The sequence below is a fragment of the Pseudonaja textilis genome, chromosome 3 (assembly GCF_049901715.1).
Source record: "Pseudonaja textilis isolate UNSWEBS1 chromosome 3, rPseTex1.2, whole genome shotgun sequence".
Taxonomy (NCBI): Eukaryota; Metazoa; Chordata; class Lepidosauria; order Squamata; family Elapidae; genus Pseudonaja; species Pseudonaja textilis.
In genome coordinates this window covers 51803254-52091611 of record NC_141992.1, presented here as the reverse complement: position 1 = coordinate 52091611, position 288358 = coordinate 51803254, and the positions used below count along the sequence as shown (strand labels likewise).

Sequence of the window (288358 nt, the reverse complement as noted above, 5' to 3'; positions counted from 1 at the left end):
ATAAAGATATTTGGATTGAACCAGACTAATTTTTCTAACAATATTAGACATGGGAAATATGGCGATGTATATACCATTTTATACTATGCGGAAAATGTGATAGTTTCTCTAACAATATTAGATCCTAAAGTGATCCAATTAATGTTACCACTGGAGGAATTCAAGACTTTCCTCAATAAAAGGAAGTAATAATTTACCCAACAAATAGTTTTCTGTTATCAGATATGCCTACTGGCATTGAATTAACTGGCTTTCAAAGGAGAGAAAACAATTCATGGAGGTTTGGGCAATGAATAGCTACATGTTAATGCATCCACAGATTGTTTCTTTGAACAACAGGGAATATTCTTTTAGTATAGTATCAGCTAAGGAATAATAATGGAAGAGGGCATCATTCCCATATTTTGATTGTGAGATTTTAGGATAATCCTTTGGTTGTAATACAGAATGTTAGGATAGGGGAGCCTTTAGCCCCAAGCTGGCGGTGTGATTGTGTTGCTCTGGTTACAGAGGGACTGGGGCTCAGATGATGATAAGGAACAGATTTCGGAGCATGGCACACAGAGAATATGCCAAATAAAGGTATCATAATTCCTCCTACTTTTATAAATATCAACTCTTCAGATAGCAAGGATTTGTAGCAGCTTTATAATTCATCCACTGGACTAGGAAAAGGTTAATATTTTAAAGCATACTTTCAATCAGGAAACAGAATGAGACTATTGCGTCTGTTGTCTTGATCTGTGACTAGCTTGGTCCCAATGTCATACGTTTCCATAGCAACAAAAGCTAAAAATATACCATCTAAAATGGGGGAAAGGCCCACGCAGCAGTCAAAACAAACTAAATAAAGCTCAAATTGCAATCATAATGGGGGAAAAAAGTAATTTTAATAATTTCTCTGGACTTGTTCAGGAGGTGATGAAACAAGATGGAAGAAAATAATGATTCTGGAGATAGAAAGCTCGCAGTTCCATCAACTACTTGGAAAGGAGGCTCAGCTGTGCCTGAAAATGGGATTCCTCAGGCTGCTTTCCATATGAGTGTGATTAAGTGAAAAAGCTTTTAATTCTTCAATAGTGATTTTTGGTTTAAGATATCTGGCATTGTGCAGCAAACAGTGGAGCCTCATATGCTCCAAATTCAACGATTGAACAGATTACAAAGTATAATTATAAATAAATGCACATATACACAGGGAGACACATACACCACTTTACTTTAGCAAATAGTTAAAAATGATTCCACTTGTACTTTTTATATCTCTGGGGTAATGTATCGAACAGCAAGAGGCAGAAAATTTTAAATTGAAAAAGTATTGGGTGTTAAAAGTAAACTTTGGCAATAATATTACAATGTTTAAGGGTAATATGATATTGATATCACAATAGGCTACCCAAAAGCTATCTTGATATTTGTTATCTTAATAATTGATAAGAGTAATATGTAGAAACCTGAGAATTTGTTTCTGGTCAAGAGAACAAAGAAAATAGAGCTTTATGTTCAACTGGGGTATTTCTTCTTTGAAAAGAATCATATTATTCCACTGTCAATGTCACATATGTTTCGCAAGAATAATAAAGAGTTATTTTGCAGCATTGTTATAAAAATTACAATAGTACAATAAACTAGTGGAATTTTTTCAACTTCCTAAATTATTCCATGCAACCACATATTTTGACTACATACATCTAGTTAAGTGTTAAACTTAATGTATCAATTTACAAAGACCCACATTCAAGTCTCTACCAATCCATGTTGGGCCATTTGTTCTCTTACTCCAATCTACCTAAGAAGATCTTTGTTATAAAATAAAGAAAATTAGAAGAGCTAGATATAAATGTTCTGGACATGCCAGAGAAATTGTGAATTGAGTAAACAATAACAACTGTACCATATAGGAAACTGATAGCCTAAGTTAATATCCTTATGACAAAGTATAGAAAAAGTATACTTGGAAATACAAAAACTGAAGCTGTTGTCCTTAAACTCCCACAAAGAGCTAAGATCAAGGAATGTCCACCAGTTTCTAAATTTTTCCAAATTTTACTTTGGGATTGCAACTGGAAGCCTAAGATGAAGCAACCTTTTTTGTTTTCAAGTTATTGTCCCAAAACAGATCGTTTTAGCTTAGGCAACATTACAAAAAAGCATTCTTTCATTCAGACCTTAGAAGCATGTTCATATGTGTATATATTTGCGGCTCTCTGTACACACATACAGTATGTATGTATATACAATATAGACTAAAATGTAAGTACAGTAATAAGGTAAACAGCTTTTCAAACTTTTAGAAAATGGATCCAATCTAAAAGAGATTATTATCAGCACATTATGCATGTTTACTCAGAATAAATTCCATTAAGGTGGACAGTGTATATTCAGTATTCATGCATATAATTCTCTAGGAGTAAATTCCACTGAACTCAGACAAGAGTCAATGTCACTATTTCAGTTTTAAGGGGACATATTCAGATTGTATCTACATATCTTATTGCCTTCAGTAAAAAAGAATACTAAATATAGGAATCTCACATGGATTTTACAAACGAGAACTTTTAATGATGTAGTCTTTTGGCGAGAGTGCATTTATTCAGATGTCAAGAAGCTAAAAAGAAAGTATCAGATGAAATAAAATGAACACTTTCCAAATCATTTTCTGATATCAAACATTTGAAAAGATAATTTAAGGTTAAAAAAAAGGACTAACACACATTTTTATTTGTTTCTTAATCTAACAACACAGTGAGAGTTGTATCATAAGATCAGTGAATACTTCAAAATCTGAGGATCCAACAACCTTTAATTAAGTAGTTATCACTTTACATACAAAAATAAAAAATGTTGCATTAACATTGGGAAATGTCTGTCACCTTGCTGGATAATTAATAATTACTTCAGAATTTGAGTTTGGAGAAAGTCAAGATCATAGATGAAACTTTCTTCCTTTACGTGTACTATTAAGGCTTCAACTGAACGCACACAGCCTATTTTTCAGTGAAGCTTATTTCCAATAAAAATATATAGAGCTGTAACTTTCAAGAGTTTACTTTGGAATCATATACATATATAGCAACGAAGAACTGTAAGAATAATTGGGGACTCCAACCAACCTGCTGCATAGGCTTCTGCAGCCAATAGGGAGGTCAAAGATCTCTTCCTGTGCCATCCCTCCTTCACATTTCTGTGCCTAGCACTTAAAAGGTTTATAAAACATAAATATGGTTGCTAATTACTTCATTAGTGTAATGTGTAGTTTTGTTTTCTGTGTGGGCTCACATTTCTGAAGACTGTTTACCTCCTGGGAAATACTACCACAAAGATCTAATTCAGATAGCTTTTGCGAAACTATTGTGGTTAAATATTTTGCATAGTTAAACAGGCTCCATAGTATCTTGGAAAAATGCTGGCACTACTGGAAGAATGTTCTGAGCTACAGCTTTGGATGGAAGCCTTGGCATGAATCCAGAAACTTCCCCCTGGCAAATATACTGATTCATTTTCTTTTAGTAAGTATTTCGGGATTGCATGTTCGTTTAGCACTTTATGGCTGTATTCACACAGCACATTTACCCAATGATACGTTTAGCACTTTATGGCTCTATTCACACAGCACATTTACCCAATGATACCTGAGCGATGGTTTATTCAATTGACTCAATGTTCTGATTCTCATAAATCACTGAATTAGAGGCTAACCATATAGGGTGGATTGTCCCAACATGCGCCTGATTAGTCTGCGATCTTTTGAGTCATAAGAACCAACTTAAGGGTGAAATGTTGGCTAAAGAGATTCAAGTTAGGTATCTGACTCTCACTTTTATCATGAATACAAGTAGATTTAGCAAGCCACTTTTGGTTACAATGCACCCATCCGAAATAGCAGTAGCTAATATTATTAATGCTCTAGTTCAATGGCTTGTTGCTAGAATCTCAACCAGATAATGTAGTTTATATACTAAAGATGTTTGAAACTTCATAAAAATATTCATAGTTATTTCCAATACTTTAACAATAGTGTGTAAGGGAGGGAGATGGGCAGTTAAGAAATATAAAAATACTGTATAAAAATAATTAAAGTGGGCTATACCATTATCAATAAATGGAACCCACAAAGGGTGGGAGCAGAACACATTCTTCTCCTGGCTTCCAATGCGCCACTGGTTTAATTTGCACCTCATATCAGCTCTGCTAATAGAAAAAGTGTCTCTACAGGCAGGGTTTAAAAAAAAAGGAAAGATGGTGTCCACAATCATGTTGAAAGTTTTACCCCTTTTAAATGTATTCTGCATGAAAAGGGGATGAGACGTCAATCTTGCAGTTGTGGTTGCCACCTTGAATGTTTAGCGCATTTGCATGTGCACACCTGTGCATGCACATACACACACTGTAGATCAGGGGTGGGATACTACAGGGTTAACTATCAGTTCGGTGATTTACAAGGTTCGGTGATTTATGATGTGCTTCCCTGGATGCTGCGAGCACGCACCTGTAAATCGTCATCAGCATGCTGTGTGCAGAGAAGCAGCCTTTGAAACAGCCCTCTTTTCCTGCTTTTTTAACTGCAGCTGTGCCTCGTTCAGCAGCTGAAGTTGAAAAATCAGGAAATAAAGGTCAGGTAAGGGCCCGGGCGGGCAGGTGGGCAAAAACATCAGCAGATACAGAACCAGTTCTATGTTTGCTGCTCTTCAGAGTTACCGGTTCTACAGAGGTAGACAGAACCGGTAGAAACCCACCCCTGCTGTAGATGCGCCTGCACATCTAGGAAAGTGAATGTAGATGTACCTGCACATCTAGGAAGGTGAATGATCTGGGGAAAACAATAAACAAGCAATGAAGAATGGAGAAGATGGAGAAAAACTAGATTTAGTCCCCATTCTTCTAGATTCCATTTTGTAAATAAGGCAGATTCTTGACTATTTTAGAGCTAAATTAATGACTCCAATTTTATGAAACGTACACATTTCCAGAGTAGCTAGGGTAAATCTATGTTCATAAATTAGGTTATTAAAAATGGATTTTAGTAATATTGAGCCACAACTACAAACTACCAAGGTGTGGTTCTCTGATGTAAAGATAGGCAACCTTTGGTTTATGGCTGTTATGTAATCCTGAAGCAACAAGCACCATATTGTTTGTTTGGGTTTTTTCCCAACATTTTTTAGATGGTAGTAAGAATGGGTGGTTTTCTTCCTCTAGGAAGAAAACTATATTCTTTCTGACCCTTAAAATCCCCACAGCCACCTCAAATAGTTCTAAATGAGTCAGCAACATTTAACAATTGATTTGCTAAGTTTCAATAACATTTTTTCCGGACACATAAAGAGGAAGGGAAGGAGGGAAGGGGAAATGGGAGTACTTTGCTTTCCAAAGATTTCTTATTTGCCTTTCCAAGATTAAATCTCCATCGACGCCAGGAAAAGGTTGGGAAAGGCCATTGACACCAATTGCAGCAGTCTATCAGCCATCTCACATAAAGTTGTCCATCAACATGGCTTAGTCCAATACATAAACCAGTCTTATTCAAATTAGTTACAAAGCTTCATGCTCCACATGGCACATTTGCCAGCATAAACACAGCTGGTATGAAGATACAGCATGGAACCCGATTTTCCCAAGCCACTGGATTACTTAATAAGATATTCTAATTAATTACGGAAGGAAGTCTTAGGGACAGAAGGTTTAAATTCTTAACACTTCTAACTTTTGCCAATTCAAAATGCTACTCTGAATACATAGAGTTGGCAGGTAAATTACATCCTCACTGTTCAAGTTTAGCTCCATTAGGTGAACATAGCAGTAGAAACCAGCACAAATGTCAGTCCCTGTAACTAAAGGCTTACTTTAAGCCAGTCTCTGCAGCAGATGAGAATAATCTAAAAGTGCATCTAGGACATTTTAGGAAAATAAAATCTATTAGGATTAAATAGATTTTCTATACATTTTATTTATTTACATATTTGTTAGATTTATGCTTGCCTTTTCTCAGGGGCTCAAGGTGATGTACATAGCATTGCATCCTCTTATTTCTCCCTGTAACCATCCTGTTGCTAAGGCTGCATCATAACAAAATGACTGGCCCCAAATCATCCGGTCAATTTCCATGGTAGAGAGTGGACTTGAACCAGGACTCATCAACCCCAGTTCAACCACTTCATCAGAACACAACCCTGACATTTGTATGAAATTAATTAAGAGAGGAATTTGCTTTGCTTTCATCTCTTCAAAATCTCTGAAGTTTTCTAAGAAAAATTTACAGGGATTAAAAAAGATGCTTTTAAAAACAAAACAAAATGAATTTAAGTTAAATCTAGTGCAGCTCTTTAAATGATTTACTTTCCTCCTGAAAATGTCAGAGGGCATTTCTTGCTTTTGATTCATTCAGAGCTTTCTCAGAACTAAGCTCTGTGTTATTAACAGAAAGCATTGATGTGAAACAGTGTAGCAGGGCTGAGCTGCTAATCAACAAAAATATGCTGATAAAAGCTACAATTAATGCACAGCTCTCAAACGAACACAGATGCAGAGATTCAATTGTGATATAGGAAATCATCAAGCTGAGTGAGGAGTATATTGCTCTGATAATGGAGCTAATCACCTTGGGTGCTCTCGAAGACGTCCCTCATCAGCAAGACTCTCTTTCCTGAATTGAAACAGACCTTTGCTGTGGACTGACAGCAGTGGCAGTTTCTATCAATGTAGTAGTAATCTATTGCCAGTGTTTCTCCCAACAAACCTTTTCTATTTTTTGGGGTTCATTCCCATCCATTCATCATTCCCTAAGTACATTTCCATTCCATCTGCGAAGCGGAGAAACAACCTTCCCAAGGAGCCCTCCCGCCTTTTTGTCTTTTCACTAATGCTGACAGAATAACAGCTCCCTAATTTAGAACAGCTCTCAGGACTGTCAATGTTTTTTTAAGCCTCCTTAAAAATCTTAAGAGAGGAAAAGTCTTTTGTATCACTAAGTTTCTGGATGTGACAGCTTCTGCCATGTTCGGTGCAAATTCATGGAGCCATGGAAGTTGTTGAGTTTAATATTTAAAATATTGAGATACTAAGGTGAAATACTAAACCTGTTATCTTTTTCCCTTCTATACCTACAATAAAGTGAACCTCAGTCTGGGGACAATTCTTACCCTTACCTATCCAAGCCATCTTTGCAGGAATCTCTTTACCTCCCATTAATTCTTTCTACAACCAGGTTTAATAAATTCATCCTTGGCTTAAGCCCCACTTCCTTTTCTTTGTGGATTTTTAAGTCAAGGTCCACGTTTGGTAGTCAGTGCTTATAGGTGACTGCAGTACATCTGTATGACAGATATGAATTTTCCATCTAAAAGCAGATGACGATACCGAGCCCACTTTGGCTGATCTAGAAATTGAAGCATGGCTGGTTCTAGTTTGTTCCAGATGGCTGAGGAACATCTGGAAAATCTAAACTGGGTGGGGTGGGATGTTGTAATTGATTTCTTCTAACCTGATCTTTTCCAAACTGGTCCCTCTAGGTATATTTGGATTACAACTCTTAAAACTCCAGCTATTCTAGGAACTAAGAACTGTGGTGGTAATTTGGTGGACCAGTTCTAACATCACTTTTAATGAACAAATCATGCCAGATGTTAACATTAATTCTGCGAAACTTGTACCTGTCATAGTCTCCATTGCACAAGGCTCGCACAGGGATAGCAAATGATTGCCATACTGGATTCAGAGTGTTCTTCACCACTTCAGTTTTATGACAAATGGTAAATCTAGAAAGATACATAATGTCCATTTAGTTATAAGTTAATTATCAGAAATTGAAGAATGCCTTGGGTTGGACAACAATAGAGAAGAAAGGAAAAATCTCATTGTTTTTTGAAATATGCTTCTCCAAATCACCATGGACAATGAAAATTGGCATTGGGTTGGATCAAGATAAAAATGGATCACTTTAATAGCTGCAAACACTGGCATTCTCCAAGCGCTTGCAGCAGAGCACCAACTTCATGCAATATTAGCTAACATTTTTCACAGAGGATATAAGTATTTCCTATTAAAATTATACTTTCATTAGCACAAGTAGTGCAATATCCATTCCCACAGAGAGAAAACTTGCTGAAAGCAGAACAAACTATATTGGAAATCAGTTTAAAGCAATACCCAGCAATATAAGGCAATATCTCTAAAAAGGAGAAGCTTGCGTTCTCTCAAACAAGGAAGGAGATTTTTTTTTTCCCAGGCAGGGCCTGTGCTTTTAAGAAATAATCTGCTGGGAGCCATGTTCCAGTAATGACCAGAGCCAAAACTGGGCAGATCACTCTTTTCTTCTCTTTTTCTAATTAGCTCAATTTTCCATGATGTCCATCCTTGCTCCTACCCAACCTGCTATTGGAAGAAGGACAGATCATTCTTGCTACAGATTTAAAGTGATCTTTTGCAAAGATCCTCTGATGTTTAAGGCTACATGACTCATAGACATGAATTACACCAATCTAGCATTCTGATCATCCTTGCTGTAATTTTTGGGGGGCATTTCAATGAGAGTTTGCCTAGCACAGTGATAGCCTATCTTAGCTCTAGACTCCCCAACTGTCAGATTTTGATTTTGGGAATATGGATCTCCACCCTGTTTAAATAAAAAAAAAATGTTACGGTCTAAGCCTGGGAATTTGGATGCAAACCAATATTTTATTTTGGCATCAGCCTTGCACTTTGAAAATTGAGGAAAATGTTCTCAATTTCAAGGAGATCTGACTTCCATTTACCTATTTAATTATTCTGAATGGTCAGCTAGGGAATTGTCTTGATATTAGTTAACTTTCACCCAGACCCTTTCTATTAAACACAACATCTCATTTCACTTCTTGCTGGTTTAATGAACAACTTCAGGAATATTCATAAATCATCTTTTTAAAATGATCCTGAAAATTTAGCATACTTAAGTCTTTTTATTTTCTCCTGTTATCAGCTAAAAAAATTAATCAACACAGTTTTTTTACTTGAACTGGTCCAAAAAAAATATTTCCAACTCACAAGAAATGTTTGGTCAATTGACATGGTGGCCATCATAGTATGATGACACATAAGAACACATAAAGCTTAAATCACACAATCATAGCCATCATCTTGATTTTTTTTTTAGCCACATTCTATAGATACCCTAATTGTTAAGACTGCAAAACTGGAAGAATGCTAAAAAAAACCCAAAACTCTTATCCACACTGAGTTTAATAATCCAAGCCTCACCTAGTCAAGTTTTGTTTTTGATGTACTCTCAGACTGATGGTCTTTCCAATGGCTGTATTTTTGGATGGAATGTGAGATAAAGAACATTTAAGAAGAAGGGACCCATTGTTTTGGTGTCAAGGCAGATTATATATGGCTACAATAGTCTTGTCCATGATACGCATTAGCCTGGACAAATTCTTTATATGAAGCTTTTAAAAGTTTGCTTACTAAGAATAAGCCTAAGCAGAGAGCAGCAACCAGCTACACTGATTGACTTAAACAAAACCTGTTGGATCTGACTGGTATTTGAAAGAATGATCATCAGAAAATGCAGACTTATAAGCTAGACTGGGAAATCACAAACCAAATTCCAGAATAACCAGCAAAGTATTAGTGGAAAATTTCACTGTGTGCTAGTGAAGAGCCAGTTAAAATGGGGCAAATCTGTTCCCAGAAAAAAAACCACTTGTACTCACGTTCCATCTTCGTTACTTCTGAAGAATACCATGAAAGGGTCTGATTTCCCAAAGAAGTCTTTCTTGTCCAGCTTGTTGGCACAGAATTGCATTGTGGCCACATCCTTGGAATTGGAAGCAGAAAATATATTGTCTAACAGCATCGCTGCTGAGCTAACAGAGCAATTTTAAGAAGTTGTACACTAAAGCACTAAACATAAAACAACAGAGTTTGCAATTAACCCAATAGGAAATTGAAAAAGAAAGAATGAGGCTCATCACTGAAGAAATTCTAATCCAGTGTATAACTGAAAGGACTATAATAGCATGAGCAAGGCTTGAAAAATCTGGGAAAGCTATCAGCTTGGCATCAAACAAGGATACTGCACCTACAGCTAAGATTTTTAATCATAGACTTTGGTACTTGGGTATTTTCTTTCCCCATCACCAGTCTCTTGAACATGCACTGAAGCATGTTAAACTTTACAGAAGAGTTACAGCTTGCCAATGATTTTCGTAGTAGATAAATCATCCAATACACTTTTCACTGGCATTTAAATCAATCCAGGCCATTAGGATTATAATGGAACTAGCTACTTTCATGATATAAACAACTTCATATGTTTATCAAAGCATCACTTCTGCTCTGTAAACACACACACACAAATCTTGTTAGGATTGGCATTCTATAAATACAATAAACATATTTCACTTGCTAAAATATCCCGATTCACCTATAAGTTTCATTTTGATTTGCAAGAATGTGTGGATTTTATGTAACGTTTCCTCTACTCTGCATTTTATGCGTATTTTTTTCCCTAATGTAGACAAATCACTCCTGGAGCACTCCTAGATCCTCTGTACATTGCTGTTAAATCAGGTCTCCCCAATCTCTTACCTATTTGCCACAGTTCAAATCATCCTGTGGATTAGGTCCAATGCTCAATTTTATCAAAGTAGCTGTGATTTTGTGCTCTGAGATATTTCTCAATTAGCTCTGTATCATCTACAGATTTGATAAGTATGCCTTCCATTGCATTTCTAGGCTATTTATCTAGATACGGAGTAGCAGGAGGCCAAGGATAGAGTCCTGGGGAATTTCATTTAATCCTTCCCACTGGGATAATACAAAACTACTCACAAACTACTTGGATGTGATTGTTCAGCCAGTTAAAGACCTAACAGACTAGCTCAGGGGTCTCCAACTTTGGCAACTTTAAGACTTGTGGACTTCAACTCCCAGAATTCCTCAGCCAGCTTTCCTGACTGAGGAATTCTGGGAGTTGAAGTCCACAAGTCTTAAAGTTGCCAAGGTTGGAGACCCCTGATCTAGCCCACATTTATCCTTTCTGTCCACAAAAATATCATGAACATCCGTGACAAATGCTTTTCTGAGATCAAAGTATATTACATTTACGTACATTGCATCCTCAGTCTTTCAAACTATTCATGTTTCATGAAAAGAGGAAAGACCAGAACAGTATTTCTCTACGTTGGCAACTTGAAGATATGTGGATTTCAACTCCCAGAGTTGAACTGAATATATCTTCAAGTTGGAATAGAAAGACAGCACACAACTAACAATCACAGTTAACTCCTGGTAACGATAACATCCTTTTAAAAATGTTTATAGCCATGCTTCCTGACAATTTATTCAGCAGTGATGCTAAATAATAGATGCATATTTTCTCAGGTGCTCCCTCTACCATTTTGGATATTGGTTGCTCTTATCCAGGCTTCCAGCACTACCAGGAATTTTCAAAGATCACAATCAGTCGGCAGGAGTTCATGTATAATACATTTTTTTTCCATTTCATGCTCGCCAGGACCAACTAATTTGGCTTGAACTATCTGCAGATACAACATAAGATATTCTTATGTTAAGGAAATAATAGCCTTGCTGTTGTAAGCCAAATGTTTCAAGCTGTAAAATATTGAAGATCACACTGTGTCTTGAAGTGTCATGTTAGAGATGAAAAGTCAGTTTGATGAGACTTTTTCTACCAGTAGGGAACCATGAAAGGAAGTCAGAAGAGATTAGTACCCCACTTATCAATCCTTTCTGATTCCAACTCAAGGCATTTTCGTTCTACAAAATTCTCTGCCAGTGGTGCTAGAGGCAGACAGCAGTGGTTATTTTCCAGGAGAAAATGAGTGAATTACTATGTGTGTATGAACACTGCATTTTTACAAAGGTACCATTTTAACTGGGAGAAAAATGTGAGTACAGCATGCAGGGTAAAATAAAAAGGGGACAGTCAGGATGTCTTTGCTTCTTTGAAGAATTGTTATTACCTAGTAAGGCATTTCTAATTTTCTTTTCTTTTTAATTTTTATTTGCTAACCTGGACTTCATAGATTATAAACAAATACCTAGGGTTGTTTGAAGCTTAAGGTGCAGAAAAAGACTAAAAAAAAACACAGATCAGAAATGTAGATGGTAGAGTTCAAAAGAAGCAAAAATCCAGGCAGGTTGACTTATGAAAACATAAGCAAGCTTCCTTATCTCTGCTTGTGGTATATGTTTTCATGCTTCCTAAGGGAGTTTGGAAAGCATTAAGAAATGGAATATCACTGCTCTTTCTGGTTAATGTACCTTGCAAATCATACAGGAAAATGCATAAGGAATGAAGCATTGAACTTGCACAACAGGGTGACAAATAGCATTAATATAAGATATATCTCAGGAGTTCTTATGTCTCAGGAGCAATGATATAAGAATAAGCACCCAGGATGCAAGAATACACAAAATGCCTCTTTCCATTTAAGAAAGTTGCCCTTCATCCTAAAAATATCCTTGGGGATTAGAGATGGAAGAGAATCTTGATCAATTTGCATTCGGAGATAAATGTAATAAATTTACCCTTCCTAAATCAATATGGAACTAGGATCCAATTATCCTATGATATTAACACTTTTCAGAATCTTGCAGTACAATCTCCCACATAAAAAATAATATGAAAAATGTGTATTTCAGGGGGATATGAATATGTAAAATACCTTTAAGGGAAACACCTTATATAAATTAGCAAATAATCAGACCTTGTTCCTTGCCTTGTGGATGTGCTCACTGAAAACAAATATCCTAGGGAAGATCATTAGAGTGACTCCTTAAGGCTGTTGGCTCTCCAGTACAATGGTTTCTTCACTGACATTGTTTGAGATCAATGAATATGGATGAATCACATGAGCTTCAGTGGAAGAAGCATCTTGCAACATTATCTAGTCTCCTTAGCAGGTGCAACACAGCAGTTTCTTGTCCATTTGACTGACCTCCTTTTCCAAGCTATAGTCATGAATAGACCTTTGAAGTTACAGTGATGTTAGTAAGCCACAGGCAGGAAGATATGGCTTTAGCAGAAGAAATAGAACCCCTTCCTGCTTCTAATCATCTTCTTTGTGCAAGGGAAAGAGTTAAGCCAACTTCTAGCACAGGCTGCAGGACTGCTCATGTAAAGCTAATTGCTTAGGTCTCGGTTGATTGTGATGGAAAAGGGAGTTAAAATTCCCTTTACAGCACAACAGATGGGCTGCTTTGAATGCATTCAAGCATACCCCTGAAATTCTGAGTGGATCTTATGTCTAAAGTAGCATGCAATAACAAAGGTTGTGCATTTTGTGAATTGAAAGAGTAAATACAAACATGCAAAACTTTCCATATATGATACTCTAGATAATATACAGGGCGTGTGTATCAGCATTCAAGCACAAAAATAAGCAATAGAGATAAAATACAACATGATGTAATTCACGTAAACTTTCACCATGTACTCTACCATGGTATGTGCATCCATTTCCACAGATATACATGCAAAACACTTGTCCATGGACGTATGGGTGAGAAAGTGCTGATCTGCATGCATTTTTGAAGGCATGGGAATTTAACACAAGTTATGTCTGAGGACAAAGAATTGCACAAACATGTGTAGGAGAAGAAATTAGGATTTTATCCCTCTTGTAGATGTCAGACTTGTGGGCGAGATGAGGTGAGATTGTGATATCGTTTGTGTTAACTTCTGTATGGGGAGAAAAGGAGATTGAAAATGTCTGGCTTTGCTGGAATTTAGACAGGCTGATCTTTTCCAGAAAAACAGCCACGGGTTTGTTTTGCTCTCTTTGGTTTCAGCAACAAATTGGCTGTGGCTGTAAAGAGATAATAAACCTCTACTGGCCCACCAATACTTGACTGTTGGGAATCACCCAAGCATTGTCTCTTTGTCTTATATGTCACCAACACAACTCAGCCATAACTCTTAAAGTCCCAGATGCTCTGAACCTTTTCCTTGGAAGAAAGCATGTTTTTCTTCTGTCTATGGCAAAAGCAAGCTTGAGGGCATCTTTTAGGTTAATTTACTGTAATGGAAACAGGCTGTGAAAAAAATCTATAGCAGCTTTCCCCAGATGGAATAAACTACAACTATATATTTAGCTTGACCAGCTCTCAGACAAGAGTGAAACTCTGCCTTTTATGATGTGGGTCCACTGAAAATAATTGTTCCAAATTGATCTTGTGAGCTTCCTAACTAAGTAGAGGATGAAATCGTGGCCTTTCTATTCTTAGTGCAGCACTCCAACACAATCTCTGTGCCTTCGAGTCAACACTAATCCCTGGCAATGGCTTGGACTAGTAGTTTTTGTGACAAGATTTCAAAGTAGTTTGTCTTTGTGTACTTCCTAGGGCTGAGAAAGAATGACCGGCCCCAAATCGCACAGCTAGCTTTGTGACATAGTCTGCAGGTTTCCAGCCTAGTGCCTTAACGGTTGCACCGAATGGATCCTCTATTGCCTGTCTGTAGCACAGTTCACTATATATCCCCTACATCTTGCAGATATTATTTCATCCAGATGAAGAATGAAACATTCCGTCAATACTGGATATATCACAGCACACCCATTTAACTCTAATATGAGATCTACTATCTCCCAGGGGACTTCTGGGTGTGCTGTGATATATAACAAAAAGGAAAGCAGGACTTGCCCCACACCCTAATATTCATGCTCTAATTTCCAGTGCCATGATAACCTGGGATATGAAGTTACACAACTCGATAGATTTATATCTGTTTCTCTTCAAAAACCCTGTTAGCTGTTGAGCCCATAATCTTCCTTTCTCCATTTTTTAAAAAGATATTCATAAATTTTTGGTAATCATCTATTATTATCTTTTAAGCAGAACAAATCTCAGCTTCCAGCTATAAGAATTCTTCAGGTACTAATTTGACTGTAATCTTGGTTCATGTTCCCAGAATTATTATGGGAAATATTCAGCAAATAATTACATAGATTTCCCTCTTGGAGAAGCAGGGTAAAATGCCTTGCTGCAGCCTCGTGATTCCCTGGAACTGCCCAGTTTACTTTTCTGCATATATTTTATTTCTGCTGATCTACAAGTGAGGGTTCATCTAATTTACTTCAGCATGGTACATCCTGCTGAGAGTTCTACCAAGATCATGTTGCTGGCCACTATCAAAGTATTTAGCTAGGAAAGTATATTATACTTCATTTAGAACTAGAACTTTTTCTGCTACAGCCCTGCCTTGTAGAATATTCTCTACTTGAAGATAAGAATAGCCCCAACGCTGTTGGCTTTTCGCAAAACTTCAAAAACTTGGCTATGTAACCAGGCCTGGAGCTTGGAATGTGTTAAGGGTCTTGTTACTTGGCTTCAGTATTAGTTGATTAACCATCATGGCTAATGTTTCTACTTAATTATTTTGTAGATGTTTTCATTGCTGTACAGTTTTTAAAATTGTTCAAGTGTTTTATAATTTTAGAATTGTAAACCATCCAGAATCACTTGGTTGAACTGAGTGGCTATAGAAATTGAATAAATAAATTAGTAAATTTCAATGGTTTTACTAAATATCCATAGGTCTGTATGTATACATACAGCTAGCATTTTCCCCCAGAAGGGGAAGAGATCTCCAGCATTCTAGTATTGAAGTTGTGTGGATCAGGACATATAATAAAAACTTTTAAGAATAGCAGTTTTTAGATGCAACTTGCTTAAATTAATACCTTATGTGTGATTCTGCATCACCAAAAATAATATCAGAGTCTCTCATTATCTTCCGCAACATGATATCTCTGAGTCGGATGCAGCATGGCATATCTGTGTAACTTTAACAAAACAACTTTCTAAACCATCAGGGACTCCATAGCACTGGGGCTTTTGAATTCAAAGGCATATTTTCTTCTTTTGACGAGCTTTTTGAAAGCAAAGACATGAACAAAAATTCAAAGATAAAAGAATGACTCACCCTACAATTGCCCAGTTCTTCAGCTGAGAGAATGATGGTGCCACACTTTTTCCCCGGAATTTCTCTATAATAAGAGACAAAATAGTTTATGAAGTGGGTAGAAAGGGAAGGAAAGAGACATCCATCTTTGCCCCCAATGCAAAATAATGTCAAATTTATTTTTTCGGTTCCATTTGCAGTGTCTCCTTTTATGAAACCCCAAAATGTCAGTAAGTTTGAACTTTCCATACCTGTAACTCCTGTTATACATTCTGCAGTGGAGTAGAAGGAAGAAGGGATAGCTTTGAGGAGCAGGCTAAACAGCCACTACCAAGCCAAAGGCCAGATAGAGGATGTGTCAATGTAATATGTAATATGAGTAAACAAACCCATAGTTCACATGAAGACACAGGGAGGAAAGGGGGGAAGTGTGTTCAGACTTGCTCAAATTTTGTCATTAGTGCTGACAGTACTGTGTTTTGATTAAGGCTTCGATAAAGCACACTTTCAATGCAGCTCCATGAAGCATAAAGGTGCCCTGTATTTGGTGCTGTGAGAAAACAACCTATGAAATCAGCCCCAGACAATCTCTGATGAATGTGTGTGTATGCAAAGAAGATATATTTGTCAAAGCAAAGCAGCCGGGCTAAGCAAGATGGCCCAGCATAGAGTTGAAGTGTTTAACTTTTCCCTGTAAAGACACTGCCTTAAAATCCAAAGCTCCATTTCCATAAAGTGATACGGGGCCACATAACTCAATTTAGGAGTGACTACTGAGTGCCTATTTAGATGAGGATAGTAGGTTTTATTTTTAGTTTAGCTTACTTTATTGTCATTGCACCTCGTACAACGAAATCAAACACCATCTTCAGTGCACATCATGACCATGACCATGAAAATAAACACAAACACACATCCTTCACCCTTCACACATTGAACTGGAAACCCCCGACACCACACCAACACTGCACTATACAGCAGAATTCAAAAGAGCTACTGCCTACCCCTATAAATAGTAATAAGTGTGTTCTTTCATGTTCTGTTTATTAATTACTTTACTATTGTATTGTTTGGATTCTCTTATAAAATGTCTCAGTAACCCTGTACTTCTTTCAGCGAACTCTGGTCGGCGGATTAAATAAACTAAGACATCCCAAAGTATTTAGCTTTTTCAAGCATTGGACCTGTTCTTAGCCCTCTTTGAAATATTGTATGCATTTCTAGAGCTTTCAATTACTCTATTATTGATGGTTAACTTTGTGTGTGTTTCTATGTGGAATTGGTTGTTGGCTTGCTGCAAGCTATCATGGACAGTATGCCCAAAATTGACATTGCAAAAATATTTTAAATATTACAAATTAAAATGAGTTCTTTCAAACATTAAATACGTTCAAAGGTGGTATAAAAATTGAGAACCAAAGAAAGTTTTTTTCCCAAGTTAAAACTATATGAGGGTTTGGGACAAATTAAACCATTGCCTGAATGTACAGCAACTGAACTGAAATATTTATTTGAATGCTCATATCAAGTTGATTACTGAGAGGTATCACTCAAGATAGAAAAAAGCTAAGAAAAAAAGCAGTTTACCTGAAACCCCCTTTTTTCTTTTTAAAAAAGTGTCAGTTTTATGATTTTGTCCATGTAATTCCACAGACAGATGATGTCTTGGATAATGATGGCTCAAAACGGATTTAATCTTCAGAGCTGATGACAAGTCTATTTGTTCATGGTGCTTGGAAATTAGAAGTATGACAGTGAATAACTAATATGATCTTTCTCAGGCCAGAAATATAAATCACATAAACCCCTAAATTATATCAAAAGGATTACCCTACTTATGACTCCTATTATTTTCATTCACCAGTAGATGAAATAAGGATTGGGTTTAGAAAAATGATATGGTTATACAAACAGATTCAACTAATGATGAATGGAAATGTGAAAACATTCTACTTCTTATTCTATATAGCGATTGATGCCTAATAATCACAACTCCAAACACTAAACTCTCTTCATAATCAAAGTCAGAACTAAAGTGGTCAGTATAAACAATTTGCATTACTTTCATAGGCAAGGTTTGCTTTTAATTATCATCCCTCTGATAAATGGCAAATGGAGTGATGGACTCAAAATCCTAGTATGTGGTAATGGCCACCAACTGTGAAGAGTTTTTCCCATGTATCAATTTGAATGTGGCCCAGCAGGTGGCAGCACATAGCCAGATTTGGTTGATCTCAAATCCACTAAGAAGAACTGGATGCAATTCATTCTTGGATGGGAGACCACGAGAATGTTTTGAGATCCCAGGCAAGATTGGGAAGTCAAAACATTCCTCGAAGGAAACAATGGCTTCTATATGAACAGAAACTATCTGGAGTTGTCCATGTAGTAACATGACCTTAAGCAAAACAAGGCAACTCTAGTATTACGTGCTGGTTGATGAAATAGATGTCATAAAACTTTGCTACGATTTTGGATATTATTCCTTATAGGTTGTTATTGTTTACTTTCTGTTTCCTTTCACCACCACTTTTCTTTAAAGGGCATCTTTCAATCTGGAGCTGTCCCAATCAAAGTTCCTCCGAAAGATGGGAAGAGCCTTTTTTGTTCATTCTGTTCTGACCTAGGCTTCCCAAGATCATGAAGCAGACTCCTCATCCCAATAAAACCCCTTTTATTTAAGTTAAAGTGAATTCCACTTCAGCAAAGTCCTGGAAAACAGTCTTTCATGACATTTCAGCCTTTATCAGGCTTGGAGAGTTGCCAGGCTGATATCTTCTATCTGACACACTGTAGCAGCAATTACTTGGCAAGAAGTTAGGAGCAGATCTTCACTCTAATGAATTGAACTAATTGTCCCCTGCAAACGCCACTCCCCTTTCGTTCCTCTTTATTCCCTATGAAACAAAGGGGCCATTCACCATTCACCTGAGCTTTTACTCCCGAGTCAACCCTTGTTCCTTAACTGTTCCTTTCTCCTGGCAGCTCTGCACATGCATACATTGGGAACAGGCGCCAGCTGTTCTTCTGCCCCACTGATCTCTGACTCTGAAGGCAGCTGATAACTGTCAGAAGACCCTGGCCACATCTCTGCCTCTGACGCAGAGCACTTGTCAGAGCCTTCCCCGGACTCCACGACTGGCCCATGTTCCTCCCCAACTTCCTCACTATCCGATTCTGCCACCAGCTTGCTGGCTCCTGGCAGGCCACAAGACACTCATTCATATTACAGGGCTACCACTCACCTGCTGACTGTGGTTGTGTGTGTGTGTGTGTGTGTGTGTGTGTGTGCTAAACTTGTCTTATATTTCCATATCATAGAAAACACTGTCATGCAGTTGTAGGGTTGTAGTTGGACATATTATGTATTTGAAGGGAAGCCAGTATCAGTTAGCCTGTCCACACATATCAGCAGGGGTGACTTCCAGTCGGAATGGGATAATTCATGGCCAATTCACCACAGCCAGCTCAGCACAGGACAACTTGCCATGACCAACTTGCCATGGGACAACTCATTGCATGACAATTAAACAATTCAATTTAATTATTTAAAATAACTAAAACATTTTAATTTTCATCATTTCACATTTTATTTTGTCCCTCCTTTGCCATCTTTTTTTAAATGATTCTGATCCACTATTTCTTCAACAGTAGTGTAACTCTTGTCTGCAATGAGTTTATCAGTGACAAGTTGGCCATGGCAAGTTGCCCCATGGTGAGTTGGCCACGGTGAGTTGTTGTAGACCTCCCAGTAGCCCATACCTGGCTTTTTCCTTAGAAGAAAGATTCAAGAGATGTCCATGTTTATTTACTGTATTTCAGCTTTCTATTGCAGATTTAATAAAAGAAGAGCAATTCAAGACCACAAGGAATTCTAAATCAAGCTTAGAAGATATTTTGTTAATGTTATTGTCTGGAAAAAACTCTCACCTCTGAATGTTTTTTTAGACAACACATATCTAGAATTGGCCACATGCTTAACAGTCCATTTATTTGGACTTCTGGTTTGGGCTTCTTCGGTGACGGACCGAAACAATCCATTTATTTGCCAAATATATGCGACTATTCAGATGACTTTGTGAACATACATCTTTAAATACTGATGACTCAATATTCAAGATCCTTGCTCAATCAAGATCCACACTGGACATTATGTATTCTGGAAGGAGAAGAAGCTCAACAGATTTAACATTACCTGATTTGAATATTAAATGGTGAGGTGTGCCTTCCTCCTCTCCCTTCTCTCGTGATTTATTAATTGTGTTATGAGCACAAATGAGACAAGAGTTGTTGAGTTCTCACTAAAAACAACAAGAATGATAGAAAGAGCCAACAATAATAGGCTGAGCTTGCCAAGATCAAATCAGAGCTATTGTGGACTAGGCTCAGGATACCACTGTAGGAATTTTTATAAAAAAAAAATTAAGTGGATATCTCATAATTCAGTAAGAAAGGCTTTACTTCCTCACACAGTTTATATTGATACTTTGAAGAGGTGGAATGCACCAATTCTTCGCTCTTTTCTAATCTGTAGGAGAGCTTAAATATGACTTACCCATTGGAGACAGATGGCATAGGCTTCCCAGTTTTGGAATGTAATGTAAATGCTCCCATTCTGAAAAAAAAGAATAAAACAGACTTAAAATGATAATGTAGTTATGTTATTCAATATATATGGCTCCATATACCACATAAGTCATTCTGGGGGGCGAACACAGTTAAATATGTTAATATACAAATGCAAAATGAACATGAAACACAGTATATGAGAACAAAACAAAAAAGCAGCATTAAGTTCCACAAATACCACTTTTGCTCTTTTCACTCCACAACACCTTGCATGATTTTTCCCCCATTCTCAACTAATACATTATCATAACCCAAGGCTGGTTTGTTTTCTCATTTTGCACAGAGCACTAAAGACATTCAGCAATAAAATCACATATAATTCAACACTATAAACCAGAGATTGTCAGCTTCTTTTGAACCAATAGGCATTTCTGAAGAGCCTGTCATGGGTGCTCTCCTAAAATGGCAGTTGCAAAACGGTGAATTATCAAATGTGAATTACAGGTAGTCCTCAACTTACAAGCTACAACCATTACTGAGCCCAAAATTTATGTTGCTAAGTGAGAAATTTGAAAGTGAGTTTTGCCCCATTTTTTTCATTTTTCTTGCCACATTTGTTAGGTGAATTAGTTAAATCAGTAACGTGGCTGGTAAGAGAATCTGGTTTCCCCACTGATTTTGCCTGTCAGAAGGTTGCAAAAGATGATGACACGACCCTGGGACACGGCAACCATCACAAATGTAAATCAGTTGTCAAGCATCTGAATATAAATCACACGGCCGTGGGGATGCTGCAATGGTTATCAGTGTGAAAAATGGTCATAAGTAATTTTTATAAATGCCATTGTAACTTTGAAAAGTCACTAAACGAATTGTTGTCACTTGAGGAATACCTGTACTCAGTATATATCTTATCATCTTCTTCCATTCCGCCCCCCCCACCCCCCAAAAAATACTTCCTGCCACCTTCCTTCCAAAGTATTAAGGTTTGGCTATCCACCATTTTTATTTCCCAAGAATATCTATAGGAATTTTGCAGGATCAGAGACATCTTAGAAATTTTAAAAAATCATACTTTGATTTGTCAGATGCGAACTTCTCTAATCAAAAGGGTAAAAAAAGTGAGTTAGTGAACCTGATGGTGTCTAATAATCCCCATTCATAAATATTCCCAGATGAAATACAAACATAAACACCTGTATTCTTTGGCAACATCTTCACTACACATTGACTTCACTGAGATTCATTGGAATAGGAAAGTAAGAAACATCTGCTTAATTGTGATGTTTCTTATTTCCAGAAACCATCCATGCCCTATCCTTGATGACCACTTAAAACTCTTCTACCCCATCTATCTTGGCTTGAAAAGTGTTTGACATTTTTACATTTAACTTCCTTATGACTCTTGAGTCTGTCAGCTGCATTGTGCCTATGTTTTTTGTTATAAAACTAATCACATTTACTGATGATTGTCATTAGCAACTTTGGATGTGAGCTTGGTTAAGGGATTCAATGCAACATTCCACTTTTAAGGGCAGTCTGAGCTTGTCACTGTGTAAATTAATGCAGTGCGCATGTGTGAAACATTTTCTCAGTCTATATGGCTCAAGAAGCCATCAACTAACTAGATTCATTTAATATCCCAGGCTAAAATTTTTGTGACATCCCAGGCTAAAACGTTTAGCTAGTTTGTGATTATGCTATTGAATAAACCAATATCAAGCAGCATACATCAAAGACTCAATTCAGTGCAAGTAACTGAAATTGTAAAGCGAGTGATACAGAACTGCAAAAATTGATAAAAAAAACATTTTATAACAAATAACATGAGCCTCTGAAAGGATAAACAGAAATTCCAGTAAGATTTGAGTATGTTGCTTGAACACAAGCTGAAGTCATCAACTACAACATAAATCCAGAAGTGAAGTTCCCTTATTGGATCAGTAACACCTCCCAGTATGGAGTTATACAATGGATGAGAAAGGAGACTCTTCTGGCCATGGTGCCCTGAGACCTGTATTTGTTCATGAGCACTCACCCTTCCAGATTCTCCTTCTTTACAAAGATCCCCTGAGGTCATGTGCAGCACAGAGATATGATAATTGTAGAATCTGCATGCCTGCCAATGCTTAATACACAACCCTGTATTGCATGACCTTGATAAAAGGTCTCAGTTCTAGAATGTAAGTTTAGCAATGCTGGGCATTTTGCACACAGCAGGCACTTAATGTTGCCGGTCACATTATACCATTCAGCTATTCTGTATTCCTCTCTTTGATGAATTTCTTACAGAAGAAAAAGTAGATTAGATGCTGTAATGGCACTTCCATCTCCCCAACAAAATTTTTGCAAGGCATGTCAATTGCACCATAAAAATCCTTGCAAGCAGCACCTCTAGTCCTTATGTATACGGGAAAAGATAATCACTACAATGGGGTCTGAATTTTCCCCTCCAGCATCTCCCCTGGGAGCAACAATGATACCTTCTAAATTTCCTTGGCATGGGGCCATAGCTACAGAGACTGTGACTAATTCCCTTCTTTCATTGATACAGTTCCCTTGACAATATTTATAGAACTTGACTGAGGTTTCTTCCTCCTCCTCCTCCTTCTCCTCTCCTGGAAGGTTCAACAATTGAAGACGCTTCTTTCTGGCTGCCTCTGCTCATATATTCAGTCGAATGGGAGACAACTGGGGAAAAAAGTAGTTTCTACTGTCATTGGAATTGTCTTCCATTTCTTTTATTCATTTCCAGGATTGGTTCAGCAAATACTATCGGACTAGAACGGATTAAACCATTGTTTTCTTCTAATGGTCAATTTAATCAATAGGTATGAGGTACTAGTAGATAGGTACCACCTGCTAGGTGGCAGTCTCTGCAGCTAGCTACTAGGAACCTATGCCTTCAGGTTTATTATATTCATAAGCTGTGCTTTCTCCAGGAGCTCAGGACAGACATAGTACTTCTCCTTCCCCAACTTTACACCCACAATAGCAACCCTTTAAGGTAGGCTAAGCTGAGATAATACCTGTCCCAAAGTCACTTAATGAACTTCCATAGCTAAGGGCAGACTTGAATTTGGATCTCCCTAGTCTCAAAGTTTTCATGCAATCTGCAAAACTATCCAGCTGTTTTATTTTTCCCCTTCCTCTTTCATTCTGCTCCTTCAATGGCATAACCTAATACTCATTGTTTCCTCCCACCCCCCTTTGCAGTTTCAAAGTCTGAGGCTATGCAGGGATGGTACCATCAAGCATCACTACTGCTTATTTTACACATCATGTCAAACAGGCCTTACCAACTGACGCCTTCTCCTTCAAATGTGCTGATTTATAAGTTCCAGAATTCCCAGCCCACCAGACCAGTGGAAGTACTGAATTCCAACACATCTGGATAACACCAAATTGGGGACATGCTCTGAATCAAAACTTTGTAAGCTTTAAGTCCACATGTTCTTCCCATCCTACTTCCAGTGGGGCAATGAGGTGGAGAACAGTAGAAGCAATCCCTTCTCTATAAATGTTCTAAAGGTTTACTTAGCAAAAGCTATGGTTTGTTGAGACATATCATTAATTTTTGCCTAAATCTTCTCCAACTTGGACATCTTTCAAATGTGGGGACTTCAATTCCAGGAAACTATTCCAATGGCAATGCTGTCTATAGAAAATTTCAGACGCTGAAGTCCACAAATCAGAGTGCATTCAGTGTTGTTCCCGGATTCTGAGCCCAGCAATCAGGAACTCAGGTTAGATGTATCTCAGAGACCACAATGACTGGTAGGCGGGACTCTGCAAAATAAGCAGCGAGGCTTCCCCCATATAATACCATTCCCTTATTTAGCAATATGGGAGCAAATTCACCAAGGCTAGTTCCTGTTACTGAGCCCCAGAGAGGCTTATTAAGATTGTGATCACCAGGCTGCCTGAGTAACGACAGTGGCAAACGAGCAGAGATGACAGATTGCCCTAGCTGCAGTTACTTGACAGTGAAGCGTGGCAACCTTTCTCCTACCAGCTGGAGAGCACTGACTAACAAATTGCAGAGACAAAGGACATGGCTTTGCCAGCTGCCATTTCTCTAGCAAAAACTGAAAATTTATCCAGACCTTGCCATTAACTCATAAGGCTCAAACCAATTAGTCTTCGGTAGCACTGAAGGAACTGCTGAGAAAATGACTGCTCTACTGAACATCTCCCCAATTACCCACACCAGCCTTCCTCAAACAGATGCCCTCCAAGTGGGTTGAACTTCAACACCACCACCACCCCCATAGTCACCCAGCAAGACTACAGAAAGTTGCCCGACACTGGGATTAATGAGTCTATTTGGGAAAGCAAATTCTGCCTGGATTGTTGCAAATTTGTACATATTAAGCAGTGGTGGGATTCAAAAAATTTTTTACAACCGGTTCTGTGGGCGTGGCTTGGTGGGTGTGGCTTGATGGGCGTGGCAGGGGAAGGGTACTGAAAAATCTCCATTCCCTCCCCACTCCAGGGGAAGGATACTGCAAAATCCCATTCCCTCCCCACCCCACTAACCTGCTTTCCTGCTCCGTTCTCCTGTGCAGGGCAACAAAAGAAGACCCAGCCAATCAGCTGGGACTCGGGAGGCAGAGAATAGATGGGGGCAGGGCCAGTCAGAGGTGGTATTTGCCAATTCTCTGAACTACTCAAAATTTCCGCTACCGGTTCTCCAGAACTGGTTAGAATCTGCTGAAGACCACCTCTGATATTAAGGATCTGGTGAATTGTACATGCAGGAGCAGGACCAAAGAAGCTTATCTTCAGTATAGTCAGATTTCCTGCAGAACTGGGCTCAGGGAAGAAGGAAGGGACAGGTTCTGAATCACTAAAACACGGAAATGGCTAACTGTAGAAGACGGGAAAGAAAAGAAAAGAAACATATTTGCAGAAGATGTATTAAAAAAAAAACCAATTTCAGGTGCAATCAAGATAAGCTATGTGCAAATGGTTGGCCAGAATCTTCTCAGGCTTCCTTTTTCATGGACTGAAAGGACAACTTGAATTTAAGACAGAGGAAATCAGTCACAGCTTGCCTTTTTGCAGATCAGCAAACTGGAACAAAGATAATGCACTGAATGCTTTCAAATGTCAAAGAGTCACCATACAAAGGGTCACATAAAATCAGCACCCCATCACTGTGGAAGTAAGCTGGCAGGGATAGCAAAGAATAATTATTCCTTATTGTAAATGGAATTTTCCCTGCTTGCTCCACTTTTTTATTGAGTCAGCACAGGATTAAGGATTGCTTCCTTCAGCTATTTCTCTCTTATACATAAAGAGATTGTTTAAGAAATCATTCTCTGAATTTCATGCCCTTTCCTCATTTTGGTCACAGTGATAGATGGCCATTTTGACCATTGTTAAAAGAACCCTTGAAAAATGTAAGAACGCCCCCCGCACACACACATACACAGTTCAGCTTTTCAAGGGAGGCCTCCCTATGCAAAATAGGTATTGAAACCCTGGTGGTTCAGTGGTCAGAATGCAGTATTGCAGGCTAACTCTGCCTGTCTGGAGTTCGATCTTGATTGACTCAAGGTTGACTCAGCCTTTCATCCTTCCAAGGTTGATAAAATGAAGAGCCAGATTGTTAGGATCAAGATACTGACATTGTAAACCGCTTAGAAAATGCTGTAAAAGCATTATGGAGTGATATATCAGTCTAAGTGCTATTGCTAGTATGGAAGCAGTGCTACTGCTATTGTGGAGCAAGCACATGGGAAAAATATTCTCCAGAGCACCCACAGCCAATTGGAACAGAGAAAATACAAAGAATCTAAATGTCTGCGCTAGAAAGAGCTAACGAAGGAGATCCCACATCATCATATTTCATATGGGAACCAGCTACAGAAGCAACCAGAATTCTCTCCCCTTTTCTGATTATCTAAACAGGAGCTGACAGATTGATTCCATGTCTGCCCTCATCTTCAAGACATCCTGCAAAATTAGCCCTGAGGCTGAACTGTGCTCCCATCCTACATGGCCCTTTTGTAGCCTTCATGAATACGGCTTCTTTCCCTTTTAATGATGGGAGGTAGCATTCTTTCACTACCACATCTAAATTCAGTGGGCCTGAACATTGCACAGGGCAGCAATCAGCTAATAACCAAGGGTAGCTGTGAAGAATTATCTGCATAATGAAACTTGAGGTTCCCATAACAAATAACTGTTCTGCAGAGAAGTTGTGTTTTGTATGTATATGTTGTGTGTGAAAGAGAGGGGGATGGAGAAAAATGAACAGTTGGATGGATAAATTTAAGGGATGGCTGAAGGAGATTGGAGCATTTGCCCCGTGTTTTCAAAAGAAAAATTGATTGAAAAAAAGAAAATTTAAAAATAATCATCTTATGAGGAAATAATCTTGAATTAACTTAGCCCAAACCATATTTAACCATACTGCTGCCTTCAGGGCACCATTTTATTAGTAAAGCGCGTTGGAATTATAATGAGAAACATAATTCTAGGGGGAGAATGCCATTTTCACTACCAGCATGTTTTCTGTTGTTGTCAGAGGGAGGGACAAATGAAAAAATAAAATTCACTGAGAACCAGCGTACACCCACAATAAGTAAAAGATCTCCAGGTCATCCAGTTTCTTTTGCCAAGATGTTCTGAGCTTCTGAGCTAATACGAAACATCCTGTTCAGCCAGAAGCTGAGCAGCCTCCTAATTCCAAAGCCTCTTAATTCTTAAATGATAATAATTAACTGCAACCCAGAAAAGTGCACATGATTGTTTTTCCCCTAAGGAGGATGGAACTTCACCTTCCCAAGTCTATGGGACTTCTGTGATGGAGTTGTAAATTGGCACACTGACATCCTTGTCCTGTGATGCCCTCTCAGCTTTACTGAAGCAAGCAGCAGACAGGTGTTTGGAACCAGAGGCCCAAGCACGTCTTCACAGGCTACCCAGGTCCTCCAAATTGTCCAATTTTATTATGCCAGGTCCTTGAAGTGAAACATGAGGGAGCAGGAGCACTGACAGGAGAAAATGCTAGGGTTGCAGCTGTGCTTGAAAGACCTGCTCACACCTCCAGGAAATCCAAACAGAACATAAGTTGTGACGATGTAGAGTCAGCTCTTTTGCTCCCATCTATGCTTCTTATTATATCAATACTGTTGTGATTTTGCTTTGAGAAACCTCAACCTCCCAGCTACGGCTCTTGTGGAGCAATCAAGGAGTCTATGCTGAGATCAGACTGATTGGACCCTATGAACTGGGAAGTAAAGAACATTAGTCTACACTGGTTCCTTGGAAGGCGGCTTCTAATGTCATCTATTCATTAGGATCCACAAGTCATTCCTATGCATGAGAGACTTCAAGAGGCCACAGACTGAAGGCGAGGGGGCTGCCAGCCTAGGACAGCTTGTATTTTGGGTGCATCTCTATGCCCTCATTTGAGATTCAGTAACCCAGATACGAGACTCTGCCCAGGACAACCCTTACAGTGGGACCTAACCCGTCAAAAGGCATTTGAAACACTCAAACAACTGTTTGCAAAAGAACCAGTGCTGAAGCATCCTGACCCCAAACAACCCTTCGTCATCCAAGCAGACACCAGTGACATGGTAGTGGGAGCAGTATTACTCCAAAGAAACAGTCAAGGAAGACTTCAGGCTACAGCAACAAATTCCAGATGATACCACATTCTACAGGTGACTCAGCTGACTCACCTATTTTTTTCTTTTTTAGATTTGTAAAAGGGTATACTGCCCTTTAGACAGACACTCAAGCCCTGGTCACCTCATGATTGGATAACTGTAACATGCACTACATGGGGCTGCATTGAATATCATCCAGAAGCTACAGCTGGTTCAGAATTTGGCAGTGTGGATGGCAATGGGAATATTGCATTGTGCTCATGTGAGTCCAGTTCTCCATGAGCTGCACTGATTATCAGTTGGCTTCTGGGTAATTATCATGGCAGAACTCCTGTCTTTCTGAGGGATCACTTATTTCTGATTAATTCGGGCTATCCAGTGAGATAGCAAATGTGCTCCAGGTTCCATTGATTAAACAGTGTCATCTTACAGAACTCAGGAGGAATGTTTTCTCTGTTGCGACACCTGCAAACTCCACCTCCCCCAGAGAGCCATACATTTCTCACCCTTTTGAAAAATCATTAAAAACTTGGCTGTTTGCCCAGACCTTTGGAAACTATAATTGTGGAGTTTCTACAAGTTGGATTTTTTTTCTCTCTTCTGTTATAAAATTAGTCTTTTGGTCAACTACACATTTTTTCCTATATGTAAAGTTGCTAAAGTGCCTGGCTTCGAGCTGAATTGATAAAATTGTTATTTAACTAACTTTATTTTTCTCTCGTAATAGCAACTCAGTGAAGTAGCTTGGTCTGAGAGAGAATAACTGATCCCAGTCATCTAAGGAGAGTCTAATGGCTTCTGGTGGACCTCTATGGCTGATGGTTTTTATTATCCTAATTTAATATACTAAATTGACTTTGGGAACCCCTGAGAGCAATTGCTTAGGTAATCCACTAAGATATATCCATAACTGGGTAGTTTTTTTTTTTAAGTGTAACAAATGAATATTGTATGCAGATGCCACAGTATGACATCTAGGCTGAGATCAGTGTATAGCATTGACTGGCATAGTTATTTTCAGCTTAGATTCAGGATGACACAACCATAAATCAGCATGTACTATATTCCTACAAGTGGATAACTTAGGAGTGACACTCCATAAGAATATCCATGAGCCAACAAAAACTAAGTTTTATTTGATATATGTTCATTTGCACATTTGATTAATTTTTTTACATGTGTAATTGTTATTATTTTGCAAACTGTGCCTCTACCAGAACACAGTTTGTAAAATAATAGAATGGACAGAATGGATAGTTTAGTTTCAGTAGCTACCAGCTACTGGTCTCCAGCTTTGGTTCTTAAGAGAGTTTGGATTATGAGAATGAATCTATAAAGAGGAATCATCCGGTGATGGTCCATTTCCAAAATTTATATTTGCATCTATCCTATACATGTGCCATATTGCTCACCAAATGTATTCCTCCTTCCCGTAACTTTCATTTGTACTATTCATTTCTACCTGGCAGCCAGCTAATTGTGTTGGAACTAAAGCTTGATAATAATCTGAGGACACTGGAGAGTCCAAAACATTTGGAACAACTTCCCAAAGAAGTGTGGGACATGCTTAGGCACTACTGGAAGGAAAAGTCTACCTTGCATTGATGAGGGTGTGAAATAGTCTGGAGATCTGAACTAATTATTACATTCTGAAGGACTTCAGGAAAATCAATTCTTGATAAAAGGGACCTCTATGCCAGGGGTGTCCAACCTTGGCAACTTTAAGATTTGTGGACTTCAACTCCCAGAATTCCTCAGCCAGCAAAGCTGAAGTCCACAAGTCTTAAAGTTGCCAAGGTTGGACACCCCTGCTCTATGCTTTAGAGAAAACTGCTTGGAGCCCCATGTCCTACAGCTCACCTGCACGACTTAGGTGAGCAGCAAGACAATATACAGTATTTTGAGCAGGCTTCCAAAAAGTTCTGAAACAAATCCCTTAATAAAAAAAATATATTCTTAACACCCATCAGGACTTAATGTTAATACAGCTCATTTTCACACCCGATCTTTCATGTGTAAACGTTTTTGATACTTGTATGTAACAAAGCCCATTTTTGTGAACTTCTTTCCGCAGTATTTATTGTGTTCAGAATCCCGAGCTCTTTGCCTCTCTTTATGTCCCCCCCCCCCACTTTCTATCTGCTGCTTCTCTGGGGAGCAGCCTTGGGCTTTGGCTTGTTTCCAACAGCAATGATAATTAATTCCACAGTGGGCTTCTGTACCGCCCCCACCACTTGTACATGCTGCTTTGCACCTTGCATTTACCCTCCCATGGTGCATCTGAATTAATAAGCTGCTTCTCAAAAGACAGTAGAGAGAGCTTCTCTTTTTCACTATATATATATCTCTCTCTCCTTTCCAATTATGGCTGGCAATTGCAAGAGGAGCGTTGGCACCTGGTTCCTTCCGGAAGCTCTGGAACTGTTTTCAGACAATGAGGAAAAAGATGTTATTTTCTGGGCCTGGAAACTGCATGTGCACTGCTGTATTAGTGATGTTTTGCACTCTTAATATCATCTTCTCAGCAAGGATTTGATGAGATTTGACTTAGCCCAGTACAAGAAGTTGGGATCTTCCTCAAGGATGCTGAGTGGAGAACAGCAGAGCAGCAAATGATAATGTGTCAATAACAAAATCATTATACAAATGCTGTAAACTGAGTAGTTGCATAAAACATCAGGATGTAATTTTGGCATTGCTATGGTTTGTCTTGGATGTCACTGAGCCCATTTTGCTTCTCCTAAAAATACTAGTGGCTTTGACCCAACATATTGGTACTATGAATCATAATGACAAATCTGAGCTGGCAACAGATTGCTCCCTATATGTGGTCAACCCCAGAAGACACGGTCGAATGTGGAATATGTGGTCTAAAATCTCTGCAGGCCTTGCTGTGTCCTGTTTTCCTAAGGGATTCTGAGTTCAAATTCTTAAACTTTACAGAGGATGGTACAATAGGAAAAATTCCATCCAGTGAAGATGATCTTTAACCACTGCAGCACGTTGATAGGATGCATGGTAGCAATAGATAACAAATGCAGAATGCTATGTGTTCAGAATGTTCTATTATATTTATTTGTTAAGCAGAGTCTTGACTGTCCTTCAAATCTAACAGCTCCCAATTTGCAAAACAAATTAAAAAGGATCCACAGTAAAACCAATCAAATCTAAAAATAAATCCCAAACTCCAGCAAGCAGTGAAACCAAAGAGAAGCATCAGGAGTGCAATCAAAACAAAACATCAGAATAAGCAAAACAAACAGCAAAAGTAAATTGCTTAAGGCTACTCTAGATAGAACTTCAGGCTTGCTTCAGAATAATGCCTGTATTTTAAAGATGTGGTCTGCAATCCAGATTACCTGTAGCAGGAGAACTGACTTTTCTTTACATTTTTCCCCCCAGAAAATGGCTCCATCATACTTCTGCCTCATATTTAAAAATACTACAAATAGTTCTCAATTTACAGCCATTTGTATAGCAATGCTTCAAAGTTACAATGGCACTGAAAAACATGACTTACACTTATGACCATCGCATAACAATGGTAACAATGTTCAAAATTCAAGTGCTTGGTAACTGGCATGTATTTATGGTGACTGCAGCAGTCCAGAGACATATAATCACCATTTCTGATCTTCCCAGCCAACTTCCATGAAGGAAAAGTCAACGGGGGAAGCCAGAGTCATTTAATGACTGTACAATTCGCTTAACAATTGCTTAACAACAGTGGAAAAAAATGGTTGTAAAATTGGGTGCAACTCACTTAACAACTACCTTGGGTTAGCAATGGAAATTCTAATTCCAATTCTGGTCCTAAGACAAGGACTACCTTTATGTTAAGGAACCATATATTCTATAAACCACCGTTCAACATATTTGGATGTCACTGCAAAGAGCAATTTGTTGTAATTTACACAGCCATCGTTTTCATGCTTCTGTTCCTTTTCTTTGGGAGATCATAAGTCTAGGCTTCCTGTTAATGTTCTGGCCACAGAAGGAGGCAGTATACAGTTTAAAATGTGCCAAAAATTGAAACTGGAATTAGCTGTGAATCCATTTGACCTATAGACTCAGAACTAAAAATAATTTTAAAACTGAAGTGCTATACTGTATTAAAAAAAAATCATATTTCTCTACAAAATGAAGAAAAAGTAGCTAACAGAGCTAGTTCTAAAACAAGTTAATGCAGATGGTAAAGTCAGTAAAAGGCAGATGTCCTTGAGATGAATATTAATGCATTTGAGAAGGAATCTAAAAAGTTACAAAGTATGCCAATTACATATATAAGAAATACGATAAAAGATTCAAGATATAGATCTTGTCTGAGGTGAACCCAAATTCACTAGAGATAAAAATAGACTTTTGTATTTACTATTTTTAAACATGTTTGTATGACTAAACTGTTTTGGTGACTTTATTTTCAGTGTGTTTAGGTTTAGAACAAAATATTACACACGGTCTTCCACAAACTTGAGAAGAATTTATGACATATGGGATTGATATTTTGCTTTTCTCCGTGCATCAGTGACCTATGCTCATCTAGGAGAGCATCAGGTTGAGGAAAACTGACATAGACAGAATAACAGGGACCAGAAAGAAGCTAATATCTAGTTGCTGGTTTTGCCCAAAGTTAAATTAGTCTATCTCTGTGAAATGAAGACTGCCCTTTCATAGGATTTATCTAAAAATGTATGCTTTATACATTGCTTGGTATAAGAATGAGCCACTGCGGAGGAGGAGGAGGAGGAGGAGGAGGAGGAGGAGGAGGAGGAGGAGGAGGAGGAGGAGGAGAAGAAGAAGAAGAAGAAGAAGAAGAAGAAGAAGAAGAAGAAGAAGAAGAAGAAGAAGAAGAAGAAGAAGAAGAAGAAGAAGCTTGAAGTCCCACTAATGACATCACAATTGGCATTGACTAGTGACTCACATCAAAGGCTTCTCCAAGCGACTTCCTGGTGATCCAACAATCTCCCCCAGAGTACAGAATGTTTGACCAAGGAAATCCTGATGAAAGAAATAGACATGAATGTTATGAAACTTCTCCTCCTTACAGGGTTTCCCCCTCTTTTTAAAGCTCTTAGAGACTGAAGGCAAGACATTATTAAAAACTTAACTTCTGCTCTGGTTAATTTATAGAGGACAGTCCTTCAATCAACTCATGTAGCTTCTTTCTACAGTTTTTGCAACAAAAGTTTGGGACTAAGTGGCTAGGAATTTATGAATCTGGTCATAGTACATGCTTTAACATGTACTGAGTTATAAACATTGGTGAATTTTAAAAAATCAGGCTGGTGAAAAGACAGTAGCATCAGGATAATTGCATGGAACAAGAACATCATGTATCAGGCTCAGTGCCTAGTCAGTGTCTGTCCAGGTGTAACAGGTGCTTCAGCCTTTAGCATCCTTAATACTGTTCTGCAGATCCAGAATGAAGCAGAATTGAGATCATTTTGATTGTCATATTCTCATAAATTAAATCTGCCAGTAATGTTAGTAAAACAGAAGATTAAAAAAATAGGCTGCTATTTTTTTCTCCAGCATAACTTGACTATATCTGTTTCCTCAAAGCATGCCAATTTATTATAATTTACGTTGTCACCCCATAAGCCTACACCGTACAATGAATACCTACCAAAATTATTTAAACATGCTTTAAGCAGTTAGCAAAAATAAAAACTGAGATTCACTATATACTTTTTGCAGTTTTTCACTTATTTGAAATGTAAAACATTATAATAATTCAGAATAAAGCAATAGTATGAATCAAAGTGTGTGCAGAATGGGCAGAAATAAAATGCAGTTTTAGCAATATTTCACAACTTTATTCAATGGATTACCCTACACTGGCTGCATTCTGAATGACCCAGATTCAGTCCCCATACTATAAGCATAAAAGTCCCTGCAGTACATGTACTGTATATGGTATTTGTGATGCCCCACAATTAAATACAATATATTAAAATGAATCTATTAAAATAATTCTTAAAAATTCATCTTTTGGTTTGTTGTTCTTACATAAATTCTTAAAGATTTTGAAGCAAGAATGTTGAAATTTGAATTTTTCTCCCCATTTTTAATGGAAGATGGCCATGATGTTAGGATTCTTGAGGGAGATCTCTAGCAAAATCTTTTCACTATTTGTCCATTTTGCAATATTTCAGCCATTTTATATAATTTCATACTTAATTAATTGATTGATATTGGGGCATCTTCAAGCATATGTGATGCTTCCAGGACCTGAAACAATTGTAACTCTTTAGGAATCTAGCCTAGCACCTTTAGTTTAGCTGAGTCTGGAAGCAACCAATAGCAAACATCTCTGCCAGTATTCCTAGCTAACTGCATTAAATCACAATTGCTGTTATTATCCAATGCATAATAGATAAATAGATTAATCCAAAATTGGGAACCCTCACATGGTTAACTAAAACTGTAAAGAAGTTTAATTTAATAAGTATCATGCTCATACCCAATTCATAATCACATTTGGCTTCCATTCATAATGGGAGTGGATTTTGAAACTTGGATAACTCAGTCCATTGTTTATTTAGAATTAAATGTGAACCAAGGGCTTGATTTATTTATTTCTGGAAAAACAGAATCAGAAGCTAAGAGAAAAACATAGTTTTAGACCTTAGCTTTTAAGAGAAGAACAAATCAGAGATTTTGATTTGCACACAATTCTAAACAAAACACAGAGTGATCTAGGCATATTTGAGCACTCAATTAAACGTACAGCAAGTAAAAGCCTGCATAGCATCTATCATATGGGTGATTAATCAAGGGTTTTTTTTTTTTTTTTTTACAATTCTGGTTCATTGCATTACATCAGGGGTCCCCAAACCTGGCAACTTTAAGATTTGTGGACTACAATTCCCAGAATTGTCCAGCCAGCTATGCTGGCTGGAGAATTCTGGCAGTTGAAGTCCACAAGTCTTAAAGTTGCCAAGTTTGGAGACCTCTGCATTAAATGAATATGAGGCAACAAAAATTATGTCAAAGAGTAAGAATCTCAAGAACATATAAACGAAGAAGAAAATGTGTACTTAGCTTACATGTTTGGTCAGGTCTGGACTCTTGGAATCTACATCATAACTGCAGGGAAGAAGAAGCAGAGATCACACACTGCATTTCAATCATGTAGAATCTTGGTATTTCTCTTTTGCAAAACCTACTCAACAGGGACAATGCACAATATCTATGAAGAAGGAAACAGAGTCAGGGTTGGACAGTAAGATTTTGATTCTTCTGCATGGGTTTCTGAGTTTAGCTTTTTGATGTTAAAGCAGAATCCTTTTTCTGTCCATTATTTTAAAATGGTGTTCTCCAATCGTGTGTACACCTCATTTCCCATATCCACAATCCAAAAGATAATATTGCTGGATTATTATGCCAGCTGAAGTCTAATGCATCTGGAAAAAGTAGATTAGGGGAAAATGGCAAATCAAATAAATGGAAACAAGAGTACAGCTGATGGAATATGACAAAGTTTGTAATATAGGTAGTCCTGGATTTACCTCCACAATGGAAGCCAAACATTCTGTTACTAAGCAAGACAGTTGTGAGTTTTGCTCCACTTTACAACTTTTCTTGCCACAATTGTTAAGTGAATCACTGAAGTTATTAAGTTAGTAACATGGATGTTGAGTGAATTTGGTTTCCCCATTGATAAGTCACTAATTTCAGTGTTGTCGTAACTTTGAACACTCATTAAAAAAATGGTTGTAAGTTGAGGACTACCTGTATACATGTTAAGGAAGCTTCATTTTTCTAGTAGTATTTTATATTCAAATGCACTACTCCTAATCCTTCACCCTAAAGCTGAAACAAATATTTTTCAAATAAATGTATGTTTTTTTCTGAATGTCTTAACATCGAAAACTAAATTCATACTTGAATTTTGAAAAGTTAAACTGAAAAGTTGAATGCTGTAAGAACTGTTAATATCCCCTGATTTATACTGATAAAGATTCTCAGTCATCCAAGTAGAGTCATGGCAACTGAACTCTTTTTTCCTTGTAGGTTTGAAATGTTTAGCTTATCCAGGCAGCTTCTTCAATCTGAGCATGTTGGTTAGGAGGATCTCAAATATGTCCCCCAGGGAGGTTTCATTTCTCACCTAATTTGGATAGGGTCTTGGGATATAAATGCTCCAACTCCTAAATCCTTTATCCTAGGTGGGCCATTAAGTGTGAATTCTCTCATGAACCTGTGAAGTGGTCCTGTTCCTCTTGGGGACTGATGAAAGAGCAGGATAAAAAATGGAGAACATTTTTCTGAGGCCTCCACTCCTATCTCCTGATAGATGTTGAGAAATTTCTGAGCTACCATTCTATATTAACAACAAATTATCTAGACACTTAATACTTTTCATATAATTCCATTATCTTTTTAATTATCAAATGCTGTTTATTATAAATACCATTATATGTGACTCATTTAACAAATATATTATGCCTTCTAAATATTCCCTGGAGAACTCTGAGTCTGGGAAACTTTCAGAAGCTGAGCATTGGATGTGTTCTGGGACGAATCTTTCTTTATTTAGACTGAGTAATGTAGCCAGCATTGTTCTATATGAAGTAGCTAGAACTGGGAATTTCCCTGAAGACTCGGAGCTCTTATGGGGACTAAGGTAGAAAACAGAATATTGAGAAATGTACTTTATAGAAACATTTCTGCAAATAATGATGAATGTGGTTAAATTTTTCAATATTATTACACAATAAATATTAACTATCATCTAGTATCATTGACAAATGGACACTAAGATAAAATATTATTAGATGGTAAAATAAGGGATAGTTATTTGTTCATTCCAAGCATGCAAGGAGAACAATTTGCCATAAAATTCTTTCTATTCTCTTTCAGTCATAGTTCACATATATTTACTAAGACTCAAACAATACCAAGGCATTTTTGCACAAGTTAGGAAGGCATCATTTGTAACAGTCCAAATCTGAGAAGTTAGCTGCAAGGTATTTATTGTTTTTTCCCTTCCTATGTTGCTGAATACATGAATATAAAAATCCATTTTTTGTATAGTTTTCTCCTCTTCTATTTATAACTAAACTTTTGAAGCTACTGTAAGCTCAATACTACAGAATGTATAAATTACTTCCTTTGTTAAAAGTGGATGCTACAATATTGGCAATCTTTGGCCTATAGCAGGAGTGTCAAACTCATGTTGTCATGGCAGTGTCACATGACATATCAGGACTTTTCCCCCTTCACTAAACCAGGCATGGGCATGGCCAGCGCGTGACGCATCCAACCCCCGGCTATAAGGTATACAACCTTTGAGACCTCATCTGGAACAATCTGATTCCACTAAAGGATGCCAAGCAACAGACAATATTCAATAATTGGTGGATGTAATAGATATACAATTGGATATATTGGATTTGATGACATTTGTTTCATTGAATGCCAAGGAAGTTTTTGATACAATATAGTCCTTGACTTACAACCATTTAGTGACCAAAGTTACAACGGCACTAAAAAAAGTGACCTATAGTCATTTTTCCCATTTATGACCATTGCAGCATCCTCATGGTTACATGATCAAAATTTGGATGCTTGGAAACTGGTTCATATTTATGACAGTTACATTGTCATGCGATCACCTTTTGTGACCCTCTGACAAGTAAAGTCAATGGGGAAGCCAGATTCACTTAACAACCGTGGCAAGAAAGCAGCAAAACTCACTTCAACAACTATCTTGCTTAGCAACAGAAATGTTGGGCTTGGTTGTAGTAGTAAACTGAGACTACCTGTTTTTGGTTTTCCTTTCAAATTTTAAAAATTGGAATAAAGTTGGTTCTCTAGCCCATTGCAAGGATTATCACAAGTGGAATTATTTCTTCACCTATTAGAATACTATGAGGAATTCATCAAGAGTGTTTCCTTTAATACTTCTACTTTACTTTTATTTAATGTGATGTTGGCACTATTGACCTCTATCTAAACATCTAAGAATATTTCAGGTATCAAATGAGTGGAGATGGAACATTGTGAAAGAAAGATCTGCGTTGGGAATGAATAACAAACTCTTAGGGGAGAAGAAAAAAAATCACTTGAAACCAAGAAAGAGAAAAAGCGTGAGAAATAAACTCAAAAGAACTCCTAAACTACTGATATTATTAGAAATGTTCTCAAAATTGGTAAACCCATAGTTTATATATTTATAACTAAAATGATGTATTTAGATAAATATGGGCTTATTTGGAGACAATTTAGACCAGGGGTCTCAAACTCAATTTACCTGGGGGCCGCTGGAGGCAGAGGCTGGGTGAGGCTGGGCCTCATAAGGGATTCCACAAAAAACGTTGTTAAAAAAATATCCTCAAATGTCCATTACATGAACTGTCCTGAACACATGAATGGAACATTGAATGAAGATCATGAACAGTTCCTTAGAACATGGCTTCTCCAGCTTACTCCTTGCTGCCAGAGACTTGACAACGCTTCCTCTCACATATCTGAGCCACATTTCGCTTAAGAGAGGAGGCACTTGAGACCCTCAGTATGGCTTGAAGATGATCATCAGTAAGTCTGGACCTGTACTTGGACTTGTTAAAGTTCAGGGTGGAGAAGAAGCCACAACGAGGAATGGCGGGCGGGACTTCCTTCAGAGGTCCATTCCCCCTGCGGGCCGCACTAATATTATACTTTCATATCACGGTGGGGGCCACAGGATATCGTCCTGCGGGCCACAATTGGCCCATGGGCCACGAGTTTGAGACCCCTGATTTAGACTAATGAGTTGGACTATTCTGTCTTAAGAAATCAATGAGCTAGTATTTTACTGATTGTTAAATCAGTATGCAATAATTGGATAATAAAACAGCAGAATATTTCCTATGGCTAGTAGAGGGTCCAAAGGATGTCTGGCAAGAGTTATGTTTCAACATCTGTGTGAGGCAAGGGGAGCACCTCAGAAGAAAGTTAAGACACCTATATCTGGTTCTATTTTACACTGACATTATATAAGTTTAATGTCAGCGTAAAATAAACCCACATGTAAGTGTCTTAACTTTCTTCTGACATGCAGCCTTTGCATAATGCAGATGTTGAAACATAACCCTATACTAATTATAATACAATATGGGTGGGGGGAGATAAATTTTTGAAAGTAATGTATTATATTCACAAATTTTGGAACTTACTGAAAAGTGAAAACTCTGCCTTTAATGTGCATAGAATTATTGATGCCCTTTGAGAACAGCATAAAGAAACCCCCTTTAGATCTCATCTCACATCACTGTTTTTCCCTCAGTGCATCCCCTGTTAAGGCAAAGCACTTTCATATTCTTCACAGAATCTCACCAATTACAGGATACAGCCAAATGGAGAAGTCCTATAGGTGCACACTGGTTTTCCCTTCACACGCTCACTCTTTAGAAGACCAAGAAATATGTCACTCACAGATCAAAGCGCAAATTCTGCTTCTCTTCAAAAAAGTAATCGAGGATGAACTTCCGCACAAAGTCGGGGTTCAAGGTGTTGTCAATGACTTCTGTCCTGCCAAACTGAAAAGGGAAAGGGAACCAAATGAGTGCGACAAGTCTAGTAGCATTATGACCATTAGCAAGAAGACTTGAAAAGAAATAGTATTTTTATCACACTCCAAACTGATTCTGAGATGAAGGCTAGGCTGGATAGATTTAAATAAGATCTACCATTAAATATCTTTGTTTTATGCTCTTACAAACATCATCAATTGCCTCCTTCCAGGCTTAAGAGCAGGAAATAATTCTTTCATCTCTTAGTCTCCAGAGTGAGTAACTTTCAGATGTGCTGACTTCAACTTCTAGCATGCTCAGAAATAGCCACACTGGCTGGTGAGAGGCTTCTTTCAGAGATCTGATAACTTACAGACAGTTCAGAAATTGGGCTGAGTGCCACGGTTTGCCTATTTCTGCTTCAGGACAAAGATTTTAGTCTTGGCAGGTGAAAAGAAACAACATCAACAGAAGAGAAGAAAGAGGGTGCATGGAGGATTTGTTAAATTTCCCTCCCTCCTTATCAAAAATCATTTCCTTGAACAGCATGGTTCTTTTGCACTTTACATGCAATGGACAAGATTGAGTTATTAAAGCTGGATATACTAGCACTTTCTAGATATGCAGCACCGCAGATAATACACATGAAGGTAGAAACAGGTAAAATATGCACCAATTAGCTCAGGAAAGAAACGAAAGACAACAAAGCAAAACAAGAAAATATTTAATTGATTGAGTTTCAGCCAAATTATTGTTTTTATAATATTTCAATTATCAAAAATCTGTGCCACCTCCGGCATGTCAGAATTTCCAAACTCGGCAGTCAAAGTTGTTTGATTTGTTTCCAAAAAGCAAGAACTCTGCCAAGCCAGCAGGCACATTTGGAAGAAATGTTCCACATTTAGGTGAAAGCTAAAAGGAGATACCAGCTTTAAACTGATAACATCTAAAAAGCCATGAAAGAAAGCATTGCAGATGAAATAAAGAGAAAGTAGAAAACTGAGCAAAGAGCAGATAGTAATCATTCAAAAACATTCAGGACAGAACTTAAGCTTTAACCATGTGAATGAAAAGACAGCCTCTAATTCTGCTATTAAGTCCAATGTGTCCATCAGGCTGTAGTCACCTGAATTATGTTTAAGGATGACACAAATGCTTACACAGAAAGGAAGATATTCACTCACGAATGAAGGCAAAAATACATGTTCCAGGATAATGTTGCAGGATCCAATCGGGATCACCGGGACCAGAGAATTAGTTTTCTGAGCTTTTGGACTCAATGCTGGAGCCCATCCTCCAGGAATTTCTATCTCACCAGAATGCCAGAAGGGCACATTTTGGTGAGATAGAAGCTCCCTGAGGATGGGCTCCAGCATGAGACTGAAAGCTCAGAAGACTGGCCCTCTGGTCCTGGTGATCCAGATTCGATCCTGCAGAATATTTACTGTTAAAGAACACAAGATAAAAACTGATACTGCCTAACACTGCTTAGATGTAGTTTTATAAACTATGTTGATGAAGAACGAGAAGACTTGGGTTCAAGTCACCCTTAACTGTGGTTACTGAGTGATATTGGGTTGATGTGTGTTAACCTAGTCTCTCAGTTTTGATGCAGTGGGGGGAAACTGGAGGCAGGACTTGTTATACTGAGTTCTTTAAGGGAAAGTAGGATATAATGTATAGCAAAATAAAAATAAACTGAGTAAAGGCTTTTTGCTCCCTCTGCTTTCCAGTAGTTCTGATAATGCCAGCAAGAGGTTGGCATTTAAGGTAATTTGCAGCTGGAGGGCAAACAGTGTTTCCAAGAACAGCTGATTCATGAACCAAACTGCTCCTGGGACAATGAATTAGTCAAATAAAGCCAGAATGTCAAAAACAATCATATAGTCCTATAACATTGTACTAAATGTCCAGGTTTCTAGACCAGATTTTAGCATTCCTGGTCAACATAAGTAGAAACTTCCTCAGGTTTAAGCAAGACAATATGTATCTATATATATTGAAGGGAAGTCTACAAATCTAGCTTTTCCCTATGATGTGCAATGCTGTGAAATAAGAGGCACACAAATAGTTCAAAATTAATTGTGCTGGTAAAGCATGTTGGTCTTTAGTCCATCATATTCCAGCACAGGCTAGAATCCCCTCTACTTTACTTGTATAATTTACGCTGGCAGATGCCTCAGTAATAGGAGTATAGCAGCACTTATCTTTTATGACCATTTCAAGAGCAAAGGAAAGGAAGTAAAATCAACGGGAACAAGAGCAGGATATAAATATGTTAAGAAAATATACCAGGCATACTATTTACACATGTGGTCTGGGTTATTTATTATGTGCTGTAAAAATGTTATCCTGTCAGTTTCCTTCAAAGAAAAAAATTGCCTGCATGTTGTAGAATGCACTTTCCTGCTATGCCCAGACACGGTTTGCAATACAAGGGTTATCAGTGCTTAAAATATTACATGGTGCCAACATGCTCACCAACAACTTACTTGGTTCCCCTTCACCTGATTTGTGCATTTTAAAAAACATTCGCGGATGTGTTTGTACTTTATATTAGAATGGTATTCCTTAAGCTGATGTTTCTCACACTTGTTAACTTTTAAGATGTGATTTCAACTTCTAGAATTTCCCAGCCAGGCTGAGAGTTGAAGTCCATCCATTTTAAAGTTGCCATGTTTGAGAAACCCTGACTAAACAGCCTTCCAGATTTGTTAAGACTGTAATTTTCTGAGTTGGATGTTAGCTCGAGAATACCTAGATAGCATTTTCTTGGGGAAGGTGGGTCAAACACAACTTTCTTACATTATTATAAATTTAACCTTAACCCTAATAAAGCTGAAAGAGAGGTTGATATTCCAATATGTGAACACGAGAGAGCTAATAATAGGGGTATATACCCAAGTTTTGGAACAATTCTCTCACATAGGTATATTTGCTAGACTGATTCTATTTTTAAGTTCTTTTGTGTAATTCAGGCAATTTAAGCCTTCATATTTTAAAAGAGATACATTTAATGTTGTGATTGTTATGAGCTTTGATTTTTATTGTATTTCATATAGCTTTTATTTTTTTCTAAAATAGATTTTATTCAAATATTTTACATACGTAAGTACCTTTTTAAAAAAGATGTTGTAAATGTGAAAGAGAAAAAAAGAAAAGAAAGGTAAAAAGAGAAGATGTTGAATATGCTCTAATAAAGTAGTTCAAAATTGATACCTATAGGGCTCCTGAGAGGGGTGAGTGGCTGCAATAGGTCCCAATAGATCCCAAGAACAATATCAGAGCTCTCTGTCTCTCTCGCATTCTCCTTCACCATTTTGTTTATCAAAGAATCCATGTTTATTCAAAATATTTACACTTTGTTGATTGAAGAAGTAGCTAAACACAATATATAATTAAAACTAATTTCCATAGAGTTGGTGTGCTTGCCACGTAGAGATGCTGAACTTCATTACAGTAACTGAGTCACTTTTAGTATGCATCTGTTAGCAGGAAAACACAGAGCTTAAAATAATAATAATAATATGGGATGTTTTTAGCAAATCCCCCAAAGGATGAGGCTGAGCATCTGTTATTTTTGGGAAGGCAGAGGCACCGTATGTTGGTCTGAGGCTAATTTCTGCAGTTTTAAGCTCGATGTTAGCCGGCATCCTACTTGGGGCAGGTGACTGGATCTAATCTTGAACTCAGTGGTGGGATTCCAAATTTTTTACTACCGGTTCTGTGAGCGTGGCTTGGTGACCGTGGCAGGGGAAGGATACCGTAAAATCTCTATTCCCATCCCACTCCTGGGGGAAGGTTACTGCAAAATCCAATCCCTCCCCACCCCACTAACCTGCTTTCCAGCTCTGTTCTCCTGTGCAGGGCAACAAAAGAAGACCCAGCCAATCAGCTGGGACTCGGAAGGCAGAGAATAGATGGGGGCAGGGCCAGTCAGGTGGGTATTTGCCGGTTCTCTGAACTTCTCAAAATTTCCACTACCGGTTCTCCAGAACTGGTCAAAACCTGCTGAATACTATCCCTGCTTGAACTGCAACATGGTTCACAACCCAGTTACAATATCTATGACTGCAGTGAAAATAAAAACACCCTTGAGTCAAGTTTAATTCCTAATGACTTCACAAATCTAACCGTGTATTTTTCTTAGCAGCAATGGGTTTCTACCGCCAATGCTTTTTCCACAGATTTGGGATTGGTGGGGAAAGGGTGCCTCCTCTATTTTGCCTACAGATCAATTTTGCTTAGGATTCCCAGGTGGTCTCCTTTCTGAGTCCTAATAGACTTGACCCCCTTTAGTTCCTGAGCAGAGACTAAGTCTGTGGAGGAAAACAAAGTAAATTGATTCCCCCAGAGGGTTAATATTTGAACCTTCTTACTTCTTCAGAAAAGGTTAAACCTGTCAGTGTGGCATTCACTTTCCACCAACATCCTATTCTATTAAGATGAGAAGAGATGAATTATCTGTGACTTCTATAAATGCCACTGATAGAGCCTCAGAATTGTCCTCAGAGCAAACCTTTTCGTGTCTACATGTATCTAGTTACTTGTATAAGCCAGCCTTGCCCAATGTGAACCCTCCAGATGATTAGAATCAGAAGTCTCTGCCGATCTGGTCCATGGAATTCAGGAATTGTGGGAACTGTAGAGATAACCAGATCTAGGAAGACTCCATTGTAGCCTAAGCTTAGCAAGAACCAAGCATTAAATGCAAATTTAAGGAAATAGTAAAACATGATGCCCTAAACACAAATTCCCCACCTCTTCTTCACCAAAGTATTTTCCAGAATCTTTCCAGGGAAGGAAAGGTTTCAATTTCCCCCATCACAATTGCTTTGACAGTCCCTCCTACCCACCAACTGCTATTTGCAATTTTAAAAATATCCACCTTCAATACAGACACATTTAGTTTAACTTTTATTAAGAGGTAACAAATGATCAGCTGGGTTCAGTTCATACGAGGAAAGGACTCTCCCCCCTCTCTGACTTTATATGAAAAACAAGTACAAATATCCTTCACTCTTCTAACAGTGGAGGTATTTATGTTTAGCCATCTGGTTAGACTAAGAGCAAAACTCACCGCCAACAATCATGCCTACCATCTAAGGCAGTTTTCTATTCCTTCTATAGAATTGCTTTTGATTTGAGGCATTCCCCCATCCTTGTACTAAACGTGCTAACTTCATAACTCCAATCTCATAGACATTAATACCACCACAACCATCATCTCTCCCCGCCCCTGTATGTGTGTAATATGTATGTATGTACGTATGTATATATGGATCTTTGGTTGTTCGGGTTTTCTCCCGCGTAAGATTCGAAGTATCTCGTTTGTTCATGCTGTGTGGGTGTTTTTCTATCTCTATGGCTTCTTTTTTGATTGAGTTCTTATGTTCTTCAATGCGTGCACTTATTCTTCTTCTTGAAGAACATAAGAACTCAATCAAAAAAAAAAAAAGAAGAAACAACCTCTTCCCTGGTCCAACACCTCAAAGCCACAGGACATGAAATTGACTTTAAAAATACCAGAACTATCGCCAAAACCGAACACTTCAACAGCAGAATAATCAGAGAAGCCATAGAGATAGAAAAACGCCCACGCAGCATGAACAAACGAGATGACACCTCCCGCCTTCCAGCCATTTGGAAACCCGCCCTCATGAACAGACGAGTACCTAACATGAAGAATGACACCAGACCCACACCCATGAGAGCCACACAAGATGCCACCACCACACTTCCATGTAGAAAACAGACTCACACCCACTCAGAAGATGAGACACGACCATGGACCAGAAGATGCACTGCAGCTGCATCACTACCCACTTCAAACCCCTCCGAGCCATACATGAAGCAAACCGACACCCACTATGAAGATGCAGCACGACCACGAACTCGAAGCCAAACAGCAAGATCACAGCTCACCAACTCAAATCCCCCAGCAACTAAGACTAACCTGAGCACAACCAAGCCCCCACCTGAACAGAACACGCCTCCAACCAATCAGAACACGGCCAACCCCCCAACCAATTAGAACACAGCCAAACCCACTACCAATGAGAACACACCCCCACCCAATCAGAACACAGCCAAGCCCCCACCCAATCAAGTCCCACCCCCACTAGCAGTTAAAAGGAAGAAGCAGCTGCAATCTCACTTCACTCTGAGAAGCAAGAGCCGAAGACAGAAGCCTGAAGATGATGAATGAGACTTCATCGAAACGTTGCCTAGATACTTCGAATCTTACGCGGGAGAAAACCCGAACAACCAGAGATCCACATACAAATACCCGCGAGAACCTCAGAAAACAAGTATGTATATATGTATATATACACCCTATGTTTCATCTAACCCAAATCCTACCATTAGTTTGGAAACCAAGGACAATGAAAGATTTCCCTCTTCCCAGATATCAAACTGGCATAATATCTCAGGCATCCCCAGTCACCTTAAACTTCAATTGGCTTCTTTCTATAACCCAGGACAGCATTTTTCAAGCTTGGCATCTTTTGTTGTGGAATTTTGCCAGCTGAAATCCACACATCTTAAAGTTGATAAGGCTGAGAAATACTGATCTATAATAGAAGCACCTCTGAACTACTGCAGTGGCAAATACATTGTTCTAAATGTCTGCTTATAACTGGGGGCTGTAATTAAGTCAGGGGCATTTGTTCAGGTACTGAACAATCTTAGTTTCTTAGTTCGTTTTCCATAGAGCTGTCTCGAGCGTCCAGGTTGGGAGGAGCTCCAGTCTCGGCTCTTCCAGGCTGAGCTTGAAATGAGGAACGCCCCTCACCGTCACGTGGTCCTCGGGCGCTCCCCAGTTTTTTGCTCAGCCTCGTGGCTAACAGGCTGTTTTTCCCTTGCTCCGGTCGTTCAGCATTCTAGGCCTCTTCTCTCATCGCTTTCACGTGGATCACCGGCAGGCAGCGCAGGAACTCAGGTTTGAACTCCCCAGGAGTGTTTTTAATATCCGAGCCGCTTTAAGGGGGAGAAAACGAGCGCTTCGAGCGCTCCCCCGCTCGCTTGACGCCAATCGCTCCGCGCAAGGCCGCTTCATTTCTGCCTGCCTCTCCTCGCCTTAGCCGCCGTTCCCCCGCGAACGCCTTCTAGCCCAGGGTACAGCTTCCCTGGTTCTCCCAAAGGCTTTAATCTTCCCTGGGAGTTTACCGCCGCTGGGGCTGCCTCCGTTACTTGCGGCCTCCATCTTGGGCCCCCTGTGGCGTCCGCCATCTTGGGTGGGCCCTGGAACGGCCGCCATCTTGGGTGTGCCCTGGAACGGCGCCATCTTGGGTGTGTCCTGGAACGGCCGCCATCTTGGGTGTGCCCTGGAACGGCTGCCATCTTGGGTGTGCCCTGGAACGGCCGCCATCTTGGGTGTGCCCTGGAACGGCCGCCATCTTGGGAGTGGCCGCATGGCCGTCCGCCATTATTAGAGGCCCTTTTACAGGCCGCAGCCTTAACTGACTATTAGGCAGCCTGGGATTCCCTCGTCTCAGCCTGTCTTTCATTCTACCAACAGGCCTCCTGCAGAAATAGGGCCCGTTGGCCCTGCAGCCTTTTTCCCCAGCAGGCGAAGTAGCAGCTCTGCCCCCCCACCCCTTCCCGTCCGTCCGGCAGGGGTAGCTGCCTGGCGCTTCACCTTTCTGGCTGATTGGTCTCTGGCTAGGCCCTGGTTCGTACTAAACCTCTATTTTAAACAGAAAAAATTTTTTGACTAAAAGGGGGCGTGGAACGTGCGTTGGGATTCCCGGCCTCCCGTAGGCCGCATCCAGACCTGGTTTCAGCTTACATTATTCCCTTCTGCCTGCGGCCCCAGGGGCATTGGTTTTTATCAGAGGCCTACCAGTAGGCCGCATTGTTTCCCTGACTCCTGGGCAGATCCTGGGACTGCTCAAATACCTTGCAATCCTGCCTAAGTCTCCCCAACTAAGGAGTTAGTTGCTTGCCATGTCCCTTCCCGGTTCGCCCGGCAGGGACAGCTTGGCGTTTATTCTGGCTGATTGGCCCCGGCTAGGCCCTACTTCCCAACACGTTACAGAACAATTCTGTGGCCTTGACAAAAAGGGGTGCAATACGAGCACTGGGAGTTCCAGCCTCTGCTTAGGCTGTACCCAGACCCGTTAACCGCCTCGCATTAACCAGAAAATTTTTTTCCTTTTTCTCTCTCCTCTCCAGATGGCAGACGACAATACCTCTCGTGGCACTGCTCTGAAGGCCAAGGCCAAATCCCACCACCTGCGCAAACAGGCACAGGAACCATCCAAAGCTTCCCAAAGGGATGCCCTCAGGCGACACAGGGCCCTCGAAAGGGAAATTGACAGACGCTCTCAGGAGTCAAGCTCTGTGCCCCGGGACCCTTCTGTTCCATCAACCTCCACCCATCCTCCTCTCCCTCCTCCTGCTTCTGCTTCTCCCCACAGCCTGGACAGGCCCCTGAGGTCACCTTGCCCACCACTGCTGTAGAACTGCGCCCGGAGGACTCTCTCCCCATGGCGGAAATACCCGAAAACCTAATGCAGGCTATGGAGCTGGCCATCCGGCAAAGGGTAGCGCAACAGATGCAGCTGATGGCCGGTCCGGCTCCTCAGCCCGCGGCCCCGAGGCCCTAGGATCAGCGGCCTCGCATGGTCAGGCAACTCCCCAAGGGACTTAACCTTACCTTTGGAGATGGAGGGAATGGAGGCCCAAGAACCGGGGACCCTTCCTCTTTGGGGACGAGCAGGACCTTGACATGAGGTCCCTCATAGGCAGTGAACTCTTTTGGGAACAGGTCCCCAGAAGGGGACATGTCGGAGGACCCAGGGCCTCCCTCCAGGTCAGCCCGCGTTTCTAGGGCTCTTTAAACCGCACCTATTTAGGTCCCTCCTGTTCAAAGCCAGGACCACCTCGGGCCTGAACCCCTCCCCACCCAACCCAGCGGCGGCAGGGGTTCCTCCCGACTCTCTCTTCTTCAGCCCGTGGCGGAAACTGAGGTGATCCTGTCCCGCCCATATTCTCAGACATGGTTTCTAGGCAGCTGGCCTCCTCGGGGCCCCCTCCCCCAACGCCCAGGACAAGCGGTTTTTTAACCTGGAACCGCAGTTCTCCACCTTGCTCGATCCCTCCCGTGGGACGAGCCCGTGGTAGGCCTGGCTTCCCGCTCTACTCCCAGCGACTCACTCGATGCTCTCCAGCCCGAGGACAAGCGAGCTGAACTGGCCCTGTGCCGCGCTCACCTCTCTGACGCTTGGGCAGTCAGGGCTTCCACTGCCGCGCTTTTTTCACCAGGTCTTCCATCAAGTGGCTCCAGCAGCTCAAGCAGCATGTTCCCACAGCCAATCTCAGGGCGCACCAGGACATTGCCAAGATCCTGGCCGGCCGAGCTTGCAGACGCCACCTTCCAGGCGGCAAAGTTCTCCACCAGGGCCATTTCGTCCCAGGTTACCGCCCGCCGTCTACTCTGGCTCCGCCACTGGCAAGCGGACGTTAAAAACAAGACTAAGCTAGCAACAGCCCCATCTCTGGGGGAAGTTATTTGGACCGGTTCTCGACCCATTCCTGGCCGAGACCCGGAACAAGCGCAAGTACCTCCCTTCCCTCTCTAGGAGGTCCGACTTCAGAGGCTCCCCCTCCTCGCCAGGGTTCTTCCCATTCCTCCTCCTTTGCCAGATACTACCGATCCTCTCCCTATAGATCTCCCTACCGAGCGGAGCCGGATGGGTCCGGGGTAATTCTTCCAGGAAGCCCTCCCGGGATCCGGAGAGGTTCGTCCGTGGCTTCTCGATAATGCAGTCGCCCCAGGCGCTTGTCCTTTAAATAACAAAAAAAAAAAAAAAAAGAGGAAGGAGTGCAGAAGGCCTATCTCTACTCCGACCTTTAACCCTGCTTGCAACAGGCTCCTACTCCAGGAGCACTCTTGTCCTCCTCACCCTGCCCTGGGCAACTGGTCGGCAACACATCTACCCCCCATTCAATGCTAGCCGGGGTCCCTTCTTGCGCTCCCGGCCTCACACAGATCTCTGCGCCTCCTCCTTCTCTCTGTCCCAGAGTTCTCCCAGGGGAATTCCCAACACGGGTCGATCTTCCCAGTTTCTTGAATCCCGGTCCCAGTGCACACCTGTTGGCCTCTTTGGTGGGACTGCCTCCCGGATAGCTCCGCCTCCTCCTTAGGCCCCTTGTTGAGACATTCCAATATCCAGGGGTTTTCTCCTGTTGGGCATGCCTTCCAGCGGGTCATCAGGGTTCCAGGAGAGATTCTATACCAGACGGGCCCCACCAGCAGGACTAGCCAAGCTTTGGTATGTCCCAACCTGGACGCTCGAGACAGCTCTATGGAAAAGGGCGTTGGTTCTTACCTGATACGCTTCTTTTCATGGAGCTGTCGAGGCGCCCAGCCCCACCCGTAGGCCGTCTGGTGGGAAACCTGGCTGTTCGACCGAGCAATCTAATATATTTTTTTCCTGAGTGTGATGAGAACAGGACTTTCCTTCTCGTCTGTGCAAAAACCTGGGGAGCGCCCGAGGACCACGTGACGGTGAGGGGGCGTTCCTCAATTTCAAGCTCAGCCTGGAAGAGCCGAGACTGGAGCTCCTCCCAACCTGGACGCTCTCGACAGCTCCATGAAAAGAAGCGTATCAGGTAAGAACCAACGCCCCTTCTCCATGTCCATGGTGTTTACTGCCTTTTAATTTTTTTCAGGCTTTTTTAATGCCTCTGTTTGGAAGTGAGTTGCTAGGGTTTGACAAAGAATAGCAATATACACAGATTAGCTATATGACAGTTGGGAAGGGAAAAATAAGGACAAAATAAGCCTCAAATGTTATCTTCAAATATGAAGCAATACTTTAGGGAACTATGTCTGTGATGAGTTATAATATTAATAACCATTTCATTTTAGTAATCTATGTCCGCAGCAGAGAAATGTAAAAAGCCATAAAACATTCAGACAAGCAGCAGATGAGTTGTTCGGTGTGGTGTGTGGGAAGGCTGCATTCAATAATTAAAGTTAATTTTATACCAATGGAATTTTGTATTGAACGGCAGCATAAAATGGACTAAATTCTCAAATTAGGAAAATGATGGGCAATTCGGTTTTGTAGTATTCTATATGAATCAAAGGGAATAAATTTGAATCTAAGAAAAATAACAAGAAGAGATGCCTAATAGGTGATGCCTATCAGCTAATTTTGCCCATGTACATGTTGGAGAATCAAGTGATAAAAACTTTTCTGGATCGTGTCACTTCAGAAAGCAAAGCTTGAATATTTCATTTCTAATTTCATCTCATCCACCAAATGAAAAAACTGAAATGTTGGAGGAAAAATTTAACTTGTCTCTCTCTTTCTCTCTCATTCACACTATTTTATATTTGAATAGGGGGCTTTATTCTCACAGTTTTCCAGTGGGACAGTCCAGGAGAAGTTTCAGGATTAGAAAGGGATGTATTATTGGGAGAAAAGGAAAAGGGGCAAGGAGCAAGGGGTGGAAAGGAAAGGAAAGGAAAGATATAAATGCAAATATGTTTCAAGTCGTGATTTTATTAGTGCAGAATCAAATAACATATAACTCAGGGAATCCAAAACATATTCAGATACAGGGCAGAGCATGTGGAATTTTTATCTATGACTAATATGGGGAAAAGTATAGCGCTTGATTTTAGTTGTCCAAAGCACAGCAATGAAAGAACAAAAACACAGAGCAACTGGAGAAAGACAGCAGCTTGGCTCTAGGGAAGAGAAAGGATCCCAGAAGGCAGTTTCCATTGGGAAATTGCCCACCTTAATATTCCAGAGAAAATGCAGCAAGCTGATTTTGAGCCAACAGTTCATCAGCTCAGCTGCTCAATCAGCAGTGTTGAGGAGATACCTGATTTCAGCTACAGAGATTTTGTATCTTTGTATCTTAGCTCAATTCCCTTATATTTCTATTACAAAAGAAGGGAGGAGAAGCCTCGCTGAACTCAACCAAGTTCACATTTGCTGTGAGATCTGAATCAGGGACTTCTTGGTTAAACACCTTGTACTTTTGCTCTCCGATACTACTTTAGTTCTCAGTAAAACAGTAGCCAGTGATATGGTGCAGCGATTACACAGATTGTGGCACCAATTTTGAGAGACAATTGTCAGTTGGGGAAAAATGCTGGATGACTAACATACTGCCAACAGCCAGAAAGTTTCTTTGGGGACTTGGGAATTTGATAATGATAAGGAAATACACACATGCTCATTCTTTGATTACAACTATTGGCTCCAAATTCTCCAAAGAAGCCTTCTTGTGCACAGATGCACTTCATATGTGTTATATTAGTTCCAACCACTTGTAGCCAATAATGACTAAGGATGGTGGCAGCTATAGTCAAAAACATTTACAATACTTCAAGCCTGGAAAAGCCATAGCAATTGATCTGAAACATTCACCATAAAGCCCATCCACCAGTCAGGAATCTGTTCCACTTTTGAAGTTTAGCTTAGTAAAATGAGAGAATCCCAAGATAAAACAGGGCACATAGCCTACATATTGCTTATTGTCCAGATGCAAAAGGAACATATGAGTGAACCTTGCGCTTAAAAGTTCTAAAGGAATGGCACATTCTTTTGAACTGGGTAAATGACAGATCAGAGAAGCAAGCTTTTCCCAAAATGAGGGACTCCAGATGCATTGCCTTTACTGGCTGAGAATTCTGGGATCCAAAATAACGACATTACAAAGCCTGACCTGATCTGTTGCTTTGCCAAGTGGGATGTAGTTGCTAAGCCAGCCTTAAGTGCTTATAGAAAAATCATGGGGCCTTTTTCTTCTGCAGAAAGAATGGAATTGCTCCTGAGAAAGAAATAACAAAACCTCAGTGGTGCTGTTTCCAAATAGTTAATTTCATAGAACAGAGAGATTCTCTTCTTACTTGAAGTCTTTATGGAAAACACTCAGGGGAGTGCAACAGTCACGTAACTGAGCGAAACAGAGATATACTTCAACATTATTAGAATGGGATGGTGGGGTGGGAGAAACCATCTGCTCTTTTTCATATTGTGGCAACATCACACAAATTCCCTTCTTGCTGTTCTAACAAAAAGTAACTACACTGGCAATCAGCAAAATCAGCCTTTCCCTTTCCATTGTATAAGCAGTGGTAGGAAATCCACTGCTTATAACAGCCATTAGAACTGCATGCTTCCAAGAATGCATGATTCATAAACTTGTGTTGAATAAAACATATTCATCAGGAAAAGAGTATTGTGTGAATCTAAAAATAGATTAATTTACTAATCAAATAAGTCTACATGAACCCAGCTTTTAAGGCATTCAATGTGGAGCAATGTCACTTTTCTTCTTCTACTTTGAATGGGGAAGCAGTATTTTGTTTATTTATTCTATTGTTTTTTACCCCATCTTGCCCATAGAGCTTGCAAGTTAGATCAGTTCAGGATATCAATTTCATAACAAAATACAAAACAATAAAATAACCACAATGATTCACTAAAGCAAGTTAAGGTCCTTAGATAAAAGGAAAAGTAGTGGAAAACTACTCTTCCCCCAATGCAACACGGCAGGTATATCCCTGCTAACCATCTTGCTCTAACTGCCCTAAAACCTCTTGCAAGGGCACCGAGTCACTCGGGCAGCTCAGCTGCTTATGAGCGGGAGGGGGGAGGAAAGACCTCAGGGGCCAGATATCCTCTCATAAGGAAAATTGTCTTCCACAAGTTCCACAATCCTCCAGGGTCTGCAAACTGCTAAACTGTGCAACAGTTCATGTGTAAGTGTCCGTCTCTTGTGATGATGCCTTTGATAAGTGCCAAGAACAATTTACAGATCCAAAATTAAAACATCTACAGGTTTCTTCTTCATGATTTTTTGTGGGGGGTGGGGGGTGGGGGGGGAGAGACAGCAAAACCTGTGAGGAAAATCAGGAGGTTTGTAAAGAGAAGGGACCCTTCAAGTACAATTTGCATTTAAGGGCAAATACCTTTCTCCTTCACATCTTTCCCACTCATAATGTTACATCACGGAACTGAAGAAATAAGGCACAGGATTCCCCCCAGCACCCACACAGCAGCAGTTGTGTGTGAAAATATATAAGAGTAGGAAGAGAGGAGTAGGAGGTCTTATTTTTAAAAGCAACAAGTTTGTGTTTCAGGGAGAGGACAGGAACGGAAACCTGCCCACCCATCTACAGCTTCTATCTCTTCTGTTTCTCATTCCAGGTTCCCTTTTCTCTTCTGGCATTTCAATCCCAGAAATGACCTATCAGGAAGTAAAGTTGAGAGTCTGCAGAACAACCTACAAAAGTTGACTGAATTTTTCTTTCTCCCCCCACTCCAATGTCTTAAATTCAGCCCCTTAATTCGTCTTCTCATGTGGCTCCTATGTGCTGGGCTTCAACATCCAGAGTTACTGTTCTCATGTCTCACTTTGGCCTTAACTTCTGTTCTTCTGCATCGGATTTTCAATTCTAGCCGTATTCACATCAACTGGGTGAACTGGAACCTTTCCATCAGCCTATGCAGCTTTATGCCAGCTACACCGATGTCATGTTTCAGTGTTTCTCAACTTTGGCCACTTGAAGACGTCTGGACTTCAACTCCCAGAATTTTTCAAGCAGCCAAGATTGAGAAACACTGCCCTTATGTGCTATGCTAGCACAAGGGAATGTAAAAGCAACCCAATGGACACATATTGAGTGTGAGTGAAGCTTTCTAAGTGAAGCTTTCACACCCTTCAGTGGTGCCACAACAAATGAACAAGACATCTCAGCCATTTTTAACCAACAGAATTTTCATCAAATGCCTTTAACCTAGTCTGCTTTTCAGATGATAAAGAAGCACACACACACACAATTACCAAGGCACGAGACAAGAAGGTGACTTGCAATAATTGTAAGAGGCAGTAAAGCAGAGTGAAATCCAGGAGATACGATCTGCTGGAGAGTCACCACTTTTCTGAGACACGGATTTTTTCCATTAACACACAAGTTACATACCTCTCTCCACTGCTTGGTCTCTATGCCCTGAGTATACAGCACACACACTGTAAAAGAAAAAAACAACAACCACAAGTTAACTAAGCCACTGGCACAGAGAAAAGAATTTAGCTCTAGTGCCACACAGCACAGATTGTATTACGCAGACTTCACAAGCTTCTGCAAGATCAAAAGCTAAACGAAACTACTGAAGCTTGATCTCCCCCACTGATGAGGGGGGTGAAGTGGGGGTGCGACTGGATTCCTGAAAAATGTAAAGCTATGGTTCATTATTTCTTTATCTGCCCCCTTTTTCTTTTAAAATGTTGTTTATTGCTATGTACACAAAGATAGCATCTAAGCTTTTTCCATTTTGCTATTAATGAAAAACATTTTCCTGGAAACTCAAAAAGGTAAGGATGGGGAGGATTTGAGGTCTAGGTTATAATGAAAAACTGAAAAGGAAACTAATTGCAACAAATGCTAGAACTTTTGATTAGGTGCAAATCACATTTACGAAGCACATTTTGAACTGTGTGACATCTTAAGCATCCATCATCGTGGGGTTTTTTTGTATTTGTGTTTGATCTTCACAATAATCTTATGAGATAAACTGACTGACAGAAAATGGCTAAGCAAGTATTTCAACTCAACATCCCAACCATTCTGCCCCATCAGCTCAAAAGAGTGGATCCGTTTCTGTTACTTTTGCATCTCAGCTCCAATAATCTGCATAACATCGATTTCATAAGTATGACTGATTGCTATTGTTCTCCCACATAATGGAATAGCACAAGAGTTATTTGCCTTAGCTTACATGAGGAAAAAGAGAGGCTGTTTTGGAATCAGAAGTTATATCACATTCAACTGGGAACTACAGCATGCCAAGCCTAGTTTTATACTAAAATTAGTCTCTCTAGAATTCTTGTCAGAAAGAACACAAAACACTGTAGCTTAATTCCACCCAAATTCATTAGATTCACTGGATTTACCCTGTTGAATCAAACTAGACTTGGCAAGATGGGTAGCATAGCACTTTAATAAATAAACAAACATGGAAAATTCAATCCCCAATTCCTCCAAAAAAAAAAAGTAAATGATTTGGGATTCACTTTTTTCTCTCAGCTATATATTTTTCTGAAGACTTCTCAGCTTAACCTATTTTTTGTGTAGATAATACAAAGTAGGGGGGAAAGACTCATGTTTATTACATTGAGTTCCTAGAATAAAAATAGAATATAAATAAAAGGAATAATTAAACCAATAACCTTTGGGTTCTGGCCTTATTTTACTGTCCAAACCCATAAAGAGAAACCTCTGCTGTCCTTCCTGGGTTGGACCCTCCCTACAACACACATTTTTTTCCTTGCTTTCCCTTCTGTATAAGTAGCAATGAAGCAACTGCACTCTAAAGAAACACGGGAGAGGTTCTCATAAACTACCCTGTTTTCTTCCACTCAGAGGTGGATACTTCCTTCTATAAATCCAGGCCAAATCTCATGCTTTCATCAAAACGACAAAAGAGACAAGAGACCCAGTGTGGTCTAGTGGTTAAGCCATGAGCCTAGAAACAAGAAAAATGTGAGTTCTAGTCCCAATGTAGGCATGAAAAACAACAGGGTGACTTTGGGCCACTCATCCTCTCTTAGCCCAATTCCCTTCATAGGGTGGCTGTTGTGGGGAAAAAATAGGAGGACAAAGAATATTAGGTATGTTTGTGCCTCGAGTTATTTAAACAAATAATAAAGACAGGATAAAAAAGAAACACTACAAGACTGTATATGACATTTAAAAAAACACACAACTTGAATTGGGACACAGTGATGCCATTTTCATCATCTGATTTCCTTGTGGCTACCTCTGAAAAATCTACGCGACTAGGCCCTATGCTAAATGCAGAATCAAAGAACTATAGCTCCTTCATGATTTAGCACAGAAAACCAAACAAGACTTTTAAATTACCCAACAATGTATTTCACTAATGTACTTGGCTCACTTTCAATTGCTCCCCATTATTAAAGCATAGCAAAACATGTAAAAATGATTAAGGAGATTTTAATGAAGAGAAGCTGCCAGAGAGCAAATGATGTCCCACTAAGCTTTTTGTTTTCTAGGTTCTGCTGCTCATGTCTTTTATCTGCCGCAGGATCTACACACATTAGTTGTAACCTCAGTGCTAATCAAAGGAACTAGAACTTCACAAGGGGAATCCGCAATAATGTGCCACAGTGCAAAATGTTACTGTTCAGAAATCTAGACTGTCACGATAGCTTCCACATCTTTTCCAAGATACTCCACAATATCCTACTATGCTAATTACATTCTAAGACCACAAAGTTTGGCTAATCTTTACTGCAGAGGTGGGGAACTCTGGCCCCTTTATGACTTATGGACTTTAACTCCCAGAATTTCTGAACCAGCATGGCTGACTCAGGAACTCTGGGTGCTGAAGTCCACAAGTCATGAAAGGGCCATTGTTCCCCAGATTGGCTTTAGTGGGTTGTCTCCTTTCCAGTGGTGGGATTCAAATTTTTTTTACTACCAGTTCTGTGACTGTGACTTGGTGGGTATGGCAGGCAGTGGTGGGATTCAAATTTTTTTACTACTGGTTCTGTGGGCGTGGCTTGGTAGGCATGGTAGGGAAAGGATACTGTAAAATCTCCATTCCCTCCCCACTCCTGGGGGAAGGTTACTGCAAAATCCATTCCCTCTAACCTGCTTTCCAGCTCTGTTCTCCTGTGCAGGGCAACAAAAGAAGACCCAGCCAATCAGCTGGACTTGGGAGGCAGAGAATAGATGGGGGTGGGGCCAGTCAGAGGTGGTATTTGCCAGTTCTCTGAACTACTCAAAATTTCCACTACCGGTTCTCCAGAACTGGTCAGAACCTGCTGAATGTTATATATACAGTATAATCTATGCTGGGTTTAATAATTGCTATGTAGGAATGAATATCTACCTTTCAGAGCTTTTTCTGTTTAATACAAAGGAGAAACTCACTCTGTCTCTGCTCATTTTATACATTCAAAGCAAGTCACCTGACTAGTGAAAACAGAAATCATCCACATACTTAATACATTTCTCTGTGTTTATTAACATGAATTTCTTGACCAACATGATTATGTTGTATAAATATGTGAGAGCATGAGGTCATTCGGATTATAAAGATGTAAGAATGAAAGTTTAAAGCCAATAAGACATTTTAAATTGGTGAATATTTTACACCAGGAATTATTTAAATTCTGTGATTAGCAAATCCCAGTAATTACAATTATGTATTATGCTTCCCAGATTTAAATGAATGATTCTTAAAATATTTAATTTGGCTTTTACTTTGCCTTAAGATTGTAATTTGCATATATTCGCAATATAGAACTTGACAGATCCATAAATTGGGGACAAGAAATTTCATGAACAAAGCCCAAATAGTATAATCAAAACTCATCTTGAAGAAAAGTGAAGGTTCATGCAACACTTACGTACATGGGTCAGACTTGGAGAATGTATCTTTATCCAAAAGATTCCTGCGGGGTGGGGGAGGAAAAAATAGAAAGGATTATTTAGGACCTGAATAGATGAGTTTTCAGTTGAAAACTGAAAAAACCCTCCCTAGCTGCTTTTTTTCCACCGATTCTCAACTATTTTTTTAAAATAATAATATTAACTGTTTGTTTTTCAAGCAATTATATATAACCTCTAATCTTTGAGCTCTGTTGAAATTGCCAAAGCAACTATCAGAAGTAACCTAGATAATTAGAGCTGCAGAATCAGACCATATAAATAAATACACCAAAGACAAAGGAGACTGGGTTTCTCAGACAAAGTCTCATTCAAACAAGGTGTCTTTTTGCTTACAATGAGTCAGTAGCCATCCTGACTCAGCAGGCAAGTCTACAGGCTAAGAATATTTGATTGCCCAAGGAAATACTCCAAACCAGGGGTGTCAAACTCATGGCCCGTGGGCCGGATGCATCACATGCTGGCCCCACCCCTGCCCGGTTTAGCAAAAGGGAAAGAAGTCCCGATAGATCATGTGACAACACTGTGAGGCCGTGAGTTTGACACCCCTGCTCCAAATCATAGTTACCATGCTTGGTATATAGAAGAACTGTATTTGTAACAGAATGGCTATTTCTAGCTTATATGCTGCCTAACATTAGCCAAGCATTTTCTCATTCACTATTGCTTATGAACATGTTTTCTCTCTTCAGAAAAAAAATACTTCCTTGCAATCTATTCAGTGCTTCATATTATCTCTCAGGGCCAGTTTAATCAACTTCCCTTAACTGGCACTTTTCAGATAAGCTGGAATACAGCTCTAATAATTTCAATTAGTATTGCCTTTGCCCGTTATGGCCAGGGAAGAAGAAAGTTGAAATCTAACACACCTGCAGAACACCAATTCAAACTATGGCCAAAGTATAGGCATCAATACTAAAGCACATGCAAATGAACCCAACTGGAGGAAATATCATTAACGTAATATTAAAATAGTTGCTTTGCAAAATGAGCCAGCACTGAAAGCACATTAGTTAAGATGTCTGATTTCCTTTCTGCTTTAGCTATTATTCTCTAAAAGAAATTGTCAAGGAATTATTCCAAATTTCACTATAATTTAGAAACCATTAATTCATCCTTAATGGAAATTCACATGTCTCAATCTTCAAAATGTTTATTCCTGACCTTCTAGAACCCACACAAAATTTTAATCATTCTGAACCAATATGCTTAGTAATCATTCAAGAATAGTTTAAGCAACAGCTTCAGATAGTGTTGCCTTTAATAATTCTATAAGTAGTAGAAAAAGAAAGAATTATCTAGCCAGGTAAGAAATTATGTTGCTTTGGCACTTTGCACCAGTGTTACTACTGCCCAATTCACACTGTCCTTTTCACAGCAGATTCACAAATTTTTGATGGCTAAAAATGGACTATATATTTTCACAAGTTATACCTTGATAACTGATGATGTAAAAAATGTTAAAGTTGTTTCTTTCTTTAAAACTTAGGGGGCATTTTTATTCTCTGCCAGGTGGTGTAATCTTTCTTAAAGTTGTCATAAATCTCACAATTCTAAAATTTTGTCTCAGGAAACTTTCTAATAACTTTATTTCCTTCAAGAATGTGCCTGTTATAAAAATTCTAATAACAAGTATGGCAACTTTTCTAAGAGCTGCCAGGCACTTTGCAGTGCTGAATATAGTCTGAAAACATCAAAATAAGACATAATAGTGTCTTATTGTAATGTTTTCAGGCTATATTCAGCAGTGTAAGTGCTGGACAGCTCTTAAAGTTACAGTACTCATTACTGGGATTTATATTTGAAAATAGGCAAATTCTTGAAGGAAGTAAAGATCATAAAAGTGTATAGGATTCTTTGCTGATGTGGTTAAATTTTAGATTCTGCACTAATGGCATATTGTGCCATCAATGAATAGCAGAAATAATGAAGGATTAGAAAGAGCTTAATAGCATTCCAGTTTCAGAGCCAGGCCTTTCAATAGCTTATCTTTTAAGCGCACAAGAACACCAATTAAATGTAAGATGATACACATACTGAATGCAGAGGGAGTTTGTTTCAACTCCTTGGCACACTTCTTTCTAGAAGAAATCTTTCACTACTTTAAAGACCAAAAAAAACCCTTCAGGGATCACAGCAGGTCAGGCATTTGGGCAAGGGAGGAGGCAGCTCTGAGTCAAAAGAACTGGGTAGATCAGTAACCCGGGCACTCAAATAAGACTTATCCGTTTCCTATGTGATTCCCACTAGGGGAGTCTTCCTCAGTGTGGTAATCTCAAAGAGCTTTGGGAATACAGTTCCCAGGATTTATAGCCAGCATGGCTGAAATCCTGGGAGTTGTAATTTCAACTCTTCTAGAAGACACTGTGGTGATGAAATCCAAGGCAAGGTGGGAATGCAGAAGGCAGTAGAAGATGCATCAGTCATATTGGGGAGATTAATATTCAGATTCAGGTACAAGAAAGTGAGTCACTCATTATTATTCATTCTTAAGACTCAAATATTTAGCATCCAGAGAATAATTATTTATCTTCTTCTTTTAGGATGTGATACCCAGCTATTAACCAAGAAAACCTTCCTCCTCTTTTTATTTTTTTTTTAAATAAAATCATAATCAAGGGAGTGGGGGGAAGTCCCCTTGGGATTCTGGAGAAGCTGACTCTCCAGGAGTGCAAATAGAAGAGAGCAGACTAGAAAGGTTAGGTCTGCATATCTCTATGCGTGTATGCATGGTGTGTGTGTGTATGTGAAGAGCTATGAAGGATGTCCCAGAACTTATTGTAGAGAATAGAACTCATCTTTGAGCTTTCATGCTTAAGCTACACATTTGATCTGCAAGCAAAGAGTATAGATAGTATAAAGAAGGAGCATGATTTCTAAGTAATGCCCCAGATACTCTTTTCCACATGACCCCTGGCATTCTCTGGAGTGATTGAAGATAGGGGACCTTGTGGGTCAGACACTTAAAACAGCTCTGCTTTTCCCCCTGGAGAATCCCAGGACTTTCAATTATAATTCGCTTTCATTGAACAGGATGCCCTATCCCATACTGACAAGCTGCACTCACTGCTTGGGTATTATGAACTGAAACAGGAAAATGTGTGTAGGCAGCTGCTATGTATTATTCGAATGACCCACAAATCAAGAGAAAGGCACAAATCAAGAGGGGAAAAAAATAAATAAGCCATGCTGCTTCGCTTCTGCATTAATATAGCTACTTTACAAGCAGATTTTTAAATACCAGAAAGTGTGGGGCGAAGAGCGGCACTGGAAAAAGAAATCCAAATAAATACAAAGGATGAAAATTTAGACATATAATAATTTCATTATTAGGAGATCCATTTGTTCTACTGTTATTAATGTTGGTTTAATAATCTCATCACTGCCAGCCCTACTACTGAACAGAATGAGACACTGCATTTGTCAGACTTAACACTCAGGCTTGGCAGGAAACCACAGATTTCTAGACCCTTAGCTCAGTTCTTGGCTAGAGTTGACAGAAGCCTTCAAGACACAGCACAACTAGTTTAGAATTTTTATTGCAGACAAGAAGAAGAGGAAGAGGAAGAGGAAGAGGAAGAGGAAGGAGAAGAAGAAGAAGAAGAAGAAGAAGAAGAAGAAGAAGAAGAAGAAGAAGAAGAAGAAGAAGAAGAAGAAGAAGAAGCAGCCTTAACACAAGAGTTCATTGTTTATAGTACATCAAGAATTCAGAGCCTTTATAAACCTATGCTAGGACATTTTAATATTTCTTCTTTCTGGCTTTCCAAGATAATGGACAGTTGGCAGGTCCCTGAATGGTCTTTGGCACCTGATTTGAGGGTCATTAACATAATAGAAACTGGTCATGTAATGTTTTATGCTATCAAGGAAGAGATTTTCTGCTGAGCTTACAAAATTCCCTTACAGGCCTTAAGCACTTTGAGCAATCATTTTCTCTTCTGTCTCTGGCAGTAAAATATTTTAGGCTAGTGCTGCTGTCTAGAGATCTTTTTTATCCTGATGGTTCTTGGAAAGTTCAGAATTCTACTATGAAGTTCCCCATCCCATTTCTTACCAGTTTGGTCACATTATACCACAATATGCCTTAAACCAGGCTACCAGATTTGGGCTGTAAAATTTCAGACGACCACCAGATAGTAGCAAAGAGACATAGAAAGTTCTAATGCTTTGTTGCAACCTAATGGTTATCCATACTTTGTAGCCCTGGTCTGCAACCCTATCTAAGTTTTAACCTCAATGGAAAACCACTGAGCTAGGTTTTCCTCTTCTACCCCCATGAATATTCATAGCTTTTAAAAACACACTACTGCTCCCTAGTCATTTTCATTATTTAAAAGCATGCTTGGTGCATTCCTTCCAACCTTACCATTTATTACAAAAAAGGTGATGATCTGATGAAGTTAAAATCCTGAAAAAAGTTCATTCCACCCCAATGCTATTTCATTTTATCTTCTTTGCTTCCTCCACTCTCATCCTCCTTAAAGCATCCTGTGCTTTTTAATCCTAATGTCTGTAGTGGCCCACATATCTTTGTTTACATGCAACCATTATAAGATTGGGCATATGATCTGAAGACATTATTAGTAACATCATGGGCTCTGTATAATGAATCCCATTAGATGGAATTTTAAATTTAAAAACCTGGGAAGAAAAAGAGAGTGATGGGAAATGACATCAAGAAGGGCAGCATTTCAGCAATCATGTAACAAAAACACAGCCAAGTAACCACAGCAAAGAAACTTTTTCTCGAAGCTGGAAAAAAATGAACACAAACTTGGGTAAGTCATTTTGGCTCAGATTTAATTATCTTTAAGGTCAACTTTAAAAACAATTTGAATGAATGTTTAATTTAAAAAGTCCCTCATATGTTTATAAAATTGTCTGAAATTTTATAGCTTACGTTTTGCCGAGTAAATTACACATATGCACCTATGGGACACTAAGAAACTAGCTGGAAGGATCTGCTTCCCATGAACCTCCAGTGCCATCCCTGGTAGAAATTGCTTGGGAATCCTGGGAGTTGGAACCACAACACTGCAGGCCAGACATGTAGAAAGGAGCAGGGCTTTAGTTACACAGTCATGGTTGCCAGTGTCACTTTTTAAAATTTTCCCCTGAAGACATACCCCTGTGGGGAAGGCCGCAGCTATACAGGTTTCTTATAGCACTGTAATAGGGTTGCATAAATACTCTCCTGAAAAGCAGTGAGCTCTGAATACATTTTGTATTTATCACACTATTCAAGAACATCACAGCCTGTAATTAGCATCTTACATTTCTCAGTCTTCTATTTGCAGACCATAACAGTGGGATACTCCAGCAACCCTTGGTTTCCAACTCAGTTTCATGTCTCTTGTTTTCTGCTTAACTTTGCATTCTGAGAAAGTGCAGGCTGGTACCCTGATAAAAGTATCTTCCCAAGATAATCAGTTTTTGCTCTGCCTGCAATATTGCTTAAATCTCAGTATAATTGCCTATTTCTCGTTGGTTAACTCAAGACCCTTCAACCCATCAAATACCTTCTGTTTTGTTATAAACAAAATACCTCATCCAGCTTTTCAATTTTCTGACAGCAAGTGCAGGAGAAAGAGTTGTTTCATTCTCCCCCATTGCTTTCCACATTTCTAAGGGGAGTCAGTGTTGCTTTGCTAATTGCTTTATTATTCATTCTGGGTGTTTACTCCTTGTCATTTTTAAAACTCATGCTTCTATGTCCATGTTAATGAATAAGCAAAGACAGAACTGGTAGGATGTGCTTCCTTCAAAAATGGCTCTAGAATAGTTGTTTCTCGACATAACAAGACCTCCACTCAGGTAACCTGATTACTTTCCTTTTCCACCATGTTGCAAACTCAGGATTGGTTCCGGGGAGGGCAGGCTTTGAGCTGATCTAGCAAGCCGTCCTTTATGTTCTTAAATTTATTCAAATAATATTAAAAATGGCAAACAATAGTAGCCATGTTGTACATGAGAAAAACAATTCAAAATCCACAAAAGTGGTACATTTATTATTTCTAAAGCACTGCAGCCCTTTGACTGTCAGGAATTTTTATCTAGTCAAATACTGTAGTTGGAGGAAGGGATTTGGACAATGTAACTGAACAATTTAAAATAAAAGGAAATGTTTGTAAGCTTTCCGTTTTTGGAAATAGAAAATGTAGCTGTTAAATCAGAATTACAGGACCATCTTCCCCCAGTATCCTAATAATACTGCCGTGCCTCAAGTAAAGCAGACTCCATGGGCAGGAAACTCAGAAACATTCCCTTTCAGATGTGGTTCGGTTCCTCTGGAATAATTGCTTCCAGACATCAGAGTGGTCCCTTCTCAGCAGGCTTTTCAAAAATCTGTAAAACCGTGACTGTTTCATCAAGCCATAGAAAATGGAATGCTACTGCTCCTCACTCTGGTGAAGAGTAGGGTTTTCATTTTTGGTCCATTCCCATTCTTTTCCTTTCTTCTTTGTTTTTTTTTTCTATCGATGTGTTCTATCAATATTATTTATATGTTTAGTTGTTTGTTTTTAATCTGAATATGGAAATTGTATGACATTCCAAGTTGGCTTTAAGTCTGTAAACAAATAAAATCAGTTCTGTTAGCTTTGAAAGTTGACCCAGAAAATCTGATTCTGCAGAGGTTTTTTAAAAAAATTACACTAGCTAACTAGTTTAGAGACACATTGTGCATACGGAGTTTGTATTGGTGCCACGCAGACATCATCATTCCAAAAGTAGATTTGCCAACCAAAAAGAGAGCATATGGAAAGACAAATAGAGCTGAGCAACTGAGCAGACAAACCATTCAGGCAAGACTTAACCATTTGTCTTCTCATTTGTAGCCAATAAATATTAACTAAAAACATGGTGGGTCTCCCCCGTCCCCTTCAAACTGTTTGTATATCACAAAGAATCAACAGTAAAAATTCCATGCAAATTTTTGTGACAAGTCACTTCTGTAAGTAAAAAAAAAAAAGAACTTCAGCAAGACTTTATAGTTCTTTCCTCCTTGCCATAAATATTGTTTACTTCACTTATTACACGTAATGGCTATTATATGCAATTGTGGCTTCGTATAATGAGTGACTATAATCACATAATAACTTTATCCCTGCACATAATTTTATCCCTGATACGTTTCCAACCTCTTTTCCTATCTTTAAATCAATAGAATATCAAAATTGGGAAGTTAAAAAGGAGGAAAAACTGAAATTTGGCTACAAAATAAAAACAAATCATGATTTTGTTCCTCTATATGACTGACTTTGGCTTGGTTTTGGCTTAGTCAATAAAACATGCTAAATTAGGTTAGGCCTTTGGTGATATATGAATGAGTGCCACTTCACACATTTCAAAATTCAGACATGACAGTGAATTTTATGTTGAAATGTTCAGCAAATGTACATGTTTTATAAATATAAAATATACAACTTGCTTGCCCTGAGACTCTATAATCATAGTCCACTCATACTTTTTAATACCATCATTTGTTAGACTCTCTATATAATTTCTCCACATGAAACAGTTCCTGATCCTCATTCATCAATCTGCAATTGGGTTTTATAATTTAATCCAATGGGAAATTTAGAAAAACAGTTCAAAATATGGCTGTTTTAAGGGGGAGCCCTCCAGTTTTTCCTGCAATGTTGTCTCTCCTTTAAGAGAAAAATGGGAGGCTTCAACAGACCCTTTCCTTGCTATGCATGATGAAGCTGTAAATCCTCTCTCTGCAAGTTGCCAAAAGTTCCGCAGAAACATTACAATTAATTGCAGATGAATCACAGCTCAGAGGTAGAGGTCCTGATTTACAGCTTTAGCATCCATGTTCAGTCAATGGCATCTCCACTTAGAACTGAAAAGACTCACTGCTCTAAAACCTTGGTTGCTGGCTGTGACTGTAAATAAAACTCTAATGGAACTATTCAACTAACACCAGAAAGGCAGCTAGTCTGTAACTGACTACAAGTAAGTCAAGAACAGCCTTAGCCTGCTCAGACAATACAGGTTACTAGATTAAAATTAATTTGAACTTCATCTAATTCCCAGCTGGGAAGCAGACCTAGATAATGTTAGCTAAGCAGCATTGGATCTTGTTGGTGCTTGGATGAGAGACCCCAGAAGATCCTGGTGAAGAAATGGGGGAAATGGTCTAGATTAGAAGAAGGAAATAAATACTCTTTCTGTCTTATTTTCATTAAAACTATCAGGAGTTGGGCTTGACTCAAATGACATAACGATTTTAATAAAGGCATGTGTGTATATTTATTAGATAGATAGATGAGAGAAAGAGATGGGGGAGAGAGGGAGAGAGATAGGGAAGGAGAGGGAGAAAGATTTGGAAAAGAAATGAAGAACAATATTTGATTCAGGAGGAATGATCACAAGAATAATAAAGTACAAGCTAGGGATATTCCTCAGTCACAGGATTAATTTTCACTTTGACAAACTGAGAATGATGACTGAGTCCAGGAAAGTTTCCATTTCATCTCATCCTGTAAAAGCCACAGAAGAAAAATGTAACATTAATTCATCCCCAACTTTCCATGAGAAAGAGGCCACCATCAAGAGCCATGAATTCAGAATTCAGAAGGACTCACCAGAGACTCACCAGAGAAACAATATTATGGGATTGTTCTACAGCTGATATCAAATAGATAATAGCTGTATTGCAGCCATTCAGTCCCGTAACATACATCAGACAAAGCTACAATCTAATCTTGGAAAGATATGAAATAATAAAAAAATAACATTCAGATTGCAAATGCTAAACTAAATACTGCAAATTCTTCCAGGACCCATAACAATTTTGTAATCACATCCATGGTAATGAGGCTATTTTTAATGAAGAAACAGAATAAATAGGAACAGAAAATACCATTATGATGTATTATGATGAGCAACTGTGATGTGGCTGAATATTAATATAACATCTAAATAAAGAAAAGCATTGGTTTTGCCATGCCATATCTACCTAATTGCCCCTTTGTCCCTGAAAACATTGAACAGTTACTCGCTACAATCTAATCTTGGAAAGATATGAAATAATAAAAAAATAACATTCAGATTGCAAATGCAGTAAACAAAAGTATAAAGTTATTAATTTTAGGCCAAGCAAAACTGACATTTACTCTTAGAACTGGAATCTGTGGTCATTCAGAAGCTCTAAACTATAGTTCCCAGTAGCCATAAGCAACATGGCCAGTAAGGAGACATGGTGGAAATTATAGTTCAGGAACATCTAGAATAGGGCTGTCAAACTCACAGCCTGCAGAGCAGATGGGCCATGCCCATGCCTGGTTTAGCAAAGGGGAGGAAAGTCCTGATATGTCATGTGACACCGCTGTGCCAATGTGAGTTTGACACCCCTCATCTAGAAGATCACAAGCTTATTCTCCAAGCCTATTTAATTACATCAACCTGTTCTTCCTCAAGAAATCCATCAGGCTCTGAACATGTAGGTTGCCTGTAGAAGCCATAATTTAATTTAATTAATGTAAGTATTGACCAACTCCAGAATTGCTTCTATGGGGCTCACAACATAATAAAGAAAATGAATAATATAATTGAACCAAATAGAGTAAAGAAGAGCGAAAACAATTGCTTTCACTGCTGACTTCTAGACTAGTTGAAACCTCCAGCTGAACTTCAAGCGAAGTCCCATATACAGCACAATGCAGTAGTTGACCTTTGAGGTGCTTAGGGCATGAAAAAGGAATGTATATCTGAAGGGTATCCCGATCCAAGAAAGGATGCAACTAGTGCATTGAGTAAGAGCTCAAGTTAGAACAATGAGTCCAAGAAGACCCCCAGATTGTACACCACCCTGAATAAAGAAGTGCAACCCCACTGAAAGTTAAATTTAGAACTTTCCCAGAACTAGGTGACATTAATATCTACAGCTACCCAGTCTTAGTGAGATTTAGATGATTCCTCCCCATTCAGGTTTGTAAGCACTGGGATAAGTCCTTCACAGCTGCATTCAGCTGGTTTGGTATCATAAGATATAACTAATTAACATCATCTTGATACTGAACCATCAGGTATTCCCACCCAGTATTTCATGTAGATGTTGAAGAGGAATAAAGAGAGCATTAAGCCCTGTGGAATACCACAGAAGAGGGACCTAGAGAGTGACTTTTCTATCCTCAACCATCACTAACTCAAACTGAACCTGAAGAAACCATTGCAAGATGTTGTCCTCAATTTCCAATTGCCCACTCTAGAAGGAATACTGTGGTTGGTGGTATTGAAAGCAGCTGAGAAATCAAGAAGCACATCACCTCCATCCCAGCTTTGCCAAAGGTCATCAACAAGCATAACATGGGTAAAAGAATGGAGATATAAGGGAAGATGAGAGTATTGCTGGCATGAAGATTTAAAAAGAAACTTACACTTTAAAGGTTTTTGCTAATGACCTTGTGATTATTTTGGAAGATCCTCTGGAAGGAATAGAAATATTAATGGAAAAAATATGGACTTGGCGGTATTAGCTGGCTTTAAAATTAATAACCAAAAGACAAAGGTATTAGTAAGGAATATGAATATCAAAAAACCAAATGGAATTGACATTGAAATGGTTTTAACATTGAGAAAAGGTTAAATACTTTGGTATTACTATGACTAATATGAATTGCATGTTATACCAGAATAATTATGTTAAGACATGGAATGAAATCAAGAACATGTTAACACAGGAGAAATTACAATTGTCATTGTTCTGTGATAAAAACGAATGTTTTGCTAAGAAAGAGTTTTTATTTCAAACAATACCTATAAATGACAACAGATGTACCATTTAAACAATGGCAGAAAGATATATCTAATTTTTAATGGCAAGTGGGGGAAACCAAGAGTTAAATATAAAATACTTCAACATGCAAAAGAACAAGGGCACAATCTGAGGTACAGAGGTTATCGTATAATAAAGTTAAAGTTAATGTAGATTTTAAGATTTATAATATTAGAAGTGCTACTATATTAAGAATATGGAACAGATATAAATCCAGACTGTGCCTGAAAATACTTTTATGGGTTTCAGCATTTTACAAGAAAGAAACAGTAGGTAAAGAAAAATGTTTATTTTCTCAAGAATTGCTAAAACTAGTAAATGGTGAAAAAAATGAACTTACGATTTATGGTCTTGAATATTAGAAAAGATAACTCATGGAAAGAAGGAAACTTCGATGTAATCTTAGAGAAAGAGAGATGGTAGACAACGATAGCATGGGCAAAGATTTTTGGTTATATAATAGCACTTGATGACTGGAAGAAACTACGGGATAGAAATTGTAAAGTAACAATGTCAACCGCATACAAAGAGAATTTATACAAAATGTTTTATAGATGGCATTATGCGCCAAGAAGGTTGGCAAAGATGTTTAAAGATAAATCAGCGAAATGTTGGAAATGCCGCCAAACACCTGGCACATATTACTATATGTGGTGGACATGTGATGAAGCTAAAATATATTGAACAAAAATATGCTCATGGTTGGAAGAGATGATACAACAACATATTGATTTAAAACTAGAAATATTCCTGCTGGGGATCTTACCTGAAATTTATAGCAAAGAAAATGTATATTTGATTATTCATGTGATAACTGCAGCGAGAACTGCATTTGCTCAAAACTGGAAAAAGGAACAGACTCCTACCGAAGGAAATGAGATTAGGAAAATACTAGAATGTGCAGAAATGAATAGGGTAACACTTGCAATTAAAGAAAGAGAGCAAACTGAATATTACAAGGTATGGGAATTATTCTATCAATGGCTAGAGAAAAAAATATGAAAGCTAGATTTAATTAATGGATTAGCCAAGAAGGACAATAGATATTTTTAACAGAAATAAATAAGCTAAGAAGAAAGATAAAGAGATAGTGATATTAAGTACAATAAGTATAATAAGGTAAGACTAGAGCAGTGGTTCCCAAAGTGGGTGGTACCACACCCTGGGGGGCGGTGGGATGCCTTAGGGGGGTGCTAAGAGGCAAGGGGGCTGGCAGGGGGGCACTAAGAGGTGGCAGGGGGTGTTCGAGGTGCCGGCCCCGCAGGCTCACTGACTGCTGGCCACGCAGCCCATTAATTGTTTCATTGCTCTGTAGCCGGCACCTCAAATGTGGAACTTGCGCGGCAAGCCTTGCAAAGCCTGGGGGGAGAGGTGGGAGGTGGTGGAAAGGGGGCGCCTTAGCTTGCAGGCTGCCCTCCTCAATGGAAGTGGCGGAGGCATGCCAGAAGGCCCGAAAGCAAAACCCTCCCACGGCACACAGTGGAAGGGGTGGGTGGTCGGCGTTAGGGCCCCCTTCCCCAGAGGAGAACAAGGGAATGTGCAGCGGCCACTCGGCCTCCGCCTCTCCAACCGGCCGGGCTTGCGCACAGGATGCAGGTGGGTGCAGCTGCAGCTCTCCAAGGCACGTGGCTCAGTTCGGTTCGGCTCTACATGGCCGGCCTGGACCTAGAACTTAGCCTCCCTCTGCAGCCCAGTTCTTCTGACCGAGCCTGTGCTTGCTTGCTTGATTTCCAAGCGATCTTTCCCTCCGCCTCCCCTCTACCGCAGGGTTACAAGATCGCAGCTTGGCTCTGCGGCCAAACTTGTCAAAATACAGCCAAATTCGGCCAAATTATTTTCTCTCACGGCCAAATTTTTTTATGCAATATAACATGAGGATATATTATTTTTTGTTTTTTTAACTGTTTTTAAATAATCAAATCATAAAAAATAGTCTTTATTCGACAATGTGATGTGACGTCATGGGAATTTCTGCGTTTCTTTACTCACATCCAGGCTAGGCAGCTCACTTCAAATAACCGCTACTACCGTTTGGAAAGCTCAGGGCCAAATGCAGTGATCCGATGCAATTCTGAACTTTAACCACTGGGCCACTTAATCAAACTAGCCCAACACAAGAATAAGATTGTGTATCCCAGAATAAAATATTTTCTAGGGTTAGGTCTTTTGAATTACTATCCTGACATGTTATCCAGTTTCAGGAAAAGATTATGAAACCCAAACTCTGTTTCTTCTTATATAATGACAGCATAAAAGAAAGGATATAAATTCAAAACTATCTGAACTGAGCATATATTCCAAAATAGAAAAATACAGAACAACATACTTGGAAGAAGATTTAGAAATAAGGCTTGAGGGGGGAAGAAACACCCCAGAGGAAAAAAAAAAGAGAGGAGCACCCTCCCCCCGTCGCTCCATTGCTGCAAAGCAGCTGTTAGGCTCCCACTGCAGCAAACCAGAACACTTCCGCATTCAACATTCAAGGAGTGGGCAGGGCGAGAAAAAGACCCTGCCCCGCAAGCAAGGAAGTGCACCGAACTCGTGTGCGCTCTCCCGGAGGGGGAGGGGGAAGGAGGAGGACCGTTGAGGGGATGTCACATGCTGCGGGCGGAGGAGCCTTGCAGCGCTGATTGGTCCCCTTTGGAGCCAAGGGGGGCAGAGTCCAGGGGCCGGCACTGTCACAGCCGTTTCTCACTCCCTCCGCCCTTGCCCGCCCCTTCTTTCCAAGTCACGTGCCCGACACCTGGCAGAGGCCCTTGTTTATAAACTTTTTCCTCGGGGGGGGGGGGGTCAAGGACAATCTGACAGTCATTTTCATGCGGATATATTGTATTGAAAACCGGTATTCGGCCAAAATTTCAATTTCATGGCCAAGCAACTTTCATACGGCCAAATTTCCGGCCAAATATATTTGGCCAAAGACATGATTTTTTTCACGGCCAAACAGATTTCTATACAGCCAGATTTCTCGAATTTGCCCGGAAAAACTGCCAGATGGCAACCCTGCTCCGCCGGTCTGGGCTGCTTCCACATGCCTTCCTCCTCCCGGGCGGAGCGTAAAGATGGGCGGAGTGCTTTCCTGAAGTTGGGAGTCTCTGAGCGTGGGCAGAGCACCTCCCCTTGCTTGGCCCAATGGAAGTAGACCTTGGGTTGTAGCAAAGAGGGTGAAGTCAGCTGCATCGCTGCCCCAGGGAGGTTGGCATTGCAAAATTGGATGCCAAAGAAGGAACTGGGACAGGGGACTGGAGAAGGGGCAGAGGGGCAGCTGCATTAAGGAGCAGGAAGATCTTAGCCATGGTTTATTGACTAAGCCGGAATCAAACAGCATGCTAAACTCTAACCAGAATGGCTGGGTTGATATATTCAGCTCATGTTTCTCAACCTTGGCAACTTGTGTGGACTTCAATTCCCACTCTGGCTTTGCTCTACTTTCCCAAAGTGCCACCACTGTCCCATTCTTTCTGTCTGTCTGTCTGTCTCTGTCTGCCTATACATACATACATACAAAAGATCTGCCTGTCTTCCTGCCTACCTACCGACCTGCCTGCCTGCCTTCTTTCTGTCTACCTGTCTACCTACCTATCTACCAATATAGATCTATCTATCTATCTATCTATCTATCTCTGCATATCTATTGATGTATCCATCCATCCATCCATCCATCCAAAAGTTCTGTCTGCCTGCCTTCCTGCCTACCTACCTGCCTGCCTGCCTGTCTTACTACCTACCTACCCACCTACCTACCTATCTACCAATATAGATCTATCTACCTACCTACCTATCTACCAATCTACCTACCTATCCATACATTCATCCAAAGGTTCTGCCTGCCTACCTGCCTTACCTACCTACCTACCTACCTACCTATCCATCTACCTACCCGTCTCTGTCTGTCTCTCTCTCTCTATCCATCCATCCATCCATGTTTGAAGCGCCAGCTGCGCAGGCATATCGGGAAAGTAGAGCAAAGCCAGTCTGGGAGGGAGGGGGAGACAGACAGAGAGAAAGAGAGAGAGACCTGATGCATCAGATTGAAATGAGGCCTAGTTTAGACTGAGTCCCTTTTCCACATTGAAACATCTTTGCCAGCACATTGAAAACTCTTTGGCTTCTATTAAAGGTTTTGTGGACGAAACACGGTCAAGTCTATCAGGAAGCTCTCACATTTTGTTGAGCCTTTAAACAGGTTCCATTGGACCAGATCTCCACCCTAAAAATTACTCTTCCCCAATGTATTAGAGTGCCAATTCTGAAGAAGGCAAAACCAAAATGTACTGGTAAATTACAAGGAGAACACACGCACACACACACACTCCCTTCTAACCCTGCTGGAGCAGGTGATTGGACTAGAATAGATTTCTTCCATCCCCCGCTCTTCCTTTGTCCCTTTTTCTTTGTTTCCCTTTTCTCTTTCTTTTCTTCCTTCTCTCTTTCTCTCTCTCAGGCTCACCCCATTGACTTGAGCAGGTCCCTCCAGGTGCAGCGGGCTCAATGGGGTGGGCCTGCAGGGCTGGCACCTAGAACGCGGCAGTGGTAGCACATTTGAAAAGTAGAGCAAAGCCAGAGGTTAGTAATTTTTGCTGCAAAGAATCACAAAAGCTTCTGGGTTGTGCACAAGAAGGGATACACATGTCAATGCAATTCAGCAACGTAAAATAAAGAGATACAAATAAAACAAATCAACAAGAATCGGCAAAGCATCTGTGATTCGATTTTATTCATTACTAGAATCTAATCAGAGATGCTTTGCCGATTCTAGTCCAATGACCTGCTCCAGCAGGGTTAGAAGGGTTAGAAGGGAGTGTGTGTGTATGTGTGTGCATGGCTGTCAAAGCTCCAAAAACAGGTCAAGTATCTGTGGGGAGGCCAGTCATAAATTAGAACACTTGCTAAACAACCGGCCATTAAGTGATGACCTCTTGCTTGCCACTCACCTGGCCACGCCCACCCAGTCACATGACCACCAAACCACACCTACCCAGTCATTTGACCAGCAAGCCATGCCCAGCCAGTCACCAGACCAGCAAGCTACACCCTCAAATTATGCCACGCCCACAGAAGTTTGAATCCCACTCCTGGGTGGGGGGCACCGAGGATGAGTTTGTAGCACCAAGGGGGCAGTGGACTGAAAAAGTTTGGGAACCACTGGACTAGAGAATAATACTATGTAATTAATATGACTGTAAACATTAACTGTATTGCAGAAGATATTTGTATCCAGATGACCAAATGGAATAAGATATGTTTGTAATAAAAATAAAATTAAAAATTTATTAAAGCGGGGGGGGGGGAGAGGGAGAGATGGTAAAATTTAAATGCATTTATAACTGCTGTCAAAAAGATCAGTTGCTTCTTTATTTCTTTTTCTATTTTCTTTCTTATTCAAATTCTTTATTCCCCCCCCCCCAATATTTGTATTGTTTTTAATCTTATTAAAAATTTATTCAATGAAAATTACATTTGAAGAAGACTATTTGATCCAAGCTTGGCCTCTTGAAAAAGGGATGTATCACTGGCTCTTTCAAGGCCAGAGGCATGGTTCCAACCTCAAAGAGGCCGACACCACCACAGCACACGCGGACGCACAGGTCATCTTCCTGGCTCCTTTCATGATTCACCTGTATCCAATAAACAGGTGGCCAAGCTTGCAGCATAGATAATTCATCCCAGATCAGACCATAAGATTGCGTCTCAGGCACCTCACCTGGATCTGCCCAGTCTGAGTCCAGCTTGGAGCAGACCTGAGCAATGTTATCCATTAAATATCCAAAATAATCTTCACAACAGCCGTGCAGAGTGTTCTAGGCGTGGTCACTGATTAGTAGGGATGGGATCACCCTAAATAAGGTTGTTGTACTGCTATCAGTGAGCCACTGTCAAGGGCAGAGAAATACTGTTTTTTTTAAAGATTTGTTTAAATCCCACCTTCATGACTTTTCTAAATAACTAAAGGCAGTGAACATACCATATACTCTTCCCTCCTCTTATTTTGTCCAGAACAGTGGTCGCCAACCAGTGGGCTGGGGACCACTGGTGGTCCCTGAGAAAATTCTGGTGGTCAACAAAGAAATGTCACCCCCAAAGAACTCACCCCAAAGTAATTAATCCAGGCTTCACGGAAACACAAGGCTGCGCCACCCACATGACCAGCGGGAACACAAGGCTTGTGTCACTTGCATTGTGAACAACACGAGGTAGTGAGGGAAGGCAGGAAAGAGCGGAGGGGGGAACTTGCCTCACTCACTCCACACGCCTCGCTTGGCCACCAGGATGCTTCTTTCCACTTCTTTCTTCTGCTTTTGGCTGCACTCAGGGAAAGCAGCAAAAGTCTTTCTCTCCCCCAAACTCGGCCAGAAATGAGTCTTTAGGATTCTGCAAGGCATCCTGCTCCAAGAGCCATTCTGGCGGAGTTTGGAGGAGAGAAAGGAGGCTTCTGCTGCTTCTGCTGCTTTCCTTGCATGAACCCCAAAGTCTCTCTCTCTCTCTCTCTCTCTCTCTCTCCCTGAGAACGGAACTGGAGACGGTATCCTGTGATCCCAAATAAAGAATGATCAACCGGTAGAAAAACAGGGTGGGAATTTTCCTGCAGACTTCTGGGGGGATTTTCCCAGGGTCTCTGATGCTTTCTGCAGAGACCCTGGGAAAACATCAGCAAGCCACCATCAGTCAAAATTCATATTAGTGGTCCGTGGGATTTAAAATTATGAGTTTGGTGGTCCCTGAGGTCCAAAAGGTTGGCAACCCCTGGTCCAGAACATCTCTATGAGACGGCTTGGGCTGAGAGAAAGTGACTGATCCAAATTTACCCATCTGGCTTACATACCTAAGGCAGGACTAAAGCTCAGTTTCCTGGTTTCTAGCCTGGTGCCTTAACTACTAAACTAAACTGATTTTGCTGCCCTTATTGCAATCAGGCATTTCCTAATATCATATTTAATGATACATAGTGACATCTTCGTGACATCTTTTGCCCTCCCCACCTTTCCACAGCTGTCCATGGCTACATTTATCATCCTCTGTACTGTCTTTACAAGGCCACAAAATGGATTAAATGAAAAGGGATTGTCTCTGACCACCTAAGATTGCAAGACTACCACAAAGCAAGACTTCCAAAATTCAAGTCTCCCAAATGTGACACTTACATTGTACTTTATTTCCTGGTTATCCTGAAAGCTTTTCAAGAAGCTTAAGCCCAAGAAATCCAGGATCTGTGATTAATCAAGATCATCAAATATATTCAGAAAACTAAAAATATTCTGGGGTGCAATTTCTTCTATGCAGCAAGGCAATTCTTATTTCTGCATTTATTAATGCTAAGCAACAAGAACCTTCCATCTCCTACTGTTTTTACAACTGAAATACTCTTCATTCTGGAATAGTAACTAAGCTATTAAAACACCAAGAAAACACATTTCAAGTTATATGTTTTGCCTTGGCTGCACATGTGGTCCTTGGCAATGGATGGAAGGGATTAGTATCTGTTGAAGAATGCAGAGGGGAAACTTGAATATCCTTGGGGAATTCTGTTTAAAGGCTGCTGATGCCAAAAAACTGACACAGAAATTAGCCCCTTCCTTTTAATATTTCCTTGTGTTAGAAAAAAAAAATCAGACTTCTGGCGTCTGTTTTTTGATTGTAAAGAGAAAGTAATTCCAAAGGCAGAGCCCTCATAACATGCTTGGCATTCTCAATTGCCCCAGGAAATCATAATCTGGGACATCCTCATAAGACAAATTGCCCTGCTTCCATCCAGATTCTTCTGTACTAAAGAGAAAGAAACGTAGACTGGGTAATTTGTCAAGCATCCCATAGGCATGCTAGGATCTCAACCCTTTGCTTCTATTCAGAAACCAAACAACTTGAAAGAGGACCGAAGCTGTGCTTATTACTCCCTCAAGGACTTCTTAGCTAATGAGTCTCTCCCTTTAGCCAAGCGCTTTCCCCTGGAACGGTGCCTTCAGCCTATCTGCATCTGTACTATGCAGTCCAGTATATGCTATGGCACGACAATATATTACATGGAATGATACATAAATGTAATGAAGACTGGAAGTCTTGGGAACAAAGGAAAAGTCATTAAAAAAGCAATGCAGAGGAGTTTCAGAAAAGGGTAAGCTTATGGAAAAACTGGGCACACTCTTTTAATTTTCCAGGATAACCCCCAACTAGCCCTCCATTAGTCTGGTCAAGGGTCTGTAGAGAAGCAGGAAAGCCCAATAAGCTGAAGCTCAAGACATGTGTTGTATGAGTGATGCGTGTATAAAGTACCACAACTACCTGTCCTTAAGCAAGATAAAGTTCAGGAGATCTTTCTTCCATTGTCAATCATTATGGATTCCTAAGATCTAGTAGGCTCTTCTTTTTCATCACCAGGCAAAACCATCTGCTAAGATCATTTCTTTGCTACACTAATAATTCCTTTGTGCTTTCCTTCTCCCTATGTGACCAAAGTACCTGTAATAAGCCTTCCATCCTTCCGAGGTGGGTAAAATGAAGACCCAAATTGTTGGGGGCAATATGCTGGCTCTGTAAAACCACTCAGAGAGGGCTGTAAAGCACTATAAAGTGGTATATAAGTCTAAGTGCTATTGCTATGAAACTTGTCAACTGGTAATAACAGTTGGTGACAAAATCAGATGCCTCTCTATATTTAATCCAAGTCTTACCCAAGAAGATTATACATAAAGTTCCAAGGGAAATATATACTTTGCTTGTTTCACAGAAATGCAACTGCACTGATTTCTATGGTTCTTGAAATGTCCAAAAATGAAACTCAGGTAACTTCTCAAAGTAGTGTCAGCCGTATAGGAGACCAGTTCAGGAAACAGACTCTACAAGAAATAATGAAACTTTGTTACTGATATAGGCTATAACAGGCTATAACTCTTGAAAGCTTGGAAGTATTCTTTTCCTCCTCTCTCTTGTAACAAAGAAAGTTAAGGTGAAGACAGCTTACAGGGATGCTGCAAAGATTAGAACTAGATAATGCATCTGAAGCGCTTTGAAATAAATATATCAGAAGACTTATGAATGTTAAACATCAAAACACCTCCTGACACCTCTCTTGAGGAAAAGAAAAGAAAATCAGAAAAAAATGAGCCATGCAAACTTTATGAAACTTCAACAAAGTGTTTTCTTTTTAAAGGTACTCTTCCAATTTAAAAATATAAATCTGAGCTGAAGAGAGTTTAATGAATTATGGAGACAGAAGATGTCTACATCTAATCCTGTATTTTAATACTGAAACATTTAACCCATAACTCCTCTCATAAACAAAAACGCAAGTCAATAAAAATGGCAAAAGCAGGCATTTAAACAGAGATGTTTGCTCTGCGCTTCCTTAACCTATTAAAAACAGCAAGAAATACAAACATGCACACACATAACTATAGTATATATTTCAGGTGCTCCTACAAAGTCTCATCAGAGCTTATCTTGTTCACAGAAATGTTCATGTACTTTGAGTATATAAAGAAGTAGGCACATGGAAAGATCTCTGTTCTGCATTGTATCTTATATAACATGGGAGGCTAGCCTTGTAAGCATTCCCTTGCCAGATCGCCATGTTCCCAGCAAGATGTCATCTAGAATTTCCAGGAATGTATAACCCAGACATGAAGATGTTGACTTTTTTGACTTATTTTACTTTCTTTCTCTCCTGAGGTCATCTAGGTTTTTGCATCCCATATTGGACAATCCTAATTAATTTGTTTTCCTTGTGATACTTACCAGTTCAGTACGGTTGCAGGATTTGGGTTTGGCTAGTCTAGAGAAAAGAAGGACTAGGGGGCACATGATAGCAGTATTCCAGTATTTGAGAGGCTGCCACAAAAAGGGGAAGATCGATTTATTTTCCAAAGCACCAGAAGGCAGGACAAGAAACAAGGGATGGAAACTAATCCAGGAGAAAAGCAATCTTGAATTAAGGAGAAACTTCCTAATCGTGAGGATAATTAACCAGTGGAACAGTTTGCCTTCAGAAGTTGTAGGTGCTTCATCCCTGGAGGTTTTTCAGAAGAGACTGGACAGTCACTTAACTGAAATGGTATAGGATCTCCTGCTTGAGAAGGGGGCTGGACTAGAAAACCTCCAAGGTCCCTCCCAGCTCTATTCTGATGCTGAATAGTATTAGGCACTTAGCATCTACTACACGATAGGACCTATAACAAGGTTTATCAGACTATGATGCTATAAGTACTCAGCTGGGAATAAGTCTCTGAGATGTACTTGACTTCCAAATAAACAATTCAAAATAGAATAGGGTTGTCATGGATTTAAACCCTTTGAATGTAATCCACCACTTATAGATTTGCAAACTGGGACTGATACAAGTTGAATCCAACACATTTGGAAGACACTGAACTGGAAAAGCCTTTTATAATAAAAGGTCTGTATGGCCATTAATATATCTTATTATAGCAAATCTATATGAAATGTGAAAAATCTTATCACATTCCACAGCCTATAATACTTAACTTGTTATTTCAAATTGTTTTTTGTTTTTTATTTTTAGAATAGGGATTCAGAAAGATTTGATGTGCCCCATTATTTATATTTAAAAATGCAATTTTGCTTGCCCCTTTCTGTTCTTTTCCAATTATAACTATTTCTTTTCAGGAAAGATGATCCAGACAAATGTATAAAACATACTATTACAAAAAATTCTAATAGATTCTTTCTAATTTCACTAGATTCTGATCAACTTGGAGAATCAGAGATACTAAGTACCTCCCATAGGGCTAAATATATGTTAAGTACATCTCATCCCTGGGACACTTTCAACTACACCCTCAGAAAATCAGTGCCCTGACCCTATGAGGTGGGCCTTTACATTTGCACATCTTAAAAGCTAGAAGACCTGGAGAGAGCCATTCAATCAATACAAAACTGGAAGCAGCAATATAATCATAATATAAACAAATTCTAAGAGGGTGTGTCAAAACAACTGACTTCTGCTTTTATGTATGTTAAAAGGCCAATCGCTGAATCTATTTGCCACCACAGGAATGAACTGTTACTTCAGGGCTCCTAAATCAAATGTAATTAATCATTGCCATCTATTATGGCTGTGGATTATACATTATAGACTGGAATTTACATGTATAGCCTCTCTTTGTTGAATTTTGCATTTTTATTATATTATTATGATAATCTTGAATAGATGAGCTGCACATTCTCATCTTGGCTCCTCCTGTAACTTGTTCTCCGCTTTTACTGTCACGGGAGTAGGACCAGCTGCAGAATATATGCTGGTAGAATTGTTTAGGCATTCTTAGGAATTTTAGGCACTTTCAGAAATAGGAGAAAAGACTTCTGGGCCAATCACAGGACATCCATTTTTAGTTTCAGTGGATGGTAAGCAATTACTTTATAGTAAACAAGCCCATGCATATACTTTTTTGTTTTAGCTAATAGTTTAGCACTTCATAGCAGAGCTTGGGATTTTTTTTGAAATATATTATTATACATGAATCTCTTGGGGCTTTACATGCACAGCATTTATGCCTACAGTATTTCATTCTCTAAGGCAAAAAGTGTCTTCCTTTCCTTTTCTTAGAATACAAAATCTACTATAGTTAAAAAAGACAAAAATCATATCAAAAGACTACCAAGTGGACTTAGCATTGGATAGCATTCAGACAATCAAATTACTAATACGTTTCTACATCAAGGCTTGTAAAACTTATCTGAACTACCTACCGGTAGATGCAAATAAGAAGAATGTGAATTGTTTAAAGAATGACAATAGCTTTAGCAATAAATAGTTCATCATCTGGAGTTCTTCCTGCTCTACTATTTTTGTAGCTAGTTTCAGGTATCTATGAAGAAATAAACTGAAAGTCACTTTCTCACTAAAACTATTATATATTCTTGTTTCAAGCATATATCCATTTTTATTTTCCTGACAGTGTTCTACATCAAATTTTAGCCCGCAATAGCTGAAATTTAAGTTCAGAGACTTGTTTAAGGGTATTTCTGTCATTTTGCAGATATCTTTCTTTGTAAGCATCAGACATGATTATTCTAATTTTGAAGCATTTCCTGAGTGCCACCCAGTATTAGGCTAAGAAACGAAGGTATTTTATCTTTTGTTCCCCAAATCCTTTTCATTCATTGTTCTGTGATCAAACATTCTTTCTTGGAGACTTGATTCACTAATACTCTCATCCAAATCATACATATGGTTTCCTCCCACTACAATATTGGGGAGAGGAGAAAAAAAACCCCACTGTCTACAGTCTCCAATCTGGGCATCTTTCAGTACAGGGGTCTCCAACCTTGGCAACTTTAAGACTTGTGGACTTCAACTCCCAGGAATTAAGTCCACAAGTCTTAAAGTTGCCAAGGTTGGAGACCCCTGTTCCCGAAGTCTTCAACTCTCAGAATTGTTAGTAATAGCCAAATTAGCTGAGGAATTATATGAAATTAAGTCCATAAATCTGGGAATCTGACTAGGGAAGAATTTTCTTCCCACGTTTTTAAAAAAAACTTGTGATTCCTTTTTCCTTAACTGAAAAGCTCCCAACATTGCAGTCTTTTCTCACAGGAAAACTGCCCTCGCTTCCTAATCACTTTAGTTGTCCTTTCCTGAATCCTTTACAGCTCTGCAATAAGATTGTTGACACTGTATAATGACTAGAACTACACACAATATTCCAAGTACAACTATCATAAATTTATATATGGAATTGTATAACCCTCCTGGACTGTATTGGTGGAGTTGTAGATAAACTAGCATATTTTGCCATCTTTAATTATAGGACCCAATGAGACAACCATTTTGGATGAAAGTTTTTAAAGAAACTAGAAAAGTCATAGGACAGCTACAGGTTCATTGTCCATGTTTCCTCAGACATATAAATAAAATCAATGCAAATACCTGATTCAGTTATTAGCTGCCAGGAATGCTACCACTAAATATTGAAAACTTTAAATCTTTGAATGGGTGATATTTAAATTATGTGAACATGTTTTACCTCTCTTTTCCTAGTGATTTATTTTTAATGTGTCAATAATGTCTATTAGATTCATTTTTTGCCATCTCCATTTGCCTCAATTCTTTATAGTCTCCCCTTGAAAAAGGACACTTAGTCGTGGATCTGTTTTAAAAGCTTTGCAGTGAAGACAAAGAACTGCAGTACATGGAAGAGAAAATTTTTGAAAAGGATACCTTGGAGCAGATACGTTCTTGCAGAATCAATAGGACCATGGGGGCCACAAAAACCCATCAAGTACTCACTGATGACAGATAAATGAATGGGAGTTTTTAAATTTGCCTTTAGGAAAGGGGTTACTAAGGAGATAGGCACTCCAACTTGCTTTGTTTTTATGGTTTGTTTATAAAAGAGAAAGAGGACAATCACAAATTGCAAAGCAATGGAAGTTTTCAGGATGAAGAGATAAGTTAAACAATAATAAGATATTAGTCTCTGATGCCATTCACCAGGGGTTTTGAAACTATCTGAATATGACATTCGTCAATTGCTCATATCTACTCTGTAATACTGCACAGCTTCAATCCTCATATCAAAGAATCAACAAGCATAAAATGCCACACAAATATTTTAGCAAGGTTCTGGTGCAAATGCTGGGGTAGGGAAGAGACAATCAAAACCAAATAGATGAACTATTAAAAAATAAATATAAGGGCATATTATTGGAGAAACCCACAGCACTGGGCTGTGAGCACATCCATCCAAAGTCAGGTGTCTGTCCGTAATATAAACTCCTGCAGCAGATCTGGGAAAATATCTTCCTATGCCCCTGCGAGCTGTCAGAAGCCAAAGCAATCAATAATGGACTAGATCTCAGCAGTTTAACTCAGCACAGAGGTTTTCCATAAGGGCAATACAATATAACTGAATTATGGAAAAAGACTTTCAGGCATTCAATATCTGGCCCCTTTTAACAGGGCTGAAAACCTTTGGCAGACAGCTTCTTCGTGCACTTAATGAGCTGGGGGGTAGGGATGAAGACTTCAAAGTGTAGGGTGGTTACGCAAAATGAATGGGCCATGATATGCGATGGGCTGGAACTCAAACTATCTGAGTTTGGGGCCAGAGTGGATGTTGGAGTGCACCTTTAAAAAGAAAAAAAGAAAGAAAGAAATCAATGTTAACCTAGTTTTATTTTTATAGTACTGTTTTCATGGGCTTCCTGTCTCAAAATGATGGAAATGTTAAAGTCAGCAGCGCAGTCAGGAAGATTTTAAAGAATACATAAATACAGAGAGAAAGAGTCTGGAAATGTTGTGTGGCTGTGAGACCACAAAAGGCTTAACCCTGCTTTAACAGTTGCAGAGAAGGCATGATTATCAGTGGTTTTTCCCAATTCAGACTGATGCAGGTTTGAATGAAACATCTCTCCTTCATAACCATGGAAGCTGAGGGATCCTCAGTACTAAAGAATTGACCATCTTTGTACTCAAGGTTTTCAGAACTGTGAAACTCTGGCTGGCTTCGTGCCCTACATTGAACCACAAACTTGTTAAACCACAAAGCTTGATATGCTATCCAAACTCAGCCCTTCAAGTTCATGGTGCACTGTATCAGCAAACCAGGCAAACTAAGTAAATGCAGGGAAAATGTGAGTTGTGTGAATGAGGCAACTGGGGTTCCCTGGCTTAAATGCTTAAAACTAGGGGGGGTCAAACTGGCGGCCATCAAGCTGGATGCGTCTGGCAGCTGGTGCTCCATTCAAAATCCAAGAAAGAAATACTTAGACTCCATTAATTAAAGAAAATATATCTTTTACTGGAAATCAAGTGGTAGCAACAAAAGAATTCTGAATCTGAGAAAATGGGCATGTAAATCACATATACGAAGTGATGGCAATGTTCCCACCCCCAATAGTTCAATTGGCTCATCCAATTAAAAGTTGTGTATATCATCATGTGGGCATCTCCAGGTGGTGATGAGGCCTCTGTCCGTTGACCTTGACATATTTTGATAAAGAGTTGCAGCTGCGCATAGGATAGAAGCCTAAGCAAGAACCTCCCCCCCCCCAACTTATACAGTTCTGTTTTGTAACACCTCCAGCTCACTTCCCATAACCATATCCCCCCTCCTCCCCCCATTACTTATGACAGCCGAAAGATGCAAAGCAAGGGGAGAAAATCTTGAAGGCTGACAGCGTCACACACAGGCCACACCCACCCAGCTCCACAAAGAGAAAAAACGTTGTGATATATCACGTGACGGCAACGTGATGTGGTGAGTTTGACACCTGTGATCTAGTTCATCAACTCTTTTATGTTATTTCAGCTGGGATATCAATTGCTCCCTATTGCTTTCTAAATCAAGAAGTCTGGACCACATAAAATAAATTCTCCCAGGCTCCCTTGAAATTGCCATTTACTTTTTTTTTAAAGTGCAAGTTAAATACATTCACACAATTAACTGCCACTTTTCTCTCAGAAACAGGCACAAAAATCTCAACAGGTGTGGAAATCCTGCTAAGTTTAAGAGTGAACTTCAAGCATAATAGGCTTGCCTGTGGCTAACAATATCTGAGCTAGTTCTTAGTTACAGAACCATGGGCAATGCCTTCTTGCTTAAAGGTATGTTTGGGCTGCATAAATCCAGATGACCACTATATAGCAGTGAACAGTTAAGCAATAAAGACGTAGGCATGTCAACCTCATTTTTAGGTGGAAGCATCCTAAAAGAAGAAAAATCTTCTGGACAAAGTTCAGGAATCATGCTTTAAAGGATAAAGCTTGGATTCAGGGCAATTAAAGAATTCTTGAAAATCTGAATTACATCTCAGTTGAAAATCCATCTGTTCAAGTTTACAGATGAAAGAATGTTTCTCTCTTGGGAGTTCTATACATGCATTTTGCACTTCCAAAGGGTATATTACTCTCCTTAAAACAACTGGGCTGAAGGCAATAATAAAGTGATACAGTAGCAAAATGCAAGACTTCTGTTCAACTTCATTGTCTATGTATGAAATCCTGGACTTAGCCAATTGTTGAAAAAATTTGGATACTAACTGGAATTCTTACAGAGTGCCTCATAACTACACACAAACTGTAGTACAATGTAAATGCCATCAGTTTACCCAAACATGGATGGATTCTCATTGCTGTAACCCAGTGGCCCCCAACCTTCTGGGCACCAGGGATTGGTTCTGGGGAGAGAGGTTTTTCCATGGACCGGAAGGGGCTGCCTGCATCCCACGAATAGGGTTTTGCTTGTTTGTGTGGCCCGGTTTTCTGGCATGCCGCAACCAGGTGCTGGTTCACCGACCAGGGGTTGGGGAATCCAGCTGTAACATTAATTCAAGCTCTGAAATTGAATGCAAATTCATGTAGTAAAATGGCAGTTTGTATATTTGCAGTTCCACTATGTGCAAAAAGTTAAGTGCTGGAGGATGTTTGTAACAGAATAGCTTCACACTATGATGCAATTCTTTAGGGAAGGCAATTTGGACGTTGCCAACTTGCTCTTACAACAATTTAGAATTTATGGCCGTAGGGCTACAGCTGAGGTCAACATATAGTTAAGCAACCAAAGGGATTTACTAGTGACATTAAAGCTACACTGCCTGAGCTGTTCTGTGATATGTGATGATAGTCCAGAGAATTTCAGCTTTAAGCAGCATAGGAAGATTCAGTTTCTGCAAATCATTGTGGGAACAGAAAACATAGATACACATTTGTATGGGTCCTACCCTGAAATGTATCAGATATTGATCATTAGTCTTCTGGAGGAAGGGACAACAATATATTCATTTAGATAGCCATATAACTTGAACAAATGGACAATTAAATATTCTTTATTATTGATATACTGGTGTTCCATTCATAGGCCATCTAAATCGGCTAAAGGTAAAAATAAAACATGAAAACGTTGTAACTATATTTAAAATCACAACTCAAACTGAAATTTATTTATCTTAAGCGGAAGAAGCTCCTTTCCTAAAGTAGGAAAAGTAGAGAATGGACCTGGTTCTGGTTAAAGTTAAGGAAAAAAGGAAACACCCAAACTGTTTCAGAAGTTGCATTTTAAATCATAGCAAAAACTGTAAGGATCTACTCACAATCACTAATGTTGCTTTACATTGCTTTTTTAATAGATATTTTGGATATTTTTAATTTGATTGTTAACTACCCAGAATTATGTGTCAAGATGGTGCCCATACAAATTTAATAAGTAAAATGACTGTGTTCACACAGCATACTAAATCAAAACAATCCAAACCTAACTAATACTTATGGAAATGTAACACAAGTATTTGAAAATATCTGCTATGTTTTAAAGTGATAGATGAAGTTGGTCAACTCTGCTGATTCAACAAACTACCAGAAAAGCAGTCCCCAGGTAGGCAGTGAAGTATGAGGCACAATCAACTCATGGCACTAATTGTGTTGAATATAGTCTCACTGCTCTATTCCAGGGATGGGATCTGACCGGTATAACTACAGGTTCTGTCGCTCTGCGTCGTGCGTGGATGTGTGCTTTGCACGTGCGTGAGAGTTGTGCATGTCCCGTGAGTGCAATTTACGATGTGTTGAGCTGCCCGGACAGCTGAGCAGTGCTGCATGCAAGTGCGCAGCAGTTGGAAAAGCCCTTTTTCCCTGCCTTTTCAACCGCAGCTGTGTCGCACAAATCAGCTGCGTTTGAAAAAGCAGGAAATAAAGGTCAGGCAAGAGCCCAGGTGGGTGGGTGGGCCAAAACAGCAGCAGACATAGAACCGGTTCTATGTATGCTCTCTGTCTGCTGCTCTTCAGAACTACTGGTTCTACAGAGGTGGACAGAACCGGTAGAATCCCACCCCTGCCCTATTCTCTCCATTTGAAAGCACGGTAAGGATAGTTTTAATGAATGTTGGTGACTCAGGATGGAAAGCATTCATTCCATTTTGCTCAAATTGTTAAAAATCATGATTGCATATGATTCAATCCACTGCTTCATAATGACCCTGCTAATTAGACCCAATTAGAAAAGCAATACTTCAGACTGAATGTCAGATCTAAGATGTCGTATTCTTTAAAGAATTTCAGTGCAAGGGGGAAAAGTGTTCTTGACTAATTAGAACTACTCACAATAAAAGTTCCTACACTATTTGGAATGTTTTCATTAACAAACTAACAGACCAAGGGCCTGAGTCACAAAAGTGTAGCACAAACACTATGTTGGCTTGTGTCAGTGAAAACAGAGGTACTGAAATTGTCAGGTGGATTAGGCAGACAATTTCTGGTTGTCTAAAGAAATTCTTTGGCCTGCTGCATTAAAAATACCCTGAATCTAATCTGTCCGCAAAAGTTCTCTTCCACATCTGTCTGTGGAAAAAAGAATTACAAAAAACTGCATGTATGGAATGTATTTGGGTCAAGATAAAACTTGTTGAATATTAGCATTGAAATAGGATTTCTTTTTCCAAATTAACTAGCATGTAGTAAAAAAAAAAAAGAATGTTTCTTCTATGGTATGCAGATGTACAGTTTCAACATGAAATACTGTATATCGCATATACAAGCTTATATTTGAATGCAAATGTCTCTGTTCCTACTCCACTGTCTTCTCTGAATTTCTCATCCTCTTTTTCCATGTAACCTGACTAATCTGGTTCATCAATTTACTCTTTTACCTGAAATCCAACCAAAACATCAAAAAATGCAGTATGCAAGCTTTTAGTTTATTTAGGGCTCCTCATCACCTGAAATAACAAAGCAAGCAGGTTGAGTTTGTACTTCATGACTTTTTTGTTTGTCCAACTGAATAGTGCCAGAGTGAAGACTTTACTTATGGTTGGTGACAATTTCCTTTCCTTTGTAAATTTCATATTAAATCAATAGATTTCTATCCATGTTGCTAGGAAGGTGTCCTGTGGAACTCAACAAGAGTTAAACGTCTATGGAGATTCTCAGTCATCCAGGTCACGGTTGGTCCAAAGGTGCCTTTTCGAGAGGCAACTGGACTTTCTGGTTTTTCTTTGAAGACATTTCGTTTCTGATCCAAGAAGCTCTGACTGGATGGTAGAGAATGGAAGGGTTTATATTCCTTGAAAACAGCTGGTCATTTGCGTTCTTTTAGCAGGTCATTAAGGTCACCTGGAGGTTTAAAATCACCTGTATTTAAAAGACACAGGCCACCCTTTTGAAAACAGCAAAGTCCACATTTTGGACAGAGAGGGCCGCTGGTTTGAAAGCGGGGTTAAAGAGGCCACCTGGGTCAAAATTGAACAGCCCTTTCTCAACAGAGGGGGAGCTTGTAGATGTTTGTAGAAATCTACAATCTACAACACAGTCTTTTCAACAGTTCCAAGAAGGCTCCACATCTATTTGTACCACTCAGGAGACCCGGATGACACAGATAAACCTCCAGGTGACCTTAACAACACACTAAAAGAATGCAAATGGCCAGCTGTCTGCAAGGAGTATAAATCCTTCCATTTCCCCACCATCTGGTCAGAGCTGAAGAAGCTTCTTGGATGCGAAGTGAAACATCTTCAAAGAAAAATGAGAAAGTCCAGTTGTCTCTTGAAAAAGCACCTTTGGGTCAACAACGGTTACTTCCACAAAGGTATGTAACAAACTGACCCTCCCATAAGATACCTTATACAGCATAGGTATTGAGATGGATGTAAAACCCTGGAAAATTATATCAACCCAGCTCCCTTCCTGCCTCAGAGCCGGCAGAAACCACTCTGCCCTAGGCTTGGCTGTTTTTATAGCAAGTCCTTACTATGCAGCCAGAAGGTTCTGTGCTGTGCTCTTCTCTGCACAGCTTGAATGCACAACACTCAAAGGGAGATGCTCGTTGTTCTCTCAGCTGAAGTTCCAGCCCTGTCAAACAATGTGAAAATCCTCCTCTAATTGACATGCAGAATCATTACTAATGCACATACACATGTTTTCTTTCCCACTGTAATGCTGTGTTTTTTCCAATCTTTGAATATATAAATCAGCTGCTTGCCTATTTATTATATTGACCAATAGATGGCAGCAAGCACTTGGGATTTTATATCTCTTGGCTGCTGTCTAGTGGTTGTCTGGATTTGGACAGTCATTTGGGTTAAGTACCATTGAATAACTGGAGTTTCAGTAAACATTATAAGTGATGTAAATTACCCAAAAACATTATGTGAAAAGAAGAAATGAGGAACTGGGGATCCTGGGGACAGTAGCTATTGGGAAAGACATTCCCAGCCAAGCAAGCTTTAGAGCAGGGGTGTCAAACTCATGTCATCATGGCCGTGTCATGTGATGTATGGGAACTTTTGCCCCCCTTCACTAAATCGGGCATGGGCATAGCCAGCATGTGATGCATCTGCCCCACAGGCCAGGAGTTTGACAGCCCTGCTTTAGAGGAACAAGAGAGGAGTTATTTCTTTAAGACTTCCAATTATATGCATTAAGCCAAGGACGTCCTAATCAATTTCATATTCTCTTGGGTAACCAGACAACCAACTGGTTTTAGAAGGGGGCGGAAGAGGGCAAATGGCTGTGGTAGCTGGGGTTGTGATCTCCCTCACAGCTGAGGGATAGAAATACAGGTCAGGCGTCAGATGGAAGGGATGGTCTCACAGGAAACTAGAAGACTCAGTTGCAACACAGATCATGTCACTTCAGCACATTCTACGATGCCAGCATACAGCTTCTGAAGTGTGAGAACAGAGAGGAAGAAAACACTTCCCCAGAGGAGCACCCAAGACCTTCCCAGGTTGCCTCAGCCATATGGCTAGACAATGCTTTACAGGTGATAGCCCACAGAAATGGGTAAGGTTGCTGTGTAGATCTGTCCAAGGCTTGGGAATTTGTGACATGGATTCTTTTGGATTAATTGCTATGAAATACAATTGTGAGAACCTGTTCTCTATCCTGTGATGCAATTTATAAAATGATTTTGGATCATATACGCAAAAACATCAATCCTGCTTATACTGCAAACCACACACCATATTCAGCATTTGCATATATGTAAAAATCTGGGGTTCTTAATTGCTCCAAGGAGATATCTAGGTTGCAAAATATCTTACTTTATTGTTTGTATTTTGTTGTCAGATTCTTATCCCAGCACTGATGATCGCAAAAAGTGCTTTTTCAAGAGGCAACTGGACTTCCTGGTTTTTCTTTGAAGGCATTTCGCTTCTCATCCAAGAAGCGAAATGCCTTCAAAGAAAAACCAGAAAGTCCAGTTGCCTCTTGAAAAAGCACCTTTGGGACAATCACGATCTGGATGACTGAGAGTCTCCATAGATATACAGCACTGATGATGTTGCCTAGTTTGGGTAATGAAATTTCTGCAAGAAAACAAGCAAACTCAGAAAGCACCAAGGACCCTTCATTTCAACCCCGAGGTACAAATATTCTCCTCTATTCTTATCCTATCTTTCTTTAGTGCTTCTCAATAGCGTAAACTTTAAACTGCCTGGACCTCAACGCCCAGAATTTACCAGCTTAGCATCCTGGCAGGGAAATTCTGGGAGTTGATGTCACACATCTTAAAATTGCTGAGGTTGAGAGCTTCACTCAGAACATTTGAGACCCATTCCTCCTCCCTTTTTTTTTAACAGCAGCAGTCCTGTGAGATAGGTTGAGTCAAAGGTCTAAAGTCACTTAGTGAGCTTCCATAACTGGTTGGAAGGAGGTTAAAACCCAAGTCTTTCTAGTCCTCAGCAACTTCCATCTATCCATCAATTCCTCCACCTCAAAACTGAGTCAAAGAGTTCAGTATTGGTTCTCCATGCATAGGTCTCCCATAAGCTCTAGATCCATGTCACTTAGTGAATTTGTAATATTTACTGGAATTTTAAAGTGCTTTAAAGTGAATTTGTATAACAGTAGACTTCTGGTATTACACAAGCCTCTTTCATTCAGCATAATGTAATAAACAATATTTTAGTGCAGGTTTAATAGCCCATTTCTTCCCCAAATACATGCTTGTTTCATTATTTGTGAATAGGTCACCTCTCACAGTTCATTATCCAGCACAATCGAAGTAAAATATTCCCTCAAATTAAGTTTGTTGGAGCCACACCAAGCAGGCAATCTTTGTTAACATATGAAACTGTAGTAAGCCTGTTCAGGGAACTTAGAACTCCTTCATCCCACTGGAGGCAACTTTCCAGATCTTTCCTGGCCTTGGTGGTGGAGACACAAGGATTAAAGGAGAGCCTTCTTGAGTATCCATTTTTCATTGAACACAGGCTTTCTCTTGTTCACATGCAGCTGTTCCAGCAGAATACACCCAACGCTGAAAATAATGGGGTACTGGCACAAAGCAGCTCTTCCGGATCTAGCTCTTACCTTGAAAACCTATTCCCTCCAAGTTGATCCCCCAAAGTTGATGGGTCCCTATCCCCCACTAATTGCCTGTCTACCTATGGGAGCCTAGCTTCACCTTAGTCACTCCAGGAAATCTTTCAATCGGCCACACCAAGTTGCCCATCAAGCGGGGGTGGGAGGCTAACGAAGGCCCTGCTTCCCTTCGTACTTCTACAGGTAAGGCCTTCCCGAAGCTACGAGCCCCGCCCCTTACCTGTCAGCTCCCCGAGACCACGCCCACGGGCTCGTCCTGGACCTTGTGCACGTGCGTATGATTTACTTCGTTCGTATTTGTGAAACGGGGAGGAGGAGGAGGGGAGGGAAAGGAGGGTCGACCACCATGAGCCCGACCCCTCCGCGATATCCGAGCTCGCCGCTAGCTCGAGGCGGGCTCCCCCAACCTCGTTTCGTTGTGTGTGTGTATGTGATTGTGTGTTTTTTTGCTTCCTCACACAAGTTCCCAAGCCGCTTCCCAAAGTAGCCGGACCTCGCGAGCCAAAGCCTTGCCCGGGCAGAAACTTCGAACCGGCGGCAAACAGCAGCCGCCTCACGGCAGCTAACGCGCCGAGAAACTTGCCGCCGTCTTCCCTCCACCCGAAACCCGCCCATCCGCCCATCCTCCTCATCCTCCCCGTCACCCGCGAACCCCACCCATTCCTCGACGACCGCGCCGGCCTCCCCTCCCCCCTTTTTTTCTTTTTTTTTACCTGCAGGAGACCGTGATCTCCACTTTGGTGGCCGGGATGCTGCCCGTGAGGGGGTCGAAGTCCTGCACCGACGCCATGTCCTCGAGTTTGTCCAGAACGTCCTCCTCCATGGGAGAGAGCGAGCGAGAGAGCACGGGAGAGCGGCGCCCCTCAACAAGTCGCCGAGCGCGCCGGCTAGCCGGAGAGACCGAGCTGCCACTGAGCCCTAAGCGTAGCCCCGGCTCAGCCAGCGGGCGGGCGGGCGGGCGAGCAGGCGCGCTCTCTCCCTGTGGCTCCCTTCGACGGTACGTGTTTCTTCGCTCAAGCGCCGCGGTGACCCACGCACCAGCCGGGCGTGAAGCGCTGGCCGTCGCGGCGAGAAGCCGAGCTTGGAGGTGGAGCGCGCTTTCTTTCTCTCTCTCTCCCTCTCTCTCTCTCGCCACACACGCCGCGGTTTCAGAAATGGGGGTGGGGGTGGGGGCAAAAAGGAGGCTTTTCCCCGCTCAAGTCCACGGAGGGAGATTTCAGTGAAGCTCCACCTCCTTCAGAATCCAAACGGCCGGCGGGCCGCCTCAGCCCAGCTTTGGTCCAACGGCAAACGGGGGAAACCCCCACCCCACTCCCCCCCCGCCCCCCACCCAGCGCGCCCTCGAGCGCGCGCCGGCCCGATCTCCCCCCACCCACCCCCGCGGGGAACCTGTTTCCCCGCCGCCCGCCCTTTCTGCGCCGGTGCCCGGGGGAGCGTCAGCCTCGGAGGGCTGGAACGCACCTTCGCAACCGGCAGGGGCAGCCGCTGAAGCGCGCGGGGATTTGGATCCGCGCTTCTCCCGGGGGTGGGGGGGGGGGGAACGGAGAGCGAAGGCTCTTTTGTCTCTGGGGGCAGGTGCCTGTGGCGTGGCGTGGCGTCCGGCTGGAAGGAATTGCAACCTTCTCCAAACCGGGAGCCGGGAGTCATAGTCTTAGGCAGCGGGAGGGCAGCGGGTCGAAGGAAGCTTTTTTTTTTCCCCCTAGCCTTTGAAAGTATGCGAACTGGCTATAAGTGCCGTAGATGCGATTTGAAAGAGACCTGGAATCGGAGCCTGAGCTGCGGCCAGGGAAGAAAAGAGGAATGAGTATGGCGATCGTGAGAAGAAATGCATTCCGTATATATGTATGTTCTTATGACAGCCACACACACACACACACACACACACACAGAGAGAGAGAGAGAGAGAGAGAGAACACACAACACATAACACACACCTCAAACATAAACTGGCCTAAGCAGTTCTGGGCAACGCATGTTATAGGACATAATAATCAGCTTTCTCTGATGTGAAGGCTTTGGGAAGGTAGGATAGTGCAGAGATAAATCATAATACAAGGCCATTGTGGAGAGCAGGAGGCACATAAACTCCACAATAGTCTAGAGTGGTTGTATGTGCCTCCGGGGTATGTGGATGTTTTGTTTTCCTTTTTCTTGTTAAACATCTTAAAACAAGTAATTATAGTTTCCAACCGCCTGGCTACACTATGCAAGAAAGGTAATAAACCATCACAGCTACCCAGCACCATCCAGATTAAATGACTGTCGGAAAGCAAGAAAGAAATGTAATATGCAAGAGAAACATCAAGAAAGTGAGTCAGGGCACAGACCATACATCAGTTCAATTGCACATTTCATGATGAATATGCATGTAGAAAATTGTTTAGAAGCATTTGCCCATTTTGAAGATGCCAAAACACAGAGAGAGGGGGGGAGGGAGAGGGAGAGAGTGAGAGGGAGAGAGAGAGAGAGAGATGCCCAAGACTGGGGTAGAGTCTGGGATCTCAGCCACAAAACCTAGCAGCCTTCAAATCAGTGTGTGAAGCTCAATCCCGCTTCCCTTCTACTGTAAATACACCCTGGTCTTTATGGGACTGAGTTGGTAGATCCTAGCTGTGCCTAGCAGAAGCCACAAGGGGCAGATTTCCCAACACTTGGGCCAATGATTACTTGTATGCCTGGAATATGGATGAGCATGAATTCAGGTTATATATAAGGGTGAGCTGGAGAAATTAGGAATATGTAAAGGAGAGTGACATCATCCCCCAAAGTGTCTAATGTGGGGTTTTTTTTAAAATGGATTGAAAAGAGTTGTTTAAAAGTTGTTTTGCTTTTCTTGGTGAGGGGGATTGTTGATTTTTATTATTTTTTTATGTTCTTATCACTGCTGTGAGCCACCGGGAGTTATGGCCCATAAAATAGACAGCTATATAAGTCTCATAAATAAATAATATTACTCCTTTTTGCTGCCCAGGAATAAGATAACAATATAAATGGCAAGCATGCAAGCAGAATTTTCCAAGATAGGAAGAGAAGAGAGTTTTGTACCAAGAAGTGCTCTGATTTAGAGTGTGGAGAAAAATAATCTGTTATTATTCTTGCTCTGTATAAGCAAGTAGCCATATTAGAAAAAAGCAACAGGATAAAGATTTAGCATATTCCAATTATCTAACTCCGCCTTCTTTTTATTATAATATTAGGTCATATTTTTAATGTTCTGTTCACATTAGCCTAATGTAAGCAAACAGCAGCCTGCGAAAAAAAAGTTTGTGAGTGATATAAGCAATATTCATCTGTCTAACCCACAATCACAAAGAAAATGCCTGGAGCATCTATTTGACCTAAATAGTTGAAAACAATTTCATGCAAGACAGGAATTTTTATAAAGGGATGGTGAGTAAAGGAGAGTATTTTCAACATTTTGCAGCTAAATTGTCATTTATTATTTTTAAAAGATTATTTGATAATCTGTTTAGTTTTTCTTGCTTTGCTTTACATACCAGTACTTAGATTTTTAATATTGATGAATTGCAGGACAGAAGTCGGAAATGCAGGTGTGTAACTTTTTTTATTAGAAATAATCTACCACGTGTTTATATAATTCAGTCATGTTTTGTTAAATTTCAGTATAAAATAAATGTAACAGTTTTAGCAGACAAACTGACTATCAAGGATTTTTTATTATTATTATACTGGCAACAAAAATAAAACCCACCATCATGTCATCATGACTGCAATAATACATTTTCATCCTTTTGCCGAAAATTTCAAATGAGGGAAGGAATTAACAAGATTTCATCTGTATCAATTTTTTTCAAAAGACAACTGGACTTTTTTTGTGTTTTTCCTTGAAGATCAGTTCAGTTCAGTTTAACTGAACTGAAGAAGCTTCTTGGATGAAAAGTGAAATGTCTTCAAGGAAAAACAAAGAAAGCCCAGTTGCCTTTTCAAAAAGCACCTTTGGGACAACCATGACCTGAATTACTGAAAATCTCCATAGACATTCTCCCATTGTATAACATGTCTCTTAGGACCAGCTTTCTTTAGCTGAGGTAACTTGTTATTTAAACATAATTCCAGAGCAAATGAATGAATTCACAACTTTGAATACAGCATTTGCCTGATTCGGTAGCATATGAATCAACTGGTGTAGTGAGACATTGGGCAGTTATCTTCTGTCTATCTAAGCTATCTTAGTATTTGTTCATTGCACTCTTCAATCATTTAACTCTAAGCAAAGCATAATTACAAAGTTATCAAGATTATCAAATATACCAAATAATATTATCAAGATATGTTCAATATCTTAATAATATTGCAATAAAAATCCTCACATAATAGCAAGGAACTGGCTTCATCCTAAAGATGGTACACCTTGAACAATCAACCAATGGAACAGCTTGCCTTCAGAAGTTGTGGGAGCTTCATCACTAGAAGCTTTCAAGAAGAGACTGGACCGCCATTTGTCAAAAATGGTGTAGGGTCTACTTGGGTAGTGGATTGGACTAGATGACCTACAAGGTCCCTTCCAACTCTGTTACTCTGTAATCTCTCATTCTCACATTGATGTCTTCCTCCAATTTTAAAACCACACTCTTCTTCCAGTCCAGCTTTCCTCAATATATATTCTACATATAGGTTGAATAAATAAGGGGAGACTATCTTATCTCACTCCTTTGCCAACCTGGAGTCAGTCTGTTTTACCATGTTCTATCTATACTGCTTCTTACTGTGTACAGGCTTTGCTTGGGCATAATATGATGTTCTAGGATTTCCATTTTTGCAAGTGCCTTCCGCAGCTAGATATGATTGACACAATCAAAGACATTTCTATAATCAGCGAAGCCCATACTGACTTCTTTTTGATATTCTTTGATGTTCTCAATTATTCAGTGTGTCTCAGCAATATCTTGTGTTTTTCATTCTTTTCAAAAGCTACTTTGAACATTTTCTCTCCATGTAGGGTTCTAATCTGCATCAGATGATCCTAAGTATTTTGCTTGCATGTGAAATTAAAGATATTGTACAAGTAGTCCTTACTTAACAATGGTAGTTGGGGCCTGAATTTCCATTACTAAATGGTCATGAAGAGCAATATCACATGACTGCATTTCTTAGGAATGGCAATCTCACCAGGCCCTGTTGCTCTTGTTAAATGAGGATTGAAGGTCATTAATCAAGAACTTCTTTGCAACTTCCTGCCAGCTTCCAACAACCAAAGTCAGCAAGAAGTTGCAAGTCCCAGATTCCAGGTGAAGGAGAGGGCATAGGTGGCTGCAGCAATATACACAAATTATTTCAGATCTAGGGATGGTTGCTGCCAGCAGGGGGAGGGTACACAGGTAGCCAGCAAGGTGTGGTAGCAGGATAGCAGGGCTGGGGGAGGCTTATTGGAGCAACTTGTGACCTTCCCAATCAGCTTTCCTATTGACTTTGCTTGACGGAAGCTGGCAAAGCAAGATCCCAAATGGCAATCACCTGACCATGGGACATTGCAATGGTCATTAGTACAAACCAGTTAACCAACGCCCATGATCATGATCCCATGACTGTAGGGATGGTGCAACTGCCAGAACTTTGAGGACCAGCTGTAAGTATCATTTGTTCAGTCACTGAATGAGTGGGTTGCTTAATGAGGACTACCCATACAATAGCTTGTATCTTCTATGGTAGGATGTAGACTTCAATCCATTTGCCATTCATTCTCTGAATTTGCTGGCATAGCTTGGTTAGAACTTGAATTCTTTCTCTTGCTTCTATAACTATTCCATCAAGTCCCATAGCCTTCTGACTTGGTAACAACCAGAGTACAAACCTAGCTTCATTTTATAATACTAGGTGTTCTTGTAAGTGAAGTGTACACCTTCTTAGTTATCTTGGATTTGACATCTCTACTGTACAGAATGTCAGTATACTCCTCCCATTTTTATCTGATCTTCTTTGAATCAGTTACAGTACTATCTGTCAATTGACATCCTTTACTATAACAATTTAAACAATTTAATACTGAAACTTCTTTCTGAGTTCACAGATCTTTTGAAAGACTTTCCTTTTTTTCCAAATCTATTTCCATCTTTGACGTCTTACTGTAATACTGCTTCTTGTGTCTGCTAATAGTTCTCTGAAGATCTTTATTCAACTCTTTCTTGAGATCTTTGTCTTTCTTGGCTTCGCTTCTTGGCAATCTCAATAGTTTTTTCCCCCCCGATATCGAGTTTGCTGTCTTCTGTTTCTCCATTTTTGGCCGTCTCCTTTCACATTCACATTCACTTCTTTAAATAAATTTCACACTTCCTCTGTTTCTCTATCAGTGAGGTTCGAGGCTTCAAAACAATTTTTGATGTTCTCCTTGAGGACAGTAGATATACGCTCAAGATCATATTGTGGAAATTGGCTGGCTTCCTTTTTTCTTCTTTAGCCTAACTTAGAACCTGCCTATGAGCAACTTGTGATCTGTTCCAGTCAGCCCCCAGTCAGATCTGTTCCAATGGGTGGACTTTCGCTTGGATTATTCTGGGAGTATGAACTCCTGGCATATACTCCTGGAGTATTTTTTACTCATCCCTCCCAGCAGGGTGAGGCAATACAGATTTCTCAGATAGGGGACTAAAGATAGAACCTTTATGAAACCTTTATGTCTGTGGAGTCTAAATGTATTGGAAATAGAAAATAATTTACAGGTAATCCTTGATTAGTAACTGTAACTGGGAACAGATTTCCGGTGGTAAATCATTATGGTCATAAATTGGGGCACTCACACCCAGATTTTTTTTGCAGCGGTCATTAAGTGAATCATGATGGTTAAGTGAATCTGCAGTTCTTAAGCATTCTTCCAAATGGGCAACTTTTGCTGGAAACTGGTAAAAAATACCACATGACTGTGTGACTCTGCAACAGGCTGTAAGGGTGAGCTGGTTGCCAAAGGCCTCAAATGCAGTCATGTGACCATGTGGGTGGATGGCGGGGTATGACATTTTACAAAGGCTAGAAGTGCTTTATTTCTGGCCTTTGTAAGACAAAAGGCTTATACTATGCTGTTTGTAATTTCACTAAGCTGCTGGTCATAATTTGAGGACTACTGTATAAAAATTACACTTGTAAAGCATTCATAAACCTACTCTTAAGGTAACATGAATGCTTCATTTAAAGCTGAGTAATGACATTGTTACTGATGCAAGAGTATGCACTGATTAATTAATTATAATTGCTACTCTACTTAAAAATGTGGCTGTCATTGCATGCATTTACAGAAATTAGTAAAATAATTAATTAGAAATTGGCACTCTACTGAGAACTTTGGAGGGTTGATGATATATTACAAAGATGCATAAAATCTCTCATTAAATTCTATAATAATTCCTCTAAGATTACAATATTGAAAAGGTCGAGAAAAAGCATAAAAAAGAATACTTTTCCTTTAGCCCTGACATAAGTCTCCCCCTTTTATTTTACAATAATCATTCAGTGTCTTGGATATGAGTAACATTAGAGAAGCAAGTACTCTCAAAGCATAGTTTGTGATCTTTGTGGTGCTATTTTAAGAAAGAGAGATTGTCTTCTGAATAGACTATCTCCTATCCCTCTTGAAAAACAGCTTGGATATACAGAAGACTGATTTTCCAAAAATACTCTATATGGATTCATACAGATTTACGCCAGCCTGGTTAGAAATGTTTCATTGCCATATATCCTGAGAATATAGTCATAGCTAAGGGTTTTGCTTACTTTTCTAATGTATTCCTTCCATGTAGCAAATAGAAAACACTGTTGCAATCCCAATAAACATAGCAGCAAACAAAAAATAATACATATGCCTCCTATATCCAGATGATCTCCCATAATCCAGGAAGTAAAAAGGAATACATATTGTATACTTTTTGCATTATGGTAAAATGGGTAAATAATTCTTTTTTGTGGGATTTACTCTCACGTTTGTTGCATTATTCCAACATAAAATGAGGATAATGATGACAGCAGTAACATTATGCACAGCAAAATGATAATGCTTCCATCCAACCGGTGTTATCTTTTGTTAACAAAAAGAATGTTTTTGTTCACATTACGAACAGAAAATATATGTGTATAAAGGAAACAAGACAACAAAAAGTTCTTTGCTGATTAAGAAGCCTGCAAATCTTAATTGAACCTGAAAAGTTTTCTCTTGGAAGATTCCAGTAACTGGAATAAAACATTCCCCTTGCAAGCATTTAAGAAGACACAAAACCATACAATGCATGAATTCTGAGGTCATATCAGCATGATCAGGACAACATTTTTCCACCATAATTACATCATTCGTTTTGATTAAGTATTTTTGAAGACCAGGACAACTGGGAGTGACTCATCACCCTTTATGCATAGAGCAAGATTATGGTTCCTCTAAAGGAAAGGCCACAAATTGTACATGCAGTTTTAATACTTTTTGACTGAACTTGCTGTTGGCTTGACCAAGAAGAGTTGAAGAGTAAATTCAGGATGGGTCCTGTACAAAGTTGAATCACTGGCAAGGCACATTTTATTCTGCCTAGGCCAATTGGCAGCCAACATATCCAAGTAAAATGGATTCTAATGGGATCAATTTTTGACTCCTCAAGAGTTAGAGCATATGTGTCTAGGATGGCTGTCAGAACTGCTCCCATTTTTTCTTAGCAAAACCAAGGTTGGAACAAGGCTTGAAAACCTATACACATAAAACTGGAGCACAGGCAGAACTTCTGCCTGGATAAGCTGGCAGCAAAGTCAAGATTGTCCTCAGGTCTGTTACAAAGAACAAACATTAATCCCCAAACAAACCACAAAACTAGAAATGAGAGTTATTTCAACAATAAAGCCCACTGTTATAGAAATAGCTATGTAACAGTAAAAAGTTGAGGTTTGATGTCTACTGCACCAAAGGGAGTCAAAAGTCAATACATTTTCTTTCTTTTTCCCCTTTTTCCTATATTTTTCCTTTTCCTTTTTTCTTTGCCTTAGCTATTTTTCCTATAATTTTCTTTTGTAGTTTTGTATTTTATATTATAAACTAACAAAAAAGTAAACCCCAGTTTTCTAGAACTATGGAAAAGTAAGCAACCTCACTTTTAAATATGTTTTATTGTTCACTTTCAATGAAAAGGCTTTATACATTTGCAATCTTCTTTGTTTATTTGTTATATAAATTAAAAATTATTACAATAATTATTCTTAGCCAATCCTAATTGCACTGAAACCATTCATTTTATTAGCTATCACACAAGTTGATTTATTATTTTAACACAGCACAATATCACAAAGAATGAGAAACCCTATTTTAGAAGTATAGTATGATGATCTATTTCTAATCCACACTATGTCAACGTTTTTCAAAATAATTGCTTCAACTTTTCTAATGAAAGCTATTCTTTTCTATTATAAATTCATCAGTATATTACTTTCTCTTGGATCTTCATTAAATATGAATACTGATAAATATTTCTTGTTCGTGTTTCATAAAAAGTTTAATTTTGATTTAAAAAATTACCATGCATTATCATTTTATTGGTGTATGTCAGCTTGATTGAGAATTGGTCAGCAGGAAATTCTTTGTTAAACTGACAGCTTCAATGTAAGATTAATCCTGGATAATTTGGTTAACCAATATTTTGTAAAGCACTGAACCATTCAATACAAATTGACACAAGTGAGCAATAATGAATTTACAGCTTAAATTATAGTAACTTTTTGGACTGTCTATGGAAATTCTCAGTCATCCAGGTCGTGGTTGTCCCCAAGGTGTTTTTTCAAAAGCCAACTGAACTTTTGTTTGTTTGTCCTTGAAGACATTTTGCTTCTCATTGAAGAAGCTTCTTCAGTTTAGTTCAGTTAAACTGAAGAAGCTTCATGGATGAGAAGTGAAACGTCTTCAAGGGGAAAAAAAACTTCGGGACATTTTTTTGAATTATATTTGATATAGATGAAGATTGTATTGTAGAAAACTTTGCTATTTCCACCCTATTTACAGCTTGTTTGCTTAGGGAGAGTCTCTCCTGAGCCTCTTGCTTTTCCCACTATGCAGCTGTGGTTTATATATCCTCATATTTGACTGTTCCCTAGGCAGCATCTCTTCACCTGGTGTCCTTTAGGCCATTACAGGGTTCCAAGAATCTGGGACAAGTAGACCTTCAGCATTCATCCAAGCAATGTGTGATAACATAAAACGAAGTGCCATATGTCAACACGAGAAGCCATTCTTGAACAGACAACTATATATGATGACATGAATCTTCTTAAAATACATTGATGCCTTGGGAATGGATGCTGTATCTTTTTTCCTACTATTACTGTATCTTGACTTTAAAAAAATGTGGTTTGTAAAAACCCATTTCTTAAAATCTAGCTAAGAAACTTTGATAGAACATTGCTTGCAAAGAGAATAACAGATGTCTATCAATAACAGATGGATTACAGGTAGGACTTGCTTACAGTCATTCATTTAATGACAGTTTGAAGCGACTTATGATGGGTTTTCACACTTAGCAACCATTGCAGCATCTCCATGGTCATTTGATCAAAATTTGAGCGCTTGGCAACTGGCATGTATTTATGACAGTTAGTCTCCTGGGTCATATGACCATTATTTGTAAGATTCCTATCCGGCTTCCAACAAGCAGAGTCAATGGGAGAAGTCAGATTATCTTAACAACGACATGATTCCTTTAACAACTGCAGTGATTCACTTAACAACTGGCAAAAAAGATCATAAGATGGGGCGCAACTGTGTTGCTTAGCAATGGAAATTTTGGGTTCCGTTATGGTCGTAACTTATGGAGGATTATTTGTATTGCTGATTTACCCCGGCTATAGAAACAGGAGGCCAATGAAAATGTAAATCCTGTGTAAAATATATTTAGGAAATCAGCAACCAAATGGCATTTTGAAATAATCATTTTTTTAAAAAATTGCAAAATATATTTGCATGGTAAGATTTAAAATTGAAAATATAAATTTTCAAAATTCTGCTGATTAAAAACATTTAAAGAATCAATTTAGTAGGTATAGACACTTTCAAATAAGTGTTTTTTTTTCAATGTTTTTAACCAATTTTTTTATATTGAGAGGACATGCATTGCCTTTCCATTTCACATCACCATTTGTTCTGGAAACAAATGTATTCACTCTGATTAGGTGTTTTTCCCAAAACCTGTTTAACAAAAGAATAATAATTATAATTCTCAGTTCAAATACAGATTATACAGTGTTTTTTTAAAATATCACTTCCTAAAATAGTCTACTGAGTCACATTCAGATGAGCTACTCATTTTTCCCCCTTTTCATATTCAGTCAGAATACATAACTACATGCTCGATGACATTGATGCTTTGGGATTATTACCTCGGAGTTTTATTATCGTATCAAGTACTATGCTAACAAGTCAGGAGGTCCTGTAATAATTGAATATTCATGCCTGCATGGCATGGGATCAGGCTATTTGAGGGAATCATCTCTTCCCCATCACATTAGATTAGATCTGGTAGAAAAGGCATGCTGTGGAACCGACACTTCTGGGTGATTCCCAGAAGAAGTTCCTTCTCTGCTGTGGTGTGCCCCCCTTATGGGACATCCCTCACCCCTGAAATTCGCTCCATCCCTTTTGACATTCCAAAAGTTCCTCCAGACCTGGTTATTTAATCAGGGCCTGGAGCCCCCAGGGAACCAAAGATGTACTCAAATGATCCCATCAATAGGCACTGATTCTTTGCCAAGGGTTTGTGTACTTTAGTATGTTTTTATCCTTATTTTTAATTGGGTTTTTATGTCTTTATAATGTATACTGTATATTTGTATCTCTTGTTTTTATACAGTTGGTCCTCGACTTACAGCAGTTCATTTGGTGACAAATTCAAAGCTGCAACGGCACTGAAAAAAAGTGACAGTTACGGCAGTTTTTCATCCTGACATCCACTGCAGTGTCCCCATGGTCATCAGGTGATCAAAATTTGGCAACAGATGGGTGCAGTGTCCCGGGTTCATGTGAGCTTCTGACAAGCAAAGTCAGCGGGGAAGCCAGATTCACTTAACAACCGTGTTACTAACTCAACAACTGCAGCGATTCACTTAACATCGGTGGCAAGAAAGGTGGCAAAAATGGGGCAAAATTCACATAACAAATATTTCACTTAGCAACAGAAATATTGGGCTCAATTGTGGTTGTAAGTCGGGGACTACCTGTACTTGTTCTTTCATTGTTATATACCACCCAGAGTTGCATTCTGTGAGATGAGTAGCTATAAAATTTGATTAAATAAATAAGCATTTAGTTATTGTGTCACATGTCCTATTTATTAGTCTTCCTTTTTGTTATAACCAGCTACGCTTGTTCCATCACAAAAGGATCTCTGTTCATGGCTCCCTCCAGACTAGTATATTGTACTGTACTTTTAGTTCAGCAAAAGTTACTAGGACCCTGTTTAGGATGCTAGAATGTATAATTGTCAGAGATTAGCAGATAAACCATTCTGGTTAATCTAGGGTTACCTACATTTAATGGAATGTGAGAAAAAGCATCAGATTCACACTGTGTTAAATGTTTGTGTTGGCCTGTTTGTATACAGTATTGTTAAGCCTAGATTATTAATCAAAATATGCTAAAGAATTCATAGGTTGCCTGGTCACAAATAACATAAAAATTTGTGTGTTGTACTAAGCAAAAGGTGAGGAAGATCTCTGTGGCTGACTTCAAAAAGAATGAATGGCTTTTCAAATGGAAGGTGCCCAGACCAAGTCATATATTATGGTATGCATTCTATTTGAGAAAAACTAGTAAGACCTGTGTGAAATAGATTGGTTCAATAGCACAGCTCTAAGCAATTATAGGTTCCATCCATTACAGAAGAAACAAGCCCATCTTGGTTGAATCTCAAAGGTAAAATTGCAGTGGATGCTTCAAGAAAAGAACTGGGAGAAAAGGTTGCCCTGAGCAATTTTGATGGCTTTTGAAAGAGAACAAAAAGAATACAGTACAAAGGTTTTAGGATTAAAATTGTTGGGAGTGGGGAACTCCTTAGAAACCTTTTGAAAATAAAAGATTTAACAACAGGAACATAATCACCCAGGCCAGGAGTAAACAAGAAAGCAACAGGCAGTGGAATCATAGCAGCTTTTTCATCCCATTTGTTCCTTTACTCAATTGTCTATACAATCTTCCTAGCTGTAGAAACTACAGATAAACACATGCCTGCATAAGGTTAAGGACTCTGAAAACAATGCAGTCTCCACGAACTGCCTGGAATATCTAGTACAAATAAGCTTCTTATACTTCATTAGTTAGAGTGAGGATCCTTGTCCCACCTCTCAGGTCCTTTGGAGAATAAGCCAATCCCCTCTTCTCTGACACAACTTTTCAACTATTGGAAGACAGCTATCATATCACCTCTAATCCTTCTCTTCATTAGGCAAGACAAGACCAAATTTCCTCAACTGTTCATCACATAATTTAGACCCCAGCCAGGCCCCTTATCATCTTTGTTGCTCTTTGCACAACATCTAGGGGTCTCAGCATCTTTGTTGTACTGTGATCAGAACTGGATGTAGTATTTCAAGGGTGGCCTCACTAGTGCAGTATAAAGTGGTACCATAATTTCTGTCACACATACTTTTCTCTCTGCTGCCACCTAAGCATCAGGGGCATCCCATTCAAACCAGCTAGTCAGTGCCATTGTTTGCTTCCCCAATAAAACCATTTTTACAACAAGTGTCTTATTCTTTTCCTCCTTGAACACTTATTGACTCGTGTTCATAGTGAAAATAACTGAACGGTGGCTTAAATAGCAATAGACTTTTACATTAATTTTATAATACTGATAAATATTATTTTAATGTAAAAAATTAATATAGAATAGAATTCTTTATTGGCCAAGTGTGGTTGGACACACAAGGAATTTGTCTTGGTGCAAATACTCTCAGTATACATAAAAGAAAAGATACATTCATCAAGAGTCAAGAATCATAAGGTACAACACTAAATGATAGTCATAAGGTACAATAAGCAATCAAATCATACTAGGGAACAATCAATATAGATCATAAGGATACAAGCGACAAAGTTAGTCATACAGTCACAAGTGGGAGGGGATGGGTGATAAGGAGTGATGAGAAGATTAACAGTAATAGTAGAGCAACAGTTTATGTCCGGGATGTGAGGGGTCTGTAAATATTTTCACAGCCCTCTTTTTGACTTGTGCAGTATACAAGTGCTCGACAGGTTGGTAGTAATTGTGTTTTCTGCAGTCCTAATTATCTTCTGAAGTCTGTGTCTGTCCTGTTGGGTTGCAGAATCAAACTAGACAGTTATAGAGGTGCAGATGATAGACTCAATAATTCCTCTGTAGAACTGTATCAGCAGCTCCTTGGGCAGTTTGAGCTTTCTGAGTTGGCGCAGAAAGAACATTCTTTGTTGTGCTTTTTTGATGATGTTTTTGATGTTAGGTATCCATTTTAGGTCATCTGATACATTAGAACCTAGAAATTTTAAGGACTCTATTGTTGATACTGTGTTGTCTAGTATTGTAAGAGGTAGTGGTATGGGAGGGTTACTTCTAAAGTCTACCATCATCTCTAGGGCTTTGAGTGTATTCAGTTCCAGATTGTTCTGGTTACACCACGAGGCAAGTTGTATAACCTCCTGTCCGTATTCCTTGTTGTCTCGAATGAGACCAATCACTGTTGTGTCATCAGCAAACTTCAGTATTTTAACAGATGGATCATTTGAGATGCAGTCATTGGTATATAGGGAGAAGTGGAAAAAGCACACAGCCTTGTGGGGGCCCTGTGCTAATTGTACAGGTATAAGATGTGAGCTTCACCTGCTGCTTCCCGTCTGTTAGGAAGCTTATGATCCACTTACAAGTGTGTTCAGGAACTGCTAGTTGGTTTAATTTACTTAGTAGAATGTCTGGAATGATAGTATTGAATGATGAACTGAAGTCTACAAAGAGGATCCTTGCTTAGGTATTTGGAGATTCAAGGTGTTGTAGGATGTATTGCGGAGCCATATGAACAGCATCTTCTGTCGATATATTTGCTCAGTATGCAAACTGCATGGGATCTAACAGCGGATCCATGATGTATTACATAAGGTAGTGATGTATGGCATGATTATTAATTATTATCTCCCAGTACAATAATGCTAAAAAGAGGGTATCCAATTCTGCAGTATCTCTACACTTTCGAAACTAAATAAAGAAGTTTCAGTGTAAGGCTCGAAAAAGTCAAGATCAGAGCAGAAAAAATTCTTCCTGATAATTTCTATCAATAATTCAAGAGCAAGTAAGAAGTTTGAAATGCAGATGAATTATTCTAGCATAAAACTAAGACTCTCAATGGCTTCTCTTTCAAATCTGTCAACACGTCAAGTAATTTCCAATATTTGTAAAGAGTCATTGAGGTTACTCATCGTATTTTATTTAGTGAGATGCAGATTCTTTCTACTGTAACGAACTGTCTGCTTCTAAGCACTTGGCCCAGTGCTCCTATTTTGTGAATGCATATTAATTCATGATTGTCTTTGGCAATGGAAAGATAGGTACCTATTGGGTGCCAGCTGCTGAATTAGAATCATTTGTAATAGAAGGATGACGTTCATGTGTCTAAAAAGAAAATCCTGACAATTTTCAGCTGGACAAATATTGCTGGTGGGTCTACAGCCTGCATTTCTGGTGGCATATGAGAGTAACATGCTGCTGCAACAAAGCTCGCAAAGCCTGAGCAACATGCAAGGGTTGTATCTCAAAGGGTGTGATAACAGTCAGATCAGTGTGTTTGCAAAGCCAGGAAAAGCAAAGGTCGGATGATGATCATGATGATGATGATGATGATCATCATCATCATCATAATTATTTCTTGTTTTCCACAGACCTGTGCTGAATTTCAAGCAACTAGAAAATGATTGATGGATATCCAATGCATCTGCAGCTTTTCAAGCCAAAAGACAGGCATTTCCAGCATCTGGAAGGAGACATGGTGGGAATTTTTAATTTCTTTCTTTTGTTTTATTGCAAACAATTCTAAGACTAAACTATATGCCATATTAACTGCACAGATGCAATTAGTGGGCTTTATTTTTGAAGTGTAGAAAGTGGGAGCTTGCTTAGCATTCAGAAAGCTAAGAGCTCTTTCTCCTCTCAGGAGAGACTGACAAAAATTGCTTTCCCCTCAACTCTGCTCGCAGGTCTCCAAGCCAGGCTCTTTCATATGACACCATAGATGCCCCTTCCTTGTAAACAGCTTGCAGGAATTATCTTTTGATTAGGGGTTCTTCCTGTCCCTTTCCTTTAGAAGAGACTTCCTCTAAACCACCCACCCCGCCCCAGAAAAACAAACACAGCAGTATTCTTCAGTGGTGCATTGCTTTCTTATGACAATTTCAAAGCTTTCCAGTGGTTCTGAATGCCCCACATTGCAACTGAGAATATTCTTCTAATGTTCCTAAGTAATTCCTTAATGCAAATTGATTTTTTTTACTTGTTTTTTTCCCCTGCATCTCATTTTACCTTGAGGCCTCCAGTCTCTTTCTAACCCTTAACTCCTCACTGTCTTTTAATTGGCTTCATAGTGAGGATAGGAGGATAGGATTGATTCATTTCTATGCGAGGTGTATCTCCTTGTCACTCTCTCTGCCAATTGTGGTTGACATTTTCTGTCAGAGAAAGAAGATTAAATGTGGAAGAGGCAGGAACCAGCTTTTCCTGCAGTTGCCCCTTTATTTTGCATGATTGCCAATGCTGGGGCAACAATATTTTAAAATAGAGGGCTAACATTTCAAGATGTTTCTCGTTTATTATATTCCTTCTGCCATCCAGACCTGCTCACAGCATATACTTTGTAGTAATTCCCTTATCATAGCCGAGCCAAAATACAGACACTCATTGATAATTCTGATGATATATTATTCTTAGTCAAGCCTTGGGCAATTGCAGATTAACTGAATGACAATTTGACAGTCTTGCCAAATACGCATAACATTCTCAAAGAGCTAGAATGCCCTGTGCAGCAGATGGAAAAGTGAATAATTCTAGCCTTCTGAAACAGCAAAATCTACAAACTGGGGCATTTCACGTATATTACAGTCACGTTACCTATACTACTGACTTGGATAAAGTTAAGATTTAGTTTTTCCTGTTTGAAAGATTGCAATGTAGAACATCTGTAACCCAAGGTTCAGGGTCCATAACGAAGCTGTACTTTAAACCTAATCCCAGAGCTCCAATCAGCATAGCAGAACTGAATTGGTTTTATTTCTAATTTAACATAATTGCATTTGTATAGGAGGATTTAGGCACAGGGAAATTATAGGGCACATCTGTGTCAGCTGTTTACCTGTGGTATTGATTTGAAGCACCTGTAAGATGCACCTGACTTGAAAAATCTGTGCCAGCCTTCCCGACTTGTATGGCCATGTTATTGTAACACCATACTAAACTAAGAAAAATATTTTTTTTCTCAATAACTACCTGCCAAAGTGCTGTATGTGTCAATTTCTGCAAAAAATAACCATTCTGATTATTCTTTTTATTTTCATCCTGTTTTCAACAGGTGATTTGCCACTCTTTGCTTGTCCCTATGCCATTCTGCGTGGAACTTTGGCAGCGTTGATTGTTTTGGTACAGAGGTGGTGAAATCTGTTTTTTAGCTCTTGGATTCATTTAGAGTTTTTCACTACCTCAGAATACCGGAGGTTTGCTAAATTTTAGAAATCCACATCTGAAGCATGTATATCCATGTCACTCTCAATTTTTAAATCTAAATTTACTACCAAATAACATGTGGAAAATTTGGAGGGACACGGAACGCTGCAGAGGGAGTTTGTCTCCTACCATAATCATGGCTAACAAGGTAATATCCGTAATCTGAGTAAGATCATGTGTAAGATCTTATCTCAGCGTTTGCCTCTTTGCCATTCTTCAGGGCACAGCTGTAAAAGGAAGGATACTTTGCATTCATTTTAAGACCATTAGCTCATCTTCATTTCTGTCAGCACCCACTAGGACTAGGTAAATCAGAGCAAGAAATACACAGAAAGGCTAAAAGTGATATTGGCTGTGATAACAGAATCTCACAACTTTGATTATGCTCTGTCTCTTGCTGTTTACATTGAATTAGGCAGGTTTTGGTCTAAGCCTCTTCCAAATCTTATCCTGCTACTATAACTTGAAATATGTTTTATCCCCCTCATTGCTCTGAGAAGGGGGTTTGCGCATCTCCATCAAGGTCATCTCCCAACTGTACAATTTCCTTCTTTAGCAACTTAGGCATAGTGATTTTCTGTTTTCTAATTTGGCAAATGATCTTCTTTTATGCACTCTTATTTGTTCAGGAGGATCCACTGAACCTTTGGAAAGATTTTTAGATAGGAGGCTGAAAGAAAGAGGAGAATAACAAGAAAACTTTCTGCAAAAATAGGATTGTCTCTCTCTCTCTCTCTCTGTAGTGCTGGATCCCACTCTTTGCTTCTTGCTGCATGTGTCAATTTCCTTCAGTTTTTGATTTTCAGTAATAAATATTCCTAAATTTTATTCCTAATGTGGCTTGCTAATGCATTCCATTTTCCTTCTTGTACAATAAGTCAGCACAGATACATCCTTCCCCTTAATTTCATATTCTTTTCTCACTCTTTTTTCCATAATCCTCCTTTCGGACTATCTAAACAGCAGCTTCATTTGCTGTCACCATGCATGCCACTTCATTAGATATCTCTGAACAAGCTGATACCTGTCAGGAAATATCTTCCAAATGGTGGCATATCGCTTCCCGCTGTCATCCAATGACATATCTGACCATACTTGCTCAACAACAGAACTCTATTTGTGTGTGTGTGTGTGTGTGTGCCTGAAGTAGCCAGAAACATTTCGGCAAACTGCGTAAGATAAATAAACTGCACAGTATGATCTATTAATAGTCTTGAAAAAGGAATATAAGTACTGCAGTTATTTATTCCCATCAAAAAGTCCCTGTTCTAGATGTGAAAATGCCTTGAAAAACTTGACCAGGAATGTTTGCTGGGCGGAAAACTCTGCTTTTCTGTGTGAAATGGCAGTTAAGTGTTGGCAATGAAACAACTGCATTTCCTGTAAGACATTGGCACTATGAAGCTAACAAGAGGCAATTATAATTATGGGGTAATTTGCACTCAGTTAAAAATCTAGTGGTAAGCCGCAGGGCTCTATTATAAAGAAATTGATTATACAGTATCAGTGCACAAATAAGATAGATTTCTTTTAAAAGATTAACAGTATAAGGAATCTTTAACTAGACTTATTCTCAGGTAAATGCATTTTTTTTCCAGAAATAAAATACAAATACATTTTTTTTAAAAAAAGAACAAAACAAAAATTACACCAAAATGAAACACCAAAAAAGAAAGAAAAAGCAAATATAAACTTAACAATAAACATGACCTCCATCCCAGTTGAATGCTAATACCTGTATTTCACAAACATCTAATAGGTTCGCTCCCTTGCAGTGCTGGAATACAAGTTATATACTGTATTTTTCATCTATGCTTACTAAATTACTATTTTACATCACATTCTTTTGACAAGTATCTCAAATCTACAAATCTACTGTCTACCAATCAAATCAACCCAATATCTGTTCACTGTAAAAAGAAGATCTTAATTGCTATCTCCCTGTTGGAAAAAATATCCTTCTGGGTTCAGTTCCAAGTGGACACTGGATTCATGGAAGTTGCTTGGAAAGAGGGTTTAATGGTGCACAGACCACATGCCTTGGAGCTCCTGAGTGAAAAAGGGAAGGGATACTGAGAATCCCTTGGTTTCATACCCTCTGTTGGGCCCCACCTTAGTGTTTCCTGTTCCTGTAAAAGAAATGTATCCCATTGGCTGTCAGACTCCCAGGGGCGGCGGTCTTAGCTAACTTTGTAGACTTTATCTGGACCACATGGCTTCACCTGAGTGCTGGCTAATGCAATCTTCCCAGACCATGTGGTGAGATGGGTAATCCTATCATTTCCCGAGGGCCATGTCTTCATCCCATCACCTTGGAGCTGAAGGAGGGGCAGGGAGCTGCAGGAAGCTGCTTTGTCTTTAAAACATGTTTCTCCTTTTCTTCATTCCAGAGAAATATAATATTGTGCCTTTTTAATCTTTCCTAGAATATTTCATTCTTCTAGGAGAGGGGTGGGTGCTAGCTTTCTACACCCCAACATATATTAAAGGTAAATGCATTTTTGATCGCAACTTACCAATGTGATACAGGGCCCATGTATCCTGAGATTTCCACTCATGGATATATTGCATCTCAGCAGGATTACCTTATATCTGGTATCTGAATAAACCATGATTGGCTGGATTCTCAAAACACATTGAGTCACAGACCTGCTTTGCAATGACTAGGTTCACATAACACTTAAACTAAGGGATGGACAAGTCATTTTTGTCCTGAGGACTGCAACTGACTTTGAAATGGGCATGGGAACTGCCCTTCAAAAATTTGGCAGGGAGGGACTAAATATAACATTATTGATATGGAATTAAAAATAAATGTACTTAATATGACTGCTTTCCAATCATGAATCTAATATTTGGTAATCATTTGCTTCCTTTAAGCCAGAATCATGTACTTTGTGCACTGAGGGAACCAATGACTGAGTTAAAGATACTACAGCCCATTACGTTGCACTTTAAGCGCAGAATCTGAGATGTAAAAACAGTATTTCTTAAAGACGGATTTGAAAGTTGGAACATTAGAAATGGAAATACAGTACTGACTGGGGATTTTTAAAAAATACCACCATTCCCATTCCTATTGTAACCATTACACAAATTCTATCTTGGGGAGGAAGGAGCACATTCAAGGATAGCAAATAATTTTCAGTACATAAAATCTGCACAGGTAGCCATTTTGTAAAAAGTGCCTTGTGAACTGTATGAGTCTAAAGGAGAAAGACAGAAATTGTTGGCCAAAACAGGCAGTTCCAGATGATGCTTTTGCAGGTTTGGGAAAACTGCTAAGGCATCATCAATGCCAGAAAACAGTTCATTAAAAACTTTCCAGTTTCCCTGCCTTAGGGCGGGCTCCTATGCCTGAATATTTTATATCTGTCTTAAATATTACAGCCTTTGCTGGGCTTTGTGTACTAATAATTAAAGAAAACAGAAATCACAATCACCACTTCCAAAAAAGCCTTTCAGTTTCCCAAATCTCATTATTTTCTGGTTCAGTCCAGTTGAATTGGGCTATTTTTTAAACACTGAATTGTGCCTCTAATCTGGCTGTTGTTTTGTTATATATTGTACCATTTCTTTGTCTTCCTGATCTCTCTAATCAAATCAACAAGTTAAAGTTCAGGCTGAACTTCACTTTCTTAACATTCCTTAGCTTTGAATTAGTATGATAACATATTGAATCAAGACTGCCTATTTGGCAGCTGGTTTTTTTATAGTACATTTTCTTGGTTCATCAGGGATTTCCCAATCCACTTTACATGTCAGTTTATGCAGGGATGTACAACATAATTGTCGAACTAAAGCAGGATGAGAATGAAGCAAAATGCAAAGATGTAATCAGTACAGAAGCGACAGGTAAGAAATGAAAGCAATCCTGAAAATAGTGCAGATGCAGGAGTATCAATCTGGAACAATTGACAGAATGTAATAGGACAGGATGATCTGGCTTGCAATAATAGGCTTTTCCAATTGTATCCTTTTCCAGTAAGTATTGATCTTTCTTGGTTAATGAGAGTTTCTGTCTGTTGAAGGACTGCAGGTAGAAAGCTCTTAGACAATTCTCCCAGAAGTTTGTTTCTAAGAGGTCTGCTCCTCAGAATGAATAGCACCAAATCTGGGTTCCAAGGTAGAGGAATCCTATCTCAGAATTAGATCAGCTACTAGAAGCTCTTCAGTAGTTACTTGAGGCTTCACTTTCCCAATGCATCAGACCCTAGATGAAGATATAGATGTGTGCTGATGAGGAAAACATCTGTCCTTTTCATATTCCTTATTGGATGCTCTATGGCAATGTTTCTCAACTTTCTCAACAAATTTATAATGTGTGAACTTCAACTCCCAGAATTCCCCAACTAGTATGCCAGAATTCTTGACGTTGAAATCCACACATCTTAAAGTGCCCTGTGAACTGCACAAGTTCACACATGCCAAGGTGGACAAGGACGTATCTGAACTAAGGAGCTATCTACATTCTTTATTCGGTGTGGAAATTTAATATTCTCATTGATTAGTTTTGCCTATCTAGGTGTGTTTTTTACCTTATTTCTTACTCAGTATTGATTAATAGCAAAAGCAATAGCACCAGCCCTTCTCAGTGGTTTACAGTCAGCATATTGTGCCCAACAATCTGGGACCTCATTTTACCCACCTCGAAAGGATGGAAGGCTGAGTCAACCTTGAGCCTGATGAGATTTGAACTGCCAAATTGCAGGCAACCTGCAGTCAGCAGAAATAGCTTGCAGTACTGCACTCTAACCATTGCACCACCACTTCTATGGAACTTAAGCTGGCACTAATTACCAAACCAAGTAGGCCACCACTTAAGTCTGAGCCATCAATGTGCTGGCAAAAAAAAAAAGCCAATGCAGTCCTAGGCTGTATCAACAGTGGAACAGCACCAAGAACATGAAAAATGATACTACCATTTTATACTGCACTAGCGAGGCCACCCTTGGAATATTGCATACAGTGCTGGTTACAATACCTAAATAATAATAATAATAATGCTGAGACCCCACAATGTGCAAGAACAACACAGATAAGGTGTCTGGAGGCTAAACCATATCATGAATGGTTGAGGGAACTAGGCACCAGACTAGAAAAGTGGGAAACTGTTAAGCCACCTGCTCATAGAGCATCAGTGGGGCTGGCTCAGGAATTCTGGGAGTTGGAAATCCGCAAGCCTTAATGTTGCCAAGTTTGGAGATCCCCATCTCTAGGCCATGTTTATCTTGTTTTGGATACAGACTCCTAAGAGGTGGTTCACAGATGGTAGAAGGAAAACATCTCCGATTATGGTACAGAGTATTTTTATTGTTTAAATTGGATTCTGCTCTAAAAAGCTGCTTATTTTGTGAGGAATACATATGTATGAGATACACACATACACACTAACAGTTTCTCTATCAAGAGCCATACTTGAATGCATTAATTATATAAGTAAGCAGTAGAAAATGAATAACAGTATCAGTGCAGATGTTGGGAGGAGACAAGAGTTTTGAATTTCTTTCTTCTATTAATTGCAGTCTGTGTGATAAAACCAGGACACGGCGATTTTAGGACTAAGATGTATTCATGAAAATAAATACATAATTGCTTCTGAAACATGTTTTCTTCCCCAGGGCAAAGGATGACATCAAACATTTAAGAGCTCACAGATTTAGAAAACAAGGGAAGCATAATTTTAGGGATAATTATTTACAAGTATGTTCCACACAATGCAATGGTTAAAAAAGTTTTATTTGCAAGAAATGCAATGCAATATTTTGTGAAAATATGCTTTAGATTTTAAACCAGAAGAAAAAAAACCCAGTCCAACAACACGATGGCCTTGCTCAGCCCATCCCCTAGCTTCTCAGATTTTCCATTCTGCAGTTTGACTCTTTGTTTAGATCTCTTGCTTGCTATCTGTTTAATCTCAGCCCAGTAACCATTCGGAAGATTCCAGTTCTTGAGAATCACACAGGTTATATACATGGTTTCATGTATTTTCCCTTAATCTAAAGCAGGGCCCCTTCTCATCTCTTGCAAGCCGAGATGAAAAATGAGCAAGAGAAACTGGACAGAATGCATTCTCCTACCAGTTGTATAGCAATGGATTAAAAAAAGGGAGTCTGTCTTGTTGTGCTTGGAAACTGTTGGACAAATGATATCTGACATTGCAGAGAAGTGTTTGTCCGAACGAACTAGAAGTCTGATGCAGTATAGAGGTTCTCTAAGCATTCTTAAATCACATCACATCTTTTATATTAAAAATCTGAGACCGATGCCCCCTCGGTTACTAGGCAGCAGCTTTTTCCATAATCAACACAAGATGTTTTCAGGTGAGTTTGTCTTCCTTTTCACAAACCACTACAGATTAATCATTAGAAGATATTAATGCAGCCGCTGGAACTTTTGTTTTTAGCCTTGCCTATTAATCATCGCAAAAAAAATGTAACCACGAGAAGAATGCAAGGCTAAGAGAAAAATAAAACACACATTTCCAAATAAAATAATTCCCAGATTATGCATGCCTACATCTCATTATCAAAGCCAAGAGTTTTTCCAATTAGATTGTGATGGTGGCAAAATTAAGGCATTAAATTTAATCAATGTATATGTGCTATACTAGCAAGACTTTTACATGATAGCATAATTGCTTAAATTGAGTGAGAATTGTGTTTACTTGGATGCATCTCTGCTAAATCCTACTGGGACTTTCATCTCTCAAAATTTGTTGAAAAACTATTGAATATTTTAGAAAATTGATAAAATATGTTTATGCAAGTAAGTAATCCAAGCCAACATTAGATGAAATCTATATACTATGAATATATTTGAAAGGCATTTCATTATGTGACACTTTGCTTAGCAGTTTTTTTTTAAAAAAAATAGAGTATAACATGGAAATCTTGCGTATGCTTTTAAAAATACCAAGCCTCATTTCACCATTTAACTGTTTCAATCTTGAATAATTCAAGAATGATTCCATTACTTGAAATTTTGTCTTTCAGTGCCATATTTCTGTAAGGTGGCTCTATCTCCACCTTATGGCTATTAGTAACTTCTTCAATTATTTCACTAGTCAGCTTAGAAAACTTGTGGAATAGGACTGCCCCCTTTAGTCTAACTAAGATGGTGCAGTGTCAACATATGTACAATACGAAACAGGAAAAGAGCAAAGGGTTTGTTTTCCAGATGTGTTTCCAGTCCAAAAATGTTCATTTCATGCGAACGCTTACTTTTCGAACAACCATTATCATCAAGGTATACATCCTGCATTTTAACTTTACTTACATTTTCTTAATTCATGACCATTCAATTTAGAGTTGAATTTGTATATACGTGTCTGCCATGAGCATAATATTCCATCTATCCAATGAAATCTTGGAGACTACAAAGGTCTTTTCTGTCATAAATGTATGAAAGCAGAGATAAGTCTATATAAAGATCAAATGTTCATGCAAACCAATGCATTACAAATGACTGGCTAACTTCATACACTAAAAAGTGCCATTAGAGATTGAATGAATAAACTATACTTAGCTGGACTTAAAAAGTAATAAACAAATGTGTAACTTGCCAAGTCACCAATAAACTGAGTTTTAGGGTGTGTTAAATCAATCACTGTCAAAAATAGGCACTGTTTTCTCTGCATTTTTCATATTCCTATTATTTGTTTTGTACCAAAGTACAAATTTGTACTGAGGTACTAATATGTATTTTTTTAGGTGTTAAGACTATGAAAATCTATAGGTATGAATTGAAAGAAATACAGATGAACAATATTATGGAGATAAACACAGAATAAATATGTACAAATACGTATTTATTTGCAGCACTGAACTATTAATCATGGTAAAAACAAGGTATTTATTTACTCAAATATCATAAGTTTTCGTGTCCTTGACTTTGAGGGATAAAAATGAGACCAAGAGTGAAATTACTGTCAGTAATTTTATATTTTATTAATGATATTTTATATAATTACATAATAAACAAATGATAACAAATCAACTTCCTAGTTCTACTTGGAACATTCTAATCTTATTTCCAGAGTCATGTGAACACTGCACTGGGTTAACAGGTATTTATGAGTACTTGCAAAATACTACATGTTGCCTGATTATTTAAAATTTTGTTTATTTATGCATATGATTTGCTACATTCCAAATGAAGCATAAATGGAAGACAAAATTATGCTATGAATAACAGTTATCACACCTTGATGGCATTTATCCATCACAAATAGTTCAGGAACCTGCTGATTATTTAGCTTTAATAAAAAGGTTAACGATGAATCCGGAAGGTAATTTTAGTAGAGATTACTTTGCAAGAAGCTGGCAGGTATCTCTTGACACACAGCAGGGGTTGTTGTTTTTTTTTTTGGGGGAGAGAAGAGTCTGCATGTAACAATTTTATGATTTCAGCCTAGCCAGATGGAAAAACTTTCAAAAGCTTTACATCATCCACTGGACGATCTTGAGCATTTGTTTCCACCATTCCCACTCTGTTGACTATCCCAATTCCCTGGCAAACACGACCAAAGATAGTGTGCTTGCCGTCAAGCCACTGGGTTGGTGCTAGTGTAATAAAGAACTGGCTTCCATTTGTATCTGGACCCGCGTTTGCCATAGCAAGGATTCCTGCACCTTAAGGAGGAAAAAAATATTACTAGTTTATAATTTCTAAGTTACCTGTATCAAATATGCAAACAAAACAGATGGTAGCACCCTGCTGGATCTTTATGGCACATTACTTCTTCACTGGTATCAAAATTCAGTCAAATCAATACAAGTTTTGTATTGAGATTATACGACTGCTCGTGGATTTCAGATGTCTTTTACACTTATACCAACTATTAAAATACGGATTTAAGCTCAGGAGATGTTAGAGAGACATTAGCACTTAAGTGGATATCTTTCTGTGAGCTATTGTATGTGACCAGGAAAAGGCACAATTTCATTAAGATGCTGAAAGGTATAACACATATGCCTATTCTGGATCTGAAGTACACTTCCCACTTCTTACTCATCTCTACTGACTAATAACTGGCATCTACAAGCCCTTCTAATACTAAATACCTTTCGCAACACTTACTGGAATGAGCAATGTGTCATTCCCACCACTTTTAGGGTATCTCTCTAGCTAAATAAGGTCTGGTGTCATCCCCTAAACTTAGATTTAAAAGATGAAAATAATTTATCAGTTCAGGTGATCCATGAAACATTGGGAGTAAGTTTTTCACAATACTGAATGATGCTTAAAGGGATGAAAGTTCTTCCCTCTATAATTCAACAGATTAAACAGTGTCATCTATCAAGATTCTAGGAAATGTAACTTCTCTTAGTGATGTCTATCCTTTGGAATGAGATCTCAAGAAAGGCATTCTGAAAGGTTTTGAAAATCTGACTATTTTCCCAGGCCTTGGGGTAGGTTGCTGGACTTGTGCATTATCTGTATCTATTAGCTCTATCCATTATCTGTATCTGTATCTATTTGTAATATTTTAATATTTATTTTTTACTGTATTTTTTATTTTGCAAGCTATCCAGAGTTAGTTCAAGGCAAGCAAAATAAAAGCATCTTTAAAAAAATAAACAATTTTAGGAGAAATTATAACAAAAACCTATTGATTTTTAGCACAATCACTAAAAATTTGGCCATCAGTAACTAATTGGGGAGATAATAACGTCAGATGTGCCTTTACCCAACTGATTTGACTTCAGATACGAAGCATTTATTGATGGCTAACCTTTTCGGCACCGAGTGCCCAAAGAACATGTACATCCTCCAAATGCAATATGCATGTGTCCCCTGCGTCCCACCTGTGCATGCACGCACACAGCCCCATGCATGTGCATGCATGCCCTGCATGTGTGTACATCCCTCGTGCATGTGCCCTGCCCCCACATGTGCACGTGCGTACCCACACATGCACCCCACCCCCGCGCATGCATGGCAGAGACCTGAAGAACAGCTAGCCGGCAGGAGGTGCGTGCGCACATGCGCGGCAGAGCCGAGCTGGGGAGACAGCTCACATGCCCACAAAGAAGGCTGTGTATGCCATCTCTGGTACGGATGCCATTGGTTTGCCATCACGGTTCTAGTGCATATAAATCCTTTTAAAACGATTACCTACCTGTAAACTTCAGTTCTGGGTGGAGTTCATCTTCAAACTGCTTGCCATAGATAGATGCTCCTCCTCTTCCTATCATCATAATAAGACTAAATTAATTTGGAAAGCCAACGTAGAAAGTGCTTCCTGCAAATTTGTGTTTCTAGGATACCTAGATTTAATGAGACTGGAGGAATTTGGGGAAAAGCTGAAATGGACAAACGGTGGCCATCGAAATATCACATTGATATTATACATTAGATTTTATCAGCATTTATTAACATATCTAATAAATGTATTTTAAATGTGTTCTTACCAGTTCCTGTTGGATCACCTCCCTGGATCATGAAATCTTTGATTATCCTATGAAACTTTGTGCCATTGTAATAGCCCCGTCTGGAGAGCTCAGCAAAATTTTTGCAAGTTTTGGGTGCATGCTTCCAGTATAGCTCCAAAATCATGAGCCCCATGCTGCAAAAATAGAATTCTCATGCTATTTAATAAAACATTAAGATGAAAAGGCACAACGTGATATAATACGAGACCTTCACATTTCACATTTGAAGCAGCAGAATAGTAATGCTTCTGATGCTTTCGAACTTTGGTGTTGGGGAAGAGTCCTGAGAATCCCATGGATAGCCAAGAAAACAAACGATGACCCAGAATTCTTACTCAGAGCGCTCATTATCCTACTCGGACATATTATGCGAAGACTTAACTCATTGGTTGTAATAATGGGGAAAGTAGCAAGTAAACAGTAGGATAACCAGCGGTAAGAAGGATGGACTCAATTACAGTGGTGATGAGTGCACCTTTGGAAGCCCTGAAAGATCACATTGGGGACAGATCGTCGGGGGCAAAATTTATATTTTAAGATATGTGGACCTCAATTCCCAGAACTCCTCAGTCAGAAACACTGGGATATCAGCACCTCTCAACTCTTTCCAAAAACAGCTTTTAGGAAACTTAACCGGAATCGGTCTATCCGGCTGCAATGGTTCCCTGCAGGAGTTTTCCGCAAGCTTTTCTTTATTTGGTGCTAAGATCACACCTGGAACCTTCCCTCTATCGCGCTACCCAACTCTTTCTCACACCTACGTGGTTTCCATTGAAACAGTCGGCGGCTGCCAAGTGTCCGGAGGCACCGCAGCCATGCTTCCCTCGTCTGCCGCTGGGGGAATCAAATTCTCGCGCCACACTTCCGGTACCACCGACTAAGTCGTCCCCTCGCAAGAGAAAGCAGAAAAGGGGGCGTTGCTGAAGGGAGTCCGCGTGCCTCGGGCCAATCGCTATAAAGGAATGCAGAACTCTATTGTGACGAAGTCAAAAGGGGCAAATTCGAATTTGCTTTCGCCTTGGGTTTTTTTTTTTTTTTTTGGCTGGCTGTAGCATCGGAGGAGCATTGTGGTGAGACCGCGAGGGAGATGGTAACGCTGGAGGCGGGGATGGGTTGCATGTTGCACGGAGGGATTTTTTTCGCACCAAAGGGGCAAAAATGAAGCTGCACTTCGTAGGATTTTAGGTGAGGTTAAGGAACGAGACGAGAGCGTGTAAAACATTGGAGACTCGATTTGCACCTTGCTCTTGTTTGCAAATTAAACACCCGCCTTTAGCTCCTTTATTCAGGAGCTAAAACTTGCAATGCTGAACATATCAGGGAATCAAACCCTCTCCTCCCGGAGCAGCGTGAGATTTTCCTTCAAGCAAAGTAAAACTGCGTCCTGCCTGCCTTTCTCCCCGCTAGGGCTGCCCTAGATTCTTGTAAACCGTTTTCTTTTTAACGGGTAAGGTAAAGGAGAGCTTCGTTTTTTTCTAAGAAGCATATGCATATTGCTCAAAATGACTGCAATTTAGTTACTATAGTCTGAGGACAGTCAGATTCAAAGGACTTCACTCCCAATCTTGGGATACACAAAAAAGCATAACAAGTCAAACGGACGTGGATATAGATGGCTTCATTCTTGTCTGAAATAAACAAACTATGGCCAGGACTATGCTGTTTGGAAGCTCACTGGTTCTATTGAGTTCAATCCTGGTGCTACAAAAGCTACTCCGAGGTGGCATTGTGCTCATCGTCGTTATTTTCAGAGTCCTTTTGAACAATCAGAGTAAAAAAAAAACCACGTTGATTCTTATCCCTAAATTGAGGAGAAAAGCTGCATAAGTTTCATTTGGATTGCCTGAGAAGTTGCAACATTGTAAGCACAGCATTCCCAAGTCTTTTGATTTAAGTTCTTGGGTCCCACTTTCTGCCTGCATTTGTTAGATATTGTGTTAATAATGTAATGCAATTTGTAACCATTTTAAGAGCAGGAAGTTTCTACCAGATTTAATGTAACCACATTATTCCATCCATAAATACCCATTCAAAGCACAGAGTAAGAACTAGTAAGCAAAAAAACAAGGGAAAATAAAAGATATTGTACCTAAATTAGTTTATATCAACATCATTTTATTCTCCATACTTTTCTATCCCTGCAAAGTTTTCTTGCTTTCCCCATGCCCATACAGTGCTTTTTGTTCTTAAATTTCTCCCCTCTTTGAGGATTCCATCTATTCCATCCAACCTCTTGGTCTTCTCTTCCAATTAACCCACTTGGTTTTCCCTTACTGCATATATTTTCTCTGTAATTCAGTCTTCATTATATTATAAAATCACTCCAGTATATTTTGTATAATTCATTTAATGTTTGCTGAAAAACATAGGTGTTTTCAGTCAATAACACACAGGAGCTACATACAAAAATACACAGCTATTTCTATTCATAATCAATCTGCCTCTAATATTGCCACAAGCGTTACTTATACATATATTCAAATATATTAAATAACCAAAAGAAACTTATTCCTTAATCATTAGGGAACAATTTGCTAAACATTCTGTTCATTCTCATGCACATTTTATTTCCATATGTCACTCTTATCTCATTCAGCAACCATCTTTCAATTTCACATTCACAAAAAATGATCCACAGTTCCAGGTAATTTGCTTTATTGTGTGCTTACATATATTAACAAATCCACAATATCTACAATCTACATCTTTATCACACATACATTTGTCAGTGAATTGCTGAAAAGTAAGATCTAATCTGTGCAATCTCTGCCTTGTGTAAAGCTGCCCTGCACTTCTCAAGAGTCTGCATCCTGACATAACTTTTATCCTTTCAATGAGAATTCTGCCAAACACTTTCCCAGGCATACTTGATAAACTAAACTCCCTATAGTTATGCATTCACTCTTACTACCTTTCACTTTCATTCTTTCAAAGATAGGCATAGATGCAGGTCTTTTGTGTACAAATGAACAAGTAGCACATAAGCAAACCACATTCATAGTTTAACTTTTCTACAGCTGCAACCTTACATTTTTCAACATTCTCATAGTATTTATTTTTGTCTATTTTTTTCTGGACTATTAACATTTACCACATTTGTTTCATGTATCTCAGTCATGCCCATACAGATCTCTAAAACATACCTTTCAGTATTCCTTCCCTTCAGTTTCATCCCAGAGCATTTCATATCCAATTCCAAAACTGTTTCATTCAAATCTTTTTGTATTTGGCAATCTGAACTGGTTCCTGCTCTCTTTGATCACATCCCTAGTCATTATGTTTTTCTTTATATACAGATTATATGGTATTTTGAAATTCTAATTTCTTGAAGCACTCTTTTCTATGTATTTTTTTTTCACATCCAAAGTCTTTTTTTTACCATATTTCATCAAGCAGTCTTTTTCAATCTCCTGTTAATTTCTATAGGATTTGTTAAGTAGACTTTTTCCAAATCCCAATTTTATAGAATGCAGAATATAATGTTATCAATAAAAACTACTGTATAACTAACACACATACATTATTTTGTGGATTACAAATTTTTAAAATAAAAATAGTAGATGTCAGATTTAAAGTTGCTATTAAATTAGTAAACAAGATGGTTTTATATGATCAAACCTGGATTAAACTTTAAAATAAAATATGTTTGCCTGAAAACCTGGAACATCAATGCCAGTAATGTGAAGATAACAGCTTTCTATGTTCTGATCTAGTTGTTATTTTTCTAATATGTAAAAATAGCAGAACACGTCTTTCTTAACATTCAAGATGTATTTAACTATTATCTTCCCACTTCAGTTATTTAGTAGTATCCCGAGATGATTGTTAGAAAGCATGGAATCATCAAAGGGTGAGTACAGAAAGTCAGTGTCTGTGCATTTAAATATATGCATGAAATTATTCCACACCATATCCAAGGTCATTTGGATTGGAAACATTACAACTTGTTGCTAAAACTTTATAACATCAGTCTTCTTTGTAAAAATCCCATTTCAGGATGGTGTAGAAACTTTTTAACACTGTGTAATACTTGGTGTGAGGCTTTCTGTACAATATTATGAAGAATTATAAGTTTATTTATTCAGGTAGATTTCATTTGGTGTAAATATGCCTATTCATAATTGTCTAGGTCAGGTTCCCCCATGATATGCATAATTCTCAGAACATATTAAAATTATTAGTAGCAGAATAATGAATAGACAGATGACTTTCATTTTCTGTTTCACCATTTATTTTCCATGTGATTTGGGGCACAAGAATTAACATCTTTTGTTTCCATGGAGTTTATAAGGGCTTTAAGTAGCTTTTTCTGGGAATATAGCTTTCTCATTCTTCTTGCTTAGAACTGTTAAGATGCCTAGGTAATATTTGTGATGATGGTAAAGGTTAAATATCCAAATTAATACTTCTAATTATTATGATTTCTTATTTTTCAGATATAAAATTTATTACTGATGAGACACTTGATTTTGAACTATTTTCTGCTTTGGATGGGTAAGACTGATAGATCATTACTGACAATTCATATAAGCTAACTCATGAGTAAATAGCAAGTATGTGAAGTTGATAAGCAAGTACCTTCATAACCACTAACAGTGGGGGTTTTTTTTAAATTAAAAGTGAAATTAGTTACTTTAGGGGCCATGAACTCTAGCCCAGTCCCTCCCTTCTATCTTGAGCAGGATCAACTGATAGTTCTTCTAAGGATATTCCAATAATTTCCTTGATCCTGCTCATTCATTTTTTCCATTACCTTTCCATTCTTCTATTTCCATCAGTCTTGCCATGCACAATATTTCTTTCTAGTTCATCATCCACTTGCATTACATATTCAAAGTTTGTCTATGTAATGTATGAATTTCTACTTGGTGATCAGAATTTTAAAGGAGTCTTTACTTTGTCTGGGACCAAATGACAGTTGTGTTTTTTTTGGAGTAGGTGGCACTACTCTATCTAAATTCTTTCTCTTGATCTATTAAAATATCTAGCTTCCATATTTGTATGTTATCACTTGGGGAAGGGATTGTCTTAACTCTTGTCATAGAAAATATTCTTAATCTTCACAGCTTGTCTAAATTTGTCATTGTTTTCATTGCTAGAATTAACTCATGTGAAATAACCTCCATGCCTGTCAGTTCTTGAGTCCAAGATGGCAAAACTATCCAGTTCCTTAGTTTCTTTGATCCTACCTGTGAATTCAGTAATTGTGGTTGATATTATGTTTGTCATCTTAATATTTTTCACTTTTTATTTTTTTATGAGATCTTTTTTTTTTACTAAATTAAATATATTAAATTTGGTCCTCAATTGTCTTACATTCTGACTGTATATTCTCTAGGTCAAATCAGTGGCTTCTACAAACTGTACCTGAAAATGTTCTGGTGAATTAGATATATTAGAGTATATCTCCATTTTCTTAGATATATTAGAGTATTTCTCCATTTTATTATGAAACATTTGATTCGGATGTTGTCCATTCCATGATGTCCAGATGTGATCTGCCTTTACATTGCTTGATGCAAATGTTGGCAGTGAAGACAAATGTTTCTTCATAAAACTCTATTAACATCTCCTGCATTGTTGCATTTACTTAGTCTAAATCTTCGTGTAATTCAGTTTTCTCCATTTCTTCCAATTTTGCACTTCAAATTTGTAATTTGCCATAAAATTTGTCAATGGCTTCCATCAATGTGGCTATAATTGATGTATACTTTTGTTGACATTGATATTTGCTATGTGCCCTCCGAATTCTGAAATATATTACCTTGTCATTTATTGTGTTATAGGTAAGCACACTATATCTTTTTAAAGTATTAGTGATGCTTAATTCCTTTGTATGGCCTCATGTCCTTAATATATTATAATTAAAGGGACCAATTCTGATTCACTTAGTGCATTTACTAAGTTGAATTATTCCTAAAACATACAGTATAGTACATTTCACTTCTACTTTGAAAATGTCAGGTTTCCTTTGGATCATTGTTCTTTACATTCCATGTTCCAACTTAGTCTGACCTTATAAAATGAGAAATTCTTCTTTTGAGAGTACCATTGTCAGCGATCAGGCATTCTATAGCATTGATAAAGCCATGTTGTCTACTCCAGTCATATTAAGGCAAATCAGGTTTTTTCCCCCTCAATTGCAACAGAAATGCCTTCTAATCTGATGGTTTCATAATCTAGAATCAATTTTAACTAAATGTTACAGTCATGCGTATGGAACTTCCTTGGCAACAATAAAGAAGTTATAGCCATCTTCTGGCATTCATTTTGGAGTCTCTTCCCTAAATAACAAGCTCTGCTTGCCTTCATTCCTACGGAATCATTCTTTATTCCTCATCCTTCTGATCTTATCAGCAAGGAGACCCTCCTGAAGTTTATGATCTTGCTGTCAGGGTCACTGAAGCTACTAAACTCCACTGGAGAGTAAAAATGTAAAGCCCAGTGCAAAGATTTTGCTCAAGTATGCACAAATGAAGATCTTAGTGGATCAAATAAATTACTTGGGAGAAAAGTGAAAAAATACAAAAATGATTCTAAGTTGTTGTCTGATCCTTAAATTAAAAGATTATGTACCGTATCTAATCCCTAATATATTTCCAATGTATTTTTAAATAAAAACAGTTGAAAATGCTAATACTGATAAACTTTATTCTTGTTTTGTACAAAAGCCAAATACTTTGAAATCCAGCCGGGTGGGAGCTACTTTCTTACGCAACCTTCTTATATTCTTTCTTTACAATATTTACATGGCTCTCATAACAAGTCTACAATAATAAAAATATGAAACTTTATTTTGAGTTACATGGCTGTTTCCTTGAAGGTGTAAATGTGTTTCATTTTCTTCTCTCTCAGCAGTGATTGCTGTTATGGACAAGAAGAGGAAGAGTCTATAACTTGTCCCCTCGAACTCAATGACAAGAATGTGGCACAAGAAGTTGATCTAAACATCTTGTTGGAGGAGAATGATGGAAGGACCAAAGAGCCAATTCCACAGTGGAGTCCCCTGACTCCAATGAAGCTGGAGGAGGTCATGAAAGAAGCTAACCTGCTGGCTATGCAGCTTGAGAAATGTCAGCTGCTGGAAAAGCAGAATATCAGTTCTGAAACAAAGCTTGAGACAGTTGTAGAACACGAGCTTTTCACCCCAATCAGGTTCTTGTGTACAGAGACTAAGAATCCCCAGAAGTCCCGGAGAAAGACTTTCAATGTGACAAACAGTCCTCTGAAAGCTCTGCTCCCAACAGTAGAACCAGTTACCTGCTTGGCTCAAGGTTCCCCCAAATCTCTGTTTTCTGAAGGTAGAAGTCCATCTTCCCGCCTGATGGACTTGCTTAGTCCCAGAAGATTCCAAAGTACACCTTACGTTTGCAGCACTGATGTTCCCCAAGCTAAGCTCTCTGAACCCAAGGCCTTGATGACAATGACATCTGGCAATAGAAAGGTACCGTGGCAGGACCGAAGCTCATTAATAAGGCATATAGATTGTGAAGATTGTGCTTAGGAAATCATTGCTTTTGATTCTGATTTCTTCCTAAACTTGTGCTTATTATACTCAAGTCAGCCTCTCCCAACAGCCTTTCAACTCTGTTGAGTTACAGCTTGCAAAACCTCAGCAATTGACCCCTCTAGACTTCTTAAAATTGTAAAGATTGCAATGTCAGGTTCGCTAGCTGAAAATGTTTGTAGACATTTCATCCACATATTGTACACATGGCTTTTTTAATCTAATTGCTGCATAATTAATTCCCCCATCCCCACCCCAAATTTCTGGATTGCTAGACCCAAAGAACTATGGGATTTGTTTCTTTTTTCAGTATATTAAATGGAGATTGGTACAGTTGCAGAATCCTTTTCCCCCCCATATTGCAGTAGTTACACAAAGATCCTTTTAAGTAGCTCTGCATGGTGCTTATTAGCATTATCTTCCTATTACCATATAACAAAGCTGATGCAATAGATCATTACATGGATTATGACAATATGTAGCATTTCTTTACCAATTCTCCAAGTACTTTTGCTGGCAATCTATTCACTAGCCCTGTAAAATTTACTTTTAATCATTTCCATTTTGCAAAATTGAATTTGCAAATTCAGTATTATGAAAAAAAAAATCCCCATCCTGATATCTTCTTTCTCTACCCAGCACCCTCTCATATCTGAATAACAGAATAACAGAGTTAGAATGGACCTTGGAGGTCTTCTAATCTAATCCACCCGCGTGCTCAACCAGGACACTCTGTACCATTTCAGACAAATGGTTGTCCAATTTCTTCCTTAAAAAACTCCAATGATGGAGCATCCACAATTTCTAAAGGCGAGACATTCCACTGATTAATTGTTCTGTCAGGAAATTTCTCATTTTTAGGCTGCTTCTCTCCTTGACTAATTTCCATCCAAAAACATGGATGGAACATCCAGAGCAAGCTTCTTCTTTTGCCTTCAGATGCTTTAGAGAATAGGTTGACGCCCTCTTCTTTGCAACAGACCCTTAGATATTGGAACACTGCTATTATGTCATTCCTAGTCCTTCTTTTCATTAAACTAGATATAACCAATTCCTATAACCATTCTTCATGTTTAGCTTCCAGTCCCTTGATCATATTTGTTGCTTTTCTCTGCACTCTTTCCAGAGTCTCTATGTATTTTAATATGGTGACCAAATGCAATATTCCAAGTGTGGCTTCACTAAATTATACATTATGTTCTCTGCTTTGAGTTGTTCACTTCCCACAGTTGCCTTATGCTTCAGAAATCACAAGAAAGCCCTACTATTTTAGAAGCATCATCTGGAGCAGATCAAAATGCATAGAGAGTAGTAGTTAGTACTTACTCTTAAACAAGAATGCATCTCTGTGTATAAAATCTAGTGTAGTATATACAGTCATGATCATAGATTCTGGAAATACAGAATTTTATATTACAGTCAAAATCCTTAGATTTTGGAGAGAGAGTTATATACATTTAAGAAAGATAGTTGTTTCACTTTGCACTAAATGTATCGTAAAAGGAGAGAGGGACAGAGATGCCCACTGTACTCTTTCAAAACCTTAGGTTTTTGCCCAGAATCTATGCCAGTCAACTTTAAATTTTTTGTTAAGAATTTTGTTAACAAAGTTAAGAATTGAAAATTGCTAACAGTAGGAGTAGCTAAATTGCATTCCCCAAGTAGTTAATTTTGTGGCTCTTGTAGTCACTTTTATTTTATCAAATAACTTGCTAAGATTTTCACCATCTCAAGGCAGAACATAAACAGAAAGTGTAATGTATGTCCTAAAATAGGCATACTACGTGTTAAACAAACAAATAAAAAACAACTACTGTATCTGCCTACCACCATGGGGACTTGATAGGAATCCAAAACCTGCCTCTATTATATGGCCTTGCCCACAGCATATCATTGCTTCACCCATGTACATCTTAGCTTCCCTCTTCTAGATGGGAAATACAGCTCTTGGCCACCAAATATTTCTGTCTTTTTATATCAGCCTTGTACATTACAACACAGTCGTAGAAGAAAGTTCTTGTTTGGGGAAAAAAAAATATGCTTTGATAAGCATGTTTAGACAACCATTTAAAACTTTGTTCACTTCATATGGAATCTGCCCGTTTGTTTTTAACTTAAGTCATATGTTTACTTTTTTTGCCTTTTAAAAACTTGTTATCTGCTTTGAGAACCATACTTCTTCAAATGGGATATGTATCTCCACGTTTTGGTTTTTTTTTTTTTGTTCCTGTAGAAAGTCTGTGTAAAAACTTTTAGCTAATTTTCTACAGAATAGTAGCTCTGTTCAAAAGCTGCAGCTGCTTTATTTCTGCCTTACGCTTCCAGGCAACTATCAGGAACAACAGGACAGACCGCCCACTTGCCCTCCCCACTACCACAAAAGGCCAGCAGCCATTGCTGCATTTGAAACCTCTCCCTCAAACCAGCATAAGGAAAACGCAGAGGAAGACAGAAGCTTCTGCTAAAAACGGTTCTGATCAAGGCCCACAGGTATTTCCAATAGCAGAGCCAGAGGGAGGGAGAGGGAGGGAGGGGGAGAACTGGGCAGATAGTTAAGAATGTATACCACTGCATAAAAGCGGTATGTATAGTGACTAACTTTGGCATGGTTCTCCAGGCTGAAAGGGTGCCTAGCCTATCTTTGTATCAATGCAAGCTAAGGCTATAAACATCTCAAAAAGCATGCATGTAAGTTGTACAATTAACTTTCATATATCCATGGAAGGGTGTGTGTGCATGTGTGCATATAGGACCTTATGGTTTGTTTTTCATGCACAACAGAGAAGCTTCAGAATCTTACGGCGCACCAGCCATCTTTGTGATAACGTAACACAATCCTATAAAATGTAATTTCCTCTGGGATCTTGCGGTGGGTATATTTGCAGGTTTCCTCTAACCAAGGGACGGTGCTTGCTGCACAAGTGAAAAGAAAGCCAAATCCTCAGATGCGTTTCCGGCAGACCAGCCCTGTGAAAAAAATTGCAGCTGCTCCAGAAAAGAGGGCACCTCTCCAGAAGACAAATGCAAGTAAGTTAGGATGCATTACTTGTATTTTGCCTTTTCCCCCTGGTCAGGTTTCACGAAAATCTTGGCAAGTGGTTTGCCATTATCTGCTTCCTAGGATTGAGTGATTGGCCCAAGGTCACTCAGCTGACTTTGTGCCTAAAGTGGACTACAACCCACAATCTGCTACATGTCAGCAAGAGATAAACTGGTTTATAAATGGTTTTTGTTTTTAGCTGTTCAGTCTGGGTCTTCGCTAGATTGAAAACTTAAGTGTTATCTTAAGTTTTGAGTACCCTGTTTCTCCAACAATATGGCCTCCCCCAATAGGAAGTCCCAGAATGTTTTATAGGCATGAAATGAAATTAAGCCCCTCCCCCCAAATTAAGGCCTATATTAAAACATGTGAAATGGGGGGAAATGGGGGGCTTGCCGTTAGGAAGTACTTTTGTTGCACACCCGGATATGGTGCTGCCTGCGTTGACCCCGATACGAAGTGCCCCACCATCGCTGAGGTCAACATCCAAGCCATCGCCGCCCGCCCACCTGCCCAAAGATGCAAGGGGGGAGAATTAAGTCACCCCCGAAAAGACGGCCTAGCCATTTTTTTCGGGGCTCAAAAAAAAAAAAAAAGACCCGGCCTTATTATATGAGAAACACGGTATTATTGACTAATCAGTAATGTCTGATTCTCTAGCTGATAAGCGAAATGGTGTAAGCAAACTGGTATCAATCTTAATTCAAATCTTTAGAGCGCACACATTTTCCCCTTTCACTATGAGTTGCCTTTGTTTCTTGTTCCATGCCTTATTGTGTGAATGCTGAATGGCTGTAGGACAGGGACTTAGATAAAAGTTCTCTTGAAAATTCATTTACACAATGTATCTCGGCCCTATAACCTACACATCCGTTTACATTTAAAGAATTAGGTAGAATCCAGTCACTATGACTAGAAACATTTTGTTGATTTGCCATTAAATCGTTTTTTGCTTTCATCCCAGGTCAGGTGAAAACTATAGGAGGCAATGGTCCCCCAAAACAAGCCTCTTCCAAGCCTTGTGGTGGTTCTGGTCAGACTCAAGCAAGACGCACTGTCACGCCTGCACTGGCAAGCCAACTCCCAATGCCAAAGCAAACCAATCGTACTGCTGCTGTTTCAGGCAGATACACAGTTCCTCGGAAATCCAGCCCATTTAAACCAGTGAGTTCAGAAACATCTGGTGGGCAGCGATCCACTAAACCAACTGCTGGGATTGGGAAGAAAGGTGAGTGAATACACAGGGATATGCTAAAGAGTTTTGCAATTCTGTTGAAATGTATTGTTAGAAAAACTATACACTGGGATAAGGTGCCATTTTATCTATTAAAATGGTAGGCATGTGTGATCTCAGATTGCCTTCTTAGGTGAGAAACAAGTTCTTAATCTACAAATAACATGAAATAAGCCCACCTGGCTCTTGTTTAGATAGTACAGGTGGTCCTCAATTTACACCCATTTACTTAATGATAGAAGTTAGCACTGAAAACAGTGACTTATGGCTGGTTTTCACACTTATGACCATTACAGCATCTTCATGGTCATGTGGTCAAACTTTGGATACTTGACAAACTGAAATGCATTTATTATAATTGCACTGTCCCGGGATTATATGATCACCGTTCATAACCTTCCCAGGTAGCTTCCGACAAGCAAATTGTCAACTCATAAAACTATGCCTTTTTTAGTAGTTGCCATAAAGGGGTGGGGGAGGAAATCTGGAAGAGCAGTGCAGCAGTTTGGAAGCAAAGTACATTCCAACACTTATCTTTAAAAGATTGTAACTAAAATACCAGAGGTTTTGCCCACGAATATATTTAATTGGAGAATGTGAATGATGACACACAGCCTATGATTGTGCTCAATTGGGGAATCTGGTTTATGAAATACCCACGGGGGAGGGAGGAAACAGTTGACTATAAATTACATATGCCAGAGTTGGCTTCATACAAGGCAGTGCCAGTATGTCGCCACTAATAAATCCTTTGAAGTTTTTTGAAGTTTGGCTCGAGAATCATGATTTAATTAAAGCGATTGCTGGAATCCTGACACAAAGTCATTGGGGGAAGCCAGATTCATCTAACATCTACAGCAATTCACTTAACTGTGACAAAAGGGTCCTAAAATGGGGCAAAACTCACTTAACTGTCTTGCTTAGCAATGACAATTTTGGGTTCGGTTAGGGTCGTAAGTCGAGGACTACCTGTAAAACCAAAATACCATAATAGGAGCAATGAGGTGTAATCATTATGTCATTCCTCATTGCTACAGTTCTTCATCATGTTGAAATACCACAAAAAAAAAAAAAGCCTGTTTGCAATTTCAACCTAGAAGGTCCTTGAATTTGGAAGATAATTTACAGCATGCCGCATATCTGCCCTTGTTTTGACTTGTGGATGAAATGGACTTGATCATAAATCTTGAACGTAACCTGTTCATAAGTAGAACACTGTCTGTGTAAGAGAAATCTTCTGGAGAAACAGGATTGATTTCTTTCTTGGACACTTTTACAGTTACGCTTTGTACTGTATAGTGTTTTCCATCCCTAATCTGCATGTTGTCTGATGTGTTGGAGTTCAGCTCCCAGAATTCTCAGCAATGCACCCACCTGGTGGCACTCGGCTTGCCATACTGCATCTAAGTGGGCTGCCAGATTTTTGTTGACAAAACTGCTCAATATGTAGAGAGGGAGGTTAAGCCTATTTCAAACAATGGATTTTCCATATAATATCATCACGGGATTAGAGTTCTGGTCGATCTGGTTTTCTCTGCTCAGTTTCCAGTCAAGAATTGCCTGACCTTTTGAGGAGCTTAAGTTTCCTCCATGATAGAATTATAAAATAAATGAATTAAACCCATTTACTTCTCTTTTCCCTCTCTCCACCTCCCTCTACAGCTGCATGTCAGAAGCCAGTCCCGCTGCGCACTTTTCAGAACAGCAGGCTGAGACTGCCAAAGACAGATTCAAAATGAGCGGATGGATCGCTGGGTTTTGAAGCCATGTAAGTGTCCTACCTCACCAGTGTCAATGGAAAAACAGTGGGCCTCTAAGACAGTCTTTAGGGAGAAAGTCAACCCACGTATTAGTGGGAGATTATCTGCAGTGCTCATCTATTGAATAATCTGGTTACTGAATGTGTGTGGATCCAATGATTTTACAAAAACAAAATCCCAGTCCTCAGATTTTTTTAAAAAGTACATTATTGATTGCTCTAAACCAGAGGTCCCCAAACTTGGCAACTTTAAGACTTGTGGACTTCAACTCCCAGAATTCTAGGAGTTGAAGTCCACAAGTCTTAAAGTTGCCAAGTTTGGAGACCTCTGCTCTAAACAATGGAATAGATTTTAAAGTGTTTGTAAAAAGTATAACACAGGTAGTCCTCGACTTACAATAGTTCATTTAGTGACCATTCAAAGTTACAACGGCCTGCGTAAAAGTGAATTATGACCATTTTTCACATTTATGGTCACTGCAGCATCCCCATAGTCACAATGATCAAAATTCAGCTGCTTGTCAACTGGCTCATATTTATGATGGTTCCAATGTCCCTGGGGCCACGTGGTCTCCTTTTGCGATCTTCTGACAAGCAAAGTCAATGGGGAGGAAGGTAGATTCACTTAACAACCATCTCACTTCCTTAACAACTTCAGTGATTCACTTAACAACTGTGGCAGAAAAACTTGTAAAACAGGGGGGGGGGGTTTCACTTAACGAATGTCTGGGAAACAGAAATGTTGGGTTCAATTGTGGTCACAAGGACTACCTTGCACAAATCAAGTGGCATAATGATTTCAAGTGTTTGTAGACTTGTCCTAACTATCTACTCCATCTGTCCTTTAAGATAATACTACCAGCCATTACTATAATCTTGGGAACAAGCCAGAAAGAACTGATACTCTTGGGAGGATGCCTTCCTTTTGAAGATAAAGCTGCTTTGGTCTCATAGAAACTTCTGGAATCTCTTCTTTCAAGAGAACTTTCAAAGCTTGTGCTGTGCATCTCCTCTGTTATCACACTCTGGGCTTGTGGTTTGAGGATCCTGGAGTTAAGGAAGTATTACCAGTCCTTGTCCTATCATTACATTCCTTAGATTTATAAATGAAACTTGTGTGGGCTAGAAGTCTGTGTTGCAGCCCATGAAGCTTTGCTGAGCCATTGCTGGAAGAGATAACTTCAGCTCAGCAGCAGAGATTCTCCTGACTTTCTGATGGTTGGCTTAGTTTAAAACTTTATTAGATAAAAACAGCCTTACTGGAGCCTAGTGGAATATTTAGTCTTTTATAAGTTATGCCAACCACTATAAAGCATTGCGCTGTAAAGAAGAATTATGTAATACTGAATAATATATGCACTGTTGATCATTTTGATAATAGTAAACACTAACGTACACTTTCAGTTATATGTGAAGGTTGCTTAAACTTATTCAAAGGTAAGAAAGCTTTTGATTCTTATTATGTGAAAGACTACACAACTCTCATCTCAAACCCTTTATATTTTCATTCTTATTCCTCTTTATATTAAACTGAGGATGGTCAGTGGTAATGCTGTTAATCCATAGATTTCCTGTGCTATTAATAGTTGCCTACGAGACAGAAACCTAAATAGAGGTTTAAAAGAAATTAACTTACTGTATTACAGAATTGCTAAACATTTATCCCAAAACACAAATCACACTCATTTTATACTCTTGTTGATTATTCTTAGGGCATTTGTGGCTTAGATGATGAAAAAGCAGTACACAGTACTGAAAACATCTGTGCTTGTGAGCCAGTTTCATACTATCTAAGTTTTAGACCTATATAAAGATGAAACAATACTTCTAAGCTGATGCAGTGGTATTCTTAGAATCCCAGTTTGGAACAGATCTACCTGCCTGCTTTCATCATCCATCTACTTAATCAAATTTGCAACAATCTAACCCAGAAAAAAATGCCTTGATTAAAAAAAAATATTCAGCTCCTTCCTATTCTAAATTAAATGGTACTTCCCTGTTGTATAATAAAGCTTTCAATGAAGGAAGTTGAGACTATTTATGCAATCTCTGCAGAAGTGGGGTAATGTGTTAAGCACCACAATACTCTTGATTTCAAGACAATATAGCGACAGGACTCTATTCAAAGACTGTGGAGTGATTCCTAAATATATGGAAATTCTTCCTCCAGCAGATCCAAAGGGATGGAAGATGAATTCTTTGCAGCTTAAGGAGTTGCAACAGTGAAGTTAATCCTTATGCCTTATGCACAAGATTGAAGGAGCAAATGCTGTGACAAAATGCAGTATCAATTCTGCCATAATATCCATGTATGTTGTATTGATAATTTTCTAATTTCTGAAAAAATATATGCCTTTCTAATAAAAACACATCTGCATAATGACTTGTGCAGCAACTCCTTGAGTAATTCTATTATTACCTTTTGGTGATCAGTGTTCATTCAGGGATGAGAACCAATACTGCAATTTCTTTTCAGTAAAAAGCTTGACTTTTGTCCCATTTTGATACTGTTAATATATCATCTATCTCCTGATAGATAGACCATGTACACTTGTTCAGCACAGCAGACAAAAACAATGAATTACAAAACCTGCAGTGAACCATCATGTTCACTGATTAGAGGGTTCATGTTCAAAAATTAAGGGTTTCTCATAATTGGTAAATCATTATCAGAAGAATTGGGGGTAGTTTATATACCTGGAAGAGAGGAAATTAAGATTCTCCTTCATAATGCCTCTGCCCAGTAGCAAGGAAACTTAATAGTTTCAACTCTTTCGGTTCAATTCAGGTTCTTGGTCTTTCCTTTCCCTACTCAATTTTCTGGTAAAGATAGACAAAGCACTGAAATGGAGCCACCTACACGGAGCTATGGTTTTATTATTTAGGAAAAGGGGTGATCTCTGTTATATTTACATTAAGAACCCTCCCTATACACTTGAGATATCTAAACCAAAGGAAAAGCCTGTAACCCATCAAGAATTAAGAAAACAGTTTGTCCCTTCAAAAAAAATTAAATCATCAGAACTCTTCCTATGCTTTTCCCTATCACCAAACTGGACTTCTTAAGGAAAAGTAAGGTTTGCTTCCTTGGCAATATTCCACCAATTTCAACAGCTGCTTGTCAAGCAGAAATTCAAAGACTACAATTTCCAATTCAGTAGATGAGGCTGTGACACGAAAGCATTTATTTCTTGAATTTCTGCATGCATCACAGCTACTCAAGACTATGGAAACAACTGTACATGGCTTTAGCTGAGTTCTGCTGAAGTTCTAGCTAGTGAAGAGGAAAAGAATGGATAGGATCAATGGGAATTCATATTAGAAGACAAGAACCTTGAACCTACAATGGCATATGTTAGATCTGGACAATGGCGGTGGCAATTTATCGCCTAGGAAATGAAAGGTGGGCTCAGTTGTAAATATATGCATATACATCTTTAAAAAATAATAAATTAAAAAGCAGACATGTCAAATACATCCTTTCCACAGTTAAAACAGCTACTTAGCTCTTTATAGACAGCAGAAGGACACTAAAAATTAATTGGCTGCAGTGATGAAGCAGAAGCTGAACTCTTCACATCAAGCTTCCCATACAAGACAGTTTCTCAGTCTTTAATACAGTTAAGGTTTAACACTTCCTTGGTCGTGAATGGAGTGGCACACCTTTTCCCTCCAATTCTGTCCCACCTGGCACAGGAATAGGTGGAAAACTTTTCCCTGGAAGTCACTGCTGCTGTAGAGAGCTTCGTTTGAATCCTTTACTACCACTGCTTTCAAGTTTGTTTCAATTAATGGATTTGCCATATAAGAAAGATTTTGCATAGGAAGTTATTGTAGGCTAGTTTGTGCATTTGACTTACAGTCTAAAAACTCAGCATTTAGAGGTACTTGGGACTGGGATGATGGAGCAGGTAACCAGTGCTTTTGTCTGGTGGAATAATACTTTGAATGGTTTCAGAGAAGCCAAAATGTAGGTAAGTGAAGATGTTTCCAATAAGGAAAAATTCCCAAGGCTTCATTTGTTTGATAGCTGCCTTAATGGAGCCCTGACATAAAATATAATGCAATGTTGCTTGGAGAAGAATATAATTTCCATGTCTTTATGAAGGAATGGGGCTTTATGGAAGACACCGTATAGTAGCCATTGATCTTTCCTTCCAACCTTCGTTTAGCATACCAAAACAAAATAAAGATATTCAGAAATAAACTAGTCTCTACCTTAACAAGTGGTAATTTGAAAGGGAGCCTTTTTGGTTTGCTTCTCCTTGTCCAGGAGTAAGACGTAGTCCCCCAAATACAGCTAATAATTCCAGCTTTTATAATCTGGGTCAGGGTACCTAGAACTGTAGCTTCGTTACATCTGAAAGGCCTCTTGTCCTAGTGACTTTTTCTTCTGATCTGCTTAACTCTTAATACCTTTGCATTTCAAGTTGGCCTTCCCCAGTCAATACCTCTCAGATATATTGGACTACATTCAACAAACCTTAATTTGCATGACTAATGGATCATGCTGGTTCTGGACAATGGGACTTGTAGCTGAGACACATCTGAAACAGGTCTGAGGAAAGCTATTATAGATACAGGGATAGCCAAAAGTGTGTCCCACTGCCTGCATTTGGAAGCATCACTCACCATTTTGCATTCACCTATGATTCATGACGGAAAATGCTTCCAGGGCCTGGGTTTTAAATACTCCTCCTTGCTGCAATAACTGCAACAAGCCATATATAAGGAAGCCAAAGTGGCTCCTGCCTAGCTGAATTTTGTTTCCATGTGTACCTCCAGTTTGCTTCAGTATGAGCAGCAGGGATTGACCAAAATGGTGTGGAACACAACAGCAATACAGGCTCCAGGTGGAGCTTGGGCAGATGGCTCTTCTTCTGTACAGACTTTTGTTTTGGACAGTGGGGGTGGGTGGGTTGTGTCTTCTTTCACTTAACTAGCTAAAGTCCAATGGTTCAGAAGGAACCCTCAAGGGAAATAACACAGTAGTAGATCAGAAGCTGAAGAGGCTAGTCTTCATCCCCTACGACCTACTGGAATGGGACAATTCACCACAGCCAACTTGCCACGGCCATTTCACGAAGGGACAATGCACTGCAGGACAACTTAACAATTCAATTTAATTTTTAAAATAATTTTAAAAATAATTTAATTTTTGTCATTCACATTTCATTTTGCCCCTCCTTTGGCATCCTTTCTTTAATTATTCTAGTCCACCATTTCTTTGATATCCGTGTAACTCTTGTCCTGCAGCGAATTATCCCATGGCGATTTGGCCATGGGAGTTGGCCGTGATGAGTTGACGCAGATCTACTTAAACATGGTAGATGCCACTGCCGCCCCACGTTGACCTTATACAGATTTCAGAGAATCACATTCTATGTGTCAAAACATTCCAAGAAAGGTTTTGGAATTGGCAAGTACAGAGGCCACAAAAGGCTAAACAGTAATGGACGAAATTACTGGAGGTGTTGAAAAGAAAAGCCTCATTTCCAGAACTCCTTTCTATGACAAGCCAGGCCGTGACAACAGTCAAGTACCAATTAATCCCTTATTGTGCAAACCTTGGCTAAGTCAATAAAGCGCATCAGATTCTGCACCCAGCTAACAAAATTTAACGTTGCTGTAAAGCATGACCCCCAAGGGCTTTTCGGCTATTTAGATTAGAACATCCTTCAGCAGTGGTCAAATGAAAAAGAAAACTAAAAACACGTCAAAGTAACTGTGCCTTCACCCTCCCTAAGCTGCCCCCCTTGTCCCACTCTCCCTTAGCGGAAAAGTCTCTTTCCCGGTGAACGTCATTATAAAAAAAGTACTTTCCAAAAGGACCAACATGAAAATCCCCATTATGAGCAGGCATCAGGCTTGGCTGAGTGTAGAAAAAAATGAAGGCTTCTGAGGCAGAAAGGCAGCAACCTCTTGGCATGAGAGCCAGGCGCTTTTGGGAGACATCAAGGCAGCGTTCCTGCTCCAGCCACAGTAGCAACAGGGGGACACGTGCTGACTGGCTGGGAGGAGCGGGAGGCAGGACTTTTTTCTTTTTGTCATTTTCTACGAAAATAATTGCAGCATGGACTGATGGCTCAGCAGGCCACACCCGTGGTGCTCAACACCTTATAGGCTGCCTCTTGGAGCATTCTGATGGGGCCAAGTTCCTTGGAATGGTGAGCTGAGCTTGGAGAAGTGGCTGTCAAACAAAGCAGTTTGAAAGTAACTTGTGATCCAAGGAGGAACGTTTCCATTGATGCCAGTGAATATGCTGGTCCTGTGTCCCTGATCCCACTGCAATCTGAAGCACCAAGGCTGGAGTAAGCAATTTGCCAGAGAAGAACAAAGATCCACAGCTGACGCTCTGTACTGTACAGTCCATGAATGTAAGCAGCATGATGGTGATGGACATCCTGGGGAAATGGCTAGTAGGTCTGGAACAAGCCTCCTCTTTCAACATTTTTTTTAAAAAAAACTTTCCTTAGGCCAGAAAAGTGCAGGTGGAACTAGGCAGAACAACAATATACTTCTACAGCATCCTGGAAAAGCTACTTGGATGAATTTCTTTCCTATTCTATAATTGCTTAGTATGGCAAAACCAAGATGTCAGATTCCCATTTTCTGTGTGTGCCAGAGAGCCTGAGATGCAAGTGCACCCTGGATTAAATATGCTTCAATTGCACCTTGGAAGGTGTGTTTAGATGGACGCTGCTGGATAAGAAAAAAAGAATGACCATGGCTGGCGGACACATATATACTGCAGAGGGAGGCTCTGGGATGTGCCCTCCAGATTCAACGCAAAGCCAGCTGTGGCTCTTAAGGAATGTCAAGCATATAGTAGGTCTCACTTGTGTCCTCTGCACAGCCAGGTCTGCTACACCCTCCAGCTTCCATTTAAAAGGTGCTATTTCCCTCCATCCTAGGAGAAGCCCAGCATGGTGTCCTCCAAAACTGGGCTGGCCCTGGTTTTGTTACTCAAGTCAAAACGTACAGTTCTTGGTGGCTCCTAGTCGCAACCATCTTCAAGCACACTGGCCCCTAGCTCCACCCCATTGTTTAAATATGCAATGAAAACAGCTGCACAGTAATACATGTCCACACGGTGGCTGCTGAGGCTCCCCCAGACCAATTTTGATAAAGAAAAAATATATATATTCCAGACACGCAGCACTTCCAGACTGGGCAACAAAGCATGAAAATCCCTGAAGACGTGGAGGTGGTTACGTTTATGTTCTTTCAGTCCATTTTAGAATCATCCAAAGTGCATCTGTTCGACAAGGTCCGCCTCCTGGAACCTGCTGTTCCCCCCCCCCTCCCCGAGGGTGGGAGGGGGCAGGTCACTTTTCATTTGGCACTACATACAGTGGGTCCAGCTCCCTGGGCCAGGCTGGGCTGACGGAGACAACATTCCTCGCTGTGGTTTAAGAGCAATCCTGGCTCCCAGACTGGCCAAACGTGTGAGAGACAGAGACAGAGAGAGTCTGGTGCATGCGACATCAGATTGAGGTTTCATCGCTCCTGCTCAGTGATCAAACACAAAGCGAGACAGGACAGGGGGAACACAAACACATGAGTGTGGTCATGAGCAGGTCTGAGCAAAGCACCCCCCCTGGGGCTCGTGTGTTAATGGAGGAAATTAAAAAACAGAAATCTGGGCGATTGAAGCGAGAGGTGAGAGAACAAGAAACAGAGAAGGGAGGAGAGGAGGAGGAGAAGGGGGTTAGTGCAAGAGAGCTCAGGAAGAAGTTAGAACAGGATAGCATCCCCCAATTCCCCCCGTTCACATTGCTGAAGATGGCAGGTGGGCTGAGTCCCACAGCATCTCACAGGAGCAGCTCAGTACTCTTGCGGACTTTAATTCTGACATGCTCCTCTGCCCCTTGGGCAAGCTATAGTACAGGGTAACCCTGGGCTTAAAAAACTCCCTTTCCCACCTGAGAAGGAGATGGCTGCACCCTGCCTTTCGAATTCTGGGCTACATCCAGATGGGGCTAAGGGGTTATCATCTGGGCCCAAAGCCAGACAAATATATTCTCCAACAATGGGAACCCTCCACCCAAGGTCAGTGAAATATTAAGGGATTTCTGTAACACAAACGTCAGAAAGAATCTACAGAATTGTAAGTCGATAGGCATTGTTCTTAAAGGCACAGCCTGGGAATAAAAGTTGGGGCAACTACGAAATATAACAAAATATCCGCCTGAAAGATCAGAAGCACCAGATCTGGCGTGGACAAGAGGCTTCGCAAAGGCAGCAGGTTGTCACACGCAAACCACCAAGGACAGGTGAGCAAGGAGAAGGCTCAGCCATACTCACTCGGAGCCTGAAGAGTCCTCGTCCACTGTGCCAGTCTTTATGCTCATGGTGATAGGTGTAAGGCCATTGAGCTGCTCCTGTAGGGTCTGTCGGGGTCGGGGTATCCCACCCCCACGGCTGCCATCGCTCCCCGAAGAACCATGCAATGATACCATCCCTGAGCGGCAGCTGGACAGCTTGTTATGGATGCGCTGGATGCTGCTCTTCTCACTGATGGGTGGCAGGTATTTTTTCTTTAAAATGCCTGAGGGCAGAAGATTCAGAGTAAAGAGAAAAAAAAAACAAAACACCACTCCTTGCTACAGTCAGGAAACCAAGGCCAAAGGATATGACTACTTGTCTTTATGGATAGCGGTGTGCACTCCATGATGTTCTACTTCAGAGGTGTCAAACTCGATTTCACTGAGGGCCACATCAGAGTTGTGTTTGACCTCAGGGGGCCAGGATGGGTGTGGTCAGAGGGGACATGGCCTGCTCGATATCACTCATGTTGAAGGTGCCTATGGCAGCCCGAGCACTCTGCCAGCGAAAATGAGCTCCCGAGCTTTGTTTCTGGCTGCAACGGCCTCCTGCAATCCTCTGCCAGAGGATGTTTTCACTGGCAGAGGGTTGCAGGAGACCTTTGCAACTAGAAACGGAGCTTGGGAGACCATTTTTACTGGCAGAGGCACTGCAGGCCAGTCCTTCACAGATCCAGCCTGTGGGCCTCGAGTTTGACACCCCTGTTCTGCTTGTTAAAAAAAAAAGCAGAGCTATGTCCCATTTTCATCTTCAAACCTTAAAGGCACCCAATCCTCTTGGTAAATTAAAACGGTCTTCAAATTAATGACTAAAGACTATCTGGTTTTATGTATTTTCTTCATCATATTATCACATCCCATGGTCTTAGGCCCATCTGGTAGCAAGATCTTAAAATAAATCAGATTTTGTTTTTGGTTTCATTTCTAAGTTGGTAACTTGGAGAATGTTCATTCCGGTGTAGTCCTTCACTTTACAAGAATCACCATTGCCAGCTTATTCTATAAAACTATAAATTAGTTTTGTGGAGTTTTCTCACTAAAGTCTGCAATGACACATTATTTCTGCCCAAAGGGAGTTAGTTTTATTAACAGAAAAAATTAATCATAACCAATATTGTATCCCTTAATATGTAACAACAGGCACTGCAGTTTATGCTCTATAAATGAATTACTGTGATGCTTAAATTTAATACATTTATATTAAAACATATTGGTAATTGAGCTCTTTTCTTTCATTATTAACTGCTTATGCCTGTCTGTACAGGATTCCAAGAGGCATTTAAATGATGGAAGATCAGCCTGTTCCCAGTCTTTTCTATAGGCCCAATCTTATTTCTAGTTCATCCAAAGAATGACACACAGTTAGATTTGTTGATTACAAGGTTATTAAAAGGTCATGTCTCATAAAGCTAAATTCTGTACTACTGTATCACACCAGAAAAAAATGATTATTTGTGAAACATTTTTACATTTTTTTTTGTTTGCTTCCAGTCATACAGAGAAGCAAACTGTTTCTGTTCATTCCCACAATTCACATACACCTAATCCATATTTATCTGGTCTGAGAGATTTAAGACACTGGATTCACTCATGAATAATAAGAGCAATTGCAAAATGCAACTTGGTGTTTAGTGCAATTCAAGAGAAAGTTGCTAGGGTAAAACAGACCAGTCGGTGTTACAGTTCCCAGAATCTAACTTTTTACCTTTCTGGGGCTGAGCAGTGGGATGAGGCAGTGAGCCCAAGATGCCCTCTCCATTCTCTCTGGCCAACTCCTCTGTCAGTCCCAGCCGGTCATTCTTACCCATTGGTTCTACACGCAGCAACTCTGAGCCAGGGTGGCCATCGCTCTCACTGGCAGTGGTTACAAAGTCACCCGGCCAATAAGGTTTTCCAGGTCCAGAGATGTTATCTACTGAGAAAGCAGAAGAAGGTCGTGGGTTTCAATGTTTGTCCCTATATCTCCCAAAGGTGTTTTTTTCCAAGAGGCAACTGGACTTTCTGGTTTTTCTTTGAAGATGTTTCATTTCTCATCAAAGAAGTTTCTTCAGTTCTGACTGGATGGTGGGGAATGGAAGGATTTATGTTCTTGGAAAAAGCACCTTTGGGACAAGCATAGATGACTGAGGACCTCCATAGACATGTCCCTGTATCTGCTCTCCCCTATTTTTAAACAGCCACACTGAAGAGCTTAATGAAAGCCATTGCCCAGGGAAATGTAACCAACACAAAAATGCATGACCAGACCCAGAGAAAAACTATACTGAAGGAGTTTTGTCACTATTCTGAAAGGCAATCTTAGGGAGCAAGCTTTGCAGGGTTTTTTTTCCTCTCCCTTTGTCACACCATCATTACATATTTATATCAGCTCTCTTTAGCAGCTCCTGAAAACATGCCAGGAAAAGAGCCATCAATGCCACTCTTGAGGATTATGGTAAATCACAATTTTCATTGATAGGGGAGAACAAACAATAAAGTAATTTACATGAAGAAATAAACTTGCCCTGTATGTCAGCAGTCGCCAACCGGTGAGCCGCGGCCCACTGGTGAGCCGTGGCCCACTGATGGGCCGTGAGAAAATTTTGGTGGGCTGCAGAGAAATCTCACCCCCAGAGCACCCCCACAAAGCAATTAATCCAGGCTGCACAGAAACACAAGGCTGCACCGCTCACATGGCCCATGGGAATCCTCCCCACCCACTCACTCTTTACCCGGCAAACTTGCCTGCTAAATTGCTATTTTTCCTTTTTCTGACCATCATCTGTTCCAACCACCTGTTCTGCTGTGCTGGGAGATTTAAATTAGCTAAGAAGCAGGTTGGATTTCTTGCTTTCTAGCTAGTCTTTAGATCTTCGGCTCAGCACAGCCAAACCTCCCTTAGGACTGAAGGTTTGCTTGCAAGCAAATTCAGTTCAGACTTACGGCAAATTTGAGAGACTGAGCTAGCTGATGGCAGATAGATAAATCACTGAATGATTCTGTGAGCAACTCAATCTGCCTGCTTTGCCTGATTTTGAGTAAAAATTGCTCTTTATTTAAATAAAAAATTCAATATTTATATAAATATTTATAACATTTACATACAAGCCATGCCCAGCCAGTCACATGACCACCAAGCCACACCCACAAATTAGGCCACACCCACAGAACCAGTTAGTGGTCCCTGGGATCTAAAATTATGAGTTTGGTGGTCCCTGAGGTCTAAAGGGTTGGCGACCCCTGCTGTACGTAAATGAGATTTTATCTGTTTTATCTCAATTGATAATTTTGCATAGTATTAAAGTATCTGTAACTTACAGAAGCTGAGCTTGATTACACACCTTACTCAAGAGTTACAGTTCCCTGTAGTCACTAGAGCAGAGGTCTCCAAACTTGGCAACTTTAAGACTTGTTGTTGGCTGGAGACTATGCTGGCTGGAGAATTCTGGGAGTTGAAGTCCACAAGTCTTAAAGTTGACAAGTTTGGAGACCTCTGCACTAGAGCAATGGTCTATCTACCACCCAATCACATAAATTCTAGAATGATGAAGTTTAGTTGAAGCTTCTTTGTAATCTGGATAAAGTCTGATCTAGTGTTGGCTCCATCCCTTCTTCCAGTTTTAGTGAAATATTCCTGGAATTGCCCATGTCTAGCATTACCCTTTGGAGTGCTAAGTGTTGGCAGCTTCTCATTGTTAGGACACAATAAGTTCTCCCAGCAGGGTTCCTTGGGAAATTCTTCGTCCTCCTCCTCACTGTCAGAAGAATGGGTGGAAGCAAAGGAACCACTCTGGTCATCCTCCAGGGAAAGGTCACTGTCTGAATCGGTATCACGTTCTGTGCCCAAAAAGTGCAGGGAGAGAAACAAATAGAAACCAGACTGCATTAACAGCATATCCATTCTTCACTCACCTGTTCCTCGGTCTTAACTCATACCAGATTCTCATGGTCCCAATTTGTTATTTAAGAACCATCTACACAAATCAAGGGATCATAGCATGTGATTAAATTGTTCTCTTGCATGTGCATTTTTGTGCAAGCTCAGTCTATAATGTTCTATAATCTGTGTAGTGGCTACAGTGTCACATCAGAGCTGGGAAAAGCCAGCTTCAGATCTAACCCAGAAAGTCATCAGAATATCTCAATTTGGAGTAACCCAGAGTGAAGATAATAAAATGTTTAAGCAGCATCAAATCTAACAATGCTGAGTTTTTGTTTCTTTTTCAACTCTTGCAAAACACATTTTAAGATACAAGGTCTGTAGTATTATCATCCAATCTAATATGGTTTCAAGATGGGACAAAAAGGTCCCTTGATTCACAGTGATGAAATGTATGTTTGAATATGAATGCTACCTGAAGCTTATTTCCATGTCTACTATTAGAACTTCCTCAATTCAATTAAGGATATAATAGACAACATCACTATTTTAAAAAACCTGGGTGAGTTTTGAGTTGTGGTGGTGCAGGCTGACTGTGCTCACTGCCAGGAGTTCGATCCTGACCAGTTCAGTTCAAGGTTAACTCAGCCTTCCAGCCTTCCAAGGTCAGTAAAATGAGGACCTAGCTTGTTGGGGGCAATATGCTGACTCTGTAAACCACTTAGAGAAGCCTATAAAGCACTATGAAGAGGTATGTAAGTCTAAGTGTATTGCTATTGCTTTCCCCACTTGTACCTAACCATAACAAATGTTATGCCTGGGGAGAAAAAGGGTGAAGATTGCCATGTCTACATGAGGTTACCATCACCATGTTTCCAACCCATGAGTGAAACAGACATGTTATTTTTAGCTGTACCAGTATAAATGCAGTATTTCAGCAATTCAATTCTGCAGTAGAGAAAATCCTTCTGTCCTGTGTTTTACTCTTTGGTGGAAGAGACAGCATACTATCTCTTTCAGTTTCCTGTGTTCGAGTATCTAATACATGAAGATGTTCCTGTATCCCAGCAGTTCACTTGGAATCAAACTGATTGAAGGTAGGTTTACTTCTTACCCCTTTATTTATTTGTATCGTGCCTTTATTTATTTGTATCCTGCCATTATTATTTTTTACAAATAACTCAAGGTGGTGAACTCATACCTTCCTCTTCTTATTTTCTGCTCAACAATAACTCTGTGAAGTCAGCTGGGCTGAGAGAGTGTGACTGGCCCAAGCTGGCTTTCATAGATAAAACAGGACTAGAACTCACAATCTCTTGCCTTCTAGTCTGGTGCTGTAACCACTGGACCAAACTGGTTATGCAAAGTTGATCTTATTGGCTGTTGCAGCTTTTTGTCCTACTAGTTTCTAAAGTCCATGCCAATTTCTTTTAGTCTCCCAACAATTTAATGAATAAATCAGAATTATTGGTATTAGGAATACATCTTCTCAAACAATGAATTTGTCTCCTTTCTAACCTATAGTATCCACCCCAAACTCCTCTTTATATTGTAACTGACTAAGTTCACTGAATGGCAATGGGCTATCTGCCTGCCTTATCAATCCCACAAGATAACCATATGGATAAAATACAGATTCTTTAACAATGAAGGGCTAAAATAGCAATTTCATAAGGAATGGGACAGCATCTATGAAAAAGGCAAGTATTTATCTATAAAAAGTCCCACAGACACATACCATAATGGCCTGGCTCGTCATTTCTGAATGCACACAAAGACAATGCTAATTTTAATCTGCCTTTCTCTTCTAGAATAAAAGAGTCTTAGCACAGCAAAGCAAATAAAGAAATTTGCTGTGCAATTCTATGAAGATATCATGGAGTTTCATGGGATTTACAGATATAACATGTACACAACATGAAATATACTAAGCTGCAGCTTTATGGCTCTACCACATCCACAGTCCTAGCATATATTTAATTTTGACTAGATTCTGAGAAACATGAGGGGGAGGAATTGTGAATTTTTTGTTCACATATAATCACCATAGCTGTCCAAAATCATAGAGCGCTTAAAGAAGGTGATTAGGAAGTAGAAGGAAAAAACAAGAAAAAAACATTATGGAAATGAGACACGCTACACTGTAGCTTTAATAAGCAAATTATAGGGCATGCTATCAATTGAAAGCAATTCATAAGCCTCTCACCATTGTTCTGATCCTTGTCTTCCAAGAACAAAGAACTGGGATCTGCAGGCCCAATGTGTACCTGGCTATTGTTCAAGCCAGACTCCTCCCTGTGAACAGAAAATAGAGAAATTGATGGTTGCCAAGATTCCACAATAAAAACAGCAAGGCCATGGGGGCAAGGAAAGAGTTATATATTCTTTACTTTAGAATTACCTGAGCACAAAAGGGATGTAGCTGTGCTGACTCTTGCCTGAGCGGACAGTGCTATGCAAGGAACCAGTGGAGTCCCCAAATGGCGTATGGTACAACTGCCCATCCACATAGGTATTGTTGCAAATATAAGCCTGTTGAGATCAGAATAATATGGGAGAGAGAGAGCAATTAATAGCAACAGAGAGGCAAGGGGTAAAAAAAATTTTGGGGTGTTCACCAATTGGATTAAGGAACTGAGTATTTTTTGTTAGCACAGCTCTCAGTTCTGGACATCATATCCTCCACTATGCCAACTTTGTCTTATCTACTTGACCATTCATCTCTTTTATATTAGAAAATATTTCTCATGTTTCTCAATGCTAGCAGTGTGTTTCTTCTCACAGGCGTTTGTTCACTAGTTGCTCCTTGGAATCTGTTGCCAAAACTTATCTTTGCTATCCAGACCATCTTTTCCTGTTATATCCTGGATATAAAAGCTCAGAAGATGATCTGAAAGCAGGATAGAGAATATTGTGCATACCATCTGATCCAGGAAACACAAAAGTCAGAGCTGAATCTCAGCTTTCATGAAATTACTTAGTTTTAAGTGATACAGTTGGTAGTGAAAAGATGTGAGTACTGAGGTGGTCAAGCCTGGAGATTGTATATAATTTCCTTCCTTTCACCTATGTCTTCCCACTTATGACTGTATGACTGCAACCTTGTTGCTTGAATCCTAATTATTTTATTGGCTGTTTCCTAGTATGATTTGATTGCTTATTGTACCCTGTGACTATTATTAAGTGTTGTAAACCTGATGATTCTTGACTCTTGATGAATGTATCTTTTCTTTTATATACACTGAGAGCATATGCACCAAGACAAATTCCTTGTGTGTCCAATCTCACTTGGCCAATAAAGAATTTGATTTGATTCAGTGTACTATGTCATTTTTGTGCATTCCATAATACTACTAGTAGGAGAATCAGTTAAAATACGAAAATGTATGCAGTGGCTTCATTGTCATCTCTTGATGCAGAATATGACTTAACATTCTGAATTGGAGCAAAATGCCAACTCCAGGTCAACGTTTTGTTTATTTTGCCTTTTAAGATCAGTGTCAAATTCTGCAACAAAATACCCATGGTTTTCTACTCAAAGGTATTATTGGCCCTCAGTGAGACTAGGAAAGAAAGTGCCTTGAAATACTCACTGCTGTCAAGGTAGATTTGGTAGTGAGTGTAGGATCAGTGCTGTGCTTCTTTCCACAAATAGATCTGAGAGCCTTCCTCACTTCTTTAGATAAGATGACACAGAGGAGAAAGATTAAGGGTCCCTATGGAACAATGAGAGAATAAACAATGAATGACAGCCTCATGGCTTCCAAGCTTCAATAATGCTTATTTGTCAGCATTATTCTATGGAGATCTCTTTACTTTATCTTTACAATAGCAATGCTGTGGGATAGTTTGTGCTGAGAGAGAGAATGACTAGTCCAAAGCCATCACGGTATTTCCATGCTAAAGGGGTTCTTAGTCCTGGGTCTCCCTAGTACTGGTCCAGCAATTTAACCATTGTATCATGCTGGGTTTCCAAAGCATTAAAGTAAGGGAAAGCCAGTAGCCTAGTTTGCAAGATTTGTTTTCTATTTTCAACCCTACATGGGGTCTTTATTATTTTTGTTTCATATATTTCTTCCCACTCATAAGCAGTATTTTTTTTCTTCCTAAAAATTGCAAAAGTTTGTATTAAACTCTTTAAAGTTTGACCAGGCAACGCCAATTTCTACAGAGAATAATTGCTGCTTTTTTCATTTTTACATGTTTCTATTATGACTTAGATCAGTAGCTTTGATAAAAATCCTACTTTAAATTATCATTTCCTAATTATTTTGATCTTTGACATGGCAGTAAAGTAGGAACGTTTATGAAATCTATACACATCCAAGTATTTGGAGCAACAGAGAGAAGTTAAAAAAGGACACATTTCTATATATAGTAATGGAAATTAAAATCCCCTTGTTCCATAGGACTAAATCATTTTGAGAGTCAAAGAGCTCAAGAATATAAGAACTGATTTATTTCAAAGGTCTAAAACATGTGGTCCAACTCCTGTGTAAATTCTGTTTATGTTTCCCAGTACACCTCCAGAACTCTTTCATCTTTTAAAAGATCCCAACCCACTAAAAAAACTAGCTCTTCTTCCCTTGCTAATTGGAAAGTGCATGATGTGCCTGATACAGCATCATGATCAATAAAATCTCCATGCTCTTTGCTCCAATTGCCAAACAGAGGTCAACTGTACTCAAAAAGCCACATGAAATTCTATAAAAATCAATTTTGGCCAATTCTTCAATTTCCATTACTGTAGGAAATTGAGATAAACGAGTTCTTGGAGAAAAGGGAAAATGGTGAAAACAAAATTGAATTGGGGGACTTAATAACAGCCCAATATTATTGAGCAAATGTTAACGGACCTGGGGAGATTCCATACCAATGTGTGCTATTGTCCTGATACTCAAATTACCTGGAAGCAGTTGAAGCCCACGAAGAGATAGTGGAAGAGGATGGCATCACTGTTGATGGACAGCAAAGCCAGCAACCAAGTGACACTCATGATCAGCAGAGAGATGAAGCCCGACCGTAGACCGGAGCTAAAGTAGAGAAAGAGCACAGTCAGTGTGGGTTCTCCCACACAACAACTCCCAAGTCTCATGAGTAGAGTGTTACTTATGAAGGAGTTCCTGATTCTCTTGGCTGACCATGGAGCATGGCCTCCACTGACTTTGCAATACTACCTAGTTTTGTACTTATGTAGGACTGATCCCAAAATTCCAGCAAAAATATTGGAAGCATTGACTATTGGGATACATCAATGGTAAGTCAGAAAATGGAAAGCAGGAAACAGAACGACTTAGTAGGGTGAGATAAGGTGACATCAATAACAAGGGCACACAGGATCAATAAAGTGGAAATCACAATGCAGGGACATGGAAGAATAGTTAAATACTCATAATCGGTGAAAAGAATAGTTGTGCGTGAACAATGCCAGACTCACACTGTCCCCTTCTTCTCAAAACCTTGCTGTTGAGCTGCACAAGTAGCCTTGGTGGCCAGAACATAGAGGAAGACACTCATCTATAGAATGAAAGACGGAAAAGTTTAAAACTAGATTTCTCTCTGGCTAACAGTGTATCCTCCCAAACCTGGAATATTTTAAATACTGTGCCTTTTCCTGGGTCTTGCAAAGATCAGTTCTCTTTTATCAGAGTCTTATAACTAGCACTAGCACTGATGATGTTACATACAGTTAGGGTAATGAAACATCTGCAAGGAGACAAGCATTCTCAGAGAGCACCAAGGACCCTTCAGTTTTATAACTACTGTATGACTGATTGGGAAACTCATGTAACCCATCAGCTGAGGTTCCTATTGGAACAAGGGAAGATTTGCAATTCTAGGCAATGCTTCTCAGCCTTCCACTGCATCTTCAGTCAGTTGACCAAGAAGATTGTTTTCCAAGTTCTTCAAAGAGTTTCAGATGGAAAAATAAAACGACAGAACTAGGCAGTCCTTGACACCCTGGGTAAATAAAACTAAACTTTATGTGAAAGTAATAGTTGCCATGTCCATCCTAAAAAAAGACCCTCTCTTTTTTTCCTTATGCATTTATAATTTACACCTCATGTAAATCAGACAGCTGTCCCCATATTGTGAAATGTGGGTCTTTTGCCTTGCCTCCCCATTTTCCCTTGCTTCTCTACTCACTGCAACAGCAAAAGCAATGGGACCAGCAAAGCTCCAAATCAGGGTATCATAGATGGAGAGCCAACAAAAGTCTGGGTTCCCATACCCTTCAGGATCCAGACCCACAGCAAGTCCTAAGGAGAATACCACACAAAACAGTCAATAAAGAGGAAACATAAGTCCTTAATCATCTATTCCAGGGCTGTCAAACTCGCGGCCCGCGGGCCAGATGCATCCTGCACTGGCCACACCCATGCCTGGTTTACTGAAGGGAGAAAAAAGCTCCTATATGTCACGTGACACCACTGTGATGACGCAAGTTTGACACCCCTCATCTACTCTATAGCTAGTAGATTATCACTTAGACAGTAAGTTGAACAGTAAGTTGACAGAACGGTATTAAGGTTTTGATTGTCATCTTTAAAGCCCTGCATGGCATGGGTCCAGAAACAGTCTCATCCAGATGAGACTGACCCACCACACCGATGCCAGCAGAGGGGGCAAACTGCATACTCCATGCCAAGGAATTTTGGCTGGTGAGATCCAGAAGAGCCTTCTCTGCCGTAGTTCCTGCCCTCTGGGACATCCCTGAAGTGAGATTGGCTCCCACCCTCCTGATTTTTGGTAAGAGCCTTATGACGTGGTTCTGCCAGATGGCTTGGGGAACCAATGGGAGAGCTTCACACTGGAGGTGATTGACTAATTAAAACCTAATCCTACCTCCCCCTCCCCCATGTATCTGGCTCCCTCCTTTGCCATCTTGTGTTCATGATTTTATCTGCTTTGTTATTTTATAATTGATGTTTATAATTTAATGTTTTTATGTTGTAAGCCGCTCAGAGTCATTGAGCATGAGAATGGCGGCAAATAAATTTCTAAATAAATACATTTCTAAATAAATAAATTTCTAAATAAATACATTTTTAAATAAATACATTTCTAAATAAATAAATAAAACAGTTCAATACACTCCAGCGTTATCTTTAGGCTTGGCCGGTTATATCCTGCTTAAATTGATTCAGTTACCTGTTATAAGATTAGCAGGGGATGGAACCATTTTATTTTAATCAAATAAGCTATTTTCTTTTTAATAAAATAAGGGTCACAAAGAATATAATGGCCTCAGAATGGCCACGACTGTATGCCAGATTATATGAAGTTTAATGCAAGCCTCACCTGTGATGAATGCTGGCACACCCCATCCAACCATATAATAAAAGCGCATTGGGCCATAGTTGATGTCTCGCACTTCACTCAGCATGCGGTAAATATGCAATGCTTCTAGCAATGCCCAGGCAAAGGCACACATGTACAGAAAGTGCAACAGGATGGCAATGACAGTACAAGCAAACTATCATAGAAAGAAACAAAAGAGCAGGATTAGAAACCTGTTCCAAATGTGCACAAAAACTGAAATGTAATGAAGCATTTCACTGTATATTCAGAATTCAGATAGGATGTTTTCCTGTCTTTGATTCACATTTCCAGGAACTCCTGCTATTAATTTAAGGCAGTTTCCTTGATTTCTCAAAGGCACCCAAACAAAGAAGGATGCACAGATGCCAGATAACCCTGTGTGGCTTGTTGGGGAGGAATGGGCTGCCTGACTATTCATTAGCAATAGATAATATTTGTTGAATTGATATTTAGTAGATGTGACCATGACTATGAACTTAATCTTTTTAGCAGAGTTTTTTCTCTGTCCCACCCATACAGATGCTTACTGGCAGATCAGCCTGGTTGATGCCCAGTAGGAAGACAAGTTCAGAAAAAAATAGCGCAATCACTAGGTTCTTGCGGATGCTTTGTTGATTGGATCGCAGAGTTCGCAACCCAGCCAGGAAGAGGAAAGTAAGCAGGAGGCTGCCCAGTGTCACAGCAATGGAGATATATGTGATCGTCTTCAGGGGTAAGATCTCACCATTCTGAGAGGAACAGAGAATTTATTAATGGATACCCATGCATCTTATTATTTGGTCTCCCTAAAAGCAAGAGCAATTTGACAGTGGAATCAATTATTTTCCTTTACTAAATGTGTTCAAACATAGCTATTTGTCTCGAGTTCCAGCACTGAGCAGGAGGCATACTTGATGGCTCAAATAGCTGTTCTCAGCCCTATGAGTCTTAAGGAGCCAAAACCTAACTTCTGCTACTATATTATGCTCCCTGCAGAATTCTCCCTTGCGCTATTCTCCGATTCTCAAAGAAGGGTCCTTATTTTTCTCACCTCTCTGCGGGAAATGTCCATCAGTACCGCAAAGCTGGTCATATGATTACACTGGCAGCTGACATGGGTTTCATTCCTGAAGACCACCTCACAGCCTTTAGCTGACCAGCCACCAGTTCCACTGACCCTGAAAAAGAGCAGAGTCAAGATGGGGCTGTCACCCTGAGGAACCCTGCCCCGCTACCCTCCCAACATCGATTGCTCCCTCCCTGTTCATTATATGGCAGTCCCAGCCATTTTGTCTGGGAAACAGATCTCACAGGATGGAGTGGTTCCAGAAGACACAAATAGGCTTGGTCCGCTCCTCAGTTTCCAACATCCGAAATTGCACAGTGATGGGTTTCTCAAGGGCACGTTGCATCAATGCGTCATTGTCATGGATGTTGATGCTCACCACTGGGGTGTTGATGATAGGACGCTTGGGGACTCTGTGATGATAACAGGGCATTTATTTAGTCATCCATCCATCTATTCAATTTCTATAGCTGCTCAACTCAGTCAGGGTACTCTAAGTGGCTTACAATTGTAAAATTATAAAACAATTAAAAAGTATTACAACAATAAAAAACATCACCAAGTAAGTACAAACAACAGCCATGATGATTAATCAACTTATAGTAAAGCCAAATGGCAGGACCCTAAACACATAAATCAATAAAGTATATTACTTAAATCACTCTTTCCCTTCCGTAAAGTTGAATTCTGCTTACCATCACACACACCCTCCCCGTGTAGTGCTTTCAGACATTTGCTAAATCTTCAAAAATAAAATAACATCTCTTTCAAATCAAGCCTGGCTCTTGTAATCATTTAATGATTACATTGATATCTTTCTTTTTTTTAAGGAACACTATAGACGGTGGTTTGCAATTGCTTCAGGGGATATTTTTTCAACTTCCTAATCTTACGGTTCTCAAGTGGTCTCCCATCCAAGTAAGTACTAGCCAGAATATGCCTGGCATAGTTTCTAAATCGAGACAAAGTCAGCCAGGCAAATGACAACAACCATTTTGTGGACCAGACAATCATGAAGCTATTGAAGTTTCAACAATCCTTTCAATAAGCAACATGGAGAACCCCAAATGAGAACTGAAATAAAACACAAACATTGTGTATCTAAACATTTCTACAGCCTCTACTAATACATCCATGCATTGAGGTGTGAGGCAGACATTACCTTAGACTCCTTTTATCTGTGTCATACTGCTCTGGAAGCAGACTTGCCAGGTTGCGGTAGATGATCACACTGGCAATGGCCTGGCCCTCACTTAGATCTGGATGTCTTTTCTGTCTTGTCATAAGGGCATGTTCTTCTTCCTCATTGGTGCCCGGCAAATGTTTGGCACTGGCCACAGAAGATTCTGAAGAGTGAACATGAAACATTAGTGAAACATTTCATTTTGCTAGAGCAACACGATAAACAAGGTTTCACTAATATTTATTTCCAATATTTGTAGTCTGCTTGTTTGGGGAAACAAAAAAGAAGCTAACATTCTTCAGGAGATGTGGAGATTTTTCACAAAAACATCGGACAACAATCTGTTCAATATGGTATAAGATCTCCTGCCCTGAGGTTGGACTCCAAGGTCCCTTCCAGCTCCTTGACTCTATGTCTAGGCCTATGCCTAGGAACTTATTTAGTAGATAATTAGATCACCATGACATAGTCCCTATTTCTGTAAGACCACCACTTCCCTTCTATCAAGTGATTAGAACCTTTCTGCATACTAGAGCCATCCCAATTCTCCTGTTACTTGAAACTACAACTCAATTGCTCTTGTCTTGCCCCTTTCTTGCCTGGGCCAACAAAAATGGTATTAAATTACTTCTTACATCATTCTGATCTACCAGGCTAGTCCTACTATTTTTCTTTTTAGACTGATTATTTTGATAACATCCATATTCCTATTTGTCAGGGCCTGAAGTTGCCATTCATGGCAAAGATATATCCTCTTCCCAGTCCCTCATACATAGAAAATAAAATTCTTTGGAACTGACATGCTGTATAAAAGGAAAGGACTTCTTTATTTTGATCTCTGTTTTCCATTTCAGCTTTCTATTGATAGCTTTTTATGAAGATAATAGATAATAGGAACTCCTCTTCATGTGCATTTTAGTCTTGATCATGGCATTCAGTACTGATTTGCACTGATCATCCAATGCATTCCAGGAAACCACAAAGCCTCAAAATAAATCCAGGCCTGTTATGTAACACACACAGCTAATTCGTCAGAAAACAAGGCGCTAAGGATTGAATGGATGGGTTTCGATGTTGCACTAAGCCATAATGTAATTTATTTTAGTGTATTACTAGTTCTGCTGTATTCAGTGAAATTTGGTAAGTACTCTACAGCTTAGCTTACTGAATAAAACCCAGTCACTTAAAAGCTTGGGAAGCATCATATAATAAGACTTCAGGAAAAGGCCAGTTGGTTAAAGAAAAGATCTAATCAGCCCAACCTTGTGCATTCTGACACAAATGATATGTATATGTGATATTGCTTCTTCTACTGCTCATGCCCCAGATAAAAGAGCCTGGGCAGTAAAAAAAAAAAAACTAGTTGTATTGCCAAAGAGGTATTGTATCAATTGATTTCTCTTCCTCATCTCTTTTACAATATCAGGAATTTTCACCCCCACGCCCAAAACTCACGTTTGCCTTCTGGAGCCTTGAATACACTTTCAGGCAGGATGACAGTAGTTTCTATGTCGGCCGGTTTCTCACCACGGAGTGTTTCATAGTGGGGCAGTTTGGCACCAGCAAAGTTCATTTTCTCTAACCTCACCACCGAAATAACTGCCAAAGTAAGACACAGATCGATAGAGACCCACATATACACACACACAAGGCAAGAGACATCAAGCCAACTGAATGGCAGTGTCCAGTCGGACTCTTGTACTTATAACTCTTTCCCTCAGACTTGGATGTTCTTGAGTGGGCATAATAATAATCTCTTTCATTTATCATTGCTGTTATTCACATGCAGATTAATCTACTGTAAGTACAGTGCTACCTTGGTACTCATCTTTAATTGGTTCTGGGAGGAGTGATGACTACCAAAAACAATGAGTACCAAACAAATTTTTCCCATAAGAAATAACGTAATGAGTCACAAGGTAGCAGAGACCAACAAGTTCTAGCTTGTGCGTTGAGTACCAAACAAACGATGAGTACCATTTGTTTGAGTATTGGGGGGAAAATCATGTCAAAATGTGTTGAGTACCAAATTTGATGAGTTTCAAAACAGTTGAGTACCTTTGAAGCTCATGAAATTTGGTACTCAAGCATTTTGATATGAATTTTGAGAACCAAGGTACTCAACTGTATGATTATTTAAAATGCATAGAACTGAGCAACTAGTATTTTGCTAATTAGGAGACATTATTATTATTCTCTCACCAATGTTGGGTGTGATGATGGTAAATGGGTTCAAGTATGTCTTGCGCATGTTCTGGGCCAGAGTGCTTGCATAGTCCTCAAAGTGTCTGAGCAGCTGCGCTGTGCCACCTTCTGTCTGTTGGATCAGTTCCCAGTGATGCTTGTTGCTGTTGTCCAGTAAAGCACTGCCTACCTTAAGCAAATTCTGTAGGACACATAAAAAAATATGAGACAGCTAAGAGGAGCTTCTGATAACAAATCTAAAGTAAAAAGGGGCAAGACTGGAATCTTGTTGCACTTACAAGAAGGCCAAAAAAGTTACACGAATCGATGGCCAAAGAATATTCACTCCTGGTATTTCTTGCAGGGAACATTTGCTTATAATATGTGTGTATCTTTTAACAAACCACATTTATTAAGAAAATAATCTTCATTGGAGAACTAATTTGGGCTTTGGATTTATATAGATTATGCTGTAGCATTTATTTTTATTATTTTTATTTAAAACACCTGTAGATAAAATTTTAATCATTTAGGATGAAGCCTAATTTGCCAGTTGTCATTCCTTCCATAATGTTCAGCTGAGCTAAATAGATCTGTTCCTTTCTTAACTATCGCTGAAAGCGCCAAATAACTTGCTTCTCTTAAGAGATGCAACAGAATATCTGCCAGTTCTCTTCCACTAAGCCACGTAGTGCTCTACATATTCCCATGCTCTAAAGAGTAGACCAACCTAGTATCATCAGGTTAAATTGACGTTTGATACCAGACGTTTTCAAATTTGTTTGCTTGCTTTAAAAAAATGTGTGCTGCTCACAAGAGTTTTTACTTCATATAAACCTGAGCTGATGGCCTTACCTCAGTGAAGTGAACATCCTGGGTAGCCGCCAAGCCAAAGCCTTCTTGGTTGCTTTCATGCTTCAGAAGTTGAGCTAAGAGCTGAAAAGCCACTTTGACATCACTGCCAAAGAAGCTCTCAGTGTTTTGTGTAGCGTTGCGAAGCTGTAGAGCTACCCGCTGAGACTGCTCTGTATCCAAAAATGATTCATTCCGCAGTAATCTTTCTGCCTGTTACACAGGAAAGATTAAGATATTTTGCAAAGGTGCTTCAATAAAACAAGGTAAATTAACCAAACATAAATTCTACTGGACAATTTTTTTCAGAAGTTTTGCTTTCTGAAATTTTTTGGGCGATAATGATAGACCCCTTAAAACTGAACATGAATATAATTTCAGAATGACTGTATCACATAGGAATCTTGAGAAATATGGAATTAACTTTTAATTATGTTTTAATTGCATAATATTTCCGATATGCTACATGAGTTCAATTTAAACATTTTGCTGCTGATTTTCATTTGTAGTCAGTGTTTGATGCAACTTGTTGCAATGTCCAACAGTTGTCAGTCAGCATTGATGGATTCCAGTTGCCCTGATACCATTTTTCCATTGTGGCAATGTCTTGGTGAAACCTTTTGCTATGATCATCATTGACAGATTTCCATGGTAATTGGCAGGACTGGGGATTCTATGAATGAAACCAACTTGAGGGAGGACAAATAGCTGTATCAAACAGCCACTGCTCTTGAGAACGTTGGTGAAACAGAAACAAACTATTTGCATTCATTCATGCATACAGAAATAAGTAAATCCACAGATTCCTGGCTTTGCACCAGGAAAAATGAAAGACAAGTACTTACAAAATCTTTGAGAACAGCAAAAGTCAGTGAGGTGCAGTTGAAAAGATTGGGTGCCAGCCAGCCCTTGTGTTCATCACAGTGCCGTACAGCAGTCCCTGTAGAGCAAAAAAAAAAAAAAAAAAAAGAGAAGAGGGACAATGTGAAACTTAGCTCACAAAACCAAATGCCACAAAATATTAGCTTGCTCAGTCTTTCTCCCTTTCTTTCTCCTTTTCTTTCTCTCTCTTTCTTCTTTTTTTTCCTCTTTCTTTTTATTTCTCTCTCTCTCTCTCTTTCCTTTCTTTCGGATGGAAACATTTGCCTTTTAAATACACCTCACAGAGAGAAGAATGGAATTGTGTTAGTATTTCCCCTTTTTAGTGTGGAATTTTATTTTCCAGACACGAATAAGATTGCCACAATGCTAAGAGGAGAATATGTCTGACACAAATTGTGGTCCAAGCAGAGAGAAAAACTCTGCAACATACATTGTAATGTTTACTCCACATCAGAAGGGTTTTTTTTTAAATGATGAAGGCTAGAAAACCATAGGATGCCTATTTGAGGAAGACTACTTTCTTTGATCACCTATAAAAGTCATAAACAAAGTAGGATAACTAAAGAAACCTTTACCTGGAAGCATCCAAAGGCCATTTAATAATTAAATTGATTACTATATGCACTCGATTGCATTCTTAGATATTTCATTACCTACAGATCCCCGAGGACAAGGTGCAGCTGCAGGTAAACCAAAGCGGGTGCGTGGCCACCAAATATCAGCTTCAATGGCACGTGGGCAACTATCGTAATTCACTGCAAGAAAAAAATCTGTGTGTATTAATTTGCTCTATGCAAACTCAGTGTGCTCTTTTCAGCAAGCATATTTAAAAAGGGAAGATAATTAAGGTTTAATATTTTTACATATACTTGCTTTGGAAATAAATTGCCTACAGAAAACAAAGGGCAAGAACGTACTCTGGTCATATAGAAAACAACAATCCACCCCCAAGAAATCCGATCTGTAGGAATCACATGAATCAATGCGATAGTTGCATTGTATTTTTCCCTTTAATTGCTGGGAGCTTTTTAGTTGAGAAAATTGGTGAGCAAAAGTAAGACGGGCATAATGAAGCAGAGTTTCCTTCGAATCAAGCTTGACTTTGTCTTCTGTTGACTTCATAGACATGTCCATGTAGATTTTTTCAGAAGTAGCACAAAGGTGACCTGCAATTGCTTTCTTCCAAGATTTCTTTACCCTCCCCTCTTTGATCTTGGCTATTGTTAGGGTTTCCTGGTGGCCTACTATTTAAATCCCAATCAACTTTAACCCTACTCCATTCTTTGGGATCAACTAAGGTTTCTGTCTGCAGTGGACAAATTTGACCTAATCCAATGTGATTTAGCGAGGCTTCCTGCCCACGGAGTATTTCTAACCTTCACAGCCGCTGATGGTAACTTCTGCAAAAGGATTGTCACAGCGGTCGCAGCGGCGTCCAATGACACCTGGCTTGCAGGAGCACTGCCCAGTCTCAGGTTCACAGGTGCGAGATAATGAGCCGGTATGGTAGCAGTCACAGAGGAAACATGTGGCACTATCTGTTGGACGGTAGTGATTGTCCTGTAGAATTGCAGAGAGAGAGAGAGAGATTTCTGTCCATTTTTTATTTGTCGTAAGAATCAAATATATACCTCTTGGACAAGGCAAGACCTTTACCAGATATGTTGTTTCCTATTAAATTTTCAACGGTTTCCCTGAACGTTCAAAAGAGACAGGAATTCCCAGGATTTCCCACAAATCATGATTTCTATCAAATATGTAAAATCCAATTCCACGAGTCAAAAAGAGGGTTGTGAAAATATTTTCAGACTTCTCACATCCTGCATATAAACTGTTTCAACTCCCACCCTCAAAACGATGCTATAGGGCAATGCACACTAGAACAACTAGACACAAAGACAGTTTTTCCCCAAAAGCCATCAATCTGCTAAACAAATAATTCCCTCAACACTGTTCAACTATTACAAAGTCTACATTATTATTACTATTAATCTTCTCATCACTCCTTATCACCCATTCTCTCCCACTTGTGACTATATGACAGTAACTTTGTCGCTTATGATTTATATTGACAGTTTCCTGGTATGATTTGATTGCTTATTGTACCCTATGACTATTATTGTTGTACCTTATAATTTTTGACAAATGTATCTTTTCTTTTAGGTACACTGACAGCATTTGTACCAAGACAAATTCCTTGTGTGTCCAAACACACTTGGCCAATAAAGAATTCTATTCTATTCCTATGCACATGTCATACCAAGTGATGGCTACGCATGATGCTTATGAGAAGCAACAAGCACCAGCACACCCTCTGCCTTTACCCCTCTCTCCATTATTGGAAGCAAGCCAGAAGTGTTTGATTTCTACTAATAGCATCATCTGAAGGGAAAATCTGTGGCTAATATTATGACTAGATTCAAATAATATTCAGACTTTTTTTTAACATTGTTAAAAAAAATTAAAAATTTTAATGAAGGATGTTGAACCATTATTTATTTAATTTTTAACTCATCAAACTTCTCAAGTTGAAGATGACTCACATAAAATCACAAAAATTCATAAAGCAAACAAACTAACTGGTATTATAAAAACTATAATTATTGGTCTTGGAAACAGCAAATTAATAGTTGGGAAAAAAGCAAAATACCCAAATTTTTGTCTGGTGTGCCATAACTTTCCTTAGTAGGCAAATTCATTTGTTAAAGCCACTGAAGGCAAAATGTTTAGTAGCCAAGTTGTTTAAAATAATGAGTAGCAATAAAATATAAATACAGATACAGAAACTGTTTGATCAATCATTCTGCATCCTCTTTGATGATTCTTTAACTCCAGATTGTAAGTTTCTACTCTTAACTAGATAAATCCAAAGCTCACCTTGCAGTGGCACTCTCCATTAGTTTTGTTGCAGTCGGGGTCAAATCCTTTATCAACATCACAGTTGCAGGGGCCACATATAGGATGCCCCCACCATCCCCGTGGACAGGGCTGAGCTAACCTAACAATGAAAACACGAGGCCTGTTGTAAACACCTTTCAAATACAGTAGAAGGCTATAGTAACTTCTTCATTACAAATTATGGTATTGCCTTTTCTAAGATCTTGCATCCCTTTGTACATAAAGGCTTTCATAGTTTACAAGCTTTCAGTAAAGAGACAATAACTAAAGAAATGTTGGAATGTGTTTTTGGGTTTCCATAAGTTTGCTATACTGATGTGTATTGCAAATCATATTATTTGAAGTAATCTCCTTGGTTGGCATGCACACATATCATGGTATGTTAATTATGTAGAGCACATACACTGCATATGCAAGCTAATGTCACTGCATCCAGGTGTCTCCCATACATGAACAGTGTATTCATGTTACACACTTTTAAGTTGATCTTTTATTTGTACATTTATACCCAGATGCAAATGCCTAAAATCTCTATTAATATTTGCAATATGCACCCAGAATTTCCACATTTCAGTTCTATAAATTCTGAAAAGTACCAACACACACTTATAGGCACATCACAACAAATGTGAGTGAACTTTCACACTCACTTGTTCTCGCAGTATGGCCCAAAGTAGCTGTCGGGACACTCACAGGTGTAGCCATGGGATGAGCTGGGTTTGCGGACACATATGGCTTGATGCTCACAGGGGTTAAAGGAACAGACGTTGGCACAGCTGTCTCCATAGTAACCTGGAGGAAGAATTCTGGGTATAACTGGCAATAATCTCCAACCTGAGACTAAATGATAGCCCAGCCAAGCAGAAGATTCTGGGATAATAATTCTCCAATCTCCACCAAGCTAAAGGCTGCGCGTGGGAGGGGTGGCTGGAAAGATAGAAATCAACATGGCACCTATCCAGTCTGGTCTAAACAAAGCCCTGCTCTGTTATAGAGAACTTTGTGCTTACTCCACCACTTACTTGTATTTTAACTTTTTAATAAAACAATGAAAAGCTGAAACAGGCTCATACACACACACACACATACACACACAATCCCTAGGAAAAATATTGGCTTCAGTCTTAAGTATTAAATAATGAAATAAAAATTGATTATTTCTGGTAGTTGTTAAGTTTTGTATAGTAATCTAATCAGGTACAATGCCTAAGTATTACTACAGTAAATTATGTAAATATAGTTCTTGTTACTTCTATAATTATGCTAAGATAAGAATCATTTTGGTGTATATTAGTTATTTAATTAAGGAAACTGTCAAAAACAAACTACATAAAATTAAAGCAAACAGCAGAGAAAATCCATATATATTGTACGAATAAACTGCAGTAAGAAAGAACAGGCAAAAACACAGTGAATTTATAATGTATCTGTCCATCAAATTAAGATGAATCAGAATGAATCATAATAAATCATTGAAGCTTTGTATCAGAGCTTTAACAGCACCATTTTAAGCTCTGAATCAGTTATTACACGACTAAAAATAATGCTTTGAGTACAATGCAGATATTATTTACAACAGTTAAGCCCACTACAGACCGACCATACATGGCAAATCCTTGATGCCTTCCAGATATGTTGGACTATGGCCACCCAACTCTTAGGAAGCATCAGAGCTGTACTAGATGATTTAAAATATATATATATGTATATATTAAATTTATATGGCAACCCATCTTGTGGTATGTAATTCTAGGCCGCCTAAGAACCTTAACGTGGTGTCTTCTACACAATTATATCACACTGTCCTTTCCACTGACCTGGATCACAACTGCATGAATAACTATCCCAATCATCATTGCAGTAGCTATTGAGAGGACAGGGACTGGAGTCACAAGGGTCTGGGATACTGCAGCCATGCTGCACGTTCACCTTCTCAGCCTGGTTTACATTCAAGGCGATAGCACTGCCTGATGTCTCTCCCATCCTTACACCCTGGAAGATCCAAACGGGCGGAAAAAAAAAACAAGGATGGAAGGAAGAAGATCAGCTATTAGATACATAGATTATTCTTTTGCACATTCATTTCTTGCTTTTGGTTCTTAGTGAACACAGTTTACAACCTATTTATACCAACCGCCTTTTAGGAACCCCAAACCCAAAATATAAATCTCTTTCCATAAATAAGCCAACTATGAGATCGGCAGCCTCTAGATGGTGCTGTATTGCTTAAAACAAACAGTTTATTTTTTGACAGATCTGCATAAATACAGTTTTCATTGAATTGAAGATGCTACTATATACTCAGTCCACATTCATAAAATGGGCTATATGGAGCCAGCATGACTACATATTAAGTGGGAAAAGTGAAAAAAAAATTCTTCAATCGATGACCTGTATACTGCACAAGTCAAAAAGAGGGCTTTGAAAATATTTACAGACCCCACACATCCCAGACATAAACTGTTTCAACTCCTTCCCGCTATAGAGCACTGCACACCAGAACCACTAGACACAAGGAAAGTTTTCCCCCGAATACCATCACTCTGCTAAACAAATAATTCCCTCAACACTGTCCAACTATTGCAAAGTCTTCACTACTATTACTCTTAATCTTCTCATCACTCCTTATCACCCATCGCCTCCCACTTGTGACTGTATGACTGTAACTTCATTGCTTGTATCTTTACAATTTATATTGACTGTTTCCTAGTATGATTTGATTCCTTATTTGTATCCCATGCCTATTATTAAATGTTGTACCTGATGATTCTTGACGAATATATCTTTTCTTTTATGTACGCTGAGAGCATTTGTACCAAGACAAATTCCTTGTGTGTCCAATCACATTTGGCCAATAAAGAATTCTATTCTATTCTGTTATAGAATTGTGAATTGTATGCTACAGGTGGTCCTTAAATTGCAACAGTTCGTTTACTCATCATTCAAAGTTACAATGGAACTGAAAAAAGTGATTTCCGACCTTCACACTTACAACCGTTGTAGCATCCTCATGGTCACACAGTCAAAATTAGGATACTTGGCAACTGACTCATTTTTATGACAGTTGCAGTCTCTTGGGGTCATGTGATCACCTTTTGGAACCTTCTGACAAGCAAAGACTATGGGGAAACTATATTCACTTAACACCATGTTACAGCTGCAGTGATTTACTTAACAATCATGACAGAGGTGGTATTCAGCAGGTTCTGACCAGTTCTGGAGAACCGGCAAAGACCACCTCTGACTGGAGATTTTACAGTATCCTTCCCCTGCCACGCCCACAGAACCACGCCCACAGAACCAGTAGTAAAAAAATTTGAATCCCACCACTGAATCATGACAACAAAAAGTCATAAAATGAGGCAAAACTCATTTAGCCAATGTCTTTCTTAGCAACAGAAATATTGGGCTGTGGTCGTATGTCGAGGACTTACCTGTATGTGTTGTTGCTCATTTAAGATCTGCATAATGTAGACATGGCTTAGCACCTAAGAACATGCCTGCTTCATTCAATTTTCAGCAAAATCAGGCTGAAGGATAACTCATCAGTACACAGCTCTGGTTGCTGGAGATTTCCAGACATAACCATTTCTAACTTATTTCTATGTATAGTTTTACCAGGGGTCCCCAAACTTGGCAACTTTGAGACTTGTGGACTTCAACTCCCAGAATTCTCCAGCCAGCTATGCTGAGTTATACTGACACAGGTACATACTCCACAACAATCCCTCCCAGTTACACAATTTCTTAAGCATGTCAGTTAGGTTCTTTGCTTAAGAGTGATGTGGTCTAATCAACTGGGCGTACCTTTCCCGAAACATATGGTCATTTATATAAAAAGCATCAAAGAAAGGAGAGTTGAAAGAAGTGGTGGAGCCTGCACTTGTTGGTATGGCCCATTGGCGCATTAACATCCAGAAAGAGCCATCAAGGCTTGTTCTTCACCCTCTCACCTGCATGCAACCCCGGAATCCATGCTGCAAGTTTCCTTTCTCTCCCAGTACAGCACCGATACTCAAATTCCGCATTTTTAGTCCACGAAGTTCACTACTAATGTTGGCCATCACCTGGAAGATAAACCGGCAAAGCAAACATCATTTTCCCTTAATTTCTTGAGGAGACCACAGTACTTATTTGCACAACACAGATCAGATGTTATAAACATCAGGAGAGTGGTGAAAGCCAAGAGGAGGTGGGCTGGAATAAATTATTAAGATAGCTGTAGACCGATACTGAAGAATTTCATAGAATTAACTAACTATAAATCAAAATCTGTAGAAAAAGAGCTAAGAGATTAGAGATAAAGTATATTAGACTACTAGGAATCAATTTAAATCTATCCCATAGATAGCTTTAGTTCCCCTAGACTAAATTATGCTACAAGTGTTACATTCAAGCTTTAGAAAATATACAGAACGATGCTCCATAAATGCCAAATGATTCAGCCATTAGTTGACCATTGATATTGAGTTCTAGTGCTCACTGTACCTGGTGCAAACCGTAATCAAAAGCCATTATGGCTAACCACTGGGCTTCTGGATTGTCCCAGCTGCTATGCAGTTCCAATTGTAGGTGATGCCAGTCACCATCATTCACTTTCACCTGGTGTAGCCTCAGTGCTGAAATTTGGCTGTTGGCTCGGTACACGGTCATCAGCACTGTGCCTTCATTTAACTGAGCAAAGAGAGAAGAACAGAACGAGTTTAGTTTTGAACCATGTTTTCACTGCAGAAGGTATTACCCATCTCTGTCCATCAAAGGGGGCTTGAAAAGAATGAAACAAGTACATAGCATCAAAGAAAGTCATGAGGCTTCTGATGATGCAAAGGATCTATAAACCATATCTCACCAACCTTTCTACTTCTTTTATAGAGCAGGAGACTCTAGATTCTAGACCAGGGCTGTCAAACTCACGGCGTCGCATTGTCATCATGTGACATATCATGACTTTTCCCTCCTTTGCTAAAATGGGGCGTGGCCAGTGTGTGACGCATCTGGCCCTCAGGCTACGAGTTTGACACCCTTGTTTTAGACCCTTCTCCACATTTTAAAATCCCGCCACCTAGAGCTAGAAAGTACACAGTTCCGTTCTTGCCTTTAAGAGGTATGGAGATGATAACTCCCTTTGGGCCACTGCAACTGGACTACCTCCGGGGCAAAACTAGACCGTTCTCCACATTTTAAAATCCCCCCACCAATCCTCTGAAATGGTGCTGCAGAATATACAGTACATATTTTATCAATAAATGTTTGTGGGATATTTTTCAGAATGCTAGGAGCAGTGGTGGGATTCAATTTTTTTTTACTACCATTTCTCTGGGAATGGCTTGGTGGGCGTGGCAGAGGAAGGATACTGTAAAATCTCCAGTCAGAGGTGGTATTTCCCGGTTCTCCAAACTACTCAAAATTTCCACTACCAGTTCTCCAGAACCTGCTGAATACCACCTCTGGCTAGGAGGCTGCTCCTAGCCCATGAGCTGCAAGATGCCTTGTTCTGTTGTAATACAAAGTGCCTTTCTCTAGGCCACTAATCTGCAAGAGAACAGTAAAGTGTTGCCCACTCACCCAAAGTGTGATGGTAGAATGCTGCCCCGCTGCAGCACGGAGGAGGATACCATTGCTCTGCCTGGTACGAAACATAAGTCCAATGTGCCATGGAAGCGTGATGGTCAATGCCAAATTACTCCAAATCACCATACTGCTGCCCAAGAAACGCTGAGGACTTGTCATTTCTTCACAGAGAAAAAAGAAGTTCAATAAGTGTATAAAATATTGCATAACAGAGCGTGTATGTGTGAGTTCAGTGGACTATTCTTATATACTCATAATATTTTTTTTTTTTAATATAAATTTTTATTGGTTTTTTTTGACATGAAAAACACAACAACAAAACATAAAAGTATCAGCTCCCCCATATTTTTGTACACACAGTAAGTCGGTTGGTCCATCGGTTTTGTGCATTCACCTCATAGTCACAATTACAGTCACTTCATATAACACTCTTATCAATACAAATTTATAAATCCTAGTATCGCCATTAAAAAAAAAAAAAGAAAAATTTGACTAAACTTTTATTCGATCATGCCTTTGTGAGATAACTAATAACTAATAACTAATATTTTTTAATATAGTGTTCCTTCGGCATTTTAGGCTTGAAGTATTCAACAATTCCACCCAAGTTCTAATCAATGATGTGATGATTTTTTTAAAAAAAATCCTTACAAATTAAGTACCCATATGGAGAAGCAGGAGAGAATTCTGTATTGTAGTCCTGCATTAGACAGGGAAGTTTGTGGGGATCTATTCTTTCTCTCCGTTTTCTTGCTGTGCAAATGGATATAAGAGGGACCATACCCACCCTCGCATATGTTGGAGATATAAAATGAATGTGTTTGAACCCATTCCAATAGAAGGGCCTTCTGGTAACCACAAGCTCATATTCATATTATAATTTCTGGCCACTATATAGAACTGGCTTGCCATTGCCTTCTACAGTGTTACATATTTGTACACACATCACAAAAGGAGAGAGAGAAAACATTTTTACATCCTTTTTGTATATACTTTTTATACAAGATTCAAGAAGAGGTAAGATGGTTTACGCCATTTCTTCTGGCTTGCTAGAGCCTACGATATTGGTTTCTTGATTGCTGAAAATGTGAGAACCAATAAACTCACTTTATAATTATCAACATTTCTAGTCATTAACATGTGGAAGGATGCTGACAAGGAAGTGAGGACCCAATTACAAAAAATCCTTGGGGAAATGGATTATGCAGATCCTTTCTAGTCAGGATTCAGGCTGAGGCATGGAAAAGAAATGACACTTCTTTAACAGATGAGCTATTTTAGACATCTGGATGGGTGGAGTGTACTCTTCTTGGTTCTATTAGATTTTTAAGTGGCATTCAACAATATAAAGCAGGGGTCTTCAAATTTTGCAAGTTTAAGACTTGTAGACTTCAACTCCCAGAATTCCTGAGGTAACATGACTGGAGGAGGAATTCTGGGAGCTGAAGTCCACAAGTTTTAAACTTGCCAAGTTTGAAGACCCTTGATATAAAGCTTGGTATTCTTTTGGACTGCTTGCAAAGGTTATGGTTTCGCTCCTATCTAAGCAAATTGTTTTAGTGGACTATTATACAGGCATAGTATTCAAACCCTTGGTTGCTCTAATGCAGGGGTGTCAAACACGTTGTCATGGCAGCATCACGTGACGTATCGGGATTCCCCCCCCAGCTAAACTGGTTGTGGGCGTGGCCAGTGTGTGATGCATCCAGCTCATGGGCCGGAAGTTTGACACTCTCGCTCTAATGTGTGGTACCACTGAGCTTTGTGCTCTCCCTGTATTATTTAACATTTATATGAAAACTTGGGAGAGGTCATCCATTGGCTTAAATGGGGTGTCACCCACATGTGTTCGACAATCAGTTATATATCACCCTACATATGCCATGGAAGTCTTGAACCTGGGCTCTAAGCCCTGGATGGAGCAAGACACACTCAGGTTAAGCATTAGCTAATGGAGTGGTTTTATGTTAATAACTACCTAGACAGTCTAGAAACATTGATTCCAAGGTTTACTTTTAATGGGGTTTTGCTCCATCCCAAAGCGATGATTAGGGACTTGTGGTTCCTGTTCAAATAAGAGGCAGAAACCATGATGATCCTACCTGGATCAGGATATCCTTACAATGGAACCACACACCCCGATCACCACTTGCATTATATGCAGAACCGCCTTTAGAGATGTCTCAGAAGTTGGGTGTCAAGACCAATGTTGCAGAATAATGCTGTATTGAGTGTTATTAGGCTTTTAGGTCCAATTTACAGGTGTTAATTAATTACATGGTGTGCCATCAAGACACATCAGGCACTGTCTTGTCAGAATTGATTCTGCCCATCCTGTCCAAATATCAAGGAAGGCTTTTATTAAGAGTACTTTTAATTACCCTTGTAAAGTGAAGGAATATAAGTGAGACAACAGGTTCCTTTGTGGTTGCCTCCATGGTTTGGATCATGTTCTATGTGTAAGTATACTTGGCATTTTCCATTTTTTTCATTCCACAAGGCCATTAAGACCATTCCGTTCCCTTCCATTGTGGTGCTATTCCAATTGAATCTGGGCAAACATTTTTTTCACTCCTGTTATAACCAACCAGACACATGGGAGCTACTATCCTAAATAAGAGATTGAACCACTGCTTCTCTACTCCTGCCATAGATAGATGGACACAGACACATGTATAGAGAATATATATCAATTATGCTATAGCACCCCAAAAAATCCCCACAGAATCCATCATATGCGGAGTGGAATCCAGCCTAACTAAATTAAATACAGATGAAGCTGATAGAGTAAGACACCAAGTCACTAACCTATGCACAAGCAAACCACCCAAAAGCAATTTACACGAAGAGGAACTAAAAGCCCTGCAAGTCCTAAGGAATGACAGTAGCATAATCATATTTCCAGCAGATAAAGGTAATGCCACAGTAGTAATGGATAGAAAAGACTACAAAACAAAACTGACAGACCTACTCCAAGACTCCACATACAAACCCATAAACACCGACCCAACCACATATCTTGAAAAAATAACCAAGAAGAAAATCATAACCAGCAACATGAGCAAAGAGATCCAACAGATGATCATCCCAAGAGAAAAATCTTCCAGATGCCCCAAACTATATGGCCTCCCCAAAATACACAAAGAAGGCATACCTCTCAGACCCATAGTCATCTCCAGAGGAGCACCACTACAAAACCTAGCCAAATACCTAGCAAAGCAGCTACAGCCCCATGCTGAAGCAGCAGCTTCACATGTACAAAACTCATACCACCTCTTGGAAATGATCAAAGATCTACACATGGAACAAAAAACTCTACTTGTAAGTTTCGACATGGTTTCACTATTATGGAACTAACAGAACACTGCTTAAACAACACATATTTCATATACAAAGGACAAAGATACAAGCAAATTGAAGGAGCCCCTATGGGATCACCACTGTCACCCGTCATTGCAAACCTGTTCATGGAAGAATTCGAATCCAGAGCCCTGGCTAATGCCACCCACAAACCCAAACTATGGTTAAGATACATCGATGACACATTTGTGATTTGGCCCCATGGAAAAGAAAACTTAAACCATTTCCTAACACACCTAAACAGCACACACCCCAAAATCAAGTTCACCATGGAAACAAACAGAAACAAACAAACAACTACCATTCCTAGATGTACTAATCTACAAAAAAACAGATGGCACACTAGGACACACCATATACCAGAAGAAAACACACACCAACCGCTACCTCAACACCCAATCCCACCACCACCCAGCACAGATAAACTCCGTGGCCAAAACACTAATATATATATATATAATCTTTCTCTCTCTCTCTCTCCCTCCCTCCCTCCCTCCCTCTCTCTCTCTCTCTTTCCATCCAAGAATCTCCAGGGCATTAGCATTCCCACCTTTTCTTCTATTTCTTCTAATAATTAGAATAGCATATTTTCTGTTTCCTTGGAGTTAGGAAAGGTGTGATTTTCTGATATAGTCACTGGCAATTAGCACATATGTCATTCCTAAAAAGCACCTTCTTTAGCAGCTTCCATCTTTTACCTTGTTTGCAGTCCTTGCCTCCAAAACCCAGGGGGCATTCACAGGTGAAAGTATCCCACTGGTTGACACAAGTTCCACCATTATGGCATGTGTTGGTATCACAAAAATTCCTCTTGGCAGAGCAGCCTGAAAGGAGAATGAAAGAATGCATTGGGAAGGATAGCAATAGAAGATTCTCCAGGGATTAGGAAAGCGCTTGCTGAATTTGCTAGTGAGTAATGAGGAGCTAAGTCATGAATGAAATTCATTCCTATGGATATGTTATACGGCAGACAATGGCTAGGGCCTGTTGAGGTGTTCTCAATAGGTGGTTGTCTGTTTACCAATTTCCACCCACAGAAACCCCACCATTTGCATCAACTTTCAATTTCCTCCTGAATTCATCATACCAGGCAAAGTTCCATTATTTGCAATGAAGTCAGCCAGGTCTACATCTTGATTATCAATCAGGAAGTCTCTCATGCAACCTATAAAATGCCGATTCCGTACTGGGAAACTTTCAGGAAGGTCAGGAATGCCACCCAGTAATAAGGGACCTGTCAAATCCAAGGATCTGTAAAATGAAATTAGAGTTACTCAAGGGAAAAACATGGTCCAGGAAAAAATATATCTGCTTGAGAAAGTTGTTCTGACCTAAACACATATAAAGTGGTCATCAGTCACACATTATATTAAAAGAGTAGACGTGTGATCTCCGAATCACTATGAATCCAATTTATAGTAGAGGTTTATAGTAGACGTTTGAGGTTTTAGTAAATCACTATATCGCTGGATGTAAAAGTGCAGCAGCAGAAGATAGTGGGGAAGACTAAGGAATATAACAGGTGTGTCAAACTTGCGTCATCATGGCGTTGTCACATGACATATCGCAACTTTTCCCCCCTTTACTAAACCGAGCATGGGCATGGCCAGCGCGTGATGCATCCAGTCTACAGGCCACAAGTTTGACATCCCTGGAATATATCATCACCATCTCAAATGTCCTCCCCTGAATGTAGTCTTCACTTCTTAGAATTTTCAGCAATAGCCAAATTGACTGGGGTATTTGGGAGCTGAGGTCTGTTCATTCATCCAGAAGGCACTTGGGTTAAGGGAGACTAATAATAGCTGAACAGTGAAAAAATGTATTTTTGGAACATATAGTAGTATTAATTCTCATGGTTGCTATAGGTTTACGTACTGTGTAGGCATCCACGCAGTGTGTCAAACTACTAGCTTCCTATCTGCATGAATACCAACCAGCACATTAAAGCAGACGACCAATAAAATCTATAGTACTTCATATTCTCACATAGGGTGAAGTTGAGCCAGGGAAATTACTGAAATTAATTATAGCCCCACGGCTTTTCTTTCTGACAGCCATTTCCCCACTGAATAACTTCTGTAAAGTCAATCTGCTTTCACCCATCTCTATTCCATACTTATGATTACAAACTCATCAGGTGAATTTAATAGTGCTTGTAAAATTCTCACTTCTTTGTGCCTGATTGTGTCCCTTGAGCTGAACAGGAATAGTTTCCTAGAATAGAGCCAAATTTCAAGGCCACTGAAGTGTCACAGTCATCTACTGTCACCACAGCTACTTTCTCATCTGAAGGCCCCTGTGTAATTCCAGACGTCCCCAGGATAGGCTGTGAAAAGAAAGGAGAATTATGTTATAAAACTTCATGGTAGCCAATTAATGTTCACGACAGAAATGTTTTGATAGGGAAGTGCAGAATACTGACCAAAACCTGCTGAACAATGCAAATGCTCTCATACAGCCGCTTCCAAATTAAAATGAATCTAGTAAAAAAGCCCATTTCTAATTTTCACTTTGCATACTCTCTTTGCACCCCTCTATGGCTGACTCAAGATGCACCATCCCCATGACAAATTGGCTTCTTTCAAGGGTTTTTTTTTAATTCCACACTTGTTTGTCTGAACCTGCAGCAAAGTTAGCCTTTTTTTCTGCTAAATGTTAGGGCCCATGAACAATTTGGTTTTTTACTGACTTTGCTCTTCTTTCACAACACCTGTCAGCTCCTGGCCATAATTAAGTATTTCTCAGCACTCATTTCCTTAACTATGCTAAGAAAGGAATTTAAACAACCTATCAGGCAACTCAATCTAAATCCTTGTTCACTTCCTAGTCAATGTCACAATATGAGAAAAAGAAAGCTGCTTTCGTATCTCCTATAATTTCTAAAGGAGTTCTTAACACTTGTAATCACTTTCACAATCACTGCAAAAAAAAAATCCTGGCTAGGTTTTCTGTTTAAACAAACAACAAGAATGAAACTGAAGTGAGCCCTTAGTCTCTCTCCCATCAAACACCTGAAACAACACCCCCACCCCCCACCCCACCCCCACTCCGCCCAAACATACTTGTAGAAGGTGCAAACCGCAAATCACAACTAGGGTTGGGTCTATTATGACAAACATCAAGTTGCAAAGATGCCACCATACCCACCTATGGGTATAAGGAAGAGTCTATTTCCCAAAAATAGCTGGAAGATACTCTCCCACAAAATGCAATTACAGAAATAGGCAAATTACCACTGGGTGGATTGCACAGACCCATTCAAGAGAGAGAAGAAGAAGACATTGAAAATTTAAGAGAAAAACACAATGTACCATAACAGACCACTCTGTTTTGTATATATCAACTTTCGAGCAGCATAGCTAGAAGTAACAATGTCCTGACTGCAGGCTAATTTCATTCTCTCCAAAGCAGTTAAGTTTATTGTAAATTGTCAAATGCACCTAAAACATGTACCTGAAAAAAAAAAAGTGGGGTGCAAGCACTTTCTTTCCATTTTCTTTTGTGTTGCATAAGGATGAGATTTTTATTCTGCCAAGGGACAGGATGCTATTTAATCCCAGTTTTCATGCTTGAGGCAGAAGTGTATGCCTCATGGTGTTTTCCCTGGCTGATTTCTGCATTTCAAGGCCAGCAGAAGTGAACTGAATGCCTCATGGTGTTTTCCCTGGCTGATTTCTGCATTTCAAGGCCGGCAGAAGTGAACATGGTTGTGGTTGGCTTCAAACTGGATTGTCAGAGATTTGAAACAGACTGAAATTTATGCCATGTGAAAAGAATCCTTCGTATACCTCAGAAATACTTACAGGTTCAGTTAGATGGCACAGTTGTGCTTCTCAGGGGAAAAAAAATATGCACCATGCGTCTGCTGGCTGTGATGCTAGAAATCATGGAAAACAGCTATGTTGGCAGTTTAATGTCAATGGCCAGGCACTTTCAGAATACTTGCCAGAGTTCTGATACTTCAAACTTAACAAAGTGGTAAATGGGTGGAATTTTTCCCCTGTTGCTTCACCACAGGCATTTATTTATGAAGCAGTGGTTCAAATATGCACTAACAATGATAAAGGCAGAACCAGGAGCTGAAACTTGTTATGATAAATGAGTTTATGACCCAAGATGAATGCATTCTATATGTTTGCCTGGAGAGAATTTAATGATCTAATCTTTAGAAATAGATCTGGCTGACTAATATGATGTCTTATCCTTGGCTATCAGCAGGTACTGCTTCACTTAGTTCCATCTATCTATCAGAATCGGTAAAACCTAAGTCTTTGCTCCCTCTTTCTTCTCTCAAAAATGAAAACCACAATTTTCTGTCCCAAACATCTGGAGATGCATGGAACTCAAATGTATGACTTATGTAATTAAAGCATTGAGCAGGCATCATCAAAAGGTGGGGTTTTTTGCAGATTATATGGCTATGATGGATTTTTAAAACAATATATGTTTGGACAAAACTGATCTAGAAAAATACTAAGGTTATTACTAATTATTATATAATTATTATTATAATAATTAATAGTAGCAGTAATAATCTTAGTGTTTTTCTAGAACAGTTTTATCCCAACATATATTGTCCCTTGCTATTCACAAACAGTTTATGGCTAATGTATGTTGGATAATTGAGAAAGCCAAAGAATACCAAAAAAGAAGTTATGCAAGTGGTCCTCACTTAATGACCACTCGTTCAGCAACTGTTTGAACTTATGATGATGATGAATTAGTGGTAGTTATACCCAATCCTCAAAGTTCCAGCCATCACAATGTCCCCGAGGAACCATGAATGCAATCTAGGCATTCAATGACTGCCTTACAGTTATGACATTTCAGTATCCCAGAGTCATGTGCCACCTTTACTGTCACTATTCGTGACCTTCATTGTTGGATTCTGAAAGCAAAGGCAATGAGTGAGGGATGCTGGCAGGATGTAGCAAATGGTGACACATCATATCCTGTCTAACAAGAAGTCAGGATTCACTGAACAACATCAACCAGAAGTACTGTAATTGCTGTCACTAAGCAGCACGGTTATGTGATATTGTGTTTTATGACTGCAACACTTAATAATGGAAATTCCTGTCTCAATTGTTGTCATTAACTGAGGACTACCTATATGTGCTTCATTGACTATAGGCCTTTCATTTTGTTGATCACATCAAACTGTGGAACACACTTATAAAAATGGAAATTCCAGAACTTCTCATTTCCTCATGAGAATCCTGCATATAGGTCAGGAAATCACAATATGGACAGAACATGCAAAACACACTGGGTCCAGGTTGTCAAATGACTATGACAAACTGTATACTCTCCTCTATTAATTTAATCCATGTGTTGAATATAGATCTTAAAGGAGGCTGGATTGGAAGAAAATCAGCTCAGTTCTAAAATTGGAGAGAGAAACATCAATAACCTACATTGTGCTACGCTTTTCTATTTATTTATTATTTATTTATTTGATTTGTCAATTGTTTACAAGATAATAAGTATAAGTGTATATATAGTTATGAATATATGAAATGGGTACATATAAGAAAAATAAAAGAAAAATAAAAGAAACAATAGGACAGGGACGGTAGGCACGTTGGTGCACTTATGCAGGCCCCCTAGAGACCTCTTAGGAAAGGGGTGAGGTCAATAGTAGACAGTCTAAGGTTAAAGTTTTTGGGGTTTGGGGAAGAAACTACAGAGTCGGGTAGAGTATTCCAGACATTGATCACTCTGTTGCTGAAGTCGTATTTCCTGCAATCAAGCTTGGTGCGGTTAACCTTGAGTTTGTATCTATTGTGTGCTCTTGTGTTGTTATGGTTGAAGCTGAAGTATTCATTGACAGGTAGGACATTGCAATGTATGATTTTATATACCATCCTTAGATCAGACCGAAGACGGCGTAATTCAAGGTTTTCTAGTTCTAGAATTTCTAAAGTAACTACAGTAAAGAAACAAGTCAAGAAATACGCCACAAACTAGCATTTGGTAGAACAGCAATGGTGATCTTAGAAAATATATTTAGATGCTGCGATGTTAGTCCAAAGTTCTCTCTTGAGGTACAGATGGCTATGCTCAGACACATGATGTGAAGATATAGCTCTCTGAAGGAAGGGTCTAATGCTGGAGAAGGTAAAAGGGAAGAGGATGACCAGCAGCAAGCTGGATGGTCTCCATTACAGCAGCAATGGCTGCATCATTGAATAGAATATAATAGAATTCTTTATTGGCCAAGTGTGATTGGACACACAAGGAATTTGTCTTGGTCAATGTACATAAAAGATAGATACATTCGGCAAGAGTCATAAGGTACAACATTTAATAATAGTCATAGGGTACAATAAGCAATCAAATCATACTAGGAAAGAGTCAATATAAATTGTAAGGATACAAGTGACAAAGTTACAGTCATACAGTCACAAGTGGGAATGGATGGGTGATAAGGAGTGATGAGAAGGTTAATAGTGATAGTAGTGCAGACTTTGTAAATTGGACCTGAAAAACCAGGTTAGGGACAGATCGTCTTGGAGACAATCTAACTATATGGTCACTAAGAAACAACACCAATTTGATGGCACATAATCAATTCACAAGCAGCATCCTTTGTGAAATTAGATTTTTTTTTCCAGATGCAATGGGCAGAAGTTGATTCTGTAAAATCTATACTGTTTGCCGGTAATCAGTAATCAAAGCCATGGATAGATACATGTTTTGGTGCAATGGAATATACTGTTAATGAAGACCATAAGCAGCATGTTATTTATAAATGCAAACCAAATTTCAAATAAAACTCTCAAAATGGCACATATACCTGCTTAAAGTCAAGCCTTTAATAATTATGTGTTCCAGAATGAAAAGAACCAGAGTTGAGATGAGTGATTAGCAGCTGCCAGCTACAGCAGAATGTATTTATTTCATATGCTCTTATAAAATTATTATTTATTTCTATTTCTAATTTATTTTAGGTTCTTGTTATGCAATTGTCTTTTTTGTTCATGAAAATTACAGGAAAGGGAGGAGGGGAACCAGATTATAACTTTCTTTAAGTAATCCTGTCGTTGTATGTTTGCACTATTTTTTCCATTATCAAAACCAAATTCAGAAACAAGGAACATATCCAACTGCTGTCTAATGTTAAGATAAGTTGTGCTAGGTTTCACCTTAGAAACGTTTCCAGTTACATTAAGAGCTCTCGAAGCAATTTGCACCATTGTTTTGCAAAATGCCTATTGAACTGTCAGAACAACTTAAAGGTGTGCATTTTGTCTTATTAAATAAAAATAAAATCTTGTTATCTAGCATTCTCCCCACTTACGCTTTTCATTTTATATACTGCTGGAGGGACAGAATATCTCACAAAGAGACTCTTGACAAGGTGCTTGTTTAGGAAAATGTGAACAGAGAAGCATCTACAAAATCAGGAAAAGAGTAACCATGACTTAACCAGAGGTATCTGTTTTGGAAAATCGGTGAACAGATGAATGTGTCAGATTAAAAATCTATTCATATTTTTTTTTCTTTTTCCTTTCTGGAGACAGTTACTAAAGCATATAGAAAAATTCAAATGAACTCCATTTGGGGTGATTATTTCTAGGCTTGGAGATCACTCTTAGTTCTTGCTGTTGATTTTTCTTACTGCTGCTTTTGATCTTTTATTTTTCTTCCTTCAGATATAAAATGTTGAGCCTGCTTATGAGGATACCATCTACATTTCAGATGGTAATTTAATTATATGTCTTTTAAAAATATGGTACGATTTCTTTTCATAAATACATTTTTTTTAAAAAAAGAAAACCTCCACAAGGCATTCCCTTTGCCTTTTAACTAACACAGCATGAGCTTTTCTTTTGGTCTCTCTCTCTCTCTCTCTCTCTCTCTCTCTCTCTCTCTCTCTTCCCCCCCACCCCTTTTGTGTTCATCCATCATGGGGCTGGCCTATCCCACACATTTCTTGTCCCTTGAAGGGAAAACCCATGGGTCACCAGTGGCAGTGTGGTTGCATGAAGGCCTGGACTACAGTAGCTGAAGAACGATTCAAAGGCCTGGCTCAGGAAACAGGCCAGTTCCAGACAAAAGGAGTGAAGACAGCTACGGGGGTGGGGGTGCCCATAACAGCAGGTCACAGCACAGCACCAAGGGATTGGCAGGCAGCCCAAATCTTCCCTCTGCCTTTGAGTCACTCCTTCTCTCCAAACATGCAAAGCAAAATGGGAGAGCGGAGAGGGAGGAACTCAGCTTAAGATTCAGAGCACAGCCCCCACACTTCAGCCCCAGGCAGATCCACGCAAACTCCTCAGAGTTGGAGCTAAGTTTAAATTTGCCTCAGATCAAGTACGATCTATATGGTGGCTTTTGCAAATGGCGGCGGGCAAATGGCAAAACAGAGACTTTGGTCTGAAAACTCTACAGGAGTGGGATTAGTAGAAGACTGCAGCTGCCGATCCCTCTTTCGTGCAAGCAATCGAAGCAACAGGCACCCGTGCTTTCAAACTCCAGGTACACATACCTACTTTTGGATAGCTGACACTCAGAGACAAGTTCCACAATACAAAAGGCAGCATATGTTTTCCCCTCTGTTTTGCCCAGAGGCAGTTCTTGTTTGCCACAGGTTATTAAACATGGGACTTTTACTTCTCTGGGATAAGATTACAGTATTTTGGAATTACTGTAGCTTGAAAGATCTGTGAGCCTGGTAAACCGAACTTCTCCATTCTGCCATTCAAACATTTTAATTGTATAGTGAGGGGTCCTCAGCTAACCCACTGTGACAAGTGACAAAGGAGCCCCCTCTTTTTTTCTCCGAGTCATTATTCCCAACCTCCTCCACATCTGGAGGACATCAGACTGGTGAAAGTGCTTGATATCTGACCACAGAGAAAAAGAACTCATGGAAAGTAAAAGCAACCAGAGGATTGCTTTGATTACAGAGGACTCCAGGAAATCCAATACAAAAGAAAACAGGAGTTATATGTATGAACTTCAGTTTCATACAAACTTTTATTGGGTTGTAGAAATAATCATGGTAAACCATGAAAACAAGCGATGGCTGCTCCATGGCCTTTTAGAGGGAAGAAAACCCTTAGTTCCTTCTATTGTTGAGGAACTAAGAATGCATTTTAACAAATGATAAATGCAAAAGTGGGCATTTTAGAAAAAAATACAGTTACTGTCACAAATGAGTATCTAAACCAGAGATGGGCAACTATTGCACCTTTATGATCTGTGGACTTCCAGGAATTCTGGGAGTTGAAGTCCATAAGTCATAAAAGTGCCATAGTTGCCTATCCCTGTAGGTAGCGGAGGAAAAATTTCTCAATATAGGATTCCTGATGGATCTATAGCAGGGGTGTCAAACTCAAGGCCTGGGGGCCAGATCTGGCCCACAGGGTGCTTAGAATGGGCCTGCAGGGCCGCCTTGGAAATAGCGAAGGACTGGCTCATGGTGCCTGCCAGCAAAAATGGAGTTCATCCATGTTTGCTGGCAGAGGGTTGCATGAGGCTGTCACAGCCAATAACCAAGATCAAGAGCTTGTTTTTGCTGGCAGAGCGCTTGCCTCCCCCCTCCCCCTGACATCATGCTGGCTATGCCCATCCTGGCCATATCCCCCCCAAGGTCAAACACAACCCTAATGCGACCCTCAGTGAAATTGAGTTTGACACACCTGATCTATAGGAAGAAAGTTCTCATTATTATCAAAAGAATCTTCCCTGTTCATATACATAGTAGCACCAAGACCACACACACATGAAAGTAATCATTGTTAGAACTGTAAGGGGAAATGACACATTGGGAGTTCCTTTTTAACCTGCCAAAAAAACAGCCAACTGAAAGTTGCTACAGTTGTTTCTTTTTCAGGAGAGGTCCAGTCTCTGTGAAACCAAAGTCTTCACATAATATGTTCAAAGTACAATCATTTGAGCCTGGTCAATTATGCCTTGAGTTAGAATTCTAGGTTTTGTTTAATTATTTTGTTTAATTATTATTGTTCATTTTCTGGGCTAGCGGGGGCATTCTCAGGAGTCTTCTCCAATACTGAAGTTAAAAAGCTGTTCTTAATGTTTTGCTTCTTCAAAGTCTAACTTTTGCTTCCCTGAAGCATCACAGGGAGGCCATTGCCTGCACAATTCTAATATTTGTAAGTATTCAAACATCATGGCATTTGAAAATATTTTTCAAGGCCATCAAGGGCTACTCTGTCAAATGTTAGTATGCAGCATTTTTCTTGAGTATTGGTTCCTTTACCGTTGATAGCTAAACTCCAAAGGCAAAAACTAACCAGTATCTTCATTGTCTGAACTTGCTGTCATGAGTTTGGTCTTCTTTATTTTTAATCTTAGTTCCATTTTTTTTCCACCCCGCACCTTCACTTTCATTAGTAGAGCTTGCTAATTCTTTGCCTCTTCACTTACCAGAGTAGCATCACCAGCACAGCATAGGTTATTAATATTTCTTCCTCTAATTTTAAAATCCTGCTCATCTTCTTTCAATCCACCTCCCCCCAATACGTATTCTCCACATAAACTGAATAAGGGGAGAGGATACTGCCTTGTGCCAGTCCTTTACTAACTGGAGCCAGTGTGTTTTGCCACCTTCTGTCCATACTGTAGTTTTCTGACCTGTGTGTAGATTTACATTAGTGCAACTATGTATTCAAGGATTCCAATTTTTCTAAACATATTCCAGAGAGAACTAAAACCAAAACCAACACTTGGATATACTGTATCTTTCACCTACAAGCCACAACAAAAACAATAGGGACTGGCATATGGACAGCAATATGGTTTTCTGTAGATTTGCAAAGGGAGGGGAGCACTTTAACTGAGCTATAGGGAAAAACCCTTAATCTTCTTTACTGTATCCTAGTAGAGTCATGCTTTACTGTTTTTCATCCTTCTATAATGTAGTCTTAGTAAGTCTTATCTCTCTGTAAGTTCATGGACATTCTGCATTTTAGATTTAGAAGGGGGTGCTTTCTTTTCTTTTCACTGGCTATAAGAAAACAGGAGTGAATCTTTATACAGCTCTTAAGCCCTTAAGTGCGTATATGCGCACAGAAACACACACAATCTGTCATTAAACTAAGTTAGACATACCAATAAGCCTCAAGGCAATGCCTAGAAGGACATGGAGCATATATACTGAGGGCTGTTCTTTGGATCCACTTACTGACACAACGCAACAGAGAAACTGAGAGCCAAGAAAGCCAAGGTTAGCCACAGGTATACACAATGAGCTATCACACTCTTTTCATTATAGGAATAGTTGGTAGAAATAGCACATTTTGCCCTAATTGGAAAGCCTTCTGCTCATTACAAAGAAAGGGGGAAAAAGAGCCCCACTTCCTGTGTGTCCTAGCTTCCAAAGCTAGGATAAAGAGACAAGGCACCTTCAACAATTAAGCAAGCTCTCACATGTTTGGACAGAGATTCACAGTGGTTTTTAATAAGCTGTATTTATTGCTCTGAAAGAAACAGCGGGGCTACCTTATTACCACTTGACAGACATGGCACTGAAACCCAGAGCTTGCTCACTTTATCAAGCACTCCAAATACTGGAAGCTTAGCCACTCTTATAGATACTTAAAAGACCACTTTTGTCAAACCTCTCCCCAGCTTCACCTCTGCCTGCCACAGTGTGCAGGAAAAACAAAACAAAACAGTAACTATCCAAAGAACCAACAGTAAAAGCTAACACATCTTGGTTTCCAGCCAGGATAAGCCAAAAGTAACATATTTTTAGTTTGTGGGAAGGAGGCCAGGGAGAGAGTATCCCTTTATCTTCCGTGTAAATTGCATGAAAGCTGTTTTTTTAACGAAAGTAATATTCTGACAATCCTTAGGGTCATAACTCACAGGACGCATTTTATTCTTACAATGAAAGGTAGAAGGGAGAGTCACAGAATTATTTTTTCTTCAAAAATATCCGGAGCTGATGCAGGTTTGACTTGGTGTAACAAAATATTGTAATGCTTCAGCCCAAGTTATGGGACTCTAGATCAACACCAACATGCTTCTTAAGAACTTTTCATTGACAAGCTACTGACAACAACCTATGTAAGCACCTTTGATTCCAGTTTTGCTTTTTACATTGTAACTTGTCAGGCACCTATCCTTTTAAAACAAGGGTGAAAATTTGGGAGGTGGGGAGGAAGAAATTTCTCTATGGCACTAGCTGGAGGCACTGGTAGCACGTACCCTCCCACATTAGTTAGCAAGAGCTGTCTGCTGGCGCACAAGCACTGTGCTTGGGTGAAGTACCCACAGGCAATCCAGCTCATCAGTGCTGACACCTGTACAATATTCAGAAATATTCCCAGGAATGGGAGGAACAACACCCATCCCAAATAAAGTGCTCTCAAATTAGAGCATGGAGCCAAGCCAGACTCCTCTAAAACTCTAATTCGTCACAAAAAAATGTGCTTCTGTTTTATTGCCACTTTTGACTTCTGCATTTGATGGGGAAATGAAATAAGCACCGGTCAAATAAATGCAGCTCACAACAACAGATGGCTAATTGTGCTGTCTAACATGACATTTATCTAGCATGATGTCAATGCTAAATAAGTGTCAAACAGTTGTAGTGATTGTCTGATCCCTTTTTTGTGTGTGTAGCAGAAGTTCTTGCCTAACAGGCACTGTAAGCAAGTGAGAGGAATGCCTGTTAACTAGGTTGGATCTTGGCATCAGAATTTTCATTCAAGCTCTGAAAGACTGAGGTCCTGTTAGAGCATCGTCGTGAAACCATTTAGGAGTCTCAGTTCAATATAACATGTATAGCTGAATTAGTTTCTCTGTCCAAACCCCACAAAAGCATAATTATTAAAGCTGAATGTTTATGAAGTAAGTCAGTGTCATGAAAATCATTCAGTAGGATGCTCCAGATCTGCTTTTTCAAGATGCAACTGCTTAACATTATCTTCTCTAAATGGTCTTGCCTGTCTGACGTGATCATCTAGGAAGTGGATGTTTGAAATCCCAATTCCTTGAGAGGTGCAAGAGACATGGACCTGGAGAACAACCTTATCTGTTTTTTGTCCCAACACAATGGAACAACTTGCTCTTAGGGGTATCCCTGCTCTCTAGCTCTCAGATGAGACAATGGAAGAAATGAAGACCATCCTCTTAAGGGACTTTTCATTCTGAATTTTAATGATGAAATGGGCTGCCAGGTTTAGTACAACCTTATTTTGATTTGGTTTTATTGTGAAAGGTTTGTGGATTTTATGATATTTTATGGGATTTGATACTGCATAACTCCTCAGAATTTTGGAATATGGGGGTATATAAATAATTGCAACAAACAAATACAAAAGGCTGCTTTAAAGCTTTTCCTGAAGTTCTTTCGGCAGTTGCCAGGATAACCGATGAGGTGAAATGCTTGCTGTTTCCCTCAACTAGTGAACTCAGGAGAAAAGTCTTCTGGACATGTAAATGCATATTTATAATGCTTTAGGAGAGCCTTGAAGCAACCATGATGAGCTTTTGAGTATCTATGGCTCCTTTGTGGCTTCAATGTGTAGTTCTACTTCAAATAATTTGTTCAGGACTTCTCTAAACTGATCTCTTTAGATGCTTTCTCACATCAAGTGGGCTGGTCTGTGATCAAGGTTTTTGTATCCTTCAACAGATCTTTAGATTCAACTCATCACATTCAAGCAGAGGGTCCTGGATGAATTGGATTAACATGATGACTTTTGGAAAAGTGAATGGAAATGTACAGAAGCAATGGTAATTCCCCAGGTCAACTAGGAGACAGCACACAGGAATCTGGCTCAAAAACAGTAACTGTGAGAGGGACCTTGGAGTCTTAGTGGACAATGACTTACAGATGAGCCAGCTGTTTGCGGCAGCAGCCAAAAAAGTTAATACAATCCTTGGTTGTATAAACAGAGGCACAGAATCAAAATCAGTATTAGTATTAGTACCGCTTTATAAATCCTTAGCAAGACCACACCTGGAATACTGCATCCAGTTTTGGATACTAGATTACAAAAAAGGTGTTGAGACTTTGGAAAAAATGCAAAGAGCAACTAAGATGACGATTAAAGGCCTGGAAACGAAAACAAAGGCCTGGAGAACAGTTACAGGATTTGGGTATGGCTAGTCTAGAGAAAAGAAGGACAAGGGGTGACATGATAGCAGTATTCCAGTATTTGAGAGGCTGCCACAAAGAAGAGGGGGTCAATTTATTTTCCAAAACACCAGAGACCAGGACAAGAAACAAGGGCTGCAAACTAATCAAGGAGCAAAGCAATCTTGAATTAAGGAGACACTTCCTAGCAGCGAGGACAATTAACTACTGGAACAGCTTGCCTTTAGAAGTTGTGGGCGCTTCATTGCTGGAGGTTTTTAAGTAAAGCCTGTACAGATACCTATCTGAAATGGTAGCATCTCCTGCATGAGGAAGTGGTTGGACTAGAAGACCTCCAAGATCCCTTCCAGCTCTATTCTGATTGATTCTGATTGAATTATAGAGCACAGGAGGACTTCCCTATTGCTCTTCCCCCCCCCCACCCAGATTAGTATCATTCCCTCCATTCCACTCCCACCCACCAGCCATCAATGCCATTCCATTCCCCTGGGCAGCCTTTTCAGGCCCGTGCTTATTAAGTGAAGCAGGCTGTGACAATTGCACCAGCTGTTCACCTCTTCTTGCCCCCTGTCATCATCCTCCTATTTAGCGATTGGCTTCTTGGACTCAATCATGCTGGGACCACCACAGTTCTCTCTCCCCTGCCCCCTCCCCGCCATGCTTCTGTGTTTAGAGCGCTATGAATGCTAATAGCTGGGGATATCCGGCAGTTTACAGGAGCCGAACATTTTGAGGCAGCCATCCTGACAATGACTCCACAGTCAAAAGCTTCTTTTAGTTCTTGAATGTTTCATGGCCATGGAAAATATCCACCTCTTCCCCTAACAGCAACATCTCCATCTACAGATAACGACATGGTACCCAGGGGATACTAGTGAGAAAATTGGCATAAAATGAGCAGAATACTTCAGAGATCCCAAGATGATTGCTATGCTGGTTACTTCAACACTAGGCCTGTTGCAGTTCAGCGCAAAATAATCTTACCTTGTTATAATAGTGCAGGTGGACGGTGTGCCACTGTCCATCACTCACACCTCCTGGAATGAATGGGGCAACAGTGCTTGTGGTTTCTCCTGAAGGAAAGATGAAACACCACTCAGGTTTTAAAAATAAAATCTGAGGAAATAAAAGAATAATTTCCCCATCGTTTTACAAAGATTCTGAGAAGCGGTGAGGGCACCAAAGTTATAGCATGCTGAGTGAAGGAAGTAAAGAATATTATTAAAGATTTAGAAAAATAAGGCACAGAAAGTACAACCTAAGGTGGAATATTTATAAACCAAAATAAATTGACAGATATACTGGGGAACAATCATACCTGCTGAGAAAGTGAGCTGAACTTGCTCTTGAACGATTTCCAATGCAACAAAATCATGCCGTTCATTGAAACGCCCATTGTAGAGGAGAAGGCCATCCCGTTCCTTAGTGGCAAACCTGCCCCAAAAGAAGAGAAAGACGAATCTCATTCCAAGCATTCCAATGCCCATTGCAAGATGTTCATAAGAACTAAAGTGATTTGTGGGATGTGAATTATTAGAATTTTTGTCTGATCAGAAATCTTGCAACAGCTTCTAATGCCTTATGAAATGAAAAGATGAAAAAGGAGTTTAGAAAAATCCCACACAAATTGTATCCCGAACTGTTATCACTGGACCCCATATGTTTACAAACAATTTTCTCCTGAAAACATTCACACAATGAGAGAGAGAGATTATATATAACATCCCCAAATACAGACAGATTGCATGTGGAATTCACACGATTTATTACGTAGGCATTTTGGAGATATCTTGCCTCAGAGGAACTGGTGGTTGCTAAGTGCCATGGTTTACCTAAGGAAGCAAGCTGGATCTAACAAAGGCATTCCTTTGTGATTAGACATGTAGTTTCTTCATACAAAGGAGTGCCCAAAAGGCTGGCTCAGCTGTGACTCATCCTGGAACTCCACCCCCCATTTCCCCCCATTCCCTCCATTCATTCATATTGGTTGCATTGTGATTGTATATAAATAACAAGAGTAAGGAAAGGGACAATGATAAGCATGAAATAATTTCTCCAATGTCGTTGGAAAGGTCTTCAAAGTTGTGGAAGCGAACAGCGAGAAGTCAAAAGTGGTCATTTCAAACGGTTAGTGATATGCTGGGAAAATTATGAGAATTTGGTTACTACTCCCAAAATCAAGACTATAGAGTTGTATCTTGTTACTGGGCACATAATGACAAGAAGGATCAAGGCTCAGTCATAGTCCTTAAAGAAAATTCCAAGATAGCCCAGGATATATTTATAGTCTTGAGGAAGAGGCAAGAAAGCATGGCATCCAGGTCAAGTTTAAGAAATGGGACAAGAGGAGCAAGATTTCTCTTAAGTCCAGCAAGAAACTAAGATAACAGAAATAGAGATTAGTGGGCAAATTGATCCTATCGTATTCAGAAAATGTTTTGGAAGAAAAGCACACCTTCACAGCTTGGGGGAAAGTGCTCGGTGTTTTAAATTAGAAGATTTTGCTAGCTAGTGATTAAAGCTCTGGCCAAACAATCTAGAAACTAGATTCTGCTTCATACACCACATCTTAACTTGTAGCCTCACACATTCTTCTACTCCTTATTTCATTAGATGAGCTAAGAGGAGAAAATGCACTGAGGGGTTACTTTGGGAAATACAGTGGGATGTTCAGTTGATTTACAGTACACTACTGCTTGTCGGTGTTGTATAGTGAAACGTCTACTTTCTTAATGTAGTGGTCAGTTTTTTTGCCATCAGCAAACACAAAATTCCAAAATGTACATTTAGATTCAGATACTCATTAACTTCCATGTACTTATGAAATCAACCGCTACCAATCTATTTCAACTTTAAGATTGCTATGATGCCATTTTTAGGTGCCCTCTCTGCTGCGCTACTGGTGGTGGAAGAGTTTGTTATTATTTGTTTGCAAAAGATTTTCCCTTCCACATTGATGCGTGTCCACTTTAACATAACTGCTGGTTCTCCAGAGCAAAATCAGCTGATCACCAGGCACTCAAAGGTTGCTCACTATGATTTAGTCTAAAGAAATGGAAATAAATCTTCAGAAAAAAACACTATAATTAGGATGATCTTTTTTTTAATTGACTATGCACACTGAGATATTAATTGTCTATATAGTCAGAGCACCAAGTGGTGGTTTTTCTTTTTGCTTTTGCTTTCTACAATCTTCTGGTAGAACAAAGAACACCCATCTACTGGTTTCAATCCTTATAGCTTCCTGACACCAGATCAAAAATGAAATCCGGTAGAAAAAGGAATTAAAAGGATCCTAACAAATAAGCTTAGAGGTGTCCATTTATTCCATCTTCTCTCTTCTGATAAATATAACAAGAATTATATCATCTTCTTATCTTCTCTTACATTTCAGAGACATCAATATGCCCACCTATCAACTGTAGTTAAACTGAATTAAATCCACAAAAAATGGATAATTTATAAATTTAGTTGATTATTTCATATAATTTATAGAAATACATTATTCCTGAGCATGAAAGCCTTTAAAGGCTCCTGATGTTTTTTAAAACATGCTTGTTAAGTAATAATTAATTTTTAAAATAAGCACCAGCTCGGAAAAGTCAGAAAGCACAAACTGTACAAATTATATATCTTCATTAATCTCTACCACCTTTGAATTCTAGTGTACCTATTTTATACATTTCATAATCAGTATTCATACATTGAGAAAGATATACCATGCTCTCTTTATAAAACTACACATCCACAGGTTCATTTAATATATAAGCTCTTTACTAATAGTTCTGAATGTTTCATTTGCCCTGCACAAATCAACCTTGTGAAATAGGAAAGGTGCAGTGTACCTACTAAAGAAATGTAGAACCCCTCTCCTAAATTGCCATTCAGAAAATTGAAGATGGTCAGTTAATATTTGGACTGGCCTAGGGAATCTAGGGCTGCTGCTGATTAGTTAAAGCAACTTATCTTAGTATTTTAAAAAAACATATTATAATTAAACGCAGCCAACTGCCAACTACCAATTTCTGCATGGCTGCAAGTTTTCCTTTTATTATTGCTATTTCAAAGACACACTCATCTATTCATCTAGGAGCAGAAACACATTCTGTTCTTATACCTGCATATATACTTGGGCTCTTAAGTATCTCAGTGGAATATGTGAAATTACACCTGCTCAGCACATTCTATTTTATTAAGGTTGCTAAAGATTATTTTGTTCTGATCTACCATGTGAAGAATAGAGACATTTGTAACACATATAAGGTTGGTAAAAAAAAAGAGAGAGAAATATGTGCTTCATAACTGATTATCCAATAGTAAAACTGTGTGTGTGTGTGTGTGTGTGTGTATTCTCGCCCTATGTGAATTACTATAGAGGTAATCCTCGATTTACGACCACAGTTGAGCCCCAAATTTATGTTATTAAGTGAAACATTTGTTAAGAGGGTTTTGCCCCATTTTTGACCTTTCTTGCCACAGTTGTTAAGTGAATCGCTGCAATTGTTTAGCTAGTAACATGGCTGTTAAGTGAATCTGTCTTCCACTTTGACTTTACTCATCAGAAGGTTGTAAAAGGCCAATCACTGCAACCGTCATAAATATGAATCAGTTGCCAAGTGTCTGAATTTTGATCATGTGACCATGTGATTGCTGCCACAGTCATAAGCGTGAAAAATGGTCATAAGTCACTTTTTTCAGTGCCACTGTAATTTCGAACGGTCAAATAAATGAATTGTTGTAAGTTGAGGCCTACCTGTATTCAAGAATAGAATGTTTCTCAAATCAGGCATCAACCATTCTTGGTTTTGTCTCTTACCAAGATCTATTTTTCAGTGGTATCTGAAATCAGCACAGAGCCCCATGCAGGAGGCTCTTCCTCTTCAAACCAAAATGTGCTCCCAGATCAGCAAGGGGCTGAGTTATTGGAGGAACAACCCCTTCTGCAGGAGGTGGGAAATGATAACAACACCCGCCCCCCATAGAAACAGTGAATGGTGAACCTGTCAGAGCTGAAAAATATAGTTCCCATCTGAGCAAAGCAGATCTCCCTTTCCCTTGTGACCACACACAGAATTGCTCTCCTGGGTAGATTCGTTTTAGACTGTCAGCACTTGGCAGTTTCTCCCCATCCCCCACTCTCCACATACACACATACACAGTCCCAGAGGAAAAAGTGTGTGACAAGTATATAGAGCAGAACTGGAGATCACTGACCCTTCGCTGGGCACAAAAAGGCTTTGGCTGGCTGGCTTCTTTGTGTTAGGCTAACAAAAAGGATGGGATAGGAATAATTATGGATGGAAAGGCCAGGAAGTGGGGAAGGCTCCATAATCTCATTAGAGCTCAAGCAAATAACATCCTTAGGACAAATACAATACTTATATGCCCATTTACACTGAAAGGACAGAATGAGACGTGAGATACACAAATCTCAAAAATTTTGCTAGGTGTCCCTCTAGTAAAAGTTCCTTCCTAGATTGACAGTATTGCTAAAATAGAAAGAGGAAGACATTTGACCATTCAACAGGTAGCACAACGCGTCTGAAAAATTGAAGAAAACAGATCCAAGAAACAACACAGTTTATATGGTCCAGATGCCTGTAGTAGCTCTCAGCCTCCATATATATATATAAATACCCACAAATCAAATATAGACAGCAATTGTTGGGAGTGGGGAGATATATAGTTCTCATTTTTTCAGGGATGGACCTATACAAGTGCAACACCATCACACGCAAGCCACACCTACCCCAGCTGTGCAAAGGGAAAAAAAGTGAAATGTCACGTGACAGCAATGTGACGCCGTGAGTTTGACACTGAGTTCTAGACTCTTACTCAGTTCTAGACTCTAGACTCTTACTCTTACTTCCTGTTGTGGGTAAGAATCTAGAACTCAGTATCAAACTCATGGCGTCACATTGCTGTCACGTGACATTTCATGTTTTTTTCCCTTTGCACAGCTGGGGTGGACGTGGCCTGCGTGTGATGCATCTGGTTGCCAGTTTAACCCCCCTGGCCTAGATCAAGGTGGTTCCCCTGATATATATTCAAGTCTTTTTAAATTGTCCAAAACAACAGCATGAAGAAAACACGCAGAAGATTAAACAGATTTTTTTATCAAAACTTTTAAGACCACAATTATAAACACATTTAATAGAAGATGGTCCATCTGGACATAATGGGACTTTTTTTTTTAACTTACAGAACTTATTTTCAATGAAAGTGAGTATATTATCCAAGGAATTATAGTCCATCTAATTTGGCTTCAAAAAGGGGGGGAATTTCCCCCCCAAATTTTTACTATTTGCAAATGTTTAATTCTGTAACATTATATTTTGAAAATTCATTAAACATTTATACTTTTCTAATTATATTTTATGTTTAATATATTTTTCTCAAGACTTCATATTGTATTCATTTTTAAAAAAATTTGAAAATGAAATAGATGTTTAAAAAACAGGGATAGTTATGAGGGTTACCCTACTGGCTCATAGTACAGAATGTCAGAAAAATTTAAGGAAGGACAAAATAATATATCTATTATTGTTTTACATGTAAGTATAAAATACATATAAGTACATACACGCGTATAAAAGTACATATAAGTGCAAAACTACTGTATCTTGGACTTCTTTTCCCCCTCCAAGCCAAGTACTTACGTGAGAACAATGGTGAAATGGAAGCGTTGGCGCAGCCCTTTAAAAGTAAGGAAGGAATGGCCCGGGAAACTCCGGGTGTTCATCTGACAGTATGGCTTCTCATAGTCTCCAGAAAGGCAGTCACACTTGAAACCACCCACCAGCAGGTTGACACAGGTGCCACCATTCTTGCAGACACCAGGGGTACAGCGGCCCAACCGGGAATTCATTTCACAGTTCTCTCCTGTAGCAGAAGCAAAGAGTATCTATCAACAAATATACACATTCTCCAGCTGTCTTCTTCATAATTCTTAACATTTGTTAACTTTCAAAGCTACTCCAAACCCAACTGAATTTCTTCCCACAAATATACCTCGAAGCATAGCATTTGGATTTGGTGGCAGAATTATATATACTACTAGCAGTATTTATACGATTTATAGGCTACATAACTCCTGACTCTGAGGGGATTACAAATTAAAACTAAAAAAAATACAAAACATAAAAGGAAATCATGAGATGCTCTCAAAACAACATATAGTAAAACCACAGGCATATCATCCAGCGGGGGCTTAATTCTATCCAAATCCTGGAAGTATAGCCCATCTTCCTAAACATCATCAGAATGAGAGCCATTTGGATCTCTGAATGAGTATCATTCCAGAAGGCAGCCACACTTTCTGAGACCTACATTATGATATTGCTTAATTAATAAGGCATGGAGCACCCCACCCACTCTCCCTGATCACACTGGATAGGCAAAAACAACCAAAGAGAAGTGGTTCCTCAAAGAAAAAAAGGCTCTATGCCATGAAGAATTTTATAGATGATAACCAGCACCTTGAATGGCTCCCAGAAGCCAACTGATAACCAGTGCAGCTCACAGAACAGTGTGATCACACAGAAATAATGAAGCATGCCCCACACTATCCAGGTTGTTTTTGCATTCTGGACCTCCAAGTGATCTTCAAGGACGGTCCCAAGTAGAGCACATTACAGTAATCTATTTGTGAGGTGACTAGTGTGTGAGTGACTGCCTGAAAGCCTTCGGGTTTAGGAAAAGTTGCCAGTGGCGCATTGGGTACACCTGTGCAAAGTTCTACTTGGCCACAGCTATCACCTGCTCTTTGAACAGAAGCTGTCAATTGCAGTATAACTAAGTTGCATACCAATCTTGAGTGGTGAAACGCAATCCCATGCAAGATCAATAATGAACATCCTCAGACCTAGATGTTCCAAATATTTGCAGCTACTCAGTCTTGTCAAGATTGAACCTGAATCTGTTCCTCCTCATCCAGACATGCAGAGGCTCTAGACTCTGGGACCTGACTTCAATGGCATCATTTAGTCAATCTGGGATTGAGATGTATTATTGGATGTCACCATTGTTATGATAATACGTGACCCAAAGGTTATCCATGTACGTGTTAAACAGAAGGGGTAAGAATTTTGACCCTTGTGGCACCCCATCAGTAGAAGGCTGTAGGCTTCATCTCTCCTCCATGTTAACATCTGGAACCAGCCACAAAGAAAGAAGAAACACTGCAAAATGGTGCCCTTTCCAAAACAACCTGCAGCCAGTGCAGAAGGATATCATAACATTATTAAAGACATCAAGGAGCACAAAGAAAAATGCAGTACCCTCATCCTGGCTCCACCACAGGTCATCAAAAAGAACACCCAGGTTTGTCTCTATACTGTGATCCGGCATGAAAAACAATTGAAATGGGTTCAGATCATCCACTTCCTCAAAGATCTTCTGGAACTAAAGTCCAATCACCTTCTCCACAACCTTTCCTAAAAGGGGATGGTTGGAGGCTGGATGGAAATTGTCTAGAATCTTTGGAATCATAAGTAGCATATTGAGGGCATCCCACACTCACCTTTAAGACTGGGGGCACAACTTTCTTCCTCAAAGAAGCAGACATCACTATATTGACTCAATAATTACCTTCTCCCCACTTTTCAAAGCCAAGGGAAAATATTTTGTTTGCCCAAGACCCTTAAAGCCTAGTTTTATGCTACATTCAGTTGTTCTTTTCTATTATCTGTTTTGATGCTGTTATAGTTTAGATTTTTCTTATTTGCAAGACTCATCAGAAATTAATTTAATTTAAGGTGCCTGACTGTTCTTTCTGATTGCTCTGCATAAGCAGAAAGACTAAAAATATATGAACACTCATACACTCCCAGGATATTAAGCACTGGCCCCTTTTAAAATGATGTTCAAGTTCTTAAGATCTTCTATAACATAATGCTGAAAATTAGCAGTGCAATATCAGTGTCCACTTTGTTCTCAGATACCAGTTTTAGGTAAGTAGTAGCTGGGATTTTCCACCAAGTAAAGCAAAAATATTTGACACAGATAAATAGTCAAATAATCCAAGTTATCATTTTAGCACTGAAACACAAAAGCAATCTCAGAAAATCTCTGGTCACGTCATATAAACCATTTGGAGGTTTGTGCAAGCTGAATTAAAACTTGATTAGAAAGCCTAGCCCTAACAAGTCTGATTCTCCAGAGTTTACTCTTCAATTTGCTTCAGTGAAAAATGTGACTAAACAAAAGGTTTAATGTGGCAAATGTCTTTGATATATTCTATCAATATGCATGCAGCTGCTTTTGTTAATAATGGAAGCTACTTAACAATGGGATGTCTTCAACAAAATGATGTTCACTTCCAAAGTGTTATAAACAAGCAGATCTGTTCCCTGTATTATTAGCAAACCGAAGGAGCGATTTCAGGCAGATTTATGTGAATATTTTTATTACTTTAACTCTCTCTGTTGTTCATTTCTCAATTTCCAGAGTAAATAGGTAGCTTTTGGAGAAGACTACAAGTTGAAAAAGCAAAGCTGCATTTATCAGGAATAGCCTTTAATAAATTAAGCTGATAATTTGATACCACTTTTTCTCAAAAGTTTGTATACCAAATGCTCTTGTATTGGAAACAAAGAAGACCCAAGTTCTGATTTTAAAACTTTGTATTCATTTATTGTAAATTTCAAGTAACTAAAACTGAGATTCATCAAAATTAAATAGTTGAAACCGAAACATGTTTTTCTCTCCACCAGCTTTTCGTTTTACACCCTTCCTTTCAGTCTTGTTTTCAGATTTCCTTGTTTATTTTTCATTACCTTCAAAGATTGCTTCTGAATCCTAAACCAGATTGCCAACATTAGCTTCCCCCGTCTCATTTTTGTTTTAATTAATGGTTTCGGACAACAGCAGTTTCATTAAGATAGATTGGAAGCTAACTAGCTTAGCCACCTGACCTATTTTATACAAACATCCCTCTATTTGAATGCTCCAGAATCCAGACTTTTAACTATAATTATTCCCAATCAAGGGAGCCTGGCATGCTATGGTCCCTGGGGTTGCAAAGAGTCAGATTTTCAAGATGCTTTGTCCTAAGTAACTGCAAGGCAAGCTAAATGCATGTATCCAATTCTCTGCCAATACCTCAAAAATGAAGATCGTAAGTTTTCAGCAGTTCAGATTTCAAGTCACTGCTTTTCTATAAATCTAGCCAGAATAATAATACTATAATGTATTAGGGGAGACTTGGTCCTAATCATCTGAGCAACATTATGGGTTCTATCCCAATAATCTAATTTTGATTTTTAATAAGTGCATCATTTTTAAAAATATTTAAAATATAATTTTCCAAGTTGCAATTTTTTGGATTAGAACAAATTCTAAGTAAAGGAGTTTTCTCCTTTGTAACTGATCTTTCTTTCTCTTCTTTCTCTTATTAAAAGTCCTGCTCCATGGTTGTGGCAAAACATGTTAAAAACCTTACAGTAGATTCACATGGATGTAAATCTCCAACTACCCAAAGATTAAGGTTTCTTTTAAAAAAAATCAATGAGAACAACTAAAATGGTATGAATGTAGTACTAATCATTATGAATAGCATGATTTGGTAGCAGACAGAAAAGGGCCCGGCATTATTACATATCAAAAGCTCTGAAAGTTGAGAGACAAATTCTACTTTTTGAAGAAGATGTATAGTTCAAAGTGGATGAAACAAAAACCAAATGTTTGACTGCGTCTGAGTATATAAAAAGGTATGTTACGCTTTTAAAAATTGACCAGTTAAATCTCATAACATGATTATGGGTGTAGTAAGACGAATAGGGCTATGTAAATGCTTCAGATGTGATCTGGAAAAAGTGCTTTGGGATGTATGAAAGTACTAATGTAGAATAACTGCCTGTTTATTAGAGCCACTGGAGGGAGTATTCTATAGCCCTATTGGTCATCTGACCTTAGAAACAGTTGTGGCGGTGGTGGTATTCCACCGGTTTGGCCCGGTTCTAGTGAGCTGGTAGGAGAGATGAGTAGCGGAAACTGAAGTGGTTCTCTCCGCCGTTCTGCTGTTGGGCCCACCCGCCCGCCTGGGCTCCCATACTCACCTTTATCTGCTCAATTTGAAGCACAGCTGCTTTGCGCAGCACAGAGTAGTGCCATGCGGCAGCTGCTGAAGCAACCGGGATCGTGCAGGCTTGCAGGAGGCAAGTTAGAATGCCTCTGCACCTGCGCAAAGTGCACGTTTGGGGTGAATGTTCAAGCAAAGTGTGTGAACAAAGCACGCCCACCAAGCCACGCCCACCGAACCGGTGGCAACAATATTTGAATCCCACCACTGAGTTGTGGGTGCTTTAATCATTCACAGACAGTTTGTTTACACTCCTGTACATTCTGAAACAGTTTTTCTGAATCATTCTCAAATAACTGCATAACCTTAAGAGTCAGAAATTTGAAATTCAGAAACCTGAAATTCGAATATCTTTTTGTTATTGAGTTGAATGCTTTATTTGGCCACGTGTGATTAATACACAAGGAATTTGTCTGTGGTACAGAAGCACTCAGTGTACTTGCAAGGCAACAGAGAAAATAATAATAATAGTAATAAATATCATTTGCCTTCAAGCAAGAACTGGTTGTACCACAAAATAGAGAAAGTAATAGAAAATGAAGAAGCTAAAGTGGTCTGGGACTTTAGAATTCAAACAGAAAGACTTCTGCCACATAACACACCAGATTTAACAACTGCCAATAAGAAAGGCAAAAAAAAAGTCTGAATAATGGATGTGGCAGTACCTGGAGACAGTAGAATAAAAGAGAAGGAACTCGAGAAGAGAAAAAAGACCAATAGAGGTAGAACAACTTTGGCAAATAAACAAAGGTAGTCCCAACAGTTACAGGTGCCTTGGGAGCAATCCCAAAACAATTGGAGCATCACTTGAATACCATCAACATTGTCAAATTCACATCAGTCAATTGCAAAAGGCAGCTTTAGTCAGAATAATTTACATTCTACAACAACAGCTCTAACACTATAAAACATCAACATCTGCCTATCCCAGGTCTCTGGGAAGGACTTGATCGATGGATAAAAATGCCAAATCCAGACTGAACATCTGGCTGATTGTGCAATGGACCATAATAATAATACCAATAAATGGAGGAAGTAAAGATAATAGATAGATAGATAGATAGATAGATAGATAGATAGATAGATAGATAGATAGATAGATAGATAGATAGATACTACTAAGCCACACTTTGTAGATTGATACAAAAATGCACATTAGACAGAATTGTGGGAATTAGATGTTTAGCAGGGTGATATTATGATCTAGAAGATATTTATCATCACTTGTCTTGTGAAAATTAGTAGAATCTGATCATATAGAAATGTTTTTGGGCCTCCAGACAAAATTATGAAAATTCCTTGAAGTATAATTTGAACTGGAAAGAAGCCTTAAAGGGAGTTTCAAGAAGCTGTTCTAAAGAATTTGGGATATGGGAAGAAATACACTGCTCAAAGAAAATAAAGGGAACACTTAAACAATACAATGTAACTCCAAGTCAATCACACTTCTGTGAAATCAAACTGTCCACTTAGATAGCAACACTGATTGACAATCAATTTCGCATTGTTGTGCAAATGGAATAGACAACAGGTGGAAAGCAGAGGCAGTTAGCAAGACATCCCCAATAAAGGAGTGGTTCTGCAGGTGCTGACCACAGACTACTTCTCAGTTCCTATGCTTTCTGGCTGATGGTTTGGTCACTTTTGAATGCTGGCGGTGCTTTCACTCTAGTCGTAGCATGAGACGGAGTCTACAACCCACACAAGTGGCTCAGGGTAGTGCAGTTCATCCAGGATGGCACATCAATGCGAGCTGTGGCAAGAAGGTTTGCTGTGTCTGTCAGTGTAGTGTCCAAAGCATGGAGGCGCTACCAGGAGACAGGCCAGTACATCAGGAGACGTGGAGGAGGGCAACAACCCACCATCAGGACCGCTACCTCCGCCTTTGTGCAAGGAAGGACAGGAGGAGCACTGCCGGAGTCCTGCAAAATGACCTCCAGGGGGCCACAAATGTGCATGTGGCTGCTCAAATGGTCAGAAACAGACTCCATGAGGGTGGTATGAGGGCCCGACGTCCACAGGTGAGGGTTGTGCTTACAGCCCAACACCGTGCAGGACACTTGGCATTTGCCAGAGAACACCAAGATTGGTAAATTCTCCACTGGCGCCCTGTGCTCTTCACAGATGAAAGCAGGTTCACACTGAGCACATGTGACAGACGTGACAGGGTCTGGAGACGCCATGGAGAACATTCTGCTGCCTGCAACATCCTCCAGCATGACCAGTTTGGCAGTGGATCAGTAATGGTGTGTGGTGGCATTTCTTTAGGGGGCCGCACAGCCCTCCATGTGCTCGCCAGAGGTAGCCTGACTGCCATTAGGTACCCAAATGAGATCCTCAGACCCCTTGTGAGATCATATGCTGGTGCGGTTGGCCCTGGGTTCCTCCTAATGCAAGACAATGCTAGACCTCATGTGGCTGGAGTGTGTCAGCAGTTCCTGCAAGATGAAAGCATTGATGCTATGGACTGGCCTGCCCATTTCCCAGACCTGAATCCAATTGAGCACATCTGGGACATCATGTCTCACTCCATCCACCAATGCCCCGTTGCACCACAGACTGTCCAGAAGTTGGGGGATGCTTTAGTCCAGGTGTGGGAGGAGATCCCTCAGGAGACTATCTGCCACCTCATCAGGAGCATGCCCAGGCATTGTAGGGAGGTCATACAGGCACGTGGAGGCCACACACACTACTGAGCCTCATTTTGATTTGTTTTAAGGACATTACATCAAAGTTGGATCAGCCTGTAGTGTTTTTTTCCACTTTAATTTTGAGTGTAACTCTAAATCCAGACCTCCATGGGTTGCTAAATTTGATTTCCGTTGATAATTTTTGTGTGATTTTGTTGTCAACGCATTCAACTATGTAATGAACAAAGTATTTAATAAGAATATTTCATTCATTCAGATCTAGGATGTCTTATTTTTGTGTTCCCTTTATTTTTTTGAGCAGTGTAATTTGATAGGCTGCAGACACACCATTTTGCTGCTGGACTATATACATCCCTGTCTGGCTTGTGAGGTAATTTAATAGAAACTTATTTCTATGTTATCCTGAAGTCACTTAGGAAACTGCAGGACAGGTTTGAATTACTCCCCAGGGAAAAATGGGGCTGTTATAAATATACATAATAACAGGAATTTATGCTGAGGCCATATTACAAAGTACAATAATTCCTCTGGCCATATTCTGTGTCTGACATATGCAGAAATAGGACAGGAAAGGGAGGGATTGGATAGTTGTTATAAAATGAATTTGTAGCTAAACCTGGCCTACTTTCTTGGCCCTTCTCCTCAATATAATCTTCACATAAGTCTCTTGACCATAATAAATATGAAAAGTACTTTATCAAAAATATATAGAATTTTTCCTGCAATGTTGATCCCATTTTACACACCCAAGTTAGAGATGTTAGTAATGCAAGGTGACACACATCACCAATTAATATTGAAAAGTTCACCTTCACATATGGCCCAACTTTGATTTAAGATTAGTTTCTGAAGCACCACCTAAAATAAATTATAAATAAATGTATTACATTTAACAAATGTAAGTTACCTAACTCTGATAAATTTCTGAGCTATTTTCTTCAGTTGCATTCAGCAAACCAAAGCATTTATGAGGCCTTGGACATAGGGTTAAATGATACCTCATTATCCGTACACATGCCATAATTATGCTCTTAAGTGAGAAGCAGGTGCTTGCTTTAATAACATAATGTTAGCTAGCAGGCTTATGCCAAAAGCATGCTTGTTACTCTGTAATAAGAGCTAAAGTAGATGAGACACATGAAATGCATTTTTGCATGTCTCGTATATAATAACACAAATAATTTGATATAGGTGAAAACTGTATTACAAAATAGAAAATAGGGAAGAAGGAGACAGAGACAAAAGAAGTGGCAGAGGGATCCAGTCTAGAGCAAAATTCCAGTGAGTAATATATTACGGTAGTAAAACCACTGTACTGGACTACCGTAGGATCAAGAGAGCCAGATTCAAATTTAGATACAGCCACGGAAGTTCACTATTATTGAGACAATGATTATTTTTAAGCCCAAACAGGATAGTTGTGGAAGGAGAAATGGAGAAGAAGGGATATATATGCTATCTCCAGCTCTTGAAGGAACAGCAAGATCAAAATCAAAATCTGTCCAATTAAAAAAAAATCCTTCTCCAAGTCATAGTTGAAACTTTGGTTTCCATGGAATTCCAACTTACCATAGAATATACATTCCTATCCTCTCTTCTTTTTCACAGTAAGCAATATTATGCAGAACACAGCAAAGGAATAAGGAGAGAACTAGTGTGGCACAGAAATTTCAGGGGTTGGGCCCTTTTGGTCCATCCTCAGCCGTGGAAGCCTAGTGTGTGACTGTAGGCCAATCGGGCCCTCAGCAGAAACTACCACACAGAGTTGTGGCGGTGGTAAAAAGATGATATAATCTCATACCAAATAAAAATACTAAAAAGTACTATACTAAGAAATAGTAAACCAAAGAAATTAAAGGCATGAGTTGAGAAAAGGAAACTTTTCTAAAACAAGTTTATACCAACATTATTCACTATACTTCTCCATGCCTTTCTGCAAACTATTTGTCTTCCCATCATGCTCGTTTGCCACACCGTATATCACCTTTTATTCCTTAAACCTTTAAACTACTCACCTCTCAATTTTTCAGGATTTCACCCATTTAACTTCATTCTCAGTTGTTCCCTTCTTTTCAACCCATTCACTGTGCATTCTTATATTTGTTTTCATATTCAGTTTTCTTTCATTCACTGTATACAAACAAAACACCTCAATATACTTTTCCCTACTGGTCATTCTTTTTGTATTCAGTCCACAAGTCTTGACCCTATCACTTTTTGTTTACTATGCACACTTCTTGAGTCCCCCTTCCCTTCAGTTCTAATATAAAAGCACTCTTTCGTGTTTTCCCTGACATACCCAAAACTCATTTACATGTAACAAATTGGGCAAAAGGACTCTTTTACAGCCCTTTACACCTCTTTGACAAACATTCATTTAGCACAACAGACTACACAAGACCTCTGTACTGTTGCAACAGCATTTACCCATATTGATTTTTTCCCCATCCATTTCTTCCATTTCTTTAGTAAACACAACACCAAGATTCAATTTGTCTACTTGCTCAAATTTTTACCATTTATGTTTAACATGTACAGTAATTGTTTACTCCCTTTCCTTGCCAAATACAACTACATTGCTCTTTGTTACATTAATTTTCAGATCTAATATTCACCACAAATCATTCTGGTTCTCAATCAACAGAAAAGCATTATTTTTATTTTAAAAATATATATGCAGTTCCCAACCAATAATTCACTAATGTAACTACAAACATATATTGAACTTCACATTTAGATGTATATTAATTCCTTTGCCATATGCATGGATTAAACATATTAATACTTAATAATTATTAATAATTCATTATATTAATAAGAACTAAAAAGGACTCAAGATGGCATGCAAAATTAAAAGTATTATAAGAATGTAAAATCAAACAAAGTTGGGGGGAGTAAACAAAAAAATTTCAAATTGTCATCAAAATAGATTTCATTGTACGTTTCATTCGCGGTCAAAACTTCACTAGCATTGATATTTCCTACAGACATTAATCAACCTCATTCCATTAAATCAGACAATCTTCATTCAAGTCTGTTCTACTCTTCCTGTTTCCCCTCCTTTTAGATACATTTGGACACATATATATTTTTCTTTCATTTCATTTATAAACTTTTTATGCTTTTCATAATTAATGCCCCTTAAAAATCCAAATCTCAATATTCTATACACTGTGACCACTTCCATATGGGCCCATAGATGCCCTGTACCACTGGTCATCGCTCTGGTCAAGCAAAACTTTCACATGTTTTAGTAAGATGGAGAAAGTGCAGACCAAGTTATCAGCCCTAACTATATCTATAACACACACAACATTTCCTGTTAATAGTATGAACAGTATAGGTCAATTTTGTACATTCTGGCCAGTATGCCACAGGCAGTTTTACTCCAAGTATGTTCATGCAAGCTATAGTCTCTAACCTAGAGAGTATCTTGCAAGCCAACATAACTCTTGCCCAAATCCAAACCAACTTGGAAGAAAAGTGTATTAACACACTGAGATGATATGGAAGATTATGAATCACATAAAAGATGTTCTACTTGGTTCGGCCTGATTCTGCCAAGCCAGTAGCGCCGATGAGCAGCGGAGACCGAACCAGTTTTCTCTGCCGCTCTGCTGTTGGGCCCACCCGCCTGCTTGGGCTCCCATACTCACCTTTATCCCTGCTTTTGAAGCACAGCTGCTTTGCGCGGCACAGCAGAGTGCTGCGTAGCAGCTACTGAAGCAACCGGAAGAGTGCAGGCTTGCAAATGAGTTGGAATGCCTTTGCACCTGCGCCAAGTGCACGTTTGGCGCATGCGCACATGCAAAGTGAGTGCACACATATAAAGCACGCCACCAAGCCACGCCCACCAAACCAGTGGTAAAAATCTTTGAATCCCACCACTGAGCTATATATTTCCACTAAACTCATGATTAAATGTATGTCTGTGTCTTCTTCTCTTCTCACATTCTCATTCTTTCTGCTCTTTCCCCTTACCTAATCAAAGGGTTTCCCTTCTCCATCCTGTTCATCTCCATTACCCCAGTTTATTCCTCATTCCTTTATAGGTATCACATAGCCCTGCCATGCATACACATCTGTGTGTGCGCACATACATACACACACATTTTCATCAAGATCTTTTTTTGAATAGAAGATTTATTCCCAGCCTCTTTTTGATTCTTTACCCTAGTGACCAGCTTTGGTTGCCAAGGAAACAAATATTCTCCCAGAGTGCCCCTCCCCAATCTTGAGCAGACAAAGCCCCTATTCCACCTCCCCACCATGCCGTCTGCTTCCCCCTCCCTCCTCTACCTGCACGAGGAGAGCCAATATTGCATCCCCCAAAAGAGAAAAGAGCAGAAATAGATTTACAGAGGGCAACCAACTCTCATTGCTCCTCTTTCCCAGCCTCTATCCTCAGCATTCACCATAAGCACTAAACACAGAAATAGCCTTCCTCCCAGGCATTTGGCTACAGGGACCTGCATTTCCTGGAACATTCGTCAACCAGAATTCCTTTTTCTAGGGAGTCTGTCTATGAAAAACACACAACTTTCAGGGGATGCTCCTCCTGACACAAGGCTGTGTCACCTATACAGACTGCTACAAAACCAATTCCTCTAAAACATAAGAAATCTTAAGACCGTATGTGGACTACAGAAGGTATGGATTGTTTCACCAGTGGTCACTCTACGCAACGTGAATTATCAGTCAATATGCTGCTAATATTAACATTCTTGTAATATAATTTTCAGTATTAAGTATAGTGATGGTACCTGGTTAAGATTAAAAATTTTGAAGCCCTCTGTGAGTTTCGATTAACATTAGCTGTAGTGATATGGATGCAATAGTATCCATTGTAATGGCATTTAGGAAATTGCATTAGTGAAATGAATGCTACCTAAAACTCACTAATGGCCACATTGATATCATGTATAGTTTTTAGTAGTTCTGGATTTTAGTTTGCTATTTTTTAACAAAAAGCTTTCTGTGTCTTCCATAGAGAAAATAATACAATAAAGAAGCATGTTTTATTATTAGAAAAATAACTAAGGGACAGGGAGGAAGGGTATGAGTAGGGAAATGACCATAAATGAATTAACTAGCCTATCAAAATTACACCTTTGCTGCTGAACTCTGTAATGTCCACAATCTAATTTTAGTTTAGTTTTAGTTTTTAACCCGGAGTAAAACTATACATTACAATTTACAATATCCTGTTCACGTTTCCAGAGAAACTAACAAAATTGTGTCAAAGCCATAATAGTTGATCAAAGGAACAATTGGAAAATTGTCAGCCAAGAATGAAAAATACCAAGGTATGTTGGACAGGAGATGCCAGGCATTATTTTTGCCCTAAAAAGAAGGGGTACTACTTCTCTAGCCTACTCCGTTCTATTCTACTCTATAACCAGGAATGAAATGAACACAACCCTCTGATGTTTTTTTTGTAATTCTCCTTGATTCAGCTAGATTGAGTATCTTCTGGGTCTTCCTTTGCCTCATTCTCCTATTCCAAAGCAATCAATTGATTTATTTTATTGATGGTATTAAAATGGATTATACACAGACCCTGCTACACTTTTCTAATTTGCATTTCCACATTGCCATATATTCTTTAGTAAGAATGAACTTATGGAAAGTTTTTAGCAGAAATGAATCACTGGCGCAGACTGATGAAAATTGGTTCTAGATCATGCCACATGAATTCATAAGAATTCATTAAAAAATCTTTTTTCATACTAGATTCTCAGCAAATCATTTTAAAAATACATGAAAAATACTTGTATATCATACAGTTTTGGTATGTGTCTATTTCAATTCTTTTGTTTTTCTATACAAGTTACCCAAATGCAGAGATTTTGTTTTATATTACCCCTAATAAATATTTGTCTAAGTGACCTAACATAATAAGCACATTTTCTATACTAAAAGTACCTTAACTCTAACTTTTATTTTATATATAACTTTCTGGACTGTTTTCACTACTGTCAGTCATATTTCGGTGGATTATATCGGGTGATATTTTGACATGAACAGTTGGCTCATTAGTTCCACTAATATTAGAGGCTGCTAAATAGAAAGCAGAATCCAACTTAATTCAGGACAAACTACAGTGTGGGATTTAGGGGTCTGGTGTCCTACAGTTATTAAGAGCAGACAATGCTAGGAAAATTCCATTGGTCATCAGATGGTTTGATGGAGATTTGATTAAGAGGTTTGAAAAGCACTTGGGGAAAGTCATTACTTAATGAGTGAAGCCATGCAGGTGGTGAAGATTGCAATCCAGATGATTAGCATGGAAGAGATTTTTAAAAACATTTTTGATGGAGAGAATTAATGCCAGGATAAAAAACTGATATACATGTTGGGGGATGGGTGAGTTAACTCAACAACAGATGCCCTTATATTCCTTCGAGAAAAGATACTTCTGAAATTTATAAATGACAGGCAGTCCTCGCTTGAACCCAAAATTTATGCTGCTAAGTGAGAGATTTATTAAGTGAGTTTTGCCCCATTTTACGACTTTTCTTGCCACAGTGGTTATGTGAATTATTGCAGTTGTTAAATTAGTAACCTGGTTGTTAAATGAATCTGGCTTCCCCATTGACTTTGCTTTTCAGAAAGTTACAAAAGGAATCACCTGGCTTCAGGACACTGCAACCGTCATAAATATGAACCAGTTGCAAGACTAGACTTGTAAATATGAACCAGTTGCCTAGCATCCTAATTTTCGTCATGTGACCATGGGGACGCTGCAACAGATGTAAGTGTGAAAAATGGACATAAGTCATTTTTTTCAGTGCCGTATTAATTTTGAGTGGTCACGAAATTAAATGTTTGTAAGTCAAGGACTACCTGTATGTATGTCCCACTAGACTTGTAAAACAGAAGTACTACACATGGAATCTATACCCAAGAAATGTCTTGCAGGAACATTTTTCCATATTTCTCAGATTCTAATCTATATTGAATCTTAAAACAAATTTGATTAGGATTGGACAAAAGTCCAAACAAGGCCATCTTTCAGGCTTTTGTGGATTATAACTGACTTCCTAGCAGAAGATGTTCTTAGCCCCTCAAATCTTCAGCTATAAGAAATCATTTATAGCAGAGGTATCAAACTCAATTTCATTGAAGGCTGCATCAGGGTTGTGTTTGACCTCAAGAGGCCGGGTGGGCATAGCCAGCATGACATCACTTGTGTTGGGGGGGCTGTGGTGGCCCGACACTCTGCCAGCAAATACAGGCTCCCAAGCTCCGTTTTTGGCTGCAACAGCCTCCTATAACCCTCTGTCAGCTAAAACAGAGCTCGGGAGATCTGTGCACGGCTCTCGTGAGCTTTGTTTTTACTGGCAGAGGCACCGCGAGCCAGTCTTTTCCTATTTCCAGGGCAACCCATTGCGCCATATCTGGCCCAGGGCCTTGAGTCTGACACCCCTGATTTATAGCAATAACAGGTGATTTGGGGCCTTCTAGAAGTTTTGGGTGACAACTTCAACAAGTTTTGGGCACTAGCCATCCTGCATAAAACTTATAGTAGTTAATCTTACATCTGAGCAGCACCCAGCTGCCTTTTCTTAGTGTTGGATACTATCTAAAGATGATGGGAACTGTGGTTACCTAAACCGTGTTGCTGAGAAAGCCTAGGATAAGCTGTTAGGGCAATAGAAGTAACTCTTCTACTTTCTCTTTCCAAGTTTGAAATCTCTTATCTTTTCCATGGAGCTGCTACGAGCGTCCAGATTGGGAGGTGCTTCAGTCTCGGCTCCTACAGGCTGAGCTTGAAATTGAGGAACGCCTCTTGCCATCACGTGGTCCTCCGGCGTCCCAGTTTTTAGCTCAGCCTCGTGGCAGTCAGGCTGTTCGCTCCTTAGCTCCTTGGCTGATCGTTTTTTCTACTCATTCTACTCATTTTATTGGACCCTATCTTCAACCAGCGCAGGGAAAATTGAGGTTTGGACTCTCAAGGAGTACCCTGATACAAGGGGGAGAATTTTATCGCAGATTTCAGGGGCAGAGGCTAGCCTTCTGAACGCCCCCCCCCCCCCACCCCCACCCTCCTTCGCTGGTCGCTCCTTCGCCCGGTGAAAACGCATCGCTTCTTGCCTGCCCTTGACTTCTCTCTCACTGTTTCCCCCACGAACGCCTTTTAGCTCAGGGAAACCGCTCCCTGCCTCTTCCTTCATTAGGAGAGTTCCGCCGCTGGGTTTAGCTCAAATTGTTTGCGGCCGCCATTTTGGGGCTCCGCATGGCGTCCGCCATTTTGAATGTGGCCTCAGCATGGCGTCCGCCATTTTGAATGTGGCTCACCACATGGCGTCCGCCATTTTGAATGTGGCTTCAGCCAGCGACGCCATCTTGAATGTGGCCTCACCACATGACGTCCGCCATTTTGAATGTGGCTTTAGACAGCGACGCCATTTTGAATGTGGCCTCACCGCATGGCGTCGGCCATTTTGAATGTGGCTTCAGACAGCGACACCATTTTGAATGTGGCTTTCTGGCCTACCTTTCTTGTCTGAGGCACTCTGTTACAGGCTGCAGGTAATTGAGACTCTAGGCAGCCCCCGGGACTACCTAGACTACCGCCGTTTTCCCAGGCCTCACAAGGCTTACAGAGCTTCAAGGGTCCGCTGGCTTCGCAGCCTACCCAGCAGGCGAGGTAGCAGCATAGTAATCCCCCACCCGGTCCGTCCGGAGAGGGTAGCTGCTTATGCGTTCACCTTTGGCTGATTGACTTCATGGGCCAGGCCCTCAACTCGATAGCAGTTCACCAAAAAATTTTTTTTGATCAAAGGGGGCGTGAAACAGTTGCTAGGATTCCTGGCCTTCCGTAGAGGCCACATCCAGACGTGCCAACCGTCTAATACTAACCCAAAATTCCTCTTTTTGCTCCTTCAGATGGCAGATGACAAAACACCTCGTGGCCCTTCCTTGAAGGCCAAATCAAAGACTCATCATCTGCGTAAACAGACCCAGGAAGCCTCTAAAGCCTCCCAGAGAGATGCCCTCAGGCGACACAGGCACTTGAGAAGGAGATCGACAGGCGGTCCAGAGAGTTAGGCTCCGTGCCTCTGGCTCCTTCCGCCCCTACTCCTCAACTTCCACCCACCCCCTCCCCTCCTCCCCGGCACCCTCCTCTCACTCTCAGCCTAGACAGGCCCCTGAGGCCACATTTACTCCCACCGCTGCAGGTCTACGCCCAGAGGAGCCTCACCCACCTCCCGTGCTGGAAATCCCGGAGAATCTCAGGCAGTGGATGGAGTTGGCCATCCGACAAAGCATAACGCAAGAGCTCCAGCATATAGCCGGCCCGGCTCCACGGCCCGCGACCTCTGAAGCGCAGGCACCTTCCGTTCGCTCATTCTCTGGATCCGAGGCCTCGCACGGGCAGGTAGCATCCCACGGGAATTTCCCCTGTCTTTGGAGGAGGAGATAGAAACTCAGGAGCTCGGGATCCTACCCAATTTGGGGAAGGCGAGGACCTAGACTTGGGGTCCATTTCTGGCAGTGAGCCCTTCTCGGGAGCAGACCCACTGGAGGGGACATGTCGGAGGACGAGGGCCTCACTCCGGACCAACCCGCCTTCGTGGGCTTGTTCAAGCCGCACCTGTTTAGGTCCATTCTATTTAAGGCCAAGAATACCTCCGGCCTGACCTCCCCACTCCTTCCCAACCAGCGGCTTCGGGGAACCTCTCGACTCCATCTTTTCCCAGCCCATGGTGGAGACCGATGTGGTCCCCTGTCCCACCTATCTTCTCGACATGGTCTCCAGGCAGCTAGCCTCCTCAGGACCTCCCCTCCCTCTGCCCAGGATAAACGCTTTAATCTTGACCCGCAGTTCACTCTTTTGCTAGATCCCCCCTGTGGACGAGCCCATTGTAGGACTAGCTTCCCGGTTCACCCTAGCGATGCTCTCGAGGCCCTCAAGCCCGAGGACAAACGAGCCGAGCTGGCCCTACGCCATGCGCCATCATTCCGTGCCTGGGCAGTCAGGGCATCCACTGCTGCTTCTTTCTTCATTAGGTCCTCTATTAAATGGCTCCAACAACTCAAACAACATGTCCCTGCGGCCAACCTCAGAGCCCAACAGGACATCGCTAAACTTATGGCCGCGGTGAATTCTCGGCGGATGCCACCTTTCAAGCCGCCAAGTTCTCCACCAAGGCCATTTCCTCCCAAGTCATGCCCGCCGCTTGCTCTGGCTCCGCCACTGGCAAGCGGATGTCAAAAACAAGGCCAAGTTGGCCTCAGCCCCATCTCTGGGGAAACTTTTGGACCGCCCTCGATCCCTTTCTGGCCGAGACTCGAACAAACGCATGTACCTCCCCTCTTTTTCGGAGGCCCGACCCCAGAGGCCCCTCCCTCCCCTCGCCGAGGCTCCTTTCGTCCCTCCAGATTCTCCCAACCTCCCTACAGAACCCCTCCTCGCAGGTCCGGTCAGACTCTGCCTGACAGGTCCAGACGAGGTTCCTTCAAGAGGCCTTTCCGGGATCCGAAACCGACCTTCCGCACGATCTCGCTTAGGGCAACCTTCCCATAGGCGGCCGCCTCAAGCATTTTGCTCACCAATGGGAGGCTATCACTACTGACGCATGGGTCAGAGATACGTTCGCCTCGGACTGGCACTCGAGTTCCACTCCTCCCCCGAATTCTTTATGTCTTCCCCTTCCAGGAACCCTGCAAAACGGGCCCCTCATGGAGGCCGCCATTCACCACCTCCTAGATATAAGGGCCATCCAGCCCGTTCCTCCTCTGAACGGGGCGAGGCTTCTACTCCCACCTGTTTGTAGTGCCCAAGAGCTCGGGGGTTGGAGGCGATCCTAGACCTTAAAAGACTAAATCGCTACATTGCCCCCCGCAAATTTAAGATGCACACTTTGCAGTCGATACTTATGGGAACCCGCCGAGGGACTGGCTATCCTCAATTGACCTTTCCGAGGCATACTTGCACATTGCTATTCGTCCCTCCCACCACAGGTTTCTACGTTTTGCCTATAATAGACAACATTTCCAGCACGTCCGCGCTTCCTTTGGTCTGTCCTCCGCTCCCAGGGTGTTCACGAAGGTTTTGGCGGCCCTTGCCGCCCACCTGCGTTCCTTCCCGTCCGACTTCACTGTTATCTGGACGATATCCTCATCCTCTCATCCTCTAGAGCTCTCGCCCTAAGAGATACCAAACTCACCCTTAATACCCTGCAAAACCATGGGTTCATTATCAACTGGAGGAAAAGTCACCTTTCCCCCTCTACCCAACTTACTCACCTGGGGGCAGTGATTGACTCCAACCGGGAACTAGTTTTCCTGTCCCCAGACAGGTGGCTTAGCATCCAACAGTCAATTAAGGAGGTCAGGAGGGCAAGAACAGTTTCTCTTTAGAACTGTCTAAGTTGCTGGGGAAGCTTATTTCATGCATATCTATCATTCCCTGGGCCCGCTTTCCATTCCAGGTCTCTACAATGGTTCCTGCTGCCGTATCAACGCCCGGAAGGAGCAACTCCCGACTTCAGGTCAGAGTTCCTCCGAGAGTTCTTACGTCCCTCCTTTGGTGGACCAGGCCGGCCATAAACAAAGGTCATTACTTCAAAGAGCCCGACAGGCTATCCGTCACCACGGACGCGAGCCTACTCGGTTGGGGAGCTCACGCCCTTCCATATCGTCACAGGGCAAATGGTCACCAACAGAGCAATTCTGCTCCATAAACTGGCTGGAGCTTCACGCTGTCCTCCTGGCGCTTCGCAGCTTCCTACCCCAGGTACGCGGTCGTTATATCCTGGTCCTCACGGACAACATCACCGCAGGCCCACATCAACAGGCAGGGGGCACCAGTCAGCAAGCCTCATGAGAGAAGCCGAGCGCCTTTGCAGGTGGGCGGAATCAAACCTGGCCTCCATCAGGGCAGATCACATATCCGGGTCCTAAACATTCAAGCGGACTGGCTCAGCAGAGCCACCCTAGACCAAGCGGAATGGCGCCCACCCTTCTCTGTTCAGGGAAGCAGCTTCCATCTTCGGGCCCCTTGGTGGATCTCTTCGCTTCCCTCTGAACGCTCAACTTCCGAGGTTCATTTCAAGGTACCCTCTCCCGGGCAGAGAACCACAATGCCCTCCGCTGCCCTTGGCCCCAGGGCTCCTTTATGCCTTTCCCCCTATCCATCATCCCCAGGGTGATCCACAAGTTGATCCTGGAGCAGGCAGAGATCCTCCTAGTAGCTCCTTTGGCCCAGACGCCTTGGTTTGCGGACCTCCGCAACCTCTCGGTGGCCCCTCCCTGGAGGATCCCCCAGACAGGATCTCCTGTCTCAGGGCCCCTACTTCATCCCAAACCCCAATGGCTCCAGTTAGCCGCTTGAGGTTGAGCGGAGCCGCCTAAGGGCTCAGGGAATTTCTAACCAGGCTATACACACCATCCTGGCAGCCAGACGATCCTCACCAACCGCATATACAATGCCACATGGGCTGCTTTTCGTTCTTGGGCCCTCAGACGTCGAATTAATCCTCTTTCTCCTTCCATACCCCAAATCCTTGACTTCCTCCAGGTGGGTCTCGACAAGGGTCTTTCTACCAATACCCTAAGACGCCAGGTTGCTGCCCTCGCAACCGTTGTCCCTCAGACACTGGGGTTCCATCTCCCACCACCCCTTGTCAAGACCTTTCTTAGGGAGCTGCCAACCTCCGCCCCCAACCATACACCGTTTTCCGACCTGGGACCTCAACAAGGTTCTGGTCGCCTCACCAAGTCCCCTTTGAACCCATAAGGGAGATTCCCTTACAGCTCCTCACCTTCAAGACCGCCTTTCTCGTGGCCATCACATCCGCCCGTCGGATCTCGGAGTTGGCGGCCCTCTCTATTAGACAGGATCTTTGTACTTTTCACTCTGACAGAGTCATCCTCCGTCCCGACCCCACCTTCCTCCCTAAAGTGAACTCGGCATTTCACAGAAATCAGGAGCTCATACTTCCTGATTTCTGCCCCAATCCTTCTCACGAGAAAGAGAGGCAGTGGCACTTCCTTGATGTAAGACGCGCCTTGAGGATGTATATCACACGCACCCAGCCCTTTCGCAAGTCAGAGGCCTTATTTGTGTCTTTCCATCCTGCTTCTCTCGGTCGCAAGGTGACGCCTCTCAACTGTGGGCCGCTGGATTAGGGCCGCTATCGCCAAATCCTACCAGGCTCAGTCACTTTCCGCTCCAGTGGGCATCACCGCCCACTCCACCAGAAGTGCGGCTACTTCTGCCGCATGGGCCACGCAAGCCTCGATACTTGACATCTGTAGGGCTGCCACCTGGACATCCCCCTCCCTTCATCAAGCACTATAAGATTGATATATTTGCATCCGCTGAGGCTTCCTTTGGCAGGCGTGTCCTTCAGCGTGTTATCGAAGTTCCAGAGGAGGTTCCACCCCAGACGGAACCCACCCGGAGGACTAGCCAAGCTTTGGTATGTCCCAATCTGACGCCGTAGCAGCTCCATGGAAAAGGGGCGTTGGTTCTTACCTGATACGCTTTTTTCATGGGGCTGCGGAGAGCGTCCAGCCCCACCCATTAAGCCGTCTGGTGGGGAACCTCATCGCTCAGCCAAGCACATTAACGTTCTTTAGTTAGCATGAGTACAGGGCCTGCCTTCTCGTCTTCGCAAAACTGGGACGCCGGAGGACCACGTGATGGCAAGAGGCGTTCCTCAATTTCAAGCTCAGCCTGTAGGAGCCGAGACTGAAGCACCTCCCAATCTGGACACTCTCCGCAGCCCCATGAAAAGAAGCGTATCAGGTAAGAACCAACGCCCCTTTCAGCATTCTAATCCCTCTTACCTAACAAGCATAAATTAATTATAAAAAGTCATTTTGAACAATAAAACACCCTTGGAGAAAAGAATTACAATGATTCCAGGTAGAATGTTGGCACTGGGATTTATCAAAGAACAAAGATAATAGCTACCAATAATTACTAAGGGGCTCCCTTTTGAGGGATCCTGCCTTGGCTGATTTTCCCCCTCAAATCAATACTTACCAGTGTAGCCGTCTTGGCAATCACAAGTATATCCTCCTTCCCGGCTTTGGCAATGTCCATTATTTCCACATGGATTAGAGTAGCAAAGATCAATCTCAGTTTCACAATAATCACCAGTAAAACCCAATGGGCAACGGCAACGCAGACCATTGACAGGGTGGATAGGACGGAAAAGTATAGTGTTGGAGGAAATGAAGGGTGCTGAGCTGTCAAACTTCAACACTGAGACACAACGCATATAATTCTCACAGGGTTCCCGCAAACAAATGTTATCATCAAAAGGCAAGACCCTCTGCTCTGAAATAGAAGCCAAGAGGGTCCGGTTGAGGTACAGTCGTTCTTGGAGGTCTTCTGAAGGAATGTAATGGCTGCCATGGACTCTATCCGGCAATTGTACTGACAGACTAACATTCAGGATTTGGGCAGCCTGAACATCCGTGTCATTCTGGATGTTGAAAAGGACAACATGATCACGGGGAGCAGAAAGCACAGTTGCTACTCCTTCAAGAAAGAGAGCCAGAAGTGGTGAAAGGAAACGTTCTTGGGACATGTTCTCCAGCCGCAAAGTGATACTGTTGGTCAGCATCTCATCTGTGATAATAGTCACCTGAAGCATGCATTGGGCAGCAACACTGTGGATCCCATCTATAGAAAACAGGAGAGAATAATGAGTTTCAATGTGCATTAATGAGTGAAAAAAAGAATGTAGAGATCACCTTGTAATATTCATATTATTTCTGGGGCAACAATGCTTCACTTTTATACAACAGGTGCATGGGTGAATGGGACTGGCATCTACTTTAGTTTTAAAAAGGAAGGCTGCATAACTGTACAGTATTGTATAATACAGTGAGGCACAATGCAAAGTATTTCACTATACTCTTCAATGTATAGTGTCTAAACCAAAACAGTATAGTTAATACGACACAGGACAATCTGGATGAATTCCATCCTCAATCACAGAAGCTCATTGTGGAACTCACTCTCTCTCAGTCCAACTAACTTCACAGGGTTGTTGTTGGGATAAGGGAATGCTACCTCCTAGAGCACCAAGATAAAAGGTGGGATATAAATCTAATTAAATAAATAATCTGTACTATAGCTATATTATAGATTAAGCTCTCTAAATTCATAAAATGTTTTATTCTACTTCTAATTACATGGATCACAGATTAACAATGTGTCACCCTTTATCATTGACCATGGTGACTGGAACAGATGGACATTCAACAACTTCTGTGATCCCATATGTTGCACATGCTTAATTTATAGGCACATGCTATAGGTGGGGCATCCCTGACTTCTAGATGACCTATTAATAATTGACTAGGACTGTATCATTCCCATCCTTACCCCCACATATTATTGTCTAGCTGTCGTTGCCACTTTCATCTATTTTAGTGAAACTAGATGAGGTACTATCAAGTAGGCTTTGCTCACATCCAGTTTGGATTAATATAACATACTCTGTGTCAAGCTCTCACACAGCTTAGTAGGCAGTCTTTATAATCCGTCCTATGCTATTTATCTGTTATGCAGTGGTGGGATTCAAATTTTTTTTACTACCGGTTCTATGGGTGTGGCTTGGTGGGTATGGCAGGGAAGGGTACTGTAAAATCTCCAGTCAGAGGTGGTAATTGCAGGTTCTCCAAACTACTCAAAATTTCTGCTACTGGTTTTCCAGAATTGGTCAGAACCTGTTGAATGCCACCTCTGCTGTTATGCAGAGATTCAATGTATGTAGAAAGAACTGTTAATTAAAAGTTTTATTGTTCTCTTTGTGAATGAAGAACTTTATTCACTCACTCATTCATTCATTAATTCATTCGTTCATTCATACAAGTGTGCGCATATAGACTTATGCATACATACCTAGCCAACTCAAACTCTAACCAGCTTAGAGTTCCAGTAGAATCAAGATGGGATACCTATCATACGCAATACTTTATGTATGTGATGGTCTAATGTCCCACATTTCCGACTCTCTTTTATAATTTTTTTACAAGATTTGGCCTGTCTGAGCTTGGAACTCTTACCATGCCTACTTATTTATCCATCATTGCCTCATCTTGTTCATTACATGTGGGGAACCATATTTTGTTTCAAAACAAACAATTCCTTCCTAAGTCTTCTTAAAGATCTGAACCCTGGAATTTGTCCAATGCAGAAGTAGATTTTTTCCAGAACAAATGCCTCTGCCTCTAAAGCTTACACTGAGTGGATCTCTTATACATTCCATCTTTCATATATAAACATTTATACCCAGGGGTGAGTTTCTAACCAGTTCTGTCCACCTCTGTAGAACCAGTAGCTCTGAAGAGCAGCAGACATAGAACCGGTTCTATGTCTGCTGATGTTTTTGCCCACCTACCCACCTGGGCTCTTACCTGATCTTTATTTCCTGATTTTTCAACTTCAGCTGCCGAATGAGGCACAGCTGCAGTTAGAGCAGCAAGAAAAGAGGGCTGTTTCAAAGACTGCTTCTCTGCAGGCAGCTGCTGATGACGATTTACAGGCACGCGGCTCGCAGCCTGCAGGGAAGCTCGTAAATCCCGAACCGGTAGTTAACCCTGTCGTATCCCACCCCTGTTCAAACCTTCACATAAATACATGGCATGAGAGATATACCTTTGTGTTGCTGCATACCAATATATGCATTCACAACACAGTATCGTTGGAAACACTTTTAATCTATAGGATTCTTATTCTCTACTTGCTATTCAGTTCATCATTTTATTGAATTTTAACCATTCAATTTTCCAATTAAACTACTGATTCAGAAACACAAACACATTGAATATTTTAAATTTTTTATTAGGTAATTCATTTTATCAGGTAATGACCAAGTAGCTTTCAATCTTATCACTTGAAACTGGAGTAGTTGCAAGTGAGGATGTCTACTTAGAAATTATGGTGGTGAAAATCCATAGTTTCGGGAAAAGCAGAGACAAAAGACAAGCTTATTGGTCAAATTGAACTTCCTTCACATTAAGGAAGATTTGAGGCATAATAATTTCTCATTTTTATGGCAGAAGCAGATTTTCTACAATATACGGATCCTGCTTTCTTTCTTGTAATACATTTAAAACTTGTAATACATTTAAAACACGAACAAAATCAGGATGGAAGATTCTTAAAGCAAGAAGAACCAATTACACCACTTCACTCTGAGGTGTGGGTTTTACAGATTACAGATAAACCAAGTTGGAAGAGACCTTGTAGGTCATCTAGTCCAACCCCCCACCCAAGTGGGAGACCCTACACCATTTCTGACAAATGGCAGTCCAATCTCTTCTTGAAAGTCTCAAGTGATGGTGCTCCCACAACTTCCGAGGGCAAGCTGTTCCATTGGTTGATTGTTCAGTGTCAGAAAGTTTCTCCTTGTTTCCAGGTTAAATCTCTCCTTGTTCAGTTTCCATCCATTATTCCTTGTCTGGCCTATAGGAGCTTTAGAAAATAGCTTGACCCCCTCCTCCCTATGGCAGCCCCTCAAATATTGGAACACTACTATCTTGTCTCCCCTGGTCCTTTTCTTTATTAGACTAGCCAAGCCCAGTTCCTGCAACCGTTCGTTGTATGTTTTAGCCTCCAGTCCCCTAATCATCCTGGTTGCTCTTCTCTGTACTATTTCTAGAGTCTCAACATCTTTTTTATAATGTGGTGACCAAAACTGGATGCAGTACTCTAGGTGTGGTCTTACTAAGGCTTTATAGAGTGGTATTAGTACTTCCCTTGATCTTGATTGTATCCCTCTGTTAATAACAATTTAGGATTGCATTAGGTTTTTTGTCGGCTGCTGCACACTGCTTGCTCATATTTAGCTGGTTGTCCACTAAGACTCCAAGATCCCTCTCACAGTTACTGCTATTGAGCCTGGTTTCACCCAGTCTATATGTGTACTTTTGGTTTTTCTTGCCTAAGTGTAGGACTTTACTTTTCTCTATATTGAACTTCATTTTATTAGATATGGCCCAGTGTTCTAGTCTGTCAAGATCCATCTGGATCTTGAGCCTATCTTCTTGGGTGTTAGCCAGCTTAGTATCATCTGCAAATTTTGTAAGTTCCCCTTCTATTCCCTCATCTAAGTCATTAATGAAGATATTGAAGAGTACTGGGCCTAAGACGGAACCTTGTGGCACCCCACAGCTTACTTCCCTCCATGTAGACTTCGACCCATTAAGGACTGCTCATTGAGTACAGTTTGCCAGCCAGTTGTGAATCCATCTAGTGGTGGATCTATCTATTCCACTTTTTTCTAGCTTACTAAGAAATAGGTTGTGGTCTACTTTATTGAATGCCTTGCTGAAATCTAAATATATTATGTCCACAGTATTTTGTTGGTCTACTAATTTAATCACTGTGTTGAAAAATGAAATAAGATTGGGGGACTTCCAGTTTGTGTTTCTTCGCTGACAGACTGAAACCATGATCGTGAGCGGTTTCAATCTGTGCTCGCCACTAGAGCGCCCCGGGCTTCGGGGCTAAGTGAACCCGTAGAGGTGGTGAAGAGGGGGGAGACTGCCAGCAGGGTTGAGGAGAGCCTCATCTCTCCTCCTCAGCTGGCCATTACTGCCTTTCCCAAAGGCAGTTGCAGCGGTGGTCAGAAATGGCCACCTCAAAGAAGAACTCGACTGGAAAAGAATGTGCAGGAGGAAGATAAGAAGTGAAAGTCTTGGTTGGCCGGGTTAAACTGCAAAAGCAACAATGCAAGGTACCCTGGTATTTAAACTATAAAAAAATAACATTGTTCCCTAAGAAGATTTTGAAGCAGCGAAGGAGAGAGAAAAGGGAAAGGATTTAGTTTGTTTTTTTCTCTTCCCTTCTATATACTGACAGCTAAAAGACTTAAGCAAGAAATTGAAAAAAAATCCACTTTGACATCAACAGGCATTTAAGCTGAAAATAAAATGTCAAAGGGATAATAAAGATTTCTGGATACTTAAAAGCTTTTCAAAGCAGGAAAGGAGAGAAAAAGAATAAACGGGCAGGATCTGGAAAAATGGAGGAGACTGCCTGGAACTAAAACCTCAACAAGATTCCTAAAAGACATTTTAACTGAAACTTGGCAACAAAATAGTAGAACCCCAGGAAGAGAAAGTTGAAAAAGAAGCAAGAAGAAACACCTTGGGATTATTTGGATTACTTGGTGATCTCTGGATTTTTGGTTACTGCATTTAAATGACTAAAATCAATCAGGTGGTTGTTTAAAAGTGTTTAAAATGGCACCACTTTTAGAAGAACTGAAAATGGAACTTAAAAAGTACAAAGAAGATGCACAAGAAGGGAGAGGTTCTTTTGGCTTCGTATTTCAACTCTTAGAAATGGAGATCTGGAACTATGAGAAACAACAAGAAACGCTTGCAGAACAAGAAGATTGGGACAAAGAAGAAGCCATCTTTAATGAACAAGTAATTTTATGTGGGGGGAAAAAGGAAAGGGGGGAAAGAGAATGAAAAGTTTAAGATTTGAGAAAACAACCCCCCAAAAAGAATAGTTTGAAAAATAAGTGTAATATTAGAAAGCAACAGAAGAGGGGATTACAGAAGAGAGAATTAGAAGTGGAGAGACAAGGGTGTAAAAAGGGGAGGGAGAAGAAGATAGGGAAGAAGCAAAGGAAAAGAAGTTATAAAGGACAGAAACAAGATATAGAGAAACAGGGCAAAGGTATAAGAATTGAAAGTATAAGCCTGTTTAGAGATAATGGGTGAAAACTTAATTATAAAAGGGAGTCTGCAAAGGTACATAAGATAGCATTGTTACATTACAAATAGAAATAATCTTTGAAAATATGCTTAAAATGATGGATAAAATATTTATTGTAATCTAGTGGTATGCTTGTTAATAAACAAATGAAATAAAGTGAATGAGAGAATTAAATTAGGAAAGGATGGGAACATTTTAATTATTATTAATGATTTACAAAATATAAGTGAAGAGAAATATGGAAAAAATATTAATTGTGGAAAATGTATAAGTGTTCCCAAGGAAGTATGATATTTAATTGAAAAGAAATGTTAAAGATGTTAAGATGTTAATGAATATTAATGATAAAATTGAATCGGAATGGAATGAGTGTTTTATTTACATATATATATATTCTTTTTTTAAGAATATAGTGTGTATTTTAAGAATGTACCAAGCAGAATTCGATTGGAAGTTATGTATTATATTGAATGTTATAATCTTAAAGGTATACACTGAAGCTTAAATAAGAGTTGAATGGATAAAATTAAAAGACATAAAGGTGTCATACTCAAAATTAGTAACTACAGGAGAAAATTTGTTTAATGAGAAAAAATAATATGAAATTGAAACAGGACAGACAAAAGTATAATGATTTGAATTGAGATAAGATAATCAAAATAAAGTTGAGAAAATTAAAAGAGTGGAAAAACTACATAGAAAATGTAAAACAGTAATAAGATATGGAATAGAACACAAGAATGAGCATGAAATTGAATTTGTGTCTGTATGAAGAAGTGTAACCCGGAACCATGCTATTTTTTTAAAAAAGATGTTTTATTTGTATTATGTTTTTTTTGTGAAAACCTAAATAAAATTTTCAAAAAAAGAAGAAGAAGAATGAAATAAGATTGGTTTGGCATGATCTGTTTTTAACAAACCCATGCTGACTGCTAGTTATTACTTTACTTGTTTCTAGATGTTCACAGATATATTTTTTTCTTATCTTTTCCAGTATCGTCCCGGGTATTGATATAAGGCTGATGGGTCTATAGTTTCCTGGGTCTGGTTTTTTTTTTCCTTTTTTGAAGATGGGAACCACATCAGCTCTTTCCCAGTCCTCTGGTAGTTCCCCGGTGCTCCAGGATTTTTGAAAGATATGGTGCAGTGGTTCTGAGATGACCTCTGCCAGCTCCTTTAAAACTCTGGGATGTAATCCATCGGGCCCGGGTGATTTGTTTTCATCAAGATCAGACAGGTGTTCTCTTACTATTTTTTTGCTTATTTTAACTGTTATTTCTGGTCTGTCTTTTACAGTTATGTTTTTGGTGGGTTGAGCTATAGCTTCTTTTTGTGTGAAGACAGATGCAAAGACTGAGTTAAGCAGTTCTGCTTTTTCTCTGTTGCCTGTTATTTCCTTGCCATATTCTCTCTTTAGTGGACTGACTGTTTCCTTGATTTTTTTCTTGTTATTTATATGTTGGAAGAAACTTTTTTTTATTATCTTTGACTTTTGTTGCAAGTCTTTGTTCGTTCCTATCCTGACTTTGTCTTTGCAGATTCTGGCTATCCACTGATATTCTGCCTTAGTTGTATGTCCTTTCCATTTTTTGTACTTGTCCTTTTTTTCTTTCAATTTGCCAGAGAGATCGTTGTGTAGTCATGCTGGTTTCTTCTTGGATTTCTTGTTTTTCTTTCTCAGTGGTATTGTGCTGGTCTGGGCTTCTATGATCATACTTTTAAGAGTTTCTCAAGATTCTTGAGTTGTTTTCCCCTTTAGGATTTTCATCCATGGAATCTTTCCCAAGTTCTCTCAGAGTTTATTGAAATCAGCTCTTTTAAAATCCAAGACTCTGGTGTCATTATGTTCTGTTGCTTGTGTTTGTGTTATGTTGAATTCTAGTATGACATGGTCACTCTCACCCAAGGTTCCTGCAGTTTCAATTCTCTCTATCACTTCTTCTCTGTTTGTAAGAATTAAGTCCAGTATGGCTGTCCCTCTAGTTTCACCCTCTACCTTTTGGACAACAAAGTTGTCAGCTAGGTTGGTTAGGAACTTATTTGATTTTTCACTTGGTGCAGAATTAGTTTTCCAACTGATATCAGGATAATTAAAGTCTCCCATTACTATTGTTGTGTGTTTCCTGCATATATTTGTTAGTTGGCTGGCAAAAAGGACATCTATTTTTTCTGCTTGATTGGGTGGCCTATAATATATGCCTATGGCCATGTCATTCTTTTTTTTTTTTTTGCTATCTGTACAGTTTCCTTATTTGCATTTGCACATTATTTGCATATTTTTTTAAAAAAACATCAAGACTCCATCCTAACCTAGTCCCTGTCAGGTGTTTATTTGACTGCTACTGCTACAGCCCCAGCTACCAAAGCTGAAAGGATACAATCCTTTCAAGGGCTGTAATTCAATTATTTCCAGTTCAATTATCACCTCATTCTACTGCCTGTGTACAGACAAGGCATGGCATGATGTGCAATGAGATAGCAACACTCTTCATGTTTCTTGATTAGCTGCTAGAAATGAAAGATAAGAAAACAGGGGAAGCAATGTCAGGATGTCACACATTATGTTGATTTGACATCCAGATAGAGACATATATTCCTTGCGGTGTCACCTTATGGAATGCAATTTTTGTTTTGTAACTTTTGACTGAACATCTAAAAATCTTTTTAAAGCATTCCAAGAAGTATTGGCCACTAATGCATCCCAGGACTAACTTCACCTCATATTTTCATATGGTATGTACAAATGATTTTCCAATATACCAGAGTGAAGTGCTGTGGTGGCACAGTGGTTAGAATGCAGTACTGCAGACTACTTCTGCTGACTGCTGGCTGCCAGCAGTTCGACAGTTCGATCCTCACCAGGGTCAAGGTTGACTCAGCCTTCCATCACTCCAAGGTTGATAAAATGAGGGGCCAGTTTGTTGAGGGCAATATGCTGACTCTGTAAAACACTTAGAGAGAGCTGTAAAGCACTGTGAAGTGGTATATAAGTCCAATGCTATTGGTATACCCCAAATGTCTCAAATTGAAGGTCTTCATAAAGTTCCAAAACCCAGCATGTATGTTCGTGCCTTTAAGATGTTGTTGACTCCTGGCAATTGCCTAGACAAGTCCCTGCAATTTTATTGGAAAGAGTTCAGAAGTAGCTTGCCAGTCTTTCTTTGCAGGACTTAAAGAGAGTGTAATAGTATTATGAGAGTGTAATATTATTGTATGTGGAAGTAATCTTGGGAGACAGGGAAAAGACCCACAACCAGGGAATGGTTGGACAGCAAGTAGCTTAGACACAGAAGGAATGTGGACATAGCAAATCACAGGAAGGACCTTTCCTAGCTTCTTTGGCTATAAAGATAACGGGGGAGAAAAAGATGTCCAGGCTTGCAAGATTAAAATAACCTTACAATAAAATACAGCTAGTATTTCTTGATGTGCTTCTCATTTGGACTACTTTACGAGGCTGACCAAGAAAGACAGGCCCAAAGCCACCCAACTGACTTCACATTTGAGGCAGGACTAGAATTCATGGTCTCACAGTTTCTATCGTGTTGCCTTAGCCACTACACAAAAATGGCTCTCAAGGCCACTGTATCCATTTCTTTCAACAACAACAACAACAAAAGAATACTACTTTGGGTCAGTTTTCACCATCTGCTATCACCATGAAATAGAAGTGACATCTAATATGCTTTGCTACCATTTCAGCGTGTTCTAAAGAGGTGCTGTTAGGCTCATGTCCCAGTCTCACACATTTGCATAGTACTATTTGCTGTATAGTAAATACTCTCTCTGCTGCTACTTTGGGCTTTAGCAATCCATTCCTACTATCCTAGTGCCATGTCATTAATGGGGTTCCTGTTGCTGAAGGAACTGAAAGAGTCCACTCAATGATCATAGTCAGAATTATTAACCTAATCCCAGAAAATAGATTTTTCTGAGGTTTTAAGATCTAGTTTCCACCTTCATAGCCAAACTTGTCTTAACCTGTCCTGAAAAATTAATTTTTACACTAGTCTTGCACTCTAGTTTGATATAATTCCAACACAGTCTTGATCATGCTATAGTTAATACAACCTTTTTAGATTGTTCATTTATGCTAGTGGTTTTATTTGATAATACTTATCACTCCTCTGAGTGATGGACACTGCTTGAAAATGGTTTCAGGGTGAATCTGAGGTATGATCTGGCACCATATAGATCAGGGGTCCCCAAACTTGGCAACTTTAAGACTTGGACTTAAGTCCACAAGTCTTAAAGTTGCCAAGTTTGGAGACCTCTGAGATAGATAAAAGTCTATTAGAAGTTTAAATGTGATTACTTCTTAATTTATACCTTCTGTTTAAGATTTTAGAATTAAGCTAATCCAGCAGGATATGAACCAAATACATACATACAAAGGAATGCACTAATATCTAAAGAGATAATAAAGGATAATCACTACAACCTCTCCCTCCAAAGGAAAAAATAATTAATGGAAAAAATTATCTTATTGTTGCCTATTTTGGACATGATATATCACTTTCCGGCCATCCTTTCGTCCCTCCCTGTTTCAACTGCTGTGATTTGGTATCTTACTTATTCTGGATATTCAAGCTCATTAAGTATGACCAAACAGAAGCTCAAAAAAGAAAAGTGCCCGGGGCGGGGGAGTTTATATGCTTACAAAAGTATCCAGAAATTATGACCAAATCAAATGAAAAGAGGAACACTGAAAATGATGCTACAGTAAAAGAATTAGATCAGGTTGCTCAGAGAAAAGCAGGAAGGAAGCTGGCCTTGGTTTCTGCCAGTGGTTTGGCTCAAGCAAAGGGAAAGAGGAGAAAGGAAACAAATGAGCTGCATGGTCAGGAAGCAGCAGAAGAAAAACTTGTATCATCCTGTTGTTAGTCACAAGGGCAGATGGGCACATAGATAAGACACCAAACAAATATACAGGAATAATAGCTCCAAAGACACACACACACACACACACAGAGAGAGAGAGAGAGAGAGAGAGAGAGAGAGAGAGAGAGACTCTTCAGCCAGGTCCAAAATGTTTCTGCAATATAGGTGTGCTATGTAATCTACAGCATGATTTGTGGCATTCACTTTTAAAATAATAAATGTCTATGAAATGTCATCACAATATTAAAAAAAAGATGTTGAGACTCTAGAAAGAGTGCAGAGAAGAGCAACAAAGATGCTTAGAGACTGAAGGCTAAAAACATATGAAGAAAGGGAAGTGGTGGGATTCAATTTTTTTTTTACTACCGGTTCTGTGGGCGTAGCTTGGTGGGCGTGGCAGGGGAAGGACACTGTAAAATCACCAGTCAGAGGTGGTATTTGCCATTCTCCGAACTACTCAAAATTTCCACTACCGGTTCTCCAGAACTGGTCAGAACCTACTGAATACCACCTCTGAGAAAGAGTGCAGAAATTGTGTATGTCTAGTTTAATGAAAAGAAGAACTAGGGGTGACATGATAGAAGTGTTCCAGTATCTCAGGGGCTGCCACAAAAAAGAGTGAGTCAAGCTATTGTCCAAAGCACCTAAAAGGCAGGAAAAGAAGCAACAGATGGAAAATAATCAAGGAGAGAAGCAACCTAGAACTAAGGAGAAATTAATTAGTGAAATCATTTGCCTTCAGAAGTTATGGGTGCTCCAACACTGGAAGTTTTAAAGAAAAGATTGGACAATTATTTTTCTGAAATGGTAGAGGGTTTCCTGCTTGAGTGGGGTTTGGACTTCACTAGAAGACCTCCAAGGTCCCTTACATCTCTGTTATTCTATTATTCACCATGCTCTTCCCCGCAAATACAACCTCTATAATTTTAAATAAGAGTAGACTGTGTTCCTGGCAATCATATGGTTTTTTTACTCCCAATTCACGTAATCTGTGTCTTTCTCCTTCTTCAGCATCTAACTTCTTCATGGTTGGGTCTTTTTTATTTGCCTCCATGATCATACAACCCCCCACATAATAAAGTCAGTGCAATATAATTAGAATAAAAACAGGGACAACAATTGAGTCAAAGCTCTGGTGTTAATTCTGTCTTCAAGCAAACAACCAAGCTTAGAGAACACCAAGGATTCCACATTTCTAAACCATCCACTACCTGCGTTCTTAAGAAATCATTCCCATATCCTATTAAACCATAATGAATGCAAAGTCATTTGCCCCCCCTCTCACATGCACAGGCTCTTTCAACTCCAACTCACTGAGGGGTGGGGGATGTTTCTAGTCTGGTTTTGTTTGATTCGTTTTGTTTTTTTTATTATATGGAGCCACAAGAACAAAGAGCTGAACAAAGTGCCAGCTTCGTACTTACACAAAACAAGGAGAGGAGGCTATCCAAAATAGCTATTGCCTTGTCTTTCCTATGGCTGAGTTTTTTAAATTGACATAGTGGCCTAAACCTTACATTTCTTCCACCCACCCCCCCAGTCATGAAAGAGGCTACAGCTGGTCCGTTCAGTTTTCCAGTTCAGGCAAATGCTATCAATAATTAACTTTCTTAATCTGAGCAATGGTAGGAATCTACCGGTTGAGTAGCTACCAAGAGTCAGGAGTGGTAACACTCTCTGGCACCTGCACTTGGAAATTCCCTTAGGAAAGTGCCTTAGCCCCTCCTTCATTTTCAGTCAGAGATACTTAAGGCATAATTCAGATCTAGTGCAGATGTTTGTATGCCGAACATACAAAGCAGAAAAAAGTGCTAAAATTAGAAGTAGTATGGCAAAGGTGGGTGGTAATCACAATGCATGAAATGGAAGTTCCTTTCACAGACTCCCCAACTTATCTCTTTATGGTTAGCAGCCATGAGTTTTCAGATCTATATGTAAAATACCCTATATTATATGTACTGAAATACCCTTGCATTATAATTCTATAATGTCTACTCAGAAGTAAATGCTGTTAAATTTATAAAAGCCAAATGACAGGTATACCTAACTATTTAAAATAAAACAATCCAAAATCTACATTAAGGCAATGGGTAGGTTCACAGATCAAGCTTGAAATGGATTACCTAACAATATTTTATTATTCAGTAAACCACAACTGACACATAACATTCTAAGGAACAAACAAATGAATGGTTTAGTATGATGTGTAATGCAGGCAATATCTTTATTAGTTCCCATTAAAATGTCACAAAATTTGTTTGAATTAATTTTGGTAAACTTTAGTTTGCTTTAATAAAACTATTGGTCTAGTGTCCATTGAGTTCAAAGATACCTCCTACTGAGTGAATTAACGTGTTTCCTATTAAATAGAAGACACTCCTCTTAATTCAACGACAGGACCTATATATCAGAGGCTGTCCGCTTGCCCATCCCAATCAGTATCTGAAGAGCAAACAGACCACTAACTGCAATCTTCCCAATCATGTTAAGATTAATAATATTTCTGTTTAAATTATAGTGTACTTATAAATCTGTTTACCTCTTTATCATTATATCTGCACAATAAATGGACATAAAATTGCAACCATAGTTCAGGATTAAATAATGACCCAGGTTTGCATTTACAGTACTAAACATTTCATCAAAAAATGAAAGGTAATGCTGCATTCATTTCAGGGAGAATAGGAATCAAGAGGCCTTGTAGATTGTAGAACTTCAGGGGAAAAATGGCCACAGCCTCAATTTTACAACTAGAGTGTGGGAATCCCCCCCAAAATTAAAGAATCCCACTATTCAATCAAAAAAAGGAATATAAAAATTTATCATGACTCCAACCTGTTAATTACATGAAATCAATGTTTGGGTTCTGACAACGCGGTCAAAGCACATTCCATTGGCATGGGAGAAACACTCCAAGTAGAATATGAATGCAGGTATAACCACTTAGCTAAAAACTACTAGCAAAAATTCAAGAAATGAAATTAAAGGGCAGAAGATAAATGACAAAGGCAGATTGTTATGTATAAGCCCAGATTTGCTACAATCATATAGAAAAAAAATACATTTTTTTGTTTATTTAAACAATATGGAATGCTGCAAAGCAAAATAATAGCCTCCAGAATTGTCTTCATTTCACAGAATACTTCTGAAATTTACCTGGGCCCTTAGAAAATAAAAATGCAATGTAACAGGCAACCCAGTGCTTTCGTTGGAATTGTTCCCATCTATGCAGAAGGAAGGCAGATAAATGGAATGTGGTAGCAGCTATCCTGAGGCTAAAAGATATGGCAGGGAATATCCTCATCATGTTGCCTTCTAATAAAACAGAAATTTAAGTTTAGATACATCAACCACCATGCTCAAAAACTGTAAGCATGCCATCTTGACTAAAAAGTTGAGGCACATCCAAATTAAGCAGTCTTCCTTAATGTGTTTGTTCATTTTGAAGGTGGCACTATATTTCACATAGTATTTTTAGCTTTAATACAGTATTTTTGTTTCTGGATACTTCAAACCTGATTCAATTTCCATGCTAATACCGTGTTTCTCATATAATAAGGCCGGGTCTTATTTTTTTTTTGAGCCCTGAAAAAATGGCTAGGGCGTCTTTTCGGGGGTGACTTAATTCCCCCCCTTGCATCTTTGGGTGGATGGGTGGCGACTGCTTGGATGTTGACCTCGGCATTGGTGGGGCACTTCGTATCGGGGTCAACGCAGGCAGCACCATATCCAGGTGTGCAACAAAAGTACTTCCTAACGGCAAGCCCCCCCACCATTCCCCCCATTTCGCATGTTTTAATATAGGCCTTAATTTGCGGGGAGGGGCTTAATTTCATTTCATGCCTATAAAACATGCTGGGACTTCCTATTGGGGGAGGCAGTATTGTTGGAGAAACAGGGTAATTACATTCCAGATGGTTGCTGTATAGATGTCCGCTCCTAACCACTGTTTCCTCTTCTGACATGGATGACTAGAAGTTAAACAGCTCAGCTGTAGAACAAATGCAGAATCCTTACAACTTTACTATATTGTTGCCTTCTCACAATGACCCCAAACAGACATAAATGTCATATGCTGAAGAACCCTAACGTGGGCATTTCTTCGAAACATAGGATAAAGTCTCTAGAACTATGTTTCTCAGCAACTCAGCAATTGTAAGATGTTGTGACTTCAACTCCCAGAATTCTAGGATTAGAATAGAATAGAATAGAATAGAATAGAATAGAATAGAATAGAATAGAATAGAATAGAATAGAATACCTTTATTGTCATTACATTCCACGAATACAATGAAATTTGAAAACTAGAAATTTGAAAACTACAGTGCCCCAAACACCACATCCCAATCACACTACTGAGAATTTAAAAATTAAAATTATTAAAATAATCATAATAATAATTAAAAACCTAGTCTAAAACCTATCTAAAATATTTAGTAAGTTAAATAGTTTAAAAATGCTACTATATACATAGGATTATAATATAATTTGTTCATTCATTCATTCATTTATGTGTTAAATTTATGTTCCACCCATCTCGCCATGGGGCTACTCTGACTATAACAATCAAATGGGGAAAAATGATTTTAAAAATGTAAAAATAACAATAGAAGTGCAATAATATGAAATTTAAAAGATGAGCAGAGGGGGAGCAGGAAATGGAGGGGGAGTGGTCCCCAGCAAGTTAAACTTAAATTTTATTTTTTGAACTTTCTGACGTTGAGAAACTCTGTTCTAGACCAATATTACTTCTCAATTAGCTATACCATATCCAAACATTTTTCCTTTCCTTGCATCATTTCCAATTATTACAAAACTAAAACAATCAAAACGAAACACTCTCCCTTTGTCAGTGTTGATATACAGAAGGCAGATGGCTAAGGCATGGAAAGGAAATACTGGGATTTTGGAAGACTGGGATTAACCAGCCAAAGATTAAGCAATGCCTGGAATACAAGAATCTTGTTCAGATTCAGCTGTGTGGTAAAACATACCTGAGAGATGCCTGATGCTATGCTTTATAACTTCAAGCAGGGATGTCAAATGGACAGCCCACAGGCCGGATGTGTGATGCATAGGCCACACCCACCCTAGCTCCATGAAAGGGAAAAACATTGCAAAACATCACATGATGGCAACATGACGCCTGTGCTTTGTAGAGACAGCACTCAACTAGTGCTGTTGAGTGCTGTCACTCAATTACTAAAAAACTTATTTGGACTACAAAAGTCTGTTTGAAGGTCAGTGAGATGTTCCAAGTTAGGGAGTGAAGTCCTCTCATCAGAAAACTACAAACTGGAAGCAGAGAAAATGACAGAAATATGAGGGCTATCCACAAAATAGATTACGTTTTCATCTGTAGCAAGAAGGGGCGGAGCTAGCACGGCCATCTTTGGTCTGTGCGTCCGCCGCTCAGTCTGCATCTAGTCGTGCTAGTGGGAGGTTCGTATCATTGCCCGTTATTTCACAGCAAACGTTTGAAATGTGTGCTGCAATTGAAAATCCCGCGAGTTGTGAGGTGCGATCAGTGATAAGGTTTTTGTTGGCAAAAAAACATAAACCGATTGAAATTTTAATTGAAAAATTGAAAAACTAAGAAAAGCAATTCAGAACAAGCATAGAGGAAACTTAAGCTCAAAAATTTTGTTCCAAGCCAGGTCTTCATCCTTGGAAACAAGTGGTAGTCGCTTGGTGCAAGATCGGGGCTGTAGGGCGGATGAGGAAAAATCTCCCACTTGAAAGCATTCAGGACTTCTCGGGTGCGATTTGCTGTGTGTGGTTGGGCATTGTCATGCAAAAACAAAAATTTTGAGCTTAACTTTCAAATGTCATATTCCTCTTGTCAAGCCGCTCCTGAACAACAAACAATGTCAGAAGCGTCTTACCTGGGCTACAGAAAAACAGAACTGGTCTGTTGCTCAGTGGTCCAAGGTTCTCTTTTCTGTTGAGAGCAACTTTTGCATCTCATTTGGAAACCAAGGGCCCAGAGTTTGGAGGAAGAATGAAGAGGCACATACTGCAAGATGCTTGAAGTCCAGTGCGAAGTTTCCACAGTCTTTGTTGATTTGGGGAGCCATGTCATCTGCTGGCATTGGTCCACTGTGCTTCATTAAGTCCAGGGTCAACGCAGGGTCAACGCATTTTTCAGCAAGACTTGGCACCTGCCCACAGTACCAAAAGCACCAAAATCTGATTCAGTGACCGTGGGATTACTGTGCTTGATTGGCCAGCAAACTCGCCTGACCTGAACCCCATAGAGAATCTATGCAGCATTGCCAAGAGAAAGATGAGAGACATGAGACCGAACAATGCAGAAGAGCTGAAGGCCGCTATTGAAGCATCCTGGTCTTTCATAACACCTCAGCAGTGCCACAGGCCGATCGCTTCCATGCCATGCAGCATTGAGGCAGTAATTGCTGCAAAAGGGGCCCAAACCAAGTACTGAGTACATATGCATGCTTATACTTTTCAGAGGTCCGACATTGTTTTATTGACTGCATATAATATTCTAATTTTCTGAGATTATGCATTTGGGGTTTTCATGAGCTGTAAGGCATCATCCTCACAATTATGACAAATTACAGCTTGAACTATCTTGATTTCCATGTAATGAGTCTATCTCATATATTAGTTTCACCTTTTAAGTTGCGTTACTGAAATAAATGAACTTTTGCACGATATTCTAATTTTTCGAGTTTCACCTATATATGATGGAAGGATGAATTAAATATTTTGACAGGGTACCTCATTGTAAAGATCACTCTGAGAAAAATCAGAGGAAGTGGTACATGCATTGGGCAAAAAAGCAAAGTCAATGGGGAAGCCAGATTCACTTAACAGCCATGTTACTAGCTTAACAACTGCAGTTATTCACTTAGCAACAGTGTCAAGGAAGGTCATAAAATGGAGCAAAATTCACTTAACAAATGTTTCACTTAGCATCAGAAATTTTGGGGTCAATTATGGTCCTAAGTCAAGGACTACCTATAACTAGAGCAATGTAAAAGCCATTTCAAAGATCTGGTGTTTCAAGTGGCCTTCAGGATTCTTGTTGAAAATTACTGAAATTGAAATCCATCATATTCGAAATAGAAAATCAAACAACCTAGGCCTTCACTGTTCCATATGCCGATTCCACTTGGTCTGTATCTAAAGGATTCCTTTGTTTGTGGAAGCACACTCCTTGTTTTACAATTGTATATACATGACCAACGCTGCCTTTTAATAAGTAATGCCACCAGTGAATCCTGCAGTGTGTAAACACTTCAACAATGTAATAACTATTCTCAGCAAAGGAGAATTAATTATAATGATCACACCTCCACCAATTGTAATTAAGCTCTATTGCAGACTAAAATTGGTCTTCCCGAATTATTTGATAAATATTTCTGAATGGTTTAATGAACTTTTGTTTTACGAGGTAGAAGAAATTGAAACATCTCTCCCAATATAGAACCTAGCTCGCTGTTTTCTAGTATGTCCCGGAAAGTGAACTAACATCCTTTCTGTTGAATGTATAATGTCCTTGGCCACACGGGCCACACAAGAGGGGGATAGTCACATGGGAAAAGCAAGGAATAATTAATGTTATTGCTGGTGACTGCTAACTATACACAGAAGTATTACGGCCTAAAGCCTTTGAATAAGGCAATCGTTTTTCATCTTCCGGACTGACTGTGTGTGGCAAACATCTTAGACAGATCCATGACCAGAGTTTAGTAATCCCTTTTATAGTAATAATTGCCAAATATCAATTCTTGTTTCATATGCATCAGACTTTAAAAGTTGTTGAGCCAAAAAAACAGCTAACTTGATCCTACCTGGTTCTTTGGGTCTGCATGCTCATTCTGCAGAGACGCCATTCATTGAACTCAAATAACTTCCTCACAGAAGCTTTGTTCTATTCTGCTCATTCTGAGACTTTAATATCTGGTCTGATACTCAATCCCTGAAATATGTGAACACAGACTTCTCATCCAGCAACACACCCTAAGCATTTGTCTCATCCAAAGCCCTCATGGTGCTACAGTTATCGTAGCTGGTCTGCAAAAATTACTTGGCCGCCTGCCTATGGGCCTGGTGTTCTGCTTAAACACACACACACACACACACACACACACACACAAGATTGGTCTCTGCTGAACTCTCTGCAGATGGGAGACCCCGCTGCTGGGGAACAAAGGTGAATCTGAATTCTTCCCCACTATGTTACTCTTCCTTTCAGGGAAAGATTGCTGCTTCACTATCGCCTCAGCATCTCCATGGCAACAAGTACTAACAAAGCATCTAGCAGAACTGCACTTTTTTCCCAGAGCCACAGAAAGCAAAAAAAAAGAAAAGAAAAGGAATCATGGCAATGTTGTACTCCAACACATCCCATGTCCCTGACAAAGAGAAGGCGCTCAGCTCAGAAACAGCAGGAGAATGGGAGGTCATTTGTCAATTGACACGGGAGCTCCATATGGGCCTGCGTGTTTAAGAAAAACATAGCACTCTCAGAGCTCTCTCGTTCTCAAATTGGAAATCTTTGGAGAACCATGGGGAGACTGGTCAATCACACACTTCAGCCCTAGATAGAATAGGGAATGATTTCATAGCTATGTCCCATCTGCACCCTTTGCCCCATAAAAAAAGTAACATGGGGATCTATGGCATATGAAACTGCTCAGGAGATCCATGACTGTGCTCGCTGGAATTAGCAACAGCAGTAGCATTTAGGCATATATATTGCTTCCTAGTGCTTTACAACCATCTCTAAGTGGTTCACAGGGTCAGCATATTGCCCCCAACAATCTGGGTCCTCATTTTACCAGCCCTCGGAAGAATGAAAGATGGAGTCAACCTTGAACCGGTGAGAATCAAACTGCGGCAGTCAGCAGAAGTAGCCTGCAATACTGCATCCTAACCGCTGTGCGACCATGGCTTTTATTAGCCCAACATCCTCCCTCCAAGATTGCAGGAACTTGGGTCTAAGTTTCTGATACCAGACCATGCCTGAACAAATCCCTCTGCAGACACAAGCCAGCCTGTCTAGATGAGGAAATGGAGAGATTGCTAGTGTTGCCTAGACTGCCAGATCTGTTAACAAGGGGCGAGGAGAAGGAAAAAGGGCTTAATCTCCTTGTTGCTCAGACGCTCCTATTCAGAGGTGGGTATTCAGCAGGTTCTGACCAGTTCTGGAGAACCGGTAGTGGAAATTTTGAGTAGTGCAGAGAACCGGCAAATCCCACCTCTGACTGGCCCCATCCTCATCTATTCTCTGCCTTCCGAGTCCCAGCTGATCGGCTGGGTCTTGCCCTGCACGGGAGAATGGAGCTGGAAAGCAAGTTAGCGGGGTGGGGAGGGAATCGGATTTTGCAGTAACCTTCCCCCAGGAGTGGGATGGGGATGGAGATTTTACAGTATCCTTCCCCTGCCACGCCCACCAAGCCACGCCCACAGAACCGGTAGTAAAAAAAAATTGAATCTCACCACTGCTCCTATTGCATAATGGCCATGAATTGCTATACCTCTGCATGAACTATATTGCCTTTGGAAGAACAAGGAAGAAACAAACAAAAAGAAATACCTTTCTATAGCTAGACCCACTTCTATTTGTACTGAAAAAAAAACCCCATGTTAATGCAGCTGAATTTTGCTGTCAAGCAGGTTAGATAAACTGCAAGTCCTTAGCTACCTGAAGAATAAAGTACCGTAGCAAATGTTTTAGCTATCTTAAGTAGAAAAATCCCACTCAGAATAAATTCAGAATACAAACACGATGTACTGCAATGCTTTTCCTGATAATATGATTGTCTTTAATTTCAAAACAAAACAGGTTTGGCGTAATGGTTAAGGCATCAAACTAGAAACTAGGAGGCTATAACTTCTTCCAGTCCTGTCTTAGGCACAAAACCAGCTAGATTTTCTTTCTTTCTGACTCAGGAAGGAAGGCAATGAAAAACCATTTCTGAAAAACCTTGCCAAAAAAGCTGCAGAGATTTGTCCAGGAAGTCTCCAAGAATCAGACATAAATTAATGGAAGGAGAAAACCTTCAAAAAAGGGATAGCATGCAGATGATCCATACAACTAGTTTGCTCCACACAAGTAGGAGCCATTGAAAAAATTTCAGGAGTATGAATGCACAATGCCATTGCTACTTATTTCCTGCCCTCAGAAGGCAAGGCATCATTTTCCTGCTGTGCATCAAATATAGCACTTTGCAAGCAGTCCTGGCTCAAGTGGTGCTGTCCAGTTTGTCTCCTGCACCTCAATTCATTATAGACAAAGAGAACACCAAGCCATCACTTGTGGCTACTGTGAAGGAAGGGGATGAAATCCAGTAACATTGATTTAAGCCTCTTTTGTATCTAGACAGTTTTTACATAGGAGTTAGTGGCTACCATGCTGAAGAGCCATTCAAAAGTTAAAGGGATTTCCTGAGTTAATTTTTTTTTCTAAAAAAGCCACCAGATTGGATAATTACCAGCCAAGAATACTGTAGAACCAGATTTCCCACATGGGTAGATAAATTATCCTTCTGTCTTTTAGACTCTCTTAGCATTAAGACTCAAACAGAAACTATTCAAATTTATTTAGATCCCCCCATCCTCACAGGGATTCTTCAAACGATTCCAATCTATGGGGTCACTAATGCTTGTTACTTCAACTGCACCCATAGAAATGTCGCAGAAACTTCCCTATGGCATCCTCTCATTTTATCAGTTGACTGCAAGATTCCTTGATACTAAGACATCTGCTAATCTTATTCTTTACTGTCTTCTGTTTTGTGCCTTTTGTGATTTGGCTCAGCACTCAAGTTGCAATGGTTGTGCTCCTTTCTCTATGACAAGCAGCAAAAAAGGATATGGGAAGGTCATTTATCAAATGTTATTTCTCAGCAAGTATCCAAACGTTGGGCAAATGTGGGTCAAAGCAATCTAGCCCAATTCTACTTTATATAAGAATGGAAAATGAATGAGAATTATTTTCAGGGGTGGGAGTCTACCAGTTCGGACTGGTTCCAGCTGGTTGCTGATCTTCGCTGTGGTTCGCTGTGACGAGCATGTGGGCCCATTTGCCTGCCACTGCCATTTCCTGTGCTTTATTTCCTTTTTTTAGAGCAATGGTTGCCAACTGGTGGGCCGGGGATCACTGGTGGTCCATGAGAAAAAATTGGTGGTCTGTAGAGAAATGTCACCCCCAAAGCAATTAATCTAGGCTGCACAGAAACACGAGGCTGTACCGCCCACATGGCCTGTGGGAACCCCAGGCTTGCATCACTTGCATTGCAAACAACATGAGGTAGCGAGGGGAGGGGGGAAAGGGCAGGCGGGGGACTTATCCCACTTGCCCCACGTGCCTGGCCTGGCCACCAGGCTGCTTCTTTCCGCTTCTTTCTTCTTCTGCTTTTGGCTGCATGCAAGGAAAGCAGCAGAAGTCTTTCTTTCTCTCCCCCAAACTCTGCCAGAAATGAGTCTTTGGGACCCTGCAAGGCCTCCTACTCTAAGAGGCTGTGCCAGCAAAGATTCATTTCTGGCAGAGGTTGTGGGAGAGAAAGAAAGACTTCTGCTGCTTCTACTGCTTTCCTTGCATGAAGCCAAAAGTCTCTCTCTCTCTCCTCCTGAGAACGGAGTTGGAAACAGTATCCTGCAATCCCAAATAAAGAATGATCAATGAGTAGGAAAACGGGGTGGGGAATTTTCCTGCAGACTTTTTTGGGGGATTTCTCCAGGGTCTCTGGTCCGTGGGATTTAAAATTATGAGTTTGGTGGTTCCTGAGGTCCAAAAGGTTGGCGACCCCTAATTTAGAGCACAGCTGATTCACACGGCAGAGCCGTTTGCTGTGCCTCAGCTGTTTTATCCACAGGGACTGCAGTAGAAGGTAAGTATTAGAGCTTTTAAAAATGTGGAGCACACGCACAAAGCACGTGATCACCAAAATGGTTGCTATACCAGTGGAATCCCATCCCTGAGTATTTTCCACATCTAAGTATTTCATTTCAAATTACAGGTAGTCCCTGAGTTGTTAAGGTGAATCACTGCAGTCACTTAATGACTGCAGTTGTTAAGTTAGTAACATGATTGTTAAGTCATTCTGGCTTCCCCATTGACTTTGCTTGTCAGAAGGTCACAAAAGGAGATCACAGAATCACCTTAAGGATGCATCATAAATTTGAACCAGTCGACAAGTGTCTGAATTTTTATTACATGACCGTGGGGATACTGCAATGGTCATAAGTGTGAAAAACGGTCACAAGTCACTTTTTTCAGTGCCATTGTAACTTTGAACAGTCACTAAATTAACTACTGTAAGTCAAGGACTACCTGTACTTTAAAACACCAGTAGTGTTTATGGACATTAAAGTTCTTCAGATAAATATGATACTTTCGAAATGCGTTTTTCAGACGTCTACACTAACCATTATTTTTCGCTAACAGTATACATCAAGAAAATCTGCAGATGTCAGCCAAACTTTTTCATGCAGTATGTAAATATGCATCTAGAACAGATAACTCCCTCTCTTTAATTAAACCAGGACCATTGGGATCTTTTTGTATAGAAAAGCGAAAGAAACTGACACCAGGAACCTCTCTTTAGGCCGTGAAGTATTCTCAGACTCTAGACAAGCTGGTGACTGGATTCTTCTGAAGAGAAAGGGAAAAGAGAAAAAAAAAGAGAGAAAAGAAAGAGAAAGAGAAAACTTCTTATTTGGACTAGGATCATCATGAGCACGAATCTCTTCCGGGTTCAGAAGTGGTATTCAGCAGGTTCTGACCAATTCTGGAGAACCAGTGGTAGAAATTTTGAGTCGTTCGGACAACCGGCAAATACCACCTCTGACTAGCCATGCCCCCACCTATTCTTTGTCTCCTGAGTCCCAGCTGATGAGCTGGGTCTTCTTTTGTTGCCCTGCACAGGAGAACAGAGCTGAAAAGCAGGTTAGTGGGGTGGGGAGGGAATGGGATTTTGCAGTAACCATCCCCTGGAGTGGGATGGGAGTGAAGATTTTACAGTATCCTTCCCCTGCCATGCCCAGCAAGCCACACCCACCAAAACACACCACACCCACCAAGATACACCCACAGAACCGGTAGTAAAAAAAAAATTGAACCCTACCACCGGGCTGCATAGTATTTCTGAACATTTTTCAACTCTGAGTCTTTGACTCTCACTCTGTTTCTGATTGAAGTCTAACAGCTGCCAATATTTAGTCATTATGCAGTATGGATCCCTCATATGGATACAGATACAGATAGATACAGATTCCCTTGTATCTGTAGAGGGGGGAGAGGGAGAGAGGGAGGGAGGGAAATGCCTTTAGACTTTATGAATCCTTTCCTTGTTCTCCATTAAGATCAGCAAACACTGTCCTCAGGAGTGCTATTCAAACAGCTAAAGGGCTCTCCAGTCTGAAGATATTCCAGGGGAGGGGCTGATAATCTCTTCTCTCCAGGTGGGCACTTTGATGCACAGTACACTCTTGGCTAATTTGTTTGTGCCAGGTGAATAAATTACTGGGGGGGGAGAAGGATTTTGAGTGGCAGGTGATAGATGATTTAACACATAAGACATCTTGTAGAGGTGAGGATATGTGGGAAATTCAAGGCTGAGGAACGGAACAGCTGCAACGTGAATTTGGGTGGCATCAGCACAGGATTATAAAGGGACACAATCATCTGCATGCCTGAAGCCAAACCTCCAACAGAAAAAATCTGCATGTGGTTTTCTAACCGTTATTCATTGTTTGGTGAAGGGCAATAGCTGCTATGGCAACGGCTGGAGCCCAGATTTCCTTATCAGGCAGTAAAGGAAAAACCAAGCTTTTAGACTGAGGTCCAGATTAAAGCTTTGATCTAGAGGGAGATCGAGTTCCCACCACAACCTATAAATCACTTCACACCTCAAAAAGAACCTAGTTCTTCTTGGTTGTCTCTTTGGGCTTCCATTATCTCTTTTTGCTGGCTGAATTTCCACTGACAACCTACAGAACACCTTATCTCCCTCAAATTTATGGACAGAGAGATCCTGCAAAGTGATCACAATGGGCAGACCTGAATAGGGAGTTATCAGCAAAATTAAGGCATCCTAACATTTATAAACACCTATTCTCTATTTTCTTCCTAGCATTTTTCCTGCAAGTGCAGGTTGTTGGTTTTTTTGTTTTTGATCAACCAAGTTTTGATCCATTCAGTTGTGACAAAAATTGACCAACTAACATGTCACTCAAGCTGAATTCCTGGCTGAGAGAAAAATAACTGGCCCAAAGCCACCCAACTAGCTTTATCAGGAGTAGAGCTCACAAGCTCCTGGTGCCTTAACCACTGGAACAAACTGCGTGCCTGTAAATTGTCATCAGCATGCTGTGTGCAAAGAAGCAGCCTTTGAAACAGCCCTCTTTTCCTGATTTTTTAACTGCTTTTCATTCAGCAGCTGAAGTTGAAAAACCAGGAAATAAAGATCAGGTAAGAGCCCGGGCGGGCGTGTGAGCAAAAACATCAGCAGACATAGAACCGGTTCTATGTCTGCTGCTCTTCAGAGCTACCGGTTCTACAGAGGTGGACAGAACCGGTAGAAACCCACCCCTTCTGCAGGCAGCATACATAATCTTTAATCCCAAAGTTTTAGTAACTTCATGGGAAACTTAGATCTTTCAATCAAATTCTATTTTGCAGTTAGGATTTAATTGCCTAAATTGTAATTGAGTTTACTGATGAAATGCATTATACCACCTAAATAACCCCTTTTCCTTCTCCTTAAATTATGAAGGTTTATGTTATTCAGAAATAATAGGTCCATATAAAGAGTTTGGCAGATTTGCTCTACAACTGAGGGATAACTGAACTTTGAAGTCTTCATTTTTTCCATTGTGAACCTTTTGAGTGCTGGTCTTCTACAATGCCATACTACTAAGAAAATTATATATCATTAGCATTGTGCTGATAAATCAAATTGCAGGTATGGTCTTATAATTGTCTAAAGACACTACAGTATAGGAATAGGGGTGATAACTGTTGGAGAAAAAAACCACTAGAAAAGTAAAACATGAAGTTCAGCAAGAGAGAGGGTTGTGGAATTTTGCCCAGACAACTAGGAATTAGAAATCCAGTTTAAAAGGAGCCAGCAGAATCAATTAATATTGATCCATAAATGTTTAATTTGGGACTCTGCAAGCATGAATGGCAACAGCAGCACTTATATGCAAGAATTTTTTTTTCTAAATTTATCCTTCTGGAGTAAAATAATATTTATGATACCAAGTTCAGTCAAGTAGGACTGGAAACTAAACAGAGTAAGTTAAATATTAAATATTGTTGGTTAAATATTGTTGACATAAATGTCTATGGAGATTCTCAGTCATCCAGGTCATGGTTGTTTCAAATGTGCTTTTTCAAGAGGCAACTGGACTTTCTGGTTTTTCTTTGAAGACATTTTGCTTCTCATCCAAGAAGCATATATAAGAGTTTAGATTCCCTTTTACTTTGTAGGAAAGACAATGTTGATGGGTGTACTTTCTCCCAATTACCACATTTTATGAAGTCTAGGATGTTTACTCAACTATACATTTACAACAAAAGAAACCAAGCCTCAAACTTATAGAACCAATTCTGTTTAGTGGCAATGACCCACCAATCAAGATGAGACAGATGGAAACCTACTTTTCTGAACTCCATGAAACTTCAGCTGGGATAGCCAGACTAAAGCACTTTCATTCACTCTGAAATCGATTGGTTTGCGTAAAGCATAAAGTTGCAAAGTGAAAGAAAAGCAGTTCCTATTTGAAGGACTGAACCTGTGAGGCTGGAGACCAATGGAACAGACATCTCCAACTCTCAAGGCAAGGAAAAGAATGGCCAAAAGTCTATTTATTCCAAAGGAAGCATAAAATGGGATTGAGTGTAAAAAGCTACCTGATCTGAAGCAGGTGCTTGAACCTTTCTTCTTGTGTCATGACATGGGCATAAAATTTAGAAACAAACAGCATTAACATATCACAACCACCCCTGAAAGTCTAGCAGCAGAAAGTTTTAAGGGAAAAATTGTCATCTGAAGACTGAGGAATAAAGGGAGCAAGTTGGGAATACTGATCAACAAAGCCCTTCCAAATGTATGCTCTGCACATACAGCAAAAGCTATTATGTGTATCCATATTATAATGGAGGCCAATGCCAAAGAAGTAAAGCCAGACAATCTGGGTCAACGTAAAAGTCAGACCTGCCTTCCTAAAAATGGAAATATTGACATGGTACCAATCAGCATACCAATTCACAATCTTACCACAATGATCCTGCTACCATTAAGGTGGAAGAAACAGACTGACAAGTGGAATAGGAAGGAGAGAATTCAATGCAAAAGAACTGCAGGGATGTTTAAGCAGATGTTGAACTCAGAATATATGTAATTGATGTAACCCTTCTAAAGATTCAGTATTGTTTGTTTGATCAATTGGCCCAAAGTAACGGATTAAACACATATCTCCATGTGATGAAGGAAACCAGACTCTGCGTATGCTGAAATTATTAGTGCTGTTTTATGTCTATACTTATATCAGAATCATGCAAGCATATCCTTTAAAGTTGGACTTTAAAGAAGCAGGATTGGAAGAGTATTGATCTCCTTGAATTTTAGTGTTAGAGAAGACCAACAAGATTATTGTGGGCAGCCAAGAAAGCAAACCAATGGATCATCAAGCAGATCAACTCAGAGTTCTTACACAATGCAGAAGTGATCAGGTTCAAATTATCCTACTTTGGTTGTTATGTGAACACTCAGCTCTCTGGGAAAAGTTTCTAATGCTGGGAAAGGTGAAAGGAAAAAGAAAAGGAGGATAGTTAACAGCAAGGCGGAATGGATCCAGTTGCAGTCACAACGTCTGCACCATTGGGAGACCTGAAATAACAGGTTTGGGATAGAGTGTTATGGGGGAGAAAATCTATGATATGTAGTCACTAGGAGTCAAAAACAACCTGATGCTCCATAATCAAGCAATCACCCAATCAGCTCTTACTCTCATTCAGAGGGAAGGGGGGGGACATATTCTGTGGAACACAGTTTTCAATGGGAACAAGACTGCTGAAAAAAGCTCCCTTAGGTTCCTCATTTAAAGAGTAAAACTTCTCCACAGTAGATGATAACTGAAATGTTCTTCTGCATATGAATTATGTTGGAATGAGATGCATGAGAATGCCAGTCTGGTAAGCACAATACAAAACACTACACTGCACCACCTCTTGGGCATATTCTTGAACTTTGATTCAAAAATCTCAGCTTCGGAGAATGCAAAATATTGCTCAGATATTGGCTAATGGTAATTTCTTTTCATTCTTGTCACATTTCAACGGCGTACTCGTATTCAAGGAAACTACAGATCAGTTTAGGGCACAATCTTATAAAAAAGATGTTGAGACTCTAGAAAAAGTACAGAGAAGAGCAACCAGGATGATGAGGGGACTGGAGGCTAAAACATACGACAAACGGTGGCAGGAACTGGGCTTGGCTAGTCTAGTAAAGAGAAGGACCAGGGGAGACATGATAGCGGTCTTCCAATATTTGAGGGGCTGCCACAGGGAGGAAGGGGCCAAGCTATTTTCTAAAGCACCTGAAGGCCAGACAAGGAATAATGGATGGAAACTGAACAAGGAGAGATTTAACCTGGAAATAAGGAGAAACTTTCTGACAGTGAGAACAATCAACCAGTGGAACAGCTTGCCCTCGGAAGTTGTGGGAGCGCCATCACTTGAGACTTTCAAGAAGAGATTGGACTGCCATTTGTCAGAAATGGTGTAGGGTCTCCCGCTTGGGCAGGGGGTTGGACTAGATGATCTACAAGGTCCCTTCCAACTCTGATTATCTGTATCTGTATCTACAACCGGTGCAACTTGGAAACATTTTGAACACTGGTATCTTAATGTAAGGATAAAAGAAATACATGTAGCCCTCAACTTACAACTACAATTGAGCTCAACATTTCTGTTGAGATAGTTGTTAAGTGAGTTTTGGTCCATTTTATGACTTTTCTTTCCACAATTGTTAAGTGAACCAAGGCAGTTGTTAAACTAGTAACATGGTTCTTAAGTAAATCTGGCTTCCCCATTGACTTTGCTTGTCAGGAGGTCACAAAAGGTGATCGCATGATCTTGGGACACAGCAACAGTTCTAAGTGTGAACTAGTTGCCAAGCAGTCAAATTTTCATCACATGACCATAGGGATGCTGCAACAGCCGTAGGTATGAAAAACGTTCATAAGTAACATTTTTTTCAGTGCCACTGTAACTTCAAATGGTCACTAAACGAATGGTTGTAATTCAAGGACTATCTGTACTGAAGTTATTTTCACAAAACATTCCAATACACATGCCTAGAAAATATTGTTTGGTTATAAAAGGAACTCCATTTTCCATACTCTGGTTTTTGATGGTTTATATTTCTTCAGCAGATATTGCTGGCAGAGATCTGCTCCTTTTAATTTTTTCTTTTCTGCTATCTCACTACTAGAATCCATGAAATAGGAACTGGGTAATTGCTTTGCTTTGCATCCTACAATCTTCCACATCATAAATCAGTTCATTCCCAATATTAAAATTACATCATAGCCAGGAGATCCTTGAAAGGATAACTGATTAGCCATTCCTCCATAGTCATTCCTCCAATTTAGAGGTGGTATTATAGTTATAAAGGTGGAACGGAGTAAATTATCTAGGCCAACTCCCAACCACTATAGTAGGTTGCCTTAGACTGGAGGATTCTAGTAGTTGCCAAGCCTGCTTTAATATTTTCACATGCTAATCTCAATCCTGACACCCTTTAATTTATAGAAAATCCTATTTCATGGTTCTTAATACCCGAACAGACACCAATTCAACTTTAAGAAAGTAGAAAGTCATTGGGCCAAGATTATCGGGATTGGCAAAAAAATGACATGAAAAAAAAATCAAATAGGGTAGCATATAAAGAAAGTGACTTCCAGAACTAGTAAGAAGCAAAATGTGGGAGAAAAAAACCCTATTACTGACATCCAGAAGAAATCTCTACTGAATGGTCTACATCGTATTTAGGCTGGATAAATTCTAGCAATCTGAACCATGTTTTTCTTTCCCTAGTTATACCAATAATAATTCATGAAAAGTTTCCACCTAGCCTTTCTTCCTCTATAGAACATATTTTAATTATTTTTATTGCTACTATATTTAAATAATGGGGGAGGGAGAGAAAGGAACAAAATTATAATGCAAATACATACATTCCCCAGCACATTAAAAAACCCTTTTTAAAATCTGAAAAAAAAATCAGAAAAGGGGGGAAAGAAACAAAATATATTATTGTAACACCAATCATAATTCTAAATATTATTAAATTACATTATTCCTAATACACATATATAATTATAATTCTTTTTAACCTACAGTATTTTGTATAAGTGAGTTCCATATTTCACTGTACTTATTCAATGTCGACATCTATAGGCAATCCTCTCATAGGTTATCCATAAAAATTGTCTATAGGAAATCCACTTATACATTTTGGAATCTTTGACGTGATGTTATGAGTTTGGCAAACTTGATAGCCGTGAGTGGATCTACTGCTAAGAGATATTGCTAAGTAGGGTTTTTTCAAAAAAAAAAAAAAACTTCACCTGCTCAAAATGCAACACCTATCAGCACTGAACATCTAGAAAAGTAACACTGTTAAAAGAAACAGCTAGATAGAATGTAATCATTGTCTATTTATCTATTTCCATTGACTTGTGCAAGCATTCTTTTTCAGCAGATTTTTACCATACCAAGGCAATACACAATCAGTCTCTATCCCTATGCATTTTAATCTGACATGCCTTATTTCTGTCCTCCTTGTGTTGACTGTATCTGTGTATGTGCACGCAGACTTGTACTTTTGATTTCTGTGCTCTGAGTAGTTCATTGCTAAGACTAGATCTGCTTTCAGCCAATCGAGGAAGCAGTGAGTTCCATCGCATTGACTGGCTAGTCTGTATTGTCTGATCTTACAAGAATTTTTGGAAATAGCAGTTCCCCTGCAACTTGAACAAGTGGCCTATTTTCTTATTACAAACAGAACTGCACCAACTACTACAACTAGAAACAGGTGCATCTAGTAAATTACAGCCGGTGGTTTATTTTGCTTGTTCAAACCTAGCTACCTAGGTTCTTCCTCTCAGAACAAGCAAAAAGAAGAATTACCCAGAGTTCATTATTTATATCCTTGTGGGAACAACATATTTATTTAGCATATGGCAAATATATGGACTCAATGTTAATGTCCAGTCCATCCAGCCATTCAAGGACAGGATTGTCTATATTGAAAAAAAATCAGACATTGGGTTGGGGTAAGCTCTTGATGGACATTCGGACACAATGTGATGGATATTTTGTCAAGGAGCACCAGAGACAAGACCCTACTTAAGCAATGAGTCCTGGCAGACACCATGTTAGGTACTGATCCTGTTCAGAGTTGACCAATGCTGGCGAGGAAGGTCAAAACCTGGCACCTTCTGTGTAGAGTCATCTACGTAACTGCCTGTATTCAGCAGCCCATTTCGCTTCCCACTGTGTGTTGATGTCAAAGTTGTTAGACAGCTGTTGAGTGAGTGCCAGAGAGGGCTTCCTGGATTTAAGCCTGTCAGTTGATAGATGAGGAAGATCAGCAGGCATAGGAAGAAGTAGGTTTCTCATAACTTTGTTGTACTCCTTCACTAAAGCTTCCTGCCTACATAGAGCTTGTGGTACAATGTGGCTGAAGACGGGAGCCAGAAAGCAGGAGTAGATTTTATGCAGTTGCTTATGGTCCTCATTGTATCATTTAGTCTAGCATCGATCTTGCTGGTGGGGGCAGCTATTAAGCCAAACAGAGGTGCAGTATTCAGCTGTGGAGTAGACCCACCCTAGTGCTGGGGTGAGGCTCCCCATCTTGATCCTAAACAAACACCTTTAAGATAAGTTAGGACTGCAACACATGCAGCCTGAGGAGCAGACAGCAATCCTAATAAAGTAAAGGGTGCTAAAATAAAATAAAAAAACTGACATAGTAGAATGGTAAAACCAGCTACTGGCTGTATTGGGATATAATGAATAATCCATAGGTTAATACTGCAAGTCAAAACAGCAACAAACCTCTAATACACATTCTGACTTCATTCTCTTTTATACTAACCGAAGTCTCTACACGCACAAAATGTGACTGATTTTATCTATAATATACTGAAACATGGCGATTTCAGAATACAGTTTATGAGTCTAGCTGTTATTTTGTCACTATCAGAATTCAGATTGACTATAATGCTCGTGTCAACTCATAAAATATTTCTATGGTCTTTTTAGAATTGCCAACAGAAAGGGAGGGAGGAAAGGGGTTGGAAAAAGCAGTGTGGCAGCTTGGAAATCGAAAGTGCATTCCATCCATAGTTTTTCAGAGATAGTAACTAGGTGACTGCTGTGCAAAAATCTAACTGGGGAACATGATTGATGGCTCTTGGCTATGGATGTGTCTCACTGGAGAATATGAATTATGATACACCCGGGGAGGGGGGGAAAAACCAGGGTCAAGAGTGACAATGAATTATGTATCTCAGAGTCGGCTACACCCAGGCAGTGCTGGACATGTTAACTCCCAATAAATCCTTTGAAGTTTTGGAAGTTCGGATCAAGACGCATGATTTAATTGCGGTAACTGCCGGAATCCTGACAGCTTGTTTCCAATCACATGCTAATATTGCAGCTAATATATATCGTAACCTTCTGATTTTTCAAGTACAGAGTGAAGGGTGACTCTGTGAATCCATGGTTTACTGCGGTAAGCTAAATTATGGTCCAAACTGACACAACAATTGTAATCTACGTGATAAAATTGTTCTAATAGAACAGAGAAAATATCCTCTTGTATTCTGAGTGGTACATTAATAAGAGCAGTAAGATTTTAAAAAATATATTTTGAAGTGTCCGTGTTATACACACGAGTCATTTTGCACCATTGTTTCTAATTTAGTGCATTATACTAACTTGCCCATCGTTTTCTGAATAAAAATCATTAATATTGGCTCTATGCTCCTTTTGAGGAAAAAAAATAGGATTGTTCATGCTGGTTTTATGAAAGCTAACTTTTATGTCATAATGTTCAGTTAAAATACTACTTAAAAAATACCTTTATGTAATTTGAACATTCTAGATCTCTTATATTTACTTAGATCTTAAAAATTATAATTCTGATCTTATTGCAATGTATTTTCAAATGGTGTCCAACTTAATACTGTATACTCAAAAATTTTCAACTAATTTATTTCATTCTTGTCTGAATTGTGGTTATGAACTTGATATATTTTCTCACTACAGCTTATTTTTCCATTAGATGCCTTCCTATCAGCCAGTCAAGTGCGGTCAGTGGCAGCAAGTTTTGAGACATGGAAGCCAAACTCTCTGGAAACCACCGAGATGCCCACATCCCTCTATTGCAACAAGATCAAATCACATCAAGCCATACTCATCAAATTTACACCTGCTTCTATTTCTTCTCCTTTCTCTGTTACCTCCTTTGTATGTTCTAGCATCTTTTTTTATCTGCCATACATAGATACTGCAAGTGGGCTCAACATCATCACCTAATCATTGGTGCAACAAACCATAATTAAAAATGGTACAATGGTAAACTTACTATAGGTAGTCCTCAACTTATGACCACCATTGAGCCCACACTTTCTGTTGTTAAGTGAGACATTTTGTGAAGTGAGTTTTGCCCCATTTTATGACCTTTCCATCCACAGTTGTTAAGTGAGTCACTACAATTGATAAATTAGTCACCCGGTTGTTAAGTGAATCTGGCTTCCCCACTGACTTTGTTTGTCAGAAGGTCACAAAAGGAGATCACATGACCTTGGGACATGGCAACGGTCATAAGTATGAACCAGTTGCCAAGGAAAGGTCGTAACTGTGAAAACAGCCACAGGTCACATTTTTTCAGTGCTGTTGTAACTTTGAATAATCACTAAGTGAACTGTTGTGAGTTGTACCTGTACCTGTTATACCTGTACTTCTTTAATTCTAATCACCCCCTTCTGAAATCTGTTTTCTTTCTATAGAGAAATCTGCTAGACTCACTAGCATCTACACCTGCATGTATTGTGTGAACCTGTGCAAAGCTGGCTGAGGAGCTCTGGGAGTTGAGTTGTCAAGGTTGGGAACCCCTGGTGTAGACTGTCCCTATCCTATCATAAAGGCCTGAGCAGTGCCAAACTAGTATTCAATACATGTAGCCCTTGACTTATGACAATTGAGCCCCAAATTTCTGTTGTTAAGCGAGACCTTTGTTCGGTGAATTTTGCACCATTTTACGATCTTTCTTGCCACCGTTGATAAGCAAATCATTGCACTTAAGTTCAGTCACATGGTTGTTAAAGTGACTCTGGCCTCTCTGTTGACTTTGCTGGTCAGAAAGTTGCCAAAAGGAAACCACGTGACCCCGGGACATGGTGACCTTCATAAATACAAATCAGTGGCCAAGCATCCAAATGTAAGCCACATGACCACGGGGAAGCTATTCACAGTCGACGGTGTCCTGAGTCACTTGTTTCCGGGCCATTGTAACTTCAAACCAAGGGTCTTCAAACTTGGCAAGTTTTAAGACTTGTGGACGTCAACTCCCAGAATTCCTGAGCTAACATGACTGGAGGAGGAATTCTGGGAGCTGACGTCCAGAAGTCTTAAAACTATCAAGTTTGAAGACCCCTGCTTCAAATGGTCACTAAATGAACTGTTATAAGTAGAGGACTACCTGTATTTCGATCCTTCGTTAGGAATGACCAATACATCATCTGGTAATATAGCTGGGTGTTCTTGAATTTATTGCTATGGCAGAAGAATCAAAGAAAAGCCATTCTTTGCTGCAAGTGACCTGTGCCAGCTGCATCCATTTCCAATCATGCCAGGGGCTTCCATCAGAGTCAGCAATATCATTGAGCAAGGCTCCGAAGGCAGCCAGGAGCCATGGATATTATCAGTCCTCTAATCTAGCCACTGTGCAGTATTCCCCAGTCCCTGTTCGCCTATCCCTACCAAGCAGGTGCGATCTTTAGCTGCCATGCTGAGAGTTTAATTGCTGAAACCCGGGGACCAGCTGCTCTTACGCATCTCCCAATTTGTTTCCAGCAAGCCGGCCTATCATCATCTATGCTATAGAGGGTGATATTAATGGGAGTTGAGGGGTGGCTATGCAATGATACTCCTGGGACAAAGAATTTCATTCCCCCCAACATATATTTGAATCTCTCTCCTTTGTTCTTCTGCAACATTTGGGATCATCTAGAAAGCCTGACTGTTATTCTTACAGACAGGCAGGAAGGGAAGAAAATACACCTTTCCTTTTAGGAAGGTATGGGCTGAAATCACTGTACCCTGCCTATTCTAGCCTTGGTTGTACTTATTTGATGTGAACGCTCCTTTAAGAGCCACAGATAATATTTCAATCTCAATAGCTTCACAACGATAATATAACAACATCAACATTCCTTAAAAGAGGTTGATAATCCAACAGATCTCAAGGATATCCAGTTGACAATTTTTGGTCTGTATCTGGAGATGTAGTACTATGCTTGCTTGAAATAGGATTTTTTTTAAAAAAAATACTGTTTGGGATTTTATATAGAAAAATACCCTGTATGGAGCTAAAGAAGAAGATACATACTGCAAAATATAGGAGCAAGAAAATACGATGCAAGATTAATAACACTTTGATGATGAAGCTTGCAGAAAATTTAGTTATGTAAGAAAAATTTGATAGACACATAAATTAAATTGAAAGCATTTCTTTTATCAAACAAAAGGAGAGCAAATGTCAATATATAGAACTTGTAGGAAAGCATAATCTGAAATGTAGGAAGATGTTGGTGTTAATAATAATTAAGTAGTAAAGTTTTTTTAATTAAAAATGTATACAATGACTCAATAGCCTTCAGATGGAAGGTAGAGCAAGTCAATTGAAACTACCATTTTTGACATATCTGCAATCCATCCACACATATGCCACCTACACTTCATTTGGCAAAGCCTGTCAGATTTGGCAGGTTCACTTCAAATGGAGTTTGCTCCAACCATCCATTGCTATTGCTCCCTGAAGGTAGATACCAGCAGCATCATATGCAAAATTTGGACCATAAATGCGGCTCCATAATTCCTACCAGAAACCTGGTAGAACAGGTGTGACTACAACGACCCAGGAAAGAAATAGACAAGTAATAACTAGTAAAAGTTATTGCTGAAGGAAAATAATTTTGAGTGCTGGTCAGGGTAGACATTCTCTAGGACTCTAGGGAAAATGAGCATTGCCAAATTCACAGTCCTAAACCAGAACTAAGAATGGATCATTTACAGTTAAAACATCATGCAATAACTCATTTGACTTTGCACAAAGGAAATTGCCACTTATAGATGCTATAGAAGTAGAGACTTAAACCTTTTGTAGTTGTAACCTATTCTCTTCTGAAAAACCTGGGACATAACATAAGAATGTAGACTACCAAGTTTGTTCAAGGGAAAGATGAACTATGTCTTGCACCAAGTGGGAGATGCTACCTAAGTGAGTTGTGAGATTGAGGATAATAATCTTTTCAGCAGTGGAGGTGGAATGAGCAACAGACACCACTATAGGCTTTATCCAGTCTAACCAAATGTGCCGCCTCCTTGCACTTGCACCATCAATGCTAGTTCTTCACTCCTATTCCAATCATTTGGAATGGGCACAATTGGTACCATCTTAGCCAAGGGGTATTCTAGTATATGCTCTACTTCCAGATCTGATTTTACAGGTCAAGGACTGGCAAGAAACTAGCTATTTCCTACAGTTCCTGAGCAAAATACTAAGTCAGGGACAATGTAGAAAATTAAATGGGAAGAGGCCCCAATTGCCAGAGTCACCTGAAACACACAGGGTTCATTGATGTAGGAAAGAGCTTGCCAGCGGTGATAGTTGTAGGGAGGTTTTTGAGCAAAAAGCCTTGGCAAAGTAAAACCTTAGCGAACTGTAGCGCACAGGAAATAATCAGCACACAGGAAATAATCAGGAAATGCCATATCTCTAATCATCTAAGCCCTAGCCAAAACTGTTCTTAAATTTAAAAAGTAATCTAGCCATACTTACTCCCACTAGGGCCAGTTATACATAGAGGACATAACACTAGGAAAGCCTATTTCAGCTAAATTATTTTATAGGCAATGTTATAAGATTAGGAACTCCAGGTCTTTGGCAGGAAAGACATCTAGAAAGCTCTAAAACTTTCCTGACCTCTAATGATTGTCTGGATTTTCATAGCCCAGATCTGGTAGCCCTCAATAAGGTGACCTAGTTGACCAAACTGACTCTGAGCATGACCTTTCTCTTTTTGGCAAGCTACGCAGAGTTACATTTTTGTCGTGCATAATCAAAGGTATAAATATTCCTGTCATTGAAGAATATTGCCATTTGAAAATTTACAATCTTAAGATTTCATCACTGGCCCTTTTTGCATGCTCTTGACACCATCAGTAGCTTCCTTGATTTTTAGTTCTATGTTACTTATAAGAATCTATCTGTTGATACTTGCAGCCCTTGGAAAGCTCTGAATTGGGATAGTGACATTTAATTTAAGCTAATTGCTAGGCATTAGGCACCCTAATAAAGAGGCAATGTAGGAAACGAAGAGCATGTGGCTAATTAAAGGGGTTGTATCTTCAGCTCCCCTGACACATTTCTTCCACAGTATGCCAACCTGTGGCACAAATTTAGCAAAAGAGCAGCTTATTTGTCTGCTCAAGTAAAAATAGTCTGAAGGCAGCGTAAAGACTAACAAACTTTCAATGGCATAAATTTACATCGTCAAGTTTTTTATGGGAACCCCAAGTGGCAAATACAGACAAACTAACCAAACTGCTTTATATGATAACCAAGTCACTTCATGACAATGACACCCAATGCATTTCTCCCCCTGCTTTCTAGCACTGACAGAAGAACATCAATTCCTACTTAGAAATATTCACAAAATTCACTCTCCTGGCATCTCCTGCAATCTGTTCTGGCCACTAAAAAGCCATTTTGATGCCTTTACATCATCATTCAGTCTGGTCATATATGAGACAAGTCAATCTTATTGGGAATTAATTTTGAGTGGTTGATTGATTTCAACAGAAAAGAGAGGAGGAGGAGATGTTTTTCTGGAAAATTGGCAATCTGGAGAGAAGAAACTATTTTAGAAGGAAGACAATGACAGTCAACTGGCATAATGCAACAAGATTAATTGTTTGCATACTTTTCAATCTCCCCCAATTCTACAATGTCTCTATCAAAAGAAACAAAAATGAGAGACTGGCAGCTGAATTTCTAAAAAATGTCCTCTATCCATTAATACAACACCTATAAACTTAAAGATTAGGGGGCCGCCTCAGTGATGTATTTTTCATAAGTGATTTTCTTCTCTTTCTTAACTGCTATAATAATCTTAGCTATAGCTTCTCAATCGGGTAATGAGGAAAACTTGAAGAAATAGAAATTGGATAAAATAGCTTCCTAGTTTCCTTTTGGTCTCTACAATTATGTTCACATTGCTAAACCACAATTTTTTAAAAATCTGTATTTTGTTGGCCAAGCCACAATTGGCTGGATTCACACATCACATAAGCTATAAACTATAATTACAGCTGATATACCACAATGGTTATAACCATGACTTATAAAGTTATAAACCCAATTTTATTATAGCATAATAGTATATGTGATCCTGGTCCATAAGCTGATACAAATTCAGATGAATATCTCCCACACCAAAACACACCTTACCTGTTACAGAAATTCTCATAGTTGCCTCCAAAGGTCTATTGTTATCCAGGGCCCTGCTCAAACGTAGTTCTCCAGTACTGTGGTTCAAGAGAACAAGTTTCAATTCATTGCCTTGCTCAAAACTGTATGTAAGACTATCAGAAACATCAGGATCATAGGCTGGGATCTTGCCAATCACTCCAGTGGGGAAACTGCTGGATTTGTTGGTGATGTAGTTATTGAATATGATCTCAAAGTTTTTCAAGACTGGAACGTTGTCATTCTTATCCAGTAAACGAACATGGACAGTAGCCCGGCTTACCAGAGGAGCTGAAGTAGCTTGGACTACTATGACATACTCAGACTTGGTCTCATAATCCAAATCCATCAGTGCTGTCAGCTCTCCTGAGAAGATATCAAGTTGGAAGACCTCTGGAATATTACCTTCCACTATCTGATACATAATTTGAGCATTGGTACCCTCATCTGGATCACTGGCAGTGATTCGGGACACCACTAAGCCTATTGGACTATTTTCTTCCACAAAGATGTCAAACTCATCATGCTCAAAGACAGGAGGGTTGTCATTGACATCAAGAATAGTGATATGGACATCAATTGGAGTCCTCATGGCCGGTACTCCCTTATCAACTGCATATGCTCTAAGCTCATAGAGTGGAACATTTTCCCTGTCCAGTCTACGCAACGTCCTAACAATACCAGAGGTGGTTTCAATTATGAAGTCCCCGTCACCATCATCTCCTCCCTGAAAGGTATAGAACACTCTCCCATTCATTCCAGAGTCTCTGTCTGTAGCAGAAACCTGCAGGACACTTGTGAAACCAGGTACATCTTCATAGACAGATCCTTGGTAATTATCCCTTAAAAACTGAGGTGCATTGTCATTGACATCATTAACCAATATTTCTAGATAGGTGGTATCTGATTTCTGTGGGATGCCATTGTCACGAGCTGTAATTGCCAAAGTATAAGATACTTGGTCTTCATAATCCAATTCCATCTGAGTTGTCACAGCACCAGTATCTATATCAATTTTGAACTGAGGAATACTGTCTTCCATGAAGTAAGTAATACGAGCATTCTCCCCTGTATCTTCATCCGTAGCACTGATAATAACTACAGTAGTACCCACTGGACTGTCCTCATTGATGTTAACAGTGTAGTGGGAGCTCTGGAACACTGGCCGATGTGTATTAGCATCAGTTACATTAACAAAGACCTGAGCTGTGTCAAACCGAGTACCATCAGACGCTGTGATTGTAAGAAGGTACTGCCGCTCTAATTTATAATCCAAGGGTAGGGCCAGAGTGATGAGACCACCACCACTCTGGCTGGTGATGGAGAAGCGATTGCGAGTATTCCCATTTGTGATCTGGTAGGTGATGACGCTGTTGACATCCCGATCAATGGCCGAGACAATAAGAACACTGGTGCCCACTGCTGCATCTTCATTGAGGCGCATGGTATATTCTCTTTGCGTGAATTCAGGATTGTTATCATTGACATCCAGAACGGTAATACTAACACTTGCTGAAGAAGTCATTGGAGGGCTACCATGATCTCTGGCCTCAACCCCAAATTTATAGAAGTCCACAGCTTCACGGTCCAAACCAGAAGCCACTACAATCCATCCTGTGTTGTTATTGATCATAAAAGGGAAATCGGGACTCATGTCAACCAGAGCATATTCAAGTCGGGCATTCTCCCCAGAATCTGCGTCAATGGCTTGGATGTGAATAACAGAATAGCCCACAGGTACATTTTCCAACACTGTGGACTGGAAAGGGGTGCTAACAAAAATAGGGGCATTGTCATTCACATCCAGTACTTGGATGGTCACCAGCCCACTAATGTTGGAAAGGGGAGGCCTTCCTCCATCTTGAGCCCTAATGCGAAGAGTGTATTCCTTATTCATCTCATAATCAAGCTGGCTGACTACGTCAATATTACCTATTTGGGCATCTATGTAAAATTGTCCCCGAGTGTTACCACTCATGATGCTATAATGCACCATAGCATTGCTGCCTTTGTCCCTGTCTGTGGCATTTACCTGCAGGATGTGGGTGTTCGAGGCCACATTCTCAGGTACCTGTACAACATAACGTTTCTCACTGAACTGCGGTGAGTTGTCATTGTCATCTTCCACTGTAATATGAATTGTGGCCGTGCTGCTACGTGCTCCTGGGTCTCGGCCCTGGTCATTGGCCTCCACAATCAGCTGATAGGACTCCACAGCTTCTCTGTCCACAAGGCCATTGGTGCGGATGACTCCAGACTTGGGGTCAATCTCAAAGATCCTGTTGGCCCCATTTCCATTCAAGATGCGGTACAGGATGTTGGCATTGGGGCTGGCATCGCCATCGGTTGCTCTCACTGTCAACACTTCATAGCCAACCTCAAGGTTCTCCCTCATGCTCTCCTTATACTCCTGCTGCTCAAACACAGGATCATGATCGTTGGTGTCACTGACAGTGATTGTGAGTGTGGCGAGAGCTGTGCGACGCGGTATGCCGTGGTCTGTCGCTGTCACCCGGAACACGTGGGTGCTTTTGGTTTCTCGATCCAGCTCTTCAGCTGTGGTTACGGCTCCTGTCTGGGGATCAATGGCAAAGAAGCTGTTGGAGCGGCTGTCGAAGAGGGCATCCATGGAGTAGTCCAAGCGGCCCGCATCCCCCTCATCGGGGTCCATGGCCCTCAGCAAGATCACAGGTGTGCCTGCTGGTCTGTTCTCCGGCACGGATACTTGGTAGGTGGGCATCTGGAACTGGGGGCCGGTGTTCACATCCCGCTTCCTTCTGTTGCTCCCCTCCCCTTGGCAGCCGCACCTCTCCGAGGGCCACAGCTTCTCCAGCTCCTGCTGGGAAGAGCCCACAGCCAGGAGCCAGCGGCCCAAGGTCTTCTCCTCATCATCGCAGACTTGGCAAGAGAGCCCCAACCGTAATGGGCGTCCAGGCCGGAGGCACAGGGCTCGTGAGGAGGGAAGGATCAGTTCTCCCTGGGGATGCAACAACGGCCCACGCGTGTCTCTAACGTCGCCTTCGCCGCCTTGCACCGTGCACCTTGGCTGGCAGCCGCCCCGCCAGCTAGCGGGCGGCAAAGGAATGTGGGTGCCCGGTTTCAAGCACAGAGTCCGGCTTCGCCCTCTGCGGAATCGGCCGCCCGGAACCGGGGCCAAGAGAAGGTGGCTTAACAGCAACAGCTCTCCATCCTCGCCTGCCGCCGCCGCCGCCGCCGCAACACCATCGCACCGCGGCCCCAGCAGGTGCGCCCAGAGGCCGCGGGCCGGACGCGAAACCCGGCAAAGCCACAGCGGCTGCAGCTCGGCGCAAGCGGCCGGTTCGCTCGAGGGTGACAGCGGCCGCTCAGGCAGCCGAGGGTCCCTGAAGGGGGCGCAGAGAGGGGGCGGTTCGGGGCCGTCGGCGCGGCAACGGGGGATCCCCAGCGCCAGCAGTAGCAGCACAGCCCGGCCGGGGGCGCCGCCACCGCCGCCGCCCATCTCCCACCGCCCGCAGTCCGGTTTTCGTTTTGTCCGTCCAGCGATCAGCAACTGCGCTTCATGCCAAATGGGAGATCCGGGCCGACGGGTGGCCCCCCCACCACCGCCGCCGCCGCCGGGTTCTCCCGATGAGCCCGAGCAGGTCCGCCGCCGCCGCCGCCGCCTGCTCTCCCGCCGCAGCCAGCTAAGGTCTCGCCGCCTGCCAAGCAAGCCCGGCTCGCCTCCGCTGCGGCAGCAGCTCTGCGAGGCTCATTTCCATAGACCTGCGGCTCTTAAAGGAGCCGCGTCAGGCTAGCTGCTGAAGAAGAAGAAAAAAAAAAAGGCTGGTGCGCGGTGGGGCCTCCCTTCTGCACGGCCAGGTTGTCCTCTTGTGGGCAGCAGCAACCTCAGGGCAAGAGGACTTGCTCAACCGCCTCGCACCCTCTGCTCGAATGGCTTAGGATCCGTCCCCCGCCAAAACGCAGCGCGTGCACGGAGGATTCCGGTGTTTCCCTCAGCACCTTCGACCAATCAAGGACTGGAGAATCGCGGCGGGGAGGCCTCCCGACGCGGCGCATTTGCAAGTTCCTCACTCGAGACCAAGGTTGAAAGGCAGCCTTGAGGGCTCGGCCCTGGAATCCCAAAGCAGTCAGAACCAGTCTGCCTGTGAATATGCTTTTCCTTCACCTGTTGGAGAATTAAAACAAGAGCACTTCCAGGCAGGCAGGCAGGCAGGTACCTCTTGAGTGCCGTAAACCCAAAGAGGTTTGCCCAAAAATGATCTCTGAAAGGATGCCAGAGGGAAGGAAAAACATGGTGGGGGTGAGAAATGGAGGACAACTGGCCCTCCCCAATGTTCTACCTTGTGAAGAAGGGGTAATTTCACCAGAAAAGCCACCTATAAAACACAAGGGAAGAGGACGCCATTCCCGAAGATGGTGTTTACATGTTGACCATTTCTAAAACCCATAATATTTGATCATTTTGTTTATTGTCATAATTAATCATTAGTGATCAGTTGTTATTAGCAAATATTGTCTTCTCAGGAGGAGATGGGCTCATTTTGGTCAGCAAGGTTTTTGTCCTTTATCTGTACAAGGTATGTACAGATATGCATAAAGATCAGCAGACGAAAAAAGGGTTCATGTTTGGATCAGCAGAAAACATCCCCAGAGTCCTGCTGAGATAGGATGCTCCTGGTTGTCCAAGAAGAACATCTTCACAAAAGGGTCCTGTGTTGTGGGTCTCTTGTGGGCTGTAACAAGAAAGACTTGTGACTGTAGTAATGGGGAAAACTTGGCAGAAGGCCCCAGAAAAAAAGTGCTCAGGTAGGTTCACACAAGACAAGGCAGGAAGAATTCAACTGGATCAATTCCAAAGCTCTGGCCCAACATTGGGACCCTACTTGAATGGTCCTTCAAGTACCAATGGAAGGATCACCATGATATGAGAATTAATTTATCTTTTTTAAATTGTTGAGCAAAGGCAGCTGGAGTTAACATGGGGAATGTTCATATTCCATTAAGCCACAGATTCTTAGAACCATGAAGAAGCCACAATGAACAGATTCATATACAATGCAAAAGTATGAATAACTTTTATAAACATGCAAATTAAGCCATAATTTGTTCAATGAGTCCTCACTGGTTTTTAATACACACAAACACACATACACACATATATTTCCTGCTCTCAAATTCTTGAATTAAGTGTATCAGAAAAATTCAAACATTTGAAAATACTGAAAGTGCTGTTTTTAAAAATGATGGTCTGATTCTTCATTATATTTTGTTAAACTTAAAGCTTCTAAGCTCATAGCATCTTTCATTAGCAAATCCAATAGTTTACATTATGTAAGTTACTTTGTTTTGTCTTTCTTCTCCTATTGTCAGCTTACTTGAATGGTTTACTATTCTGAAAGAGAAAAAAATCTGCATTCACATCATGATATAATACAATACATCACTATCAATGTCCCCATTTACCTTGAGCTGTATTTGCCAGACTTAAATCAATGAAAGTCCCTTAATCATTTTGTTTTCTACATTTTTCTCATCCCAAAACAATATTTTTGGAGTACAGTAATAAAACTGCACATTATAGGAGGAGGGACATGTTAGTTGGTGACAGAAATCAGGAAGAGCTTAATAGCCTCTCATTGAAACTTATACCATTTAATACAATTCGCTAGTTGGAAAAGGTGCTATCATACTCTTCTACATAGTATGTCAAGGCTACAACATAACTGTCTATGTGGGAACCACAGTATTGGCATTTTGTTTATTCTTTTCATGTGCCTCTTTGTGTACATTTGTGAGGATTTCATTGTAGCTTATTGATTATTGTATACATTAAAGATTACACTAAAGGGAGGTGTATATTTTAAAAATATAGGAACTCTTAATCTAATATAGCACAAGCATGAACAATCTGTTCTGCAGACAAGAAGAATTAATTTCCACTGAAGACATAAAAATAAAGCAAATAGATTATGTATGAGATTTCAGCCATTAAGGTACATAAAAACTGCCCTTCCTGTCCATATGATCTCAGTATGATTCTTACAGATGATGTGATGAGTTACAAACAGAACTCTTCCCCAGAAATCTTGGAGAGGCTGATGCTCAGCTAGTCTATATTGTAAAGCCTGAAGCCTTTCTTCATCTGCTGCCCTACAAATGTATTGGATTTGAGTTTCTGTAATTCACAGCAGTATGGATTGATTGCTATGATTCCCAGAGTGGAGGTGGCTGGTAGAAGTCTGCATACCACCAACAGCTTTAAGCAGAACACTTTGGCGACTGAAGGAGAGCCTAGGAATCCATCTTGTCGTAATGTTCCTTATACTTCTCAAAACAATTTTGTCAGCTGCTGCTTTGAAATCTTCTACCTGCAATCAGCACACAATATATGTTTAGCAAATGTAGGATGCTGTATGTGAGAAATTTACCTCAAACCATTCAAGATGTGGCAAGGAATCCACAAAGTTTCTTGCATGTAATGATTTGTCATCTCTCCTTCTTAGATACGTTGGTTAATACATAGCTACCTTTGCACGCCTGTTGTTTAGGCAAACGGAGTTGCTTGGCATAGTTGTGAATGTAGAGCCAGTCCCACATGTTTTATATCAGACTGAAGGCATTAGGCTTGATCATGGGACTATAGATCACTGGGGAGGCCTTGGGGAGAGAGACGACTCCCGAGTGGGGGGGAAAAGGAGAAAAGATGTGTTTGATGAAGCACTGGAACATGTTCAGAAGGAGCCAAAGAATATGCAGCAAATCACACTGGACTAATGCAGAAATTTGGAGGCATGGGGGTGAAAATAAAATCTGGACAAAAATGTGAATGGGGCCTGAAGAAACATTTTCATTAAATATTACATTAAATCAATTACATATAATTACATACTGATTTTGCTTTTCTATCATACACTATTAAAAATGTAAAACATGACATGTTTTCGAAGGGCCACACACTGAGGACCACACCTGAGGCTTTCTGGGGCTGTTCATGGCCTTGGGTCTCAAACTATATACCTTTGCATTTGATCGATCATGTGCCTGGCCTGATCCAAATCAGTATCTGATCATCCTAAAATCTAAGATTTCTCTTTCTAATTTGGAAGGCTATTGATTAGGTCAACTCTCAATCTGTTCTTGGAATCATTGTTCCAGGAAAGGTCTCATTCAATCCACTGCTATGTCACAGGTTGGCCTCAACTAAAGAAGCTTGTGCTCAAAAATCTGTTTGAGTGAGAAATACAGATAAGCAGAAATATTAAAACTATGCTGGACAGCAGCCTTGCCTAGTATCCACATGGTTCCTCATTTCTCCAGTCTCCAACAGCTGATCCAACCCCAGCGGTTGATTGTCTGGATCCAAAGTCAGAGCTAAGAGCTAGATTCTGTATTTTCCTTCTATCTCATTCATCTCTTTTTCCTTTTCACACCAACTTTTGCAGCACATCTTGCTTGTGTACATTTTTGTATCCATAAGAAACCACAAGGGCTGCTCTTAGAATAATCTTTCTTAAAAGGGCAATGCCTCTAGCTTTCCTACAGCAACACTCATTGCAGGTGCGTGTATCTATGAAAACTTTCAGCTAGTGAGCTGGACAAATGCCATAATACCAGTATTATATTTGTCATTTACATAGTTGCAATGTGTAATCAATGTTCCTATTACTCACAACTGTAAAATTTTTTTAAATTTACATCTCAATAACCTCTTTAGATAGATAGATGATAGACATCAAAAGAGAGAGAGAATTTTTAGAAAACTAATGCTGAAAGCAAATTCTCTCTACAGTATATAATATGAAGACATACAGTAGTTAAATCCTCCATATGTCAGACACTGTATCTTTAAAAGTTGCAGCAAATATTTTTCTCTTCTCTTGCTTTTAAACATGTTCATTTATGTATTTGTGCAATGGTTATTTGCCATATTAGTTATCTTCCATTTTTTACGCAATTGTATAAAATAAGTAACTATACCAAAATCACTCAGGGGGCTTCCTCCATATATGAAGCTGGACTTGAACCTGGTTTTCCTGGGTCCTAATCCAAGGCTTTAACTATTACATGCCATTGGTTTAGGATTATGATGGGGGGCGGGGAGGAGGAGGAGGAGGAGGAGGAGGAGGAAGTTGAAAAACCCATCTATTCATATGATACTTAAGAAAAACATTCAAAACAAAAAGTATCAGATAATATATAAAGGTTTAGCGTTCTCCAGTCTGATGTTTTCCAGCTATTGACATAAGGTCTCCCCAAATAGATATGCCTGTGCAATCATCTTCACAACAAAATGTAAGTGGTTTACCACTGTCTTCTTATGTAATGATTCTTTTTTACTTCTCAGTCTAGCCTATAGTCATGGAGTTCCCATCCAACTGCTAACCAAGCTACATCCTACTTAGTTTTTCCAAGCTTGGCAGTTTAGCCATGAGGTACCGCATTCTGTGATTGCACCTCAATTCTGATAAATTCCATCCAGCACTGTCAAAGACCATATTAAAAAACAAAAAGAAACATTTCATCAGGTATTGCAGCCATATGTTCTAAACCTGTGAAGCTTGAGTGAAAATGCCAACCGATTTTCTTTATCAGCAGAAAAAACTTTTAAAATTGCCTTTCTGAACAATAAATTAATAAGATTCTAATGTTTGATTTTGATCTTATACTATATTTCAATAAAAAGACTGAGATCACTTAGGAGTCAGTCCTAATAATTTTAGGAACAACAAGGAATAAAATGCATTATTACATATTTAGTTTTTAATATTTTAAGGAAATAAATAATAATAATGAGGCCACAGCCGCAATATGCACATCATTTGCCACTTGTTTGGGCATTGTACAAGCATACTCCACAGGTGTTTCTTCACAACAGTAATAATATGTTGAAAATGTTAATTCCTTGGCATTTTTCCATGACAGCAAAGGAGAGAGAGTATACTGTACCTCCCTCTACTCCTTTTATCCACAGAGCAGAGCAAACATTTAAAATATTTTGTTGGGTACATGATGGATTTAGGCATGCTGGCAAGCTTGCAAAAAGTGTCTGAAAAATGTTTGGACAAATAAAATGTAACAGATTGTCTTTTCATCTGTGTTATTTATGGTGCAACCCCTTTAGATGTAGGTTGCTAGAATTGTAGATCTGTAGTTTGTTTTGCTTCTGTATATGTTTGTGTATCTATATGGAGGCTTTTTAAAAGTGGGAACCCATGCCTGCCCACCCTTTGTTACATGTCACTTCAACAGGGCTTACTTTCACATAACCTCATTCTATTGAATTTCTGCCATGCTTAGAGATCAACAATTATTGTACCAGCAACCTAGCAAACAAAAAGAAAATGAAGGAGTCCAACGAGGTAGCTCCTTTGCAACAAAATCAAACAATTTAAAGTGAACCAGTTTCACAATATGGGGGAAAATGGAGTTCTGCCAAGTTCTATATACTGGCTAAGGAATTTTGGGAGTTGAAGTCGATGTATCTTAAAATTGCCAAGTATGAAAACATTGTGCTAAGGAGAACTACCTTGCTAAATACCTTAGTTTGCAATGGAACATTGACATCCAACTATTATAGAACAAAACTACTGCAAAAACAAAACAGGACAAAACCCTGGCACTGATTTGGGTGTCTTAGCCACATGGCTCTCTGCACTTTCACAGAGCAAAGCTGAAGGCAAATTATGGAAGGCCTCCTTAAATGCTTTAAAACTCCTGTCTCAACCATTAATGGCCAGGCCAAATCATTTTCTTGCCAAATCCCAAGGAAAGAGGCAGGCAAGCCAGCCGGCAAGCAGGACCTATCAATGGATCCCAAGGATACAGTGAGGAATTTTTACCCGCTCCTCCAAGTCTAAGGAGCGAAAACAAACAAGTTAGACACTGCCATTCAGAAGAAAAATGGCCATCAATTAATTATACCCTAGATTTAGGACCCATCCTGGGAGGGCGTTGAAAGAATCTAATACCATTAGGGAGACCAAGAAAGGGGGAATTGCCCTCAGACAACTTTGTTAAATTTCTAAAGGCTTCTTGGGATCTGAGCTAAGGATGTAAGGGGGTTAAGATTAGAAAAGAATACAGGAAAATGGAACTATAAGGGAGACAGGGATATAAAGCAGCTCCTGCCATCAGGTTGTATCACAAGTGGCAAAAATTCCAGAGGAATATTTCTAGGTAGAAATAAACTAATCCACCTTCTCTAAGGAGACTCCAAGTCCCTTTAGGTCAGGAAGCCAAAGGCTTCATGTGGATTTTGAATGGCATGTCAGTGTTTGCAAACCCCAAAATAGAGACATCTGGCCAGAGGGGGGAAAACAATGTGATTTCATTTCATTTAATTTTAATGAAATTGCTTCTAAGGTGTGGCCTAGTGGCTACTTGTGGCCTCAGATTGTTCACTACTCCAAATAACTCATGATGGGAAATTCTGGAAGTCTTCAGTCTCCAGCTACATCTGGCAAGAGTGTTAGATGTATTGGAAAACTGTGATTGTAGCTAAAATGTATATGCCCCCTCCCACATGCTACTCCCTTCCGCTTTCATGTGGAACTCTACACACACTTATTTGTGCGTGTGTTACTTCTTCCTTTAAACAAGTGTGTGATCTAATTTCTCCATATCCTGCTTAAAATAGAATTTGGAAGAAGTTGCCATCAGGACAGAACTGTGGGACAAAACCCTACAGCTTCACAGATCAGAATGATTCTCCAACCCCTGCAAACACAGCAGGTCTGTTCTACCACATATTAATGTCATACTCATTACCTTATAAAATGAGATTGTGGTGAGCTATAAATCCATTACACTTGGAATCAACATCAGGTGATAGTTCTCACAGTAAGTAACAAAACCAAATGGGTTATAGAACTCCACAAAAAGGTAACCAGAAGTAGATTTAATCTGTTCAAAATGTACTTTAAATAATCTGCATTCCAGATGAGAACCTCCTTGGTAGATTCTTACTATTGTAAAACAGCTTTCCCATTATGGTAAACCCACTCTAAAACATTCAGACATGATTCATTTTAAACCATTAAAAAGTTATTTAAGCTTCTTGTAATAAGTTTTCCTGTATATTCATACAGGAAAGGCAAACTTTGCTGCTATTCAAAAACCTGTTTCATGGTATTAATGCTAATACTCAATCTATAGATTACATAATGCAGTAAAATTATTAGTCAGGAAAATTTCCAAGCTCCAGCATCTGTTAGAACAAGAGTCTTCAAACTTGGCAAGTTTAAGACTTGTGGACTTCAACTCCCAGAATCACTGAGCTAGCATGCCTGGAGGATGAATTCTGGGAGTTGAAGTCCACAAGTCTTAAAGCTGTCAAGTTTGAAGACCCCCTGTGTTAGAAGATGTAGGGTTTTTTTTCTCCTTGAAATTATCAAACACGATATTTTGTATAAAATGTCAATAAAAATGTCAATTGTTCATGAATCCCAAAGAATTGTATAATAATCTTTTTCAACTCTGTCACTAAATCAAGACTGGACTCTTTAAAATGGAAACTAGAAATCAACCCAGTGGAGTCTGGTGCAAAACACAAATTATAATAAATAAATGTTACACTCAGAAGGTTGTCTTCAGCATCAAAATTAAATGGTGCTTACAACCCTTCCCTACAAAAATCCATCCTGTTAATTCCACTTGTGAAAAGGGATAGGGAATTTCTCTCTCTCTCTCTGATTGCTGCTGTTATTAAACAATTGGAAATCAAGAGTCTTTGCCAATCTGTTTCAAATCACCCAGAATCTGTGGAGATGAGCTAGTCCTTACCACTGACTCCAAAGGCTCATGTCAATAGATTGGTAAATCAGAAACTAGTCTTTTCTCAAGAAGTTTTGCATTTAGCATTCTGATACTTTAAAAGCTGGCAGTTGTGGTCCTGGAGCATGATAATGACACTGGATCACCCAGCATTAGGGAGAGGAAACTGTTTCATTACTGCTTTTATAAGTGGGGCATTTTATACTGTTGTGCTCAGAACATCTATCCAGTGGGGAAGCTAAATTCTCTCCTGGAAGAGTCAAATACCTGCTAATGCAATCACCTAGCATTGGCAATCAGTTGGTGGTGATGGCACTGGTGGGGACACAGTGCAGGAGAGGATTCCAGACTTCCAAATCACCTGCCTGGTTTGGAAACATAAGGCAAGAAGTGACCAATAGAGTTTTAATAAGCAGGCAAAAGGTGGCTTGAAAGCAAAAGTGCTTGGTTAAGCCAAGTCCTTTCTCTGCTTTAATGAAGATGTCTCTGTAACAGACCCCATCTCTGGAGGGAAGGTTTCTTGGCAGGAAGGCTTGCAGGTTTGTACACCAAGGCAAAGACAGGAATGATTGGTACAAATAGACCAAGAGGAAGACAGACAGATTGTGAAAATGAAGCAATCTCAAGGCGACTGACCATGGCCCTGTGAAGCTGCTAAATCATCACATAGTCAGTTCCGGTCCCCCTTATGTACTGTTGGCCTTGCAGTGAAAACAAAGAACAGGAAATGTCACCCTTAGTGAGAGGACCAGCCAAAAGAGCATTACTGTAGCATCTTTTGTGGTAGAAGGACAGGATGCTTTCAAACTTACTGTACTTCTTTCAGAGAGGCCAACTGGCATGATTTTCTCTTCCCCAATCTTATTTCCATTCTGGATTGGCAATGAGAGGAAGGCGGCAGAGGACAGAGCAAGGCACCAGGGGTAGCTGCCCCCATAGCAGCATAAGCTTCCCAAGAATGATAGGCAACCTCGGTGGGGCTGTTACATCGTGTAAGCCATCATGCAAGCACTCCTCCTTTAGTGACTGTTCACAGTTTCGATGGTAGTGAAAAAATAACTTTACAAGTAGTCCTAACATTCACAAACTTTGCAGGACTGTAAAGCAAAAGAAAGCTGAAGTAAGATGATAAGCACAGTTGCAGTTTCACTTTGCAAGCACTTTACTTAATGCCCAGTTGCCAGTCCCAATTGTGGTTGCTTAACAAGGACTACTTGTATTTCTGTTGACCATAATTTGCTAATACAACAACACAGCAGCTTGATTCATATATCACATTACACCATAATCCATGATTTATGGGTTAGGCTGAGATTTAATAGTCAACAAATTTATATAGTTGCTCATCTACCAGAAGCAACTCTGAATAGCAAACAAGAATCAAAATCACAACATAGCTAAATCAACTGAGCAAAGAAGAACAAAACACCAAAAAAAAAAAAAAAACCAATACTGAAGTCTCAATAAAACTTCCATTCATGAACCATACCATGCTGACTCCATCAACAACCTGGCCCCAGTGCCTGGGGGAACAGCCAGGTCTTCACTGATTTCATGAAGGCCAATAAGGTCAAGCCTATCCAATTTGTTCCATAAGGCAGGTGCTACAACAGAGAAGCCACATTTCTGAGACCCCACTAGACAAGACTATTTCACTGAGGGGATTCAGAGCATACACTTCCTGTCAGGTCTAGTGTGGTAGGCAGATAGTGATAGATTTTCCACAAGTAACCTGGCCCCATGCTATGAAGGGTGATGATCTGAAAGCCCACTGGGAGTCCATGCAGCTCATGTAGCAGTTATGTAGGTGTATTGTAATACACTCACTACCGCCCACGCCACTGCATTGTGGACCAGCTGAAGCCTCCAAAGGATCTTCAAGAGCAGTTCCATGTACAGCAGGTTGCAATGGTTCGATTGGGAAGTGACTGAGCCATGAAGAAATGTGAGCAGTGCCTTTCAATCTAAGAAAAGGTACAACTAAAAAGTACATTTGCAAAGCCATGGCTGCCACTCGCTCTTTAGACAGGAGCTCAGTCAGACTACAGGAGAACACCCAGGTTGTGCTTCAACTCTGATTGGGGGTGTGTAATGTCAGCCAGAGTTAAATATGGCAAACTATGAGATACGTATGGCTCAAACCTCACAGCTACTTGGTCTTGTCAGGGTTGAGTTGAAGCTGGCTCTTCCTATCCAGACCTGTATCACTTCCAGGTACTGGGAAAGTACCAGCATCACTTGGATGGCCCAGGGCAGAGATGTACAACTGAGTATTATCAGCATACTGATTTTTAATCCTGTGCCAATGTATCACCTCATCCAGTGGTTTCATGTACATATTAAATAGGAGTGGAAAGAGAGGGGAACTCTATCATTCCCTACAAAGCAGAGCCTAGAGCTAAACTTTATCTGCCCCACCCAAAGTCCCCTGCCAACCCAAAGTTGAACTGGTCTTGGAGGAAGGAGAACCACTGCCTAGGGCCAGAAGGATGCCATGATCGATGGTATCGAAAGTCACTGAGATCAATTAGGGCCAAAAAGAAAAGTTGCAGACCGGATGAAAAATGTTAAATATTTCCAGGTTGAGGAAATCTCTTTGAGGAAGGAACAGACTACCACCTCCATCAGAGCACACATAATTGCTCCCTGTTGCAAAGAAGCATTTACCACTACTTGGACCCAGCTACATGTTACCTCCTAGGAGGCTCTGACTAAGCAGGAAGGAAATAGCTGGGCCACTGAGAGCAGAGCTCAACGATGCTGTCCACTTCATTAGGACTAGCCAAGTCAAATTCAGCCCAGATAATTGGACAAGGCTCAGTTCAAATCATTTCCACAAATGGATCTAAGTGACTTTAATCAATAGGTCTGTTTCACAATCCTCACAGAGGCCCCACAAGGGCTCTCTCAATCCCTCCTTCCCAAGGAAGGACTGAATCACCCAAAATGTATGATGTTGATCCAAAAGCAAAGGAGCCACAGCCAATTTGTACCCACCCAGGTTTGTTCTAGTTATTCCTAGGTGCCCCAAAAAAACCCTGTAACATGGAATGAGCAATTACAGTCATGGACCAAGCAACGATTCTAGTGATTGCAGTAATTTGGAAAGAAAATCTTTGCATGCATTTGGCAAAGTGCCTACTTGGGAAGGATTGAATCTACTAATATGGGAGTAGAAGCAATTAGTTGAGTCGACTCCAAGGTCTATAGGATTTAGGTGGCCGCCTCCTTAGCTAGAAGCCAACAGAGATATTAAGGCAGTACTTTGTTCTTTGAACCTAATGAATAGTTTTATATTACTGATGAATGAAGCTGAACAGATATGTTGGAGCTGGAATGAATGCAGGGTAAGTTATGTATGGACTGAATGTAGTCAGTTAATGCCCTAAGAGTTTCCATGGCAAGAAAACAAAAATTGACACCTAAATTCTAATTTTGCTGTTAGAAGAACTTGTTTATAAATCCTAATAGAGTTAATGCCACAGTGAGCCTGCCAGAGAGGTTATGCGATAACAACTTACCCATGTGGGATCTTACAATTACAATGATACATTGTGAAACCTACATATGAAAAGTCATCCAAATGAGTGTGTATGGCTGGGTGTGCTAAAATAATAATAAAATAAAATAAATATGCTGCCTTGTTTAGAAAAGATGTGGCAGTGAGGTGGAAGAATGAATTCTGAAACACTATGAGATAGAAACTTATTGTTTCAGAACCCATCCCAATGTTATGCCAATCCAGGGGGAATGAAGGCATTGTGGATTTCTAAGACTTCACGACAGCTTTTAGACACATAGGAATAAGTTTAGCAGAAACCTGTTCCATTGCTAAAAGCTCTCAACATAAAAATACTGTCTATTATGTCATGGCTTGGATAACCCTGTCCATCCAAATCATCCATGGACAAACATCAACCCACCATGTGACAAATATGAACTCTCTTTCTGTCCCTCCCCAATGTGGTGTGTGTGTGTGTGTGTGTGTGTGTGTGTGAGAGAGAGAGAGAGAGAGAGAATGCTTTTAGAGCACAGATCAGTTTTCATCCCCTTTGCAAGTCCTAGCTTAGGCTGGTGCTTTACAAGCAGGTTCATGTCACTAGGATAAGAACAATGAAATTGCCTTCAGGGTTGTTCTTTTAAAATTGGCAGAAAAGCAGCTCGGTTAGGGGCATGAGGACTGCCTCTGTCTATGCCTTGTAAGTCACCTACCACTGAACAGATTCTATGCTTTTTTTTCTTTTTTCTTTTTTTGGGAAGCAAGATGATTGCTAAACTCGGATTCAGTGGGACCCCCCCACAGTGGAGGATACCTACTTCCTACTTCCACTAACTACCATGCTTAGTTCTGTCCATTTAGGCAGTTTCAGAAATCAGGTCCTAAAACAGGAAGAATCTGTCGATCTAGTATTTGGGAAGTGAATGTGTGCGGTAATTTCTTTCCAGCTGCTCTCCTTAGGTTTGTAGATTCAGCCATCATTAGAGATGGTAAAATCCTGTTCACGTCCTTTTCTGACCCCCTCCCCTCTCCAACAGGGTTGGAAGAACCAGGAATGCGAATTTCCAAGCCCTTTTTCTGAATTACAAGTAGGAGCCTTTCCAAGCTGCTCCTTTTGTTCTCCTTTCTATTTAGCATTATTCCTCAGCGTAGCTGATCAAAGAAAGCCAGGGACAAGCGCTCTCAGTCAGAGGGATGGAAAGCCAGTAGCCAATGAATGGCTACTCCTAGCTCTCTGGGTACCAGCTGCTCTTTCATGTGCAAAATAACTGGCCAAAACTTTTTTTTTTCTTCAAAACCCAGCTTCACAATTAATAAGATCAATCTCTCAAAGTGCACAAGCATTTAATGGGCCTTACTATGTAGTCTGAAGGAAAGCCTCTCTCTCTTTCTCTCTCAAGCCAGCCTGCGTATTCTCCTTCTCCATTAAATGTATCACAGCCTGTCTACTTTCCCAGCTAGATACCGTTTACGAAGACAAGCCAGAAATATTTTCATCAAAAGAAAAATGAGAAGCAATTGATACTGATTACCATTTTCTCCTACTTTCTTGCTTGTGGCACAAGGGCAAAAGTGGAGCTGTAATAAGTCATAGGCTGGAAGCTGTGGCAAAACTTGTAATTGTGGAAAAGCGGGATCTAGATTACCATAATAACTGGCATTAAGGGAAAAGTCTGTTCACCTCACCACAGGATGAATCACACAAGGCAACCTGCTCGAAAATACCTACCTGTGATGAAAAAATTCTACTGAAGTTTGAAAGGGACTCTCCATATGACCAGTTGTTGCTTGTGCAAAGATTGTCTATCCAAGTGTGGGAGGCCTCCACTCTGAGAAAACTGGTTTTGTTGCTGTTTTTCTTGTTTCACATTTTTAGTTAGTCACCACATAATTGAAAAATAGGTTGGCATCAGAAATCCTGTGTTGGTTATCATTCAGGAAACCATCACCAAGGCCTGATTCTGAAGAATTCCATGCTAAAATCTCAGTGAAACAGGACCTCTCTAAGAAAACGGTCAGTGGATTTCACTGAGGAGAAAGATCAAGGAGACTTATGATCGCAGTAATCAAGTTGTCTCTTGAAGCTCACCACAGGGTCCTGACAGACAAGCAAGCATAATTTTGTACCTTAATGTTTCTCAACCTCGGCAACTTTAGAATGCGTGGATTTCAACTCTCACAGTCTCCCCAGCCAGCACAATGGAGATGAGATCAGTACTAGGCTTTCAAAAACAACAACAACAACAACACCTAAGACCTGGCTTTTCTTCTGTGGGCAGGGGAATGTTTGTATGGAAGTGGTTATTAATGCACTTGGGGTGTTCTGGTTCACGCATCTTTTACATCCATTGTATGTATCCATATTATATCCGTATCTGTATCAGGTACATACAATGCTTACTACTATCACTGGAGTTGCATATGCATTCAATTCCTCACTCTGCAGTTTTCAAAGACTGAGTTAAAAAATTTTTTTTTTTATTTTAGATCTACAGAGCTGGCCCCAGATAGAATGTATAGTTCAAGTCCTCCATAATCCGAGCTGATATTCATTGGAAATAGAACAGGGCAGAAATCAGACCTTCGACTCATCTTAGCTCTTTTTCAACAGGCTTCTATGTTTTTTAGACATTGTAGGAGAATCATGTTAGGCTACAGCAATGTTTCTCAACACTGACAACTTTCACATGTATGGACCAACTCCCAGATGTGTGGATTTCAACTTCCTGCAGCATGCTGGCTACAAATTGAAGTCCACACTTCTTAAAAGTTGCTAAGGTTGACAAACACAGTACTAGCCAAAACCACCATGCATCTAATTAAGTGCTCTAGCTCACAAAGGCTTAGGCCATTTAATAAAATTGGTTAGCCCAAACAGGTGCAATGAAAATCCTTCTAGCATTTTTAGTGGCATGTGAGTGTGTGGGTGCACTTGTGTGATGTGTGGATTTTATGACATGCTTCCTTTCCAGATAGAAGCTAAAGTTGCGTTTAAATAGTAAAAAACATATGCACAGATTAATGTGTTCAGAAGTGACAAGCAACAACAAACATAATCCCTTAAACAGTTTAAAAGCAACTATACCAAGAAACATAATAGCAAAAATTAAAAGCCAGGAAGGGAAATTGGAAGAAATGATTATAACGATGGCCAGACACTCCATCATTTTACTCTAAGGCATTATTGTGTTTTTTTAGCTTGTGTGCCAGTCATTATGTTCTTAGGTTTAAGTTACATTAAACAAGGCTGTACCCATTCTTTCTGTCACATGCTATTTCATTTCCCTTTTTAGGCAACAGTCTCCTTCTTGCACACTCACCTTTGTATGATGTTCAAATACAGCTGCTATGTAGCTAATGAAGAACCCATGCCCGAGACTCTCAGCCATTTTTTTTAATAATAAAAAGCATGAGAGGTTGCCCTACAGCAGGCATTGAAAAATAATAGCAAAATATTAGTATTTTTCCTAATATTTAGAACTCACATACTGTAAATCCTAAATAGTTTCTCAGAGTAGGAAAAAACAACCCAGTTTTTCTTGCTGTATTACACTAAAGTTATCCCATGCAACTTTTCTCTCTTCAGTCTAAGCAGGAAAAAGAAAGAAAGAAACCAGCCAACTGAAGAAAAATTTTCCCCCATTAAAAAATAGAAGAGATGCTGTGATGGAGAGAACAATACTTGGCCATCACCACAAATGGTAACAGAGGAAGCATTTATGGTTAGCAATAAAGGTGAGGCATTACCAGATGCAGAGCAGATACAAGTAAGCAGCTGCTAACTGGACAGGTGCAATTTCCTGATGTTTCAACTAATTACTTGTAAATTGTACTGATGCTACTCATCAACTCATCACAACTGCCAGAAAGAATAATTGTTGAGTATACAAGATTCCCGCCCCTTTTTTTGTCTCAATATTCAGAACCTAGCACTACTGCTAATTATTGGGCACAAAAGACAATTAAATGACTAAAATGTGCTGCCAGTTACTGATATACTGGAAGAATAAGTAGAATAAGTCTATTTATTCTAGAATAGATCATACAAATGCGATGCTTAAAGAATAATCTGCTAATGGCTTGACTGTGTTTATCAGCCATCAAGGACATTCCCCAGTAATATAATTCTATTGCTTGAAGAAGTTCTACTCCTGACAACATGGTTATGTCAAAATAATTTTGAAGTTTGGTATGGCCTTCTTCCAATGGAGAGAATCATACAGCATTGTTTACTTGCTGGTCCAGCTCACAGTACCGGGATTTCCAAATCATTGTCCACCAAAATCACTCTGAGTGAGATGGGCAGTGTCCAAATGTGATATATAAAAAATATGTAACTTTGATTTGATCCTGCTTAACTTTTCTGAGATCAGTCAAGATTGGTCAGATGCTGCCACCTGCTGAGAATCCTGCATGAGGCAACTTTTTCTGGCTCCCAAGTGAGGTTCTATGGTGGACTACATTTTCCTGAAGGTGCAGGGACAGCATTGTGGTGGTGATTATGGTGAATTCTAACCGGTCCACTATCTCCAGACAAATAGAAATATGAGATCATCCATTTGCACTCTGAGTAGCTGCTCCCTGTGTGGAATCTGCAGGAACTGAAGTTTTGCAGTCAACTCATAAGTTGTGTGGCTGGAGCGATTTCAATCAAACTCACAGCCAATATTCAGCCTATATTTACACACAAGGTTGGCAAAACCCTCACTTTCTTAATCACTATAGGATGCAATCAATTTACAGCTAAAGAGAGATTTTCGGAGCAGGAGGATAAAAGAAATCCACTTGGTGAATCAACTATGTTTCTGGATTAAAGGAGGTGGGGAAAGGCTTTAAGAGGTGTAAATGTTCAACAAACAGCTTAATAAGAATTAGTTATAAGAAAGTTTAAGGGCTAAAGGGGAAAGTAATTTTGAAACGTTAAATTTTTGTGATGTGCTTTTGCAAATATCGGAATAGAATTAAACAGGCAAACAGGCCTGAAGAATTACCAGAAAAATGGCCAAAACAGGATAAGGGATGAGAGGATCATTAGAACAACCTGCAAAAAGACTTGCACCAGAATTTTTTCAGAAAATGTTTAGGGAGTTAGACAAATAGTAGTATCAAATGTACAGATGTAAGAATGGTTTGGACTGCAAGGACAGTTTTCATGTATTCTTTTATACAACATGATAGTGAACTCAAAAAGACAAGCTGCCCCAAAAAATCTACTTACAACCAGTCCTTGAAGTTATAATTGCCACACAGAAATACATAGTCACATGACTGCATTTTAGGCACTTGGCAACCAGCTTACATTTATGATTGGTTCATGGTCACGATTGTAATTTTCAAGTTTTGCTCTTCTCTGCTTGGAACCGAGGACCGAGAGAAATGAAATTCTGACTTTGGGATTTGATGACTAAAGTTATACGGAATTATAAAAATAAGGTAGGCTATTAAGTTTAGAATTTGATGTTTTTTTATCTATGTCTATACTAAAGAAAGTTGGAAGTCCTTTTTTTTATTTTTGCATTTTTATTTTGCTTTCTTTCAATTTTTTTTCTTTTTGACTTAAAGACTATCATTTCATTTCTTGAGAATCTCACCTGTTATTCCACTTACAAAAATGATGAAAGAAATTCTGAGAGGTCTGTACACCAAGAAGTTCCTAAAATGCCATGCAATGTCATATGGATTTAAATACATTTAAAATGATTAATGTTTTTGATGCTAAATTGTTTTATATATTTACAAATTTCCCCTTTCAGGAGAAATTAATGGGAAATTCTGCATTTAGTCACCAATTAAACTTACAATATCATTTCTACCATTACCTTCCGCCAAATGTTATTGAAAAATAAACTTTCTCAAAAGCCAAATTATATTTAAATGAATTTTACACCTTAATTTTTTAGGTAGCGCTATCTCTGAAATTAAAGGAATGGGAACTTTATAAAAAAATCGTTTATAAAATCACGCATGCCCATTTTTTTTTACCCTGTGATGTGATTTTATAAACAATGAGTTTTCTATGAAGTTCCCATTCCTTTAATTTCATAGATAGCACTCCCTAAAAAGTTAAGCTCAAGAGCTGGACATCTTTCCTCTTGTACCGCTCTTAAGATTTCAAGAGTAAGCTCTCCCTCAGACTAACAAATATAAGTCAATCTCAGTAATAGCATGAATGAAGCCACAAGTTGGGATTTTAAAAAAGAAGGCTGTTGAAGTGCTTTGTCAAAAAACAAAACAAAACAAAACCATGGGTCAGACTTTCTCTCTGAAGTAAATTTACAGTATTGCAATATAATCCATTTAGAAATTAATTTGTTCTATGCTTAGCATAACTGAACTAACAAAATCTACTGTTGTGCATAATTCTTTTTTATGAAGTATAAATATAAATAATGACAGGAAGAAGGAGAACAAACTTTCTATCAAATCACACTATATAACTAAGAACTCCTGAAGCTTGGCAATTTGCACTTATGAATTAGTTGATTTGAATGTTAGATTACCTTAATGCTTATGAAAAATGATAAATTAATTAAAGATGCATGTTAAGATACAATCAAATACTTGAGAGATGTTATAGCTATTTTTGTTGTTTTAAGTTTGGCTTTTGGTTTTTTTAAATTCTGTTTTGTTAGCCACCAGGAGCTAGGTATATAAGATGAATGGCCTATAAATTTATTAAATAAACAGAAATACAATGCATAATACACTGCTACTAGGAAAATACTAAAAATCCTTTATCTTGTAAGCTGCTGTAAGGCCACATAAATTTCTGCAACTTTGGGAATTAAAAAGGGTTCCAAGAAATATGGAAGAATTAACTAAAACAAAAACCCCAATTCTTAAATCTTTGCTTTATTGACCAAGTCCCTCTAAGTCAGGGAAAATCTTACGACATTTCAAAAATCATGATGATAAAATTACACAAATGCCTATATTTAGTTCCCCTTTTGATATTTGCCTTTACCTCTTATTTCAATATGCAGATTTTTTTTTAAAGCAAATGAACATTATACAGCGTTTTGTTTCCTCCGCTTGAATTTGCAATTCTGGGCTTGGCCAGATTTTTTTTTTCTCACATATAATTAACATAATTTAAAATGGGTTGGGGGCCTGGGAAATCCACAGCTTTTGTACTGCTTTTCACTTTCACAGTGTAAGGAAACGCACATATAATCGCTATGAGAAGCTTCATCTTCCTGTTCTGGAGGGTAAAAACTGAGAGAGAAAAAGTAACATGTTCCTGACATAGGAAAGAGGAGACAAAAAGCAGCAACTGATCCCAGGGACCCCCCCCCCCCACCCACACTCCCCCCAACCTCGGCTTTAAGAACTCCACAGTGCCACTCAGTAAGACTAGCTGAGTTTTTGTCAGGGGCTGTTCACATCCATGCTTTGCATCTTCCCTTCTAGAGCACAGTCTCCACCAGCGGGTTTCTTTTTGCCTCCTTCGTGCTGTTTCTTTTGCTTCTTAGAAAGTTCTTGATCTATAGGTGCAGGTTTCACAAATTTTATCATTTCCTTTAGACCTAGAGGGAATAAAGAGTACATTAAATACAGATGGATGCCAGAATGGGCATCACCACGCATCTTTCTTTCAGATTAGTATCTTCCCTCTCACACAACCCAAACCACTACATGTAAAAACGATTTCAAGTAGTTCTTTATTACATAACACTAGCTGCAGAATATTATAAAGGCAGGAGCAGCATTCAAGCTCACCCTTCTTTCTCCAAGCAAGTATCACAAGTAGCTGAAAGGGAGAAAACCCTTAAGTCAGGGGTGTCAAACTCGCGTCATCACAGCATTGTCACATGACGTATCGGGACTTTTCCCCCCTTCGCTAAACTGGGCGGGTGCAGAGCCAGCACATGACGCATCCGGCCCACGAGTTTGACACCCCTGACTTAAGTGAAGCCTTCCTTCTCAGGCTTCCTTGGGCACCTTTTATTTTGTCAACGATTTCCTTGACTGCGAAATTAATGCTAACAACTACAGCACAACTTCTGAAATATTCTGGTTCAGGATGGACGGATCTTCTTAGTCTAATGTAGTAAAGAAACACAGTACAAGTCAGCCTCCCATAACTTACCAACAGCAGACGTGTTGGGATTATTACTCTCAAGGATCACTCTTAAAACAGGTAGTTCTCGACTTACGACCACAATTGAGCCCAAAATTTATGTTGCTAAGTGAGACATTTATTAAGTGAGCTTTGCCCCATTTTACAACCTTTCTTGCCACAGTCGCTAAATGAATCGATGCAGTTGATAAATTAGTAACCTAGTTGTTAAGCGAATCTGACATCCCCATTGATTTTTGCTTGTCAGAAAAATCACAAAAGGTGATCACATGACCCTGGGATACTGCAACCCTCATACATTTGAGTCAGTTGCCAACCCTCTGGATTTTGGTCACATGATTATGGGGATGTCGCCACAGTCATAAATGTGGAAAATGGTCACAAACCTCTTTTTTCAGTACCGTTGTAACTTTGAACAGTCATTAAACAAACTGTTGTGAGTCGAGGACTACATATAATACCAATTTTAGCAGAAGATCAGCACACAGGTTTCATGGAATATAATTCCATGCTTTAAGGTAGGTTAGAATTATGAATTTTCAAAGGGGGCCTCTAATCTTTAAGGACATTCGGCTTTCAGATAACAAAAGCAAAATTACAGAGGCTAAAGGAGATAGGGAGAAATGAGAATTATTACCTGGTGGCATGAAATCCTTTAATTTATCTGGTATGAGGATTCCTTCCTCTGTCTGGTAATTCTCCAGAATAGCACATATAGTTCGTGTTGTAGCACACATGGTGGCATTAAGCATATGTACAAATTCCACCTATGAAAATAAAACATGCTATGTTTCATACCTTTCCCAAAAAGCAAACATATTTTTCCAGAGTCCTTACTAAATCCCCAGGATTTAGCTTAAAGGTAGTTGCTGTAATTTACATAACTGCCCACTATTTTTAAAATAAAATTTAACATATATTTTTACACATTAAATCCAAATTTGAAAGAGAAAAGATAACAGTATTTTAAAATACAAAATCATTATAGTAATAGAGAGAAAACATTGCCACTAAGAATATCTGGCTAGCAGACCATTCTTCAAATAACTTTATTTACAAATGCCAAAGCTCTGTGTACATATTTGTGCTCATTCATTCATTCTAAACTTTATAAAAATCAATGACAATTCAAAGTTTTTTTTGATCTACAAATCTCAGTTTCTATAATCTTTAGAATTGAGTATTTTTTATTTTTCCAAGTTACTAATTCTATGGTTTGTATATAGCTTTCCATTATTTTAGTAAACTAGATGACATAACTGGCAAGTAGCCAATATTCAAATTGGACATGCATCTATACATTTATTTCAGCCTTTCTAGATCATTTCTACCACAACAATGTCAAATTATTATATTTGGAGCAGCTGCCCTCAAATGCTGAATGAGAAAACATCGTGCTATGGCAAAAATGCAGATTTTCTATAAAGAATAAAATATGTAGGCTGCTCCGAGAGAACCTTATTGACTACAATACTAAAAAAGTTACTGACAACTGTATAATGCTTCCAGAGTACTTGAATGATAACATTACATACTTTATCCATCATCTTTTTGGTTTGGCCATAGCGTATCCGTAACCGACGTGCTTGATAATCAGTACAGTTTGAACAAGAAACAAGCTCACGAAAAGCACCAGAACCTGGGAACCATGCTTCCAGATCCAGTTTCTTACTGGCAGCATGATTTAAGGAACCTGTAATAGCAGGAGGCAGCAGTATTAGAAGTAGTAGTATTAGTAGTATTAGAAGTAACATTAGGAAAGAATCTCCCAACCCTCTAAAAACGAAAATGTTACAATGGCCTAGGATTTTCTTAACCACTTTGAGAAATTAATACTGGTGCACAACTACATATCTGATAAGTCATAAAGCTTCTACTTTTATTAGAAGTTAATGTGAAATGCTGTGCATGTATAACTAGAGAATCACCCCCCCCACAACCAGAAATTATTCTGAGAGAGAAGTACCTGAGACTATATTCACAATGTGATAAGGGATGCCCAGTGACTGGTAGAACTCTTCAGCAATGGCAATCATCTCATCAAACATTTCCCAAGATTTATTATCATGCGGTGATGCATAGACAAACTGTTCAATCTAAAAAAAGGGGAGAATTAGAAATTAAACTATAAAATATAGAAAGAGACGCAATTTTGATCTGAAAGAACAGCTGTGAAACTAGTATCATATTAGGAATATGAGAACTTAAAGTTAACTCATTTCAGTGTTATGGAATCTGAAACTGCTCTTAGTGTTAATGAACTGAGATTTAATGACATTATATATAAGCAAATATAAACCAGCAATTTCTGTAACAAGAAATATGCTGCCCGATATTGAAAATATGTCTTAATAAGCCACTCTAAATTTGTTACCATTAAGCACACTAATAACTGAAATAAACTACCTTGCAAATTATCATGTTTAACAAACTCATACTCACAATCTGAGACACAAAATACATTGTTTCATTCTTTTAAAAATTGTTTTATTCTATTAAAAAGCTTTGAGTTACATTTTCATCCCTCATACAGTTTCCGAAGACAGGCCACTGATTTAAAGAAATATTTTCATTTCTTATTAAGACATTGAATCCTGTACAGACTGAGTAAGAAAGTTGTACAAAGACAGAAATCTCCGAGCATAACTACAATTAAGAGGAACTGATGGGATTTTTAATACTCTGTAAGCATAGGTCTCTAGGCAAGTTTGTCAAGTTAACTGTGAAATGTTTTAAAAATATGGAAAACAAAATCCAAAAAGTGCCATAAAAACAGAATGCAATCAATCAATCTGGATTAAAGTGGTAGCTATTGTTCTGGGGAATTAGCAGCCAGTGCAGCTTATGAAGCAGAGGTGTTACATGGGTATACTGAGGCACACCCATTACTGCCCACTCCGCTGCATTCTGGACCATTTGAAAAATTCTGACTGGTCTTTAAGGGTAACTCTATGTAGATCACATTGTAGTAGTCAAACTGTGAGGTAAGCAGAGCATGATTGACACTCTGAAGGCATCCCAATCTAGGAAAGAGTGCAACTGGAGCACCAGATTAAGTTGGCCAAAAGTCTTTGTGAGCACAGTTGCCACCTGCCAATTGAGTAACTGTGAATCCAGAAAGACTCCTAAATTGTACACCACACTTGAATGGGGAAGAGCAACCCCACTGAAGGTCAAATCCCCAGATCTAGGTGGTCCAAACAACCACATGAACACATAGAAAATAATTTGCATGCAAATAGATTAAAAAACATAACTGACCTAAGATCATTACTGTAAGCACATTGATATATTTGGACAATAGGATGGCATAATAGGAAATTAAGTATTCTGAGCTGAGGAAATAGGACATCTTGTTAAGTAAACATATCGAAGTCAAAGGAAATATGCAAGGCTATACTTGTTAAGTGGTCCCTCAGATCTTAACATGCAATCATTTTCCAATATTAGTCTTAAATAAAGGAGAACAGAAACAAATTTCTGGTCTGTTCCAAAATAATCCAAATAAGCTCTGATGATAATGAGCAGAGCTTAGAAAGGCACAGAATTGGGGTGGTTAAGGTTGGTGTTTTCAGGTTGATTGAAGATCAACAACATAATCCATCTTGGCATTTAAGGCTGACTGAATTCTATATGTACAGAAATATTCAGCTGTGTTACTTATATCCAATGATTAGGAATGACTCTTTAACCAAACCTTTCTTTTCAAAATAAATTCTTAAAACACAATTTTAATTTTGCCTTGTTGGACTTGGAAATAGTACTGAATGAATAAAGAACAATCTGTGCATTTTGTGCTTTCAAATTTTATTATCTTTTATATAGTGAAGGTAGCTGCAAGGAAAAAGTGCGTGATTTTTTTCATAGACTTCCCCAAAAAACCAGATAGCATTACCTTTTCAAACTGATGTACTCGGAAAATGCCTCTGGTATCACGACCATGAGAGCCTACTTCCTGGCGGAAGCAAGTAGACAGCCCAGCATATTTGATGGGTAAATCTTCCGGCTTTAGCCATTCATCCCTGTGCAATGCTGCAATTGGCTGCTCAGATGTAGCAATTAGATATTTTTCATCAATGGTATTATCATCACTCTTCTCACTGCCTTTCCCCAGGACCTGGGAAGAAGTTTGGAAATCAGACAGTTGCAATAGCACACTATTTTATATCCACAAACTTTCTACTTCAAATAAATGCAAGTTTAAATTAACTCAAGTATAAGCATTACAAATATATGCACACATTTAAAATATTATTATAAGACTACTAATATCTAGACATGGGCCATCTCTTTTTGGTTAAACGTACTTCTATTTATGGTAGGAATACTTCCTTTCCAACATTTGAAATAAAATGTACAGGTAATTACCCCATTGAAAGTTTTACCAGAATGTGTGAAAAATTCCCATGATTCCACGAATAGTCTAATTACCCACGTAGATAGCAACAAAAACAGTCTAGAAGCTCACAGCCGGTGCTATCGAAATAGTACCATTCTTCTCACATCTTACCTTGTACAGCTCTTCATCAAACTGACTTAGCTGGGCCACTTCCTGCATCACTTCTTTTCTCATGAAGAAGGGTGTATAAACTGGGGTGTATCCCTGGCTAAACAGTGTCTGCAGGGCATACTGAATGAGGGCTTGCTCTAGAAAAACCAAAGGTCCCTATAACAAAATAGAAACAGATTAAAACCATCCCTTCAAAAGGCCTCGGGACCCTATGCTCAGACTGTCTTCTACAATTAAGTAGAAAACCTATTTACAGGACAGCAGCTTCATTCATCCAAGTTTACTTTAAATGCATGTGGGGATCATATTCACTCCCCCCACCAGATATTGTAGCTGAAGTATAACTCCTCAAAGTCACAGCCAGGTGAGAGCTTGTACAAGTTATATCTAGCAAAAGCTGGAAAAAATTAGGTCTCCCACCTTTTCGTGAAGTTGATAATCATTACCTTAAGAAAGTATCCTCTGCTTCCAGCTACAACAGCTCCTTTTTCTCCCTCATAGCCATCCACCATGACAACCAGATCCACGTGAGAATACTTCTTCCTCTCAGTGCAGTCTCCCCATACTCTCTCTTCTTTATTATCTACATCCTACCAGTTTCAAAAAAATGATACTTTGTGTTTTCGAACTAACCAAGAAAAGAGTATCTTTCCAAACAAGTATCTATTGGACATTTTGTTTAGTCACAACACAACTTTGACTTCCATTTAATTACACATTTAATAAACTGGCCAGAACAGTGTATCACAGAAGCCTTTCTGCATTACACTGTCCTCTGCTGATGTGTATTATGATAGTCCTTGACAGGTTCAAGGACTATCAAGAGATGAGAGATATCAGAATTTGGTCTAATATGAAAAGATGACAAGTGCTCTGGGAAGTAAAGATTACATTCAGTGATTTCCCTGTACTGGAGAAATCCTTATAAATTCCTTATAAAGGAATTATTGCAAATATTGCCTCGTAAAAAATACTATTGTGCAATCAAAGTGATTACTTACAATCTGACAATAACTACTAAAAATTCTAATGATGACTGATCCAACTGTGTTATTATATTAAAACTGGTCTTGTCTAGATACTGGTTCTACCTTCTCCTCACCCTTAAATTTACTTATCAGCTGCTATTGGGCTGCACAGCACAGGAAGAGAAAGAGGGACCAATCTATCAGCTCTTTTGGCTGCTAATAAGAATTCTATCACTTTCAACACCAGATGCTAGTGTGAACTTCATTCCATCTTTCTTATTCTTTCTGGATCACATGTTTTAGATTGTGAGGTCAATGGACAGCACTAACTTGCATTTACTTTATTTGTGAGCTACCCTAGGTGCTTGTTTTTGCCTGAAGAGCAGAGTAAACTGCTCTAAATAAACAAAATTGAGTTTATTTCCCATTTATATTCCAAACAAGAATATGATTTAGCACGTAGTTGGTTATTTGATATTTGTGGCTTCTTTCTTTGAAGGATAATTGCATTATAATGCAAACCATATTAAATTCTCATTCTCCTCATCAGGGATTCATCATGCCCATTCTGTGCAAAAGAACACCTCAAATTAGATTCTCAAGATTGTTTCAAACTGGCCATAACCAAAAACAATGTACATTTACATGCAGGGCATGAAAATTGCTCCTACCTCATCATTGCTGATTGGCACAGAGGGATGAAGAAGATTTCCAATTTCTCGGAGATTTTCAAAGCGCTCTGCTTCCAGTTTCAAACGTTCTTCATCACATTTCAGGATTGCTTCATCAATCAGAATACGGATTTTCTTGATTTGGCTAACCTGAAGACTCTGAAGCACAAGAGAATAGCTGGGTGTGTCAGCACGTCATAATGAGAGATTTAAAAAAACTTGTAAAAAGAGGATTTTAAGGGGCAGGACTGTAACTCATTGCTCATTGTATTTAGCTGAAAGTTTATCATACCAAACACGAGGTCAAGAATGGTGTTTGACTTACATGAACATGTCACTTAATGCTAATTTTGACATACTTTGACTGAATAGTAATAATAACATGATCATACAAGGGCCAACTGGTAAATTTTCCAATCCAAGAACGAAAAAGATCAGTAGTAAGATGCAGTAGCATGGATGTGTTCAGGATTATAGGCTTCGTCCAAAAGTTCCTCATTTTATTTTCCACCTTCCCTGACTTAGTATGTCTTATGAATAGAACCATTTTGGTGTATAAGCCATTCATAGATGGCTTAGTATATCATTCAAACACAGTAAATTATTTATTTATTATCAAAAGTAAGCCAAAGTATACTATGTGAACTAAAATAATAGTTCAGCTCACAGTGTAAGAGAATTGGAAGAATGCACCTAAAAAACCCACTGAACTGTACCTTCAAGCCAAGCAAGTAGCACAATAATGGAAATAAATTCAAGGACACATGAAGAAAAGAAAACCATCAAGTTGCACAAACATCCTTCTCCCAAATCTAAATCATATAATGTATCACTTACTCAAATACAACACATGCATTGAAAGTCAGTGAATAACAAAGAAAAAAATGAACTTACTGTTAAGATGTCTACTGTGAGTTCGTCAAGATTTTGTGCATGATCTGGTATATCGTCACTGTTACCCACAGGTTCTTTCTTCTGTAAATAGAAATGTTAATAAAAAGGAAAACAGGTCAGCAAAGAAAAAAATAATAGAAAAAATTAAATAGCTTTCAGGACACTCTGAATTCCAATTCTAGACTTCCAGAAAAAAATAGTTACCAAGACAAAGTATTAGTGAGCTGAACAAATTATAAACTAGGCATATTTGATGAGGAAAAAGCAGTATGTCTTTTGTCTAAATACCGTATATAAAACCTCAAGGGGAGAAAAATCCAGAGACTTTAAAAGAAAGTCTACCCCTTCTCCCATTTTTCCACATTGTTTTCATATGTCTCAGGAAAGAATAGATGGGTTTATTTCAAATTTTTCAGACCATTGTTATCTCCATTCTTACTTAATTATTTTACTTTTACAAATTCAGCAGATGTGACAACTTTAAAGACTTTTAATTTTTTTTAAAAAAAATAAAATTTTAATTTAAAGCCTTTAAATACTGTAATGAAAGCATGTCATCTAGCATCATTTTCCAGGGTGATAACATTGTTGTAAACACAATGACTCTCATCTCTGTATTTATCAATAAAGGAAGAAGGGAAGGACAATTTAAAAAAAAAAGGCATTTCCAAGAATTTAATTAAGAATTTGTTCAGTGCTAAGCATTGTTCCCACTCATCTTTCTTTGTAAAACTGGCTTCAAATGGTACTAAATCATTTATACAAGACAAAATGAAGCAACTCATGGGGGGGATCACTGTCTTTACTATTCCGAAAATCACACTGAATTCCACTCAGCTGCTTTGGGATGTTCATGGTCAAATCTTTAGTGTATGTCATGATCACAATTCAAGCCTGCCACTTTTCTCCACTGTTAGTTCATATACTACCTGCTAAGCTTAAGTGTCTCTGATGTTGTTTTTAATACTGCTAATCGAATAGTAGGGAACCTTTATTGGATTACCCAAGGTTCTACCCTGAGGGCATATTATATCACTGCTAAGAGTCAGAGTGTTCTCACCACACAAACACTGTTTTTTTCAAGGCCCTATCCCTACGCATCAACTGTTCCAGATCACTCTTGGGACATGGAGAAAGGGATCCATTCAGGAGAAGACCTCTAGTCGCCAGCAGGTAAAATGGAAAGCTTTCACACACTGCATTGATCTGATGGGGGTTTCCAATCCATCTTTTACAACTGCTTAGCAACTTGATCCCATAATAAATAATGTATAAAAAGGTTGGATAAAGTAAACAAAACCAGAGCATGTAACTTCCATTCTCTTCAATGAAGTAATAAAATTTTTGTTTTGAATAGAATGTACTGCACCTTCATTTTTTCTCCTATGGTTTTGCTGCACAAGTTCTTCAGTTTATTCAGGTTGTCTGCCCGGAATCTGCCTAGAAGAAATGCACCAAACATTTTTACAAAACCTGATGTTTAAAGGACAAACTTTCCAATATAATGTTAAGTCTATCTTTTGTATTATTATTCCTGGCAATTAAGTATATTCATCAAACAGATGGACAAAAGTACTGCAGAAATATTAGCAAAATTGTATTTTTTTGATAGAAGTGAAAAGCTCCTTCTGCACATAGTAAACAATACAGATAGTCTTTGACTTACAACAGTTCATTTAACATTTGGATATTTGACAACTGTTTCTTATTTATGATGGTTGCAGTGTCCCAGGGTCATGTGGATCATCTTTTGCAACCTTCTGACAAGCAAAGTCAGTGGAGAAGCCAGATTCATTTAACAACCATGTTACTAATTTAACAACTGCAGTGATTCACTTAACAAACATGGCAAGAAAAATTGTACTAATAACCGAAAAAACCCTATTGGCCTTTTGCCTCACTTGCATCTCTTTTGCACATTCTTAGATATAAGATTTACAAAAGACACTAAAAGCTGGTAGCTAAAACATATCTTGATAAAGCAAATGCACGACAATCTTTCATTATGTGAGGGTAGTATGTAGATTGAAGGATCCAAGATGTGCTATGTGACACATATAACTCTCCCCTCCAACATCTCCAAGGAATCTGCTTCACACTCCTGCACTTTCCTGATATTCCTACTGGCCAGTTGGCCAACTGCCTTGCTGGCTTCAATCAGTCTGAAATGGCTAAAGGATACACTGCAAGATGGCCGTGGCATTGGCTTTGCAGGAAGATACTACAAGCACTGCACATTGTGTTGTAAGAATCAGGCAGCATATAAATCTATTGTTTGGCTGCCTAACCAAGTCTACCTGCCGCCAAAAGCAACTGTTTCCTTATGCCAAAAAGTAGGACTAACCTACAAATACAGAGGACTACTCTTACTGAAAGACTTCCATTTTTCAATGGAATTCATTTTCAATTGGATGGTATTTTGCCTGGCTTGGAAAAATGAACCATAAAAATAACCTGAAGATCTCATTCTGCATTACAATGGAATTTTAACTGATTTGAAGTGATAGGCCTTCTATCTCCTTCAAAGCCTATTGGCTCTTGCTGCCAAGGGCAAGAAAAAAACAGAGTTGCTTTTCCAGGCTTCTCAACCTAAACCAATTCTAGGCTGATTCAATAGAGCCAAACCTAATTCTGTCCTACTCCTTAGAATATCTCACATTAGAGCCTTTTACTTGTCTTTAAAAAATATTTATCAAAATGTTTCTACATTATTCATTCATAGAATCCTAAGAAAGCTTAAATGATGAATTTTCAAAGGGCATCACACCCCAAAATAGAGGTCTTTTCTTTCTCTCTCAAAAAATAAAGCAGCACTGCCAAAAAGAAAATGAAACTGTAACATGGGCAATTGCAGCATCCAGAAGTCATTTTCCAGGGTGATGACAAACACAGCAGGGATTGCATCAGATTCAGATGCACCAGTACTTGAACTGTGTACACTACTGACAAATAGGGTAAATTTGCCAATTTAAAGAGCACTGCAATGCTGAAAAATAAGGCAAAATCTACCCTGCAGGGAAGGGGGCTCATTGCACTATACATTTCTTATGATAAAAAAAAAGGGGGGGGGAGAGTCCTCAGCTATATTTGTGGGATGCTTTTCCTTAGGATGGCATAGAAAACAGGGAATTCCAAGGAGAAACTGAACTCCCCTTTCCAAACTTTCTGGGTTACTGCACTCTTTTGCTCACAAAAGTTTCATTTTAAATCTGTTTTCCGATTAGACCTTCGACATTTACAACAATATGGGGGACACGCTCTATGTCAGGATACCAGCTAAGGGACGCCTGTCCCAATAAGGCTATTCTCAAGGCGATCCTATCACTGTCATTAACAAATAATATGCGGGTCATCGCCCTCCGGAAAGTTGGCGGCTCTGATTTTGCTAGCAGATTCCGCCTATCCACGCCGGCACATGCCAGATGGGTGTCAAGACGCTACAGGCGGAAGGGAGGAGCAGACACGCGTTTGAATGGGACGTTCAAACAGACCGGCCAGCGCGCAGGAAGAAAACACGTGAGACCCCAAACAAAGCTGACGGACCCGGGTCGGGTAGTGGCTCTTTTCCTCGCTTTCCCACCGCAGAAATGGGTCTCGACTCCCCACCCACACACACATCCGCAACTGCTCACTCACATCTCCTCCAGGCCCCGTCGGCGGCCACCAGCGCGTCCACGAGAGCCGGGTCCTTGAAGCGCTTCAGCTGCATCTCTCGCACGAGCTCCGGGTCGCCGCCTTTGTCAGCGCGGAAGAGGTCCAAGTCGAGCACCATGGCGGCGATGCAGAGCCGCCGAAGCGGAGAGGAACGAAAGCAGGAGACCGACGCGCGACTCGTCTCGGCAGCGAAAGGCGAGGAGGTTAGGACGGAGAGCCGAAGGGCGCCTGCGCAGTAGAGACGCAGAGGAAGGGAACTGCGCGCGCGCCTGAAAGCATTTCCCTGCCTGGGCGTGGATGAGGGAGGTGGCCCGCTCGTTGCCGAGGGAGCATCTGCTTGCATAAATGCAACGGGGAGACGCTTTTACACAAGACGGCTTCACACCTTCTGTAGCATAAGGTTTGGAGGGTAAAGCATGGGAATGGACAAACGGTTTCGTGACAGCTTATGAATTCTCTCCCCGACTTCAAACACTTCGAGCTCACACCATCTGCGTTAATTGCCTCTGGTGGCGATTATGGCTGGGCAAGCTGAATGGGGATGGCGCGCTGGTAAAACCCTTCGCATGTTAAAGGACTTCTTTTTCCTTTTTCTTGGGGGACGTTTTATTGACTGTAAAAGAACGTAATTGAGAAACCTTGGATTTGGATACTTTTAAGTCTGTAACTGCAAGCATCTTATAAAGCCTCTGTCACTATTACCAAAAATGTATAATATTATACATTGTACATGTAAAATAGTACAGTATTATACTAGTACTATTATACTATGCAATAAATGTGTAAACTGAATCTGGGTTAACAGACTTTTTAATTGCGCATCATCTTCTGAAATCCACAGAAAAGACTAGGAAGGGCAATCTGCAGCCCTTAGGTCCAATGTTGCTGAGCTGTAAATCCTAACTCTTCTCTATGCTGGCCAGGACTGCTACAAGTAGTTATGCGGTTGAGCAGCTGCAGGATGATGACCCGTGCCAGCCACCTGTTTGATCTAACCTGCCTTTGGTTGGTTTCATTGTACTTGAAAACCAAATACAGCATCGTTGTAGGTTTGGATGGGAACTGTTGTGAAGGTGATTTATCAATGTTTCATCCCAGATACTGCCACCATGAAAATTAATAATGGTATACCCATTCCAGTATCATTTATCATGCAATTAATCCAAAAATGTATTAGAAAATAGGTTTCTAGCATATGTTATCATGTTAAATGTTTTACAGAGAGGATTATTTCTGATGTTCTCATTTCTCAGCCTTTTTTTTAATTATTTCTCAGCTATTTCTCAGCTTTCTACAGGCTAGCATTCTCCCTGCCAGATAGAGATGACAGTGCAACGCATCATTGGAAAAATGTGTATGGAGATTCTCAATCATCGTGGTCATGTTTCTTTCTATCTAAGACAGTCCAGTTGGTCGTTGTTGTTTTGCAAAAGTCACCTCTGGGCCAACGAATTGGAGAATGGTGGAGTCAAAATATATCTTCTATGTTTTGGTTTTATCTTTTTGCTCCTAGTTGTTCTCAAGTTATCTTCAAGTTAGGTTGATCAGAACTGGATAATAACAGATGCACTTTGCAAATAAAAGGCCCCAGCCATGGCATCTTCATTACATAGGCCACAGAAACCTGAGATCTTACAGACCCATTGTTAGGTAAAATAATAGGACAGTTCCTGTTTTATTTCCTATAGCTTGAACAATAAACAAATTATAAAAGTTGATTAAATAGAGATCAGAAGCTTTTCTTGGTCTCTTTTTTTTTCAGCTTATCTAAAATGAACCAAAAATAGGTGACAGCTCACATCAAATGTCATAACAGTTACATCAGTCCTTAATCAAAAGTCCACATGCAATGTTGTCTCCATTAATTATAAAATTGTATAAATAGAACCCAGCTCATTATGGACATAGAACAAAATAAGCTGCAGTTTACCATCACAAGGCGGAAAAGCTTCCCCACAGATTTATAAGTATAATTAAATCAATTTTATACAGCATTGCAAAAATTCATTGTCATATTGTTAAGAAATGTATCATATTGTAGTCCCTGAATAGCATTTTTATGATTCATCCATGCTCTGAAAAGTCCTTAAAGATTACTACTGGAATAATAAAATATCTGACATATTATTAATCATATATTAAAAAGATTACACTTTCTTTCAAAACCCCAAAACATGTACAAAAATGTTGTGGAAGCAAAAATCCTCAGCATAATAAATTACAACAATACAAAACAGTAATGCTGTTATGCTATTAAATAGACAAAAGTATTTTTTCCTGTCTTACATAAATGAAATTTACAAACGTGAATTGCAGTTGGGCCACATTCTCATAGATGACATATCAGAAAATCTAGATGCTATACAGTAGTGTGTTCCCCAGCCTCTACAGTAGGTAACATTAAGTAATAATAAACATACTTAACGACTGGACAACACTCTAGCATTAATATCTTTTGAGAAAATATTAGAAAAATATAAGGAAAGGGCATTTCTGAATCTTAAAAAGTATGGCTGCTGTTCAAGGTCCATTTCCATACTTCTGAAAAAGAATATTCCTATTGCTCACTGCTCTACTATGGAATAATTCAATGGCTTGTTTTACACATAGTAGAAAAGCCATGATGTGATTTATTTATTTTGCTTATTCAATGTGTGGTTGCATCCAGTATGGCTTAGCATTTAATATAATCAGGCAATTATGGCTTGTTCAACAAACCACAATTAATGTTTACAAATTCTGATTTAGTATTATATTTATTATATATGAGCCATTCATATATTTAATAACTACTGATACCATTAAATGGACCAAGTCTTTTTTCCCTCCTTGTGTTAAAACATATATTCAGCAACATACTGTCACTGAATGTGATTGATTATGTTAAATTGCATACACAAAGGAAAGCTTCAAGTATGCTATTTTGTTTGGACCGCTGCTATCACTAAGATTCCTACAAGATTAGTATTTGGCTTCTTTTTTTTTTAAAGATTACTTTCACAACACATCTAATTTTCCAAACTGAGAAGAAAAGGACACATCATTTAGAAATGTAATAAATACATCATTTTTAAGAATAGCTTTGTAGCCATGTCCCCATTATTGCAGCCTCTTTCCCTCCTTGATCCTCTTAAATTAAGTTACTGAAGCATCATGTTTTGATGATGCTGATAATATGAACGTTAAATTTAAGATTCTGAAACTAGAAGTGATGCTCTGAAATGTGCAGGTATACATATCCACTATCTCTTTATGATCCTTTAAAGCAGTTACCCCAAAGCTCCTGCAGCCACACAATGTAAGAAATCCTGCTTTAAGGAGTCCTACACTAGTACTGTGTCTACGTTCCCTTATGCTTTAGAGCCTCTCTTTTGAATTGATTAGGAACACTGCGCAATTCTGATAATGTATGGTTTAATACAAGGGATGGTTTTGTTGTTTTGAAATATGGTTTGAATTTAAGTGGTCTCCTTTTTTTAAAAAAAGAAACAGTGGTTGAAACTAGACCTTTTCAAGTTGGATAGCAAAAGCTTCATAGGGGCATATAGGCCCACTTAAATATTTTTTTTATTACAAACTATACTGTATTCTATCTAGCCTAATACCAGTCCTGCCTTTCTTTATTCCTGTGAGCTTTATTTGAAACTAAAAAAAAACCTTCCTGTCCTGAGCAATAAGAAACTCTCCTAAGCTACCCTCATAACCACTGATAAATTTGTCCCATAACATCTTACTGTATTACATGAGCGTAATCTTCCTATCCTCAGGCAAGCACTTTTGTATGGAAAAGATCAGAGATTTTCAAAAGAAAAGACTGCTGCTTTTGTCAGCACTAGTTTGATCAAACTATGTGTATGTGTGTATGT

General features: G+C 39.7%; 5 protein-coding genes and 1 long non-coding RNA gene across 15 annotated transcripts in view; 1 reads left to right on the top strand and 5 right to left on the bottom strand.

The window, feature by feature from the left end:
* Window positions 1–91926, bottom strand: part of CPNE5 (copine 5) — a 128719-nt gene extending 36793 nt beyond the window's left edge. Inside the window, exons 1-10 of one of the 3 annotated variants that reach the window (XM_026716917.2) lie at window positions 91817–91926; window positions 58018–58058; window positions 54559–54605; window positions 39523–39626; window positions 35151–35190; window positions 33023–33099; window positions 20463–20522; window positions 15929–15992; window positions 9690–9793; window positions 7650–7754 (exon numbers count right to left, since the gene is read on the bottom strand). In XM_026716917.2, the coding sequence (XP_026572702.1) occupies window positions 7650–7754; window positions 9690–9793; window positions 15929–15992; window positions 20463–20522; window positions 33023–33099; window positions 35151–35190; window positions 39523–39626; window positions 54559–54605; window positions 58018–58058; window positions 91817–91926 (752 nt within the window). Of the gene's footprint in view, window positions 1–7649; window positions 7755–9689; window positions 9794–15928; window positions 15993–20462; window positions 20523–33022; window positions 33100–35150; window positions 35191–39522; window positions 39627–54558; window positions 54606–58013; window positions 58059–91816 lie in introns of all 3 variants that reach the window. The other 2 variants (XM_087929726.1, XM_087929725.1) reach the window with 2 other exon arrangements.
* A 24666-nt stretch (window positions 91927–116592) lies between these two features.
* On the bottom strand, window positions 116593–120144 carry PPIL1 (peptidylprolyl isomerase like 1). The gene is made up of 4 exons (XM_026716857.2): window positions 119997–120144; window positions 119215–119369; window positions 118923–118991; window positions 116593–117432 (listed from the first exon to the last, which is right to left on the bottom strand). Exons 1-4 carry the CDS (start codon window positions 120050–120052, stop codon window positions 117212–117214), a joined length of 501 nt encoding a protein of 166 aa, XP_026572642.1. The 5' UTR covers window positions 120053–120144; the 3' UTR covers window positions 116593–117211.
* Window positions 120145–120214: 70 nt separating this feature from the next.
* Window positions 120215–135158, top strand: PSRC1 (proline and serine rich coiled-coil 1). 3 transcript variants are annotated; one of them, XM_087929720.1, is made up of 9 exons: window positions 120215–120305; window positions 123034–123085; window positions 123672–123729; window positions 126091–126679; window positions 129068–129232; window positions 129628–129769; window positions 130747–131010; window positions 132679–132784; window positions 133625–135158. In XM_087929720.1, exons 2-8 carry the CDS (start codon window positions 123070–123072, stop codon window positions 132753–132755), a joined length of 1311 nt encoding a protein of 436 aa, XP_087785846.1. In that variant the 5' UTR covers window positions 120215–120305; window positions 123034–123069; the 3' UTR covers window positions 132756–132784; window positions 133625–135158. The 3 variants fall into 3 exon arrangements, with proteins under 3 accessions (XP_087785846.1, XP_087785847.1, XP_026572641.2); XM_087929721.1 differs by having other exon boundaries at window positions 120275–120305; window positions 126094–126679; XM_026716856.2 differs by lacking the exon at window positions 120215–120305 and having other exon boundaries at window positions 122935–123085.
* A 4079-nt stretch (window positions 135159–139237) lies between these two features.
* CELSR2 (cadherin EGF LAG seven-pass G-type receptor 2) lies at window positions 139238–254246 on the bottom strand. 6 transcript variants are annotated; one of them, XM_087929719.1, is made up of 35 exons: window positions 250448–254246; window positions 212076–212720; window positions 191002–191224; window positions 185661–185776; window positions 185327–185415; window positions 172431–172588; window positions 171347–171510; window positions 170958–171083; window positions 166894–167060; window positions 165817–166002; window positions 165282–165395; window positions 163146–163320; window positions 161979–162120; window positions 161308–161428; window positions 159807–159990; window positions 159084–159185; window positions 158394–158488; window positions 157552–157761; window positions 156715–156898; window positions 155968–156111; window positions 154492–154675; window positions 153575–153742; window positions 153315–153441; window positions 152812–153012; window positions 152264–152438; window positions 151109–151221; window positions 150399–150478; window positions 149868–149994; window positions 148555–148677; window positions 147363–147493; window positions 147168–147256; window positions 144742–144918; window positions 142808–143017; window positions 141083–141326; window positions 139238–140211 (listed from the first exon to the last, which is right to left on the bottom strand). In XM_087929719.1, exons 1-35 carry the CDS (start codon window positions 253941–253943, stop codon window positions 140121–140123), a joined length of 9081 nt encoding a protein of 3026 aa, XP_087785845.1. In that variant the 5' UTR covers window positions 253944–254246; the 3' UTR covers window positions 139238–140120. The 6 variants fall into 6 exon arrangements, with proteins under 6 accessions (XP_087785845.1, XP_026572669.2, XP_087785841.1 ...); XM_026716884.2 differs by having other exon boundaries at window positions 140123–140284; window positions 250448–254245; XM_087929715.1 differs by lacking the exon at window positions 139238–140211 and adding an exon at window positions 140281–140417.
* An 871-nt stretch (window positions 254247–255117) lies between these two features.
* LOC148126115 (uncharacterized) lies at window positions 255118–258078 on the bottom strand. Its single transcript, XR_015742563.1, has 3 exons — window positions 257731–258078; window positions 255785–255836; window positions 255118–255177 (listed from the first exon to the last, which is right to left on the bottom strand). It is a non-coding gene; the product is annotated as an uncharacterized LOC148126115 (long non-coding RNA).
* A 14473-nt stretch (window positions 258079–272551) lies between these two features.
* On the bottom strand, window positions 272552–284689 carry SARS1 (seryl-tRNA synthetase 1). Its single transcript, XM_026718120.2, has 11 exons — window positions 284475–284689; window positions 282208–282278; window positions 280839–280919; window positions 279945–280103; window positions 278752–278895; window positions 278306–278461; window positions 277691–277912; window positions 275762–275891; window positions 275331–275488; window positions 274433–274562; window positions 272552–273241 (listed from the first exon to the last, which is right to left on the bottom strand). The coding sequence occupies exons 1-11, from the start codon at window positions 284608–284610 to the stop codon at window positions 273084–273086; spliced, it is 1545 nt and encodes a 514-aa protein (XP_026573905.1). The 5' UTR covers window positions 284611–284689; the 3' UTR covers window positions 272552–273083.
* Window positions 284690–288358: the final 3669 nt, after the last annotated feature.

What these genes read in the sequence shown, in the direction of transcription:
- CELSR2 (XM_087929719.1), bottom strand. Translation starts at nt 253,943, where the DNA reads ATGGGCGGCGGCGGTGGCGGCGCCCCCGGCCGGGCTGTGCTGCTACTG. An exon ending in ATGGAGAGTGCCACTGCAAG is followed by an intron (nt 159,991 to 161,307) that starts GTGAGCTTTGGA and finishes GCAATTCTACAG; the next exon opens with GACAATCACTACCGTCCAAC. An exon ending in AACACTTAGCACTCCAAAGG is followed by an intron (nt 143,018 to 144,741) that starts GTAATGCTAGAC and finishes CTGCTTTCTCAG; the next exon opens with TAGATAACATCTCTGGACCT.
- SARS1 (XM_026718120.2), bottom strand. Translation starts at nt 284,610, where the DNA reads ATGGTGCTCGACTTGGACCTCTTCCGCGCTGACAAAGGCGGCGACCCG. An exon ending in CGACGGGGCCTGGAGGAGAT is followed by an intron (nt 282,279 to 284,474) that starts GTGAGTGAGCAG and finishes CATTTCTTCTAG; the next exon opens with GCAGATTCCGGGCAGACAAC. An exon ending in CATTGTGAATATAGTCTCAG is followed by an intron (nt 275,489 to 275,761) that starts GTACTTCTCTCT and finishes CTGCTATTACAG; the next exon opens with GTTCCTTAAATCATGCTGCC.
- PPIL1 (XM_026716857.2), bottom strand. Translation starts at nt 120,052, where the DNA reads ATGGCTGCGGTGCCTCCGGACACTTGGCAGCCGCCGACTGTTTCAATG. An exon ending in ACTGTTTCAATGGAAACCAC is followed by an intron (nt 119,370 to 119,996) that starts GTAGGTGTGAGA and finishes CTATTTTTGCAG; the next exon opens with CATGGGGCTCATGATTTTGG. An exon ending in CCCAGAACTGAAGTTTACAG is followed by an intron (nt 117,433 to 118,922) that starts GTAGGTAATCGT and finishes TTCCTCCTTAAG; the next exon opens with GTGCAGGAATCCTTGCTATG.
- PSRC1 (XM_087929720.1), top strand. An exon ending in TCTCCAGAAGACAAATGCAA is followed by an intron (nt 129,770 to 130,746) that starts GTAAGTTAGGAT and finishes CTTTCATCCCAG; the next exon opens with GTCAGGTGAAAACTATAGGA. An exon ending in TGCTGGGATTGGGAAGAAAG is followed by an intron (nt 131,011 to 132,678) that starts GTGAGTGAATAC and finishes CTCCCTCTACAG; the next exon opens with CTGCATGTCAGAAGCCAGTC.